The following is a 288358-nucleotide window of genomic DNA, read 5'->3' as shown; positions in this document are numbered from 1 at the left end:
ACTTCTTGTGCTCTAAATGATTAATGAAACTGCCTCCTAGTTTGTTTCTATGGTGATCTGAAACTTGACACGATGTAGGAATCTGCCATTCACGCTGAATGAATTGAGGAGGAGGTAGCCCAGGAACAAAACTCCATCAGTTGAACACAGGAGACTGAATTTTAAGTCATTAGTCTCCTTGTACTTGGATTGTTGACTCTTGAAAATAAGAGTGAGATAAAATATCCCAGTTAATATAGCCTTAATTGGGTAGTTTACTAGTCAACTGTTTCAATATTAGCAAAATGAGTTACTCTGAAAACAGTTTTGTATGTTCTCTTCTGATGGGCAATTGCAGGATAATGAAAGATCAGTAGTGACAATAGGTTTGCAGTTCTCTATAAAGAAGCTAATTGAACTCTCAAACCTCTGTGATACCTTTAAATACTGTACATGATGACCTAAGATAAAAAAAATAGTAAAAATCTATTTTCAGTTTTTATCGAGTCTATGAAATTGACCTTAAGATTCCTGTGTCTTTGCATTTTGATACTGCCATTTCAAATGAGGAGTGATTTACTTTAACAATTTTGAGTCTTTCAGAGTCAATGAGTGATTTTTACTTTAATTTCCAGAGGGAGCACAATGCCAAATGTTTAAATACTTGAGATAGTCCTTGAACCACTGATGAGTATCTGCAGTCATACTTAGGTCTACCTATATTGTTAGGATACAAATTACTTGGGAGAGCATCGGTGAATTAGCTTAGCTACTGCACTAGCCATAACACCATGAACTTGAGCTGGCTCAAGCCAGCTGCTTGTATTTTTACTTGATGTCTAGACCCAGTGTTACAGCCCATGCTGGATGCCAGGAGACTATTGCTGTACTGTAGGCAGTGCTGGGTTCAGCTAGTTTTTAAAGCTGACTCAGTTGTGCTACTGCTATAACTAGGCTGCCTTTAGAGCCAACCTCATCCTTCATCCAGTTCCCAGACAAATACACTTGAGCACTCAATGAGTCGAACCTCAGTGACCACCTAAAGAGGTGTAAAAGAAAGTACACATAGGGGTTTTCTGAAGATGGTGAAAGCAGCGGAGACCTACAAGCTCTAATTTACCTTGCTGGTGTTCTTTCTGTCTCTGTGTCTTAGCATTGCCTTTACTGCCTCCCTTCCAAACTCCTGACTACTGAACATGCCACTATTTTATTCACCAAAGGCTGCCTTTTTGTCAACACAGGGTGTGATGCTTTTGCTTTCTTCCTTTCCATGTCTGTTTAAAGGGAAATCTGTTGCACCATGTATTTGTGTCTTGTGAAGCAATTCCAGTACTGATCTTACAGCATCTCTCAACAGCCTTTCAGGCGGCCATAGCGTACCCGAATCATCTCATCACTTCATCTGGAATCAATCACTGTAGGTCCACCAATGTCAAGAAAACTATGCTCATTTGCATCAGCATGTGACCTAGTCCTATCTTTCTATCATCTTTAGATCAACAATGCTCCCATTGGGATTCGTGGTCTCAGAGGAGTCTAAATCCACTTTCTAACATATTGAACCAGTGTCTGCCATTTTTCTTTCCAGTCACAGAATACACTGTGACTACTAACTCAAATTCATAACAACTCAAATTCTTTTGATATTGATCTGGGGCATTTTTCTTATGATTGCACACTGCATTCAGAGATTTTGCAGACTTTATAATTGGCATTATACTTCTTAGTAAATCAGTTAACTTTGTAGATGTAAAATATTTCACATCCAGGATTTTGAAAGGAATCTAAGGCACTTGACTTTTTCATGTGTGATTCAATAAACATTGCCCCCTGTATTTATTCAAACCTCTTTGAAAATCCTAGTTCATAGTATTGCCAGATGAAAATATTATGGCACAAGGGTTTACATTTTTTCCAAGCTCTACTTCCTGGGATCACATGGTACTGTAAGTACTTCAATTTCCATTTTTAGAAGAAAAGGCAGAGAGAAACAAAGGTCCTTTAGGTCTAAACAAACAAACAAAAATAAATCTAATGTGCTGCATCCAAATTCCACTTTTAAGACAAACCCATATTTGGGGGATGAGTTTGAACTATTTCTGAATATCTTTAATTAGCTAAACAACACTATGTATACACATGACACAGAAGTTTTCAGAATGACTTTTATAAAAATAAGTCATTTTAATTAATTTTTGTTTCCTTTCATAAAAACCAGGGAGAAAAGGAGTTAAAATAAAAATATCTTGCTGGCTAAGCAGAACTCCTCTGAGGTGTGTGAGACCATGTTCCTGTGAGGTCTGCTCAGTAAAAGGCTCCCTTCTTGAGTTTCTCATATTCTAGGCCTGTAGATTAAGCTTATTTTGTTGGAGCTTCTTTGCTTTTATAGAAATAATTAAATGTTTATCAGATCAGTGTGAAAGGGACAATAGCAGTCTTCTATTCAAGGTGCTCTCCTGGGGTGCAGAGGACCCAAGTTCAAGTCATTACCTCAAGGCATATGGGCCATATTCCAGAAAAACATGTCTGTAGATTATCCCACTTCAGGTGCAAGTACAGTGACCAAAGTGGCCACAACTCTTTTCCTTTTGATATATAAAAACACACAACAAGTCTAGAAACTGAACAACAGGGAGACCAATTACTTCTCTTCATCTAATTTTTGGAGGTGAGCCTATATGAGAGACCTCAGCGTCCCTCTAACACCAACACTTCCATAAACCCAGGGAAACACTAACCTGCCTGGAAAGGTGAATTAAGCATGATCATAATCTGTGTGTTTGTGTGTGTCCTTTCAAAGCTAGGAAGTTAAAACCTAGCCTTTAGTGTGAAAATTAAAGACTTTTTTATTTGGTTGTGGGGTAGAGTAGCCTCACCAAGGATCCTTCCAATGCAGCCATATGGGTTTAAAGCCATCCATCAAAAGCCACATGGATAGGAAAACAGTCATTGAATTCAAGCCCTGGGATCATTTTGGGAAAAAAAAAATATCAGTGCACAGATCACCATATCTAGTGGACACTTACACTTGTTGAACAGAGCAGAGTGAAAGCCATGAGCTTTCAGATCCCATCTAAAGACTTTTCTAGGAGGCATATAGCAAAAATCTGTGCCTGCTATTAAAGAAAATTATGTTCTGTGATGCATATTATGATATAAAAAATACCTATCAGGAATTTCAGTTCAGGAAAAGAGTGCCTGAATCCAGGCATGAAGAAGGAGGTCCAAACAGAGTTATAGTGATGGTGCCAGTGACCACATGAGTTTTCAGGAGAGAGAGCCTCTCTTCAATGTCCATTATGACCATACTTCCTGCATTCACATTTTCTGCAATTGCACTGCTCGTGGCCTTGGTTAGGGCTCTGGGACACTGCTGGGACAGTAGAAATTAATATTTTATTATTGCTACAATTACTCCAGTAATATTTGTCTCAGGACAAGGACAATTTCCATTATTTTAATGCTTCTTACTACATCTTCTGGAGGCTATGCATGTGGAAAGGAAGGGCGAATCCTTATTTTTGGAAGAGAGATGTGACAAATGATGAGGTATTATACACTGGAGACAGCAGTCTGAAATCACTTACAATTGGGATGTACTTATAATACCGTAAATCTTTTTCAAAACCAGTAATCACAGATGAGTACAGAGCTCAGCAGTCTGGTTAGGAAGAGACATTACCTATCTCTTTTTTGTACAGTGCCCAGCACCCGCATTGCAGCTCCTGTGTGCTCCTGTTGGCAGCTGTGGGATAGCCTGTATTAGCACACAAGCTTACAGAACAGTATGGGGATTTAGAGTGACTAATTATTTGAATATGAATCAACAATGCAGTGCTGTGGCAAAACAAGGCAAATGCTCTGTATTGAGTCACATTAATAAGAATGTCACGCGTAAAAGAAATGAGGTAATTATTCTGCTCTACTTCACTTGATAAGCCTCAGTTGGAGCACTGCATGCTGTTGCGAACACCACATTAAAAAAAGAAATACATACTAATTGGAGAACTCAGAAGAGAACAACAAAAATAAGCAATGATTTGGAAAATAACTCTTGTGTGCATGATTGTTCATAAACACATGAAGTGTTATTTAAAAAGGAGCAATTATTCTTATTCTCTCAATTCTGTACTAATATATGGATTGAGCACAGAAGAAATTGAAGTGGGCAATGACAGGGACAACATAGGTTACTGAATAAAGCACAATATAGAAACAACAATACTTTCAGAGCAAGAAGCTGAAGAACCTCTCGGCATCACCATCTGTGGAAATGGTCCAGACAAGCCTGGACAGTAAAACTGACTGGAGGACAAGTTGTTTCATTCCCAAATACTTCTGAAGTTTCCAAATTTATCTTCATGTGAAACCAGAAAATGTCTAAATATCTGTAAAGGAAAATTGTATGAAAACTGCACACTGATTAAATGTTTAACATTTAACGAAATGTATTTACAATGAAATTATTTCTTATTGCATGCTATAATTATAAAATATTCAAAATGAAAAGTGATTTGAAATGGAAAAAATCAAAACACTTTATTCTAAAGGTGACAAAATGCAATATATCAACAGTATCTTCAAATGTGAAGAGAAGTTGTAAAGAGAAATCAAAAGAAATCAGCATGATTTTATAAAATCATTTTAAGTTTCAGTAGAATTGAAAAAAAAAATCAAAGTAATTGTAGTATTTTATTTTGCTACTATTACTGTTACTGTTACTATTGCTATTATTGTCATTATTATTAATTTTATTTTTTTAAAACAACTTTATAATTCATGTGTTCAGCTAGGAATATTTAGGAAAAATACCTCCCATATTCAGACTTGCAAAGTTACAGAACAGTAAGGGAAACAAAGGAAGGTCTCCAAGTGCTGATCCACAAATAAGGAGGTACTCATGGAGAAGATACTGTTTATTCCATTCAGTATTTAATAACTAATTTCTAGTGGGTGCAAAATACCTGAGGAGCCATGCAGATATAATGTTTGTGCTGTACTATTGATCAAATAACCATAGTTTGACATAAAAGAGTGTTCTCAGCAGTAGAATTTTCAATTTTAAAATCTCATTATGGCTTTTTTACATTTTTGTGTATAAAACTGTTTTTTACAAATATCCGCTGTATAATACTAGAATAACCAATGAGGAGGAAAATATATCTATATGATACACATATTGTGTGTTGATTTTTGGCCCTCATATTTATGCTACTTCTGCTTCTGTTCAGATTGCTGCATTAGCAAATTGCCCATCAGCTTTCCAAGTGTGGCACTCAGCCTTTGCAGCCCTGGGGATATCGGTAACACAAAGATTGCCCCTTGCAAGCTGCAATGACCTGCGCCCTACAGCTCTATCTATCACATAAAAATGTACTGCTCCACTATTGTCACTTTGCACGGCTCAATCTCAATATCTCTTTTCAGGTTTCCTGCTGACTGACAATGTCAGTTACAACATTTCACACAATTTTTCTTCTCTATGTGTGAAATTACATATCCAGGAACTGTGAAAAGAGAATCAGCAGGTTCCCGGTGCTGTTTCTCTGCGAGGAAGGTGAGCTAACCACCATCTAGGAAAGCAGGACTAGGCAACTGTTCCAGGAAAAAAAAAAAAAAAAAAGAAAAAAAAAAAAGAAAAAAGTTATCTATGAATATTTGTTCACATTTTTAAACACTTCTGCTATGATTTTGGTCAAACCATTTTGTGTCCTCAGAAAAGACAAACACTACTTATGTTAAGTAAATTTTGAAAGATATTGTTAGAGGTCATTTCCTGAACTCCTAATTTTAAGCATTTTTATCAGGAGGATGATTCTAAGAATTGCTCTCATCAATTTCAAATTTTGATTGCTAGTACTGAACTGCCTACCGATAACCTACAGTTTATCTGGGTAGTTGTATTATCAGCCTATTTTCTGGGTAGCTGTTTGTGAGCGTACTAGTTGTCTGATAATTTCACAGAACTACCAAAGAAAATATGACAGGTTTATAAACAAATCACAAAATAAAGACATCAATTTTCTTATTCCTTCGGCTCAGCAGGATTAAAGCAGGATACATACTCTAGCCTCAAGTCTGTAGCTTTGTATTCTAAATGTCACTACCTTAGGGAAAAGATAGTAATTTATTCACCAAAATACAACTCACCCATTTTCAATCAGGTAAGTGACAACTTCGCACAGTTATTTCTCCTGCCACTTATGAGAGCAATCAGTTGAGTATGCTAAGTGAAGTGAAGTTACCTGGACCCCCTTGTGGTGTTCTACACCTCCATTTTCTTTTAATTTTTGCTTTCAAACAGGAAAGTGATACAGGAAATTAAGAGTCAACTGGTCTTGGTATGAATACGTAAAAGTGGAGTACACAAGGTTATGCCCTTTGTGCCAAAGCAGCATCTCAGCTAACAGCAATGGAGCAACATAGACATGTCAGCTGTGGCATGCAGTCTATACATACCTCTTCTCTCACACAGCCCCTTTAAAAATAAACAAACAAGCAAACAAAAACAAATAAATAAATGTAAATCAACATAAGAAAGTCCATTTTACATCTAAGCAGAGAGATGAAGCAAGGAGTCACTCAAATACCTTCTATTCTGCTTACAAAGCAATGACTGTCCATTTAGACATTAATATAGATGTAGTATGCTACAACAAAGTATGCTTAAAAAATAAGTCATTCATCTCTGGTAACCCCCATCTAAAAAGACAGTATTGTGATGAATATTTTCACACTTTGAGCAGCCTCTCCAGAACTAGTCAGAAGGACACACCCTGCCATTCAAAATGGGATGTAGGCTGCTTTTTCTCTCACCTATGGGAGCATTCTTTTGGATATTTTCTTTTGGCATTTACCCCAAATGCTTACTCAGAAGGTATCTTGCATCTTGTTTTGCTCCCTTTGATGCAACTGACCAACAGGGAAACAAGGACAAGAAGCAGCTTCTTATTGATGGCAAGCAATTATTCTGGGACCTGTTGCTTGAACATCTGAAGAAAGAAAACTTTTGTCTGTAAAGAAGTACAGTGGAATTGGGAATGCATGTGTCCTGCTGAAATCCTATCCTTGCTCTACCAAGAAAATGAGACCATTGAAAAAATCTAGTACCACATGGCTAAGATTTCTCCCACCCTTTAAAATTTTTGGAATAATTATTTTGGAATAATTAATTGCTATTAATGGACATTTGATTTTGTAAAAGTACTAAAATTATAGTTCTAATTCAGATTAGCAGTCCCAAGCCTTACCCCTTGCCCCTTTTCCCATTCCTTTAGCAGCCCCTTTCAGGATATTATAACTAGTCACTAAAACAATGTTTTAATGACTAAATTGTGCTCTACTTGGCATCAAATTTCAGGCAGCTTTTAATTAAAAAAAATTATGTATGTAACTTATAGCTTCCCCAAGCAACTCTTAGCATATGTGACCAGGACTTACTCACCAGATCAACATAGGTCTTGCTGTCCTTGGCAGCAATCTGTGGGCTATATTTTTACATGGATAAACTGTTCTTGTACAGTTTCTTCAGTTCACCAACATGAACAATCTTTGCTCTATGTGATCTTCAGCAAAGGTATAGCAGTTAGGGATTTAATATATTATGTTTTTTGTAGCAATATATGTCCAAATCTTTGAAACCAGTCAAGAGGGTTTTTATTTAAATTCATTATTTTTCTACATGCTAAGAAAAATGTTCAATGAGGACTTGAGGACTTCATATATCCTTTTTTTTTTTTTTTTTTTTTTCTTCCCTGCAGCTAGCTGAGCAGTAAAGCAGAACTGCAGGAAGATGGCTCCCCTTACTAAACATACATAGGGAGAAAAAGAGTCATCTAATTTAGTGCCCTGGTGATTCTAAGTTTTCAAATGTCATAAGCAGTGCTTGAATACTTCTCAAATCAAAGAGGTATTTTAAACTCCTGGAGCCCATTTAGATTACAGACTACCTGACACATTGTGGTGGTAAATTTCTGTGATGGGTTCCTTTTTACTCCAAGATTAGGGCTTCCAAACTTTCGCCAGGGCTTGCACCTAAAAGCCAGTCTGAAATTGAAAGGTGTATCTCAGTCCTACTCTCTGGCACATCCTGGTGACTGATGTATTTTCCTTTTGCTCTTTGAACACAATGAGACTATTGTAAGTTTTCATTTTGTATTCATTCACCTTTATACACGGGTGTCCAGCATTAAAGGGCCATTCTGTTAAACTGCCAACATTTCATCTTTTAAATGCAAGCTCTTGCTTGCAGACTGCCTTGCTTCTATGCTATGTAGGATCAAACTACTTGGCAGGGTAACAAATTTGATTTGCATTAGGAAGGGATATTAGGCATATAGGATTTCACAGTTCATTTTATATCCTAATCATCAGAAGCCTCTATTTGGGGTCTGAACCAGAGGGATTTGCTGCTCTCAAAATCAGTGTATCCAATATCAAAATATTTCAGAAAGTTCATTTTATTTCATCTCTCCAAAGTCAGTTAATGAAAGGTGCAATTCTAGTGAAGAGCTCTTGGGCACAAACCTCTGTAAGCCCTCTTTAGTTTCATTAAGAGTGAATAATGTAATATTAGATGGTGACATTTAAGGGTCACTGCACTCCTATACATTGCAACAGAATGGATACCCATTAAAAATATTATAAGACTAATCCCGCAAAGGGTGAATCAGAAGCTGAGGATGCCCAGTACTCCTTAGGGGCTACAGATCTCTAACGATCCAGCTGTTCTATTCTGGTGCTGATGCTAACCTTGGTGTTGTGACAGCTCCTTGTTCCTGGATCACAGGGAGCTTCAGAGGGAGATACCATGCCTTCATGGAGGCACCTGAACCCATACCAATTTCCACTGAAGAAAAAAAGGTTACTGAAGAGAAAAAAGAAAAGTCACTCAAATTAAGTGAGGAAATGTCCTCTTTTTCCCTTGTTGGGGGAGTTCAGAAGGGAGGTGGTTTGTAAACTCTGTGAGACAGAACTGCTGGCATTTTTCCTCATGGTTACAAAAAGCTAGGGAAAAAACGAGCAAAGAGTTACTTGGATGAGATTAGTCTGTCATGGTAACAGTGTTTATTTTACTGACCTAAATCTTAATTCTTCCACCTCTTCTCTCTACAGCTGTGGACCATTATTGGCATCTCTTTCTTTGTAAATACTATTCCAAAGTCAAATAGCTTTAATGTTGCTAATTTTTGCAACTGGGTATATCTAAGCCAGAGATGCTGTACTACTGGCAGATGACAGTTTGGTCTTCAGTTGCAATGCAACAACTCTTGGCTCAGTGAAAGCTTTAACTGCTGCACCTCCTCATAGGATCTGAGGTGCTGCAGATTTTCAGATGGTGCAGAGGATGACAGTTACATTGCCTCAGGCCCACTCTTCTACCCATATTATTGTTTTTCCTCTGTGGTTGTTGAACCCATTCAGTCCTCAGAGTCCTTGAACATCCCACTTAAAGAAATGTAGAAGTCACTGGAAAGCATGCTCTATTTTCACAAAAAAAAAAAATAATGCAAGAGCTTCAATCATATGTGCTGGTGGTCTGCTCATCTATTACTCACTGAGAGCAGGACTTGGTATTTCATGGTGCTCAGGCTGACTGTGGCCACAGGCCTCTTGCTTGTTCCTAGTGTTCAGACCTCCCCACTTGGACCTGTGAAACTGAACCTCTGGGCCCAATGATTAGTTTCCTGTTAGGCCATGCAAGACCACACAACCAGCAAGGAGGGTCTGTAAGTTGGACATTGACCTGAAAGTAAAGTGAAGCCATGAACAAGTCTCTTCAATGTTCAGTTTTTCTGTCTGTGCTGATTTCCTTATGAATGCTGAAGACCGTGACTGAGAAATGAACAAAGCACGAGACCTAAGTATCACCCTCAATAAAATCCTAACTCAGAAGGAAATCATTAAGATTTAGCTAATATCCATATTTTGGCACATGCTTATGGAAAATTATTTGCATTTTAATTATAATAAGCATGATTTGTGCTTTAAAATGACATAATAATAAAATTTGATTGTTATGACTCATTCAGTTGTTAAATCACAATCCAGTTGTGATTAATTTTAACCACGCACAAGTCTTGACATGGCTATTTAATAGGACAGGATAGTATTAATATCAAATAATGAATATGTTTTAAACAGCAAGCTACAGAAGTTTTCATGTTTTATTATCATAGTTAGTTCCAAAGAACATGGTGTAGTAGAAAATGTTTGTCTGCTTTTATATATAAATTTTTGATAGTTCTCAGATAGTTTGTTATACCTTTGGCATAGTTAAAGTCTCTAAACTGCTCTAGACATTTTGGTGTGTGTGTATGGGCAGATGAAGAGAAATGAATCCACAAATCCAAAATGAAACAATCTACCAGTTTCCAAATGATACTTTTTCTGGAAGCCACAGTGCCTTGGGGCCCCTTAGCATCTACAGTAACATTTGATAAGCTCCAATTTTTAAAAGAAATATCTGCACATCTTGCTTCAAAGCACATTTTAGCACAAGAGTCAGAAGTCACAGCTAAAAATCCAGTCTCTAACCATGAGCTCACAGTTCTATAATACTGCTTATATGTGGCTGCAGTAGAATACATAAGACTACTGGTCTTCATCAATACCTTTTCCTTGACACTCTCAGTTCAATCCCCTCCTCTTACAAGAATGTAAGTTGCAGCAAAGACCTGTTCAGGCAGAATGTTACCCCTTCCAGTCATTCCTAGCCTCTGAGACTGCACCAGTGGAATAAACTGAGGACAGATACTGTGTATTTAGACAGCAAACCAAGAAGCTCCATGAGCAGCCTAGAAGACTGCCCACACCAACCCAGAAGCATGTCTATATCCTACTATACCACACTGATCTATTTTTAAATCTAGAAGAGAGTAGCAGAGAATGGTATGAAATACCATCCATCAAGATACATAGAAGAGCTTCTATATTTCATTACCACAGCCTGTGTTCAACAAATTTTCCCAAATTTCAACCAGTAATGAGTTAGTGACAACTGGCAGAGGAAGCGCATATCAGCCACTGTCCTATCAAGGATTTGGGGTATGTGTGCACATGTAAGAAATCCTTTTAATGTGTGGACAAGTACTAACACACTGGAAGTGCAGTCTATGCCTCCTTGGTTTGCTGGGTAAGAGAGGGGAAATGTCTTTTTCTGCTGCTGCAGCCATACAGAGGCAATAGTATCCTCTTTGTCAGAGAACTTGCCATTTCCTTCTTGCATCCTCATCCCTGTTCCTCAGTAAATCTTATAGTACAAGGAGCATTTCCACAGGGCTCTGCAGGGTAGCAGTAGCAGAGCTTGTATATTATAGGATGAAAGACTGGAATGGAGAGCCATTGGACCAACCAAGATGACTCTCTGCAGCCCATGGACATCAAGACTCTTACCGAGCCCTTTTGCAAACTACATACAGAAGAGTTTGCACAGAGCTGGTATCCTCATAAGTTCAAACATGTATCTAAACAGAGAAAACATTCATCTTTTTGTTGTTGTTGTTGCAGATACCCAATTAGATATGCCATGTTCTTTCAACTGCTTGATTGCAATTTGGCAGAAGTTTCTGAGCAATTTGCAAATTTAATAGTCGTGTGTATCAAAAAAGTGCCTGCAGTGAAGCAGACTCAAAGAATATGCATATTGTCTGCTTAGGTCTAAAATTAATAACTTCTGTTAGCATAAATAAGGAAAAGAAGTAGTATGTCATCACTATGCTTTTCTTTAGACTAATTTGTGTGATGTCTGCTCTACAACATGCTATAAAAACATTCTTTCCCCAATATTATACTAATAAATTTAGGATGAAAATAACATAAGAGAAAATATAACCTACTACTCTTGATTAAAATGCTTTTCAGGGAAAAGTCAATATATTTAAGGTAGTAAAGAAACACTATAGAAATTATATATATATATAAATATATACTAATATATATATATATAAATATATACATCTCTCGATATAGATTTATATAGATTTATATACAATATATTATATAGAAACACTATAGAATTTTTTACCTCAAGCACTTCACATGCTTTCTTCTGAAGTCCTGAGGATTTGAGAATAGTCTGGATTAATTCACAGATAGGATTTAGTGCAGAAACTACTCACTTAAGTTGAAACACTGCATATGTATGATGTATATATATGATGTATATGAAGCAGCCTGCAAAGGCTTAGGCGTTAGTTGGTAACAGACACCAACCAGTGGCTTGCAGGCTGAGACAAGAGATGGACTTATGTGTCAGTAGCAAGGACATCTAAACTGGTGCTGTGGTATTTACTGGTGCAGGAGCGGTCCTTGCAAGCCACACACCTCCAAGGGAGGCTGCTGCCTGTGAAGCTAGAAGGTGGCTGAGTAGGGAGGAGATTCTGCTTCAGGGAATGACAGATCCCAGGGCATCATGTGTGCCAGGGACCATTCCCCAGAGACAATGTGGTTGTGGGCAGCCTTTTCTGGGAAATAAGAGCCTTTGTGTGTGTGGATATGCTGACCACCTGCCTGTTTTACATTCTAATTTAGGCAAAGGCAAAGATGGCCAGTGAGCCCACTGCTCCCAGATGTTGCTGAGCAGGTTTGCTAAGGGCTATGCATGTCCTTTTTATCCCAAATCTTTCCAGACTCTTTAGGAGCTAGAGAGGGAAGGGAGTTACTGGGGTGGGGGGGGAAGAAACAACTGATGTGGTGAGATTGTGTATCACCAATCAACTTGGAATAAGGATGAAGCTTCAAAAGGACAAAAAAAATCCCTACTGAGGCTGTATCAAAATCCCTAGGCCACAGTCCTCTTGGCTCCCAAATTAGTCAACTGCATTATGGATCATGAGCCACAGTGAAAATATTTAATGGGAGATGATTGCAAAATGGTGCCTTGAAGCTTAAAGATTATTCCCTGACAGAGTCGATGATCACAGGGACTTTGCTGAACCATTTCTAAGTGTCTACTGCAGGAAGAAATAAGTCCCAAAGCACGGTTAGGAAGTTAGCCAAACAGCGTGAACCAAAATGTCTGAACTTTCTTATGGTTTCTAAGACACCCCAAATTAAGAGTTTTTAATTCAGCTGTTCAGCTATTGGTACTGAACTATTCCATTTTGATGAAATCAAATGAGAGGGGAGATGATAAACTACATCTTTGAGAAGGGACATTTGCTTCAGCAGCAGCTTGATGAGTGTGGGAAATTCACAAGGGAAAATTTTATATGTCACGCAGCACTCTCCATATGTCTTCAGAGAACCTTGTTGTACACCATTTCCTCAGAAAGCCCTTCAAAGCACTACAGGTATCCTTACAGGATAATTATACAGCTCGGTCTGTGGTAGAAGACTGAAGTTTTAGTTTCCATAAATGACTATTTCCTGGAACCACTGGCAGGCTAATCCATCAGAGGAGAAGTGATTTTTTATATTTATGCCTAAACAATACACAGGACCTGCTTCAAAATGAAGGACCACTTTAAGAATGATCATAAAGCACTTAAAATCAACATTCCTACAGGAGCAAACAGCCAAAATTGTAACTTCAGAAAGAGGAAGTACATAAAAATGAGAAATCTTGTTAAAGTGGAATTTAAAAGGAGCAACCAAAAGAATAAAAATTTGCAGATACCATGTTTACACACACTATTAAAGTCTCAGAGTAATTGCACATTATGTATCCAAAGAAACCTCAGAAACCAGGCCTTAAAGGACCACACAAAAAAGGCAGCATAACTGTACAATACTGTAAGGACAGCTAATTGGGGTAGAAAGAAATCCTTCAAATTGTGGAGCTTATGTGGATCAGTGAGGAAAATAGAAGAGAACATAAACTTTAGCAAGTCAAATGGTAACTCATAATAAAGCAGACCAAAAAGATTGTAAGGAACAACACACCAAAGATATAAAAAAAAAGTAATAATTTTTTTTTTGAACATGTTAGTGTTAGATGCAGAAATTCTGCCAGAGAATTTGTAGGGTTGATAGATGGTCATGGTGTAATAAGACTGCCTATGAAAGACAAATAAAAAGTAATATGCATGGGGGAAGGAATCCTAAATGCTCATACTCACTTTTGAGCTCTAGATTAGCTATTACCACTCAAAAAGGGTCCTGGTAGTCTTTGTGGGTAGTTCAATGAAAATGAAAATGTCAACTTAGTGCTTAGCAGCAGTAGTGAAATAAGTAGAATCTTTGCAATTATAGAGAAAGGAATAGAAAACAAAGTAGAAAATGCTGAATACAAATCCATAAAAAAGCCTAAATCTTCACTCCTAAATGCTATGTTTCTCCAGTGTGGGGGGAGAGCTGCCTGTGTGAGCATGAAATCTGAGGTCCTTCTTCCCATGACATGTTTTTAGGGAAGATCTGGGAAAGCAAAAATATTTCTACTACACTGAAAAAAAAAAAAAAATAATAATAATAAAAAAGAATGTACAACACACTGTTAACCTGTGGAACATTTTTCCACACGATACTGAAGAACTGAAAGTGGGATTGCATGTCAGTGGCATATATTAGATTTTTTTTTTGTTTGTTTAAAAGTGGTTGCTTGTGCAGTAAAATCTGTTAAAAAATGGTTTCACCAGGAGAAGTTAATCTTTGGTACCTTTCTTTCCTGCTTGGGTGCTTTGAACCCATGTCTGGATTAATTACTGTTTATACTAGCAAAGTGAAAAAAAAGTCAATGGAAGGAGACATTGAATCCCAGAACAACTTCTTCCCTAGTGCTTGAGAAACCTCTCTACAACATATGTGTTCAAAGCACCAGAGAGAAGATTTAAATTTTCAATCCACTTCTTCTTGGGTGAAATGATTACATGGTTCAGTATTCTAGATGCCTATTTGAAAGAATCTTTCAGGTGAGAATAATTTATATTCAGTACTGCAAATATTTAAGATGCTTAGGGATGGGAGAGGTGTCAAAATACTAAGTGCCATCAAGACTTGGATCATTATGGGCAAACCTTTCTGTGATAGAGGAGGTCTCATTTTGGAAATACAGGCATCTGCAGATTCATGGATGTTGAGGACTTAGGTGCCCATAATAGCAATAGGATCCCAAAGTTGTTTAATTGATTTATTATTTATTACTCTATTTTTTACCCGCTTCCATCAGGTGAAGTGAAGATACTCTTTATGGGACCACCATTTTTGTGCAAATGAAACTGGCAGGACCCAGCTGCTTTCAGCAGACTCATTTTGAACCTGTTCTCTTGACGACTTTCCTCTGTGCTCATGGATCTTGAATAGCATACTCCATACTTAGATCTTTATTCTTTTTATTTATTTAATTTCTGACCGAATCCAAAAGAAGCTACAAAAGAATTAAAGTATCAGTGGGAGACAGATCTTTTTGGCAAACAGCGTAAGACTCAAAGGAATGACTGTTAAAACAGAAGCATCTACATCTTTAGTTTCTCTTCCAAGTTCAAAAGAAAATTTCCAAACCCTGCTTCTCTTCTGAACACATAAAACATCAAAAAAATCTTTTTTACACAAATCTGTGCATGACTTTTTCCTAGGGAAAGAAAGATGGTAAGAATCACACGACACATTGATTTAATTGATTGCTATTGGATAGCAATCTGATGCTGGTAGTGAAAGGTGTGAGAAGAGCAAGAAAAGAAGACATCAGCTTTTGCTTTAACATTTTGCCTTTGAAGGAAGACCAAAAGTAAGTCAGGAAGTTCAGATGAAGAGGTCTTCTTTTGGCTCATGCCTTAGACTTCCTTTTGAAAGCAATAATTTATTTGCTTCCAAGAACTGACCTTTGGGATAGTTTTCTTGTTGCAATTTGCAGTTTCTTTTCCTCATTTTTTTCTTGTCCATGAGTCAGCCAACAATATTAGCACCTCTGAAATATGGAAATCTTTGTCATACGGAGGTGGTTATTGTATAAATGTACTGTAATAGGTTAGAATCTCAGCTGCTGTGAGTTGCTGTAGATCCATAAAAACGTTGCCAATTTACACCAGCAAAGAATATGTGTCTGTTGCTCTAGTTGCCAGAATTCATACTTTCTTCAGTAGAAATACATGTTCCCATTAAAATCCCTCAGTTGGTTTCTGCTGGACAAGCAGAAGCTCTGTTTCTCTGCTCCAATATCTAATTGCCATCTGGAATCAGTAGCAACCACATAAGAATGTTAAACTGTGATACTGACAAGGCTGCCTCTGCTTGGGTTTGATACACCACTGTTACCCACATCTGTATAACTTCGAAGAGTTGAGTGGAATTCTCCATGCTGAATTCAGTGCCCTGTTATTGCCTAATCTTTACAACTACAATTCTTTCTGCTACTCCTAAACACTTTCTGTGTTTTGATGGAAGAATAGGCTGCAAAGGAGGAAAAAGAATATTCTGTGTCCTCCATGCAAGACTAGCCTTTCCATCCTCCATTTACAAACCTAATGTAAAAGCTGCCTGCATCACATTTCTGACCTCCTGCGCACATCTCACCAGTCAGTCATCCTCACTCTGTTTTTTCATTTTCCTGTGAGCTACCATTTTTCTGCATTCACATTTAGATTCTTCCACTTTCAATTATGACTAATCCCACATATTTCTTTGTGATAAACACAAGAAACATTAGTAAATTTTAACATCTGAAAGTAGCACTAGGATGCGTTAGCTTTGCCTGTTGAATAGGGCAGGACAGAAAAATTTCCTCCATCTTCATTTTGTCAGTTCTATCAAAAGTTTTTTGCCAACATGGTTGTCTGAGGAAGATACCTAGACTGTAAAGATTTCAATGTGAGATTCACTCTTTATAAACCATTCAAACTCTTTCATAAACAACAATGATACATAGCATCTTTTTCAAAAAGTAAACCATTTAACTATATTCAGTGACATAGTTTGAATGATACGGCACAAAGGCCCTCTATAAATCTGCCCACTGTTGCTCGTTCCATGAACCACCATTTCCTTGCCATGTAAAGTGCACGTCTCATAAACACATGGAAGCCACAGCATCTGCAATGCCAGCATAAAAATTTAACATGTCCCATAAGCAAGTGTGGTTATTATATCAGGCAGTAAAGATAAAATCCTAAATCCTCCTGACTTTTTGAGACAGAATATCTCAGGATTGGGGCAAAAAGTAAATACAACATATAGATATTAGTGTGAAATATTTGTATTATCAGTCCTTAGGTATTATGAGGTGCTAGGTATTTTTAAAAGTTACAGATTAAGACAAGAAGTAAAGATTTTGGAAGCAGTAAAAGCAAATTTTATTTTATTTTGTTTTATTTTGTTTTATTTTATTTTGTTTTGTTTTATTTTATTTTATTTTATTTTATTTTATTTTATTTTATTTTATTTTATTTTATTTTATATTTTATTTTATTTTTTAAGTACAGATAAAGCTGTCCTCATAGAGAGCAGAGAACAGGCAATTATTTAAGGACTCATGGTGTGAGATGTCACCATCCTCAACAGATGTGAAAGAAGCTGAGAAGGAATATTCCACTCACTGAACATGGGAATAAATGAATGAACTGCAATAGTTTTCTAAGAAGGGAATAATATATATTGACATATATAATAATATATAATATTATAATTATAATATTATATAATAATATTAAATATTATTATTATTATTACATAATAATATTGACATATATATATAAAAATATATGTAAATCCTTCACATGCCATAAAACCAGTGCCACTATAGGTGCTAATGGCTCTAGGGTTTCTTTATCAGTCAATCAGGTAGTTCATATCATAAGATATTACTCATTCACATCTTGTATCTATCTTGGTCAGGTCATTATTTTACATTATTATGATTGTTCGGATACTGTGTAGCTTTTTTTTTTTTTTTTTAAATCATTCATTGGAGGATAACAGCTTTGCTGCAGAATGAGGATAAAACAACATTGATCTGCAGTGGACATGAGAATATTATTCTTTACCATTATATATGCTGCATCTTTCAAATACTAATTTCTGCTTCTGTATGCTTAATAGCTGTGCCTTCAGAAGTTAATGTGACAAGAACTAACAGCAAAATGGAAGCAGTACTGTAAAACTAGTTACCTTACTAAGTTTTCCCATCACTGTTTTCCATGCTTATTATGTAGCAGCAGCTAATTAGTGCTGTGCATGTCACATGTGAGACTTACACCACTTGGACAAACCGCTCTGGAGTACATCTGAGAGGTCTGACCCATAACCTGAAAAGTTTGCATGAAATTAATTACATGATTATTCTGTTCTTTGTTAGGCTTATGTAAATCCTAGTAAGGGCCTGATCCTGCACTACAAAAGCTAGCAGAACATGTCCATACTGTCTATTCAAGCTATTACGTTTTACAACCAGAAATTGCTGCAAGGTCACAGATGTGCTTCCCATAGCACAAGAGACAACAAAAACAGAGTAGAGCCAGTACAGTGAGTACTCCACCAGGTCTCTTCTCTTCCTGCCATGGGAGCACTAGGAACAGGAGGAATGTGAGAAGGCACAAGCAAAAATGAAACCTCCCAAAATTCAGTATGTCTTGAGTTCAGCCCTTTTACCCCAACCACCTACTGCACAGAAACTTAGGTGACAGGTTGCAATGACATCCCCAAACCAACCCTAAGTGAAGTGAATAGATTTCCTGATGTGCCAGTGACTCTCTTTAAAATAGTCTTGCTTACTTGTTTAAGAAAGGAGTCAGTGATTCCAGCCAAGCCTCCTACTCAGCAAACTGAATCAACAAATTGTAACAGTCTGTTAGATCCAATCTAAGTTGGTTACACATCTTTTTTCTTCCACTGTTATTTTGTATGTGTATTTTAAGAAGATATTTTACCTCTTTGTATACTGTTTACTTTCAGCCTATTAATATGAATACAATATAATCCTGTCTGCCCTAAGACCATGAGAAGAATAACATAGAACATACCCAGGGAAATATTAAAGAAATATGCTTTCTACATGGGTGTTTTATTTGGGTTTTATTTGCACATATTCAGTATAATTATAGTTTAAATAGGCTATTTTCCATACCCACATAGGCAGTATTTTCCACATAAAGGTTCACATTGGCTTTAGACCCACCCACAAGCTATTTACTCGCATGGTATACTTATAACGATCAAACTTGTAGCTACTTCAGCCAAACCTAAATATTTTCACTTCTGCCTCTTTTGCAAACCATTTTCTCCTGAATAAGTTGTTTCAAGTTTATACAATCACTTTTATGAAGTTTATGGTGCAACAGGTTTGCTCCTTCACTCAGATATTGACTGTAGCTTCGAATTCAAGTACAGGTTTCAAGCACTCAAAACATTAGAAAAGTTTACAGAAAAGTTTTACATTGGCTGTTTTCCAAAGTATGGACTATTTGCTGAAGCTGGATTTCACTTTCGATTTATTTATTTATTTATGTATTTATTTATGTATTTATTTATGTATTTATTTATTTTATTTTTCACCCCAAAGTTCAGCAGAATTTTAGTTATACAAATTTTCATTTAAGTAGTCAGACATCATTTTGTTTCTAATTGTCAGACAGGGTTTGAAAGTCATCTTCAAATATGAGAACAGGCGAAATATTAAGCAACAGAAGACAGAAACCCATTTCCCACTTATTTTGGACCTCTCACACTAAACACTTTTTCAAGCTATTCCTAATGGAACAATTGTAAACATACCCTTCTCTTCAGATGGAAAATATTTTAAACCGCAAAACAGCACAGAGTGAGTGAGGACATCTATGCAATGGGCAGATTCCCAAAGAAATGTCATCTGCATGTATGCCCCACAATCTCAGGGAAATGTCTTCCCAGGCTTGAGAAACTTTTTGGTTTGGAGGCAACCCCCCGATGTTATGAGCATCTTCAAAGTGGAGCATCAGTGTAAAATGAGCATTTTCTCAAAGGAACACCTCCTAAGAACAGGAAGTTTTTCTAGGTAGGGATATTCCCAAACAATATAAAAATCTTCAAAGCAGAAACACCATGTGATATGAACTCTAGAGAAAAAGGAGGCGATATACACATACATGCACACAATGTGAAAGCTTTCAGGAAAAACATGCTGTCCCGAGTAATGTGAAGGGTTTTGTTTTGAAGAAGCCACCCCCTGCTGTGGCAGTAAGTATGCATGTATGATTACTAAGATGTCTAATTAAATTATCCTTATCTGAATGCCATCTGAACTTAACAAAGCAGATAATAAGTTCCAGAAACAGATACCATGTGGGGGGCCAAATTATTTTACTTCCAAAAATTGGAGCTTGAAATTAGAGATGTGTAGGTAATAGAGAACATGATTTTGCTCTACCCCCACTGTCTGCACCTGAACTGTTCTTTCCATCAGACAAATCATGGAGCTAAAGTGAAGCTAAATGCCTGCAGGATCACTTCACTTCTATGAAGAAACTGCAAAATACCTTCAAACTCAACTTAAATAAGTGGATTTCCTCCAGATTTATACATGGACAAGTGTGAGTAGTATTGTCTTATATGCCTGCAGTGATTAAACATCAATTGCAGAGAATCGGAGTATGATCAACTCTTGATTATTTTTCAGAGACTTATCCAGGCTGCAAATTAACTGCAATACAGCCTCTATAGTTTCACTGAAGTATAGACTGAAGATTGACCTGTTGAGACCTAGAGCCTCAAGGTAACTGTGCAGAAACCATCAAGTTTTTCACAAAATACTCCTGGATCTCAAAGGTCTGAAGAGCTTTCTACATTTCGGAATACTTTCAGCACATGACTGTGTTAATTTAACCCATCACTGCCTCTGCTGGATCAAAACCTGAATTCCAGGCATGTGGGTGTCCTCAAGTTATTCAAATATTTATAGTTATCTTAATTTCCTTATTGTGTACTCTCAGTAAGTACATTAGTCTGTAAAGAGTTACTGAAAATATATCTGTGTTACCTCAGTGTACATTTGGATTCAGCAAAATAATGCAAGGCAACATATTTTTCAGTGCATTGTGATAGCTATAATCAATACTAGACACATTATGGAATGTCAGGGAAACAAGTTCATGGTACCTATAGAAATGATCTACTGACTGATTCAACATGAAATTTGCTGATTCAGGGAGTTTTAAGTTGGCTTGGTTAATATCAGAATGTAAGAATAAGGATCAGATGTCAGCCTATCAATTAGCCTGAAATTTCAGAACTGGAGCTGAGTGTCTGGAGGACCTTCCAAGGGACAAGCACAGCTCATGAAAGCATCAGGGCCATAAGGGTTGAGCCCATGCAGAAAAAAAATCCCCTGACCCAGTCAATGGACCCTGTCAAAACAGCTGTACACTTCCTGTACCACAACATGGTACAAGTAAGCTAAGCACTTCTGACTTCATGCCTACATGTATATCAGTAGCTGAACAACTCTGTGAAGACCTCACTAGTCTTAGAAAATCTGTGCAGAAGCTTCTGCACTTACCAGACTTACCAGATCAAAGCTGGGTCAAGAAAATTTCTCAAACTTCAGACACATTGTGGACAGCAACATTGATATATCATTGGAGAAAAAAACAGAGCTAATATTTTATATTATTTGTGTATAAAATACTTTTTATATATTTGCATATGTAATATAATATGACATAAGTTGCATATAATATATATAATATCATAGTATTGATAGTTTATATATTATTATATAAACAATAAAAAAGTATCAGTAATTTGCTCCTGAACCAGCAATTAACACTTTCTCCATTACTATGTTGCAATAGTAAATTTAAATGAATAATGCTATAAGACAGAAATAATACCATTCAAGTTTAAGCAGTGTGAAGGTGTTATTATGCTGAGAGCAAGGAGAAATATACCTCAGGAAACCAATTTTCTATGAAACTTAATTTTGTCTGTGACGGCTAGTATAACAACTCAAAGTACATTGCTGCCTTGTAACTCTAATAATACTGTGGAAGGTTATAAAGAATAGATTTAGCCAGAAGAAATTTCTATGGTGAAGGTGAAGTCCTAAGAAACCAAGTTTTACTTCCTTTTGCTGCAGGCACAACCACAGTGAAAAGTCTTGGTCAAGAACGGTTCATCATTTCTTACAGGTTTCCTTTGTAATATTGCCAAAGTCAGCTTCAAAGATTTCATAGAAATTATGGTCGGAAGAGACTTTCAGATCATTCAGTCGAACTTCCTGGTACACCAATAGCCAGGGAGCAGTAACTAAATTCCACATAACCACCTAAAGGATTTGGATGCAGCAAGTGCTTCAGAAGTCCAGAAGACTAGAAATATTCAATATTAGAACAATTTAAATATTAGAACAACTGCAGACAGATGCTTTTAGGCCAGAGTTATCACTAATAAAGGAGGGGAATGGTCTGCTGTGGTTCAATAAAGAATTAAGGACAAAATAAAACTACCATTACTTATTATTATGGTCTCATGGAAATTTGGCCCCATCATATGAAGTTATTTAGTTTTCTTTTCTTCACAGATTTACTTCTACTTAAGTAGAATTGTTACAATTATTTTGACTTCTCCATGGCATTCAATTTAGAGTCATGTTACATCAGGATTTAAAAGCACAGATTAAAAAAAGATTGTAGATACAGCTGAAGTGTGGCTGATAAGGAAACGTCAGACTATACTGCCAGTGAGATTTCAGTTGGGCCAATGCTATTTGGTGTCTATATTAAAAGCTTGGACACTGTCATAGGTGGTAAAACCTGCACAGAGTTTCAATACCTATGAGGCAAAAATACTGAGAAAGAAAAATTTCTGTTGCAAGGTGATGTAGATCTTTTGAATAAATGGTCATGATCTGAGAAGCTGAGTTTTAGTACCTCTAAATAGTAGGTATTAAATGGGAGAATGAGGAATATGGTCCCTTCTTAGCGGACCATATTTTATCTTGTATATCCACATATCCACATTTTATCTTGGAAAGCAACAACTCCACGGAAGATTCTGGAGTTATGGTGAAAAATTACCTCAATAGGCAGCCTGAGGGTAATCTGGCAAAAAAAGCTAATGCGATCCTTGAACATCTAAAAAGAAAACTATCAAGGAGAAATACAAAAGGCTTCTTCAATATGTAGTAGGGCTTCCAGGTAGATGTTAATCACTAATTTCACTGCAAGGTGAGAGAAAGGTTTGCAATCCCATAGTTCCTGCTGACTCTGGGTGCATATTCACATCAGTGGGATGGAGGATGCTGCAGCTCACTTCAGAGCATCTTCCCTCAAAAAGGCAACCCTGAGCCCAAGCTGTATTGTGGGATTGCCCTTGGGGTTGGTACAACACAACTACCTGTACCACTCTGGGACCCTGGATATACCCACAGATCTACCCATGTGACCCAAGCAGACCAAGAAAGGTTTCCCACCTATGATAATGTTTTTCATTCATGCTACGACATCATAAACACTGACTGCAAGAGCAGCCATAATTTACAAATGTAGAATGAATTTTTCTGGTCTTTTTTGCTGACAGCAAACTTTTAATTACATTAAATTATAATTAGTTTCCTTAACATTAATATGTGACTGACCTCATGTTTATTCTCAGCACAAGAACTAGTTATAAGTTCAGTTCATTTTTTTTTTCCACTTTTATTTATTTATTTATTTTAATGGGAATGAGAACTACTATACCTGTTAGGAACTAAAAGTAATATCATAACAAATTGGCATCTGTGGGAAAAGAAGACTTATAAATCATTAGAGACATATGCAATCCAGGCCTCTTTGCTCTCAAGGCTTCATTGGAACAACATGTTGAAAGAAACAGCCAGTATTTTAAAAGCATCAGGAAAAAAAAATAAAATATGTACATCATTTGATTTCTTTCTGTAACAGCATCTTTACTTGCACGTGACCAGATTATTAATCAAAAAACCTGACAATGTGTAGCTTTAAAAACTGGCTTTTCAAGAATTCGTCGCTTTGTCATGCACACAAAGAGATGTTCATTTTACATGTTGGAAAAATGCCCTCTGCTGCAGCAAACAACAGTTATAAAAACCCTGGAAAGCCAGAATTCCATATCTAGTGCTAATGATGTTTAGTATCTAACAGAAAGCCTAAGAAGGAACTTTAACATGTACTATTAATACCGTGCATTTTAGGTAGATATTGAGCGCCCAGCTCCAGTGTGATGAATGTACACATAAACCTCAAAATTAGTCTTAAAAGCATATAAACCACTTCAGTTGTTAAGATTTTCTGAAACCCACGTGTGTGGGTAATATCACTAAAAGCAGGTATGTTGGATAAAAATGAATGATGTCCCTTTTCCAGTATAAACCCAGGAGTTCATCTTCCAGTGTTGTTTATAAATAGAAGAGAGTCAATTTGCTTAGGATCTGCAGGACGTTTTGGTACTCCATTTAGATAATGACAACATTTTTAACACAGCTATCACTCATTAGGTCAAGAGGTTGTGATTAATCAAGAACTGTTTTGGTTTAGTCTGATAGACATCTAGTCTCTTTAGTTTACAGTTGAATGAAGATGGCTTCAACAGTTTACAGAATGAGCTGCAATGATACATTAGACCGAAATTGAGATGGAAGAGAGACGTGTGATCTATTTTAACCATTCCATTTGCATTACAATGTGTTGTGTGTGAATTAGTCTAGGCATTACTAGAGTAAATTAAAATCCACTGGGAATGTGTGAATGCATTACACAACAGGAATGCACTGGCAGGTTATGGCTAGAAGTCTGCTGAATGTTACCAGGCAATATTATTGGTGTTTGGACTAAAAGAGGAAAGGTTTTTTTTTGTTTGTTTTAATAACTGACTGTCTGGTTAACGGCTGACTAGAAGATGAGAAAACTCTAGGCAGAATGGGTTATAACAAAAATCTCATGAGAAGGTCTGTTTCCATGAAACTGGAGACCAATATCCAGACCAAAGCAGTATAGGTCTGCTCATACAAACTGCAGAATGAGCATTCACACTTTGGGTGACTAATGAAAATGAAATAAACTCTTAAGCACTTGATTGCAATATGTCTTACAGTACTAAAAAATCTGAAGATCGTTTTCTAAGATTATCTATCATTACTTTCCCATCACCAAGTGCTGATGCTTTTTACTGTACAATCATAGGGGTCCTTCCTCTAGAGAAACCTCTCAGACAGCCAAAGGAATATATCCAAGGGAGATAGTGGGCACGTGGTAGGAAATGAAAATGTATACTCAGCGACTCACTTTATCTGTGAGTACATACCTTGCACCCACTGCCCACAATAATTCCATTGCATGTTTGCAATCAATAGTCAGCACTTCTTTTGAATAACAGCTTCAGAAATCTTGTTGCCACAGCTCATATTGCATGGAGGTTTTTTTATTATACATCCTTGTATAATCAAGTACATTAACCTATATTAAGTGCAAATGTAGTGTAAAGGTCTTAAAATATTATATAGTACTATATAGTTTTCAGCTTCTATTCACAATATTATTGCATTGCTGTATTTCTTTCTGAAGTAATTTTTCTTTTGTAATGCATGCACTTTTGTGGCCCAGTGAGGTACTGCCATCTTCCTGTTTCTTTTCTCCTGATCATGTATGTAGACAGACACGTATGCATGCATGCTTATGCACTTTCTTTCAAATGATTTTGGTAGGTCTAAAGCAAAGTAGCACCAGGTGAACAAACAGAAATCCCTTCAAAAGTTTCTATAAAAACAAATCCCATTAATTTCACTCTTTCTCTCCAGATCATCTAATAATTCTGTGCTAAGTACTGCACATGTGCTTTCCGTAATACTACAAGCCAACAAAAAATATGATTACAAAATACACACCCTGGAATCTGTGGCACCTCTGATATAATTATTGATTGGATACATCTGAAAAAATACAGTAATGATATGTTGTTGTAACTAGCATTACAAATCTCCCTGGTTTTAATTAGTGAACATGCATTAGAATGTCCAGAAGCTGGATATGCACAGCTTTATGCTTATGTGATGATTTAATGACTACTTTCATGCTTGCCAAAATTAGCATTGATGAAGAAAATCCAGTTGGCTCTGGTGATCCATCACTACCCATAGCCCCCTCCAGAATGAAACACCTACTCAAAGCAGGGAATTCCTCTTTGCGACATTCCCCCTCTCACTCTCACTCATGCTGTCCCAGGGGACACACTTGTCCTGCTTTGGCATGACTCAACTTCTTGTTGAGTCGACCTTTGCCCTTTTAAATGAAAGGGTTTCATGCCCTGGAAACTGGCTCTTTCAGTGACTTCCACTGAACTAGAACGTTATTCTCCTACAGTAACACTGAAGAAATGCAGCAAAATAGGTGCTTTAGTTATTAGAAAAATAATATACTTTGAGAAAAGGAAATGCTGGACAGACCTAAAGCTCCTAAGCAGGGTACATCAAAGGGTGCATTATACATAGCTGGAGGATTAAAGTCCATTTATCTAATGATCTAATTAATGTTTTTATAATTTAGCATGCTATTAGAGAGATTTTAGAGAGAACAATGCCTTCAGATAAAGCCACAATTTCTAATCATTAGGAAGCTGCCTCTCCTGATCCTATTAATAAAAAGCATATCCTAAGTAATCTCTGAAAAGTCAGTGCTTTCAGAATACACCAGGAAAGTAGGAGATTATTTTCCTCCTTATTTTCAAAAGAAACCTCTGGAGAAAAAACAAAACAAAACAAAACAAAACAAAACAAACAGTCTATCAAGAACTGCAATATTTCCTGAACGAATGCACAGGGGAAAAAAAACAAAAAACAAAAAACAAAAAACAAATAAGTGAAATGCTTTAAACAGCTCAAGTGAAGGACAGGAAAGAGGAACTTCAGTATAAAAAGTGAATCAAAGAAAAACAGACTGCTAAGACAAAACAGCTTAGGCAATTAAATTGTTCCTGACTTATTTTATTTCTAACACTCGATAAAATCTGACAATTGATGTTGTGACAAAACCTCTGACAATCTCACCATCTCCCAGCTAAGGATGTCACTAAGACTTTGGAAAATGAGTCATTTCCATATATATATTAAAAGTATGTGACACTGGAACACTGAGGAACAAATACAGTCTTGAAAGAAACAATGGATAGATAAAATAGATAAAAGCCCTTACATTCCCAAATTTGCAGTGGAGTCAGGGTCTCTCCTCATAAAGTTTCACCTGCCAAGCAGGTATGGGATGCTATAGATCACATGAAACAGCAATCGCCTCACTGAGTCTCCACCAGACCATGACAACCTCACCTTTGCTTATGGCTAGTAGGAAGGAGGGCTACAAATTCCTCTTTGTCATATAATGGCTCACAGTACGGAAAAGGATCAGTAGTACTAGGAAAACATTTGGGGGCAGATTTTTAAAAATACACAAGTATCTTATTCCCCAGTGAGGTAATGACAGTGCACCTTCAAACTCTGACCCTAAGCTCTACTGCACAACATACCTGGCTTTTGCTACTGGTATCATCTGAACATGTACTTCTCACCTATAAAAGCGTCATGATTTTTGAGCTGATGTCAAGGCTTTCAAGGCCCAGACTGACTTATTTCAGGCAATACAGTATGAATAAAAACGAAGGCTCTTTTTCTTAAAGTAGAAGGTTTTGTCCTTTGGTGATGAGGAGGCACTGACCTTCAGGCATTGCCTGAAGCCATGTTGCTCTCTAGAGCTTTTCATGGGCCGGGAGTAAGGCTGGAGGCAAAGGGTGTTTGTGGAGACTGGAGGTGGAGGTGATGGTGTTGCGACACTCCCATGGTGGCCTTTGCGAGTTGTCTTTCAAGGACAACAAGGGTATCTATTGCAGGAGGAGTGACATGGTATCTGCATATCAAAATACAAACATATATCTCAAGGGAGTATATAAAAAACCCTGACATGGGCTTGAAAGTCTTGAGAACAGCTCTAAAGCAATGAGATTTTTATTTTAAAACTTTTCATGTTCTTTTTCCTTAAGATGCTGTTTGTACGTAGGATGATACAAGAAAGAAGAAAAATTCCTCTAGCTAATAAGCACAGGACTGAAGTAAAACAACTGCAGCATCCCTAAAACTTTCTAAATGAGGCTCTGAAAGCCCTTTGCAGGTATTAGAGAATTAACATTCATATCAACAACATTATGGTGGGTATCTTATTCCCATTTTGTGAAGGGTGAAATTAAATTAAAAAGATGCTCTCTTTAATTAATGCTATGTTTCTGGCATTAGAGAGAAGTTTCCTCACTTGTTTGATGAAAGATGATACATCACATCCAGCCCATCACATGGCTTCCACAGTCATAGTCTCCTGCCTTCCTGGCAACCAAAGAAGGAAAAACCCCAAACTCACAAGCCCTTGTGACCACTCCGTGAGGTGTGACCTTTATCCCTCTGCAGCAGCTCATTAAAGTCAAAAGGGCACAGGCAGGGCAGTCCACGCAGGGTAATTTGCAGAAGATGGCATTGAGGGTACCATGGCAATTAGCAGGAGACTCGGCAGTTAGGATAGCAGCTAAAAAAGCCATGATTGCAAACCTGCATGCATGGGGAACCAAGCCAAAAGGGTCACATAATCTGCAGGTCTAGGTCTTAGGTGCCTGAAAAAGCAAAAAGAATTACTAGTGCTCACAACATTTCTCACAACAACTCTCATTTATGCCTTTGCATCCATCTGGGAAGTAATGAGCTTGTCTTAGCATAGCCCTTGGGAAGTGCTAGGGACCTGTAATCTCCCTCCCCCATTCCTTTCTGCTTCTCTGTTGTATTTGAGCAGCTCAAGCTCAGGGCAAAATGTTATTTGGAGAGTTTCTGGACTTCATTTTCCAGAACAGGCATTGTACAGCCAAGTTAGGACTCTGCCTGCATAACAGAAAAATAAACTAGGCTAAGGTTTCTTCAGTTCAGCAGTAATGGAGTGGGATTTCATTTAATTTAGTTAAATACTGTCGCTTGACAGAAAGAAATATGATCTCTAAGGCAGAGATTAAAACTGGTGGATCTAGTGCAAATTATTTTGGGTTTTTAATTAGTCTTCTGGTGAATTATCCAAATTAAATTTGTCAGACAATCATAGAATATACCACTTGTGTAGAAACTGGTAATAGCTGGCCATTCATCTCTCTGTCTACTAGCTATTATATTCTCCAGATAAAAATCATCCACCAATGGAAAAAGGCAGCATTGAAAACTTTGAATTTAATGTACATCACCTAATTAACTTTTTCTTGAGCTTGGAGAAAGATTGAGTAAGTGGAGAAACATCTGTAATTTACAGAGCTCATGCCAAATTATGCTCTTGGTCACACCCAGGGTTGTACATAAATGTATTTAGCTGGAGGGAGGACCTGGCAAAAAAAAACATTATTTGGGAAGGGAAAGGAAGGTAAGAGGAGAGAGAAGAGAAGGGAAGGCAAGGCAAGGCAAGACAAGGACAAGCAAAGAAAAGATGTTTCTAACTCTATTTTTTTTTGGTCTGTGCTAGCATAATTGGCCATCTATGGACAGAATATTATTTCACAATCTTAATAACTTGGCTGCACATAAAAAATCTATTCATGCTTCAGCTTGGCTTTGAACTATTAAGTTTTTTCTTATTAACAGCAATAAAACGAAAATCAACCCACTATAATTCCTCTCGTCAGACCTCAGTGACCTAAAATATGTAGCCTGCTTTGGAATTCTGGTAACCTCATTGGCTTCGCATGGATATTATTTGTGCTTCCAAATAGGCAACATCTATATGGAAAATTTTTGATAGACAGTATTAGAATTTTATATTGTTCATCTCTAAACTTACATTTCAGATCTCTGTAGTGATACTGAAGAAAAACTTTTGACCTTATAAACTGTCAATTGCAGTATCATACATGGTCTTGGGTTAGCAACAATAACTCCCAGCCAAATTTCAAGGATATATATATATATATATATATATATATATATATATATAATTTGTTCTGCATAATACCCAAAATATCTTCTACTGGTAGAGATACATACATCAGAAAGTAAAAAGCAAGATTAGATTAAAGGTACTGAACAGCTTTTCTTTCTCATGTTGGTTCTTCGACAGAACAGTTTTGAAAAACAAACATTTTTAAAACTTATGGTAACACAAAAGAAAAGGCGTTTTTGAGAACTGCTTTTTTTTTTCTCCATGCAGGATACTAAGGACTGTGCCTTGGCCCTTGAGGCTGCTCCCTACTTTTGCATCAAGCTTTAGAGCCTCCTTTGCACTCAGGAGGGTTCTGTATATCTCTTTAAGAGAGCAAATGAGTAACCGGAGGGACATAGGGTAAGGAAGATGGGAAGGTGGGATGTGTCGTGCATGCTACCCTGATGCACCTGCCTTCTACTAACAGTCATTAAATTAGACCAGAGAGTATCAAAATGTGTATCAACAGGTACAAACTGATGTGCTGTTTTAGATGTAGTTTTCCCAAGAGGTACAGATTTCAATGTTTACTCAATTTAAACGCTTTTTCTACCATTTTTGGATGAAACAAATATTATTGGAGGGTGTAAGGGAGCAATCCTGAATTTTTATTTCTGCTCATAGGATTGGTCCCCATGCTCATGATGTTTCATCAGATCATCAATGTGAAATACATTTCAGTTTTGGCATGGGTACCAGGAGCAGGGATGCCTTGCTGGTGCCTAGGCTCATCCTCATGCCCCTGCTCTGAAATGCAGCTGAGCAAGGGGTGTGTGGCCTTGGTCCAAAGGGAAGGTCCTGAGGCAGAAGGTCTGACCTCCTCCGGCAGAGCTGCATATGTCTCACGTCTTGCTGGTGAGTGCTTGGATCAGGTGGGTACCTTCTGCAAGGAGAGCAGCCACCTCTCTTCCCATCAGTCAGCAAAAATATCCAAGCCATGGATTGTGCCTTTGCTTTGTAGGAGTAAGATTCTGCAGGTCCTGACAGACCTTCTCAAAGCACGGGGTCTACATGCTCCCAGTCAGAGCAGGGAGCTGGCTAAGGACACAGTGAACACATCTGTTGATTTTCTGAGTTTCAGGCAGTGAGGTGCCTTGTAGCTCACATCAGGGCAGTTCTGTGCAAAACAAGAAGGTAAACTTCAGCCTTCTGCAAATATTTCAGATCAAATGCAGAGGTACTTGGTGCCACCACCCTTAGGAGAGTGCTCAGTGCAGTGGGCGTTTTTATTGCATTTCTTCCCATAGGCATTGTACATCACCCAGCTCTCTCCTTCCTCAACTCTCCCCGGGTTTCCACTTCTTTCCAGTGAGCTGAGACACCGGTCTTGGTGTGCTCAGGTTCACATCAGGAAGGAGGATGACTTTCACGTTCCCAGATATGCCTCTATGTGTACAGCACAACTGCACTGGCCGGTCATGCTGTCGTATCATATTGCAAATTCATGTCTAATTTGACCTCGAGGTCTCTGTCAGCATTGCTGCTTTCTAGGATTCTCCCTCCCTTTGAATGTCTGTGTTTCAAATTACGTTTCCCTGGGTGTACTGGGTTACATTTTCCCATGAATGTCACTGTTATTCTCCAGCTCCATATTTTTAATCACCCTACTTCCACTTTTATTACCTCTGTCTTTGGTGTTGCAGCTCCTTCAAATGAATGTGAATAAGGGCTCTGAAAATAGGACTGTCTGTGACTTTCCTCTTTGTTATTAAAATTGTCCAGCATCCTTTCTCTCCCTCTGTGCTTTATTGAAAACATTCAACAAAAAAAAAACAACAGGAAATATCCTCTATATGACACACACTGACAGTTTGTCCATTTCCCATTAGTATATTTTTAGCAGTTTTTTAGTCACTTTTAAAAAAATCAATAGAGCCAATTTGATAGTGTTTGAAGAAAAAGTTCTCCGAAGATAATTTGTCAATACCTCAGTGGATTTTATATACTGAAAGTTGCATTAATTTATTAGACTACTAATTTGGGGATATTTAGTAAAAGAACTCTCTTATGTGATGAGTCATCTGATTTCTGCACATTCCCAGCTCATCCCTTGGGGCCTGGAGCCTGATGCAGCAATCAGTTACAGAAACAACAACCAGCTTAACCTGGACAGAACTGGGCACAGGCTTTAGGGAAGTAAAAGTCTAGCTTATGCTTAGCTTTGATGGCCATTGCCTTGACTGCAACTAATTTGTCATCGTGCTTTCTCCTACAGTTTTCTTTACAATTCTGATTTCATGTAATACTTATATTTCAGTAATAGTCCACCAACCAAGTCAATGAAACCACGTTCTGTTTACTCTAAACAGAAAATCCCCCAATATTTTTTCCCTGACTAATTAGAAGAGGACCTCAATCTTCCTTTCCCCAAACTTTTAAATGCTCCAAATGTCAGTTACTGAAACTCAAGGTCATGGTATAATGATTTCCCAGTCATTCCTAATAAAGAAATTCTGAACACAAATAAGTTTGTATTTTTAAAACAGAACCATTAAGGCAGATTTACAGGACAAACCAAAAAGGTGGGAAAACCTAAGATATGTTTAATACACCATACAAATAAGCACTAGATGGAAAATTATATCAGTGCTATGCAAGTAGTGCTAATGAGAGGGATAAGACCTGAAACACATTTTCTCTGTGCTAGGATAGTTACAGCAGCCCACATCAGCCATTCCATCACCCCCAATATTTAGCTTGGTTTGTTTTTTGCTGTTTATCAACAGCCCACAAACAAAACCCCTGCACCCTGGACAAGCTTCTTCTGAATTTTACAGAGCTTTTGATAGAAGCAAAGTCACACAGAAAACAGAATCAGATAATGCATTGATTTCATTGCTTCAAGATGCTTTCAAGTCTTATTCCAACTTTTCCCAGTGACTTCAATTTGATCTAGCTGAACTGCTCCTTGGTATAGTTTTCAGTGAAATGTTTCCATCAATATTTCAGCCTGACAGAAAGTAAACAAAAGGGGATTAGTATTGAAAAACAAACAAAAACGTTCACTTTTCAGCAGCAGCTTGTGTGCACTAAACTCCCATCATTAAAATCCTTTAAAAAGTCATCCTCTTGTTATGTGAGCTCCAAAAAGCTCTGCTGACCCCTTGTCCATGGCACTGCTCAGCCTGGTCCCATCATAAGGACCATTCCCTTTTAAATCCTGGGGCTGCCTTCAGGATACTGCTGTGCTCTTGCTGCCCTGCCCATTTTGCAACAGCCAGCAGCTAGAAATCATATCAGGCTTTCCTTGGTGTTGAACATAACAAGGGTGACCAGCAGTATAATCAGAGTACTGGCAGCCTTATTAATAATGATCATCTGCTGGCAACACCAGATATTGTAGTGTTGAAACATAACAGCATCAGAGGCCACTGTTTTTTGGTCATTTGAGTTTCTCAAGAATAATTTTTTTGTTTGTTTTCCCCTCCAAAAACAATAAAACAAAACAAAATAATAATAATAATAATATCAGTCACACAGTCCCATTCTGAGAAGTCAGATTTTATTCTCATTTGCTCTAAACCTAAGAATGTCAGTGAAGTGGCACCAGCAGGAATGTGCCCAGAATCACAGCTCTAATGCTGTATTTTAAAGTAGCTCCCAAATTTGAAACAACACAGTGGTCGCATCCTGTCCCTCCTGGTTTCAGCAGTGCTGGGACTCCACCCAGAATACTTTGCTTTCTTTGAAGGAAGAATTTGTATTCACTCATTTGAAGAAAAGTACACTAATTTGTTGAAATTGTTGCCTGTACAGAATGTGGAAATATCTAGAAGATAAATATCATTTGCTGTTATGGATATTTTTTTTCTCCATCTTTATTTCTCATCTCTGCAACAACCTAAACAATCTTTAAGCTTTAAACTTGTGCAGAACAGGGTTAAAATATAAAATATCACAAATCCAAATCCCTACACCAAGGGACTCAGGGAGAGAAACTGCTAAATGCTTCTTGTCAGTCTTGAAACTACGTGACTGCTAAACCCACTCATTTCAGAGATTTATTTTGCTAGAAAGGATTTTAATCTTCACATTTCAGTTCCTCAGAGGAGGCAAAATCTTCCAAGTGCGGAGTCTGCAGCAGTGGTGAATCAACTATTGTAATACGCTGCCTCTTAAAATACTTCAGGGTAGTCAGGCATTAGGAAGGCTCCTATTTTGTGTGAACTGATCAAATACAGATGTTGCCAAAGAGTTGACCTTATTGACCGTGACTTAACTAGAGATTGAATGGCAGACAGACGGTCAGTAGTAGGGTGAAACCATGTTTTGGCGGTAGGGTGTAAATGTATATACAGTTTACAGGATGTGAATGACACCGAGCAAACATCTGTTCTATTGATAAATACTTGTTTCACTTCCAAAAATTTTTATCCCATGGAAACCCGGTAAGAATAAATACTGCCCAATTTTGTCAGGCGTTATGTGTGCATGTTATGCTCTTGGAAAACTTGAAATAGAAAAATATTAAAAATGGTACTAACTTTTCTCTTTTCCTGCAATATCAGATTTCATATAAAACTCATCAGCTGAGCTGAGTATTAGTCTTGATCAATGGCAGGAAACTAGGGGATCAAATGTTAATAAATCAGAAACAGATACCTCCACTTGAGCAGAAATATATCACTAACCTGAAAAATAGGGCAAATTATTTGACAACTTTTACATGTATATGCCTGGAAAAAAAATCAAGACACATAAAACAAACAAACAAACAAACAAACAAACAAACAAAACCCAACAACTTTTCATAAGGTTCCTTCAAAGCTGAAAAAAAAAAAAAAAAAGACAAATATGGTAGAAAAAAAACACATAAACACACACACACACAAAAACAAAACACAAATTAATGGTGTAATGAACATAGAACATGCAATCAAAGAGTCCTAGGAACACCTTTGTTTTCTCTTGGATTGACATAATGAACAAGATTAAATGAAAAGACTTTAGCTAACACAACACCAATATATTTTTATGGCAAATTAACAGTCATACTGCTATTTGGTCTTTCAGTGATGGTAATGAAATAACATAGTAGGCCTGTTTTAATGTGCCATTGCCTTTACTCAAGCAATAAATAGCAGCATCACAATTCCAACACAACAGTCCAAAGCTCGCAGAAACATGATGTGTGAAAGCACATAAAGACACAATGGCCAGCTTTAACTTTTCTATTTTTACATTATCATACCTAGTTATTTTAGTTCAAAGCTCCTTACATTCATGTCAGATAAGCACCCTTGCAGTGTGGTCTTCTCTTTAAATTGAAACTATTTGCTCTTGTACATAGCCTGCTAAATTTAATTAGAAAATCCTAGTAGACCAGCAGGACAAAATTTCCCTTCCTTCCTATTTTCTCATTCCACAATCTATCACCTAGAGTAATTAGGACCAGTGAGGGATCATCTTCACTGGATTAACCTTAACTAAATTGTATGCATTCAACATGTGCTCTTTTGATTAACTTGAGCCTGGACTGCTGCCTGTGGTACACCCACCTTGTAATTCTACACACTTAATTAATTTCAGATGAACAGCAAGAGGGATAAGTTAAATTCTCCAATTAATAAACCAATATTAGTTAATGTATTTTAGCTTAACTTTTCATTTCTTCCTGTACAGATATAGGAAAAACAGAAAATAAGAAGGAGGTGGAAGGGAGCAAGCTTTGCCAATAAGCTTGCAATGACATTTCAGGGCCTGATCCTGTGGTAGTCTAGCAGATAATTTCCCCCCTGACAAGGAGAGGAATTTTGGCCACAGAATCAGTCCCTACATTTAAAGTATTAAATGCAATAGGCAGGAACAGGATTTTTTTTTTTTCTTTCAAAATGATAAATAAGCATTATTTAAAACCTCCTCACCTTAACTCAGTTTTCCATATGGTTTCACTCATGCGTGGGTTTTCCTTGTTATTAAAAAAAAATATATATTATAATGTCACTGGCTATGGGCCCAATCCTCCAGGCCTTAGTCCCACAAGCATATTTTTCTCTTCTCTATTGTCATGGGGAGCTGCCTAACAGCCTTGTCTTGCATACATTTGCCCAGATAAGTAACTCTGTTTTTGAATATAGCCCTAGTGAATTCAATAGTATTTATCAGAGGAGGAGAATTACTCATGTAGAAAAATATTTGCAAAATTAGGCCCGAAAAGTTGTATTGGAAATGCAAAGAAACGTGAAAAAAAAAAAAAAAACCAACACAAAACAAAACAAAACAAAACAAAAAAACAGGAGGAAAATACTGTTCTTTAGTTCTTTTTGATGGGAATTAACTCAGATGCTAACTGTAAAGCAGGGCACTTACTCTCCTCTGAGTAAATTGTAAGGAACATTGAGTTTCTTGCTTCTAAAATACAGCTCTGCTGAATTTTCTTTCTAGCATCAGTAAATTTGTGATTTCAGTAAAACTGGTAGGATTAAAGTTAAATGTGCATTTAACCATTTTGCCGAAATTGGGACTGGCTGTTCAGCATCTTGCAGGACTGACTACCTAGTGAGAGCAAAATCAAACCCACAGAAAAACAAATATTTTCACTCAGATATGTTTTTATAAAATTAACTCTGTTCTTGTAAAATCATTCACCGTATTTTCTCTACAGAAATCAATACTCTAAAAAATGCAGCCAGAAATAAATGTTACATGCATAATTATATTTATGGCATCTTTAAGTTAGCTATCAACACTTTTGTTTATGCACAGTTTATGTTAACTTCCAGTACTTGACTTTTCCACTAGGAAGAATAGCAAAAAATGGCTTCAGGCAATGAGATGGCCTAGTAAGAATTTTCTTCCTAATTAACATTCAACTGCTTCATCAAATCATCAAACAGTATTTTTTTTTTGTACGTAGATATTCATTATAAATAAGCTGCTGGTTTGATTTATAGCCTTTCTAAAATCATAGGGAAATTTGTTGGGTAAGAGCGTAAGATAAAATTTTCAAAACATCAAAATAATTTACATGACTTTGTCCCTCTGACAAAGGTACTTTGGCACCTTAATCGGTTTGGTAATCTCCAAAGTCACATGGATATCTTTGACAATTTTATCTCCTACAAGTAATTCTTTAGAAAAAATCAGACAAAACAGTTTGCATAGTAAAATCCCTTATGAGAAGGAAGGAAGTAATGATATATAGTCTTCAAGTAAAATTGTCAGTATTTTGGGTCATTTTAAAACCGCGGAACATGAATGCATGCAATTCTCGCCAAAATTCCACCGCATTTCCTTCTATTGTATTCATTTCAAGCAAAGAATATAATAGGCTTACATTTTTAAGGGTCTGTTTACAAACGATTGGAAAGATGCAAAGAATACTTATGATATAGAACAAACAACAGAGAAAACAGAAAATAAAGACTTACTTAATACCGACTTACCCTGCAGCCAGTCAGCATGCAAGATCTTATGGCCGAATACATTGTTTTTATTAGTGTCAAGTACTTGATTTAAAGTAAGACCTAGTCACCTTACCGAGAGATATTTTTCCTGGGGTATATGCACGTATCTATTTATCTATTGAGTGTGAGTATGTATATACACACACCTAGCAGTAGGCCTGGTTAGTGTCGGCTTGACTGGGAGAGGATGTTAGTAATTACTATTTCTCTAAACACTACTTTAGCATAGTTTAGCGTATCAGCTGGCTTCTGCTGCCAAAAGGACCTGTGCTGCCTACTGGAAGTGGCTGCAAAGCCAATAGCCATGATAAAGACTGTTCCTGTTCCTGTTCCCACTCCTGTTCCCATTCCTGTTGTGGTGTTTTGCTGATAATTCAATAGCAAGGGATTTTGCTCAGCTCTTTTGGGGAAAATACCTCTGGGCACCTTGGGCATAGGCAGTAGTCCTCAGGGCTGCTGTGTCCCAGTGGAGAGAAGCCAGGGCAGCAGAGTCGTGCCTGCACTGTTGGCACATATCTGGCCAGCTCTGTTGGACATGGAGGAGAGCTTTGCCTGATTCTGAAAACAGCGGCACTGGTGATTTGGCAGGAGGTGGAACTGTCTACCAACGTACACAACGGTGCTTTCAAAACGGACTTTCTCTGTTTCCCCCATTGCCTTCTTCTGAACGCGTTTTCAGGGGATCACTCTGAGGAAAACAAACACAAGCTGAGAGCTGTTAATCCAGGAATCGATGTTTCAGCCTCTTATACAATTGTTTTTCTCTTTTGCAGGCAGCATTTATACTGTTTTACAAATGGACTGAGTGAGGTTCTTGTGCATTGACAAGAAGACAAAAAGCAGCCCGCATGTGTTAGTGGTAGAATGAGTCCATATTAAGAATAGCTTCTGGTCTTACATTTTATGAGCCCAGTAAATCAAGAGCATGAAAGAAAAATGTGACATTGCTGTGTCATGCGGTGTCTGCAACAGAGAAATTTTCATGTGTAAGATTAACTGAGAAAAAAAATGAAATAGTGAAATGTATCTTCTCCTTTTTCTTTTCTCCTTCTCACCACATTTATAGTTTTCTGGTTAGGTCACTTTTTGGTCTCTTTTTAATCTCTGATGTGTTCCCTGGAATAAACTTTTTTTTTTTTTTTTTTTTTTTTTTTTTTTTTTTTTTCCTCTATGGTACCTTTCCCACGGAAAAAAAAAAGTTTTCATGGTGATATACTTCACAACATACACCCTTCACACCTTTTCTATATATGGTGCTTTTCTAAAATGGTTCTTGATCTTTTCGTTACATGCTTGAGGGCTTTTCACAGCGTATCACCAACTGGAAATTTATACACATTTAATTTTTACCTTGAAGTATTCTTACATCAAATCATTAATCTCTATTGTTCAGTTTTGACTAGAGTATTATTAAACAGTCTATTAACTAAAAAGAAATGTGGAGAATGCATAAAAGGCACAGTATTATTCTGATGACAGCTTCCTGGTGGTCCATCATATATAAAACTAGCTATTAGGAATATGTTTCAAACTGGCACCATAACACATATTTCATAGTTGTTAAATTTAATTGTATAAATAGTTACTGCCTGCATTTGGACTGTTTTAAAAAAGTGAATGTGTAATAAATCACCTCATGAAAAAACTTCATGGAACATCCTCAGCTACCATGCTAAGAGACAACTCAGTTTTTGTCAATAGTATCTACAGCAATTAGCACTGATATTGAGCAAAATTAGAACCTGATCCTTCAAGCGTTTATACACATGAGCAGTCCCACTGGGACCAATCAATATCTTCTGTAGTCATGGAAATATTCGCATGCATATAGTCAATCATAAGTATGTGTTTTTGAGGAAAGGGGGCTATTTTTCTAACAGCAAGTCATTTTTAGGGTTCAGTCCTGCTTTCCCTAAATTCTGGCAAAACAACCCATGCTTGTAAGAGTAGGCTTTTGGGCAAACGCAAAATAAGTTCTGACGGCAGTAAACATATTTTTCCTTTTAGTGCAGTGACTGCTCTTAATATTAAACCCTATACTTGACATGAATAACCACCCAGCAGGGTGATACAGAATACATGATAACTCAGGCATTAAGTGATTTTTCTGCAGTCTACATGGTGCTTTCAATATTGACACGCACTCTGCATACTTCCAGTTGTTTTCTTAAAAGCAAATGTAATGTCTTGGTTCAGTACAGAGTATTCTTGCATTGAACAAGGGCTAGTAAATGCAGTGCCTTTTACATCAGACCATTTGTAAGCTGTAGTGTAATTGGTACTATTTATTGAATGACTTCCACCAAAGGCAGAGGAAAGATAAAGCTGCTGCTTTCAATTATGCAATCATGAATGTAAGAAAGCAAAGCTGTAGAACTGGGATGGAAATCATTACATCTGATACGCCATGTCAAACAACAATAGTGTTTGTGCTAATCGCATTTTAGAACACTGCTATCACAGTTGATTTTGCTATAAAATAGGAAACAATAAACAATAAAATCTGCTGACCCATCCCAAACTGCTGTTTAATCACCTTGGTTTGAAATCAGTGTTGGCTCAGATAGTAATCTAATAGGCTAGTTCCAACAGCTTCTCTACCATTACTATTTGAGAAATCAATATTGAAGCTAAATTAGGGTCTGACCGAGAACTCTGCAGTAATGACAACCTGATATCCACCCAGCTATCAAACACTGTGGCTTGCTTAAATTAATCTGTTGCATTCACAGCTATATAGATCAAAGCTACAGCTTTTGGACTTCTAAGAGCTCAGCGCTGGGGACTCCCAGCAAGTAGCTGTTTCAGCTCTTGGTGATCTACTAGGGGCTGAGACCTTTGGCTCTGGGTTTTTCTGGGGACAGCACTCTGACAATCTGTCTCAGATGTACGAGCACTTCTGAGATGGGCATCTCCCGGAGATGTGCTCTCCTGGAGGACGAGCACTATCCTTCTGGGCATCTCCTGAGCAGTATTGAGCTCTATTTCTAGACCACCCTAGCGCTGGTTCTCCATCACTTGATATGTTCCCTTCCCAATTCTCCTGGGAGAATTCCCTCCCTGGCAGTGCCCTCCACCAGAGGATTTCCCCATCCCTGCTTGCCCACCCCAGAGGGCACCAGTCTTCCCGCCTACCCTATATGGCTCAGACTGTGCTGTTGCCAGCTCAGGCAGTAAATGTACAAATACCATTAATAGTCAGTGTGATGTGGACTCCAAATCCTTTGCAAATGTCACCCATAATCTCCAGATCAGGACAGCATAGAACGTAGTCTGACTACAAAGCCAGCAAGGAGCAAACTGCTGTTTAAATATAAGTTAAAAAAAAACATGCTGTATGGCTGCTCATGAAAATTGGCAGCTAGTGAATTAATCAAGGCAAATCCATTAAGCAAGAGGTAGGAATCAGATGATATTTTGAAAGAATTAGAACCAGAAGAGGTTTAGCTCTGAAGATCATAACTTCTGCTTTATAACTGAAGAATGGCTTGTGAGACAACCTAAGCCTATTTGTCTGTTTTCCTAATTAGACCCTCCAATCTTATAGAAGATTTTATCTCTGACAGAAAACATTGTATATAAAATTAAAAAATGCATTTTGCTTCTGCACAGATAATCTCCAAAGTGATTAAACCTTTGTGAAGTTAACAACAACATTCATACAAGATTAAGTTTCTAAGATCTTAATTATTCAAGATACCAAAATATCATGCACTTTGTTAGCTCTTTTAGCAAACATACAACTGCATTATCTCAGCATAATGACTTTATTTGGCATTCTTATTTTCCAGAAGATTTTTTTTTTCTTTTTTCATGGCCATTTCCTATAAACAGATATATTATAAGTAACATACTTACACTTAAGGAATGTCTTCATTTTTATCCTGGCATTCACATCTGTCCTTGTTTAATGCTCTGCTGGTGGTCTGACTCCATGGTATGCCCACTGCAATGTTCATCTTAAACAATATTTACATTGATTAGGGCTCCCAGTGCACTAGAGACACTTATTAGAAAATGAACACAATATCCTGGGATAACAGTGAACATATCTAAGTGTTTTCTTTCTGAACCTCTATTAATGTAGTAAGTGTATAAACAATTGACTGCCAAAATGATAATCTGACAGAAAAACACTGTGCAAATATATAATATAAAAACTTCTGTGTGTAAAGTATGCAGCTGATAAACATGCAAGGAAAGGGCACACTTACACATTTTTTTTTCAGATTATAGTAGCATTTGCTGCAATTCTGAACACTTTCTTTTATGCATATTTACTGTAAGACCCTGTTCTGCCACTGAAATCCTGTAAGTTTAATAAATAAAACATAACATTGGAGTAGGAAAGCATATTTGTACAGACAAAACTACATCAGGATTAAATATTTTGCCTTCATCACCTAATATGCTGGTGGTAAAACCAAATTTGAACCCTTACTCTTCAATGGTGAAGAGGAGTCATTAACATCACTCACCTAAAAAATAAATAAATAGTGTTGGTTACAAATTAGTCATGAACAAAATTATGTCTGTGATATTGCTTTCCTCAATGTGGGCACTGTACATTAGCTCTGAGTAATTTATATTTGACATAAATAGCCATAGAGGGGAGTCTACAGTGTGATAACCACCTTCTCTTTGTGTCTGGTTACTAAAAGTAATCAGCCAGTGGCTAACCATTTCTTAAAACTCTATACCTGCCTGAACTGTGACCCCATTGTCTTCTGTGCATTAGCAACACATGCTTCTCAATTTATTCAACTACCTTAAGTCAATTAACATGAGTCCATGTTCTAATTATGAAGATGGTTTGAAATATTTGCTGAAACTAGACATCAAAAAAAATGCTTAATTACTCCATCGTTGTTAACTTGTCATGCATAAATATGAGGGTTACAGAGTGTCCTGATTCCGGTAGTTTGTTAATGCAAGTGAAGAAAATATTCTTTCCTAGTGAAGATGCCCCAGTGATGGTCTGCTGCTTTGGGCAGGGAAAACATAAACACACTACAGAGAACATCTGTGAAGATATATGTCCACCCTTAGCTCTGACATCTCCTTAATATTCAAGATATGTTACACTTGCTTTTTCTTCTAAAGACATTAAGGTTTGGATTTAATTCTATTAAACTTTTTGAAGGATAAGAGCCTGAAGCATGTGGCTGAATCCAAACTGGGTACTGCATTTTGTTCTGGATGGGAAAATGTCTGAAGAAGTCTAATGGTCTTTTCTGATTGCAAGGGCCTCAGCTACTAAATTTGGTAATATTCCAACTAAGTGGTGTTATGTAGGGTTATAAAAGCAGGCTAAGAAAAGGCAGAGGGTAACTTGGGCAAATTGCTTGAAGAATTTCACTATGGGACACCAGGCCTTCAGTTTGGGTTGGCATTGACCGCTAGGCAATAGAGAGCACAGAAGCAGTAAGGGGAATAGCACCAATAGGAAGGATGCTAAAGCCCAAACAACTGCTTATTTTGCTCTTTTGAAGTAGAGCATTTTCATATCTACCAACAAAAATGTCTTAAAGATCCAAAGTTTTGATCATTAGTGATGTCTATATTTGCCAGAAAGGTAGGGTGCTCTCTATACATGTTAAGAAACATTTATTGTGAGATATGCATGTGTTTGTATGTTCAGGAATACTCAGAGTACAAGAAGAATAGCAAGCTGTGAGGAATCAGGAAGAAGGGAAGGCAAATAAGAGGGTATTATAAAGCTTGACATTTATCAGTGAGTTTTCTTTCATAGCATCAGCTTCTGTCTCCAGCTGCAGTCTCCAACCAGCAAGACAGCTGGAGGACAGCATGACAAGGACCATCTGTGTCTTGCTGATATTCCACATAGCAAAGGGGCTTCGTGTCCATGCTTAACTGGGCAGCCCAAAGAGCAGACACCTCCTTGGTATGAATTCACAGGCATGCATTGTGCAGGGTCTAAGAGGAAAGGCCAAAACCATGAAATCTGACCCCTCACTTGAATCCTCTATTAAGGAACACACATGTCCCCAGTGCTCCTTCCCATAGGTGCCAAAGAGCTCTGATAGCTTTAAAATGGATGAGAGGAAGGAGCTAAGCCATCAGTGCAACTTAGGAATCATTTGGGAGAAATGCTGGCTGGCCTTATCTAGAAGTGGTGATAAAGGCAGTCTTTTATCACTTTTCTCCAGCTTGGAATAGTAGCTTATGTCTTTTTATGAAAATTTACTGGTGGAGGTATTCCATAGGATCTTGCTCCCTTTAAAAAGAGAGATTTTCTTTCCATTTTTCTCCTTGGTTTAAAAAGGACTTGGGGTGCTCAGAAAAGGTGTCATGGTTAATGCTAGCTGAGATTCATGACAACAGAAAACACAGAATCTTAATTTCTCTATAAGTGCTTACAAATTTGGGCATTTTATACATGCAGTCTTTGTGTACGTATGCATATACCTGTTCAAGCCCACACAGAAACATATTAATATAATTCTCTTAGCAAAAGCATTATGCTGATTTATTAGCTGAGGAGTAACAGACATTTCTTAAAACATTATTAATACTGATGGAAGGCACTTCTTTTTCAGAAAAGAAATAATAAGAATAATAGTAATAGTAATAGTAATAATAATAATATGAAAAAAATACCTGAAGAAAAAAAAGCCTCCATTTGAAATTAAATGGCTTTCAAGTATTTTGTAAAACAGACCACTCTAAATTTCTGAATCATGTATTTATCACCTGAATATTCCCAAAAACCTGGGGATGGGAAAGAGCAGTCATTAAATGCTGTGAACCAAAAGAAAGTTTACATGTACAAAATGTCACTTTACTGCAGTGTATGAGTAAGAAAACATCTGTCTAAATAAGTGATTGATTCTGACATATGTGAAGTAGGTATAAGCAAATAAAAAGTGATCCCTCTAAATCTTGTTTTGCAACATTGGCTAAATGTGTAAAATAATGCAAGCTATATATTTAAGATGGAACCCAAAATAAAATATGGTTGTGTTCAATCCATCTGTGAAATATGAGATCTACTGCCACTTTTTTTTTTGTATCCTAGAAGTTCCCCAGGACTGCTTTATGAACTCTTACCAGTTTATTTTTTAATATTAGTAGATGGAAAAAGGCCTCCTTCTGTTTCACTGTTCTCTACCAGTGAATCATGGGTCCCTTGCTACTCTGTCAGGAAAGTTATTTTAGTAATTCTGGAAATAAACCTACTGCTGAGTCAGCATCACAGCTGAAAATGACAAGTTTCATATTAAGAAACACATTAGAAATAATAACTAATGGTGTATCTCTTAGCCTCCCCCATTAAAATTAGCTGGTGTGTCAGGAGCTGATTTAGCAAGTGCCATACATACTGGATGTGAGAAATACATCTTGTGCATTGTCGGCATGAAAAATCACGTTCATTTTATAAGAGAGAGGATAAAAGAAATAGAGATAAAATGCAGAGTTCTGATGGAAGCAGCACTAAATATTTTACTCACAGTGGCACTCTGCTACAAAATGTTGAAATGTGACCCTAAAGCAGACCAATATGAAAAAAATGTTGCTTTCAGTCTTCACTGTTAGGTGATTTTCAAATAAGCAGTTTTAATAGCATTTCTAAATCAGTGTATTCTTACAGATAAACCAGTGGGATTTGGTTACTCTGTTTATCTGGAATTCTAGCTTTTATGGAGAAAATAATTGGAGACAAAACATTTGCCAGCAATCAATCTTTTCTTTCTGATTTGTTAAACATGTCCATATGTAGTTATTGCTTGTATTCAGAAGATTGGTAGCAGTTTTAGAGTAGAAGTATGCTACTATTGCAAATTCAGGTAGTGATCTGGCAGTAGTAGGGGGAAGCCTTTGTAATTTTATTTTATTTATTTATTTATTTATTGGTAAAGGGAGCTCAGTAAATTATTGCTACTTATACCGTAATATCAGACAACATTTTATGGTATATTTTTTAGTCTGTCAGAGAAATGTAGTCAGTTTTTCAAACAGTACCCACTACCTTGCTGCAGACAAAAAAGTTGCCCTGCCCTTTCCCTCTCTATCCTGGGGCCTGACTCTCTTAGGCAGGCTGTCTATAACTCACCTCCACAATCACAACAGCATCTCCCTTTGTTTGCTTCAAAATATGAAACAATTTTTGCCAGTGATTTGTCCTCAGAAGACCCAAAGTCATTTGAAATAAATGGAATTCCTAAGATTGATTTCAGATAAATTTGAGTGTGGGTCTGCTCAGAAAGAAAAAAGCAGTCTCCGATAGACAAAATTTATTAAAATATTGCAGTTCTCTGTCAATAACCTAGGAAAATGCTCCATGCTTTCATGATGTCTCTCCTGACTGTACAGAAGCTAATCCATGAAGTTTTTCACTGTATTTTTTGTCTGTTTTCTACATTTAAACACCTCCCCAAAAACTGGACTTAAGGCTTACTGAAGCCTTCTACAAATACATAAATATTTCCCGCTAGTAATAACACAGAACTAAATAGGATAATAATTCTACATTGAAAAGTGTCATTCTGACACTATGCACATTTTAAGCTACAAATTTTTTGCAGAGAAGAAGAAACCATTAGTATTAATATGATGTTCTTGTTAAATAATTTTACACACGAATGTCAAGAACCACAGTTTTATAAACCTTAATATTAATATTCCCTAGGACTTGTTACTAGCAAGTGTTACTACAAAAGATAATGAAAAAACTTACTGTAAAACTCTGAGTTCTTTTTCTTTTCTTCCCGTCTCTCACTGTAGCATAAATACACAATGAAAAGTCAGAATCGTACAGAAGAAAAATATTCCAAGACACTGTAAAAGTGCCTTTCCCTTCCCCACAGCCCAAGGGAACACTGACTATTTCAATAATCAGTGCGAACTTTTTGGTTATGATTTCTGTTTCCTTTCCCTGTCTCTCCCTCCCTCTCAATTTTTTTCCACCATCATATGGGTATTACTGTTTTCTCAATAAAGGAAGTAGAAGAGCTGCATGACAGCGTTTATTTTAAGAAAACACAAAGCATATATTAAAATGAGAGGTAGTTTAAAAAGAAAATATTGAGCAGGAATTATAATCTTAAGAGAGTGGTAGAACGATGACAAATACTGCAGGAGAACAAATTCTAAATACTGCATTTTTGCTCAGCATGAAAAGCAGCACCTATAGAGAACAAATTCCATGCATTTTACCTTCATCCCAGCTTCACTGGGGATCAGTGTTCGGACACCAATAACCATGGATTATCATCATTATAATGGAATCCTGCAATTTACCAAAAGGAGCAGAAAAAATGGACTTTTGCTAGAACTTTCATACTTTTCAGTCAAGCTTCACTAGTCAGACATATGGACTATGTTAGCACTTCAGGTTACTGGACCAAAGTCAATCCTGAAAATTAATTTCCCAGAAATATAGAAATTGCCATTTTTCACACCTTGGATAGGGAAGGCCAAAACAAGTAAAACTAAAAGTATCTAAATACTAGTTTTGAATTCAATGATTTCCTCTAGAAAAGCAGCTGAATCAGGATGACATAAAATTTTGTACACTGAGGCATGTCACCTATCTCAAATCTGGTTATAATTATGGATGTCAAAACAGTGTCTAATAAGCTAAGGTCCAGACAGCAGCACACAGTAGTGGAACACATCCAATATTCATTAAAGATGCACAATCTAGAAGTCCAGAGTTTAAAGACAGTTTCAGACACAATTTTCCCACTTGTCTCAGGACTAAGGTAGAATAGCAAAAACAGAGGTAATAAAACGTGGTCAACCTCAATGACTTGGCATGAATTCTTGGCAATAGTAAAATAAAGAGACCACAGCTTAGCTCTGAGAATGAACTTGCAACACCCTGAATTTTGCATCCTTTTCTTTCTGTGACTGTTTTTGTTGGATCAAAGAAATCATCCATTTGCCCATATTTTTGAAGATGACACACCTTCTCCACCATATAAATATACTTAAATACACTGCAATCTCTGGGAAATAGAAAATTTCTGCTTGTTAATACTTTAGATTCACTAATTATCACAACAACTAGAAAGAGATACTGATATTCAGTAAAGATGGAAGAAGAATTACCACACTGAAGAATAAAACTATGATTCTTGGCTTTTCTGCTACTGGTTTGGGCTCATATAAGAACACCTCTGGCTAGGTTGACTACAAGGTCTGGACCTGAAAACCCTGGATTTAAAATCAAGATCCTCAGCTACTTGAGGTAAAAGGTGAAACCCATTAATAAAGAGACAGAGCAGACTCGTAAAACTCCATATGTGCTATTGCCATAAGGGGGAGAATGTGTCCCAGTGCCAGGATTGGAAATATCCAGGTTAACCGTCCAGCCTGTATTTGCCAAAATGAGAACTGAAAGTGTGGTGTATAAATACATGTATACATAATAATCCAAACAAGCCTTTACCTTTGGATTGCACATTTGCAATAACTCACACAAATGACAGTTTAATTTACAGTAATAAAGTCATATGACTTTGCTATTATATAGCCTTTCTCAGAAAGAAAAGAAAAAGGGGCATCTTGCATCTTGGACTTGGTAAACATTTCCACCAAATGTTGCTTATTCATAGGGAAACAACAACAACAAAACAATAGCAAAAAGAACACAAAATCCCTTGTTTTAACAGTCATTTTCTGGCAAAAAGATATTTTGCAAAAGTATCTCTCATTGGAAAATGACGCATTTAATGCCTAAGAAAAAAAAGGAAGAAAAAAAGGTGACTGTTAAGGAAACTGATGTCCTTCTATTAAGCTATTACAAATCTATGTTCCAAATAACACTAAGGAGATTGTGGCTTTAAAAGAACAAGTTTCATTGTTTGGCTTCAGCACAACAATGAAAGGGATGCAGAGGGCAAAATCTCTGGATCATATACCAAAATAAATACTTTAAATCTATTACACACACACAGAGAATAGTTAAAGCATAACATTGCCTAACCTAATATAAAATTTTTGCTACAGCTGAATCTGTTGGAAAGAAAAATATAATCACCATGTTTATAATAAGTATTTTAAATTTAATCAGAAATATTTAGCCTATTTTGGGCTTCTAAAGCTGCACTGGCATTCTGCCTTTTTGCTCAAAATGCTCAAAAGCAGGACAGTATGTCAATAAGTAAACAGTCCTGTGACATGATGGTACTACTCTTGAACTTAAGCACCCAAGGCCTTATCCATAAAGCACCATGCAGGGCTGAGCACAGAGGCGATGCTGATGGCGAGGTGCTGAGAGAATCACTCAGCACCTCGAGGGATCAGATTGCGATACAGTGCAACATACACAGCGGGGCAGAAGGCAGTGAGAATTAGATTTGCCACCAAAAAAAAAAAAAAAAAAGAAAGGAGAGAGAGAGCTAGATGTGACTCACTTTCCCTGAAGTTTAGAAATACGTCAAGGAAATAAAGCCATTTGGGTCCTCAGTAAGCTAGTTTAGGCAACTAAAATATTGCTACCATGGCAATATCTTGAGCTTTTTCTCTCAAAAACAGATCAGAATTTTGGCCAGTTTTCTGGAGCAAAGCATAAAATCTGTTCAAGTAGATTGTTTCCCCTGTCCTCTCTGTTGCACAACAGCTTCCTTCTTCATGCACTCAGGCATGACAGGGTCCTGGGGCTGCAGGGACAACTGGAGCCACCAGCCTCCTGCTGTGCGCCTGGACGGCTCAGCCCTCGCGCGACAAGGGTGCATGGGGATTTGCCAATTTGCTTGCTCTGACCAGATGAATATCTCAATTGGTAATTCTCACTGAACAGTTAGAGAAACATGTATGGGCAGCTGAGAACAGATTTTTTTTTTTTTTTTCCTTTGTGTCGGAGAGGCTAAAACAAACGAGAAAGAGAGAGATGGAGAGGCAGCTCAGTGTTTGCAATTACCATAATTCAGGGACTTATTGCTAGAATAACTCCCAATTTTAAAATGCATAGCTTGTTTTTTAACTGCTAGTGAGGTTTTCCTCAAACTGAAAGGAAAATTCATGGTTCCCTTCCAGTAAAAATTGCTTCTTCTGTCCCTTACCCCTGCTCTCTGGAGGTGTCTCTGGTCTGAGGTGGCAGCAGCCTGTCCTTTCTGTGCACGCACCTCCTCAGGCATCTGCTCCTCTCCCCTACCACTGACACACAAGACTGAACTACTATATAGGAAGGCAGGGTGTTTACTTTCAAACAGGAAGAAAATAGGACAGAGTCTGTCTGGGGTGCAAATTTAACTACCAGTTTCTTGTACGATTGAGCGTAACTATGTACCATCCTCTTTTTCCCTCAAAAATATGATGCAGGCAGAGGCCGGTGAACACGTTTGTGCCTGGAATAAATATAAGCAGCACTGTGCTAAAGGGCAAAGAATGCTTCGTTTCAGAGTAAGGTCAGACTCTATGGCTATCCCAAGATGTCACAAGGAACGACTAAAAATAACTGCCAGAAGTGGATTCCTCGTTTGCTGTATACCAATTAAGTGGGACCCAGCATGGCCTAGGTCATGTATAGATGGTGGTGAATGTAAACGTAGCCTGGCTCTCGCATTACCCTCTTCTGAACTAGCTGAGGAGATAGGCAGACCCTCCCAGCTGTTTCCGTGCATATGCCTCGGTTCACTCTTGCTGCTACAGATTGATGCTTCCAGCAAGCGCTGGTACAGGGATGGATGGCATCCAGAATGACTAATAACAAATAGCATATGGCAGGACTAGGCTTAGCGATCGCACATCTGTTGCACTGCCTATTATTAAAACTTCTCTCATCTATGTGGCTAGTAACCCAAACCAATATATATTGTCTTCACAGGTCCTACCTGAGGATGTCCCATATTCTCTTGGTTTTATCACAACTAATTTTGATGAGTGCAAAAGATTAGAATAAATTTCATCTTGAGGCATTTAAAAACATCAAAAAATCTCTCTCAGAGCTGTTTGAACAAGCTACAATGAACAAAAACTTGCCTTTCAACTTACTACTGTCTCAAAGGTTTAAATGACTGTCTTCTTCCACACCCCAAGAGCCAAAGTTTTGTGGTTATCACAGTAAGAAGATGGACATAAACTAAAAATTAACTTGTCTTCTGAAAAAATTAATACATGTTCATCTCATTGTACAGCCTCCCTTACAGTAGTAGAGGTGGTAGAGGGCACTGCAACTGCACCTAACAAAGGAACTATATCTGAAAGAAGCATGAAGCATTATATCTATTGAATGTTTAAGATTTTTTTTTTTGTCAGATCATTTTTTTTTTCATATAGAAGTGGAACTGCAAGTGCAGATGTGTAAAACTAGAAAATCAGCTGATGAAGCAGAATGTTCACTTCGTGAAAGATTCACTGGGTGAGGACATGAAATATAGTGGGTGGCCCCATGCAAGCAGAGATTAAACCATGTATCAAAACTAACACGTTGACCATCAAAAGGTATCCAAAGAACAGCATTGTGTCTGGATGATCTAAGTTACTCCCTTTCAGCCGAGAGATGCAAATAGTTGCCAACAAAAATGTTAGGGTTTGACAAGACTTGGCAAATTGCTTGGATATAAATTCATGTTTTGTGAGTTATAAGGCCTTCCAGGAGATGTGACAAATCCTGAAAAAGGGTGGAAAAGCATGCACAGCCCACAGAAACTTACTCCCTTTTCATGGACCTGCCAAAAGAAAGGAAATGTGAAAAAAAAAGTGCACAAGAGACTTGCCAGTGCCAGACTTACCATTTCATTTAATAAGCACACCTCATAAAAAGTTGAAAAAAAAAAAAAAGATTGTAATATAGTGTATGCATATTATAAATAGTGACTAGTTCAGAAAGCAAAAGCATTAAATTTTTGCCCCAGGGACAGAGAAGCTATTGAGACTGGGATCAAATATCCTAACCCAAGGAGCCATACCCAACAAAAAATAACATTTCTAGTACTGGTTATCTCTAGCGTGTATGATTTTTCAATTTCACTATCTTTTGAAAAACTGACAATTGTTCATATTCCAAATGTTACAGGTAATGGTAGAAACTATTGACTGCCATTGTCTTGACAATCTCCTCCCAAATGGCAATCTCCTCCCAAAGTGAATGAAAGCTGGAGCTATGTATACAAAGCAGAATTAGACTCTTTCCAAGCAAGGAGGAGCAAAAAAATTACACAGGTATGTCAGGTGATAGATATTGTCTTTCATCTGATCAGCCATGCTTCAGAACAGGGGTGGGAAAGCAGGAAGCAATCCTTTTGCAAAACATGACCCAGCAGAGAAAGCAGCTATTTGTGGAGGCTGCCTGTGACCTGCCTGAATCTTCAAAGCACAACTAAACCCTTAGAAGCCCTTCCAGACTCCCTTTGTGGGTCTTACACTAGTGTTTTTTTCCAGGACTTCACCCTCTGGTGGTGGTGTCAATGATGAAGTAGGCAGGTGATCAGGGTTACAAAAAGACACTTCTGAAGAGCTGCCCAAGCAAAAGGGAAAGATGGCATTAATGTATGGATGTGGGAGTAGTGAGACAGCCCTAAGGCCTGAATGCCCCAATAAGATGTGTCTGAACACATTCAGAAAAAACTTTGGGTGGACTGAGCTCACTTATTAGGCTATGGAAAAGGCTCACAACAGAAACAGTGCACAGCTTGCTCACTTTGGAAATTTATATCTGAGAATTTGCAATTCTTCCATGGCAAGATGTAGGGGATTGTAGGGGATGTTGTATTGGATTAAAAACATTTCTAGCAGCCTCTGCCATGCTAAGCAAAATTTCTTTGGGGCTAAACTGAGAGGAATGTGTCTTAAACAATAAACAAATGTGAAGAGATCCTTCAAAACTGATCATGTGTAATATTTATTAGCAGAGATTCAACATTTTAAAAGATCTTAAGTAAAACGGAACTAATTGCTCCAAAACTTTTCCTTCCTTTGCTTTTTTAAATATGTCTCCTTTAATTTCCTGAGATAAAATGGGATGTTTAGAATATAAGGTTGCTCATAATTAAGCATTCTAGCATACAAAGTGATGGAATTTATTTTAAAATATTGCCCTCTGTGGCTGCCTCATGGGGTACACATCTTGTCTTCCAGAAGGGAAGAGAATGTAGCAGTTGTGCAGTTATGATTGGATTAGTGGATTTTATTATGTGAATGCCTGTACTAATTTTCCATTTTGATATGCATCATTTCTCTGCTTTCTGATGACTGAGACCTTTAATAATATTTTCTGGAATGCAGTGACATCTGAATGGGCCCCCAAGCACAAATTTAAATTGGTCATTTCAAGCACACAATCTTTTACACAGTTAAATCTTCTTGCAACACAGCCAAAACATCCATGAAACCACCTTCACCCAATGCCATCCATCCTCACCCAGTTATGCAGAATCACAGAATCATAGAATATCCTGAGTTGGAAGGGACCCATAAGGATCATCAAGTCCAACTCCTGGTACCACACAGGTCTACCCAAAAATTTATAGCATGTGACTAAGTGCATAGTCCAATCACTTTTTAAATTCAGACAGGCTTGGTGAAGTGACTACTTCACTGGGGAGCCTGTTCCCAGTGTGCAACCACCCTCTCGGTGAAGAACCTCTTCCTGATGTCAAGCCTAAACTTTCCCTGCCTCAGTTTAACACCGTTCCTGCGGGTCCTATCACTGGTGTTTACAAAGAATAGGTCACCTGCCTCTCCACTCCCCATCGCGAGGAAGTTGTAGACCACAATGAGGTCTCCCCTCAGCCTGCTCTTATCCAGGCAGAACAGGCCCAGTGACCTCAGCCACTCCTCATATGTGAAGGGCCCTCTAGGCCATTCACCATCTTCGTAGCCCTAACCATCATTTTCTAACATCATTTGCTAACAACTCTTACTTATTCTTCTTAGCCCAGGTGTGTAGCTTAACATCTCCCTTCCTTTTGATGCTGCCTTTCCAAAGATGTTCTTCACATCTCAGGGTGACACATGAGAATGTCAGTGTTCAGCCTTTTCTTTCTTCACCACTGCAGAACTAGATCCAAATAAACAAAAAAACTCTCCATAAATCAAGTTTTCAAAAACCCTCACAAAAATATATCAGATTCCCTTATACACCTACTATATACACCTTCATTTATACTTTGAATTTTCTGAGCAAGACATATATTTGCTTAAAGAATGTGCTCTTGCCTGCCCAAATATGCATCAACATTCAGTTGCACAGTCACAGATAAACAGCTCACAAGGGTTTATGACTCAAGTATAAGCTCCAGAGTCTTCTGGTGTTATTTTTTTTTGGGGGGGGGTCAATAATCAGTAAAACACAAATAGTGACAGATGTCATCAGAGTTCAAAAAATGCCACCCCTTCAGCTGATATGTCAATAATATTGAGTCATGCTTCGTGCTGGTTGCCAATCTTATCAGTGATTTTCCATACCCTTCTTTTGATCTGCTCTACTCACAGAACAGAGTATAGAATATACCAAGGTAACAAAAACATGGCATATAATCAGTTCTACTGTGTAAAGACTTAGCAATTTGAGAACCAGCACTTAGACTTATTTTGGTTACTTCTGTTTCTTTCTATTCTGTCTCCAGGGTTTTAAATAATGTACGCGTGGACTGCAGAAGAATCTAACTTCTCTCTCTCCTAAATCATATCCTGTCTTAGAGCTGGCAGGAAACCTCTCAGAGAAAAAAAAAAAAAAAAAGAAAAAAAAAAAAAACTAGTTCAAATCTTAGCCCAGTACAATTCAGTACACAGCAACACAGTTCTCATGCTGTTCTCCAAAATGCAATTTTCTCATTATTTTCAAAGTGAAAATAAAATGTTTTTATTAATTTTTTCTCAGAAGCATAACTGAGATGAAAACGTGCCATTAACCTTTCAAAGTATAGCCACTTTTTATTGTTGAGATAGGCTCAAACCATAGAATGTATTGCCAATCCCCAAACTGTCTATATTCCCATTTTAGAAAATTTAGTTCCCAAGCAATAGTCCAAGTCAATATGGACAATCTGATAATTTTGTTTCAATCTGAACTCCAATATTGGATGTTCTGATGAGCCTCCCTTAACAAGAGCGCATCAAACGTAATTTTAATATTAGAATTGACCTTTTCCTGAAAACAAAAAGATATTTTTATTGTTAAGTCTGTAAAACTGCTATGTATAAAACAGCATAAGAAATTTCCCATTACTCTGTGGAATGGGCTATAGCAGTCTATAGTCTACAGGCTAGAAATTGTCAGCTGTGGTTTTTGGACAGGTGATGAAGTTAATGGGGACAGAACTGCTGCTGGGAGAGCTTCAAAGGAAAATTATCATTTGATATGGTGAACAAGGTGTGGTTTGAGTATGACTTCTAAGTGATCCACCTCAGAACTGGATTACATCACCCTCTTTGCTTTTTATTCCACATATGGCGATGAAAAGGAAAGGAAGAAAGGAAGAAAGCAGGAGGAAAAAGTTGTTGATGTCATGTAGACTTTTCAGTCTGGTTCTCAAAAATACTTCAAATTGTCATTGATCTGCTTAATTCTGAACAGAATTAAGCAAAATTTAGTGAAACCAACAAGTTATCTGCAGTTTTTTGTAACCCTTCCCAAGATATGTGAATCATTTCATGCTTTTGTTCTCAAATGTACCACATAACTTTTCTGAATAAATAGGATGTCTCATGGTTCTGGCTATGGCATGGCTAGATAAAATTAAAGGATATTATCCTCATGAGCAGCATTCAATTTCTTCAGATAATATTAGTGAAGACGGTAGTGCTCAGCCTGCAAACAGGAATAGTCCTGAGAGACAGACCTATTTCAGGGAGGGCCTTCTCTGCAAAACTCCCACCCTGGCATATTTTCCAAAGTTCTAGTTCAATTGATCCAAAGTAAAGCTACTCTGCTGCACCATCTAGTGACAATGAGAACTGTATTTCAGACAGTTGATCTAATTAAAATACCCCCATTTCCTCCAATCTTATCTCTCATTAATCACAAAGAATAAAACCCCAGTGACTTTGAAACCACAAAGGATTTTTCTGTTGTCTTCAATAGGGTGAGGATCTCCTCAGTACTCCTAAAACACTTCCAGTAACACAGGGGGAATAAAACAAAATCCTAATTCTGGTTATTCTTATGTACATTCTTTCTGGTCAGAGTATGACAGTTTTGCATAGAAATAAGGCTGAACAACAAAGCCACAGTTGAAATGTAAATCTTCTTAAAATACTGGTTACCTGATTCCTGGGTTTTGCTTTGGGAGACTCCAAGTCTCATTAGCAGCTGTTCATTTTATCCTGCCTGTTATATTACACTTGATATAAGTTTTAAACTAGGAAATTTGCATTTTTATTGAGCTCTCTTTACTTTCAAACTAAGATGCACAAAGTACTCTTGCTTGAATGGAGGTCTGCATATTCCTAACTTTGAACTGCAGCTTACTCAGAAGGTATAGTGCCCCTAATAAGAGATAACCACTTTTTTACTACTTGGTATTTGGCTTTGCATTTACATTACAGTGCAATGGAAAGTCCTTGAAAATCTGTTTTTTGCCTCTGAAAGTTATTCCTCAGACAGTTGGCTTCTCTAATTTTCTCTGGACATCACATCAGGACAGCTTTGATTATGAGAGGGCCATTGGGTAAACGGCTGTGTATGATTTATTTGGCCAATATAATAACATTTAATTAATGTATTTCAGTACTACTTTTTCTCAGTTTATTAATTATGTTAAGATTTCCATAAACAGATCATTGCTTTAATAATTTGTTCCACAAATTTATCCAAGCATGTAAAACATTATTGTAGAAATGATGGTCTTGAGGTTTGCCTAATGCTTGAAGTGACATATACTGGGTATTGGCTAGGTGGCACTAGTGCATACCTATGTGTTGCCACACAGATGTGGTTGTTTGTAACACACTGTTGGTTGAATTTCCTGGGATGTGATTGTTCAGCTGGAGCTTGATGGAGCTATTGCTCTGTACTAATTATTGCACTGGTTAAAGAGGAGGGACACTCATGCTTAATTCTCCTTTAGTGTTTCACCCTTAGTTCCTGTGTCTACAAGCTGGATGTTTGTTACAGGAGGAAAGAAATCTATGACACAGACGTTGTAAACCCACTGCTGGTGGTTTCTATGGTTTTCATACATTTCAAAATAACTGGGACACTCTGAAACTTTTGGCTCTGTGTCATTTTTCCACACCCATAGTAAACCTGACTAGAAAGAGTAGCACTGTTGGCTCTGAGATGTTCTATGCATATCTGAACGAAATAGAGTGTCCAAAATACTTTTTTTTTTTGCCCCATAGGAATTTCATCTTAGTGTTATCTAAAAGATATTAGCTCTCTTTACAACCCAAGTCTTTCCCATAGTAGAAAGGAACAGATTTCCCCAATTCAAATAGAGATAGTGAATCTATTAGGTGAAGTTTTACTGTGCCACTTTACAGAAGCCTATAATGATGTCTTAAGGGACTGATTAGAATAGTTGGCAATAACTTCATATATCTGTCATTGGTCAGGGAAAATATGAAATCTGTATAACATCTGTATGCAATGGTAAATTGTAGTACCTATGCTGGGTGTCCCTCACTTTTCCCCTCTCTGTCATTTCTATGACCTGGAAGAAGGGATTGCCTTTATATGCTTTTGTACAGCATTTGCTAAACTTTGTCCTGACAAGAGCCTTTGGGAACTAGAGGAATATACATAAGTATATAATAACAATGTCATCATTCAAATTTAACATGTGGAGAAAATAGTTATAACATAGCCTACATGAGTGATTACTGCTGAATGCAGTAATCTAACTGTATGGAAAACTATATTCAAGAGGAATCCTTACACAGGCCTGCAAAATAATTCACTTTCTAGTCCCCAAAATAGCATTTGCATAGTTCCCATACACCAGAACTAAACTGAATTTTAAGGAGGTTGAAATTACAATTCTGTGGGATATACACCAAAATGAATGGAGTGATTTTGCATTAAGAATATGTCTGAGTGGGAGATGGAGAATGAAATAGGTTCAGCTGCCAGCTTCCTCCTGCCGAAAGGAAGAACGGCTGCTTGGTCTATTGAGCTACAATATTTGGGTAGCAGCAGTTTAGAAACAAGATGCTCATTGACAGTCTAGCAATTGCGTATTCGGGTGTGAGCGGCTTCTATCCATGTATACTAACTAACCATGTCAGTGGCTTCTACCCATGACTAACCATGTCAGTTCTACCTACTGACCTCTCCCACCCCCCACCTCCTGCCCTCACATCAAGCCAGTTATGAAGCAGTGCTCTGGGGACACCAGAAGTGATGTGCCAACTACGGCATATAACATGAGATAGCAGTAAATTTATCCAAGTAAGTAACGTGACAACACAATCTGATCTCAAGATGAGAGTATTAGTAAAATGGCAGTAATTATTTGCATATTTAAATAAATGCACTGGGATGATATTCTCTGGGGTACATCCTTATATGGTGCACCCACACAACTAAATTCCTTGTCCATGCCCCCAGGCTTTGTATTTTGGACATCACAAAATCCTTTCCTTTAGCTTTGCCAAAGACTGGCTTACTTCATGAAGCTGTTATAAGACTTTCACTAACTATATTGTTTCTGTCTTTGCATTCCTCTTTGGGTTTCTCCAGCTGTATTCATTTTCAAGGCTCTATACAGTCTCCTCCCATCCCTCTTTCATTCAATATCCAGCAGTCAATTCTTACCTCTAGACCATGAAAGCCACTTTAAATCTCCTGTTCTTTAGATTTTGATTAAACATCTTTGCTTTTTCCCAATCTGACCCTAGAACTTGCAGGAGTCTGTCCATACATTTCTGCAGAGGTGTTTCTCCAAAGCTACCTCCTCTTGTGAATGAAAGACTTCATGTAGGTAACAAAATATGAGATTAACTATGAAAAAATAAATTATTTATGACAACGATAAAGAAGAATGTTAGCTTAAATTATATTGTATGTGTTTGTACTGCAACAAGAGATGAAATCTAATCAACAAAGTCAACATCTTGGGCAACACTGTTATGATGCCAGTCCATAAACTGAATTATTATGAAATAATGACATGCTCAGAAGCTGAAGGCAGATTCATTTGGAAAACTAGTGGGAAACTTTTTAAAAGAGAGTATGTTTAGTCTGACAATCTACATGGAGAAAGCATGGGTGGCTTGTACAACATTGTTTCAGTGCTTGTACATCATTGTTTCAGTGCTCTCACAGATATGACAAAAACCAACAACTTGAGGTTTAATTGACTTTGTTGTTGAATAAACATCAGTTGATTCACCAGATTGTGTGAATGGAGGAAAGTTAAAAGAAAATTTATTCTCTCTGCAACATGCAGATCTATTTCCTTCAATCATGAAATGATAAAGAGTTAGCAAAGAAGGAATCTCTAAAAAGAATAGTTATCTTCAAAGAGTTATCTTCAAACAGTTACTTTAAGAAGGTAGAAGATGCACTGTTTATACATATGCAGATTTTTGAGAGCCTAATTATGAAAATATAACATTATTACATACAGAGAAAAAGTATGTGAAGCATGAATGTTCATAATGACAGATCCCTCAGTCCATGTGTAAAAATCTCTAGTGTTAGACTTCTAGCAATCAATGGTAACACATTTTTCATGTTATGGACTTCTATTTACTGATAGAAGATGATGTCATAAATCTGGAAAGTCAGTCCAAGTTTCATTGATAATTGTAGTACTTTACAATACCCATGGGAGAGACACCAACCCAATATAAAGATTGTTTAAGATATCTGCTGTGGTACATGGATATGCCTGATACAAAACTAAACGTTGCCAAGGGCTATACTAGATGGACAAAATTTTCTTTTGGGGGGCCTGTGATCTTAAAGAGAGGCATAAACCCAGTCCAGATCACACTGCAGCACTCTCTCAGGCATGCATATCAGCAGATGTGATTGTTTTGTGTTCTCTACTGAGACTTACCTCAAGAAGTGCCAGATTTGTTCTAAGCTATGCAACAGTCATGGGACCCCTGCAGGCATTATTACATAATAACTTTAGTTTTCTTGGACAACTGTTTCTAAGTCTTGTTTTCAACCAGTTAAGGAGCTGGACTGTTAGAAATTAGCACTTCTTTGCGCAACCCCCTTCGTAACTGTAGATGATTCAAACTGCGGCCTTGATACAGTGCTTAGATGCATGAAGTCTGAAAGAACAATCACATTAGTATCAAGGCCAATAAAACAAAAGCTTTGTCATTAAAAATAAATCCTTTGCTTCCGTCTGGCCCACTGCAGATGTATTTTATTTCAAAACTCATTGTCTCTTAATGGCAGTATCATCAGCAATTCTCAATGTGTAGCACCATAAAATATTGCTGTAGACCTCTTGTGCTTTCCTCATAATTGCTAACTCATAGATAGATGGTTTTGAAACAATTGGTTGTATGAAAATTCTAAATTGTATATACAAAGAAGCTCAAAGTAGCTGTTGAGGTGCAATCTATGTTGCCAAGAATACACTCCTTCCTACAAACATCTGGGGATGTTGTTTTATTTTATTTTATAACTTAACCAACCTGTATGCTCTGTGTAATTTGGTGTTAAAGTAAACCTGACACTTGAAAGTTGCTATATTTCTACCACCAAAGTAACTCTTGAGCTAAAAGAAAAGTGACCAAGTCTTCCTTCATCATGGGCACAGGAACCAATCTTCCTGGAAATGGTTTTCTCTGTGAAGAACCCCTAATTCCATATTCCCCTGCCCACTTAGAGGTACCTCTCTGGCCTTCACTACTCCTCCTCTGCCCCAAAACAAAGACTTGGCCCTGCTGACCTCCTTGTCCTTCACACTTCACTTAGCTTTGCCTGTACAATTTGTTGCTGGGTACCTGCTACATTCCTGTATGCTGATTTCTTCTGCTAGCTCTGGTGGAGTATGAACATCCCCTTTGTCCTCAGCTAACACCTCAGAGAGGTGTTTCTCCAGGGTCCCACTCAGTCCATAATATCCTTTGTGCTTGTACCAGACACAGCACACTTATTGTGACCACTGAAGGCATCCTGCCTTCTCTTGCTGTTGAGTAAGTGTCTCATATCCCCACTGGAGTCTGCAGTCTGATTGCTAAACTGCTTCTACAACCCTCTAAATGTCTCCTCCTACAATTAATTCTACCTTAGAATATCGCTAATGTAAGTAATGCAAATAAGTATACATCACTTACCTCAATAATACCAGGAATTCAACTGCAGATTTATAAGTAGACTTTCAGCAATAAGCAACATGTTCAGAAATGTCAAGGCCTCTATTTACATATTCACAACAGGGTGAGGAATATACATGCTGATGTGCAAAGTAAAAGGTATAGATTAATACCTAAAGTCTTCCCTCTTTTACTCCTTCACAAAACAGACTGTATATTCTGTATATTCCAAAACAGGCTATAATGTTCTTCATATCAGCCATTAAACTTTGACCATTGCAACAGAGCTACTCACAAACTGTGGATGTAATCCACATATAACAGAACATCTGTGTGGCTTTTCCTGCTTTCCAGTGGTGCTTGTTCTTCATACACAATTGCTCTGCAGGAGATGAAATCATTTCATCTTTCTTATACCTGTGTATCAATTCATTCTTTAGTAGCTAGAAATTAATTTTGAATTACCTTAGAATTCATCGGGTAACGAAGATGAGACATAGTAATAAAAGGTGATCTCTTGATATACTTAAATGTCTGTTTTGTGTAGCCCTGCATTTAAGCTGAAGAGTCCAGCATGAGTGCTGGTGGACCAGAAGCAATAAGCCTGCCTGAAGGACACTCAGGAGGGCCATTTCAATGTACCTTTGCATTGGCTGCTCTTCCCACTCTGTAGATCAGAGGAGGCATTGGTAGGTGACTCTGGGAACCTCATTCCATGGTAGTTGGTGCCTCACTGTCTTCTCCACTGCAGCTAAAAACTTCAGAGCAAAAGAGATTTCTAATGGTGATTTTGCATAGTTCCTTTTACAAAGTACCCAACTGCCATAAAATACAAAAAAAAAAAAAGAGCTGTTCTTCTTGCCACTTCCCCATCATACAGTGCAGATGCCATGCTGGAGACACAGGAATGAAAGAGGCCCCAAATAATCTGAATCCATTTAAGTATTACCACTCTTTAAAAAGTAAAGATGCAGTAGGTTCTCATACCGGATGTTAACCTGGCTTTAGAGTTTGGATAATGGGTTCTGACACAAACTCTAACTCTCAAATAAAAAAAAATCTGTTTACTTATTATGTATGGAAAAGCCTCATGAGAATAATTATTACAAGCTATAACATCACCAATATTGGTTAATCCTCATCATTTCATCACACACATCTCACCACATGACATTTTTTTGGCCATGTCCCGTCTTGTAGTGATCCATTCCCTGAGGTACAATTTCTTGCTGAATGGGAGAAGTCTGCTTCAGGACAATATTTCATCCTCCATTATTCTGTGCAAAAAAAGGAACAGTTTAGTTCATTTAGTTCTCTTACTCCAAGCAGTGCACACAGCAAAAGGACTGAAATGCTGAGCAGTGACCTGTCCCAGATGAAGGATCCCAGAAAGAAACACTTCATCACTGTGATCCTGGTTACTAACTGACTTGAGGCACACAGTGCTAAAGACTGTCCAGAGGTTTATTTGTTCTGGGTTACTTCTAGTACATTTTCCTCAGAGAATAAAAATAGCTCCACTCCGATACCACCCCAATAATAATCCCTGGTAGTTTTTTTTTTTTTTTTTAAATGCAGGAATCCTATATGGCCTATCTAAGGTGTTGCAGATTCATTTTGCTTTTTTGCTAAGCTTTTTCCCTGACAAAAGAGCGCTGCTATTCTGGCTGCAAAGTGCAGCTGTTGGTAAGTCAACCCTCTAGTGGCCAGATCCAGCACAGAGCTTGCAGCAAGTTACACAAAGCAAATCTGCAGTTTTGATGTTTGTCTGGCAATAAAGAAAGAAAGAAAAAAAATCACATTCATGTTTAAATGCAGTGCTACCTAAATTAAGATAATGGGGGAAATACAGTATTGTTTAGTTTCCCAGTCATGAAAGTATTGTAAACATTAGAGCTGGATTGATGCACTTCTTGATGACTTGAAGTGGTTTTCATAAATGAAGTCCAAATATGTAATAGCTGCTCTCAATTTTCTATGAGAAGATTTATTCAAAAATAAATTTAGCTAAGGGGAAAAAAGAGACAGATTTGAAAGCTGAATTATTGCCAAGAACTGAAACATTGAAGCAGCCAGTCCCTTTTGAGACAGCTGCAACATTTCATGGTGTAAAGTCAGCGAATTTCCACAGGCCCTGCTGCCAGAGACCACAAAATGGTTTCAAACAACGGCTCACTTCATGATATTTTTGTTTTTTTAAAAAAAGTGTCCTTGTGCTGCTGAGTGGGCAGTGTGCGCTAAGTTAGCAGATTAATGAAAATGTTTCACTGGCACAAGATTTTGATTGCCCCAGTGCAAAATTGCTTGCAGATTGGAAAACAGCATGTTTCATTTCAAACTCATTCTCTTCCCATACATTAGCACTTGTCAATGTAGCCATTAAGCACAGTCAGTGCAGAAATTTAATTACAAAACCATTTATTTTATTGAAAGAAAAATAAACCCAAGCTACCTCAAATGCATTAGGTGGGTTCAAAACATGTTCGGCTGATAACACCCAAGGGTAGAGAGGCTGCTGTAAGAATAATGTTCCTTTCATGTGTGGTGGGGACTCAATATTAGAAACAGCTGCCTATAAGTCATTCTTTATTTAAGTTCTATTATGAATTAAAGAACAACTGATTTAATGAAGGAACTTTTTATATCTGAAGTTACTCAGCTGCAGTATTCATTCTGTCTTCCTTTAAGAAAGAGGTTAAATTTTAAATGTTAAGTAGGTGAACAGAACGATACTTTTTATTGAATACTTTTTTTTTTTTTTTTTCTCATGTTAGCCTTTTGTTCTCCTAATGCTTGAAGAATGTAAGGTCTGTGGTATTAAAGGAAGTAACAAAAATGTGCTAAACACATCAAAAAGTAGAAAATCTGTATCTTATTTATGCCACAGAGTTCTACACTCTGCATGTCTTATAGGCATTTGCAAAGGCCCAAGAATAAGGATCTCTAACTAAATGATAGATGTGGGTCAAGCAGCACTCTGATGTCATGGTACATATTGCCTCTGTCTCACTACTAATGAGCTGCCAATAACAGGTCTGTTTTACTGTTCTGCTTGAAGAATAAAAAAAAAAAGGAGTTATAACCTTAGTGGTTTGGACTGATTTGTCAATTTAAAGTGACTTTTTTTTCTTCTGTCTGAGATATCTACCCACAATTTCTTGCAGACATAGGCTCATGTAGTCCACCCAGATGAGAGCCCAGAAGAGGCGATGTGAGTGTTTGGCAGTGCCCCGGGCTGAGTGGCAGTCAAGGAGACTGCTGCTGCCATGGGGAGAACTGTACAGCAGAGAGAGCATCCTGGTGACACTGCATTTGCTCCAAGGACAGCAGCTCCATCAAATGCAATGCTTCCTCACACCACCCTCCAGTGCACAAGCCATTGTGTGTGTGTGTGTGTGTGCAGGGGTGGGTGGGGACAGTGGGATCCTCCCCACATCCTGGGCAGCCAGGGCCTCACACGTGGGTTTGATCACCCCCTGCCTTAAGCAAGGATGGAAACAGATGCTATTAATGAATCTAGGTATTCCATACAGCCATAATACTCCACAAAATGTTGTCCTAGATTAGCCAAGGTAGGTCATGTTCAGTAGTATTGCCTTTCATTAGCAGAATTAACAATTAAGCACACGCCTTTATTTTAGATCATTTTCCTGAGACCACCTGTTTCCACTTCTTTTGCCTTTACCAAAAACTGAGGTATCAGAGGAATTTCCTAAATTTTTCTCTTGACTTCTAAAGCCTTTATTTATCCTTTTCCATGCTGTCATCCTCTCCATCAGAAGTGTCAACCCATGGGATGCATTTCTCAGGAAGGAATCTCCTCACCTACATCCTGTGTTGCAACACCACGTCATCCCAGACAAAGCAGCACAGTTAGAACACTGCCAGGACCAGCCACCTTCTCAGGTGACATCTTCCAACTCTTTTGGGTTCACAACCTGGCAGAGGAATGACACTGGAGTTGCTGAAGTGCCAAACAGAAGTAGCATATCACCTCCTCTCTATCAGAGCCTGTTTTATGATTAGGAAAGCTCTGCAAAATCGCAGACACTACACCCATTCACATACACAACCAGGCACAAAGTGCAAGACAGATAATATCACAGCATATTCCAAGAGGCCCATTTCATGCCTAAATTAGGGTATTCTTTGTTCTTGGGTTTTACATTTGTTACTCAGACAGGTTTTCTCTCTCTACTTCACTAAGAGAATTGTCATATAAAGTAGACTCAAAAACTAAGAAATCTTAGTCTTGTGTTTCTGTCCTGATATCATAAATGCATATATCAGGGTGGAAGAAAAACAACCAAAACCCACAAAAATAAGGAAAACAAACAAACAAACAAAAAGAATCTGAATTGAAATCTAGTTGCAAAAGAGCCAGCAAGGGGAAAAAAATCTGTTAAAATAATGAGTGGAATAAAGCTTGAGGGAAGGCTAGCACCAGGCTACTGCAAGGATCTTCCCTGGAGGTTTGTGCATGTTGGAGCCATTCTGGAGCATCGCCTCTCACTTCATAAAACTGCCTGCCCGCACTGTCCTCTTCCTCCTCCTCTCCTCAGGTCCCACTCCAGGGAGAGGCTGATGGGCTCAGCTCCTCCATTTGATAGCTCCCAAGTACATCCTGCCATGACAATTGCCACGGGTTTCCTTGTACTTCAATATAAAAAGTTCCCTAGAGGTGTCTAAATATTAACTTGAAAGGCTGCTGAAAAGGAGGGAGTAGCACGGGATGCTGAAAAAGAGTTGTGAAATGCAAATAGACATAGTATCAAAACAAATGCCTCTTCTGAGGAGAGCCATTGCCTACAGAGGTTTCATCTCTGTGGACTATCTGAGGTTTTCAATCTAACAAAATACTCTCTTGGAAGTATGTCATGAGAGACAGCATGAGTATAACTGTATCATCAGCACAAAATCATTTCTTTGAAATGGGGCAATTCACAGCATTCTCCAACTTCATAGTACCGTTCCATTTTGATTTTTCTTAATTATTCCACATAATGTCTGTCTAAAAAAATATATTTTGCTAGTCTATAACTGAAAATACAGCTGAAAAGTACAAAAGTTTTCGTCTACAAACATTTATTTCTTAATATTCCAAGGAACAAAAGCATCCCAAGTTTAGATTCAAATTTTCAGTTATTAGTATCCGAACTTCTCACTAGCTTTAACACAAACCTGTTGTGCACCTCTGAGGTACTGAAATCTCATTCCCGTTTTGTGGATGAAGAAAGAAAGAAGGTAAGATGAGATCCTATGATTTTCCCAGATCTGGAAGTCTATAGTAAAGTCAGAGGCTGTGCTGAGCTCCCATGACTGTCTTTTATCTCTGTCAGCTCAAAAGGGATTTGGAACAGGAGTTATCCCAGATTTACAAGAGGACCAGCCACTGTTATCCAAAATTTGGATACTCCCTGTGGTACTATAGTTTCTGAGTTCAATCCTTATTCAAGACACACAACAGAAAGCTAAGCCCCTAATTGAGAATCATTACAACAACTCAAAGCATGCTGAAGTAGACCACATCTTTTCACATACTGACATACTCTGTTCTACAACTCCATTTGCCTCTACCTTATACCCTTCTCTAATCATTCTTTTTTAAATGGAAGGTGAGAAGCAACACAGAATGAGAGAACCCAGAGAAGAAAAGTTGCAAAGATTTTCTCAGTTCCTTCAACAACAGAGTATAATAAAATGATACTAAACACAAGGAAATATGTGATGTGCATGTGTCTACCGTAACAGGACACCTTAACATTTAATTCTTCAGTCAGAGAAAAAATAATCTATCCTCTTAATGCAAGAAGGAATAAGACAAACAAATACAGTAATTGTGATAGTAGTTAAAGGAGGATAGAAAGATGGGAAGAATGACCATGGTAGGAAAAATATCTTCTCTGCCAGCGTGTAGGGGAAAAGCTGCCATCATTAGGAAGACAGACTATGGGGATACTGATCCACTACAGACACCACCCACAGCTGCCTGTGCCTTCTCACAAAACCTAGGTGTAGTTAGGACTAGCTGCTCAGTCTGCATGAAAAAGTGAGCCTTGCCACAGGAGGCCATCTTAGCACACAGACCTCAGCCAGAAGAGGCAGATGCCTTGCCAGCAGGGCATGCGAAACATGCACTGAAGTGCAGTGAAGTAACTGACTTCAAGTAAGCTGAGCAGACTCAGCTTCAGCTTGTGTAGGGTCAAAGAGCACGCCTATGTGTGCCAGGTCCGCAATGCTTACTTCACTAGTCTGACAAAAAAAAACAAAAAACACCAACCCCTTAGTACAGAAATCTGTTGTGTCCCACAAATAGTTAATCTTGGAGAAGAGTCCCTCAATCAAAAAAAGCAAGAACTGCCCACTGTGTGGGTACAGCCTTCAGCATACCACCTTCTGCAGTGCGTGCAACACTGTGTCTGTAAAACACTTCATCCAGCTGGGAAAAAAATAAAAAATCGAGACAGAGTGAGTGTAAACATATTCCCATAACACATGAAGTAGGGACAAGTGGACAAGTACTTGACTACATGAGTTTCACAGCTCACTGGGTGTCATTCCAAAAAGCATCTGTCACTGCCGCTGGCAATGAATTTTGAAAACAACTGTATTTTGCATCTCAGAGTTTAACAGGATTGCACAGCCGCCAACAAACAATCAAAGCCTAAAGACCTAACAAATGTGTGCTTTACCTCTCCAGATCTTTCGCTTGGTTATATTATCAGTGACAGGAGTGACAATGTTGTTAGGATGGTGTTAGACAGCAAATTCACACGTGGATCTAACTTGTCAAGTCAGCACGCTCAGATTGAACATTTGCACGATTCTCTTAAGAGGAATTTCTCTCTATATTTTTTTTTTTTTCTCATGCTAAACATATTCTGCTTGAGGTTTATAAACTTTTACCCATGTCAGTAATTCCAGAAGAGCAAGTGCTGGTTTAGGAAATTTTGTGTCTCACAAACAACACCAAAAAAAAACAAAAAACAACCAACAAACAGAAAACACTTACTGCTTCCATGCTGAGATGCAGGTAGATGAGAAATGTTTATAGTGGCTAAAAATTTAGAGGGTTAATGATGGCCTCTTCATGTCACTGGGAATTTGGCTGTAGTAGCAGAAAGATTTATCCTTACCTGCATAGTAACAATAGATGTGAGAAATTATTGCACCAGAGGTTGTATTAATGCATAGTAAAATAGAGTTCCAGACTATACAAATGTAAGGTTTAAAAGAAAAGAGATGGGGAAAGAAAAAAGGCACAGAGAGGTAAATTAACCAGGCTGTGCTCCATGGCAGAGTCAGAAACAAAACTCCAGTATATATTGTTCTAAAATATATTATTCTCCCATACAGGCCCATTCAAGGTCTACAACTGAATTATGCAGAGGAGCTGTCCCTTTGTCAGAGACGAGGGGAAAAGTTAGAATGTAACTATGACCAAAACAGCTGCTCTAGAGTTGCTATAGTTTTGTATCAAAAGCAAATAAATAGATAAATAAATGGTCACTTTAATATTAATTTGAATAGCCTCTGAGTTTGTATTTACCTGTGTGCCTGCAAAAGTGTTGTGGGGAAATGGCCACAGTCAAAGCCATTGCTTTCTCTAAGAACAGACTAGCCTAAACATATATGGTTTTCCTCCCAAAGCCCCTTTCTGCCCTATCAGCCACATTACATCTTTACAAAAAAAAAAAAAAAAAAAAAAAAAAAAAAAGGGAAAACAAAAAGAGAGAACTAGGACAAATACAAACTGGATTCTTCTGCTGATACAAGAATATTATTAGTAAGAAGCATGAAGTGATGTGATATCTTATCATCATGGCCATAGCAAGGAAGGCTTCCTGACTTCTTACCAGAACAAACTGTTACTCTGAGGTGAAATTTTAGTATAGCATCACAAAGGAAACTTTTAATGCTGTGTTCATCCTAATATTCAACAAGTGCAGTGGGTGCATATTCCTGTAAAGCATTTGTGATGCTTCCTGAGAGGGAAACAACAGTAAAAGGTAGTCCTGAAGAAAGCAAAGCTACACATACAATTACAAACATCTCCATCTAAGAGATTTATTTTGGTTACTAATGTTTCTTCTCTTACCCATCATATCTTTTGTTTTGATGCTGATTTTGGGCCCAGCTGAGAATTCAAACATTCTATTAGATCATATCTTCACAAATACTGTTGTACTAACATCAGTTTCTACCCTATGAAGAGGAAAAATATAAAATCGGAATCATCTTTCCACCATATGAGTCAGAAACACATCCCTTTTAAATATAGAACAGAGAATATAGCTGGCTTTGTTCAACACTTCTTTCTAGGCTGTAAGAAATTATTGTCTATTTAAAATGTGTGGATGTTAAGAATGAAAAAAAGGATTAAATCATGTACTGGAAATCACAAGTTTTTTTTTTTTTTTTCTTCTTTCTTTTCCTAGCAGCTGTATAGCAACTTAACACTTCAGTTTTCCTAAGAAGCTGTCTACATTTATTAGTGGGCTTTGGCTAAATTGCTACAGAAAAACTATGTTAAGAAAGAACAACCTCTGCAGAAAGGAAAGTGATGTTTGAAGTAATTGCCTAATGATGCTTTTTTCTACTTCTGTCCTAGGATCTGTAGCTTGGATTATATACATGCTTTACTGGGGGGTAGTAAATTGTCATTCTCTCTACGGATTTACAAGATCAATCTTGGTAATTTGTTAGTTACAGTGTATGTAATGTGATATTATTGCTCATGTTACACAAGAGGATTACATGGCTTACTAAATAAAGCAGTGGACTTTACATTAGGGACCATACTTCCTTCCAGACTGATGCCTAGACAAGTAAAATTAGATCGGTGATCTCAGCCTTAGGACCATCTCTGGTGAATATGGACTCAGATCCCTAAATGACTAAACACAACTTAGGCCATCACTCATCTTTGTATGCTCACTCCTAACACCTGGATTCCAGATTCTTAAACATTTTTTATTCATCAGCTGTTGAAACATACCAGTGTGTGGTTTTCTGTGCAAGATTTACCAAGTCCCAGATTTGTACCTATGCTTCTGTGGGTTTATTAAGGGCCAGCAAAATTCTGTTCAGGTTGTATAAAGACAGTCAAAGACTATGTTGAACAGGCTTCATATTTTGTAGGTTGAATACAATACTTCTGTTGTTGAAAGTCCCCTGCTGTTAAAACTAAACACTTTTTTTTTTTTTTTGGTAATTTTGCTGTCACAGATTAAATCTCTTTCCTTCATGCATGAAGTCTGCCATTTTTATTAGTGGCAGACAGTTATCTGTCCATAGATGTCTTACCCCTCTTCTCCACAATTAATTTTAAAACTGTTTTCTGAGTACTGGTTTGCATTTTTTTTTTTTTTTTGCATTTCAGGTGAAGTGAGTCCTACAATTGTACATAATATTCCAGATGAAACTGGTTAAAAGAGAATGATATTTTAGCCACCTAGAATCAAATCATTAATATTCATGTTCCTTTGATTTTTTTTTCCCATTCTAAAACTTTTGAATAATTTTTACCTGTCTCTGTTTATCCACAGAAGGATAAAGCCCAGCATTGCTCTGTCAGCTGTGATCATGAGAGATCATATCTGTGGTTGGAGGACTTGGTATGTAAGTGAAGTCAGACTAGCCATAGACCCTTCAACCCTAGTAACTTTTGATAACCCTCAAGCATATATCAATTCCTTTGCATTCTCAAATCAGTGAGTCAATGAATAATGATTAGATTTTCAAAATACTTAGGTGCTCCAAAGTGTGTGGGGCATGCTTAAAATAAGTACTAACCTTAAAGACAAATCAGAGCTAAATCAGACACCCACTACCCACTTCTACAAGTCTTCTAAACTGGTGCCCAGCAGTTGGTCCACATAAGCCTGAGGGCCTGTCAGGGTCTCTGTGCTGAGGTCAACCTTACCCCTGATTCTGCATCCTCTCCTTTGTTTGTGGCGTGGTACTTGGAAACGTGAAAAGTACATCAGTACCAGTCCCACAAAAAAAAAAACAATCCAATCCAAACCAAACCAAACCAAACCAAACCAAACCAAACCAAACCAAACCAAACCAAACCAAACCAAACCAAACCAAACCAAACCAAACCAAAAACAAAACAAAACAAAACAAAACAACAACAAAAAAACACCTTCCTAATTTAGGACTCATCGTTGCCTCTCTTCCCTGAAAATTCATGAAGGCCTGACCCAGATAAGAAGCCCATCCAGTGCCAAAGGTTCTCCCTTTTAGCAGCTGTACTTGCCTCAGATTGTTTAGTGAAAACCCTGATGAGCCCTAAAACCAAGCAACTGAAATTTGGGACATAGTTTGTTATGTTCTTTTGATAAGATCTACTCTATTTTCTGCAGCCCTTTTTTAGGTTCATATGCATTTCTGAAGAATCCTGTTCCATGACAATGGAAATAATATGTAAATAAATAAATAACAATGGGCTATAGGTTCCTTAAGGCTCTGTTGACAGGGGAAACGGTACCATTCATCTGAGCAGTTGTGCTTTTCAGAGGAGGCAGCTGAACTATCAGGAACAGAGCTATTCATTTTAAGTGGCAACTGTCAGTAAATCACTAACTTCAGGTTACTCTTGATCAAGATTACTTAAACAAATGACCCATAGGTGAAAATATCTGCATCCCATCACCAAGTTCCAAAAGCCAGCCAACTGCTTCACCACAAATACTGCAGCTGCCATGCAATGCAGCAGAGAGCTCTAATGAGCAGTTTCAGAAGAATTGGTTTGGCTTGTTTTTTCACAAGTACACAGGCATGTTAATATGCGAGGGATGGGTAATTTGAGGGATGTTTTCCACATTTTTTCTTGCAGTTAAAATAGAACAAAAGCTTGCTGTCATTCAGACCAATACCTGCTCATCAGGCAGAAGAGGTGTGTGGCTGGGTTGCAGCTCAAATCGCTCTAGTTCATGGTAGCTGGTGTCACCAAAACATCTCCCCGCTGGGGCTCACGCACAAGGGGAACAGACCTGAATCTGGAGGAAAACTGAGCAGTGGTTGGATATCCGAGTCTGTGCAATGTGACCCTGAGACAAAGGAGGCAATGTGGCCCCATTGTCCCCCACATCTCTTTTGCCCCACCACCTAGAGATCCCCTCCAGCAAGGGGCAGTCTGGTCATGGGGTCAGCAGCTGTGAGCTTCTGCTCTGAGGGACTCTCAGGAGTGGGCACCAGCTTTGCCATGCTGAGCCCCACAGTCTCTGCCATCCAGGGTTCGGGGCTCAGAGGCAGTGCAGGTGAACCCTTATGAGATGCCACCAAGGCTCTCAGTGATCCCCAAATGAAACAGCTCTTGGGGCAAGATGGACACAGATAGTAACCTACTTCCTAGACCAAGAGGGTGGCTAGAAGAAGCAACTGCCCATTGTCTATTCAGATAAACATACTCCTGGGGCAGACCCCATGTGGTTGAAGTGCAGATAACAAGCAGAGGAACAGCAAGGCCAGTCTTCTAAAATTAGTGTTGTAAGAGGATTATTGTTTTACAGAGAAGAGATGTGGGAGTGACAGCAATGGAGCTCTGCTCTTTGAGCTTTTTATGAGAGAGTAACAAGCCTGTATAATTATCAGGCTGAAGCTCATAAAGAAACTTATAAATACATTGTCAAAGTAGTTGCAACCATTCCTGGAATTTTAACTCAAATTCAGTCTTTCCTTTCCATTCACAGGTACAAATGCCTCTGGCTTGGTGGAAGTGACTAGAGCAGAACTGACTTGCTAGTTTTTACCCTGAGAAACTGTTGGTAGCCTACAGGTAGAAATCAAAAGCGTGTCAGTTGAAATTTGGGTAAAATAAGACTCGTACAGCATTAAGGCAGTTTAAATGCTCAAATCTGCAAATTAGCCTAGTATTTGTACTTTTCTTGCTTTACCAAAAAATTGAAGTGAAACTTGCCAGTCTAGGTTATTTCACCATCAGTCAAAAATGAGGCTTTGGGCACGTACCTTCCAGATTTCTGAAATCATTTCAAATTTTTCTGCAGAGAATAAGGAGGAAGCTTCTTATCATCTAGAAAACACTAATAACAAATAAAGTTAAGAAATCCAGTTCTAACTGGTTGATAAAGCAAAAATAAAAACATGCATTTTTTTTTCCCTGTTAAACATTGGTGATTAATATTTTAGAAGGGAAACTTATGTCAGAGCTCAGCCCTATTATTTAAATATTATGTTATTATCTTGATTTTGAATTGTTGAGGAAAAAAATAGTTACTGTTAAGTTATCTACAACTTATGTTTTTGATAAATTTTCAGTGAAAACTGTATTATAAGGCCTGTCTTAATTTTCCCAGAACCTGCAGATTGTAATCTGTGTAGCATCAAACTCAATTCATACTATATACATGTACAGAAGTTCTCTGTTGGTTCAACACGGAACATAAAGAAGCTGATGTCTCCAAATGGCAAAAAAAGCTTCTAAAAGTGACAATAAAACATCTTCAAAGGCTTTTTAGTTTTTTCCACTACCACAGAAAGAAAAAACAGGTAGCTGAGGCTTGGCAGTTTAGGTGGGAAAATCTTTCGCTCCAACATGCTTTCTCCTGAGGGCATCAGGAATAATTTTAGTCCATGTCCCTCGGAAGGCTGACAGAAATTCCCTCGAAGCCAACAGGAGGATTTCCATTAACATCAACAAGCATTTGCTGAGGAGTCAAAAGACTATGTGAGTTAAATTGATGAATCAGAAATTGAAAACTGAGCCAGGCCCAGGTTGGACTTCAGGAAGCAATAGAACCATAGCTCCAAGATCAGCCTCTCTGCAGTTGCTCTGTAAGCTGCTGCACTTGGATTTACTTAGATGTTCAGTTTTTAGAAGTAAAAGTAGTGATTTGCCCATCCAGAAAACAACAACAACAAGAAAACAAAACAGAACAAAACCTACCAGCCATGACTGTCTCCCAAAACAGCAACTAGAGTAATGTCTCTCAAGACTTGCCATGTTCAATGACAAGATTTAGATAAAAGACAGGGGTATTCTGAGTCCTGACATGGGCATTTTTCTTGTCACACGTGGTACCTGATGCTCAATTTCTAAATAAACACTCAAAAATATTGATTTCCTACTTGTTTCCGAGAGGAAGCACAATGGATTTTGCCACAGCTACACAGTCCTTGAAATAATTAGGTCAACAATAATATTACTGTTCATTTTTTTGTGTGTGCTTCATTTGTACATTGTTGCTGGGCAGAAAAAGACAAGAATATGACATGTCAAAGTCTCCAGTAGCATGCATGCAATAAAAATAGCATTAAATATTGGGAGTTTTTAGAGAGGTGTTTTATCATCTGTCTTCCCTTTGCTTGTTTTCCCAAGAGACTGCAAAAAGAGCACAAAGAGAAAAATCAAAGTTAGTTGGCAAGCGACAGCTATTCCAGGTACTGTCCCTGGCCAGCTGTGTGGTCAGGCCAAGGCAGTGGGCTCCCCAAAGGCCCCAGCCTGCCTGTAGCACATGTCAAAACACGTGTGTCAGAGTGATGCCATGCCTGAAGTATGGTGAGGTCCCACCATACCTGGTCTTTGCACCAGGGATGGCCATCATTGGCACAGGCGGGACCATGTTGAGCCTGAAGGCTGAACATGGCCTCCAGAACACATGGTGAGGGCCACCATCTCATCCATCCACAAAGGAAGGGCAGACAAACACTGGAAGTCTGCAAGGTCCAACATCAGAGGCAGAGAGCTTTTTTTTTTTTTGATGTTATGGAGAAACCACATGTAATGATATCATAATATATAAATGCTATAATAGATGAATAACAAGAAGTAAAAAGTAGTTTGTATATATAAATGCTATAATAGATGAATAAAAAGAAGTAAAAAGTAATTTATTTTAAACTAGTTGGAAGCACTCTGCAAGTACCATGTAGCTTTAGCCTCCTTTCAAAAATAACTATATGTTTTTTCAAATTATTTTGAGAGATATAGCAGTCAAACACACTTGAATAGGTGGAGACTTACAATATAAATTCCATCCTCATTTACATTAAAAAGTAGTTGGTTTCCATAGTGGAAAAATGAAGGAAGCAAAATGTATCTCTTAAAAACACACATGATTAGCTGAGACAGATTTTTATGCCTGCAGATTATTACCATTTTACTTGTAAGATATCTATCTTTACTAGCAACATATTTTCTGGTTTTATTAAGAATGTCACATTGTCTTTTCCTACTTAACTGCAAATAATTCAAACAAAATGTTGGAAGTTTTCCATCACAGCTTGTTAGAAAAAAATGTTATCTTTCCAAAACAGTTATTGTAGGAAAAATCCTGAATATTTCAGATCCAGTTTCCATATTCAAACAAAGCCCGATGCACTGTGAAAATACACTTCCATAATACATGGGGACCCTCCCCTGACAAGTTCTTATACAACAGTTGCCCCTTTTGCAGTGGGGCTGCTTGGAAAAACTCGGTACAGAGCAAGTTCAGTGCTATCTGGCTAGAGAGCCTACCCACTGAGGCAAATCTTAGGCCTACAGAGTAGCAGAGGACTTCAATTCCAATCCAAATACATTCCCTTTCAGGCAAGAAATTTTAACTTTTTTGAGCAACATAAATAAATAAAATACCATAAAAAGCAAATACTTTTGTGAAAGAAATCTCCCATCATCAGAATTAGACATGTGTAAATATCTTTTTTTTTTTTTTTTTGGTAATGAAGTTGAATGAAAATATTAGTGAGCATAAAAACAATAATTAATTTTCAATCTAGCTAACTTTGTTTATTTATTTATAATGCTTATTATTGGAAAACCAAACCCCAGAACATCAAAATTGCCTTTTCATTGAAAACCTTTGGGTTTGATCTGCTGTATCCATAATTCCCAGATAATTCCTATAATAATGTTAGCTGAACTTAGAAAAGGCAATCACAAAACATCGATAATTTAAAAAACTACTGTTGAAAATACCTTTTAGGTGAACTCTGAAATTCCTGAGATGTGATCACTGTGGTTAAATTCAAGTCTACTGATTGAGAAAGAACTTCTTAAATCATGCCATTCATAAGAAATAAAAATCAACTCAAAATGAATCCAAGACAAATGTTTTTGTATGCAGGCTCAAATCTAGATTTTGAAATCATGCAAGGCTGTTAAATCCAATCAGTTTATATTTCCTCACAAACTCCATTTTCAAGCAACAGTCCACTTCATAAGCCTTTCAACATTAAGTGACATTTCTCTCAAATTATACATTTAGGTTCTATGAACACAGAATTTATAACTCATTCCAGATTATCTATATGGAATAATTCAGGTATAACAAAAGAACGCAAATCCCAAAGCTAAAGGTCATACCCCACCAAACACATCACTCAATACTTATAGGAAACCCCAAATACATGTACAGGACACCTGAATACCTGATTTTTTTTTTCTATCCAGTTGTCATGATGGGGCATGGGAAGGGATTGTTTGTGTTTTAGAAGTTAATCAACTTTTAGTGGCAGTAACTCTGAAGTGAAGTGTTACCTGGTGTGCCAGGAATGTCCTGTTTTCTTTTGTGTGGAGCCTGCCAAGGTTCTGTATTACCATCATATGCCTTTCGTAACCACTCACTATTATCAGCTTCTCAGTTTCATCTCCTGGATCGGCAGCAGTTTCTTAAAAGTATTTATTTTCTTTGCTAGCCCAGCAAAGGGCTGTCACAGCACATTGGATTACAGCAGCAAATGGGCCCACTGGAGCAGTGAGACAGGTCTGGCATCCCCAGCCTCTAACTCCCGCATGAAGGCATATCTGGGGTTGTACAGCTGGCACATCTAAAGACAGGTAGGAAAGATGGCCTACAGCTTTCCATGGCATGTGTAGATTTCATATCTCCTCTGGCAAATCACTGCTGCCAGGGACAGTGCCAATCCTTCAGGAATCACGAAAATGCCTTCAGAAATTGCAGAAATGCTGCCCAGGGGCAAATAGTTTGTCACTGAACTGTATCAGGCTGCATCAGACTGCATGCAGGTTAGCAATATTTTCCCCAAAGAAAGATGACATCATTGGCTTGTGAAAAAAAAAAAAAAATGAAATTTCCACTTTAAGTTACAAACAGGACAGAAGAAGACTAATTGGAGCCTTCAAACTTAGTATCAAGTTGGGGAAGTCTGTCCTGTCACATCTACAGAACAGGACAGCTGAGGGTCCACTTGCAAGTGCCAGCAGAGAGAATTGGGCTTTGTTTGAGAAGAGCAGGCTGCAAAGTTTGGCTTACATCTATTGAGACCTGTGAGGGCCACTGCAGTAGACTGGACTCATGACACAGCAGCCATGCCTCTGTCTCGTGGGTATGCATGCAATTTGCTGCTGCCAGAAGGTGCTCTTCTCCCACCACCTTTATGTTGCCTGTGCATGGGACATAGGCCAAATTATCAAGTGATCCACAAGGCATCTTGCCTATCAGCAGCAGGCAGGACAAATGATGTTTTTTCACTTGTAGCTAATTGTTCTGTTAGGCAGATTTCTCAGTGAAAACAAGGCCTTGGAGAGTGGTGCTGCATATCATACCAAAGATCTTTCTATAATTGATGAGAAAAATCTGGGGGTTGAGAGTCCTTGCCACCACCCCGCCCTGTAAGTTGTGATCTACACCCAAAACGCCTCCCCAAGACCCCTTTCCTTATCCCTCCCAACATATACAGAACCACCCCAACATGGATGGTGGCACAGAAGACCTTGGTAGGCAAAGAAAAACATTCTACATTTACTATTGCTCCTGCACACAACATTTCAAGGAAGGTCGGAAGCTCTTTGTCTCTCCATCTCAAACTGATGGCAGTCACCACCACGTGCTCTCCATATAGAATCAATTAATAATATCCAAAGTCTCTAGTGACTCTGCAGAGACAGATTTAGTTCATCTTTTCAAGTACCATCAAGATCTTCTCATCAAAGGAGTATGTCTATGATGAAAAAGCATTTTAATTTAATATAAGCTGAGAGGGAAATGGAAAACTCCCCTACCTAAAGCTAAAAAGTAAGAAGTTAAAAAGCTAAAGCTGGAAGTATTGTATCTGGAAACATAGTCCTATTACCTCCAAAATAATTTCTCATCTCTGCCTCAGAAAAAGGCCTTTCAAAAGTCCTTTACAGAGCATACATGTGTAAGAGGGAGAAAAATTGGCTTAGGTTGAGCCCTTGCCCTTTAGGATAGGTGATTCCCATACTTCTTTTTCAGACACAGTTTTGGCAGTTCCGTATAGAAAGATTAAAAACGTTACATAAAGAAGTAAGGTTTTCAGTCTCTGTTTTGGATGCTTTCTAGACTGTTTTCAGTTGTTATAAATTAGAAGTCAGATCTGTCCAATTTACAGCAGTGAATTTCTGACCCACTGAGTCTAAAACAGGAAACAGGTTTATAAGATAAATGGCCACAAATTCCATATTACTTGCTATATTTTTTAGAATTTGCATTCCTTTGGCAGCATAGCACAGTTATTATGGGTGCCCACATTTCTGACACAAATATTTTAGTGAAGTAGCTTTTTTAAAATATGGTATCATTTGTGGATGACCATGGATTAGTTGGTGTGTCCATTCCTTAAGTTAGTCTGCCTGATGGCTATATATGCTTCTATCCATTTTTTTTAATTCTTTTTTCTTTTCTTGTATTTTTTTTTTTTTCATTTTTGCGGTCACATATTTTATTTACCAAACTAGTTTGTGAGAGTTGGAGGGAAGGTACTGTCTGTGCTTTCCTAACACAGGACAGATTCCAGAGGCATTTTAGGACTATTCAGAAAGAGAGCTTGGCAGGCCTTCCCCGTCACGGTAATTCACAGAGGCTTAAGGCCACCACTCAGACAGAGAGAGAAAAACAAATATAAGTGGAGGAACAATTTTCCTAATTGTTTACTCTTTCTGTGTGAACTTATTCATGAAATTTCTGTCTCTTTATTTTTCATATGTTCTCAAAGAATAAAGCTTTTCAGCAAAAAAAATAGACACAGTGGTTGTTTCCACTTCAGTGTTGTTTTCTCAAGGTGCCCACAGTTTCATGGACAAAGCGGCTGTCTCTGCTTGCTTTGCTGACCCTGCATGGCTTGCAAAGTGGCTCAGCCTTCAGTGGTCTGCATCCGCGTGAGTTTTGGGGTGACAAAAAGGCCAACTTTCCATAAATGGGGGAGTGTAACAGCTAAGGTAAATATTCCCAGGCCCCACCAATCACTGGCTGAAGAGCCAAAACTGTGAAGGGAGGCTGGGGAGAGGGAAGGAAAGCGACGCCCTGACTGCACTCAGCTTGCAGCCAAGTGCTCAGCTAGCAGTGCTCACACCCACCGAGCCGCAGTGGTAGTGAGGCCACCACAGTAACAAGAAAATGATTAAGGAAAAACATTGCAGAGCTAGCTAGCATAGGTTTGGCAAGCACGGAGGATGTAACAGGGGGGTTATCCCCATCAGACAAAGTAGCAGGAGCACGCCTATCTCACATGGCACCACCACAGCCTTGGAACAACCAAGACACAACTTGGGCTGGTAAACTGCTGAATCAGGTTTTAAATGCCATTGTATTCTGCGGCACTTTCTGTCAGCCCTTTATTTGGAGAAATGATTGCCAATAATTTAGTTTTCTACCGAGCCTCTAAAGAGTTGCATTGATTTTTCCTGTACTGTAAGTAACTCTGTGTTAGTACACCAAAATTTCACCAAGGAAATTCTCCTGGCTTTATTTCCACCTTAAATATAAGAAGAAAATACCAGAAAAAAAAAAAAATCTAATTAGAAAGCCTGAGAAAAGGATTTTTCTTTTAAATTCAATGTCTCTGTTCTGTGTTTCCACAACAAAATAACACTGGAAAGTAAAGAGTGCTTTACCAGTTTGTTCCCAGAAGAATGATAGAGTTGCCTATGGTAGGGCAAACTTACTTGGATAGGAGACACAATTTCCTCTACAACCTCTACAGGGTTACAAAAAAAAAAAAAAAAAAAAAAAAATGTTCTGCTGGATGCAGGAGCCACCAGCCTTATTGGCTTTCTGCTCCAGGAGTCAGAATTATTCCTTCAATCATACGTTTATGTAAAAAGTAATAAAACTGCACAAAAATCACATAATGTAGCAGGCATAAAATGGTCCTGGGGAGATGGATGGAAACTTGAGTACGGTGGACCTGGTTTAGTGCCTGTGGCATTTGTAGAAGTAATCAGTCCTTAGAAAATGCACAGCTGAAAAGGGCTTGGTGTAAAGGATGATCCTTACCTCAGGAGCACCACAGAAAGGAAGAGCAGGAAGCAAGAAAAAAAAAAAAAAAAAAAAAAGGTTACAAGGCTGGCTACATTTGAGGGCAATATGTTATCCCCATCAGGCTGTTTCAACTCTGGGTTTTCATATTTGAGAGGTTGGATAAGCTTTGGACAAGCCTCTGAACGTTTAAATGCTTAGCTGAAGCTGGAATTCCAAACCTTTTGAAGCTGGCCCATCTCAAACACTAACATACAAACAGCTTCCACATAAATATTAAATGCAAAAGACATCATTTATGAAAATGTCAGTGTGCCAAGGAATACTACTGAACCTGTCCAAAGAAGGTTTTCTATATTCACCACACACTGAAAAGTAGCTTGGCTTGCTCAGGGATACTTTAAGAAGTACTTCACTACAGCTATTGTTGCTACGTTGGACCCCAACAGTTACATGAGAAGTGGTGTGCAAAACTCAGTTGTTTCACTTTGCATCAGATTGTATTGGCATCTCTTTCAAATGTCAGTTCCTGAGATGATAGCCTAAACAAATCAGGAGAATCCCCCTGAGGTCTTGCTATTAATATTTATTATTTATATTCAGAAGCTCAACTATGCTGTATTTCTGGCAGACAAGAAAATAATTTGCCTCAGATAATGTATATTGTTGCATTCCAGTTGTGCAAAGAGGGCTACAGGAGTTCAAGGTTACTTAGTAGATCCACATGTAACATTCATAAGGCTTCTCATTTTTCGTGATATCAGCATACTTGTAAATTGCATCTCAGATGTTCTTCAAGCCACTCAAAACCCATGTTCCATGGAAGCCCCAGTGAGTACAAGTTTATAGGTACACCTTCACTTAAAAGTAACAATAGCTATCATTACCATTCAACACGAAGAAGAAAACTACACCTTCTGTGTGCTTTTGTTATAACAGTTTCTTTAGAACATGCTGACATAATGGTGCACAAAATCGCCTTTTTGTGCATATGTCTTTTAGTTCAAGCACTTCATGTGGACTTCCTGCTACCAAGGATTAGTCACATTGTTGACACTCATTCATCACTTCAGTTACTCCACATTTCAAGAGATTTTTCATCAGACATCAGTCAGCCACTTGGAAATGCAGTCCAAGAAACTACAGTGATTTGGGCAGCAGAAGTAATGAGGTTGCTGAGAGAAAGTTTGGGGAAATGTATTGGCAAGATTAGAAGACCATTTCCTATAACTTACTGACCAGCAAAGTAAAGGTCATCATAAAATATTGTTAAAGCTGACTTGTAGTCTATTTACAGTTCTTTGTACATGAAGTTATGAAAGCTGAGGTTGAAAAAAACAGAGCACTCAGTGATAGTGTGTTGTTTTCCTAGAAAAGTATGGGTGAATTAACAAGATTCATGAAATTCAGCTATATACTTTCCAGAACAACTATAGATATTCCATCTGTGCCTCTGCAGTACTCAAAAATTATTTCTATGCTCTTAAATCTTTTGACAGTTTATCTGAGCAACAGTCATTCATAGCAACAATAATGCAGAAGTTATCAAGCTTTAAAAGATTCAGCCATGTATACTAACATTCAAATGCATTCAGGTTATCTTGTTTCTCTAAAAGTAAAGAACTACTGCTGATCTCACCTTGAAACAAGTTACTAGTGATTTTAGCTCAATGATTTCTAAACATGTGTTTTTCTTAATCTTTGAAAAAATAAGACTCACATGCTTGAATAATGCAAAACTCAATGCCAGTTTGGCATCCATATCTCTGATCCATATGGCTTCCCACAAGGAATTAATAAAGCCTGTATGACTTGCATATATTTCAAGGAAATGTCAATATGTTCACATGTCTGACCTGCTAGCCAGAATCTTATCCATATTTTTCTCCAACTTGACTCCTGCTTCAAGAAGACAATGGGTAACTGGCTGTTGCTCCTATCACCTCCAGTCAAAACTGACCTTTCCTTTTGGGATCTTTCATCAAGTCACTGTGAAAGACAAAAAAACAGAGGAAAGGAGAGTCACAAGTACATGGCAGTAGCAGGAATAAATCACAAATGAAGAGGGACACAAAGGAATGTCTTCGTTAGGGCAACCATTAAAAATGTTTCCTCTCAAGCACGTATGAGACTTGCTTGACATAAGCAAATGCATATGAGACTCCAGACTTCAGTAAATGGTTGAAGAAGTTTACTGACATGACTCATACAATTGCTATGTCTAAACCAAATCAGTTTTAGTCATTTAGTTTTGATGAATGTTAAGGTCAAAACAACCATAAAAATAAGAAAGGTACCTGAAAACATTAACAACATGGGAAAAACACAGAGATGAACTGAAAATAAACAGAAGAAATTTCAAAACAAAGAGCAAGTTTATTTGTTCTTTCCCATAAAGGTTTCCTTCTCTCATAAAAGGAGGTTATTATTAAAGTTCTTTTTTTTCTCCAGTAATGGCATCATGGTTCTTTAACACTGTTAGTCTGGTCAAAGCCTATGTGGGCCACAGAAACCAAAGCAATAACAGTGTTTATGAGAGCTGGAAGCAGGAACTGGGTGAGAAAGATGAGGAGAGACAATATTAGTCATCTACAAAATAAAGAGCTAGGGAAGAGGGCAAGATTGCTGAAGGGTAGATAGAACTAGTAGTGCAGAAACACAGACAATTTCTTTTTAATAAAAGGGAAAAGAAAATTGCACTTAGTCAAAGAAAAGTCCTTGGAAGTACCTGACATCAAACTCTGACTGAAGGGGAGAAGACATTAATTTGTAGCAACTTAGATATAGCAAAATTTTGTTCCATTAACCCCTTTCACTTAGTAAATACAGTTTAAAGTGCCAATGCTGATAAGGAATTTTAGGGGCCAGTCACACTCTAGATCTTGTAGGATTAAAGTTTTGTCTTGTGGGATTTACTGCTGAGTTTTTTCGCTAGATGAAGCTTTTGTAGCTGAAATCACCGAAGTACATCTATGCCTACACTTTTTATTTTCTACTACTCTTAGTTTTAAGTCATTGCTGGAGTTCCACACAGGAGGCCATAATTTGGGCATCAAATACAATATTTTCCATCCACCAGAACCTAACAAACATCGCCTTAAATAAATTTGTGCCCATGCCAAATTCAAAATTAACTTCCCAAGCCAAGCTAGAGTTGGTGAGATGGGGCCAAGGGGCCCACAATTCTGCTGTTGAGCTAATGGAGCAGCCTCAAGCTGCCAATCCAAAAAGGGAGACTTTTTTATTTAACATATACATTACACAACGTGTGCAATATTTTCCACATTCAAAGAGAAGACTTTATTTATAAGCTGCCTGTGTAGAAATGGTCTCTTATTACAAGGAAGCAGCAAGCCAGGTTGAGCCTGGAAATGAATTCTCATTTTCTCCTTCAGTGCAACATTCAGTGACATGTTGCTTATTCCCTTCAAAAATATTTTGCAGATGGTTTTGGCCATTTACTGAACTCTCAGGCCCTAGAATAATGACATATATTCCCCAAACTCTTCTAGTTCAGCCTTCACTAATTGCTGGAAGAGTCAGTGAAATAGTGAACTTAACTAATTATATTGACCTCCAGAAGGAGTCCCTCTGACGAAGATACTCAGTTTCATTTTCAGCCAAAAAAGTGTCTTTTGCCATCATCAACAGTTTCAAATGGTTTGAAATTTTGCAGACAGGTTTCGTATATCATTCTGAATCTTTTCTATTAATGCAAAATTGAGTCAGATACTTTAAGGCTTGAAAGAATTGGCCAAATCTTCACAGCTATTCTGACTGCTATATGAATTGACACACGAAGAAAAAAAAAAAAAAATGCCCATAGTTCTGCATTCATTCATGGACCCAAGATGTTTTCTTGGAAAAGTTCTGCTATTATATTCACCTGATATGTCAGCTAATTTTTTTATCACAAGCCACTCAATACAATACAACACAAAAATACTACTACTACTACTAATAAATATGTACAACAGGTCAACAGGTACAAAGTTCTTTTTACTCTGTATAACATTAATTTATTATGGAAGCTTTGGTGATATCCTGCAAGCATGCAAACAATGAAAATGAACATTCTATTTCTACATCCTTCTAAATCCCATGTCAACTACTTTTGCTACATCTTAGACCTCCAAAAGATGGCCTTGGATAATAAACTCCAGAGAAATATTCTGAAATGTGAATTCTGGTTCTACAGAGGCACTATCTGTCAGCTTTGAGTTAAATATATATAAATTACTGAGAAATGTATTTCCCAATATATCTTCTCAGTATTTGCTATTGTTTGGCTTAAATTACTTCCTGCTCAGTGAGTACTCAGAAACATTGATGGCTATGAAACCTATTTCGTATATCTGCCTTTACTCATATACTCTATAAGTAATGTATGGTGTGGTATAAGCCAGTGCATTGTCTCGTGGAGATATCAGAGATATCTCTGAACAAGATAGAAACAAATTGACTAATGCAGGCTGATAGTCCTCACTTGATCCTACCCTGCTAGTTGAAACAACTATTTGTTTAACAGAAGATATGCATTAACCTAGGCAACCAGTACATAATTATTCAAATGTCCTGTAAAACAGAAATTTGGTTAACTTGTCTCTCTGGCTGATCATGAAAGAGAGATTAATTAGAAATAACATTAATTTGTAACCAAGGACACTTTTAGAATAGGCCTACTGAGGAAAAGCAGTCTCTGTCAACACCAAGCAAAATCATATTATAGGCATTTAAAGCTAGAAAAGTTTCAGAGGAGTTTTAAAATGAAAGACTGTGGAAAGAGCACTCATTGGAATGACTTCTCCTCTTCTGAGAAAGTCATAAAACATCTTACATACTGTTAAAAAAACACAAGCTAAGTCACAAATCAATTAAATCCAAATAGGAAACAATGACATCAATGACATCTCAATAGCACAATAAAGTCCTATTTATGTAGTACACATTGAAATGGACAAGAAGACTCCAGTAAATACTTCCTTCCATACAAATGCTAAAAGTGCGCAGACTGACCTAGAATGTCTGGGTTTGAACACCGACAGGAAGATATCTCAGAAACTCAGTAAAAGGTAGTAGGACAACCTTATCAAGATGTCATCTTTGACATGTTGAATGAGATCAGAGCCACTGGAGGGGCAGTGTCCCCTCCCAGCTCCGGGTGCACCCCCAGCCTGCCAGCTGGCAGGACAGCACGAGAAGCAAAGACATCCTTGGCTCTGTGCAAACATGACTCTGCAACAACTAAAACATAGGTTTGTAATCATCCCTATTTTCATCAAAAATCAAAAAAACAGCATCACACAAAGGAAATTAAGAATTCCAGCCAAAAACGTGACAGTGAGTTAGACATGAAGAAACAAAAAGCCTGAATAAAAGTTACAAGTGGTACAGATTTGTTTACTGACTGTCTGGGAATTTTGAAGGAACTGAAATAAATTTTGTAGAGCTAAGCATCACAGTAAAGAGGAATATTAGAAACAAGGAGGGATGGTTCAAAATGTGGAGATCATATACAGTGGAGAAAAATAGAAAAATGTATAAATTAAAGCAACTGAAAAATAAAACCACAGTGAGAAAGGACAAAAGTGACTGAGAAAAATATTCTAGCGGAGTAAAAACTAACAATAAAAACCTTTCTCAAAAACTTCACAAGCAGAAAACCTGCCAGAGAGCCTCTAGGGCTGAAAGAAGACCACAGTCTAATTGGAGCACTTGCAGAAAATACAGTTAAAGTAAAAGAGCTGTTTACTTCTGATTCATTACTGAGAAACTTATAGAGGTTCCTTTCTTTTAAGGGGAATGAGCTGGAAGAACTGTCTCAAACTGAAATGTCAGGAGAGAAATGTTTAGAATAAATCACTAAAACAGCAAGAAATTGGCAGGAGGGAGTGACATTCACTGAAAAGTTCTAAAGAAACTCAGACACAAAATTCTCAGATTATTATCTCTGGTACAACTTATTGCTTGAATCTTCCCTTAGCGAGAGAAGACGGCAGACCTGACACTGCTTTTTGAAGAGACAGGAGAGAAGCTTGGGAAAGCACAGATCAGAAAGTCTGACTTGTTTATCAGGCAACTCAGTAGGAACTAATCTGGAATGATATCAAACAGTTGCATATATATAGTTTAATTGTGAGGTCATCCTGGGTGCCTTTGGAAGACGGAAGCAATGCAATACAGACCCATTTGGATTATTTGAAAGAATAAATGATCTGGAACCTGTGTTATTTGTGTTATCTAAACTCATTTGGAAAAGAAAGTAATAATGTTATAATTTTAGGTGATGATAGCAAAATATTTAGATAGCTAACATTCAATATGAATAAACGCAAATGAATCAATGCAGAAGGAAAACATCTACATTATGGCTGCTGATTACTCACCACAACACAGGAAATGATTCTGGAGTTTTTTGTGGATACCATCCATCAGATGGTGGTTTGCAACAAAGGCAAAACAAGTAAATGGAATTTTAGGAATGACTAAGAAAGGAACAGAGAACAAAGCAGTGACACAACATTAAGTTGCGGCAGAACCACTTGGTCCACCTATATCTTGTGTGTTGTGTACATCTTTAATTCCTACATCTCAAAAAAAATGCAGCAGAGCAGAAAAATAAGAGAAAAGCAAGAAGGATGATCAGCAATATAGAATGTCATCTGAAAGAGCAGAGAGGCAATGGATGTGATTCTTCAGCTTTCAAAATAAATGACTGATGGAAGATGGAGTCTTCAGATTATGACTGGAATAGAGAGGTTAATATGCGCCAATTATTTGTTATTTCTCTTGACACAAGACCTTGGGGATGCCAAAGAAAACTCTTAGGCAGCAGCTGTAAAACAAATAAAAGGAAGCATTTTTTCTTCCCTGCAGGATTTATAGCAAATTAATTGCCATGCAATGTTGTGGAAGAAAAAAGTACTCATCTATAAATATATTCAAAAAACAATTCGACCACTTAGTAAAGGAAAAATAAAAGTTCTCCAAGGGTGACTATGGATACAAACTTTAACAAACTTGGGATACAGACTTTAGCTCAGAAGGTGTGATGGAGTACATGAAAGGACTGGCTAAGTGGACAGATTTCTAATAGGTATGCTAAGGTTAGAAGAGTGGAAAATGAAGAGGCATATCTGGGTGTGGAAGCACCAGAAAGGAGAGAAGAATATGGTGCATAAGAATGGCAGGCATTGATCACACCCAGATAGCAGACACTCAGTTCCCAGAACATCTACAAGCAGTTTCCCAGGACACCCAGAGTGAGAAAATGAGGAACAAGGGGAAGTTTCCACATAGAATAAACAAAAACTCACGCCACTGATAGATGGTGGCAGGCAGATAAAGCACTGGAGCCTTAAGACACCAGGTAAGGAGGAAAGTGGATAAATACACAGAAAGGTGGGATAGGATGGAGGGACAGGAAATCACAATCATGGTCAGCTCCTGGAGGGTACAATAGGCATACCCTATGCCAGCAGCACTTTGTGGCTAACCTCAGTATAACAGATGTGATAAGAACTCAGTACTTCTCCAGGCTGAACAGTGCCAGGTCTCTCTCAGCTTCTCGTCAGATGTCAGGTACCCCACTCATGTTTGTGGCACTCATCGCCTCTCTTCTAACAAGGTTTCACATTGAGCTTTGCTGCATTGTTTTTATAATGGTGCTACATTATATATCATAGCTGATTTTTCTCTGTATTTGCCTTATTCTTACTCTTTCCTGTACTGTCTGATTCCAGACAGAACATTAGGCTTTTGCCAATGGATCTGTTCTTAGTTGCCTTCACCTTCTGGTATATTTTAATTCCTTCTCTTCTGCAGATGGTCCCTCTCCTAGTCAAATGGCCGTCTCAAGTAAAATGGACCCAGCAGATCAAAACCTCCTAAACCCCTAAGGGAAGATATAGTTGAGTACAACACAAATAGAGTTACAAAGAAAAGGTTTGCTGAGCTTTTTCTGAAATGATTCTGAAACATCAGTGCTGCCTCCCAAGACACAATGCTACATTCCAACAGTGGAAGCCAGGGGAGCTCGACTAGCAAAGCAGAAGGGTCTAGTTGCATTATATTTATTGCAGCCCACACAAGAGCAGCAAATAAAAGACCCAGCAAAGTAATGGGGAACTATGGCTGAACTTAAGTTCCAGTGATGTGGCTGGGTTGCCTACTTTTATACATATTTCCCTTTGCACATCCCTCATTTTGATAGCAAAGTTTTGTTTCTCACAACGGTTTACACTTTTATATGAAGCCATTAAACTAAGAATACAGAATGAATTATTTGCAACATCAAGGAATGAACTTTTTTACGCTTGGACAGTAGGGGGTTTTAAATTCACACTGCACTTCAAACATGAGTTATTTACGTGGGGAAAATCTTTTCAAACTTCAGACAAAAAGTGAGATTCGTTATATATTGTGCAAAAGCTACCAACTCATATACATGACATCAAGTCATATATTACAGACATGAAGCCTTTCACATTTTACCAAATGTCATAAGGTTTGCAGTTCCCACATTGTGTTTTAATATTTCTGCCAAAATTGCCAGGAAAGAACGTGTCTTTAACTTCTCTGACCCTATTGTGTCAAAAACATCTCTCATGCACCCCATACTGTATCTCTTAGACCTACTCAGTGCTCGTTTCTGAAATTTCAGAAATGCTCAATAGGAAAACCTCAGAACATACAATACAGCTTCCTTACTCACATCTGGAGCCATATATCAAAAATTATGCCTATGAACAAATGTTCTTTAACTTTTTTTCTTACAACACTAATGAAAGGACTACTAATATTTCCTCCAAAATGAGCTGGATCTTGTAAAAGGCTAAAAAGAAGTAATTGAGCTGATATAAAATTAAATTATTTTTGCTGTTTAAATTTTCAGCAGGCATTAAACATCTACCAAAAAGAAAAGGCAGAGCTTGTTAATTCTAATACAAATAAGAGAAAACTAGCTTCTAAAATTGTAATTTCTTATAGATTAATGTATCATTCATGGCATATAATTATTTTCTATTTTGGTCTCAATTTACAGCTTCTCTTATACCACTTTCTTATTAATTAGGAGTGATTAAAAATATATGCTTTTCTCAAAGTACATATGTAAAAGTTCACTAATGCTTAGTCTGTATCTCACCTCAACAAAATCAGTTAACCAAGTACCACCCTCACAAGTTATTCATAATGCTATTTTCTTACACCAGTTTTGTGGCTGCTCGAGTAAGATCTATTGCTATCTGTCTATCAACCAGAAAAGACAATGGATTTTGTTTGGGTAGAGTCTTCCACTATGACAGATCCCCCAAAGGTGACTTCTCAGTAAAAGTATATATCATCACAAGAACTCCTTTAAGAGAGTATATGCTTGCCTTTAACTTGAGGATAGCTGTGAAAAAAGGCATAGGAATGGGGTATATTAGCTAAAGTTTATACCGTCTTTTGAGGGTGAGAGCATCAATTGCTACTGTAACCATCAAGTTAAACAATGGATTTGTATACACTAGAGATTTTAAAAATAGTGTTAACCATGATACTAGTTTGTTTGTGTCCAAATTACCACATATGCAATTTTCAAAAATGCTATTTGTATTCTCAATGAGTCACTAGTGTCTTTGCTCCCATCAGAAATGATTTGTGGGGTGGTGGTGATTTTTGTTTTGTTTTCCTCAAGAATGAACTTCAAATACTTGCTTCACTCACTTACAGTAAGCCACTGTTCTCATGTTCAGGTTCAGACATCAGTATTCCTCAGTTATCAAGTTTCTTGCAAACTGTTTTGCTAAAGAATTCAGGTTGTCTCATCTTGAATTTTATTAACGTGGGCTACAGCCAGCTCAAGTAATATGTAAACAATGAATTCTCATTCCCTTCTCACAAGCCTTTAAAGCATCCATGTGACTTGTGTTGAAGACTACTCAACCAGCATCAAAGCTTTGGTCATCTAATGAGAGCAGTAAACGCCATCATTGTGCAAATCAGAAAAAGAAATAATGGTAAATACAGAAAAACAAACAAACAAACCTACACATAAAACTAAGAATTATCCAGACTGGACAGGACAGAGGGAGGAAGTAAATAAAAATATGCTTTTTTCATGCAAGTCTAAGACAGTGTCTCAATAAACTGCCTAGGAATTAGGTGTGCTGAAACATGCTGAAAAAAAAAATGAGAATATCTGGCACTCTTGGTGGAGATAGCATCAGTTCCATAGCAGAGCTTAGACATCTTGGCATAACACTGAGATTACCTAAACCCGGTATTCAAAAAGCATCATTGGTACTGAGCACAGGCCCTTCCAGAATTAATAGAGCTACAGGCAGCACCAAAAGACAGAGGAATCCTCCCATGTTTAAACCAAAACAGAGGTTGCTGAAGAAACATTGCTTACAAAAGTAAACATGTAAGAAACAGTTCTGTTTTATAGCTTGCAACAACCTTTCATCAACAAAAGATGCACAGAAGAACAAAGGATCTGACATGGAAATTGGCAGTTCTGTTTTCATCTTCCTAGGCATATGTTGAAATGCAAGCACATTAACACTTAAGAAACTTTAACCTGTGATGGATAGCAAATGGCAAGGACACTGCTCAATGCCCCTAATGACTTGGTAAGTTGTGCAAAGACCTCTCAGTCAATCAGATGAAGCCCATATAATCATCACTGGCTGGTGAGCATTTGGACATCTCTAAAGGAGTTTGAAGACCTGCTGTTGGAAGGAAAGCAAAATGATAGCACAAAGCAAGCATTAGGGAAGCATTTTCCTCAGCAGCTGGTGAGACAGGGAGCTTCAAGTCTCTTGGCACAAAATTCTCCTGTCTGGAACATCAGCCCACCACATCAGACTTATTGTTTTGCCTCTGTGCTAAAACACACAATGTTTAGAGAGAGTTCTGGTTAGAGTCAGAGGTGGTATGACTTGGAGTCACAACCCATCAACAATACCCAGTATATTCTACCCCATTTATGCACAGAGTGAATCTTTACATTAAAAAAATCATATTATACAGTGCAACTAGGCATAGCTCAGAAGAAAGCCCTCGGTTCATTTTGTGAACAGTTGGTGGATATCGAGCAATGAGGCTGTTTAATGATAAGTAGTGAACCAAATTCACTTAATTTTCCAAATGCAATGCATTTAGACAACCTGTGTTTAAATTCCTGTTTACATAGTAGCAGCAGCACTGAAGCTCATTAACAGAAAATACTCAAACAAGGCACAAGGACAAATTTCCTACAAAGTTTATGGGGTCACAGGTACACAGCAATACCAAGAGTGAAATTTGTTCCAGAGACTGCTTCTATGATAAATATTTGTGCATCCTGGTTTTAAAGTCTTGACTGAATCCTAGACACTCCCAGGCACATCTTCATTCTACTTGTTAGATAAAACATCTGAAGACAACATTTTGACAACCAACAGAAGCCATCAGCTAAATGAGCTTAAATTCTTTAAGTAATATTTTGGCACAAATAATTTGCTAACCTCTTTGATAATGAATGAAATTCCCATGTTAGATTATTTAACTCATATACAGAACAACTTACCCTCTGTACCAATGTCCTTTACAATATCAAAGCTGAACCAAACATTCCTTGGTATTTAAGCTATCTGTGATTTCTCTTCCATTATTTCCATAAGTTTGGTCCAGGACCTCTGGTAAGCATGCCAGTACAGTGAATATACCAATACTCAAGCTTCTATAAATAAGATGATAAAATAATTATTATTAATATTTCTAAAACAGAGACAAGCAGGCAGTTCTGGATATCTGTAATACATACTATTATGTAACCTTTCAAATTTGACACAGAAATGAAGACTAGTTTGCTTTTTGTTAGAAGGTTCTCCGCTCAGATACTGAGTTCTGGTATTAAAACAGGTTAATTAAAGAGAAAAGAGCAAATTCTACTCAGGATAAAAAGCAATGATGTAACTATATAATGATGATAACCTTTATCTCATGGAGAACTCATGGAAAACTTCATCTGATGCATCCTGACACAAGGGATCTTCATTTAATCAGCCCCTGTGTATTCTCCATACAAATGAAGATGATGATGTAAAGCGTCTGTTGATCTTCATCTGGCAAAGAAAAGCAAAACCTGCTGTGTTAGTGAGAAGCTGTTTTAACAGTTCTATAATCAGGAATTTTCCTTTGTTATTGGGAGTCCTGTTGTACAGTCACGTGTATGTGACAATGTCAAACAACATGCTGGAGCACCCTGATCACGTAATGTTCCCGAACATAGTTTCTGGATACCTGTGCCTGGATGTGCTCTGGTGAAGAGACAGAACAATCCTACCTGTCAAGACAGGAAATACAATTTGTTTATCACACTAAATAAAAGCCACCATGGTATAGGAGATAGACTGAACCACTCCATTGAAGAGAAATCCACACACTGTGTTGTGTCATCCACCTGGACTCTGTATAATGCTGTGCAGAAGCAGAGTCCCCATCATCAGAAGGGTCATAAGATTTACTCTCTATCTTTATTTTTCTTTCTATTTCTTAAAATCACTAAAGCAATTTAATTACATTATTTGTAGTCATGCCTTTTTTCACTGAGATCCAGAAAGAACCATGCACCCCCTCTGGTGCAGAGCATAGGTATATCCATGGAAATTGGCTATTATTGCAATACAACCTAGTTTCTTAAAGTGCCTTCACTGAGACACACCTTGGAAAATGTTTTTTCTGAAATCTGAGTCCAAATTGCTTAACCTCTTTACCTCAACCACCTAGATGTAGAGATAAGATAAGATAAAATGCCTCTCTTTGTGAAGCATCTTTGAGATATTCCAGTACAAGTCTCTACATAAATGCACAGCATTAGACTAGAAGTATAATTTTTGATGGGTCTTCTGTCTTCCATTTTATTATGAAGTCAGTAAGCACAGTACTTCTCCTTTTCCACTGTGTGGTTTGCTTTGTCCTCCGAAACCCGATATCTGCCTCCCTATTAATATCATCACACTGTCTGAATATATTTTAAGAGCTTATGATACTTGGCAATGAGTGGATTTGATTTTGTTATTGTTGGGTCAGAATGCAGTGCATTTAATTTAAACGTTAGCACAAGATGGGTTTTATCTGATCAAGAAACCATGCAATAGTAGGAAGGGGTTTATTTCCTTCAAAAAACAGACACCCCTGGATATATTTTCAATGCCAAAGATTTTCATCTATTTGAATGACAGCCACATACTCCCATTGCACTAACTGGAAACCAATAATGAGAACAGGGAAGCTGGACAATGTTGCAAAAGCAGAATTTTTGGCAGCTGTATGTAATGAATTTTAACTTGTGAATGAAAGATTGTGACATGCCTTCAACTCAACCCAAAAGTCCTTTCTCATGCAAAAATATTGTTAAAACATATATGCAGAACAGCATCAAGAAAACAATAAAAAAATTACCTATGCATTTTTACTGTAGTGCTCAAGTAGAAATTTAAGACTTTCCTTGTCGATGATACCAATTAATGGAGCAAGTCTGTTGGAAGCCAGCTGCTGGACTCAGTAGCTTTTCAACCCAGCAAAACATTTCCAGCCTGGTTCACTATCACCCAAACATCAGCTCAGTTCCTGCCATGCATTGTGCACCGCCAAGCCCTGGCCAGAGCAGATGGTGCTAAGTGGGGCTGCTGACCACTTTGCTCATGCATAAGTGTTGCTTACATGCTTCTGAAACTGGGACCCAACCTCTTTTTTTCATCTGATTAAATTTGACGTTTTTGTTTGGTAAATGAAAGAACATGAGCAAGAATTTCACCAGGAGTTGGAATCTCATAACAGTTTTATTGGTAGTGACAGGAGCATCTGGGGTTTGCAGAGTGTACAGCATAGTCACATATTTCTGTTAAAAGTCACCATCCTGGAATTAAGACTTTTATGTTCAATGATAACCTTTACAATTGCACCATGCCTAACAAGGTTATCTGGGCAGGGGTTGTTTATTTGAAACAAAAATTTTAAATACGCATTTATTTCTTTCAATTCTCTCTTCCCTCTCATTTGGGTAGTGGCATATGTTGACTCTCCTTAGCTTTAACAGCAATGTTATATACACTGAGATTCTATCTGGACAAGAAATGAACAGAAATATTATACACAGCTAAATAAGAAAATACAGATTATTGCATGAGCCCCTGAAGGCCTACTTTGACTGTGCAACAGTTTGTTTTACTTTTCATAAAATTTATTTTGGCTATAGCCAGATTGATGGTGATTATATTTGAAATCCCTCCCACAAATCTGTCACATAAACACATCATTAATTTAAGATTTTTTAACTTTTTTGGATAATGTAAGTGTTTTCTTATTCATTAGTAGGTACCAGTCATCGCTGTAACATCAGCAAACAATCAAACTTCATTTTGCTAGCATCTTCTATTTGCTAGGGTTTGCTACTGCTTTAAATATATTCACAGCAGTTAGAAACCTATACAGTTTTGGAAATAACACACCAACCCCACTTCAAGTAATATCAGATGTCTCACTCGCCTAGGAAGATCAATCTATGCGACCTGAGAGATGGCAAAATTTCCAGGTTTTTCTATTGCTGAACAAAAAATATATATATCAACAACAAGAAAAAAATGAATAAGATTTTTTGAAGTTTTATACAAAGTAAATCCTGAACTTCATCAGCATTTCTGTTGATAATACCACTAGATTTGATATCTTCCAGTATTTAAAAAAAAAAAAAAAAAAAAAAAAGGAAAAGGAAAAGCAATCTTGAACTGCTGCAGAAAACGGGGCAGGAAGTGCCCACTGCAGGGTCTGTGGTCCACACAGCTTTTATTTCATGGAGACACACAGACAGCCTATTCCCTGGTGACAGCTCTCTGCACTTTCCAATCCTGCACAGGATTTCCTTCTGTCTGAAAGTGTAAGAGTTGCTCCAGTAAACACTCTGCATATGTGTTCCAGCTGCTGCACTCATTCTGCCAATGCAGCCTGGTGACAAGAAAAGTATTATTTCCTATTAAAACCTTCTAATCACTAGACCATGCCATTTTCATCTGGCTGCTTCAGGCATCAATAGCTTGCATTGCTTTCAATTACTCTATCATTATTAAGAAATTAGCTTTTGTATCCCAGCACGTTAATCTTCATCTCTAGATCCTACAATAAAAAATTGTGGATGGGCTGTGCTAAGAGCACGGTTTCCAGGAATGCTTACATTGATTATGCAGTCTCTAGAAATTATGTTTTTGAAAATATCAGTATGTATACAAATTCATGTAAATGCATGCACACATGCACTGTGCATGTATATTCATGTTATATGAAAGAAATACACGTACACTCAAAAGCAGTGACCATCTGTACCATTTGCTGCAGTCCCTATTTATTTTGGCAGGGTCTTGCCTTTACAGGAAGAGGTTTTTTTCATCGTGAAGCCTTGCAGAGCTTTGCCATTCCTTTCCAGAACAACTGCATGGAACGCAATGAAGAAAAACTATCTCAACCTGCAATAAAGAAAATAAGACTTAAGAACAAGCTTAAGGCATATCCTATTACTACAATAACAATGACTTTTTTCAAAACTGGACTATCCTGTCCCTAGGGAAACTTTAGCAGATTTCTTTTTAACCCTTTATTTGGAGGAAATTTTGTAGAATTTTTAAGTCTAATCTTTCAAATATTGTTCAAAGAACACATATTCTGTTCAGCAGTAAGATTTTTTTTTTCCTTTGAAGGGAACCAGCAACAATATCCGTGCTACACTACACTTCCATAATTTTTCCTGAAAGGCAAAACAATGTCCATCTCTCATCAATTTTCATTTTCAGGCTTGTAATTTTTATCCCTCTTCTTTAACAAAACCCACAAGCCCCCTGTGCACCCACAACAGGAAAATTTTTCATTGTTCAGCCCATGTGTACTTAAGCAGACTGACAGAAGAACCTTGATTGTCCAAATGGAAATTGGAGCATGGTAATTACACAGCTAAAGCAAGCTTCAAATTAAGGGCAAATCTCTTTTGTATACAGCACAAAATACACAAATGTCACCTGAATTCAAACAAGCACCAATTCAGCAAAATATTCTTTTCTATAGAGCAATTATATTTTGAGTCATAGCAAATATTTTCATCTATTTACATTTTTATCATTATTTTAGTGTATAAACGTACATAAAGGAAGCAAAAGAAAAGCTAATATTTTCAAGCACGTAAATACAAAGAACAAGGTACCAACATTTATGTTGGCACTCGATCTCTCCGCTTAGTGACATATTAACACAAACCTAAGCATTTAAAAATGTTCACAACGATGTTTTATGAAAAAAAATATATTTTTTCATATCCCATTTCATATGAAATTACCCATGTTTTTTGCCCTGCCTTTAATACCAATCAAAATATTTTACCAGGTCAATTAAGTAGCTCAGCAATCTGACATCTATCTCTGTATTGCCGTCAAAATCGATAGTACAATTTCCAGCTCTGCTAGCTGATACAAATGTGGAGACCACACCATCAAACTTCATATTTAATATGAAGGTACTCTCTTTTAGAAGAACTGATTCCCTTGAGAGCAGAGCACCAGGTAAAGGCACCTCAGTGAGCTAAGTTTGCAGATCTCCAAATAATGACTTTTCCCGCAGGACTGTCCTGCTGTGGAGTTGCATGCAACAGCATCACCATATCATCATTTGCCATTTAAATTTTTACCTACCTATAACCATAGATAAGCTGATCTACTTAAAAGTCTGTATGACCTATGCTCAAAGAATATAAGGCAAATATTAATGGAAATAATAAGCAATGATTAATTTTTTTTCCCCAAGATTTTTCTTCTTATTAAAAAATCATTCCTTCAGGGATTCTTCAATGATGGAAACTTGACACAAATAGAGTTTTTGAATGTCTGTCAGTGATGCTATAACCATGTTGACATTCACGCCTAGTGCATTCACCAGTTTGTCTGCTCCTCTTAATATTGTTCCTAAATTCCTTTTTGATAAGTCTCTCCAGACAGTGCATATCAAAGGGATTATTGCACTTAATGGGTGATTAAAGCCACTCGCCCTTCAGCCTCTAGCCTGTGATGCCACCTTAGGCATATAATTATAACCCTGAAATGACTAGCTGTCATGTTTTATTGCTTAATTATATTGTCACAAAGGAGTCCTCCTCAGAAACCATTTTAGAAACTCCAAAAAATAAAGTCTTTGGCAGTAGTTTACTTTTCTTCAAAGGTTTTTAAAAATTATTATTATTTCATTAAAAAAAAAAAAAACACACCACACAAACAAAAACAAACAAACAAACAAAAAAACTTAAAGCAAATACATAGAGTCTTAAGCAAGCAAATCCTTAGAACCACAAGTACAAAAAGCCCTTACAACCACAGGCTGATTTGAGATACCTCCTAAAGATGGGAATCCTGTCCCAGTGGTTATGACAGCCTCTAATACCTGTTGTTTAGCACTGCTTTTCAAAGACATTCATTTCAGTTCAAGTAAAGCACACAAACATAAAAGGAAGAGATTTTCCACACAACCACATTTATTGCTTCTCGACTGTGGGACACTAGGCGCCTCTCAGGGAAAGCCTGGAAGTTTCTCTATGGCCACAGTTATAAGGAATTTCATGCCGTACCATTTCACCTCACTTGGTTCGTGTGCTCCATGACTTTGTAACACCACATCAGCAGCCTTAGCCGTTCCATGAAAAAACATACAATGCATACTTTTGCCTTCATGTGAAAACACTGAGAGAGACTTCACAATTATTAAATGATCTCTTTCATCCCCAAATTTGCCCATATATGCATAACAGTGATAAACATTTTTTATCCTTTTTCCATGAGAAACAACAGGCAATGTTGAAGGTTTTTCTAGTGGCACTATTCACATATATTACTGTGGGGACAGACACCACAGGTGATGGGTTATGTTTATCTATCTTAGCACAAGTCTTTAATTGTGCTTTTAGCCCTACTTCACCAGCCAAAGGGTACAATGAAGGGAAGGACATATGAAGCAGTCCCCTCCCCTGCCCAGAATTATTTCCTCCTCTCCGTGCTTTTTTCCACATTTAGATACAGACACACACAGTCATAGCTCACTTTAAATAAATATTACCAATTCTACTTCCAGTTTGAAAAAAAATGCCACGGGCAGCAGAATAAAGGAAGAAATCTCTCTGTAATGTATTAGTCATGAAATTATAAGAGTTTGACAGCTGCTCATGATAAAACATTGAAGAGTTTAACAGACCTGTGATTTGATAGCTTCTTATTATGACAAGCTAGTCCTGTCTGTTCGTGTTTCAGTGATTAACTCCCATCACTCTCTGTCTAGCTTTGTGCAGTAATAGCAGTTTTAGCCAGGGAAACTTTCTTTGCCCTTCTGCCTGTTTGTCTGAGTGGCTATGACGTGTCTGAGTTTGTCATGGCAGAATCAGTGGGAGAGGTAAAACTGAGAACACAGCTTAGACTGGATAAGCCCCAAGAATATTGCAGAACACCCGCCTGCAGTTTTACTCCTCTAGTCAATTTTTACTTGCACATTAGTCACAATGAAATTAATGTAGGCCCTTGACTGAGTGTTCCCGTGTATTGTGTGCTGGAGAACCCAAGCATTCCACACTCCCATGGGGCAATGTAAGTTGCTTTTATATGATGGAACATACATGTGATGTCAAATCAACTACATTTTTAGAAACTAGTAAACTGCTAATAGAAAGTACAGAGCAGATACATAAGCAAGCAATATTATGCTTAAAAAGACCCATCAGAGTTTCAAATATACTCTTACAGTCCAGCATTTTGAAGCATATAGCTGAATTGTAGAATGATGGAAATTTTCATCTGTTAAAAAATGATCCTGTTCTTTGTAATTTCCATATGTGGAGTCAATCCAGTCCATTACAATTCAATTCACTGAATCCAACAGCAAGGAAAACAGCCATTAGCTAGCAATCTATAAAGCTTTCCTTTCTTCACGTGGTTCAGAGCCTTTAATCTTTTAGCAAGCACAAGTGGCTGCTGAAGTGCATTTGTTCAGGGCTCAGTTTAAAATGGGAATTAATGGAATTGTAATACCACAGTAAATGAAGATCTTTACCATTCTCCATAAACATTACATCTTGTCTGTATTAGGCTAGATTCTTTAAAAACACAGCTACAGACATTTATGAGAGATGGGTGTCCAGTTAGGTGTCCTTATTAGAAAAAGAATCAAAAGCCAATTTTGCTAGAATTTGCTGTACAGCAACTGTTGTAATTAGAAAACCTCAGTTTCAAAGCTTCTGTAACAGCACAGAATAGCAACAGTTAATGGAGTTATTTAAAATAAAATTAAAAAAAAAAAAAAAAAGAAAAGAAAAGAAAAGAAAAAAAAAAAAAGAAAATGCATTACCACAAGAGGGAATATAGTTCTTTTAGAAAAATGACTTTTAAATAACGTCCTAAATGGGTAACAGGCCATTAGTCATTTTCAATAATGACAACAGGTAATTTATTGTCATGCACATGCCACACAGTTAACAAAGGGGTCAGCTCTAGGTGTGCTAGCAGCAGGAATTCTCAAAATAGATGTGCAAGGAACAGTCACGGTAATCTAAGAATTAGCAAAGATTTTCTATATTTTGTTTTGAGATGTTCTTAACTGCAAAACTTATGTGTTACACACACCTAGAAAAACTTATGTTACACACACTAACAAATAGTTCCCTGACAGGAATTCAGAACCACACATAGGATGATTTAAATACAAACAAACAAACAATAATGATAGTAAACAAACATCAACAACAAAGCACTTAAGTTCTTCAAAACTACTAATCATTTTGAGCATTCAACTGGAGAACCATGAACATAGCCAGATTATCAGAATTTGGGTTCAGTATCCTGTCAATACAAGACTTTTTAAGCTATCTCATCTAATTCCCACAAAGGCAGGGCCTTATAAAATTACTGCTTCAGAAATCATACCTATTAGTTCATGTGCAGATATGTTGTGAGTCCATAACAGGTACTGAAGTGGTTGGATTCATGCAGTGATCAACTCTCACTGGGTTTCTGCATATGAGTATTTGTGTAATCAAAGTGTCTGCAGGTTTCCGGCCTCTGTGAGAGAAGGATCTCATAACAACATTATTACAAAGAAAACCCATAATGTATTCATGTTTGTTCTTACCTACTACTTACAAGTATTAAGTTTTTGTTTCCACAAATACTGAATCACCTTTTAAGTGAAACTAATATAGAAAGTACCTGGAAACCCATGCATCAGAACATTATTATTACCAGTAGTACTATCGGTGGAAGGAATCTGGACGATATCTCATGGAAGCCAGTTGCCAGGGATCCCCCAAGCTTTCGCTCACCCTGAGAACACCACCTGGGATGCATAAGAAGCTGAGACTTGCTGCCTTCATAATTTCACTGGCTTGGTGACATGTTATGAATAGGAGAAATATTAGGAATGATTTTAAGCATTCCTTCTCTGACGCTCCAAATCCCTTGTTTACTTTATTGCCTGAGAGCTGTCAGAATGCCCTATGAGTTGACGAGTCTCGAAGTTGAGTGAAGCTGTCAAACAATGATTTGCAGTAGGCAGCCATCTCCAAAGGGTTTCAGTACACAGGAATTCCAAGAGAAATGACGATAACCTTTCAAACTCTCCCAGCTTTCTTCTGTTTGACATGCACAGAGTTTGAAGCAATGCCATTTAACACAAAGACATCAAACTAAAGTAATAACTCAGCTGCATGGGAAGAGGTAGAAAAATACTTTCCATTTTTTAAACAAGATTCCAGGTGGTGCTGATCTTTAACTTCAGAATGCTTTATCAAATATTATCAGCACTAAAGGCTGGAAAAATACAGCCATAAACAAGCTTCTATTGCAAAAACAGCATGTCTATAGACATCAGTCCAAATTATTAAATTCAAATCCAAGCATGAACTAATCCAAAAGTTTGAATTTGTTTGGGTCTGGAATTCTGATGAAGTTTAAGCTCTCTTTCTTCCAGTGTATGAACCTAGAGAACAGCTATACTGTTTAGATACTTGTTATTTACACAGAAATAAACTTTTACAACTTGATTCGGAAATTTTCCACAATTTGTCATCCAGGAAGACTCCTTCAGGTTCTTTGGAGATTGTATGGATTATTTCAGTATTGAACTCTGTTCTTTAAACAGCAAGTTTAAGAGGAGCTTGAAGTTCAACGAGTATTTCAGAAAAGTGCACACACTTTTCAATAATAAATCCATCATTAAACTTCTTGGCCTCATGGCCTGCATCTCTTAACACCTTGCACCATTTGTATGTGCTCTGAAAGGCTACAAAAGGATGCTGTTGGCTGATGGGGTTGTGCTAGCAACTCCAAGTTTAAGGAAGAATAAGAAGTTTATTTATTTATTTATTTATTTTCCCATGAAATAGAAAATATATTTCTACTGAATAGAAATATATATAGTAGTGAAGTACTTGATATTAGTTTAGGGTTTAAGAAAGCAAAATTGCCTTGTTTATATATGCTTATGTTTATACAAAATTGTGCATGTGTATAAAGGCATATAAATATAGCATGAGTAGATAGGACTTCCTAATGTTTTACAAAGGTGGAAGTGTCTTCTAGATTTTTGTAATTCTTGTACTTTTACTTGTTAACTTAATTTTTAATAAAATGCATTCATGATTTATGATTGTTGTAGAAAATTCACAGAAACAACTTTGTAGGTAATGCCTCTTTTATTAAATTAATTAAATCATCAGACAAACTTTTTCCCCACATCCTCCCTCAGGTCATAAGGAAGAGAGCAAAATTCCCTGTTTCATTATTCTCTAAAATTGGTCAATAGAAGGAAATTAAGTTTTCAAAGTGATCACACGGAGGCTATGGAGTCGGGATTTACAGGGTCCCCTCATTCTCTAGCACTGATATCTTCTGTGGCCTTTGGCAAGACGCTGAGCCAATTTCCAGTTCAACTTACCCACAGGGGAAAATGGGATTTATGTAACATTAGACACGTCAGCTATATAATTCTTGTACTTTTATTTGCTACAGTACTTATAGAAGTCCCATTAACTTTAAAAGAAAAGGTTTCTGGCATCACTTGATGTTACACAAACAGCAATAGCAAACCCCAGCCCTTTGCAGGAGAAAATCTGGTTAAACACGGTCCAAGAAGCACACACTGTGCAAAAGCTAAGCACCATCCTTAGCCGGAGGAAAAGATGCAACAAAAAGTGACAAATGCTTAATATCAGTCATGTCAGCCAGCAAGCAACTGCAAACCACTCCAGGATTGTACTGACACAAGAATGCAAAGCACAGACTACACTCCTGGCACCATGAAAAGCAAAATTATCGAAAGGCAGCCAAACAAAGCGAAGCACCTGCAGCATGAATTTCTGGGCTTTGGCATGAGAATTAGATCATGTTGCATATAGGACAATAATTAGGAAAGGAGTTTCTAGGCTTATAATTAAAGAGTTAAGGGCTTACCAAGCCCTGAGTTGCAGATGTATTACGTGCCATAAAAGGTGTCAAGAAAAGTTCAGGATAGTTGTGAAGAAATCCTGCCAAAACTCATGCCCGAACACATTTAATAACAAAATATGTGTACATGACAAGCATGTCTGACAGTTAAGTTTTCTAGACACTACACGGTGTTTTGAAGAACCATTACATGCTGATAGATCAGCTTTTTGAATTTAATAGAGCAGACTAAAAGGAAAGAAGTCATAAACATTGTAGAACCAAATATAATGCATTAATGTAGTTTCTTCCTCATAAAACCTTGGCAGCAAAACTTTTTATTTTTATTTTTTCAAAATAACTGCCATACAGAATTTTTGATCCCGTTTTAAGAAGTTCTGTTAGCTTGGTGAGAAGTAGCAATAGGCATTTCAGTTCTGGATACTTCACTGCCCTCTACTCCAGCTTTGTACTTTCTATCTGTTGAAACAAGTCATGTACTTTCAACTGTGTCTGTTAAAAACATCATGTAGTTTTTGTGCTTTATCCCAAACTGCTCACAGCAATGATAAGCAGAGGGGACCTGCTCCTGCCAAGGCTTGTGCCTAAAGGGCTCTGTACACCTGCAGGAACCCCAAGACTTGAGCATCTTGGTGTGAACACTGAGAACATTCAGTGATGCTGCAGCTGGAGGGGGATTGAGGGCAAGCAAAGGGAATCACACAGGCACCACACTGTAGGAAGCCACATTCTGTTTTGCACCTTTCCTGGGCATCAGTTCCTCCTTCTCCTTTTCATGGGATTTAATTTTGTAAATCCCAGTTCTGTGAGGCTTTAGGAACATGTTGTACTGCTCTTCCTGTTGGCATGCCCACTGCTCGAAATCCATTCAGCACGGACATCTTTGCAGATAAAATAAAAACAATCCTGTGGCATTTAGTCTTAGTGGTGGTGGTCCTTCTATATACAAGCGGAGGGCCTCTTACAACATGGCACATACCTTATACAGAGTACAACCTCGTATTCCCCACTGGAATGACTGGTTTGTAGGCAGTAAAACCGTACATGTGATTTAGGAACGGTGAATGCAGCCTTGGAAAAAGGTTAACATAAGAACACTCTAAGGCCGATAACAGGATGGAGTTGCAAGCATATTTTCTCAAAAAAAATAATTTAAAAGTGACACGATATTAGAATAAGTCAGTCCAGAAAGAATATCAGAACATTCACCTGTAAGTAATCTCAGGAGACTGGTCAGTGCTTGGGAGAAAAAAAAAAAAAGAAAAAAGAAAAGCTGTCTCACAAATTGCCCCATGTTTAACTTGAAGTCCATTTGTTAATTTTGTAAACAGCACCGCTCCATTTTGCACTGACATGCTATTGACAGTGTGACTCTAATCCTGCCAGGAAGGAAGTATCAGGTTTCGGGCAGCTTCAGGACGCTCCTCAAGTCTATCTTCACCTGAAGGGCTTTGTCAAAAGATGCTGACAGGAGGAAACATCGTGCAACACAGGCTCCACGAGAATGAAAACTGCCTAACATTTTCAGGCAATTGCTGGGAAACATTGTGCATGCAGTCAGTGCCTATGGTCAGCTCAGGTAGTGTTGCAGAAGAGAGCAGATTTCTGCTTGTTGGCCAGCATGGCACTGCCAGCTCCAACACAACCAGCAGCCACGTGGCTTCGGGTAGGCTGGCTGGGAGACCTCCACGTGGGACCAGGGCTGGCATTCCTGGGTTTGCACTATCGACTGCTACCCATCCACATTGGTTTGCCAGTATGATTTCACCCACTGCCTCTCCCATTTGACATAATTAACTTCTGGCTAAGCCAAAGTGTCCTTAATAACGCAGACGCCCTGGCTCAGAGGCAGTGCGGGAGGCTCTGACATCACACATTCCTCGTTTTAAGCAAAAAGGTTTCAAATAGAAGGCCTGGTGCCATGGCTTTTAAACAGCTTTCCCACTGGAGGATTATATTCAGATTGCTCAGGATCTGAGAAAAGAAATTCCATGTATATGATACTGGAAACCATAGGCCTATATCACATTAATAATGCAGACAGGAAGGCACCCTAGGCAACTGGTACTGAATATATACTAAATAAAGAAGAAACTGGCTTCTAGCCTAAGCACTGGGAATCCTGGTCAGATCTTTTTGGATTACAAATAGAAACAATTGCACACTATTTGATTAAATACAGGCTCTTGCTAGCTTTGGGCTAGTAGGTCCATATGTTAACTTTGAAGGCTAAAATAAGTGTTTTGTTTTAAAAGAAAGCACACAGCAATTTGACAAGCGATTTGAAATTCTTCAGCCCAGCAGTGTTCAGCAGGTTCTGGTGAATGCAGCAAACTGTAAGCTAGCTCCAGGAGGTCTCCTGTCATGAAGACAGTCATCCTTAACTGAGGTGCTCCAGGCAGTGTGCAGCTCACTGTGGGTGGAAAGGGACACTCAGAGCTGGGACACAGCCACAGCCATGCTGCAGTCAAGTCATGGCATTGTCATATCAGTTACTCAAGGCAAACCTCCCATCACAGCATTTCTCACCTCTCCAGGCAGCGATCGGGACATATTCTTTGAGGACTACCACTCAAAGCTTTCCCGTGGGATCAGTTTAAGATGGGTAGTTGGTCACTATCAAACAGTGCATGAAAACACATCTATGTCATGAAAATCTTTAAGGCCATTCAGTGGCTCATAGTCAATTTCTGGATGTAACTCAAAGGACCACATTTTAATTTCAATCCCCATTTTTAAGACACAAAGCTTTTTCCTTCCTTTTTCTTTTCTTTTCTTTTTCTTTTTTTTTTTTTTTTTTCACTTTAAGCCTTCCTTCTTTCTGTATTTGTACCTCAGGTATATGTGGCATGAAAGACTAATCTTAAACATTTACAGCCTGAGGTTGGTTTGTGGTATTTATTTCAACTTATTATATATTATAGTATGTTTTTGATTATATTTGACAATCAATTTGCTGGAATTTATAGCTCTCTGACTAATATGCTTTCATGATGTACTTGCCCTTAATTTGTGGATTTTATGGAGAGTTTATTGAGGTTGGATTTCCCGCTTCTCTTTCCACTTGCTTTTTCTTTTTAAAATTTGCTATGTGTGAATTCATGACACAGAGAGAAATAGAGAATATGAAAACTTAATGGCCATAAAACATGCTAGATCAATTGTCTCACAGAATAAAATCCACAGAGCAGCCACGTGGCACTCTTCTCTGGTCTGGTGCTGTTCAGAGACAATTTAATGGCAATCCCCTCTACTTTTGAGCTTGGACCTCCATGCAGACAGCATCTCTTGAGCACATGCAGGACCCAAGACAGCATCAGCAGGAGAGAAGAGGCCAAGAGTGAAGAGCCAAGAGTGAAGGACACCTCCTTGGTGTCCTTCACACCCCAGCAGGTACTTCCACATCAACCAGCTAACTGATTTTCTAAACACTGGACTGTTGCTAATTTTGTGGCACATATATGTATGTCCATAGGACACCAAGGAGAATGCAGATGGATTTACCCCTTCCTGGCAGACCACCCTCAGCAGTGGCATCTGTCCTCCTTTCTGCATGCTTTCGCCTGATTAGGGGGCTTAGGTAGCTGCCAGGTAATGCCTGTTTGATGTTTCACATCAGAGAAAAAAATGTTCAAAGTTCTCAGCAAACAGCATTTGACACAGTGCTGAAAGGTAAGAAGGCAGGAAGAGAGCTGGGTTCAGGTTGGTGTCCTGAGTTAAGTCAATGAACATGCAAAGCCCAGTAATAGGCCACTACTAGAGGCAAATTACTGCAAGGAGGAGGTAAGAAACCCACTGTGAGTGGGGCATAGAAGAAAAGACAGGGACCTCAACCAGCACACCCACAGGCAGTGATTACACTAGTGAATGACTCTGAAAATCATGTAACAACCATGTCATCAGAGTCTGCCTGGAGTATCCTCCTGTGCAGAGACACCTGGCTGCACACCCTAACCAGGCTGTCTGGTATGAGAGTAGGCTGGGCACATCAAAGAAACACCAACACAGGTCTTGTTGTGAGCTCTAGTGAGAGCATGACAGGAGATGACACCTGATAGGTGAGAGGACAGAACCTACTGGAGTCTGAAGCTGAGATGTGATGCAGTGCCAGAAGGTCAAGCAGATGGGGAGAAGCCAAAACAGACCCAGACAAGAAGTATCTCCTACTCACCAGTGCAAAGGGTGTTGTACTCTGCTAGATACAGGTGACAAGCCTTGACTTCTGTCTTTACTCTGATCTTCCCATCCAGATTGTCAGTTCATGTGGCCTCAGACAACTTGGGAGCTGTACTCAAAGCATGGCCAACAGAAAAAAGGGAAAATGTAGGCACTGAGGAGACCAAGTTTCAGCGGGACTGAAACTTCATTGTTATTTTAATGCTTTAATGCTTATAAAAACTTTACAACAAATATCTTCTGACATAGATAGCACCCAAAATACAAAACAACATAAAATTTAGCAAAGAAATAGATTTCTAAGGGTCATTTGGGCATGCGACATGAAAAGGAAGGGGGAAAGTACACAGTCGTTGCCTGATCTTATGGACCTTGCTTTTTCTTTTTTGATATCCTCTCTGAAAAGATTATAGAAAATTACTAGACTCCACAAAGACTGTAAAATGCTTTACTTCACTCAGAAGAGGGATTAAGTGTATTTTACCTTACGACACTACAGATCTCATGACACCACAAACTGGATGAATATTTTGGGACATCTGCACTTCTGAGCTCCTGCCTCAAGCTATTCCTCATTATTTACTGCTAACTAATGAGCAGTCAGGTGGCTGATTCTTTTAACAGAGGGCACCGTTTAGACTGCTGTATACCCTCGAGCGCCATTTACCATCTCACACTTTGGTCTGGGCTTTTCATTTAGGCAAATATCTCCCTTCCCTGAAACACTGCTGGATATAACAGATAGAGAGGCAGCCATGTACCAAAATAGACATATTTCTAAACATTTCCAGCTGCCTTCAGGGCCCATATAGTATATGAGGTGAGATACTGTGAGGTTTCACCACACAGTAAAGAGCAGCCAAAGGGCATTTTCGAAACTTTTTTTTCCTACTGTCTTCCATTTGATGAAAGACTTGTGGTTAAACCTTTATCTTCTATAAACATTAAGAAGTAGGTTACCTTTATTTTCACATCTCACTTTTGTTTCATTAAAAGACAGGTTTTACTGCAGTAATTCAGGTGATTGATACTTTGGATCACCTTCAGAAAATAGATGTTAATGATCTGTATCTATGTCTGTATCCCAGCACAGATGTGCTTGCAGATGTATTTGCATGCAAGATGCCCACAAAGCAGCATTTCTTTCCAACAGCATTTTTTTCTTTGCTTTTACATAAGGCAGCTCTTATGCACATGATATGCAAACCTGTACGAGCAGCATTTTCATGGGACTGCTCTCACTCTGCCTTCCTCCCGCCACACCCCAGCAGGTACCTCCACATCAACCAGCTAGCTGATTTTCTAAACACTGGACTGTTGCTGATTTTATGGCACATATATGTATGGAGCTTATGATCAAGAGGTTCTTCAAATGAAAAAAAAAAAAAAAAAAAAAAAAGGAAAGAAAAAAGCTTTTCCTCTGCCCCATTGGAGTGCCTTGGCCAACATCTGTTATTCCCAAATTCTCTTCCAAAATTCCTTCCACAGCTTCACTGCTGAGGAAAAGAGGCAAATACACAGAGCCCACAGGTAGGCAGGCATTTCCTGGCATATTAAAAGATCATTGCAACTAACTGTGCTTAGCACCAGCCCAGCACCACACAGCAGCTTGAGCAGTGGCTGGTGACCTGCTCCAGCAGTGCCTCCCCAACAAGGGTGAACCACAGGCCTAATAGGGGCCTCTGGAAAACTCCCCATGCAAAGGGATGCTGTTAGGTGTTTACTGTCAGCAGCACGATCCCCCTTCTCCCTGTGAAGAAACAGCAACCGTTGCTCTTAAAACACTTTGAATATACAGACTGGACAGGAAGGGGCTACCAACATTTAAGTAATGCCTAAAACATTTCCAGAAATCAACACTGAATAAAGATGCACAGCTGCATGAGCATTACTTCTTCAATGGAGTGATGCACAGCAATGTGATAGGTAAATTGTTAATAAAACTGAAACTCACACAGGAAAGCTGGAATTAGTCAAAAAGCACAGAAAGCAACAACAAATTTCAAACCTCCCTTGTCTTCAAGTTTCATTTTTCCTTAGCAACAATACCCAGAAGTCTAGAGATGCCAGAAAACTATGAACTTATTTTAAATGAGCTGTGGAAATCTCCCACTGTTCTGTGTGTCTCTGTCTGAAGCTATGACCTTCCTGTCCTAATGTCATATGTCTGATCATATAAAGAAATAATTCATAGCTCACTTCTTACATTTTATATGTTAATTGAGAGATTAAAACTACATTACATTGCATCTCACTTTTTATTTTAATCTAGTAAAAACACACTATGCTGTGTGTGTTTGTTTATTTAATCAGAGTTTTTGCACATTCATAAAGCAGTGAGATGCTGACCTGGAGAAAACAGTTATTGGTACAGACAAGAGAGAATGCATAATTTATTAGTTAAAGAAAGAGACATACTATAAGCACAAAGCATACAAAAATATATGTAGAGCCTGAAATATGCTTTAAATAAGAACAAGCCTGCTAGGAGAGTATCAAAGAAAAAGGCATAAAAACCCAAACACCAAAGTCTTCTTGAAATAGGAGATATGTGAACCAAACGGGTGCTTCTGTTTGCTAAACTCAAATAATTCTCCTCCTCAAAAAAAAAAAAGAAAAGGTTTACATAAAAGTAATTTCCTAAAACAGGTAGCTAAGTCTGTTACAGGAACTGATTTTTAACTTAAAAGGAGATTCTGTTTTGAATATATGTTCTTACAACTGTGAAAAACAGAACAGCTCTTTCTTCTCAGCAAACCCCACCTCCCTTTCAAATGTTCCCTTCAGTAACACTGATGCCAGAGTAATAATTCAAAAGATGGTTGATTCATCATTAGAGAACACAGGGGGAAAAAAAATGACAAAATTAAACCACAAGACACGGCAGACAGGTGCTTCTGTGAAAGCAGCCCAGAATTTCAAACATCAGTCCTGAAAGCTGCAGTGTGTCTTGCACGGGAAACTCAGTTTGTGATTAATTGATGGCACTTCAGTCTCATGAGCTTTAGTTTGAAGGTCTTTAAAAAGGCTCTTGAGGGAAATACAGATTTCTCTACTGAAAGAAAAGGAAGCTGCAGATTCTCTTCTTTGCTGCTGTTTAGCTTAGTCAGTCAACATTCTGCATTTATTGAGTGTTTCAGTTCATCAACAGAATAAGCCAGGAGGGGCTTTTCCATTCATTTGGACAACATGTGGACTGCAGGATCTACAGGACCGCCGGCTCAGAGGGGACTGGCCTTGTCTTGGACCTTGAAATCTTGCTGTAGTTTGTAAAATGACTTGGCAGAAATAATACACTTCACAAGAACATTGTCAAGACCTTATGAAAAAGAAATCTTGCTATTTCAGGAAGGAAAACACCCATGAAGAATAACATGAATTTTGTTAAAGCATATGCAGTGAAATGAAAGCCTGGCAATTTTGGTTTCATTATTCTGGCAGTTTCTTTTTATCTGAGATGAGAGACTTTGCAACTAATAAAAAAAATAAATAAAAAAAATAAAAAATAAAAAATAAATAAAAGAAGGAAAAAGCTACTTAGTGATCCATATCATTCAGGAACAACAAAAACAAAAGTCCTACTAGTCAAATTTATGAGCCTTGAGAGATCTTGGCTGAAGCTGGTGGAGAAATATCTCCATTAACACACCCCCACATGTCTAATCCCTGACTCCCTCCCTCTCAAACTTTAGGAATGAGCTTAAAAGTCTCCACATTTTACCATGAGTACAGGTTTCCTCTTTCTTTTCTTTTTTCAAGGCTTGGACACTGCACAGTTGTAGCACACTTCTCTCACAGGCACCAAGACATGGGAGAGCTTGCGAGCAGGCCAGAGCTAAAGGAAGCGAGGAGAGAAGGGCTGCAAACGGTGGCTGGATTCCCTGCTCAACCCACCCCACTAGATGCAGCATCTAGAGTGCACTACAGCCAGAGTCCTCTCTGCCTGTAATTCACCCAGGAAGTGCCTTTTAGACTGGACATGTTTAGCTATGTGTAGGTTTATAACATTTTCTAAGCTGTTTCTTTCCTGCTTGCATTCAGACCTGAAGCTTCCAACTATTCTTTCTTCAGAAAAATTAGCAAAGAACTTGTCTCTCTGTAAAGAAGAAGATCTCTTTCATGGAAAACTCGGGTAAGTGAACTTCTGCACTGAACTGGGCTGATAAACACAGTTATTCACATTTGCTTTCTCTTTATGTCAGATATGTTCCTAAACATCATCTACCAAGTCCAGAATAGGCTTCTCACTCAAGTACATGATCAGAAGTGGAAACAACACATTTCCTGCTTATGACTAAATTTGGTCTTATACTGCAGCTTGTGCTGCTGTACCATTCTAAGCACAAAAGCCTCAGACTGAGAGGTTGTCAGATAAACTACCACACCACACTGGCTCTTTGCACACAGACATGAAAATACAAAACCCTAAAATAGTTGGCTTGTCTGGACATTACTCTCAACCGTTAGCTTTGCATCAGTGATTCCCAGTGAGTTCATTCCCAGAGCGGACCCAGTGCTGTTAAATGTCCAATTTCTGGTGTCAAGTAATTAATCAAAGCTAAAAAGCAGTTAGTTCCCCCTCAAAAAAGAGCTTCTGCTTAGGGTCATGCTAGATCTTCCTTAATGGATAATCTTTCTCTTTCAGCTCCCTCATTGTCATCAATCTCTTTTAAAAACATCCCTTCAAAGAAACTTTTTACTAAAATAATTCATCCTTCATCTCTCATGGTTGCTGATCTTTGTTGGCTCCATAGTATTACTAGGAATTAATTCTTTATTTTCCCTGTTAAAGGAACAGGGAGATTCTATGTTTTGGGGCATAGAGAAGGGAGGAGGCAGTTGCCCATGAAATAGAAAAGCTGTTGGCAGTGGCAAGGACAAGTGAAGGTTACACATTGCTGGTGGGGGAAGTGTTAATGTTAGTTCTGTCAGAAGATATTAAACTAGTATCTTGGTTTGGACCACTGCTATCTTCCTGAAAGGCTGAATCAGCTCAGTTATTAGGCATGACAAAACTCAGCACAGCACTGAAAGCTTTGCAGTGAGGAAAAGCCCCGCCACACACTGCAGTCTTCCTGGAATAAAATATTAACTTGCTGAGGGAAAATGCAGATGTTGCTGCTAAGGAGATGACCCAAGTCAGAAAGGCGATTTTATCCCCACCTTGGGACCAGGGCTGAGGAAGAAAGTTTCCAAAGCTATGCCACCCCTCCCCTTTAGCAATGACCCCAAGCTACATGCTACACTATTACACACTTCACATCATCTCCACTGCAAGCTGCAGCATTAAAACACAAACACTAGAAACCTGTGGGAAGTATCAGTCACTACTGTTATTTCCATATCACCTAAGGCAGATAGCAAGCTCTAAGATATTTGTCCTGTGGCTCTGAACTTTGCCATGAATAGGGGCGGATGGTAGTGCTCGCACTTGTTTTGGTCAGTGGGAGAGCACGGGAAAGCAAAGAAATAACCTGTGCCTGCACCAAGACAAACTCAGCTCAGTATCACCAGCTTGTGCCAGAGCCTAAACAGCCTACTGAAAAGGCAAAGCCAAGCTTGTAGGCTATGGCTGTGAGGAAATGTAGGTGACATTGCTCAATAGGCAAGACCTCAATCATGGCACAACATGAATGTCCAGTCACTTCTGGCCTGGTCTGCAGCCCATTGAAGTCAAGGGATGCTAAGTTCACAAGTTAAATGCAAACTGTTTTATGATTTTCTAATCAAGATAGCTTAAAGTCAGGAATAGCTTACAAAAATCACCAGCAGCAATTTCCCAATTAATTACTGATTATTGTACATAAAATTTTATGCAGCAATGCATGGTTGTCCCACAAAGCCATGTTTATATGTTTAGATAGACTTTAACATTTGGGTTAGGAAAATTTGGTCTCATTTTGAGTAACGTATTCAAAGACATACACCCGTTTGTTCCCTGGAAAAAGTCACATACACAAATGGAGTCATTGCTTACATTTTTGCAACTGCCTGATTTCCACCCTTCTGTACCTGCAAAGACAAGCTCACAAGTTTTCACGCTGGTGAGTGAAACCACTTGACATAATCCTTTCTGGCAAAACTCCATCTACATGCAAATAAAGAGCTCAGACTCATTATAAAGGGGGAAAAAATGCTGATTTTCAAGTGATTAGGAGCATACACTGCATTAAAAAGCACAAGGCTGGATTGCATTTGTAAGACATTGCATCTGCAGGGTAATGAGGGACACCAGCACTCATCAAGACTACAAATGTATTTCAAGGCCTAAGGTATCTTTGAAAACATCAAGGTCTCTTCTTGCAAACCCTGCTTCCTGGGCAGTAGTAGCGGCCAACAGGGCTCTGACACTTTCAAATACACCACCTCAAGGGAAACAACACTTCCAAGTCTGGCTATCTGCTCTGTTCTGCCATGGCAGACACTTCAGAAAGGGACTGTTTAATCAGCATTTGTCAAGTCCTGATCTCCTGCAACAGGGACTCACAGTGTTACTACAATAAAAGTAATAAATTTGTACATCTGGACAAATGAGTTCCCCTCTTTCCTTCAGCATTGTCATCTCGACTTGCACGTTCCCTTCAGAGATACAAACAACTGGCAGCTCTGCTCAAGGAGATCACTGATCTAATTTATTTTTCCTTCTCCCTTTAGGGAATGCTATCACAATGCTCTAAGATCATTGCCTTGTACATCTCACTCCCCTCCCCTGATGAAATGGCTCTGAAATGTCACCACCTGATCTGGAGAGGAAGCTGCACCCTCACAAGCCCTTCCATTAACTATTCCTGTTGACAGCTTGTAGCTTCTTAGGAGAGCTGTCTCTCCTTACCCAAGGGGGTGCTTCTGCGGGACCTTCACGGCTGGCTTTTAACAGTCTTGTAATCACAGTTCACAACATGCTGGTTGACAAACTCCTGTTTTATTAATATTTTATCCTCAACACTAGCTTTTCCAAGATACTACTCAGCTTTAACTCAGAGACGCTATTTCCATGCCACCTCTCAACATGCCCAGTGCTTAACAGCAAGAGACATGTTTGGAAACCTAAATTACTCCACCTCTGAGGCCTCAGATTATGCTATTTTTTCTCCTCCAAATTTGAGGCATTTGAAATGCTTTCAAGATGGATAGGAACGTTACAGGTTTGTGCTTGTTCTCAAAGCATATTTGTTCTGCAAAAGCTCCTTGTAAATGGCTGATTTGGGGCTGTATTTAAACTGGAAAGCATCTCGGAACGGTTGGATGGGAAATGTGTTACAAGTGAATGCAAACAGTCATCTGGAGGAGCTGCTCTCTGGGGGCCGCCAGCCTGTCCTAGCAGGAGAATATCAACAGAGCTTGGAAAGCCATAATACATAATAAAAGACAGGAAGCCATTTTCCTTTGTTGTTGCTACAAACTCTGGTAATGTTCTGTGCTACACAATACCTCCCTGCCTTGTATTCTTGCATTCTTCAACACTGGCCCCTGTCTTTGGGATGACTTTTCTACTCCAGCTCAGAGAAATAACATTTTAAAAAATAAATGTTATGTTTCTCTTCTTTCCAAAGGTGGGAGTTGCAGTATGACTTTTGGCTATGCACATGCTCCCATGGCAGCACCTTTTAGCATCACCCAAGTTCCCATTACAGAGTTGTTGGACATCAACAACTTCAATGAACAAGAGAGCTGGTGCTTCTACAGCTCTCCACATTATGAAGCATGGCTTTTCTATTTCTCACACTAGGACTAGAAAACTGGCAGCTTGTACACCAGTGGTAAAAGCATCTTTTCCAATATAACCTATTTTCTCCATCTTCACATAGCTTTCATTTTAAAGATCAATTCACAAAATCAGCTTTTATCAGTCTATGAGGTGTTCACCAGAGCTTATACCTGCCCAGGTTTTGACATGCCCTGTTTTGCATTTTCCTGTCCTTATCTCCAGTTCTGCAACGCCAAGTAGACACTAGACTATTTACACATTAACACAGTAGCTTTGTGTGCTTCAAGACAACAATAATTATTGATTCAGAAAAACATGTTCATTTACCATTGTTTAATTCTTCTCTTACCCTTAAAAATATAGAGACAGGTGCAGCATAAGGGAAGTAAAAGCTCTGGACCCTTAATTAAAATAATTTAAAGTTCCTTAAAAAGTATACTTAAAAATAGAACTTGATGTGCATGCTGTATAAGAGTAATGCTAATTGTTCATTAATCTCTCACTGCTCATTAAAATGCATGATGATATTTAAAATTATATATAATTGAAACAACAAGTTAATATGTGAAACTAATTAGAGACATTTAAATGCATTAGCTGATGCATTGTTACTATTTCATGACAGCTTCCAGAACCTTTTTACACATGTATGTATTTATGTGTGCATATATATGTATGCATGTATTTATGTATGTATGCATATATGAAAGATAAACACAACACAATGGAGACCATGTATAAAAAAAACCACAAAACTTGGCAACTAGAGAAGGCAGGTGTTTCCCATAGCTCTCTGTTAAAGAGCATACTGCAGTTAACGATGCTGTGAAAGACTGCCTATAGACCAGAAACATATGCATCAACAGAAGACTACAGCCGTAAAAGACCTGCAGGTATATGGGTAAGAAAACAAGGCCAAACATCAGCACACCCAATACATTCAATCCTATGTCTAAAAGCATCTTTAAACAAAGATGATGCTGTCTAGAATGAATGATATACATACTGGTAACGTGGGAGCTACAAACATTGCTACTTCCACTCTGGAATAAAATCAAAGGCTAAGGGCCAGATTCCTAAAATATAATGTTCAGTCTCCCGCTTTCCCTCTTAGGTTACATCCAAGAGAAAGTATAGCATAGGATCAGATTCTGGTCTTTCAGCAGTATGAAAGACCCCATTGAAGTCAATGTGTAAAACTCAGCAATTCCCTTCCACGCAATTTTCTACATAACATTTCTGCCATTTCCCACTGGAATGAACTGTGGTCCTGAAAGTCCTCTGCCTTCCAGGCCTTGGAGCAAACATGGGGCAGCAGAGGGAGGGGGGTGAGTGGGAGGTCTTGATATACCCAGTGCTCCCTGGGGCAAAGCCCCATCCTCATGCCCGTTCTGTGATATTAGCTGTGGCACATCCTGCAGCAGGGTCTGCCACCCGAGAAATAAATATAATGAAATAGAAAAAAGAAAATGTGAAAATGCCAATCTTGGTTAAGTACCCTGATCAACTGTTGTTTGTAGTATGTCTGGCTTGCAGCAGACAACTAGGCAATAACTCTAGCGGGGAAACACTAACTCTAGGAAGTGATCCAGCCTTACAGCCTGGACTGCTTCATCTCCACATCTCTTCCCTCTAAAACCAGCCATTGTCCCTACCTAGGCTTAACCTGGCCTTTTTATACTCAAAGTTCCTATATTGCACACAAAAATGATGCACGATATGTCTGGCTTTCCAAATCCGGAAGCCAGAAATGACTTATTTCTAGCTATAACCATTGCTCTTCCTAAAAAACAAAACAACAACAACAACAACAAAAAAACATATTTAATATTTTCCTTGAGTTATAAAAAATAAAATAAAATAAAATAAAATAAAAAATCTGGCAAATCTGGCTCCCTCTATCAAAGACAACATTAAGACCTAAGTACCTCCCTCAGGAAATGATTTTCAACCGAAGAAAATAGCAAAAGCAAGGTATTTTCAGGAGGGTGGATTTTATCTAGGCTCTTGTAACATAACCCAAGGCTAGAAATTTCAGCCATATCATAACCCACATAGTTTCCGTGTGTTTACCTGTGTAGGCTCTAATCACCTGTGGAACATCTGTTGGTACTCTAGCACTACTGGCAAGACACCAAAATAACTGTATTCTATATAACAAACAGTTGCAGTTTTCATCTCTCTCCTGGTCTGCCTGTTTTAGTTTACAAAGCCAGAATAAACTCTTCCTGTCTGCCAGGGTGGGACTGAGATCAGAAAAGGTCCCTTTAAGGGTGTGATAGAAACCAGAGTTGCATGATTAGGGTGTTTCTTCAAAAATATGTCTTTGGGAAATTGTCAGTTCCTGTATGAAAGCGTAGTATTGCCGATAAAAAATAAGCCACAATCGGAACAGCAAAGTTAATTACTGGGCCTTTTTGGATGAGAACTCAAAAGCACTTAAAGAGACCACTGGCTACACCCTTCAGATGTCTACAGTCCATCAAAAACCATGATTCCCCTTTAGAAGCACAATTAATAGCATAGATATCTTGCCAGGTTTGGGGGTACCTCTTGTTATTGTGTGGCAGTGGAATTTAACAGGAAAAAAACAGACACCATGGTGATAGGTTTTCCAAAAATGCAGGGAGCAATCATCCCTCTCCTAAAGGGTTTGCAATCAAAGCAGACAAGGCAGAAGAGGAGAGCAGCGGGGAGAAGTCAAGATCTGGAGGTAAAGTGGCTTGCTGGAGAGCACAGAGCAGGCCAGAGCTGGAAAGGAGATAATGTTCTCTTTTCCAGGTTGGCAGGTTTTCCAGAGGCCATGGCCAAAATGACATCACTGCTGCTGGGGCTCTCAGAATCTCCCTTTTCTTTCACTTTTTTCCATCCCCCTGTCTTCTTCCAGTTCTCCACGGTGGACATTTTACAAGAAGTGAAGGGTCACAGCCCTGGCCAGGTCAGGTAGGTAGGTGCTCCCACCCCTTAGGCAGCAATAAATGCCTCCCACCACCCACCAAATGTGGAGCCTTGTGTCCTTCATACAGGTGGGAATCAACGAGAGACCTCCTCTGGCCTCATCCCAAGCATGAGACCTTGGCTACCATGACAGAGGTGCCTGTGTGTACAATAAACTTCCAGTTGCCTTATCCGTTGTGGCTAACCATCTTACAGTTCCTAGAAAAGACAAAACAAAGCTATAGGATTACACGTACGTTGGGGGAATACAGGGCCGTAACACATTACTGATTAAGATCAGTAAAGTTAACTGAAGAACACAGACAAAGAAGGTTGTCATATGCACATACCTTAAATTATAACTTACTATCTCATCTTTATTTCCTTCTCAGATCTTCCAAGGTAAAAACCAAAAGCCAAAGAGCTCCCCCAGGGGAGAGGTAAGAAATACTGTACACGTGGCTGAGGAAAATGACATGCTTTCCTGTTTCTGAAAATTATTTCATGCACAGGAATTACTTCATTTGTTCCTCAAAAGTTACACAGATGCTGCTGACCATTTCCCTTTCATATTGATTAGCTTTTTCCAGGAAGCATATTCCAAAAACACTCCTTTCCTTCCTGAAGAAGCCTTGTTCACACTAGAGAATATTTCTGCCAGAGTTAAGCCAGAAAAGTTATTTTTAAGATGAAAATCTAGTGTAGAAATTGATTCTCCCAGACTTCAGAGGAAAGTAATTGGAAATATATATATATATAAATTATTTTTAAATGATATTTTTATTTTATGAAAGAGACATTTTTAATGGTTTTCAATAAATATAATTTTATCTGTTTATCTCACTCAGAAAAATATTACTAACAAATATCCTAAAAATATTTTGATATAGCAAGAGTACATACGAGCAGAAATGAGTTTTATCAGTGACAAGAGATCTGTCATATGCTATAGGTGTGTTGGTTCCTGCTCCAGACTAATATTAGCGCGATATGCATTTGGTAGGTCTGGACTGAGAAGCAGAAACCAATGTGTGTAGGATTTGTTGATCTTGCTGGGACTATTTCTGTCTCTTCTCTGTTTCATAATACTATTACCAGAATTGCTAAACTAATATTGAAAGAACATCACATAAATAGACATATCATAAACTAAGCTGAAGACTTGACATGGTAAACCATATCAGCAACTGTGTTCAATAAGCAAAACATGGTAAATAATTTGAAAATTGAGATCTGTATACCTTGCGATGATGTCAGGTCAAAAAATATCTTCTGGGACCTCTCCAGACTCGGGTACCTGTTTTACACAGATAGATTAAAAGAATAATACAATTATTGGGAACAGATCTTTTCTCCTAAAACTTATTCATTACCAAGGAGTTAGTCTCCATGATTCCTGTGGGTCCCTACCAATTCAGGCTATTCTATGGTACTGACTATCATTAATAAAGGTATATTACATATTAATTATACATACATAAAGAAAAATTAATACAAGCAAATATTTATAAGATATACAGCTGCAATTCACAATATATTTGACTGCTTGTTAATGCTAAGCTTCCCTTGACTGTACTAATGGAGGAAATGGCGTCCGATTTCAATTAAAATCTAATTGGTGAGGTGGATCCTACAGGGGAAAAAAGGGTTCTTGGGAACACAGGAGAGACATTCAGAGAGCAGCCACAACTCCTTCAAGTGATCTCCAAATCTGAATAGCTATTTTCCAAAACCTGAAGAAGCCAAAAATTTAGTCCTGAATTTTAGGAAAATCACCACTGAATCCACCAAACCACTGAAAGACCACAGACTATAGGCAAGGCTAGGGGTCCTGCTTTTTCACTTTAATCAACACATTTCAGTTCTCTCTTTGCCCCATCATCCTCAAATCAGGAAGACCCACTGTCACAGATGAACCAGAGAGACTGAGGGCATCAGCTACTTCCCAGCTCAAGTCACAAAATCTGACTCACTTGCCCAGATGTGACCGAAGTCCTCTGCAATCCCTGCAGCAGTTTGCAGCAGTCAGGCAGCAGAGGCAGAGGCAGAGACGTCTTCCTTAACAGCACACCTGGTGGAGCTTGAAGTGGAAGGGATCTGTCAGGCTCTCATAAGTCCATGAAGAAACCTTAAAGCATCTGGTGAGTCAGTGCAAGGCAGCTAGGCTTGCTGTTCCTTACACAACCTTTTTGCAGCACAGAGAATTTATAGCCCTCAGTTTCCTGTACTGACACCTTCCCTGTTAATCTCATCCACCAGTGATATGATACAGCCATAAAAATAACGCTCAGTTGACACTCGCTTGGTTTTGTGTTTCTCACCCAAGTGATGTACACAAGGCAAAAATCATATTTCTTGCTTAGCTTTTGGGCCACAAGTGTGCACAAACATTCACCATGCACTCAGGCAACTGCACATAGGAGCCATCTGTCACAATCAGTTTCTAAAATTTAAAAACATTATTAACTCTGAGACAGGAAGGAGCCTCAGGAACAAGGGGGGAAAATTGCTTAGATAATGACTTTACTCTAAATAACCTGACAATCTCTCCTTTTTTGGCATTTTTTAATCATTTGGAAAGACAGAACATGACTAGGCAACTCGCGTGACCAGTGTCATTGGTTTAGAGTTTCTTCAAGCAGCTGAATTTATACTGCTGTAGGGTAGAATAACTTTATTTTTTATGCTTTGCTTATAACTATGGAAAATCCTTTATAAGCATACTTCCTCCTAACACACAGTATCTATCCGATCTATCCTGAAGCATGAACACTGACCCATATTCTTCCTTTCAGAAATGGCAGCAGTCCAAGGAGTTTTCCACTCTTGAGTTTTTGGGGCTTGATTTTATGTTTAGGAGCTACTTTCTTCTAACTTGCTGGGCTCTACCAAACTGATGCGGAGTCCTTGGAGAGCAGACAGTCTTGAACAAGAGCAGCTCAATGAATTCCTTAGGAACACGGAGGGGCAAAGGCAGTAAGTTTGTCACCAGTGCAAGACACTTGTCATGTGGCAATTTTATAACGCTATGCCAAGCTTTGCAATGGTAAGGGTAGATCCACTGTAGAGTTTAGATGAAGTTAAAGGGCCCATTGAAAGAAAAGGAGAGCACAGGAAATGAGAGTAAAGACAGAAAAAAAAAAAAGTAAAAAAGTTTGTTTATCCAGCATGCAAGCAAGGCACAGCAGGACTGCGCAAACATGCCAGATGACATGGTCAGCAGGGAAGGAAATACCCATCGTATAGTCCTAGGTGAACCAAGATTATCCATTAATCTAAGGCTGCACAAAACTGAAAATATAATCAAAACCCTTAGTCAAAAGGAGGGGGACAGGAAGAGGAAAAATCCTGAGCTCTCACAATTTCACTCTGTTCGGTGAATCTTTATTTTTTCACTTAAATCATTGAAATAAATAAGGAAGTTCACTGCTGATGTCTGTTTGGCTGCTCTTAGTAAAATACATTGAGTGAATTTCTTAATGAAAACTCTGGATTGAAAACAGTAATGCAGATCTTAAGCAGCTGGCAATATGATTAGCAGATGTAGATCTTTCTGCAAGTATTTTACTTCCTTTAACTTAAAAAAAAAAAATCCCAACATTTTCTTCCACCCTCTATTCATTGATTGTTCTAAAATTCATATGAAAATTAACAAGAGGCAAGAGGTAATAGAACTATCTTCCTTTAAGTTTCACTGAGAGATGCATAGGTTTCATTTGCAGATACGCAAAGGAAGTGTTAAAGCATTATTATGGCTAAAGAATAACTCAGTGTGCTGCTTTGTTGTTTCAACAGCCAGTTACTGCACTGCACTGTTTCTGTGTCCAGAGTGAGCCTGGGAGCACTGCAGCCCAGAAAGGACTAAGGGTGTCCTTCACATTTCCAGCAAAAACTTTGCACTCTTTTGATTGAGCTTTTGTATTTATAACAACTTGAAACAAAAATGATCTAGTGAAAGGGAGGAAATTATTTTTCATAGACTGATTTGAGCTTCAGGCTTCATCCCAGCATCTTGTTACAGGAATCCCTCTAGCTGCCTTAATAAATTTGAAGAAGCTTTCATTAAAGGACAGCCCCATTTGAAGGACGACATTTATTTCATGATTGATGTGCAATTATGCTCAATGTTTAAGAGACGCTTTTTTCTCCAGCAACTCTGAAAGTGTGAAGTAGCATATGAATGTTTCATAGAACTCATTTAATTGAGATATATTAAAGTAAGATATATTTATCAAAAAAAAAGTGTCTTTCTATTTGGTTTTATTCTGTAAAATTAAAATTTTTATTAAAATAAGAACAACCAAAGTTGTTCCAACATTTACCTTTCAATTTCAATCACTTTATTAAATATATTATTAACAATAAATTTTTCTGTGGTTTAATGTTTGCAAACTTCAGGATTTTTATTCGCCTCAAAATATTTAACTTCACAACAGTCTCTCAGTTAAGACAACTTAGAGATTGACATGAATGCTGGGGAAAAAAGATGGTGAATTAGATATATAGGATTTCACATAAAAATAGGTTGTGTACCTTTCTAGGAGGACTAATTATTATTAGAGAGAATAAAATAATATAAATAGCAGGATTCACATATGTTAGCAAAAATATTTGCAAAAAATTCTTACAAAACAACACATTCCTACCCATAGTCAGATACATCAATTTGTCTTATTATTCTCACATTCTCTTACAAGTGGTATGCTACTTAGCTAAATTAATTTGTCTGTGCAGGAGGCTCAATATGAGCTCTTCGTAGCTGGCAGCTGAGCCAAATGCTGGTCTCAGCGGCACAGTTATACTGCTCATATAAGCCTGTGAGAATTTTATCAGGGAAACTGGTTAAATGTTCTGTTTTTACCAGGCAAGCTGAGAGCAGAATCTGGCCGTGTGTAGACTCAGTCCATAACAATTAAAGTTTCTAGGTGTCTCACTGAGTTCTGGTACCCAAAACCTCCTTCCCTCAGTAGAGCTTAAACTCTTTTCAGAATTAGATTTACAGATTTCTATCAGGCTCCCATGTAGACTGCACCCTTCCCTCCCTCAACACAGCTACCAGCTAAACCAGTGCACCAAGAGTTTAGTGCTTTTGAGATATAATGGACATCAGAATTGCAAATATATATATATATATAAAATATATAAAAAGTAAATATATATATTTATATATATTTATAATATATATTATATATATATATAATATATATTTATATATATATAAATATATATATATATATTTATATTTCCTTCCATTGTTTTATTTTGCTTATGTATTCAGGCTGTTGGTCACTTTTTCCAAAGAACATAACATCTAGCATGGAAATCAAAGTAAAAAAATGCTAAACAAATGACTGTTTGTTAAAACTGACTTCTTCAAAGAAGAGAATTTTTACAAGTAATACAAAAAGCAATGAAAAGGTTCTCACCAGATTTTATTGAAATATCTCTAGGGGAAATCCATTAGAAATACATTTGCAATCACTACGGTATCAAATTTCTACTGTAAATGTGGCAATTAAGAAGGTCAAGTTACCTGACATTGTGTAAGAGTGCGATGAGCAGTTAAAAAGGAATTTATGTTGAGAGAAGTTTGTATACAATTTACGTCTTTTATTCTCTATTAAAACATGTCACACTTTCTGTTATTTGTTACATGACATGATATTCACAATAACGGGCTACTGAAATAATAATCCATCACTGGTTTGCTTATCTCCTTGCAGATGCTTTGGAATTGTGTTTGAATCTGATGCGCTGATTAGCTGAGAGCTGAATCCATGCCAATAAGAGAATTGCTGTGAATTGTTGGGTGAGTGTAAATCACACCCACACCAGTGGAGTAGCAGGGAAAAATATGTAACTTGAGATTATGAAGTGTCCTGCTGTGACATAAATGGAGTGGAAAGGCACTTAGTCCAGAGAGAACCATAAATGGAGGGTTTAAAGCCAAAAATGCCCAAGTAACATGTATGGGTAGAAGAGTGATTTAGGAAATGACAAAAATGAAGGCAGTTATCTAACCTCTGGTACACTGTGGTTTCATAGCAAAGGGTATCCAGGAGCAATCCTCCTTTCACCCGCACAGTCCCATGCTTCATAGCCACAGTTGTGCCCATATATCCATCTGGGGAACTGCACAGTGAACTAGACCTACAAACTCACCTGTATTTAAACTGCCTCCCCTACACATCATAAATAATTTTCAACCAGGATCAGTTCATCACAGCCCCACACTTTTCACCACTGGTGTAACCTTCTGGTAACATACAGCTGCTTTGGCAGAGAAGTGCAATCAATATGTGTACAACCACGAACTCATGCAATGTGTAACGCTCTAGAAGCAGTGCCTGCATGTACCTATGTGGGTGAGGAGAGCCAGCATCTCACGCTGAGTAAGGCTGTGTGGTGGTGAATCCCCAGCAGTGCAGAATGTGATCAGGATACAAATAGATTTGTTCAGTCCTCTTCATTAGCAGAATTTGGAAGAGGAGCAGCAGCTGGGTGAAAAATAAAAAAAATAAAAAATTAAATTAAAAAAAAAAAGAAAAGAAGAAAGATGACACCTGGGAAATGAGAATAGAACATGGAAATTATGGGGCAAGTGTTCATGGCCTGCATCCCCCCCAAAAAAAACACATTGAAATATTTCAGGGAGCAAATAGTGACCACTTCCAGAGGATGGACTCCAACTACAAAATTATGTCCCCAAAGAAGGCACAGAGTGAAGAAGGCATCAAACTATACCCACACAAGGCCATCACAGTGAAAAGAGTTTTGATTTTGTGCATGGAGACTGACCCTTATTGTCACTGAGTCAGGACCAGAGAGAAGCATCGATGAGGCTCCTCTGGAGGTTTTATGTGTTTATCTATTTCCTATCATTGCGTTTCCAAAGCACTTCATAGTCACCGAAGACTTTCTCAAGAAAGTCTTGAGACTCTGGAGGCGACGTGTTCTTTCCATCCTGCAGGAAGGAAGGGGCAGAGGGTCAATGTTACTTGCCTGTGTAACAGAGGACACCTGGGTGAGTGAGGAAGTGAGATCAGGTTTCCTAAGTTCCCCCATCATATCCTGCTTCATCCTTTTCTCCTTCTCCATTATCCCTTTTGAATGGGCAATGAAGTAAAAGGCATGCAGGATACCATGCTGGTTCAGCAGGTGGTGTAGGCATCCTTCCTTCCCAAATAAAAGGCTTCATCACAGACATCCCAGTTCATCAGTACCCAATAACAAAAGGAAGAAAGGAAAAATTTTAGCCTGAAATACTAAGTGAGTTTCAACATGATCCAACACTTCTGTGCTTAAAAATAAAACAGTCATGGGGGTAAACCTAGAGAGCCACAACTGAGTCCAGTTTTGGTTTCATTTACATAAATACCCTGAAGTCACGATTTGCCCTGGAGAGAGAACAACTTCAGCCAAAACAAAAACAAAGAAAACAAACAGACCAACCAACCAAACAAAACGAACAAACCTTGAGTCAACTGCAAATCTAAGGTAATTATTAGAAAACAAAAATGTATAGATAATAAATAATATTAAGAAAGAATAGATATTAATTCATGCTAACTTAAAGATATGAAATGAAGAAATATGTTAGAGAAAATAAAGACTTCAGGAATCATATGAAGGAAATACTTTTATACCTGCTGTTCTGAACAAACTGCACATCTTAAAGTGTTGGCCAATGAGAACTCTGGACCAGAGGTTGTAGCACAGTTATAGAAGGTTTCAGGAGGTTAGAATGGCTGATATCATGCTGATATTCAAAAATTGGACACCAAACCTAGGTGAAATAATGGTAAAGATAACAAACTTAAAGTCAATAAAGACTGTACATGAAGCATGGTTTTATTTTTTTGTTAGCATTATAAATGTGATTGTTAAAAGTTCTAGGCAAATAACACCTATAAGGTTTTGCAAAGCACTTAAACCAGTACCACAAATACCCTAATTAGCACTGTGCATGGTGGATGGCTGTGCACAGAATAATGGACAGATTTCAGACAGAAGGTGTTGATGAGGAACTGCCATTCACTGGTTCAACAGGAGCCACTACTAACACTGATAATCAAATTTGCATCAATAAACCACTAGTAAACATAAGATCTCTATCGGGCAACAGAAAGTAGACACTGTAAAGAAATGATGAGAACATGACAGTTTAACAAAATTATTTGGATCGTTTGTCCAAAACAGTGACATACAGTAGAAAGCAATGGCTGAAAACTAAGAAAAGAAGGAAAATAATTAACTCAAGGATTAAAAGATTTTTTAGTCCCAGACTGAAAATGACATTTCTTAGCTTTATTTTTCAAATCTTCAAAACAAATTTCAAAATATCAAAATATCAAATTTCAAATATCAAAATATCCTTTTTCTGCTTTTCAATTTCACTTCCACTTTTGCACATCTTTTTTTTCCAATATGGCAAGTGCAACAACGTGTCTTTTTTTTTTTTTAAAGGTTTTTCCAACAGAAATACTACTGTAGAAACAGCCTCCAAAAATTAAAAATTCTTTATGTAGAAGTGAATTTCATTTACATTCTTCATAACCATCTCCATTCTTACTGTCCATGCACTTCTGGCTTGGTTGCAGTAAAATTTTCCCCTGGCTTCAGAACTTCAAGGGATGCTGCTCTGCTCTTCTGTTTGATCCATGCTGTTGCATTGTATGCGTGATCTGGAGGCTGTCTTATAACATCCTGTAGATCCAGCTTATGGTCTTGATGGGAAATACAATTTTATTGCTGACTCTTCACATTTCTGTGAGGAATTCACTTCTGGTTGTCATTCTTTTTCATTCCCTTGTCCACTCACACAAATGCCCTTCCCCACAGAAAGCTCACATAAAGCTTATGAAAATCACAAAAAAAAATAATAAAAAAATCTGAAAATAATGATTCCCATAATCCTGTAAGGAAAGTGTTTTCATTTTGCTGAAAACAACAAAATTCATAACTCTGTTGCTTCCTCAGAAACAGATTCTGCTGGCAGCCAGCAAGTCTGCCATCTCCATTGGCTTTAAACCACATCCATATCAATCTGTATCGATACATGTAACCTCTTGGTTTCCCATACTTATGTCCATATGTTTAGATGCTAAGGTTTCCTTCAAACTTGTTATGCCCTTTCCTTATAGGATACAGACAAACAGTGCATGAGATGAGAGTAACATCTTAATTAGCAGTGTCACTGACACATTTTCTGCAAGAAAACCTTCCACTGAACCAGAAATTTCCCATATGCTTCTTTATCTTGATTTGCACCTGTTGTCATTTCTGTGCCAACAAAAATACCTGATTGGAGTATGAAGCCAAAACACAGGTTTTGTGGTGCTACTGGGTGCTCAGACTGCATGCCAGAGTGCTTCCCAGCCACCAGGCCCCTGGGGACAGGTTTCAGCAGCCACTCGGAAACCCAAGGCAAACTCTTGCAGGATGAAAAGATGAAACCTGCCCAACACCGTGAAAGCACCAGTGAACACCCTGAGTAATAACACATTAGTGATCAGCCAAACGTTTCCAGACAGAGCAAGTCTAGCTGGGCACTGCTGTCAACCAGTGAATGCTCTAGTCAAACAACAAATTGACCCCAAACCAACGCACAACAGCCTGTGTCACCCAGCAGACATAACACACCCCTTATCTTCCTGCTCAGCTGCCCAGTCCTGTTATGCTCACCCTTGCTTTCCTTCCTCCGGGTGCCAGGAAGAGCATTTACCCGTTCCTTGCTTTTCTATGTGTCACCCTAAACTGACACCACTGCTGACACCATGATATATAGGAAACGTGGACACTGGGCATTTCTTTTCAACAAAGAAGTGTCAACAAAGGAGTTGAGGGGTCTCAGATCATAGTGATTTTTTTTTTCCATATCTGACTTTCCATACTGCCTGAAAGCATCTGTTGACACACACTTTTGCTTCTGAAACTTTGTGTAGTCTTATTTTCAGTTTTATGTCAGTGAAGACAAACCCCCGCTTCATAGGCTCTACTCCACACTTCCGCAGTGCTAGATATACAATAGAATCTGAACCTGCAATCCTTTATGGCAGATGCTTTATTATTTTGGCACCTCCTTATACCAGCCTAAAGACTGAGTGTAATGTGGAGTGGTGGTTACATGCTTCTCTACATACACTTAAGTGATGACTGAACTGGGGTTCAGTCAGATTGTGCTATACCTACTACATCCAATGAAAATGTAACAAGTGTACACAGTCTTCTTTTCAGAAGTATCTTCTAGTAAAGCCATCACATAAATGGGAGAATTATATACTAGAACACATAAGTAGTCACTCTTAGCCAAGGCAAACAAACTCATCTACTTTGCTTCAGTTTTTCCTTTACCATCAACACAGTCCACTTCACTTCACTTGGCTTATATTTCTGGCACAAGAGACAGACCTGAACTTCTTCCATGTCACTGCTATTTAAGGCCAGTAAAAAGCATTTCTGGCCTTTCTCTGAGGTTTTCCAATCCCTAAATGACCTTCATGTGTCTTTTCCTATATATTTTTGTTAACACCTTAGGAATCACCATTCTGCTGCCTTTAAGCAAAATTCCATAAGGATCTAAGAGCTCTCCCTTCAGTTTCTAACAGGGTCTAGTAATATGATATCTTGGTCACAGTTTGATAACAAAATTTGATTGTACTGAAATTTGAAAGTTCTGCCTTCTGCAGGTGCAACACAAGTCCTTATCTTACCTGAACTTGAACAAAAATTGGCAAATATTTGCTTACATATGTGATATTTATCTGGCACAAATCTTCTGGAACACCAAAACTCTCCCTTATTTGTTATTCAGTGTGCAAATTATACATGTGTAACCGAAAAAAAACACACAAACACCTCCATGAAGAAAAGTGATAGAAAATCGTGTGAACACACATCTACCTGAGCACTTTGACCTTTGTTTTTCTAGTGATTCATAAATGCCTAGTCTCCAGTTTTGACCACAATATTTAAAAGGTGTGGCCTCTGTATCAGCATGGCCCTGGAGGCATTCACAGCTAACTTACATGCAGTTTGCCATAGATATTGCCCATTTTATCTTAAATACCCAGCCCATTATATTATCAGGAAGATTGCAGTGTTCTCTCACATAAAAAGAAAAGAAATCGTCACATATATCAACTATCCTAATGTCTCAGTGCTCTGCACAGCCCAGAGTGCAGGTGAAGAAACCATATTCCCTACCACACATTGACAGTACCTGCTCAATGAAACAAAAGCCTGGGCACACTTTCAACATCTAAAACATTCTGTTGCTTCTCTTTTTATAAATTTTAAAGACTGCTATGCAAGATTACCTTTCTCTTAACAGAAGTCCTGTATGTTTCTGCTGGTATTACATGATGGCAGTGTTGACTCGCGTACTAGTATCCAACAGAAATTTTAAAACCATCTTATTTGCTTTCAGGTGAAAGCCTTCTCTTGCTGCAACATTGCCCATTGCTCCTATGAAGAGCTCCTTTTGTGCTGTATGCATTTTGTCATTAGCCGTATGCCATGCTGTGCTATTCCTGGATCCATTGCTTTCTGCTGCCTTTGGAATCCATGGCTCTTTGCCTCAGGTATCCTTTTATAATCCTGTAGATTTTCTGTTACACCCAAGTTATCTCACTTCTTACCAAGGATACACACTACATCTATGGGAAGAAAACCAGGCATTAAGGTTGGATCGCCCCTTCATGCAAGTGCATCCATCACTCAGTTTAAATGTAGCCTTAACTTCCCAAATGTAGCTCTTAACCTTAGATCAGTTACATGGATTTTTCACTTTTGTTTTCATAATCTCCATTTAAAATACATCATTCACATGCTGGGAGGAGGGGTACTGCACAATGCAGTACTTCTCAAATATGCACAGCGCATAGTAACAGGCAGCCTTCACTGCCCAAGTTAAGCTAAACCTAGGAAACACATGAGAAGAAGGAATGTCAGAAACAAGACTATCTTCTAATTGTTTTTTTTTGTTAGCAGGGCACCTGCTTTCTAAAGCTCCAGTGAAGTGCTGGTTAAGCTATCTTGATCTGTCCTCCACATTTCTGGAGAGTTTCAAGTTCTGATGGGCTTTAAGAGCTCCATTCTTTCACCCAGGTATTTTGTTGGTACATTTTACATCTGGAATAAGTGCAGGTAACCGTGCAGCACCCTGCAGTGCAACTGAGCCCTCTGGCCTGTATCTGAGGTCTTACAGATTGACAGCCTGCAGCTCCTGCACAGTGTTGTAGGCAGAACAACGGCACCAGCTCTGCAGGTCTTCATCAAATGGGCCAGCTCCAGCTGTCCCCTCTGCCTTCTGTACAAACCAGGTCAGGCTGACAGCACTGACTGTATCTCCAGGTCCATGATAATTGGAAATTATATGTAGCCTCAGAACTGGGTTGCCAATTAAAATTAGGCGAGTACCTTGTGCTTTTAAAAATCCCACCTGAAAAGATTAGTAGTGCTACCTCCCTCCAGTCCTTGCCCACACTGCCATGCCTACTCTGTTGATCCAGGATTCCTGGGGTTAATCCTGTGATCTGGGAGGCCAATGGGATAGCAGTTTACTTAAAACTCGATTTTATATTTAAAGGTTTATTTTAAATGCACCTTGTAAATGAATTCTAATTTGACCTCTAATTTGAACTAATGATCAGTACTAGTATGTACATGAACCAGATACGGGACAGTTCATAAATCTGAGGTTTTTTTTTTTTTTTTTTTTTTTTTTTTTTTTTTTTTTTTTAATTATTTGCTCACTGGGACATATACATAAACTACAAAACACCATAGAGTATTAACTAACATATTTTTCCCTTATGGATCTAAAGCCAAAGTGTTCCTCCCTCTCCTATCCATTTTATTTTTTTTTTATGTTCTCCAAATGCATTCAAACTTTATCCAATAAGTGTCAGTAAGTGACAGTCATATTGAATAAATGCAGAATTAGTAAACCCTCTAATTCCAAAGTGTTTAGCTTTGGAGCACAAGAAGTTAAACACTTTCTTGCAACACATTGTAAACATGTCAATGTGTTTAACATTTTAAATGTGTTCTGTTCCCTTGTGCATGTGTTTAGAAAAGAAACAGGTTATGATATTTAACTAGTGAATGGATATATGTGCTCATTCCTACCAACACTTTTTAAACACTTGTGGACGCTTAAAATTATGATGTGTTTAAGATTTAAACACGTTTGGTTTTCTACACTCTTAATCCAATGAATGTTTGATGCAGTTATTTAGAACAGCAAGGATTTATCAAGCTAGCAAAGCATATAATTTGTAAACAGCAGATCTTGATTTTTTTTTCTAGTTATTTCTTCATTCTACTCAGAATTGGAATCTATTCAGGTGAGGTTTTAACACAGAATAAAATAGTTTTTCCCACCAGAATGAAATTGTTGTGGAAAGCTGAAGCTGCTCTCAGTTGTGAGATGAAGAAATAGCTACAACTTTTAAAACAAGCTTTGTTTCTCAGACAAGATTTTGCATTGCCTGGGAAACACAGGAAGTTTGAAATTGGGATGAAAAAAGCAAAAGGAGAATATCTGCAAACATTTTTAAAGAGAGCTTTTTATTATGCGTTCTATAGTTGGATAAAAGTATAAATATCTGGGAATAAACTAGCTACACTACCCACACACTCATGTGTGGGGTTACTTGGTGAGGAAATGGCAAAGCCTTGTGCTTTAGACTGCTGCTCTACCTGAACTCTGCTCACTCATCTAGCTGTGCTTGGGCTATTTCTAACCCTCAAACCACCAAGCAGCTGCTAACAGCTGTCCTTTAAATAAATAAATAAATAAATAAAAAAGTCAGCAATAAAATTTTATCTATCATTCCTCAAAATTAGCTTAACCTGAGGCCAAGCACAGGCAATGCTCAGCGCTTAAACCCGTGACATGCTATTTCAGGACTTGTGAATGATAAAAATGGTTTCTTTTTTTAGTGTGATAATTTCAATTTCCCTGTAAAATCCAATTGCAGTAGTTGTCAACCATTTCCAAACACGATCCTGTTACAACAAAAGAATAGTTTTACATCCCCACTCTTGCTCCTGCTCCCATCTTCCACCCTTAATCCTGTCTACAGCAAAAAGAAGGTCACTCAAGACTCCCTGAAAGATCCTTATAAGTCAGAAAAACAGCATTTAGAGTCCTTCCAAGATTAGGAATAGACACATCACTTTCTAGCATGTGGAATGGCAAAACGAAATAAGCTCTTAAGGGTATTTAATGTGTCTAAATTAAACATTTTTCTTGTTCTAGAGCCAATAAACATGGATAATTGAGGAAGCCACGGGCTATTTTTAATTTTATTTGTGAGTCAGCCATCCCAACTTCATGTATACGTCTTTGTATTCCAGCAGTACCGGTAAGCTCGGAAACCATGGTGTCACTGTCCGGGGGGCTCTACAAGGCCTAGGAAAGAGCTTGCATCCAGCAAGGGGTCAGAGTAGAGACAGAGTGCCAAATTTTCCATTTCCCACCGCAGCCCAGGGGAAGCAGAGCTCCCCTCCCTCCTGACTTTTTGTGACAGGTCACATCTACCACCCTGCAGAGCCATGCGGGTGGCTAAAAATTGCTGATCCAAACCCAAGTACTCACACAACCCTTGTAGCAGCCTGTGAGATGGATGTGTCTGACACGACAGCAACCCAGAGCTCTCACATATCCGCATCATGAATTATCTGGAGTGCTTCTCACTATTTGTTTTTATTGATGAGGAAATTAGGATGATGGGATTCAATCACCCAGTAGGTACAGGTTTACTGTGGAACAGCACTCAGAAGCACATTCTGAACATTTTCAGCCTTTGCTTAAGTAACAGCAATGTAAAAGCTCAGCACTGGAGCCCTTTAAACCTTGCATGCCAGCTGCATTTTTATTGGCCGTCTGTAACTTCAAAGGCTTTTCCTCCCCAAATGCCCAGACAGGTAGCCTGCCCTGAAATCCTGTTGCCATGCTGACTTACTGATTTTGAACTGATTTTATCTGCAGACATGCCGGTTTCCACGCATGCCTGAAAATGAACATTAAACATATTGAGGCTGAAATGAATTTCAGCATCTTATAGTCCAGCTAGAGCACTGACACTTAATCAGGCAGGGGAAGGTTCATCTGAAAACATATAGTAAAGATGTTCTTTGTATTCATGTAAACCTTCATTGCTTATCCAAGAATTTAAGACAAGAACTTCAGAAAAGCAGACATGTTGCTGCTGTGCCAAGATTTTATTTGTAAGAACAGAGAACAATGAGGAAATTCAGTTGGATGCTTAATGTATTTTTCAGTTTCAACAACCTGGTCTTTACTATACAATTTTATAAGAGTATCTAAAGTCCTCATCCCAGATCAGAACCCCATTTGACTGCCTGCTTTGATATAATAAGAGACAGGCCTTACTACAGAGAGAGTGCAGTCTGAGGCGCAGAACCAGCATAATGTTCCAGATATCATCTGCCCATATGGGTACAGTAAAGAATTTTTTGGTGCTAATACCATATAGCGACATTTGCCTTCCTGTGTGAAAATGGAGGGGTTATTTCAGACACATGGGGCCATTTTACATCTGGTTCCACAACCAGCCCGAGCGCCACTTACTGGGGCATCTCTAAACCCTGTTCTGCTACATGGTAGGAAAAAGCTATATGACTGCAACAAAATGTTGTGGATATTTAGACACAATTAAACCTACAAAAATCTGATCTTGAAGTGCTAGTGACCCATAAGGAACTTCACTGAGATCAATTTTATAACAAAATGTTGGTTGTGTGGCAAAGATACTATAAAGACAAAAATCATTTATATTTCTGAAGGAGAACTTAACAATGCAATGAGTTCTTGTACGGTAATCAGCAAAGACTTATTTCACAACTACTACCAGCAGAATATTGCATTTTGATCTTTGATAAAATGCTGGAATTCAATGAAATTGTCTGAAATAGCTGTCATTCTGCTGAGTATCTGACACCAGAACCAAGACAGGGCAAAATTAAACATTCTTATGCCCCAGTATCTTTGCTTTTGATATAGACAGAAAGATTCTTCAAATGAATTTCAAGACCTACCTGCTGTGCTTGACTTTCAGGAATATAGCAGGTATCGCAGAGATTCTTCCTCACTTGTTCAGAGACACGCATTCAAGTTCACCGACAGATCTCACCTTCAGCAATTCTCTTAGACCCTAATATACTAATATCCTGACCATACAAAGCATCTTGCCATGGAATGTCTGTTCAAAAAGAAGGAAGATTATGATTCCCTGGCCTGGACAGGGAGGACATTTTCAGCAAGGCACGTGCCAAAGTAATAACATTAAAGCTAATTTTCAAGTGGGAGGTAGAAGAGGAAAAGAGGGGCTCTAGCACATTTGGGGCAAATCTCTTTTTACTGTCTGCTTGTCATCACATGAGTTTTATGCTAGAAACAGAAACAAACACCCTGTCAAAATACTTCAGGCATCTGTTACTTAAACAGATCTCTCTGACAGGTGAAATAACAGACAGAATCAAAGATGGGGGAAACAGTGATGCATATTTATTAATGACATAAAACATTTTAAAAATCTTAAGCAGGAAAGCATCTTAAAAATCAATAAGGACGTACTTTCAAGATGATTTCACATTGGAAACAAATCCACAGAGTTGTAAGAAAAGCCATGTTGAGAATCAATAAGTCAGTGAAGGCAGGGTTTGGGGCAGTCAACAGTACCTGTCTGGCTTTAGAGCAGGAAAGCCTTTGAAGTTGCAGACGGCCAATAAAAATGCAGCTGGCATGCAAGGCTTATACATCTCCAGTATAGCTTTTATATTAGTGACGTTTAAGCCAAAGTTGACCAACCTGAGAATATTTGATTAGCTTTAATGCCCAAACAATTAGTAATCTCTTTGGACACCCTTTCAATGAATACAATCTAGACATCATATTTACTGAGTAATTGACATTTTCAGGGAAAGCACCATTGGCCATTCTTACACCTCCCTGTTTAGCAGTGCTTTATGAAATGTCCAGTTTTGGTTTTGCTATGTATACATTTGTGAATCAACAATGACTTGTGATAAACTGGCAAAATATACTTTACAACTCTCTGATTAAAATAACATGGGAAAATTTCTTGCTCTTTTTTTTTTTTTTTTTTCCCACTAAAAACACATTTATAGAATGTATGATAAGTTTAAAATGTACATCCGTTATGGATTAGATTTTTTGATTTTTTTGGACATATACACTCCCCTAACAATGGCCAACTGCAATCCATATCCTTATTTTGATAATAAGGATATATTCATTATATATGAATATATACAATGAATCAGACATATCTTTCATGCTGAAAGGAAAGAAGGAGATACTTCTTCATCACCCCATTGGTAGAGTGGCGTCCCTGTGAAAGTGGAACTGGCCCAGTAAAACAACGTCTGCTATTTTGACTTTCATCTTAACATGTACAGATTTCAGGGTTTCCAACTGATCTGACAGAACACTTCCTGTTCAGGAAATAAACGTGTCAAATGATTTCTTGATTTAAAGTGATGGATCACAGTAGCTCTCTGTACTGCAGGGGTGCTATTCTCATAAAACATATGCAACCTTTATTACTGGAACGAAGGGGAATTACTCCAATATCACTTAGAGCAATTTCCTCAGCAGTCACCACATATCTCCAATGTTACAAATCCCAAAAGACACAGGAGGAGGGGTGGGAACTAGAGGTAGTTTGAATCCTCTGCTTATTCTGGTGGGGGGGAAGGAAAACCACCATGTTATGTTTGGGATTTGTATAGTCCTATTTAAAAGGAGAATTGAAGCTCTTTTTGAAAATAAATGAAACTCACAAACAGAAAGTTAATTTTCTTTCATGAGCTATGTTACATTTATTTCTTGAATCACTGTGATGCTTAAAAAGTTCAAAACAAAGTTGCTGCAATGGTAAATGAGGGTAATGAAAGGTCCTTCATTCAATATGATCTGAATCGCCCAATGAAATGGGAGGAAAATCACTTAAAAAAATAATATTCATCACAACCTTATAACTCAGAAAAAAAAAATAAATAATTGGGTCTTATACATCAAATTGAGAACAGGAGGATGGTGACTTACAAAAGGACTAACGAGTGAACAAGGAGAGCTGAGTTACCAGGTATGTAACTAAGCAAGGTAATAAGTCTTGGCCAACTAAGGAGAAAAGCATTTAGTAGGACTAGTGAGGACTTCCTTCAGATTTTTTTATAGTAAAAACTGTACTGAGATATTTTTATCGTTACAATGTCCTTATCACATAAGAAGATGGTGAAGAAATGCTGTCCCTGACATGCATGCTCATCTGCAATTCACAATTCTTTTCCTGTACTTATGAGACATGTAGCAATAGAAAAGATCTCTTTCTATCCTATTTTCTTGCAACACCAGTACTAAATGAAAGTGCTAAAGACTCTTCCTTCCAGATTCTCTTCTAGGCCAGAAAAATTGGGTTGCTCCATTTTCTCCATGATTGACAAAACAATATTCTCCAAGTCTGACCCCTACAGCTTGCCCAAAATTGCTGAAATAAGTCAGAAGTTAAAAGATGAAGTCACCTGTCGTATGGCTGACATTAGCATGCACAGAACTGTATGAAACCAACCCCAGCCTCAGGTCATCTTTTGATTCAGTGTTTACCCAGATAAACACCACAAAATCACAGCTGAAAATCATGTCTATTCTTGTTTCTTGTGCAGTGAGTACAACTGTTCGCAGCCTATTTTTCTATAACAGAATTGTTAAAATATTATAGTCACTCTGTACCAGTTATATAGAAAGATCAAGGTATGTAATTTAGAGGGATGTTCATTATTGGTTAAGTAAAAACTAGCAACCAAAATATGAATTTGGTTTGGGACACCTCCTATAACTGCATCCTCTATTTTTCAGACAGATCTTTGTTGAAAATCTGAGCAATTTACCACAGAAAAAGGAGCACAGGTGACTCTTGTATCCCCCCTTTCACTTGAAGGAGATGACAGTATTAAAAAAAAAAAAAAAAAAAAAAAGCCTTTCAGAAGGAAAACATAAATTTATTTTAAATGTCCCCAGCAAACCAGCTTTGAAAGGTATCAATTACCTTTGGGGTAAGGGAAGGGACTTTTATTGCTATTTTGGAAGAATATTAACTCTAAAATAATGGATGTGCATGGAAGTCTACCAGACTATTATGTCATGTAGCATTTTATATCATCTAGAAATGTATTTAGTAGAGGACAAGACTAGACAAAGGAGACATCAAGTTAATTTTAAAAGAGAAAAAAACATCAAGAAAAATATTGTATTTTTGAAGCTGGAGTGGAAATGAATTGCTTTTTAATGTCCTACTCATGTTACCTCAGTGCATCAGCTCACTGAAATCAGAGGCCCATGGGACTAGACACTGAAAAGCACTTCTCCTTCCTGAGGAGCTTCTAATTAAGTGCAGGAGACAGAGTTGGCAGGACACCTGAAAAGATTTGCCCATCTTTAGTCCATAGGCCAGTGGCAAAGGCAGGTGTAGAAGCCAGCTGATTGACTTCCAGTCCTTGCCTTTCTTTCAGTTTTCTCTGCTCTTCAGCCGGATATGCTGTTAATGTCCATAGTAACTAGTTTTTAAAAAGCAATCAGACTTCATACCAGGGAGAAAGCTGTGAGAAATACTTATTCGAGGAAGGTAGGGGAAAAGGACACAGACTGCCAAGTCTGTCTGTTTTAGTAAGTGGACACATTACCCTGCTGTGAATAGGAGGCTAATGTACAAATGACAGGACACCTACCAACTACAGCTCCTCTTTCTATGAAATATGAGAATTAATTTCCTCTCTCATAAAAGCATTAACAGCTATAACCTTATATTTGTACCTTAAGCAGAGTTGCACTTTTAATTTTAGCAAATCAAAATGATCCTCTCATTGATATTCACAATGCCATAAGAGTATGAATTATTGATATTGCTTGACTTAATATTTTATGCTGCTGTGAAAACAGATAGCAGAGCCAAATAACAGCCTGCAACTAAATTATGAAGGTCATCTAAAAGAATGCCAAGCAACCAAAGTCTGCTTCCCCAGACCAAAAGAAGGTCTGCAAATTTTCTGTTGAGTTATACTTTCCTCTATTATTTATTAGTCATACACAGCTGAGTAAGGTTTGAAATAAAACACTAGAATATGAAATGCATTCCAGGAAAAAGGCTTGCTGTCATCAGCATATGCTATTGGCTACAACATTTTGTAATGAGCTGTAATTTTCTATGACAAGCCTTTACTTATGCCACAGATTTGAAACCAGCTTTTTGCAAAATACAGCAAAGTAACCTCCAAGTGGCACTGCTAATTGCAAGCTTACTAGGTAAAAACACAAAGTGTAGCTGAAGATGGTGACCAAATGGTCATTAACTGCTGAAATGACTGATTTCTCAGAGATCTATACAATTAAGGATCATATTCAATAGCTTACAACACCATCTACGATATTTGAGAAAAAATAGCATCTGTAGCACAGCTGGAGCAGCTGTGTTGGAAAATCAATCATTGCCTGGCAACTGAACAACTGATTTTCCATCAATCAGTACACAAGGCATTCTGTTAGGTTTATAAAACACATAAATTTGTTGTAGTATCTGCAAATGCAATAAGTGGGTTAGAAATGTAAAACCAATAGATAAAAGACAGGTTTAAAGCTGCTATCAGGCTTAAAATGAAGAGCTGTATTTATGTGTACTGTAAATACAATATTATAGTAATGAACAGATGAACTGCTCAGTGTGATTAACTGAAAATAGATAGAGCCAAGAGTAATCCAGAAATGAGGACTTTTTCCACCGTAGCAAACATCTTGCACTACACAACTCTGTAATTTTTCTTTTTGATAAAATGGCCATTCATGGAAACAGTTATTCCTGATTGTGCCAAGAACTCATAAATCCCTGTAAATTCCTGCAGCTTAGGCTGTTTTCTAGAATTTTATTGGCCCAACTGAGCCCATCAGCAATACTGCAAATCTTATCATTCTGTTGAGATTATACCACTTCTATAATAATTTCTCCAAGCTCATTTTTAAAGGACTATAAAGATTGTAATTCTTCTTCTAACTCCAACATAAAAGAAGAGGTGAGGGTGGGGGAGTTACACCAGAAATCATACAAGTTAGTACTACAGCTATGATATTTTAATACTCATAAAACATAAGCCTATTGCTCAATGTCAAGCCTCACCAAGGGGCAGAGATGCATTAGTGTGCAAAGTAATAGCCGTAACTATTCACCTTACTCAACAGACCCAATAGCCAACAGACGTGATAGCCAACAGCCCAAGCTGGCAATCCTTGCCAAGCCGATATCTTTCCCTTTGGACACTGCTGCCTCTATTCAGACATGGCCATCTAGAAGGCAATAGCTTCTTCGTATAGCCTTCTCATACAGTGTTGGGAAACTCCTTCACTCCTGAATCCATTTTCCAGGCATACCTCTTACAACTCTGCTGTCTTTCTTCTCAGTGTCCTTCAGCCATCCCACAGTTGCACCAAGTTGGTCCAAAAACTGTGGAATATGGCATGGTCTTACACAAATGCAACTAACTGAAAGATCCACCTAACACACCTGCAATATGATCAACTGCCTCAAGCATGACTAATTGAAGGAAACTTACAATGGTTTTAGAAAAACATAGTAAGAGCAACTAATATTTAAAATTGTACAAAGAATGAGACTTATTAATGCAGTCAGGCAATTGTAGCCAAAATACAAAGCAGGAAAATTCATCACAGATGAAAGTTAGCAGATGCAAAACTTCAATCAATTTTATTGTCACAGAACTGCCTTTAATTGGTATAATTGATAAAGCCCTTTCCAAAACAATCTTCTTCTGTGTATCTGGGAGATACACAAAGAATAGCACAGAGGCAGTTTCTTGTACAAAATGAGCCATTTTCTAATTCAGGCATTATGTGATCCACCTATGCTTCATTGGGTTAGAAACTGGCTGGATAGCCGGGCCCAAAGAGTTGTGGTGAATGGAGTCAAATCCAGTTGGAGGCCGGTCACTAGTGGCGTTCCCCAGGGCTCAGTACTGGGGCCAGTCCTCTTTAATATCTTTATTGATGATCTGGATGAGGGTATTGAGTGCACCCTCAGTAAGTTTGCAGATGACACCAAGTTAGGTGCGTGTGTCGATCTGCTCAAGGGTAGGAAGGCTCTGCAGGAGGATCTGGATAGGTTGCACCGATGGGCTGAGGTCAACTGCATGAAGTTCAACAAGGCCAAGTGCCGGGTCCTGCACCTGGGGTGCAATAACCCCAAGCAGAGCTACAGACTGGGAGAGAAATGGTTGGAAAGCTGCCAGGCAGAGAAGGACCTGGGAGTATTGGTGGATGGTCGGCTGAATATGAGCCAGCAGTGTGCTCAGGTGGCCAAGAAGGCCAGCGGCATCCTGGCTTGTATAAGAAGCAGTGTGGCCAGCAGGGCTAGGGAAGTGATCGTCCCCCTGCACTCGGCTCTGGTGAGGCTGCACCTCGAGTACTGTGTTCAGTTTTGGGCCCCTCACTACAAGAAGGACATCGAGGTGCTTGAGCGGGTCCAAAGAAGGGCGACGAAGCTGGTGAGGGGCCTGGAGAACAAGTCCTACGAGGAGTGGCTGAAGGAGCTGGGCTTGTTCAGCCTGGAGAAGAGGAGGCTCAGGGGCAACCTTATTGCTCTTTACAGATACCTTAAAGGAGGCTGTAGCGAGGTGGGGGTTGGTCTATTCTCCCATGTGCCTGGTGACAGGACAAGGGGGAATGGGCTAAAGTTACGCCAGGGGAGTTTTAGGTTGGATGTTAGGAAGAACTTCTTTACCGAAAGGGTTGTTAGACATTGGAACGGGCTGCCCAGGAAAGTGGTGGAGTCACCATCCCTGGAGGTCTTTAAAAGTCATTTAGATGTAGAGCTTAGGGATATGGTTTAGTGAAGGACTGTTAGTGTTAGGTCAGAGGTTGGACTCAATGATCTTGAGGTCTCTTCCAACCTAGAAATTCTGTGATTCTGTAATCCTTTCACTGGCTATGAGTGCTTCAGACAGCTGATTTTGGTATAGTTATCTCTAAAGATGATAGGTTTACTGGTCACCATGCTGTATACTAGGGACTAAGACATTTTAGGGGCAAGAGACTACAATGATATACCAGAAAAAAATGTAAGGCTGGTAAAAGCAGCTTAATCTTTATATGACACCCAGCTGTGAAATCTGACGTCATGGTGCAATCATGTAAAATCCAATGAAAACACAAAAACTGAAAGTTTCTGATTTAGGCAGACTGATCCAGGTAGCATATCAGCAATAAAGAGAAATGTCTCTCTAGCTTTCCTTTGACATTCACAGATACCATTTTCTAAAACTGCTAAAATATACATGGCGCTGAGACTGCAGCATTGAATGGCCCTTTGTGGAGCAGCACTTAGAAAAATATCAGATGCTTGAAAGAAAAATAACTTCATTGACAACTACTAAGAAATTCCAATAATTTCATATTTCTCTATCCCTTGAGAACGCTCCCCCTCCCCCCCCAATGTTGACACTATTTTTTTAAAATATGATCTCATGATCTGTTTCCAATTGCTGTTTTTCTACATATTTGGCTTCCCCTACAGTCTATTAATTTGAAAAATTTGTAAATTGGACTCAAGGTCTTTGAAGCTGAGCAAAAATTAGAATGCCAAACAGAATTCAAACTTTCCATTAACTAAAGACTTCCAGTTAGCACTAGGTAAAAGAAAATTAAGTTGCAATATATTCATAAATACTTGTAAACTCTAGAAATCTTTGATATTAGGTCCTACTGTAACAGACAAGAAATGCAGAGGCACATTTTAATTACCTGTCAGGAACTAAATAAAAGATTTGTTTTATTGAATACTCCCTGTGTGTAATATAACTATGGAAACAAGTCTGAAATCCAATTGACTTTCTATTTACAGGCTCCTAAAGAGCTATTAAAACATAAAAGTGAACTACTTAAATCCTGTTTGAAGTTTTATTCTTCTTTAATGTATTTTTCACCTGTTTGATGATTGTTTATACTTTGTAGCATGATGAACTGTGACATTTTTTGCCATTTCATGATGAAGATTTTGCTATATTTCAGTCAAAACATAACAATATTTGCCACACACACACACACACACACACACACAAAAGCTGCTGTAAGAAACCTGGCCATGACAAGAATGTGTTTTGAGCCAACAGTGACTCAAGCTCTTCACATTAATTTTTAGAGTTTTATTTCAGCCTCTTTTCAGATGAAGAGGACAAGATACTTGCTGGGCTGAAGAGGTGGTGATCATCTAAACGTAGTCAGGTTAGAAACAGAGTAAGAAAAGAGCCACTCTTACTACTGTTATAGATATGGTGTAGTAGAGACATAAATCTGGTTATAGTTATAGCCCAGAAAGACAAGTGACTTGCCAAATTATTCTTCAGGAAGCATAATGCAAGGCAGGAATTAACTGTCTACTGATATGCTAGTAAGCAGATAATCATTAGCAGTTATTTGCGTTCATATTAACAGTGAAATTCCACAGATAATCATCTAAAACAGCATTGTTGTCCTTGAATAAATATTTCTTTCATAAAATTTCATGCTGTGATATCTGTGGGTACTAGAAAGAATTTGGACTGTGTCTGTGTCCACAAAGTAGATATTTTGGGTCTCACCTTGGGGTAAACTTCCAAGTCTATCCAGAGCACAGCACAGGCCTAGCGAAACAGATAAAGTTATTGGTTTTCTAGCAGATCATAATGTGTTTTGTTTTGTTTTGTTTTCAATTGTAAACTACTTACTTATTAATTTTGACCACTTCTTCCATTGGTCTTGTTCCAAAATAGCTGAACTAGCAACATGAACTCACACACCAGTAAGATCAAGAGTGTTATACTTATTATTCAATAAGTATTACCATTTGTTACTATTGATAAGTCCCAGTACTTACAATAAGATTGTGGATGAATGCCTGATGGCAGAAGCACATCTTGGAGGCAAACGAAATTATTTTTAGGAACATAGAGTCCTCACAGATTTTCCTTTGGTTCTTTCCACATTTTAGAATTACTCTGGTGTTTCATGAGGATATTAAACTGAGGATATAATTACAAACAAGGAATGCTTCTATCACTTCCTTGTTGGATGAGATACTCTGCTCTATCCTGACAGGTGATAACTCATTTACCTACACCATTCCTTCCTCAATTATTGGCTCTAGCAATGCAACATACCTATAAAGGAAGTACATAGACCTTTGGAAACTCCAGCTGTTGTCAAGTACTAAAAATACATGGCCCCCAACAACCAGTTCAGTTGTGACTGCTCTGAGCAGGGAGACTAGACTAGGCAATCCCCAGTGGTGCCTTCCAACCTCAATGAATCTGTGACAGCACCTCCTAACTAACATGAATTACCATATCTACATCAGCTCTGTCCTGGTTCCCTGCGCTGGCTTTCCACAGAACATCAATCAGGTTGAGAATCCCCTCACTCATCCCATCAAAGGGCTTCTTGAATTCTTCTCAGATTTGTATCACTTCTCTCATAAAACAGAGCACTCCATAAAGCAGAGTTTACCTCTTCAGCAGATAGAAATCTGTTTTACGGATGGGCCCAGCCTATGAAATAAATTCTCACATGAAGGATAAATCTATTTCCCCAGACATAAATCTACAGTTTTCCCATATAAAAGAAAAAAAAAAAAAAAAAAGCCATATGTGTGACCAAATCCAATCCAACAAATGAATGTATCAAAACACAATATTTATCTACTCTTGACTCCTTCTGACAGAAGATGAGTTTAGACACATCATGGATTTCAGTCATCAGACTGAACAGCCAGAGAATACCCAAACATTGCATTAAAGCTGTATGCTCTAAGAAATTCTGTAGACTAGACTGGAACTTGCAACCTGCCTAGCACTTACAGAGAACCATCAGTAAATAACGATTGTTTGATTGTTGTACAATTTCTTCTCTCTAGTAGCCTGAGGAGTAGTGAACATTAAGGTTGATTGCACAGAGGGAGGCCTTGAGCTTTTTCTTTAATTACAGTAAAATATATCCAAAACAGAAGAACATAAAACAGCTTGTTTGGAAAAATCCAACCAGCAAATCATTTTCTGTATGCTTGCATGGTTCCACATCCATCTTTTCATTTCATAGCACAGGAAGGAGCAGGTGGGTCCAAGACATGTTTCTGATTGTGTAACCTTAGCTTTAAAACTACTAGCCCCAGGTGGTACACCCTGAAGTGAGATATTACAGGGACAGCCCTGTTATTTGTTCTTGTTTCAGTGGACCTGTCAGTAAGTCCCAAACCCACAACAGATACACATTGTTGGAATATCCCTCTCTCTCATTGCTGGAAACTACAGATACAATAAAATTGAACTTCTAGAAGACATTTATGTTTTGCATTCAATTTGCCTTGAAAATTGCCATCTTCTGAGCTTTGCTTTGAGTGCTGAGCAAAGCAAAGATGTTGGCAGTGCTAGTCATTAGACTTTGTTGGACAGTGGGGTGCATTCTCTGGGTCTTTCAATATTTTAAACTCATTTCCCTTTTGATGTGCTATAGCCCAAGTACAACATTATTCTGAACACCCTGCACATTTGTATCTATACCTGAAGGCATGGATTGAGCGCAGAGACAGTCTTTTCCAGTAAGTAGAGGGAATTTTAACATTCTCTTGGATGTTAGCTCAATATAATTTTGTTTCTAAACTGTGTTATGTGCATACTTACTGACAGGGGTGATTAGCTGGAAACCATCCACCACAGTTTTGGAAGCTCTGTGTCGGTAGTCTAGAATTGTTCAGGATTGTGTATCAGGTTAACCCCAAGGAAATTACCTTCAGCAATTATCTAATTAGGCAGAGTTTTCTCTCTCTCCTTTTCCACTTATATCCCATCTCTACCACCATCCTAGCTGTCATCTCATTTGTAACAATCACCCAAGAGGCATATATGAGGAGAAGCTCTCTGGCCAAGTTTCCCACTGCTTACACACAAATGACAGATTTGAAACACATTACAAAATTCCTTCATTCTTGCATTCCTAAGACAGCCCAAAATACTCAGCCCTATTATGTGAAATCCACCCTCTGCTATGAAGATGGGAAAGCCATACAGCTCACAAGAATTGTTGAACAAATTGTTTGGAAATTTTACACACATATGCTAATACACTCACTCTGCTTGGGTAGAGATGCTCCCTGTAGCATCACTGATTATCGGATCATCTTGAAGACACCACATTTTTAATTTAGCTCCATTTTTGATAAGCTGCGCTAATAAAATCTGCACCCCATGGAAACCCCCTGCTCATTAGCTATTACCCTGCCTCAGGCAGCACAAGTCTGTTTACATTACAAATAAAAGATAAAATATGCTCATTGCCAGCTTCCCCCTTCCCAAGGGACACTTGTCATGAATCTATCCTGCAAAACTATCTCTTCACTACTCTCCCCTGACTTCCCCTTGCCCCAGGATACTTTGCTTTCATTTATCTTTTTCGGACTTAACAAACCGCTACAACTACCTTAGATCAATTTCTCAAATCACAGTTTAATTATTTAGAAGGAAGTGAGCTTTTGCTCTCCATTAAAACAACAATCCCTACCCCCAAGGAGCAACATTAAATCATTGTTTAATCCTTATTACTGCCTTAGGCCTCCCTTGATACTGCAGTGCTGTTGAAACTTCATTTCAATATTTACCACTTAGATCACTTAAGGGCTGTCAGCTTTAATAAAATTTTATCAATCGGATACTTATATTATTCACAGTTTCATAAAAATAACAAGACCTGCCTTGGTATTTCACTCATATGTGGGCTAATTCATTTGATTGCTGAGGGATTCCATTATTAGCATTTATATATAATGTGAGTGATTTTTAAAGTGATGTATATTGCATGAATTTAGCAAACTGCGTCATACTAAGTTACATGAATTTTAATATATGCAGCACTAAATTTATGACTCCAATGCATACAAATAAACCAACAAAACAGATTTCACTGTGCAGATTCCTAAAAAATGATCTTTAAAGAGATTTGTCCATCTCAAACTCCCTCTGCAACCTACAGTCGAGAGACAACTCTCTATGGTAGGCACACAATAAAGATATCCCAGGTTCTTGGTTTGCAGATGGCTATGCTGTCAAGGAACATGTCGAGACTTCCCACATTCAATCAAAGCACACCAATACCATTTGATGGGGAATGTACCAAGTTAATTAATAGGACAGTAGTAATACAGTATTACTTCATCTTACCTCTCAGAATCTGAGGAGTGGAATACCAGCACTGAAACACTGAAGGAATTTCCAGAAAGTTTCAATATTTAACCATATTCATTTAATGAGGGATGACCAATTTCTGTATACTCCTCCAAGTCTTTCTTGGAAAAAACAGGTTTCTGGAATCCTCCAGCTACAACTGCAGTCCAGGCACTTCTAAATTTCTCCATCAGGTGTGTAGACATGCATCATGATCTGTTTAAAAGCTAGAAGTTACAGTTACTGTGATCTCAGGTCTGCAGTATGTTCCTCTGACCATGTGTATCACCATACATGTATATCTTTAAGACCGTTGCCTCTTTGGACTGATGCTTCTGGCAGATTCAGTGCCATGCTTATGAGATATCAACTTTGCACAGACTTGTCAGACACAGCTTCTTCATCATATTATAGAACTATAGCCTTTCTGTGAGATGAATGGGCAAGGTTTTCCCCAAGTGGCTGTGAATTTAAAGGCAAGGATATTGCAGTATAAGAATAATTGATGTACTGTACATCAGAAATTTGAACAAAATGGGTGATGAATACATTGAACAGTTCAGTGAAAAAGAAGAAAAATCTATGTATATATCTATGTATATGTACATATATGTATATATGTATGTATCTTTGTTTTTGTTTTTCCATAATAAGGAAATAAACTTAAAAATAACTGCATTTTAAACGATACTTTCCCAACTTGCTGTTAATTTGAATTCACTTGTGAACATAGACCAAAATGCCAAAGTAACCTGGCTGCCTGCAAATCTTCTACCACCTCTTAGTTTCTGTGAGCAAGACTTTCTGTGAGCAAGACTTAGCTTGCATTTGAAAAGTGATGGGAAAAAAGTCTATGAAAAAATGAAAACAAAGAACTGCTTGTACTTCACTTCTTCAAGTTTACTATCATTTTCAAAACAGACTTTGCCAGTTATAGTCAGTCAACTACTACACACATACTCCCTACACTTAAATGTGCAGACATTCAATATCTTGTCAAACATGACAATTTCAATTTTTACAAGGATAAGGAAATTATGACTGGAGAAACATCACTGGTTTAGCTGAGACTGTAGGGATGACTTTGCACACATGGCCATACAAAATGAGAGCCACAGCTGCACCCCATTTCTGCTGATGTTGGTAGAGATCCTGCCATCAGTTTCAACTGGAGCCAGGTTGTGTTTACGAATTGTTTAGATGTTTATTAACATTTATTTTTATTGCGGTAATAGTTTGAAACTGGGACCTTCAACATCTCAAACAAATTCAACACAAAGTCATAGAGCTTCCAGTCAGCAAATAAGCCATACCAAGGCAACTGAGGGACACAACCAAGAAACAGCGCAGCTTGCCTGAACTGTGTAATATGCAGTGGTTGTAGTAACACAACTGCCTAGGGCTTTATTATAATTAAAAGACACCAAGAAAGGCTTAACTTTAAGTGGAGCCTGATAATTAACATTAAAGTTGAAAGAGTAGTAAACTAGGGAGCAAGACAATTAAACATGCCTGAGAATGTAAATATATGGATATGAAGTGCAGAGTGAACGTTGCCAATTTTCAAGTCAATTTTCCCAGTGAAAGCTCTAGTGGGGCAGACAAAAAACAGAGCTTATAAAGGGACCTGGTTGCAACCTTAGCCACAGAGTCTTGACCACAGCTCCATAATAAAATTACTAGTATATTAACCATGTGAATGTGGGGTGATACAGAAAAGAAGATGGGGGCCCCATTGCAGGCTGGCAAGCCAACTGTGATTTTAACTAAAAGCAGATGCTTTTCAAGAGAGAATAGGTGCAACTTGCTCTTTTATGCAAGTCACGCTCAATTCACAACCATTTTCTTAGATGTACACCTTCAGCACAGGAGTTCATGTGGCCTAAATTGAATGTAATAATCCAGATGGGAGTATAGTGATTCTGCATCCTTTCAACTAGAGGGTCATGTTACGCAGTTCTCCTATTTAAAAGCATATAAAAATGTGAGCTATTCAGTGTGCAGCTGAGAGTGCAAGAGCTTTAATCTTTACATTATCCATATGAATGCACTTTCTATTTTTGTTTATTGTGCCATACAAACCTAATTGCTATGGCTTTAGAACCAGTGACTACTAAAGAGTAACAAATAACTTCAGGCTTTGGTAGCACCGTTAACTTTTTGGTCACCAGCTCTAACTTAACCTAGGGTCAACTGGAGCTGAAAGCTTTCACCAGCTGGTGGCGTACGTAAAGCCAGTGGTCTGAATCCACCTGCACACATAAAAAGAAAATAAAAGAATGCCCACAAATAGCAGCATGGTCAGTTGGCTGAACCACAGGAAATTGTATTGTACAGGAAATTGTATTGTACCCTTAGATAAGAAGAATCCCCCTAGACAGAGGTGGATTTAAGAGCTGCCTTCATTCCCTAAAATATCAAGTTACATATTCATATTTCAGACTCTGGAACCTCCAAGCTCAGACCCTTTACTGAAGGGCAAAGGTCTGTTAGCATCACTGGGCAGATGTTGGCCCTACTTCATCAAGCTCTACTTTCTTAACCAGCACTGCAATTTTACTGCACTTTCTAAATATTTCATGTGAAATCTATTTGGTCAATTGATAAAATTCACAAGACATCGTCTCATATATGTCTAGGTACAATTTCTTCAAATACTTTGATAAAGCAAGGGTGGGAGCAAATCTAGATAACTTTTCTTATTTTGCTAACCTCCCACTTGTCATGTTCTGTCCTCCTGAGCTAGATTGAAATATGCCAAATCAGATGAATTGATACCTTATGGAGCTTCCTACTCACAGAATGCATCTTGTGTTACATAAGGAGGTGTAAATCCTTTGGAAATCAGCAGCTTAATTAGTTCATAATGAAGACGAAAGGCTCTTTGGCTTGTGTTGTTGCCGATACATTTTTTTCTTGTTTTATTTTATTCGAAGAACTATGGGGTGTTAATAACTTGTGCAATAAATCAAATTAAAGTAATATAAAACAAGGCCTACCAGTTATTCTGTCCTGGATTTTGCTTATACTAGGAAGGGCAGCTTGCCATTGTTGCTGGCTCATTGTTAAATGCCCTAGTAATAAATGAAGCACAGGAACTTCTACCCTTGTGTCTCCTGACCTTCATCTTGTGTAAATGTATCCACCAAAACAAGTGTGTTCTGTTAACCCTTTTCCATTACAAGAGATTCCATAGCTCTAGAAAGAAAGTTGGAGAAATTACAGTAACCAGAAAATAGTTTACTTAGACCTCATACATCCACCATGTCTGTGAATCAGTCCAAAATTATGAGTGATTACAAAAGCCCAAAATGTGCGGTGTTCATTCAAATTTTGTTTTGTTTGAAGTGGAAGACTTAAATCTGTACTTCCACTAGCTCCACATACATATGTTTACTAGAAAGATCAGAATTAACCAACACTCTTTTTACTTACAGAATGATCTATCCCTTTTACTGGAAAATTATACCATTACAATGCCTTTAAGAAAATCCAATAAAAACTTTCACATCACATTCTTCTTTCTCTCCTCTTTTTTTTTTTTTTTTTTTTTTTTTTTTTTTTTTTTCCCCAGAGCATTCCTTCAATGTGGTATACAGAGGGAAATCTGAGGTACTGAGAGAAATTCAGTGAATTCACCAAAGATAATCAGGAAGTGTTTGAGCTTCAGTATCTCATGTCTATATTTTTCAACTTGGAAATATTTTCTACACTTTTTATAGCTGTTAGCACTGCACCATCTAATCTTCAACCCATGTTTACATTTAATTTACAAGTGGGTAATAAAGCAATAAACAAAAAGTAATATCGTATGGTTCCTACCACATGCGGGAAACTACAGAATTGCACAGTCCTCATACTACCCTAGCCAATAGTGATCTGCAAAGAAGAAACATAATTCCATTAAAAATATGTCTTTCTTTGGTTGCCTCTTTTTGATAATGGAAAAGAAAATCTTACTTTCAGGTTTAGATTTGCAGAAAAAAATCTGTGGATCCTGCAAGAACTCAAAATTTAAAAATCTGAGCAACACTGCCCATGAACAAGGACTCTAGGCTCATGTTTAAACAGTCACACTGTGAAGAAGGGTCTGTATTTCAATTCCGTGTGAAATAAATTTACAGTTTGGATCAGTCTTCATTTAGAAGGCAGGTTATGATCAAATGTAATGTGATTTTGTATTATAAAGTGATCAAAATAAAACAAGGAAAAGATGAATCAAAGCGCACAAAACCAAATCTATTTATGTTATTTGGAGACACTGTGGACTTGTCAGTTACTTTAGAAGAATTCTATGATAATATAATTAAACTCCAAAATCAAATCTTTTTTTTTCTCTCATTACATATAGCCCGCTTTATAACAAGGCATATTAGGAAACTCGTCTTGCTTGCATGATGAAAAAAATCCTGTTTACTTTTATTATAAAGCATCATATTAAGAACCCCAGCCTGCAAGTGCTACACCACCTTTTAAAGAAACTAATTGCAAGCCACTTTCAATATTTCTTCTGTTTTTAATTTAATACCCTCAGAGAGACATAATTGGGCTGGAAGAAAGAGTATTCACTGAAGTCATGAATTTGCTGTATAAATACAAACAAGGAGGAAAGCTAATACAGTAAGGGACTATGGGATTAATTTTGAAATTGTCTGATTAGTGGATTGTTGCCCACCAATAATTGCCTTATATTTTCCCAAGGCCCTGTCTTTATTGGAGTCTGGCAAGTGCATCTGCCTACAGACTGCGTCAATCAGCTCTTGCAGCTGGGAGGGTCTTCAGAGAGATCACAATTGTAAGCCTGCTGGGGCAAGTTGTTAGACAAAGCAATATATACCGGGCAAGATGAACAGTCAATCTCCGTTCCATTGATAACATTTCACTTACTAAAATTTTCCTATGTAGTTTGCTATAAGCTCTTTCAAGAATATATATATTTTTTTTGGTGAAATACCATTTGGCTGAGCTTGAAGGAAAAAATAACAACACAGGTTTTTCTTCAGGATACAGTAAGAACACTACTTGCTAAATAACAGTACACTTGTATATATATCTGTGTATACCTGGACCTTTTTTTTTTTTTTTTTTTTTTTTTTTAACTTTTCCTGGTGAGGTGAGTTTTACTCCCTTAGAATGCTCTTAGAAGTATGCAACATCAGAATTTTACAAGTGTTAAAGCCACTGGGAGTATAAAAGACAAATTCAGAAATCACCCACAGATTGAAAAAGATGTTGCTAAGGTGCAGATCCATTTAATTAACTCTTTAAATAAGTAATTCCCATAAATAGTTCTAACATAGGGAAAAAAAAAAACACACACACACACAAAAAAAGAAAAAACAACCCACCAGACACACAAAATCTCATCCACGTGAAATGTGAACAAGTATTATTTTGCAAGTTGATCTGCTGATTTGCAAAGCGAAGATATGATAACCCAAACAATTGTATTTTCAAAAACAGTAAAATATATCTATTTAAAAACTCTGTATAGTTGTTTATGGTATACCCATTCCTAGACATATTTATGTCTATCTTGCTAATAGTAAGCCAGAAGTATACAAAATAGATACGTCTGTAAGGATAGTTTACAAACAGAAATGAAATAATGGATCAGAGATGTCATATATATATATATATTTGTTCTGTGATGAGTGCATTGCACATTCATTTTCAGCTATATTTGCCCTTTTTATTATTATCAAGATACATAAGAGCTCTGGGAATGCTGTAATTGCCTATATGCAATGCAATGGAAAGTTAACATCTGCTTTCAAAGCCGCCATCCTTCTTTTATTATGACCAGTAAAGCTTCAGTTTCAAATGCTGAGATACAACATCTATGTTGTAATTAACAATGCTTTTACAGTCCACATCATTATCTTCTGTGGATTTGACGGGGAGGCTGATTCCACTGAAACACAGCTTCACCTGTACTGAAATACACCAACCTTAACGCAAACCCCATCTGAACAGTCATACTCCTGTTCAGATGCAATTAAAACTTCAGTTCACTGACAGTGGCTCTACATTTCATTGGGGTCCTCCCAACCTTTTTCTTAACTGTAGATAGTTTCTGCCAAGTAACATTGCCAAACAGGTTTTAAAAAGGGACTCTAGGCTTATTGAGGAGATCCTGCAGAGGGATTCCAGTGATGGAAAGAGATTGACCCCAGTGGAACCTCCCTACCTTCTGCTCCTAGGCAGCTTTTACTTCTTTTGTTTAAAGAACAAACTAGAAAAGGGCATTAAAACATCTCAGAAGAAACATATTCCTTTAGGCTGCAGTCAAGCACTCAGAGGCTAGGGAATACCATTTATGCTTACTGTTGCATTTACCCTATGCTGTTGCCTTGACTCAGACTATGCAATCATGTAACATTTTTCCTGTGGAACCCATGCCTTGTTTAGTTCAGAGGACGGGCATGCCAAAGGACACTTAAGCACTTTCCAACTTTCAGGCACTTGATTTGTCAATTTTATCACAATTCCTTTATTATGTTTTTATTTTTTTTCAACAAGCTCTCCTTTGAGATAGATAGACTGCAGAGTCATGCCTTTCCACATGACTGTGATCTGATAACCACCAAATCAGTCAACACCATAACTGTCACTGATATAAGGAAAGTATTCTAGTATTTCTCACAATCAACCCAGGTACAAGTTACAGGTAAAGGACATAGAACATATGCTGAAATTTTAGTCTACATTTGAAAATAAAACTCTATAGTGTTCTGTTTTATGTTTGAGTAAATAACTCAATACAGAGCACAAAAAAACAAACAAACTACCATAGACAAACAATGATAAACCAATTCTATTCTGTTCAACAAAGATGAGCTGATTTGAAGCCACTCCTCTCACAAGTGGAAAAGGAGCAGAACAGTAGAACTGTTTCAGAAGGGTTTGACTGCGGCCAGTCTTGGTTTTGGAGATGAGCCGAAGCTCCATTCAATAGGAGGGATTTTTATTGTTGTTTGCTGGTCTCTAACAAGGGCCAGATTGTCACTGGTCCAGCAAAGTCTGTAAGCAATGGAAAGAGCACATGAAGTGACATTGGTCTCCCAAGAAACACACTACTGCAACTTGATCCAAGCGAGAAGCTTAATATCTGAAATGTGGGAAACAGATTGTGACAGAGCTTCTCAAGGATTTCCTACCACCATGAAGACAGCTGCCAGTTATACCATTTTGAGTGTTTTTGTCTTATAAGCTTTACCCTTTCCTTCCATGAACAATGTCACCACACACAATAAGCTAAGAGACTGTCGAGAGCAAACTTAGGAAGATGTTTCTTTTAGCTGTTAGATTATCACTCCCTCATGTGTCTGAGAAAAGAGTAGGCCTTATAAAACATACTAAAGGTTGATATGTCTGGGCTACTTTGGACCAATTCTAAACTACGAGGCCCATACAAGACAAGACACCAAGAACATGCTCAAATATAAAACCAAGCAACTTCCTCAGTCATGAAGTGCACTAGGAGATCAGATCTTACAGACAGGCAGATTCTCTATAAGCTAACACCGATGTGCTTACAAAAAAAGTTAGACACCAGTGCAGATCTCAAATCACAAATATCATATGCTCTTAGGAAAAAAAATTATAAATCTACCTAGTATAGAGATAGCTGGACTTTCTGCTATATTCTTCTTCTGATTGGCTCTCCATCTATCCCCATGCACTGCTGATAGCAGTATGTTAATTGTAAGGGATCAAAGAAAGCGGTGATATACTCTACTTTCAAGGAGCCTTTCCACCAGGTACAAATGAGTAAAAATTCTGGTGGCTGCTGCCCACTATCCTGGAGCAGCCCACACCCTCTCTGTTGATGGATGACGCACGTGCTACAACAACAGCTGCATGCTTGCATCAGTAGTAATAAGTAAGAATTGATTTGTTTGTAATAAGCTAATGAGAAACAGCAACAGTGGGAAATAAGAAGTGAACCAATCAACAGCACATACTTTGTGGTTCTCCCACTTGAAGCCAAATGATTCCGTACTACTCTTCAATAGCAACATGCACTGATATGTGACATGCAATCTCCTTTAGCAATGGTAAGTTCTTTTGCACCTTTCTTACCTTCATATGAGGTACAAGGAGTAAGAGAGATCTGTGCCCAGATTCCAGTACTGTTATAGTACCATCATATTACTACCATTTGCATTTCAACACCATAACTTCACTCACATAAAATTATGGGAATGATCTCCAGGATGTTCTTCCCCAAATCCCTCCATTTCCTTCCATTTCCCCTTTCCTGTCCCTCCCTCTCCTCATCACACAAAAAAAAGCAGTCACACTGCCAAGATACATGCCTCTGGTATGTGGCAGTTTCCTCTCTCTGCCAAGCTATTCCACACGTTTAATTCTGAGGTGAAAATACTTTCCTAAGATTTCTCTTGTATGCAGTCTTTTAAATGACACCCCAGCATATTAGCCCTACTTATGACATTATTTCATATACTTCATCGAGTCAAATAAAAATAAAAAATATCCATACTTAACTGAAAATAAAAGCATAGCCTTTAATAGAAACATGACTTATTATGAGATACAAGAACAAGAAACTCCAGCTTAGCTGACTGAATACTGAAAACACTTTTCATAACATTCAGGCATAGTAGGGCAAATGGATTTGTAACATAATGAGAGGAAAAAAAAAGAAGCATAGATTTACTTTTCTGAGGTAGTGGTCTCCTGGTTACTCCTCTGGTTAGTTACTGAAGACAGACTCTCCACAAGTCTAAACCTGAACTCAAGCAGATTTAACAAAACTAAAGAAATTGTGGCTGCCCAGCTTACTAAGTGATCCATTCTGTTACCCCTCACGAAGGAGAACAACAGACAGAAAAATATAAATAAATGTCCAGTGACATTACTTGGACTTCTGTGTTGGGCATGCCTTAATCTTCGTTGATTCTAGAAGAACACATGTAAGGTAGAAGCTCTAACCAGTGAACCAAGGTATAAACATACCAATTTCCAAGAACTTGTTGACCCCTAAGCAGGCAGATAGAGCAAATGAGGTAAGCAGACTTGGGTGCTTTACTCTGAACTTCTGGACAGACTTAACATTCTCGCTGCAATGACAGTTGCCCTGCTCTGGGCATGGCCTCCAGTCCTCTCTCCCTTCTAAAGAGTGGAGAATCACAGAATTGTCTAGGTTGGAAGAGACCTCAAGATCATCGAGTCCAACCTCTGAAACTCTGAGAATTCTTGATGCAGCTAGACCGTGCCAAGGGCAGACCCAATAGCCATAGGAACAGCAAGAAACCCTGCAGATCGATTACCAGCAGCAAGCCCATGCAGAAGCAATACTCCTGTGGTACTGGTCCCTTCCAGACTGAAAAGAAATAAATAAATTAATAATTGGCTGTTGATCTCCAAGTTGCAGAAGCTGTAGTAAAGCCTGTAGACTTTTCATGATTTACTATTCAACTCTAGCTCTCTGGAAACTGCCATGAACTGCATGAAAAAGAAAAAACAAACAAAAAAAAACACTATGAAAACAGATTGACCTATTATGATTGATTGATGTCTAGCTGGAAACATACAAACCAGTGAAAGTTCCAACATGGATTAGATCAAAGCAAATTAGCTCCTAGAGACACCTCTGAATAAGCAGCACTCTTTGGCAGCCTCCTGTTACAGGTTACTGCTGCAACGTCAATCCAAAAGGACCACTTGGAGACTCAGCTGGAAATAGAAGTTCTCCTAAAACTAGTCTGTTAGGTTCTGTGGTGGGAAATTAAGATATATCAGATAGTCATGAAGCTTTACGGACCATGGATTCACAAGGATTTCTCAAAATGAAATGCTGCCATTTATAGCTTCTACATGCCTGTAGGGATGGTGAAGAACAGTTTGGATCAGTAAATGAGGCATTCTCAAACCTCTTGGGAGTCCCTGAAGGAGAAGGATAGAATGACTGACTCGCCTAGCTTTTACAGATGCCCACAGGCACACCAATATCCTCACAGCTATTTAGGAAACCTTGAGAAGAAGGGAGTGACATGGAATAATAGTGACTGGCATAACTGGTTGTCTCCGCTTTCTTAATGGGACTATTACTCTTGAGGTTGGATGTCCTTAAGCAAAGCAGTTAGACATACAAATTACCCTCAGGAAGGCTAGGAAAGCAGTTACTATTCAGACTAAACCTAGAACTCCACACTCACTTCAGAGTGGATGAGACTCCTTATGTAAAAACCTCTGAAATTAAGCAAATATAATTTGCTTGTTTTGTAGCTTCCAGGCATAAAGCTTCTAAGTGTATTTGTTGTTAAATAAACACAGACACCAATTTCAACACAAACTACTACAAAACTGCTGGATTATTTGTCCTCCTGAATTATGCATTACCTTCACTCAGCATGCAATTTTTCTAATGCAAGTACCCCCCAATGCCCCAAATTCTAGCATGTCTATATGCCATATGGGCAAGCTTCTCCACCCGTCTGCTCCTCGTGGAAATTCTATTTGTTTCCTATTGATTTTATTATGTTTAACAGCATACTAAATCATTCCTGAGGTTGACAAGTTTCTGGAAAATTGATATATGCTGTCTAAAACTGCCTGGGGCAGGAATAAAAACCAAAACAAATGACTTCTTTTAAACTCTTGATTTGCATTACTACAGCCCAGCATACAAGTGGCATCTTGTTTGGTAGAATTTTTCTCCTTTGTGCAACATCTAAAGTACAGGAAGTCTTTAGAAGCTCTTCTTATGATTCTGTGTATGGGAGGAAAGCGATTGCAAAATTCCACACTATTGTGTGAGGGGGGACTAAAAAGTAGATTGTCAGCTAAAATCAATGGGCTGGATTCTCTTGTGGAGAGGTGGAACAGTGAGTAGATGCCTTGGCATCTCACACTCAAGTCAAAAGTAAAATTGTGTTTAATTCTTCACCTGAGAAACTGTCCCCTGAAGCCTTTTAGTAAGATCAAGATGAAGCAGGGTTTTTGTTTGTTTGTTTTAAATTCTCGGGATATCACGGTTAGGCACTAGAGAAATTTGTTCCAAAGATTGGACTGCATAGAGAATGGCACTTATCTCAAATAGAAAAAAGTACTCAGCTAGTAATTTTTATTTAGGTCAGAAACCAAAAGGGGGGGTGAATGGGAAAAAAAAATAGCCTTGCTGCATTGCTGTTAAAAATTTGAAAGCTGTAAGAGTCCAAGAAAAATTGTGATTGAGAAGACAGAATTGTAGTATTTTCAGACATTATGATTGGACAAAAACTGGGAAGAGCCATATGAATGCATGCTCATCCTTGTTAGACTTTCATTAAGATTTTATAAAAGCTGTGTTCTGGCAAAGAAAAAAACAACAAGACAGACATTTTTGTGGGAAGCAGTTAAATTTGCAAAGCTGCAGACATTTAAGATGTCAATAGGCAAACTTCCCATCTTGGTATAATTTAAAAATTCAGAGAGACAATGTTTTCCAGTAGTCCCTGTGATACCACAGATTAAGCTTGAGGCCTGCTAAGGAGTGGCCAAACTAAGGAGCACATGGGTAAATAAGTTGTCTTCTTGATCAACACTCTGAGTAAGCAAGAACCTTCCCATGAGTTAATAGTGAGAAAAAATATTCTCAAGGACAAAAGTTTCATTTACAGAATTTTATGACCACCCACACAAAAATACAGAATATGCTTTCCACCTTCAGAAGTTCTTGTGATATTAAAGATTTAAAAAAAAAAAAAAAAAGTACAACAAAACACAAACACAGAACTACATGAACAAAAATATTTAAAGAAGAAACTAATTTTCATCTTTGTCATTGAAATGGGCTTTAGAAGATGATCAAAGCAGAATATTCTGTTCTGTAATTCAAAGGAGAGAGCAGAAAGGACAATAAGGAGAAATAAAATTCCAGAAAGATTCAGTTAATTTGAAGAAAACTTAATGGAACATGTGGAGGCCAAGCAAATTTAGTTCATTTACTAAGTGCTTAGACACTGTAGAGATCATAAATAAAGCTCAGTAGAGCTTTTGACTTATTTGTTTTGCATCTATGTTTTCAAAAATGGTATAGCGATACCAGTTTCTAATTTCATACTAAGAAAATATACTTTGAGAAGTATTACAGGAAAATTTCAAAAGGCCTAAGAAACATGATTCTAAGCTGTGCTGACCTTCACGTCATAGACAGTGGAGTTTATTTCCCCACTCCCAAATGACAAAAATGGAGTAAAAGTAGTAAGATCTCCCTCCTTTTTTCAATCCACTAAATGATTCTGTATGATGCAAAATACACTGTCTACAGCCAGCTCTTAGTTTTGAAAATTAAAGCAGAGCTGGGAGATCAAATGATGTCACATTTTCCTAACATAGTACCTGTGCCAACAGCTATTTGGGTGCTAGGAACGTCAGCAAAGATGTTTGACACTTGCTGTAGGTGTCGTCTGTGTTCATGTGGTAAACCAAAGTTTCTCCCCACTTACAGGCAAGTTTGATGACTTCAAAGGAAGAGTCCAAGACACCAAAAATTCCCTGGGAAGGACACACGTACTATTGCTGGATGCTCTGCTGCTGCTGTATCATCACTTGTCCTATGCAAACTTGGCCAAACTGGTAAACCATTTGACATAGCACCAAAACAAAATGTCTCCAGGTAGAAGAAACAAACCTCACGAGCTAGGCAAGAAAAAAAAAAAGCAAGAAAAAAAACCACACTCATTAAAACAAAAAAATCTAGAAAAGTTTTGCAAGTTCCTACAGATAGCAAAAAGTTTATCATGGAGAATCATACCTCCATGAACAGCGTGTGTGAACACGAGTACTGAAAAATCATTCTTCACTCTGAAAAATTAATTATCAGAGTTTGAAAAAATAATGTCAAATTAAAGGAGTCCAAGACACACTAATGGAACTACCTTAATAAATCAGGAACAGTATCAGGACATGGACTGTAGAAGTCCAGTATTAAAGCTCAGAAAAGTGCATGTAGTTTAGAAGTCCAATAAATAATTTACTTTTGGATAGCTGTCATTTCAGTGGTGTAAGTCTAACAGCATCAATTTGGAGTTAATTTAGACTTCCACAGGAAACACACACAAAATCAAATATCTGCACATATACACATATATAGGTCAATGTAATAAAACTTCTGGTTAATATGCCTGCCTTCTAATTGCTCATATTTTCACAGATCTTTTCTGGTATTTTAAATTTTTGTTAACTTTCTAAATCCAATTCCATCCCATCTACCTCTTGTAGAACAAGTAACTTGCCAGAAGTGTCAGTCTTCCTTGATCACCAAGAGACTCTGCTGTCTCATCACAGTATCATGGAAACCAAAGATGAGCAGGATGATCTTGGAAAGAAAATGGCAACATTTTAATTTACTAACTCTGCTATACTCTAGATCTTCATGGTTCTTTGAAGTGACCTGTATAACGAACGGCTCTGAGCCATTTCTTGTCCCTTAACTCATGCTGATAAAATCTTACATACTTCACTACAATGCTTCCTCTGCTTTCTCCTCATCCCATTTTGCACATTCACATAAACATCCATCCAACCACGTAAACGTTGACAATTTTTTCCTCATAGCATACATTCTGGAAAGATTTTGAAATGACATTTGGATACCTTCCCACCACTGTCCTCAGGACTCACATAAACTATTCTTAAAAAAATTCTGTTCAGCTATTTGCACCATGTGCATAAGGTTCTGGGTCAAGTCAAACTCCATTTTTAACTCTAGTTATTAGTAAAGTGTGTACAGACAGGTTAAGTCCATAGAGCCATATGTTGTCCATATACATGTGTATGAATCCAAAGTTGCTTTGCAGCGTTGTAATATAAAGATGCAAAATAAATGCTTAAAGATACCAGTTTCTCTGACTGAAAGTTGGAGAAAAGGGTATGCAACACCTACAAATAAGGTATACTGCTTTGGAGAGTTTGCATCTTCAGAAAGACAAGCACAATTTGATGCTGCGAAGTGGGAAATGGACAAGAATTTCCTTTACTTTCCTTTAAAAGCGTACCTCAACCCCTAAGAGATTTTTTTCCTGTAGCCTTAATAAGTACAAGAGATATAGTCAACACAACAAACTATCAGTTTACAGATCAGAGGGAAACTTTGCAAGCTTAAAATGGGTTCAGAGATACAAATGACAGATGCCTATGAGAATTTGAACTGCCTAGAAATATCTACCCGATTTCACTGATGCACACATCCAGCTTGCAGGAACTAATAGAATTGTAATATGGAATAAAAAAAATTATTTGTCTGATAAATACATGGAAGTTATAAATCTTTGGATTTTATTGATTGTTCTTAAAAGATTTTTATATTGTGGAGATTATTGCTGTTTTTCTGGGAACATTTTAAGACCGTCATCTTGGATCCTACTGGACCAGAAAGTGATCACTGTTGGAATCTGGAAGCAAATTCTACACAATTTCCGATTACGGCTGTTTCTTCAAGAATTACAATAAACAAACAAACAATTTTTGTATTTGCAGGGGGTGACTTTTATTCAGTGTGAAAGAGGGATCAGCGAATACAATTTCCTTCTTCACTTACAGTACTGACAGACCCAGTTAGCTTCTTACACCACCCTGCTAATCAAAACATCAACTAAAGTGTGAGAAACTAACTTTTTTTTTTTTAATGTAAAGAAAAAGAAGTAATTTAAATCTGTCTTCCTGTGAAGCAGATTGCTTTGGTAATGTTCACAGCTCATTTAGAAGTCCATTTCCACGTGAGAGAACTGCTTGCAGTTCTCAGTGGGTTTTCTACTACTTAAATCCAGTTCTTAAGACTGCCTTAAAACCAGCATGGAACAGGGGACAGAGTAGCTTGAACAAATGGCTTGACTGACTGGCTTAATGCATCATGAATTCTCATATCTAACCACTGTACTAATGAAGGTTTCTGACAACCAGGTAAGGTTTACGTTACTTAAGAGATTTTATTATACCTTTTTCAGAGAAGTCTAATCCTGTCAGCATTTCCTTCATGTCTCAACCTCTTTTTTCATTGATTATGCTGGAAAAGCCCCAGAAGGTTCAGCTAATGGAAAAACAAAACCTAAGAGAAGACATTCTGATAAGACCATCCTCACAAACTTCATCCTTAAACTGTAGTGTTAATGACGTAACGCATCAGAAAGGAAGAGTACTAGGTCTGTTAAAAACATTTTTAGAACCAGCACACTGAGAAAAGATGGCCAGAAATATTTTTATTTTGTACAAGTATAGAACAACAAAAATGTCTTTTGACATCTTTGAGCAAAGTTTCTTAAACCCTAAGGTACATTCAAGTGTGCTAATCAATATGGTAACCGAACAATTGGAGGAAAACAAACCTCCTAGTAACATTGCTCAAATTAAGCAAAATTATTTCTGAACCATCAACAGCATTAGGAGATGGTCTTTTCTTCAGTCTACTTTTGAATTGATGTCATTGCCAACTAACTTAGAAAGATCACTCTTCTACAACTAGGTACCCTCTTCCACATTCTCTTCCAGAAATAAACTAAACCATTTTTTTCTTTTTTTGAAGGGGAGCAGCAGAGGTATCTTTCGAGACAGCAAATCTTGCACAGACAGAACAGATAACAGATCTGTCCAACAGCCCACTGGAATTTCATTTTTCTGCAGACAAAATAACAAGGTTCCTTGGAGGTAATCCAATAAACTGTTCTAGCAATTATTAACAGAAAGGATTCAAGAAATGTGGAAAAACTGTTAGATAAAAAAAAAAAAAACACACTTTCAACATTCATTTCATTAAACACCTGAATCTCTAGAACCTTGCTAGCATTATTTAACATTTAAAATGAAGACTCAATCCTAAAAAAAACCCCTCTCATAAAACACGAATAAGATCCAATGTTATCCTTAATCGAGGAATATCAACATTAAGCACTTTTACTTCCACTCTTTCTCCAGGACCTAACCCAAGGCTTCTTCTCTTTTTCACTTTCGAAAGTTTAGCTTCTGTTATGTTTCGCACTGGAATCAAACCTGCTTTTCCCACACCAATATCAACAAAAACTCCAAACGGTGTTGCATTTTCAACTTTTCCAGTCAGCACAGTACCAACACTTAAGTCTTCAAAGCAGACTATGCTTCTCTTGAAGTCAGGTTTATCAAAATCTGTTATAAGAAACAAAAAAATAAATAAATTAGACACTGGAGGAAAAATTGCATCATTTTCTAATGGTTGTTTCCAGTTAATCATTTCTATTTAAGAAGTCATTTCAAAGTAGCTCTAAGGCAACAAATGCTCTTTCACTAGATTTTAAAATAAAGACCTATCTGTGATAAACAACTGATTTCCACTATTTTATCAGTCACTTTAAAAGGCTTTAATAAATGGAGGGATAAGCATAGTGAACTGAGTGGTATGAAACTATTACGGAGGGATCAGAAGCATGTAGCATATTAGCTAGTGACTGAAAGATTCCTTAAATGTTCTTGGAGCTAGTGAGAAAAGACTTGAGACAACTCTTATTTGAGTTATGTCAATTATATATAACATGCTATTTGAGATCACAAATTTGTATACCGGAAGGTGAATACTCTGTCTCAACACATACTAAGCAGAGAAGTCAACAACGTAGTAATGTTCTTCGGCTTGCTGTTCACCTGCACCATGACATCACAAAGTCAACTGCAGTGGCAATTTAAAAGCCACACATGCATCATTTTAAGCAAGTAATAAACTGAAGTCTACATTCTACACAGGGCACACATTTTATTAAACTCTCCTTAGTTGCTTACCACTTTTACCATTTTGTGCTCCTACAAAAAACCCTTCTGAACCATCTCAACAACTTCCTTTTCAACCTTTTCCTACTGCTGTTTTAACTTTTCCATGATATAGTAGGACTAACGTTTTTCACAGAGAGCATGACCAAATCTTGATTCCAAATATTTTCCTATATTTTATTTCTTATAGGCAAATATAAGCTGAACAAATGTATAGCTAAAATGTACTTCAGCAGGCTGTGGATAAGATGCCAATGGAATAGAGAAACTTGCCATGGTAGCAATAGGTTTTGAATGAACTCAAAGTTTCCACTGAAAGAATGTACCTAATTGCTTAAGTCCAAAACAGTTCATTCTTTTTAACATTATACTGAGCATTAGCGTTTCCACAAAAAAGGCAACTACACAGCCATTCAGGGCAATGAGCACAGCAAGAATCAGAGGAATGATGGTCACCTTTTTATTGTTTGCAAACAGACAGTGTCCGCCCTCTCTGACTCATCGCAGCTACTGGTTTAGTTCAAATTAATGTTAAAAAGAATTTTGCGCAAGAAGTGACTTATAACACCTTGAGGAGGAAAAGATTTTTAGAATATGATAAAATGCTCCACCCTTTCCCTTCCTCCCCCAAATTCTTGCCGTTTTCCTTTGTACTGAAATCATTTAGGAAAAAATAAGCAATACTTAGAGTTCTCCTGGGTATCCTTTTAATTCCCTTATCACATATCTCTAGCGTTGGAAAAAAAAACGTGGAATTGAATTTTAAACCAAGATTAATTATTTGAATCAGGGTAGAGTATAAACCATTCAGTCTGCCTGATCCCTGTTAGGCATGATTAGCAGGGTTGCAAAGACAGTGATTTACAGCTATCCAAGCCTACTAGGCTGCCTACTGTCACTGAGGTCTGCCTCCAACCAGTGAATATTGCCTTAGCCTTCAGATTCCATAGTCAGAACAAAGTTTTCATCCAATAACAAAAATTAGGCTAGTCCTTTAATCACTTCTAAGTGTAATTGTGCTTTTATAAGCAGAGCTCCAGTCACAGATCCTGTCTATGGTAATACTGAATGTACTGGAGAAACAGAAGATTAATATTTCCTCTATTTCCATAATAGATTCTGGTTTGCTTTTATACTTTCATATGCTAATATTCTATCCTACAATAATTTAGATTTAGATGTGAGACAACCAGAATGAATGAAGACATAAAATACATATTTTCAAGATCACTACTGGAAAACATTTATAAAATTTGCAGGGAAACTACTAACAAATCCAAAAAAGGTGGACAAAAATCTTATCTTTTTTAAGCATAAGTTTATTATTTGTTATTACAAGCCTACACCTTTGCTGTCTACCCTTATCTCATGCCATTGTAAGAGACTCCAGCTGTAAGTTTCATTAAACAACAGCATCTACAGATGTTTTACTTCATTGCCTACCTCATCTCGCCCACCCCCACCCTCCAACTGTTCAGCACTACTGCAAAGTTTTAACTAAAGGTGGGTCATGAGCTATGTGCTCCAATTACACTTGTCTCCAGGAACTACTGCAATAAAAGAGCAGAACTACACACTACTACACTATGGCTCCACAGACCTTTATTACTACTGTTTCAGCTTGGTCTCACAGCATTCCTCTCATGATGGAAAGCGAACGTAGATTTAATCAGCAGAAAGTCAACATATTGAAACTATTTCATTTGTTAACAGCCATACAACTCCCTTTCCTATGGCTGAAAAGGCCGTGATTTAAGACAGGATTCACACTCCTTACTTACTGAGCTGGAAAGAAACATCTGACTATGATATAACCTTTTCCCTGTCTGAGAAAAAGAAATGGAGCTACGCATTCATGAAAATCTACCACTGACTTTAGAAAAGAAAACACGCTGGTTTAACACTGGTAAATACAGCAACTGAAATGAGATTTCAGCTTTTAAAACAAGGGTTTACCTGTACGGATGTCAAAGCCTTCAGGCTGAGTCAGACCATCGATGATTAGCTGTAGCGTGTGCACTGTTGTATTTAGCCTTTTGGCTGTCTCTTCCAGTCCCTCCTTTTGAATTACTGCATTTACTTTTTGCTGCATATCTGATTTTCCTATGTCATTTGGGTTGCCTCCAATGAAAGATAAAAACCTGAGAAATTCAAAGATAACAGATTTGTGATATTCTTCAGTGAAAACAGAAATTTTGCTATAGTTAGGGTGTTTAATTATTTTTGTATTGATGCATGAAAAAAAAAACTGATAAAAAAACACAAGAACAGTGAACAAATCATTTCCCAAGTACATATCCTGTCAACTCATCACTGATCAGACACATAGAAATGTAGAGTATGTCTGTATACTTGCACCTCCTGGAATAGGCTACAAAACTAGAAGCAAAATTTAAAAATGTAAATTATTTCTGACTGATGATTTATCTCCCAGTAAAACTAAATCTGATTATGACTGTAAAATGCCTCTTTGCATAAAAGTTCCCTAGAAATAAATGAGAGTTCTATAATGCTGTCATTTTTATTGGTGGTAATTCAAATTAAGATGAATTGCAATGTAGTAAAACAATAAACATTTTAAATATTAAATCAATAAAAAGAATCTCTAAATAAAACTAGTGATAAAAACTTTATACAAAATACTTTTGTATATGAAATTTATGATTAAGAACAATTAGTTTTTCAGAAACTGATCAACTTAGAAATAATCAAGTCACAGTAATCACTTATTAACACAAACATCTTCATTACTTATTTGCATCTATTGTTCCTGTTCTTGTATACATATAAACACATTGCAGATCAAGAGACATTTACCGTGAAATCTAAAAAGGCTAAAAAGATGTATTTTAACATTAAAAAGTCTTGATCTGAGTTCTCTTAAAAAAAAAAAAAGGGCAAAAAATCACAAGACGGTCTTTTTAGTTCAACAACATGGTGCACATGCTGAGAAGCACAAGAACCAATGACAAAATACAAATGAAGACCCTCCTCCTTATTTTCAGTAGCGATACCTTAAGACAATGCTTATTTACCACTGAATAAATGTCCTTATTTTGGTGAAGGACTTAAAATGCATGAAGTTCATATAGCTGAGTCACATTGTACTCTACAAAACAATTTGTCCTTTTCTCAGTAGACATATCAGTTATCTGCCATGGTGTCCTGCTCAGCAACTCACTGTTCCATGAAGACACTTTCATCCTTCTTTGTCATGCCCTGCGTTGTGTTGGAGGGAGGCACGTATTTCTGGCATGTTCTCCACAAGAGACATATAGAATCGTTTTCCCTGTCCTCTGGGGTCTGAGTGAATGTTCCCCTCCAAAATTGCTAAAAGAGATCTTCCTGTTCTTATCCTACACATGATAACGGGGGTAAACTACAATGCACAAAGGAAGCGTTGATCAGCAGGGTCGTACCCTGCACTTGGCAGTGGTGGAAGACATTCCAGCTCCATAAGAAAGAAGACTTCCTGGTACTTAGCCTCCTTTACCTTTTCAGAAGTACTTGCTGTGCTTTATCCAAAATCTGAGGCTAATATTTCTTTTAGCAGGAAACCATGCAATTTTATTTATTTAACTGAGAAACCCAAGTGACAGCATTTCAGGTGGTAACTCAGAAAATGTTGTATGCAATTAAGCATGTTAAATTTATTTTTTAAGAAAACATAAACTGAAGAAACATTATTAATGCAATATCAGAGTAAATCTCAAACCTTATCTTTAAGCATAGGGGCAAATCTTCACTCCAAAACACCCATTGGTTTCACCAAAAGGAGGACAGCAGTCTAAAATTGACTGTAAAGATTTCTACCCCTTACTGAATTCAAGCACAACGATGGCAATTTAAGTGTAGCTGCAACACATACGTTTGCTTTTAACATTGATAGATACCATTTTCACATTAATTTTCTCATTTTCTCAATGGATACGGATCTTCTGTGTGGTTGTATATGAAGGAAAATATGAAACAAATAAACAAGGGTTCCGTGGATGAGACTTTTCTTGGTGCTCACTGAATTTTAATTGACCAGATTTCTACTTTGACATCACTATTATTATTATTAAGTAATTTGAGGTGCTTTGGAAACAAAGTAAATATCAAAACAGATGCAAAATTGTTTAATTCTAAATACTAATTTTTATTCTCTGTACACTAACAAGTACTACTATGCACATTTTTTTTTTTTCCAATAAGAACCTATATACAAAAATATCAGACCTATGAACTGCAAAAGAACATGAAAATGATTACGCTGGAAATGTGTGTAGGTCCAGGCGAGGCGTTCCTCAGCTACTCTGAGCTGCTGGTTGCTAACATCGATAGATGGACAATGCCACCCCAGTGCACTAGTGACAGGCGGCAGCTGTCCGAGCTGTGAGTGACGTGCCAGATGTACCATGGCAAGCCCTACCAGCCTTATGACTCAACCTTCTAAATAATGTATGCTTTACCCAGAGCTCCTATAAACAGGTTTGCTGACATTCACGTACTTGGCTTTATTTCACTTCAAATGGACGTGCAGCGTGAGTACCCCTAAGTAACATTTTTTCACCATTAGAACTTCACAGGAGCATATTCACACTGTAAATCGGTAACAGGGTGGGTTTCGCTGTTGGTAAGTGCAACCACATGGAACAGTCAGCGATGTGTAAAAAACCTTACGTACAAAACTTTCAAACGGGTGGATAATGCAATCAGAATGCACTGCATTACGTGCAGGTTGCTGGAAAGAAAACCAGCATGAAACGGGAGACACAGCCCAGGTGTCTGATCCCTCAATTACTATTCATGAAAGTTATTTGGTCTCCCCCTTGCCACCACCATCTGATTTATCTGATATTAAAAAGAATTTTTCATTTAGGCAAGGATGGTGGCTTTGGGCTCCTCATTATTTAAAAACTTACTAAACATGGTTACTGCTCAGATTTAAATTTTGGCTTTAGCCAAAAGATGCTTAAATATGTGCCCAGTTCTAAGTACCTAAGAAGTCCCACTGCCCCCAACTGAATTATTCTAGAAGTCAGGCATTTGTTTAAGAATATTTCACAATCATGTAGATTCTTAAATCGTGTACAAATATGTAGGCAGAACAGAACAAGGCCCGAAGTGCATTCATATACATGCACACAAAAAAGTCCTCTAACACAAGTAACATAATTCTATTTCAGAAATTCTCACTCTTCTGGTACAAAAGAGCTACGTAGCAAAATATTTCCAAATAAAAGCAATTTATTATGGATTATAGATATAGTTTTTAAAAATACTGTTGAATCTAGTTATATATTTAATGCATCATTTTCACTCAAACATAGCTTGAGAGCACAGACTAAAAATCAATGTAAAGCACAAATATATGGCTGAACACTAGACCATTAGATTGATCATTTCTATCTTTAAATGTCATTCCTATGAACAAAGTTAAATGTTTTCTTATTAATAAAAAAGCAACCCAACAACTTCAGGAGTTATTTAAGGTCAGAAAAAAAAAAAAAAAGATATAGTAAGAAACAATGAAGACTGCGATATGGTTATAGGGTAAAATAGAGGTTTCCCTTAATTTTCCTTACTTTGACCTTAGTAATGTTAAACTATCTTGCTACAATCTCTGAAAAAAATCTCGCTCCATCTGTAAATGACAGTTCCAGCTGCATAACCATAGGAACATGAATGATCTGTGTAAAAATGTAAGCCCTTCAAGGATTTTCCTGGCTACATATGTGAACTAAATAACACGCTGCAGTAGTTCAAGTGCTATGTTTATCTACCAGAAAGATAAAACCTAAAGAAAAGCTAACAAAAATTGAAATGTGAAAGACAAGATGTTTTTTCAGAAGTGAGGTCATTCTTGTAAGATATACTATCCTTTTTCCCTCAAATGTTGAGTGTCTGAGTGAATGTTGAACTTTCTGTTCAAGGAACATCAAGTCAGATAAAAGCTGCAAGTCTCTTAGGAAAGTTATTTAGAACAGAGTGAGACTTAGCTGGTTTAGAGATTTAGAGTTTGAGTTTTGAGATTTAGATGATACTCTGAAACCTTTGCAACTACCTTAGTTTAAAACACATTTTTTTTTGCAGTCTTGTACGACCTGCAGAGAATGGTCATGGCTAAATCACTGATGTTTTTTATTTAATACATAATTTCATCCATCTTACCCAGATAAAGAAAGAAAAGTAGCATAAATGTAACAAATAAGCACATCATGTTCACTTAACATACACATCTGCACAAAATTATAGCACAGCCCTCGCAATGCTTAAAAGATAATGCAAATTTCAGTGGAATGCAAATAAAGTCAGAAAACAGTAAAAAAAAAAAAAAAAAGTTACCAAAGGAACCCTTCAGAAAAAAAACTAAGAAGTTACTTTAAACCCCCCCAAAAGCTTCTTACAATATGCAGGAGTCCTAAAGCTTTGTAAGGGTTTTAGTCACAGTCGTTCTGTTTTATGTAATCATTTCCAGCAACACGACTTAAGAGCTGGGAGTACTGGATTCATTACATTAAAGCAACATGATATGCCATTACATCTTGTCACAGTGCACACATGAATTAATGGTAATGCAACATAATCACTCTGAAAACAAAACAACTTTGCATTACCATGTGCTTTGTTAAGTAAAATGTACATTCATGACAGTAGTGAACTTAAATTATGCAGGCATTTATGTTCAAGTAATGTTTTGAAATGCAAAAGCATTATTTGTATAATGCAGATGTTGAGTGTTCTTGTTTTCACTAGGCATACAGATCTTCAATATTTCAACTACTGCGTTGGATTATAAACCAAACAATATCTTACTTTGTGATTAGCTGCTGCACACAAAGTTAAAGTTTCAAATCTATTTAAAACTACTTATATGGTTTAATCAGATAAGGATATTTAACCAATGTTTTTCCTCCAATGCGTAATTTATTAACATTATAAGTTATCTGAGTGCATGCAGAAACCTAGAAAGCATTCAGTTTACAACATTTTGAAAGGATATATGAAGAAATGAAGTTTCTAACTGCGAAGAAATTCAGACACCATTACACTCCGACACGGCCACTTTGCTACCATGCTGTTAGGCATGCTGTTGTTAGCTGTATTCATAACTACCAATATATCACGTAAGTGAAGTGTAACCTGAGATACAAAACAGTGAAACACCATCAGTTATCCACAAAGAATCAGTACTTGTTAAATGAGACTATTCCATTAGAAAGCTTTATTTTTTTCTTCTTAATTATCTTTAAAATCCAAACAGTAGACAGTTACTTTAATTACAAAAAAAATTAACAAAGGAAAAAATACTGTTTGATTTATGTATTTACAGCATAACTTGAGGACAATTCTAGTCTAGTATTTATGCATCCAGTATTTATAGCATAACTGGAGGACAACTCTTTGTCATTTCCTAGTTCTTCTAATCATTCTTATTACCTGTTTATTTTACATCATATAATGTCAATTAGCAATAAAAGTCTTTTCTGCTATTATTTATAACTAAAAAAAAAAAAAGTCTTCTGAAAATCCACCTACTAAGTTAATAGTCAGACCTGCAAATGAGCCGGAGTTCTAAAGCGATAAATATGAACTATAATTTATTGGGCTTAATGGCCTTAAATCTACAAGTGTTCTGAATTAGGGTTAGCTGTTTCCTATTGGAAATAGTTATAAGGATTCAATAATTTACTGAGCTTAACGTTTTTCAGGTTTTCTTAAAAGGAACTAAAGACTTTACTAAAAAAAAAAAAAACACATTATTTTGTACATTAGATAGCTTTAATATACACACCATGTGCACCAAGTACAGTCTAATTGAAATGGACAAAAGATGCTTGATGATTTTGAAGTGAAATTAAGGAAAGGCATCCTATCAAAGCAAAAACTCCCATCCTCTGTAAAAATATTCACATTTAGTGCATTATTAAATGGAAAATGAAAGTTTGTTTCCATTCCTCATGCACCGTATCAAGTAACTAACCTATTCCATCCTCAATATCTGTTCTCCTTAGGAATAGCCTCAGTTGCTCACTGATGAAATGGGACCTGGGCTGAAGCAAGCCAGTGAGCTGAAAATGCTGCCAAAGGCCAACTGTGCCATTGCATAAAGGGGGAAAAAAAGGAAGAGCTTTCTTTTTGTTGGATTCTCCTTAGCAATAGTTTTCCTTTTGCATTTCCCTAACTGTCAGTGCTTGCCTTCAGAGCTAGCAAGGGCAGCTACTTGGTCAAGTTTTCAACAAAGCAGGTGCTGAATCCACCTGCATACTAGAGCAGCAGAAGCACTAGAAATGTTTGAAAATTGATCAATCCAATGTGAATACAATGAATGATACAATACAGTACAATGAAATACAAAGCATTATCACTACGATGCTCATTTCAGCAAAGCATTTAACTCCAAATGTTTTATTTTGGTGATGAATAAGCACATGAACAATGCTTTGCTGAATATTCTTGGGATTTTGAAGACCTTTTGGTTAAGAAGTATCAATACACAACTAAGGGTGAGACAACGTCCTGTCAAAAACTGCTCTTACAGCAGAACCACCTGCAGCAAGCAGTAACCTCTCCTACCTGGCAAGGTTCTAAAATGGTGATTAGCCAGGGAAGACTCCCTCCTGCGTTACGCTAAATCACAACTTTAGATCCATTACAAATACATGTAGTGGCAAAATATTTCTAAGTCAGACTTGACTGAAATACAACCTGTGCGCCAGATGCTTCGATACGTGAGCTGCAAATACACATTCAGATTGCCAATCTTTAGCAAAGAGCATTTTATGAGATTTAAATAAAATCAGTAAATGTTAAGATTCAGTCATATGAAACCAACTGCACCCAGCAGACTGACACAACAAAGGAATAACATTGCTTTTTTTTCCCCCAGCATTTTGGTTTATAAGCATAACCTGGTTGTAACTTCTTGGGACTTCCTAAATGTTTCCTTGGTTTTCTTAACAGTTCTTTTACAATATGTACCAAGAAACTGGATATGCTCTACATGTTGTATTAATTGTATGTAGAAGATTCTGCCACTATAAAATGGTTTTCACATATAGACTTCTCAGAAACTTAAAACACAGCTTTGCTTTGCAGGAAAATATGCTGCCTAAAAAGTACTTTAAGAGACTTTTTTTTTTCTTTAACATTTAGGAAATTATGATTCATAATAGTTAAAGGTGTTTGTAAGTTTGATCACTGCACATGACAAAGCCAAACTTTGACAGTGTGGAAACCATAACAAAAAATGTTTTGGTCATCTGCAGTGTGTTAACTCAACAGTAGGATGTTTTCCAATTATTTTACAGAAATTGTACAGATTTTAAGTTAAGATGTCTAAGTGCCATAAATCAATCATACCAGCACCATTTGTGCCACTGTAGTAAAGATTACATCAGTGTTTCCATTCTAAAAAAAACTATTTTTCAGGGGTTTCTAATTCAGCCATAAAAATTGACTCCAGCCTAAAGCTTGGCAACCAAAGTTACCACTTGGGAGCAATTCTTTTAACCATTTTTTTTTTTTAATGGCTTGGCCTTTCAAGATACAAAATACTTCAGAAAAAAGAAAATTAGTGGTTTGAAATTTTGGTGAACTTCTATCCCTCAAAAACATTGTTTTTAAAACTGATAATTTTGTGTGTCATAAATCCGTAATGTGGACTACTGCCTTTGGGTAATTTGGATAGAAGCAGTGGATAAAAATTACTGGCTCATGTTGTTTAAAAATAAATGTAATTTCCCATGAAAACTTTTAATCCAATAAAATTTTTATGAAAGCCTTTTCTCATGGCAAGATGTGGTAGACATGGCATGAGGAAGCTTTTATGCAACATCTATTCCATCCATTTTGATTTCTGTGGTAAGAGATATGCAATGGTGTATTTTGATGCCTTGAATCAAATCTGTTCATCTTATTCATTGCAACATTTCTGCCTTCTATCAGCACAGATCTACCTGTGAGCGTGACACAGTGACTGACAAAGTTGTGTAAACTGAGAAAGAAGAAAGTGATACTGTGAAAGCAGCAAAGACACAGAGCTAACTTAAAATGTATTTTGTTTAAAAATATATGTATTAAGTTCTGATTCTAACCCACTTCTAACAGTTCCAATGGTTTTCATGCACATTAAATTTAAGTTATAAAAAAAATTAAATTTAAATTATAAAAACTATCAAAGGTTTTAAACCATAGCAGAGCTAGTTTAGTGCTAACATCTTAAAAAGTCCTTCAGAAGCTGGTTGATTTTAGTAAGGCTTATAAGCTTTTTTTATTAAAAAAAGTCATTTAAAAATATATAATCATTACTAAATTAAACCATTAGTTGCTTGATGGGATTATATCTAATTTATATTTAGACCTTATGTCACAAATGCTGATTTTTCATATTATACATCTTGGCTTTTGTCCGTTTATTGAACATCTGTTTTTCTTTTTTTTTTTCTTTTTTTTTCTTTTTCTTCTTTTTACTTCTTCTTCAAACAGCTCTTAGGAAGGAAAAAACATTAGGACTATTTCCCCTGCCACCTTCTCTGCACCATTTTGTAGTATCAAACTACTCCAAGTTATCACCTTCATATTTAATGAACTTTCAAGGAAAACATCTTTCAATTGCAAGAAAAATACTGTTGAACATAGAGTACCTTAATAAAAAGCACCTTGAGACTTTTTTTTCCTAAATGTAAGATAGATAAATAGAAGATAGATAAATGTAAGTAAGATAACAGAGAAAGTCCAAAGGAAACAGAAAAGACCGATTCTGTTACAGGGACAGATGCTATGCTTATTATTTAAAGCATTCCAGAAATATAAAAATCTGATAATGTTTATTTATTTTAATAACAACTGACGTTCTTTTGCATAAAGAAACTTTATGCCACAATACCTACAACATGCACTTTGATTTAAATATTTCACCTGAATAAATCAGTCTGGGAAGGGAAAGTGCTTGGTGGGAAACAGACAATGAATGGCACAGCTGGAAATCTACTTTCAAGTAATTGCATTAGGCAAAGAAATGACATGAAACATAGCATTGGTCTGTAGCCACGTCATACTCCTCTGATGTCTTTGAAACTCCCAAAGCCCAAAGAGTTTGACTGTGAGCACATTTTAAGAAACTCCAAGGTATCTCTAAACAGCGCTGGCAGTGCAATAGGTGGAAGCCTCCTTTCTTGAGTCATGTAGAAGTCTCTCTCCAACAACTGTCTTTTTGTTGAGTTGTAAAACTTGTGCACATTAAAGGTTTTTTTTTTTGCTTTAAAAAAATAAATGGTGCTAATGCTGGGTTCCCAGCAAAATTCAAAGTCATATAATTATATTCTACCTACTAAAATTGTCTTCAGATTTTCAGTTGTATGTGAATAACTAACTACCCTGTGCAGCAATACTACTACTCGCTACTTGACATATAAAGTAACCTGTGCTCACAATTCTTTATTTTCTGATCAACCTTTGTGATGACATTATATGTAGATAAAATACTATAGTATTCTGCCACTGACTGGCTAAACTTCTCTGCTCCCTGAAGCAGTCTTTCCATGTCAATTAACCTTTAAGTGAAGCTGGTAACATTATTAACACTTGTACTGATTACATTATTGTACTAGAGCTGGAAAGCCAAACGGGCTACAAACCAAATCCTGATTACTTGATATTTAAATTGAATGAAGTTCAATATGGAAAATTAACATTAATGCTTCTTTATTTATTTATAGTAACTCTGAAAAATCTACAGTAGGGCTGACCAAGCTTTCTGATCCTTTGTGTCACTTAAACATAGAATCACTGATATCAGGATCTTGGCTGATTTTTTTAATTTTATTTTTTTTTCAGCTATGCATGATGCCTAAGAAAAAAGTGGAAAGGCTGAAGAAAAGGAGAAACTAAAGTCTCTCCTTTATACACTGCACAAAGAGTAGGGACACTAGTGGGCAATTTCACACTGACCTTAGTACATGGCCCAAGGAAGGAGGAAACGTGGCATAGAGAAGATGGAAACAAAAATATAGCCTGTGCCCAGCAGAAGGAAACAATGTGCACCTATACACTGTAAGTTCTATATGCAATTATCTCCACTGAAGAGCTAACAGAACAGGAAAGATGTCCTAAAAATGCAAGGTCTCTAAGTTTTTTTTTTACATAAATACAAGCTTCATGAATTCAGAAATTCAGCATCTTTCTTTGAGGCTGAAGGATTGTTTTGTTATAAACATGAAGCACAACTATGTTTCTCCAGGAATAATATTCTGAGATGACGAGAACCCTAAAGCATCTAACTTCTGACAAAATTATCTCCAGCATGCTGTAAAAAAGGAACCTGTTCACCGCCAATCACTTACAAAAATAAATATGTCCTGGTTTATGGTAGGAAATAATGTTTTCTCAAGAGGACAGGCCAAGCCTAATTTCAACCAGGGCTGATGATAGAAAAGATCACATCTTGCACTAGCATTCACCAGCTGCAGAACCTCTCTAAAGAGAGGCAAACATGGGTTCCCAATTACTTTTTTGTGACTTACACAAAAAGCATTCTCTTCTTTTAGCCAAAGGTCATATACTAAAACTACCATAGTTCATATAATTGAGAACTTAACATAGACATCTTAATTAGATCTTGCAACATCAGAATTTAATTTTAAAGCCTCATAATAATGAGATATGCTCAAATATGTCCATGTACTTGTGTGCACAAACACACATGCATAACAAATCTTGGTGGCCAAAATCCACTGAGCAGGAAGTTTGTTTGGCACATGCCAAACACAAGCAACAAAATAAAAGCTGTTTTAAATGATGCAGAGTATTAAACTACCACGGACTGAAAAATTGCACAGTGTATCAATGTGATTATTTGTAAGAACAAATTAAATTATTTTTTAATTAAGGTCTTGGTCAAAATAGCATATAAAGCACAATCAATAATCACAAGGTCAATTAGACATTTTCTGTTAATTTGCACAGAAATTACCATGAGCTAATACACTATTACAGTGTTTTAAATCAATCTACATAATTTCTCTGAAATTATACTGCTTATTAACAAACTTCATGCATGTGCTGCTTTGCTGTTGGCCAACTGTTGGCCTCAAAAACTGAAGTGCTTTCAGTTTCACCAAATTCAACACAGCATTCAAAGACACCAGACAGCATTTTCCAGTATCCATGTAAAATTTAACATTGAAGTGGTCACACCCAGTTGTAGAAGCATTTGCCGAAGGGAACTATACAAAGTCAATAGTTTTGCTGGGGAAATATAAATACATGCACAAAAAGGGGAAGTATTCCTACCCCAAAAAAGTTACATTACAGAAGAATGCCTCAGAAATCCTTTACTTAACATATGGGTGCAAGGCTGAAGGCAAAAATCAAGTTTTCAGTCACTGCTGGAACAGATGATTTGTCTCCACATTTTGTGAACCAAAAGTCCAAACAGTGTAACGTGGCATAAAAAGTGTTGCCAAACAGAAGCTAATTGAGAAAATTGTCCCAAAATAGGGGGCACTTGTGATACAAAGTCAGAATTGGGGGACAAAAGTTTGGCAAAGTTTAGAAAAATACCAACTCTCATACTGATAAACGTGAAAACTAAAAAGCAAAGGAAAACACTAAAATCTAAAAACTTGCATGCACATAAGAGGCAAAATTCATCAATCTGAAATCTTTCACCAGTGAAGCATGCCACTTTCTTGAGAAAGAGGAGAAAACATCAATTTAATGTAAAAGTTCCTGCCTCAAAAGGCTGAGGAGGCTGTTATCATAAAAATCAGTACTTTAATTTTTTTAAATTGACAATTCAAAAACTTTCCCACCGCTTACCTCATTGCAATGTTGTAAGACTCTGGATGGATACAAGTTTGGTCCAAAGGATTGGGCTGCTGTGAGGAACTCGGTGCTGGTTTGCTCTTCTTTTTACCTTGTTTTTCACTGGTGGCTTGTGCACCTGCTTTAGTCAAAAGTGCTTGACTTCCAATTTGAGTTTTCTTACTACTGTCAGAAATCAAAAGATGGACACATCATTCTAAATGAACAACATCCCAGCACAGTGCCCACACATGAAAAACAAATTCAAACTTTTATACGATGTTCAATCTCAATTAAAAGTAAAAAAAAAACAACAACAAAAAATAACAACAAAAACAACAAAAAACAACTAAATGGTAATAGTGGGTGAATCTTAACACTATAATTATAGCACGAAAATCTATCATACTGATGTATGCATAAATTCATTTAAAATAGAAGTAAATATTAGATTCTGTGCTTCAACAAAATTCTTTTGGGATGCCAAGATTACAAAGGAAGTAACAAATGAAGCAAACTACATGATTTATAGTGTTAAAGCAAAGCACTTCCTGAAAATGAAAGTGAAAGTGCTGACAGTGTAAAATGCCTCACTAGATAATCTACTGTTACGTTTGCAATCTGGATGCTATCTTCCGTCTGTCAAATGGGGACAATTCTGTTTACCTACTTGATGTGAGGATACTTTCATAATTAACTTTCAGCACTTAGACTTAATCATTTAAAAGAGAGGAATACAATTTGGAAAAAAAAAAAAAACACAAGATTATTTATTCATATTGTCTTTAGGTAAGCAAATTGCAGAATGAAGTAAGTTTTAATGTTTAAGCAGCACGTGTCCTCAGACCATATTACTTCACTTTGTAAACTTAAATTTCTGAGAAAGTCCGCTCAAACATGGGCCAGGTCTAAATATGAAAAATTTCAAAACAAAAGAATTCAAACTGAGATTTGCTTGGAACAGTAAAAATCTAAAGGTCAAACTTACCAGTATTTCAGTATTTAAAAAATATTACCAGAAAGGTATATGCTATGTTCTGCACCTGGACTGGAGTAATGCTCATCACAAGTACAGACTAGGAGACAAGTGTCTGGAGAGCAGATCTGCAGAAGGGGACCTGAGGGTGCTGGTCAACAGGAGGCTCAACAGGAGCCAACATTGTGCCCTGGCAGCCAAGATGGCAAATATTGTTATTTTGGGGTGCTTTAACCACAGTATAGCCAGCTGGTCAAAAGAGGTGATTCTCCTGTTATATTTAGTATTGGTGCGGCCTCACTCTGAATACTGTGTGCAGTTCTGGGCACCAAAATGTAGGAAGGACGTTAAGATACTTGAAAGCGTCAACAAAGCTGGTAAAAAGGCTGGAAGACATGTCCTATGAGGGGAGGCAGAGGACACTTGGGCTATCCAGTCTGGTGTAAAGATTACCAAGAGGAGACCTCATTGCTCTCTAGAACTTCCTGAGCCAGAGAAGCAGGGAGGGAGGTGCCGGTTGCTCTGATGACAAGACGTGTGGGAACAGCACAAAGCTGGGCCAGGGCAGGTTCAGACTGGACATGAGGAAAAATTTCTTAACCATAAAGGGGGTCAAAAACTAGAACAGGCTCAAACACACTAGAACAGGTCAAAAACTAGAACTCACTAGAAAAACTAGTGAGGTGATTGAGACCCCACACCCGTCAGTGTTCAAGAGGCATTTGGTTAATGCCCTTAATAACATGCTTTAACTTTTGGTCAGCCTTGGAGTGCTCAGGCAGTTGGACCTGATGATCTCTGAAGGTCTCTCCCAGCTGAACTATTCTATTCTGGTTTTGTGAAAGTATCTATATACAGACTTCCTTAAAATAGAATACAATATTGACTTCTAGTTAGTTAGGTACAACTAGCATTTGGGTTGGGCTTTTCTTCTTTAACTGTCTGGATAACAAAGGTTCCAAAATCCATGGACAGATTGCCCACAGTGGCAGAAGGACTGTACATGAACAACAATGATGCAACAAAAGATAGGAAAGAAGACCAGCGTGCGGGTGCACAACTGTTATGCTTCTTTTAAAATTTCCCTCAAGTTAAAAAAAAAAAATTAAAAATGCTCACGATACTAAAGGTGTCAAATGACTCTTCTTCAAAAAGGTTCCTTTCACTCATCTGTTTTTGTTTGTTTGGTTTTGTTTCTGAAATCACAAATGCTTTCTACTTTCACAGAACAAAGCAGAACGCATTGGAGGACTCCAAACTAGCTCTTACGTTTTAGGCTCTACCTCTACATGGAATGTAGGCAGAACTGCAGCATAACTTTCTCTAGCAACATCAATATTTTAAATAATCATTGATTATTCATTAACTTGAAAATACAAATAACAAAAACTAATTCATACAACACTCCATCAACACGATTAGAGAGGACAAAAATAAAACCTTCCCAAAGTCCATTTCACAAAGTTTTAGTCTTGCCTCCCAGGTCTACAAGAACTGTTGTGGAGGCAATGCTTTTAGAGCTTTATTTTGGCATCAAACTCCAAAGTTAGAGCAGATTTTTTAGGTTAAACAGTGTTCTCAAATTTTATGGAATCTGACTAACATCAGAAGTGTGCTCCAGAAAGGGGAAAAAAATTAGTGTTGTTAAACATTTCACCACTGAATTTCTGGAAAAAAAAAAAAAAAAAAAAAAAGGTATGAAGTTCTTAAACACTTCACCAGTGAACTTCTGGAAAAAAAACATGGCACCAGCTTTCCCCTCCCCTGTTTGTACTGCAGCATTCACTAGAACAGATCTGTACGATGTAAGACCTATCAATCATCTACAGCCTTGAAAGCTATTTCTTTGGCCTTCTGGTGATTGCAGCGTGCACTGTTTGGCCTGCAGCACGTGCCTCCCTGCCAGATGGGCAACCGATCTGTATCCCTTCCACCCGGGCGGTATGCCAGTCCTAATGTGCCTACCTCCTGCCTGGAAGTTACACATGTGCTGTTTGGCCAGCAGCAACTGGGAATACAGTATTGCTTCTGAGCATTGCGTTGGCTAAAAAATAGCATGTGCTTCCCAGGAAAATATTTTTTTAAGAGGAGTCAGCAGCAAAAGGGTGGGGATGGCGCTACCACTGTGCCCTTTCCTAATTTTTTATATTGGAAAGAGAAATGTGAATGATAGAAGAGACATTGCCTTGCAAAGGGCACTTTCAATTATGGAGAGGAAGTATTTCAGGTGGAGAGAAGAAGCAGAATGCATGGTTGCATGAGGAAAAGGCTTGGTAGAGAAACAGGAAATGAAATGGCAGGGAAAAGGATGACTGAGCATTGACAACTGGAGGTGGGAAGAGGCTTCTTACATATTTGAGAAGGCAGGCAGTCACATTATGCTTGCTAGGTACAAGAGTGTAACACAGAGATTACACCAGACAGCCTATATAACTCTTGCTCTGCAGGTAATGGAACTGTAACTCTCAGAGAATCTTCTCTAGTTTACTACCAATGCCTTCTGCAGAGTATCAATCTTCACCACACTAAAACAGATTTAACAATCACTAAATTATACGAAGCATAAGTCTGTCATGTTTTAATATCTCACAGATAATGACACTGCCACATGTCAAATTGCTTCTATTGATTCAGTTGCAGAATTTGTGACTAAACTTGCATAGATATAGAAACCATTACTTAGGCTAATAAACCATGATGATGCAGTGGAAGAGCTGTGTTCAACCACTGACTTAATACAGTTCATTTGGTAAAATATTTTCTTTCAGGGGGCAAAGGCTTAGGATTTTTCTCAAACCTGAATACAAAAGAGAAAGCAAAGACTTCTCATACTGTTCTAGGTAACTTAGTCAAAAAAGCTAACATCATTATTACCTGCAGAAAGTCTTTATATATTCTTGATTGAATCTGATGAAGCCAGCACACTGTTGGAAAGTTTTGGGGCCCAGACCCTTAACTTCCTTGAGCTGTTCTCGGTTTATAAATGGTCCATTCTTCTCTCGCCATTCAATTATATTTCTAGCTCTGTTCGCATTCAGGCCTGCAATATGTCTGACAGCAAAGTTTACAAAATACATTTATTACCATTGAACAGTCATTAATACAAGTCCTATCCATTACAAGTACATGCATTACTGTAGAAAAGCTGGTTTACAAAACCTAGAAAAATTAAACACAGCTAGGAATTTTGCAAATAAACTCCCAGAGCAAAGTCATAGTCTGAAAAAAGATCCTTTCTCTGAATTCTGTGGAAGGAATCCTCTCAAGTCAACAAAACTTGGTACAGCAATACACTTCTGCACATACCTAACTAGTAAGCCAGGGACATGTAATTTATGATCTGTGGGCTATTTCTGTAATACCAATTCAATTTGTCATGTCTTATGGCCTGCCCCCAGCTGCCCTCTTCAGGAAACAATGTGGGAGGAGGGTTCAGGACAGATAAATTGTTCCTGTGAGAACAGCCCCCTCTCAGCTATTGTCTTTCAGTGATACTGCAACACCTTGCCCCAACATGAAGGGCTGATGTCTGCTATCCAGAAGGAGGGTGGCTGGGAGCAGCTTGCCTTCCTCACATGATTTAACAGATTCACACAGCTTGTTCCTTTTCTCTCAGCTGCTCTTGAGATAAAAGAGCAGCTGGGAACAGGCTGCATGAGTTGTTCCGAGGGCAACTTAAATCTGGCAAATAACTTACCTGTGAAGTGCAATTGCAGTAAGCCAAGTTCCTTCAGGAAGCAGTGGGTTTGCTGCATGTTTTCTGTACGTACATACACCCAAAGTTGTACTCACATGGAGTACAATAATCACAGAAAGAGGGAAAAGTGCTGTGGCGGGCAGTTACTCCTGGCACTAGAAAATGAAATGTTGCCCATATGGCTCTAAATATCAGGTGCTTTTGCTTTAAGTCAATGGCAGCAAAGACCTGCTTGTGGAATGGCACTGATTCTAAAAAAAAAAAAAAAAAAAAAACAAACCTGGCAGGAATAGCTGAAATTAGAAAGCTGAATGAGAGTAAAAAAATCTTTCCATTCTCATCCTCAAGCAGAAGTTTTAAAATAACCCAAAGTTGGTGACAACTTAGAATTAAAATGGAGATACACCTTTAACCATAGAGAAAAATATTAATAATTAGGTGTAGAATTTTCTCCAAAATTTTCTTAAAAATGTTAAAAATATCTGGTCTATTTACACTGACAAAGGAGTGTGATAGTTCACTGAATTTTCCACTGATGATCTTAAGCCTTTGAAGATACTCAGTGATACTGCAGGTGCTGTAGTGTTGTCATCCTTTTCAAGTGTCATATATTGCAACAAGTGTATTTAATGCATCAGAAAGCATGACCAGAAAGCCCTGCACCTTGCATATGCTAGCAAGAGTGACAATTTCATTAACTGTACATCCAAGGGAAATTTAGAGCACATCTACACAGAACAGCAGAGTTAACCTTTTAAGAATCAGGTTAGATCCAGAACTTGAAGTAGCACATGTTCATCAGAAGCAAGGCTAATTAGTCCAAAGCAGTTAGCCAACATGGTTACCACCTACAGCCATGACTGGAAAGTGTCGCTCCACACTGTCAGGCAGTCCTGTAGAGACAAGGCAGCACCCGAGCCCAATGCATGCCCTCAGCTGAACTGCACAATATGGATGTACTCTTCTGACAGTGCTTGTACGTTACACTTGTTAAAGCAGGTTTTTAGTTATAGAATGAAAGCTTCTCGGCCTCATTCACCAACAGGTATTGCTTTCTTTCTCACTAACATATAACTTACCTAAATCTGAAAGTGACGACTGAATGCAAAACCCAGACTAAGACTTAGACACACACACAAAACAAACACGGAAGAAAGTGGAAAAACAACAAAAAACAACAAAAATAGGAAAGCCCCTTAAAATACAGGAAGACAACATTTTCAGGAAAGAAAATAAGGGCTTAAAAATTAAAAAAAAAAAAAATAGAGCTGGCAAGAATACTTTTCTCAACTTTTATACCTAACGCAATTGTCACTGCCAGTATTATGGACACGTTTTTTCTTCCTCTCCTACTTGAGAGAATGACAGCAAAACTTTGCTCTTCTGAGAGGCTGTTCAGCAAAACGATTCTGAATGGTACACACCTGAGACTGAGATTGATTTCTAACCAAAAGAAAGAAATAAACACCAGAACATTTTTCCAAGTAAATATGGAACAATTACTTTTAAAATTTTCAGATATAACAAAAGAGATGTACTTTTCAAAACTTTCCCTTAACTCCTTTCCTCAACAGACTTCTACAGCCTGCTCCACTTAGTAATATAAGAACAGCTTCTAAGAGACAGAAAATACATTTGAAAATCACTTTCTTAGTGCAAAAATACAAATTGATTATATCAAAGCTTTTCTAAATTGCATTATTGGTTCAACATTTTAAACTCTGTTTTCCTTTAAAGAATAATTATATGTGGGAGAATCACACACTAATCACACCTTAAAAACTGACTCGTAAAGATCCAATGAAATACTGTTTTAATGTGCCATTTTCATGTAATTGGGAGTTTCACACAAGAGCCATTTGCTCCAGCTGAGTTTGAGTCAGATGGCAGACTAAACAGAGACTCTGTGATCCAGAGCCATGTAATTACTGGAATAGGAAAATGTTTGACTCACCTTAATAGTATTTCTGAGCAGATGTTAATATCAACTCCTACAAAGCTGACACACTCTTCAACCACACTGTCCAGAGTTGCTTTGAGCAAAGTCTGCGATACATCATGCTGAACAACAAAAATGGAGATATCAGGTTACTGAAATATTGAAGAATACATAAGTAAGAACTTTAAACAATAGCCACATTAATCAAATACTTGCTGGAACTTATCAATATTTTACGTGAGGGTATCTGTTAAAACCAAGTTGTAGAATGTATTTTTAAAAGGTCTTCGATATCTTTTTGCCACACCTTTACCATACTACAAAGCCCTAGAATAAGTCACTCTTCACATCAGATTGTTTTCTTTCTTGTTTAATAACTATTTCCCTGAATCATGTAAAAACCAAAACTACACTAAACGCGTAATGCTTGTTTAAAAGGAGTAATGCTTCTGTTCATCCACTGTCTTTACTTTAATCTGATAGTTATTTAAGTATAAACTCAGTCTGAGTTATTAAAAATAATATTTTCAAAATAAGGTATTTAAAGATCACAAATGTTGTACTTTTGCACCTGCACAGTTTGCAGATTGTTCTGTTTTTAAGTATCATTCTACAGTACAGTTATTATTTACTAAAAGAACAAACCAAATATTGTATGAGGATGGACAATACATAAGGTATATATCAACCCTGCAGCAATGAAATGTTTCAGATTTTGAACAGTTTTCTAGGAAGATTGGCAGGTCCTTGACCGAAGCACCACTAATGGAAATTCTTCCATTTTTTCCATTATTGTTCATAGCATTTCTACTTTTTTCCCCTAAAAGAAAATCAGTCACACTTGTCAAAGATGAAAGTTCTGAAGCTCTAAGATTTCTTTCTCTTCACAGCACAGGCATACTTCAATCTATAACTTCTAGTTCCCCACACAAGCCTATCAGTGCTTAGAAGTCTGACCTGGAGGGAGAAGCCTCTCTAAATGCAGGAGCTAATTCAATCACTATGTTGGCTTAGCTTCAGGGCTCTTATACGTCACTCATGTAAATCTGGGTTGATCTGTTGTGGTTTTGTGATGCACTCATTTAGGACACCAAGTTGGATTTGAGCCAAGGCACCAAACACTTCCATCCACTACTTTGTTTAATCTTCTAAAGACATTTAGATCTTTTAAAGTTTTCACAATTAAATTTAACATGTCAACCTCCATCTACTAATACTGGTAGCTAATTAAAGAGTGAGTGGTTAATACTCGAAACAATCCTAAAACTCAGGCCAATGTATTTCTTAGCCCCTTCATTTCAGGTAACGCTAATTGTGATAAATTTTCATCATGACATATGTAAGAAAAAGTTACATAAATAAACAGCAAGTGAAAATTTCACCACTGTTACTCCTCCCTATATAAAACTCCGTGCAAAAAGCCCTGTCTATGCATAAGTACTTCCATTTACACTGTCTCAGACGCACAAATGCAAAGCTTAACAGTACGCTTTGCAGACCAAATGCCAGCTTATACTTAGTAAGGTATTACTAGTACACCACAGCTGCTTTTCAGAATAAAGAGAGAGCAACAAGAAAACATCCTAAAAAAACAAACAAACAAACAAAAAAAAAAAACACCTCTTGTTTATGTCTCTATATTTGTGTTTTACTGAAGACACAGCTCCTCTCAGTAAGCATGTTCTATATATACCCTCCTTCTGTCATCAGCTGGGTATGTACTAGAACTAGAGGATTCCAGGTCACACAAACACAAAGATGTATTTATATAACACAGAGTAATACATGAGTACCAGAATAAAATACTATAATAGTTCAAAAGCACCCAATTTTTTTATTTTTTTTTTTGGCAAGTATAGCTGCCGAATACTGGCTTGGATTTTCCATAAAGAACTGCAAAGTAAAAAATTTTGTAAAATAAATATATTAACTTTTTTTTTTCTCCTTTCTCTTTATGATGGAGGAAGGCAAAACGTGCTAAAAAATGCAGAGTACTAAAAACTCCTGCTTTTGGGAAATCCCACTGACTCCAAGGCACTTTGGAATCAGATTCACAAATTCACAGTTCCCGGACACCTCTAAAAATATCTTGCACTAAAATCACAGAATCACGGAATGGTTTGGGCTGGAAAGGACCTTAAAGATCACCTGGTTCCAACCCCCTGCCATGGGCAGGGACACATCCCACCCGAGGGAGGGGCCCAAAGCCCCATCCAGCCTGGCCTTGAACACCTCCAGGGATGGGGCATCCACAGCTTCTCTGGGCAACCTGTTCCAGTGCCTCATCACTCTCTGAGTGAAGAATTTCCTCCTAAACATATAATCTCAATCTTTGCTCTTTTAGTTTAAAACCATTCCCCCCATCCTATCATTATGTGCCTGAAGAAAAAGTTGTTCTCCATCTTTTTATAAGCCCCTTTACATATTGAAAAGATGCACTGAGATCACCCCAGAGCTTCTGATCATCTTCATGGCCTCCTCTGGAGCTGCTCTAAAAGGTCCACACCCTTCTTGTGCTGGGAGCCCCAGACCTCGATGCAGTGCTCCAAAATGGTGTCTCGTGAGGGCAGAGTAGAGGGCAGATTAGTATATCTAATCTAAACCTACCCTGTCTTCGTTAAAAGCCACCACAACACTCTCTGATAGCGTCCCAGCTTTCCTGTAGGCACTCTGTGACAGAGATTAGGGTTGACTGCCAGTTCCCTAGCTTTCAGTCTCACTCTTAAGATGATCATCAGAAGGAAAAATAGAGTCACGTGATTCATATCTGAGACATCCACCATCATCTCTACAAAAAATTACAGATTAAGGTATAGCAAAGAAGGTAAGCAAATACATAGGTCTAGTAGTTCTTTGTATGAGACTTGATGCATCAAAGAGCTTCATTTCCAGTTCTGGTAAGAGCAAACTCAAAGCAATTCAGCCAATTATACCCCCAAATAAAACTGGGAAAGGATATACAACCAAAAGCAAAGTATCCTGAAATAGCACTGCTAAGGGACGGAAGATCAGTGCTTACAGCTCAGCTTCAGAAGTGTAAATGATGTTTATCTGGAAATTTAAGTTTATGGATGCAATAGTTCGTGAAAAATTCAAGTGACAGAATATACACAATTTGGAAAAAATATATATATTCAACTGTTACTTCTTTTGCCAAGAACATCTGCTTCTAATGAGGAATACTCAAGTTTCTCAGAGATGATTTGCATCTTTTAACTTTATTGGTGCTCAACAGTCACCATTAAAAATAATAATAAAAAGAAAAACAACCAATGAAAAACAAACAACAAAAATAAAGGAAGACATGCCCAAGTTCTTTATTACTTCAATACACAACAGACATACCACTTGGAATGGACATCTCAGCACCTATGTGAAGGTATGAATAAAGAAAAAGCTAATGGGTAAATGTGACAGATCGAGATAAACGTAAGACACCACGGCTGTCTTATTAAACAATCCCCAAGCTACCAATACCTCATAGAGGTAAAATATATTCAAGCTAGAGAATGATGCCAAGTTGCAAATGCTAGAAAACTTCACAGACAACAAATCTGCCTCCTGAGACAGCTTCCATGCAGCACAGATTTCTTTTGCTATGAGTGAGAAATTTCCAAATCCCTCTTTGTACTGATACAAAGCACAGCAAAGTGTTACAAATTTTTCTAGAAGCAGTTAAAAACAATACTTTACTATCTCAATATCATGGTCAAGATTTCCTACTACTAACAGGCTGCTCTTCAGAAAGCTTTAAGGTGCAGTGCATATCCAGTCTTCCAAAAATTTTACTTACTTTCTCAAGTATCCGAAGTTTGATATTATAAACCTCTATGTACTATTTATATGCACTGGGGTGATATCAGATTATTCAGACACTACTAGAAACACATACTCATGCTACTCACTTGCTTCAAATAAAGGCAGCAACCCCCTTCAACTGCAGCATTAAGTTCATCAGAATTAAATATGTACAAAATAAAGACCAAGCCAAATATGCAAGGCTATGTCCAAAGTGCATTTATTTTGCATTATGCAGGATTTTTTTTTTTTATAGTGCACAGCCTCCAACAACCCCTCCACATATGAAAGTGGTAGATCACTGCATCAGCTGACCCCCAATATTGTCTTTTCTTTTTAGATAGAAGACCTTTTATTTATTAACTGTGAACACCTGCATAAATCAGTAAGGTTTTATTAAAAAGAATACTCAAAAATCACTACCATTGAACTATTGAGTACTAGAATAATAGATCTGCAGCAGAAAGTACTACTGTAATTGTGCAAGGAGTTCAATTTGGATGATGACCTGCAAGCAATAAGAAGCATCATTACCTCTAATTTACGGAAAACTAAGACACTTGCCATAAACTGCAGAATGTCAAGTACAAAACTGGGACCTTTCTTTTACTATTAAACTTTTAGACTTGTTTGCCTTTTTTCTTTGTTTTGGAGTAGGACTACAGAAAGTAATCCTTCCTTCAAAGTAACAGCCACTAAAACCGTATTTTAGTATTTGTATTTTCAGAATCTACCAAGTGAAGATTTACCCAATTATTACACCTCTTAACATTTTAGCTGTCTATGTCTGTTTACATGGTATGAACAGACAGCAAGGATCGTTGTCTTGCTCAGTTCCAAGAGCTATGAGCACCTGCTGGAAATAATTAGCACTGCTCAAAATCCATTCCTTGAGATGGTGCTACAACTGTAACTGAAAGCCTGTGATTTTTCAAAAACCTGTTGTTCTCAAAAGGAAGACAGTAATTCAGCCTCTCAGCTGAGAGACCTCTAGTAGTATAGTCACTGTAAAAATATGTGTCATTAGCACCACACATCTATGAAGTCAAAGAACCACTGTTTGCATGTGGCCTGGGGGCTGTACTTAGACTGCACAAGTATAGATGGTGGGGACCAGTACCCTGACCAAACTCTCAAAATGCCAGAGTACTAGAGCTACACTTGAACAACCCGAACCTGCAACTTTTACAAGGAAGTTACAGCTCCATGCTCGTTATCTTTGGAAATCTAAAAGCAAGCAATCAAACAAAAAACAAACCAACAACAAACAGACAAACACTAAAACAATGCACATAACTAAATCACTTGGTAGTCTTCTCCTAGACTGTTATAAAATTGTAATTTCAGAAAATGTGTCTTACTCTGAAAGAAACCTGTGCCCACATCATTATTATTTTACACTGTGCAGGAGTCACAGCAGCCACCTTCCACTTCCAGCACAGCTGAAGAGGAATGAGCAGCTCCCCAGAGGCTACAGACTCAGCACAGCCACGACCTAATGCCACTGCCCATGAAGCAGCAGGGAGGGAAAGAGCTCTCAAGACTGTGCAGCAAGCTTCAGCTTCTGGACTCAGGCCGGGTGTAACTGCAGTGTAACACGATCGACATTTTGATCAAATTATACCTCACTTGTCCTTGGAATCCAAAAGTCAGCCTTCAGTGAAGTAAAGGAGTAAATGCAATTTATTTTTCTCTAAGTTCTGAAGCACGTCTAACACCTCATAAAACATTATTTTGTTGGTACCTACCATTAACTTCCTTATCCATGAATTTTAATATTGGCATGTGAGACTAGCCAACACTGCCCTTGAAAAAGTTCTTTCTTTCTTTAAAATGAGGTATAACCTTGCAGCCTGAATGACATTTACTGAATGAGAAATTAGGTGGGACAACACATCCTAAGCGAAGTTCAGAACTGTATCACCTTACAGAGAGCTAATCCACGGAAACTTGTTTTAAGTTTTTAAAAACTTCTCTGCTAGTGCTGTGGCCTGCATGCAATCAGGTGCATTTCAAATGCTTGCGAACCCACAAAAGAAAAATGCATTCTTGTCAAGCCCTTAAGTACAGCAGGACTAATGCAATAAAAATAGAGTAATGATGAGTACTTTTCATGGGCAGAATTAGAAAAAAATAAAAGTGCACCTTACATGTCAAGTGGAAATACTGGGAAGTTCAGGTTGGGGTTTTAATCTCTAGCATCCTCTGGAAAATCCCTTTCAGTTAGACTCTAAGAAAACAAGCTTATTCCTCTGATGTTTGATAAAAGAACCTAACTTCAAGAATTTCTTTTGAAGATTGTTTGTGGTTACTCCAAATGTTACATTGTTACAGGATATATTGTTATCCTATGTACTTAACTCAGACTCATTTCTTGTTTTCAAAAATCTGAATTCTGTTTATTTTAACAGCATATTACTATTACTGAAATACCGCAAGAGAGGAATGGATTTATATTTTCAAAGAAAATGATAAAACAAAAACAAAGTCTGTCAAGACCTGACACTGAAAAAGAAAACAAAAATGCACACTTTATCACATCAATGTTTAAGTCACTTGCAAGTTGCTGGAATTCATCTTATGTTCACTTGTGCTTGTGTCCTAACAGATGCAGTGAAGTTGATTTCCCGGACAGAAATCTTATGTTTCAATTTCAGTCCAAAGCTGTGATCTGGGGATGTTAAAGCTCTACAGATATAGGGAATTCCCTGCAATAATACGGAAAAATAAAGCAAAGAACTCATGAATGGAGTTTCATAGATCATATGCCCGAAAGACAACAAATCCAGCCAGGGATTTTCCTGTAAAGTGCCAAAGGGGGGGGAAAAAAAAAAAAAAAAAAAAAAAAAGATTACATGTGGCTAGAGGGAGAAGGAATAGTACCTTTCTGGAGAGACAAGACAGAAGTCATGAAGACCAGGTGGGCCTGGTCATGTGTGGCCATTCTGTTTAGTCTGAAGCCGGCAACCATCCCTTTGCAGTACTGAGTGAGGAACAGCAACGAGTGGATATAAAGTTCCAACCAGCCTCACTGAGAGCAGAGTAAACCCCCAGGAGATGTGAGGAGCTCGGTAAAGGTCTATATAAACAAATAGTCTGCCAGTTTCACTGGAAACATACTGTAGCTCCTCGTCTCTATTAAGGAATGTGATACTTACAACATTACAAACTACAGCAAAAATACAAATTCATTTAAGAGTATTTTCTAGAAAGGAAAGGTTTGTACAGTCAATGCACATCCTCACTGTATTGCAACCTTGATTTCTAATAAGCAACTTCTCACACTTGCTGGCTTTGTCAAAGTTAATGTACGTACACATACACTTAGCAACTGATATACCAGGTGACTAATATAGTATTCGTATCAGCACTGTCTTGAGAATATAGCTTTAAAACTAACGTAACCATTCCCTCTTCAGAAAAAATAACACAACACAATTGTATATACCAAACAATGGCATTCAATAATTTTCCAGTCCCATACCAACAGAATTAATCACAATACGATTAAGTTAAGAGAAAAGAAATATTTTTATCTAGCATGAGAACACTCATGGAGCCCTTAGTGGAAGAACTTTTTGGTAGTCTGTCTTTCCTTGCTCCATCCACCCCACTTTTTTTTTTTTTTTTTTTTCAAAGCAAATCAGTTAAAATTTAATATCCTTAAAGAGCAGTTTCAAATCCTGCTGTGGAGTTTTCTCCCTCTGTTCTTTCTAGCTCCTCCTTTGCTTTCATCGGGTACTCCTTCCCTCTTCATTCCCAGCCTCTTCCACTGCATAGCTCAAGGCAAAAATAAGCTAGGAATCAAACAAATGCAAGACACCGTTCAGCAGAGAGCACAGCCAAACTCAAATAAAGCAAGCTTATTTTCTCTCCTTGCTAAAAAGCAGGCACTTCATTTTGATTGACATATGGCAGCACAAAAAAGTCAACCAGGGTAGTGTTTATTGAATGACCCATGGAAGACTGAAAGCTGACAGAAAACGTGAAAAAACAGAATTTTGTTCAGTACCAGTGTTTATGGATTCAAGGCATAGTACATAAGCATCCATTGTGTCACTCACATCTTTGATAACTGAAACCAATTTCAGCACCACTTACTACATGTGACAGCAAAGTTATATTTAAAGCAAAAGCATAAATGATTGGTAAAAAAAATCTCTATGATGTAGTAGTAAACTTGCGCCTTTCAAACACTGCTCTGCACTAAGATTAACAAACATTGCATTAAAACGTGTGTTGAGTACTTTCCCTATTATGCATATAACACAAGCAAAATGTTTGCACATTGGAAATTGAAAAGTTGACAGGACTGAAAAATAAACTGCATTAACTTTTCGGCACTAAAAATTGTCCCAATGAAAACTTTTTTTTTTCACGAGTGACAACATCAACATTTCTCTTGTTCTCAAATAGAAGCAATATTTCAGAACCACCACCACTGTTGACAGCACAAGATCACTACTAATGAAGTAATTAGCACAATATAAAATTGAGATCAAATTAAACTAGTAGAATGTCATAAATGAGAATAGTGCATGTCCTATACTGTATATTGAAATAACACTTGACTGCTTTTGCAATGTTAGTTGCTTTTTTGTTGTTGTTGTTGTTTTCTTTTTTAAACTGAAGTTCTCAGCAGGCAGGAGGGCAAAGAACAATCAACGTGCACTCATTTTCCTAGTATCCCTGACAGACACACAATGATTTGTGGCTTCACAACATACACAACATAACCCTTAGTTTTATTCAAGTCTGGAAATACCCTCAAAAAGCTTACTGCAAACACTAGAAAAATGAGGTATTAAGTTAACTGTAAATATATAAAATAATATATTGTACTGTAACAAATTAATTAAACTTCCTTGCAGTAATATTTTCTTATGTATTCTCTAGTGGAGGATCTGGAGATACAAATCATCATTGCATTACTATTGTTGACTTAAATGCTTTAAATTTAAATTTTTAAATTTAAATGCTTTAAACTTTGTAACTACTGCATATATGAATATTCTCATCGCAGATGCATGCAATTTGATGACAGAGATGTTGTGCCATAAAATTGATCACTTTACTTTCCAAAATCTTTGAAAATTTTTATTATGGTTCTAAAGCTTGGACAAATAAAGTTTTACACAAGCTTAGAAAGTCGTAAAGAAATAAAATAAAATAAGGTATTAAAATTGAACCTTTATGGTTTAGAAACTATAGCTTAAAATAGCTTTAAAACTATTTTAAACTATTATTTGAAAAACATATCTATGAACTTTAATTTTAAAAGCCATTAGTCCAAAAAGCAACTGTGCTGAATTTCAGGACTGCCTTGGGTTTGTTTTTGCTGAAGTGTAAACGGAAGAGAGAATAGAGTTCTTTATTTGTACAAACATTTACAACTGCAAGTTGAGAGACTGGTGTATCTTCAAGATAGAATGGAATTAAAAACACTTCTAATTTAGTAGTATTTAAGTGCGCCTCCCACCCAACCTTAACTGTGGACCAAGTTAAGATCTACCTTCCAGTGCAAAAGAAGGATACATGTGTATTCTCAATAACTAAAGTCTTTTCATGAAACATTAAGAGTAATCTTAAATTCTCCAAAATTTTCAATGACAGCAAATCAGTAGCTGGTACTATGGAGATATTAAGTAGTGACTTTTGCTTTTGGTGTAATTATTCAGACTGCTTTAACCCGTAGCTGAAAGAATTTTTATTTTTTTTTTTTATTTTTATTTTTTTTTACCATTCTGGTTTTGCTAAGATGTTGTGGAAATGTAACAGCAATAATCTCCCCCACCAGACACATATACAAAAATATTGCAGAACCTTTCAACTCTACACTACTTAGATAACAGTACCTTAGCACAGTCCCAGTTTTATAGATATCAAACCAAAATCACAAGAACTTAGTGATTGCTCTTAAACTATGTAAGAAGTCAATGAAGAAGAAAGGACTACAATTTCTCATTTCCTATCTGTAACCTGAGCATCATTACCCAGTATCATACATCTTGCACCTCCAATATTTTATTGTGTTCATGCACTGATTGTTATGTTCTGATTGCATGGTCCAGGGACAGCTTACAAATCTTTCTGCATCTTTGTTTTGAGTTGTCACATGCATGAATGTGAAACAATTTAGAAAAAAAAGCTTTAAATAGCTTCAATTTTAGAAACCAATAATAATTTCTTATTAAGCAATTGTCTAAGTTATCACAGTGGGAGATAGAAAAGTGCTGTAACTGAATCCTTTACATCCTGCTCCAGGGAAGTGCTTATATGCCCAACCTAGCGATCAAAATTAAGCTGCTCCTTTTTATAAACTGTTTCCAGGTAGGTATCAAGATTTAATTGCAACCAGGCTATATAATCACACCGAACATTTAAAGTCTGAATGAGAAGTTGGAAAGAAAACCATATAACAGAAGTGCAGTTAAATCCTAACTGTGAAAATGAATCTCTAAAAGCTGATCCCAAGGTCTTCCTGATGCCTCCTAACTGCTAGGATCGACACCACCTTACACGCGTAATTAAATAGGACGAATAGCTCTAAAATTGTTTTAGTTAATTATATTCATAAAATAATATCTTCATAAAATACATGTGGAAAAATTAAGAATGACCTGTACCTGTTTTTATTTAAGAGGAAGAACAGATTTATTACTGCATGAATGCTTCTATAAGAGAACTGGAAGCCAATATCCAAGTGTCTCAAGTTATATACAGACTGATTACTCTTTCATATGCTCAGCAGTTTATTTAAAATAAACTTTTTTTCATTAAGTGGAAAAAAAGTAAGAAATTGGTGTGAAATTAAACAACAATAGCTGATGATCCACAGGATATTTAGGTACCTGGTGTTATTTATTTCAAAGTGCTAGAAACAGGCTTAAAAGGTCATTTGCAAAATTGTCTTGCAGTTTCCATCTTTTCCAAGGCAGAAAGGTACTTAGTCATTATGGGATCACCATCCCTAATAAGTTTCCAGCCCCAACTCTCAAGGATATTTTTTCACCTTTCTACAGTATTTCACAAGAAAAAATGTGGGATTACCAGAATTTCCATTTCTTCGGAGGCATATTTATTAGAAAACAGTATGATTGTGTGATATGTTAACTGTGAAAAGTTGTGATAAGTGACTTGTTAATAAACTGAACAATGAACTAAATAAATGAACTAATAAACCTTTTAAAAAAATTGTTATTGCAGTATACCAACATCTAGTCTTAAGTAATCCTAAATTCATGTACCTATATATCTTCCGTTCCTCCAGGAGAGACATGAAAAAGGCTAGCTTCCTTTAAACCCTGAGCTGAGAGTTATGCTTTATCTGAAACTCAAGGAAATAACTGTAGTTTGCTATCAAACCAGACAAACCATGAACGGCCTGCACACTTTCTTCAAACAAAAGCTAATGGAAACATTTTATTTAGCACTTTACTAAATGATGCACTTTCAAGATAGCAAATGCACTTTTGTGACTAGAGAAAAAAAGGCAAAACACCCACCCACAACAAACAAACAAACAAACGCATTCTGAACAGCATCTCTCAAATTCAGGACACAGATGCTCAAAGTAAAAGAAGCCTTAGCCCTTTGCTGACTTCTTCCTAAAACTCTTAAAAATCAAACCCTACAACATATTAAGATATGCCATTTACTTTGGACACTGGCTTGTCAGAAAAGATTAGTATGCCACTGTACTCCTTTCATAAATAAAGCTGGGAAATTATATGGTACCTAGTAACAACAGCATAGGATCAGATATCAGGATGTGACAAAAAAGGACAGTATCATGATGTGTGCGCAGAGGGAAGGAACACTGAAAATAAAGAGCACAGACACCCTATTTTGCACAGACTTCAGGTGAAGTTCTGTGGCCATTACCCATCTTACTCACACTTAAAAATATTTTCAGTAGAATAGCAATGTTCTGTAACAGTGCTACTTCGAGTAAAGTACTTCTGATAATCTAAGTTGTAGATGATGGCCTATAACTAAGTAATGAAAATCTATGGCTGAAACAGATTTAACATAGATTCCCCTAACATTAATTCATCAAAGCACATAGATAGCTAGTCGGATGCAATATGGCTTTACTACACCACTGAAGAGAGAAGCAATTGCAGAGACCAAAGACAACCCTGCCAGCTTACACTTTCTGAGAAGACAAGATCAATACATATCCTCTGAATAGCTAAGAGAACAGCTTTTCTTGGAAAAGTGAGTTTAGTGTTATTATACATAGTCTTTACAGCACTATTGACTGCATCTATCTAAAGCGCAATGGCCAGCAAAACATACCACATTACAGATGGAGAGAGGCACAACAGGACTAAAGAGGACACAATGTGGGACATAACCTACAAGGACGAATTCAAAACCACTTCTTACTTGTCAATTACCCATACATAGCTTTAAATCAGCATACTCATAAACAAGATACGGTTCTCAGACCATGCAGAGGAAAATCACCAAGGGCTGTGTATGATGGCTGAGACCTATTAGCAACAGTCATAAGGCTTCCATGTCATCTGCCAGCAAGCTCTACTCTGCTAGGCTGCCTCCAGACCAAAACTAGGCTTGCCTTCAATCTGAACTCTCCTCCAGTTATTGTACTCTTCTATTCAGAGTAATAACAAATATTTGAAATAGGAAATTTTTATGAAGATTACCAGTAAGACATGAAAAAGGCAGACGTATACTAAGAGGTCACTTAGAGTTGAATTTGACTACCCTTTGCAGCATAACATCGTCTTTTTTCTCTTTGTCAATGGAAAGAGAATTTTTTTTCTTATCTATAGAAAGCACTTGTTAATAGTGATACCTGAAATTCCAACTGGTATTATCTAGCAACCTTAGGTATTTTAAAACTCAGCTGGAAACTGAAGAAACAAGTATTTGAGTAAGTGTACCATTAAGAATTACTATTTTTAATTTATGATTCCTTTTCAATCATGTCTTAATATTCTCTAGAGCTCCTTTTGCTGGATACTGCAAAAGAGAGAAGATAATAACCTATATATATATAAAACCTATATATATATATTAACCTATATATATCCACTTAATAAGGATAACTAATGCTTGAAGGGCTGCCAACCACCACCTATGTGGCGAAGCTTCTGGCAACATGCATGCAGATCGCTGTTGAACATGAAGCTTGCTACTTTAAGGAAAGACAAAAATTGTAACAAGTCAGAAAGATTCTGGACACCCAAGTGCTGGACTAAGTGAAGAACGAACTATATCTTCTTAGAAGCAAATTTTAAAATCATACATGCAGCTTTGGCAGTACAGGTACAAGCTTACTAGGTAGCAGAATTTAGTACACCGAAGTAAATGTTAAAATGGTTGTCTGATGATGCTGATTGAGTACTTGAGCTTCTTTAGAATGGGCATCTTCAACGGAAAGCCATCAAGCCAGTTAGATGCTGGAGGACACTGCAGTGACCCATGAGACTCACACATGTCCAAAGCCATCACTCCATGGAGAAAATCCAATGAGCACTGAAGAGGAAAGATCATAGCAGCTAGATTGGATCTTAAAAAGTGTACTCTAAAACATCTAAAGATCTCCCACATCTCCAGTTTAAGCTGGCTGGAATGGGAATGGTGGAGACGGAACACATGGTAGGACTACTCACTCAGCCCTCCAGTTACAAAAACTTAATTGTTTCTTTCAAAAGGGGTAAAAACATGTAAGTGTGTGTATGTTCATCAAAGAACAGACAAGGAGGCAAAAGCTGTAGTAGAAAGGACTGATGGAACTGAGCAATGGTTTCAGAAATTAAGACACTTGGGCACAGTACAGAGGGTGAGGGAAGATGGAAAGACATGCACAAAAAAACAACACTCTTTACAAATTTGTATAAAGGAAACTCAAGGAAGAAAAGGGAAGGGCAGTATTTGTACTGTGCAAGGCAGGCCATGGCCTGCCAGCCTGTCCTAACATGCTCTCAGTCTTGTCCATATACAAATAGCTTGCTCAGGGCTGCCTTAATTAAGATTAAAAGTAGCATTTCATCATCATTTAGGACTAAATGGGAGCTGTAACTGATAAAAACCTCTTCCATCGAAGCGACAGAAATTTAGGAGGACATAATGAAAATAACATGTCCTTAACGTGTCCTCCCCAGTTAATTTGTTAACAGCTGCATTCATCAACTTGATTACAATAAAATGAAGGATGACTATACAACAAGAATCAGGAAAAATACCCAAACAGATTGGGGGTTTGTGTGTTAATACTTATAACAAATGTCCAGATTATCACTCCACCTATTTTGAGGTTTTGTGATGTCCTAAATGCCAATCTTAAGGCAGCAAACAGGTACAAAAATCTTGACTCACAGTAGCATTTCTGTACAAGTTGAAGACACCAAATTGAAATAAAACCAAATGGTGAATTAAGAACAAAAATATTAAAAAGGCTGTTTAAATCTTCTGCCCTGATAAATGGGGCAGAAAAAGTCCAGGCTCAACGAATATTCATTTTGCTCTGTAATAATAATAAACAGTACATATAGCCATTGTGAATAAGCCTAACACTTGTTCTTGTAAAACAAGTGAGTTTGAAGACCCTAAATGTATGTTTACCTGGTTAAAATGAATGTTTTTCTTTAAAGTTTTATCTTACACTCCAAGATTTCTGTGACTGCAAACCACTCTAAAGTTTCAGTCCTTAATTTATCAATAATCATTCTGTCTTAACTGACCTCTCTAAAAAAATAATAAACCATGTAATAAAAGTGAAGAAGCAATTTTAAATGTTTAGTCCTACTGCTTGGATCGTTATGAGAAAAGCATAACCTGCTTTACTCTGCAAGGGAACTGAATCAGAACCACATTGGTCAGTCTCTCCTGCTCTCCATATTCTCCTACACATTTTTAAGTCAAGAATGCCCATTTACAATTAAAAAATAAAATAAAGTAATGCTTTCCTATAAAAAATGACATGGAGAATGGTACTTGAAATTGGTAACCATCTTCAACTGTTTCCACCAGGACAGTAGGCATTTACCTGTTCTTGTACTTGCAAGTACAGTTCAAGGTCCCCACAGTGCCCTTTGCGTTCCATGCAGTTTGGGTCAAACTTCACAACAGCTCAACTTTCCTTTGAAATGCTGCCATGCTTGGTCTGTTTAAGAATGAAACCTGCTTGCCCTTAGGGCTTGATAGAGTTAAAGGGCAAAATCCTGGCTCCATTTAGAGTCAGTGGGCAGTTTGCCATTTAATTCAATTGGTCTAGTATTTCACAGTGACCTTAAGGGTATACTGAAAAACTTGTACCCATGTATCTTTCCTTTGCTTGGAGGAACAGCAGCAGTGTGTATTAGTTTTTAACAGTTAAGTCTGGGTGGCAAATAGGACGCTTTTGCTTTTACTTTAAAAGCTCACATCAAGCTCAGAAGCATTAATTCAGAATTATGGGATAAAGCTATAAACATTGGCTCATCAACATTAAATCTATCATCTTCTGTCTAAAAATGTATTTAAAATTAAACAGGCATCTGAGAAAACATTCACTTTTTCACATTTTAAAGGAAAAGATCACACAAATCACATTTTATTTCACAGCAAGAACACACATTGTTTTCAATGGTAACAAAAATGTGGCTGTACCAATGCTATGTTGCAACTGACTTTGGAGACATATGCAGAGACAGCATAGGCAGGACATATTTTAGATGACACCCATCTCAGCATCCTAAACTAACTACAACATTTAACAATTCACAGCACTATTTACACCTTCATTTTTACTTTTAGAATTGTAAAGCTTTTAAACAGCAGACTAGTATACCTCTAACAACCTAAGAAAGAGGCACAAACCTTCAAATGAATCACAAGGAATTAAATCTTCAAGATCTAAACAAAATACATACCTGTTTTTATGTTTTTGTTTGTTTGTTTTGTTTATTTGTTATTCCAAGTCCCTCTGACTCCAACTGAACATGTTCATAGCACCAAAATAACTGGTTGCTGCTTCATGATTCAAATCAACAGCTAATAAAGACCTCTTTGTCAAGGATGATGAGATGACATACAAAACTCCAAAAGAAAAAACACAAATTCCTTGAAAAACAACTACTTCTGGTAACAGGGGTTTGATGAAGACATGGATTTCTGTATCACTGTGGGCAGGTACATATCTACAGAGATTTCATAAAAATAATTAGCCAGCTAAGAGAAGACGTAATTCAGAAATCCTATGGTTTTGTTTTTGTTTTTAAAGTCAATGACATTATTACTCAATTCCATACAAAAAGATTCAAATGCTTCCTCATGTAAATCATACAAAATTACAGGACTGTACAGGTTAAGCTGTGGGGAAAAGTAAAAAAAATAAATATTTGCAGTGTCAAATTTATTTGCATTTGTTTCTAAGTAAGCTCGAGTATATGATGTCCACTCTGAGGTTTTGGGGACAAATAATGAGCAAATACTCCTCCTCCTTTCAGCTAATGTATATGGGTATTTTTATACCCATATTTAGAAGTTTGGCAATAAATGTAGAGGGTAACTGATTTTGCATAATGTCTCTTTTCCACTTTCAACATTCTGGCAGAATATTAAAGACCAACTTGGGAAAGACGAGGGCAGAATAATTCTGTTATAAACTGTTTTCTCAGTTTTCAACTGGAAATTAAATTAGTAATCATTGTTCAGAAGATTTGTTAATACCATAAAGCTTGCCCTCACCCCCGATACTTCAAAAATAAAAAGTATCAAAACCTGCAGATAGTCACTTTTATCTTAACTCAGACAGGCTGTGGTACTTGTACAGTCATAAAACATTTTCCATATATTTTCATCATGTCAAATGGAAATATATTCCAACATTTGAATTATGGAAACACAACCTGGCACAACCTGATAGTTCAGGAAGTGGGAGAAAGAAAAAAAACGTCAATTAATGCAATTACTCACAGAAAAGATACCAGGATGAGTACCTATCAGGTCAGGTTCAAAAACACATGAGAAGCCAGTGTCAAAAAAAAAAAAGAAAGAAAAAGAAAAAGAAAAAAGCTTGCACTCTCTATGCTGAGTAGCACTATTAAATTCAGATGCAAGGTTCTGTTTAGGTTGGACAGGCCCCAACAGTAGAACAAAGTCAGTCTGTCTTAGTACCATAACCAAATTCTACAAGTTAACAGCTTTTCATGAAAAGCTGCCATTTCAAAATGTCAATCAAACCTGAATATAAGTGGGAACTCCTGCAGAAATAACCAGCTGCAGGTTTGAAAAACATTTTTCACTGAAAGTGGAAACACAAAAGATGTTTGAATGAGATCTCTTTTCATTCCTGTAACAGTAGACGGTCATTTTCACAACATCAAGGACAAAAACACAAGACAAAATTGCAAATAACGTCTTGAAAGAACCATTTGCAGGGGTGATGAATGATTCAAGTTACAAATGACAGAATTATTGGCAAATGGAAACTCATTAATATGAAAAAGCTTCTCTTATAAGACTATAGCTTGACTCCACTTTTTTCTTACTACCTCTGAATTATTAGGTTGTGCATATTTATTTCAATCCATGTTTAATATTCATTTTCTCACCTTGAGGCAGAAGCTTGCACTAGCATCATCCAACTTGCAACAAAAGTATCATCGCTCTGCCATTTTGAGTTTATTAAACAAAATAAACATTCTCAGTTAATGAAAACTCAAATTCTAACAGAAGGAAGTTAAAGTTTAAAATCCATTTATTGAAAAAACAAGTTTTCTCATTCAGCTGTCTACATTCAAATCTAAGTCTTGTGTATGCAAAAAAAAAAAAGGCAAAAATACTATTTATGTAAGCATACACTATAATGGAAAAGAAGCTTAGCAATAACATTTTGGACATGTTCTCATTTCTAAAGAATATGGCTGGAATTAAGCTATTTTTTATGTTCTCTAAAAGATACATACTGTCTCTGAAAATTCATTGGCAACCCAAACACCAGCTCCACCATTTTAATTTTTTTAAGCAACAGACTGATATAAGCAGCAATGCATTCTGCAAGTCTCTACGTTCAGTGCCATTAAATGTATTTATGTAATGGGGAGCTCCGCTGAATAGCTTCACCAGTACTTAAAAGACCCACACCTAAGAAAGCCAGGAACACCTGTACTGTAAAACGATCGTTCACTACACAGTTCTCAGTATAACCAAATAACTAAATGAATGACAGTGTAAATAAAAAATGCATGGCAGATAAACACCTCAACATCTTGCACTGTTTAGAGCATTGGTGTAGACATCCTACTTTACACGCTTTAGCCTGTGGCGGTCACACTGGGAAGGAGGCAATGATCATTGTGCAAATGGGATAACATTAACTCTTTTGAGTGACACCACCTTTTCCTCAAGTTACATTTTTTCACCAAAAGCAAAAAGTTACACAAAGTTGCACAAAGTTACATAAAATTCACAAATTGTACCAAGATTAATAAGCACAGTTGTATAAAATAATTGCACATATCTATAGAATTAAAGGTTTGATGAGTAATAAAAAGATTGAGACTAACAGATATGATTCTTCAGCAGCATTCACCTACAACTAAGATGCTACACAGCATTAAATTCAAATAACTCATCAGTATAGCCTCAGTGTACTGAGACGTTGGTCACCCGATGTCACTCTGTAGTACTGTGTTCTACAGCATACTAATATAAATGTACGATATCCAAAACCTTAATCTTCATATGATATCAAGGTGCAATTGTTTAGCTGCAGGCTGCAGCAGAGCACCAAAGTTACCTGAGAGCTTTTTCTTACACCAGAAGTTTATCAGTAAGACTTCCACAAAAAAGATGACAAGAAATACAAGTAGAATTTTCATTGCTAGTTCTCGTTGTTAACAATTTGTACCACCAGCATTTGCTTCTAAGTAAGCTGGAGTACATGATGTCTACTCTGAGGTTCTGGGGACAAATAATTAGCTGTATGAATAAACAGCTGAAGTAAGATTAACTTGACCATAAAATGTTGCTACCAACCTATTTAAAAATCGAGACAGAGAAAAGGGAAAGAAGGAAAGAAACAAACTGTGCCAAACCTACTGCCTTCACAAGAAGAGTACTTTTTGAATATACTCAAAAGCATAAGGATTTCCTATTTACTTCAGGAAACAGCTTACGAGTCAAAACGTGCTGGAGGGTTTTTGTTTTGTTTTGCTAGGAGCTGCCAATTGTTAGTCAAGATTACTATTCATTTTACAGGAGTGTTAAGAATGCAAATGGTTAACAGTAGTATAAACTATATACTTGGTTTAAGTTTGAATGTCTAAAACTATTACACACTGCATTCATCTGCATTCCCTGTTTATGGGAATGAAATATGTAGTCATTTGAAGTCCACAATATGTATACTGTGTTTGTAATAACTGCAGATTTTACAAGCACATTATTCTTTCCATTAGGATTAAAACCTCACCGAATAGCAATTTGTGAAAGAATTCTAGCAGGGCCCTGAGCCCAGAACTCTGACCTCTGATGAGATGCTTGGCAGCAACAAACTCTAGGTCTAAGCAAAACATCTGGTTTCAGTTAGACTTCCTGAAAAAATAGCCCCTGTACTGGGGAAACTGGTATTCACTCAGCTTTGTCTATACGCTTTGACTGACTTCAACACTGCTACAGGAAAAAAAGCTTCACCAGAATGCACGTCAATCACTATAGACTTCTTGGTGGCCTCCAAAGAGCCAAGCACTTACGTTAAGAGACACTTTATGCATTTGTTCATGCTTCTTGGGCATTTTCCTATTGTACTTCATAGCTCAACGTTTGCTTCACAATTAGTGCCAACTGTGAATTATCTAATCCAAAAGTATAGTCAAGCTCAAAATATAGATTTTGCCTGAAATAGTTTCTGCAGGGTTTTTTTTCTTTAAACAATAATTATTTTAACTTCATTTTTCTTGCAAATTTAGACAATCACTGTCATCATAAAATGAATGGGAATATTCCCAAAAGAAACACAAACTTAAACTGCCAAGAAATTTGTAAGAACAGCAACAGTTTTTGGTTGGCTCCCAAAACATTTTCTACACGACAATTTTTACATTCATTTTATGGACAACGGTAACATAGAAGTGTAAGTGTAGAACGAAAGCTGATAGAATGCCGAAACACCAAGACTGTTCCTGTGTGTAAGCACCACAAGCTCCAGCAAGCACGGGTAAGGGAAGGATTGAGCTGGTGCTTTCTCCTCATTTTCCTGAGATGGAAAGAGCACTGTATCACAGAATAGGTGAAAATGAAGATTTGAACAACTTCTGTGGGCTCTGTAAAAGCTGCACTTTGTTAAAACCGATGGCCCAGGTAACGAACACAAATGTGAACAGCCCAGTGAAGCGGGCAGAGTGCAATTTCCATACCACACATGACTCAATGAGAAGTACAGGGCCAAATGCTGTTTGCCACATTTTCTTTGGAAATTTTGTGTTTTTAAATATCATAGTGAAGCCTCTTGAAACTAATTAAACCATAATAAAAAACAGCAAGCAATATCTACTAAGACCTTTTGAGTAGAAAACTCAAAATAATTGAGTTTGAAAGTAAAAAAATACAGAATTTAATTGAGATCTCTGCCAACATTCACTGATATTATATCATATATGTATGAATAAGAGCTGTGCAATACTGTTGTATCCACAAACAATTTTGATATGTACAGATGAATTTACCTTTGATTGCAAGAATAGTAGGACCTAAATCTATCAGTGAAATTCTTTTCTCTACATTCTCTACTGCCTGCCTTGATAAAAAAAAAAAAAAAAAAAGGTTTTGGTGAAAAAAAGCATCTGAAAAAATATTTTCTTCCATCTACTATGGTATTTTACACAGGTCTGCCACACTAGTGTATATTGTCAATGGGCTCATAGTTTATTTTCTTCCTTTGATTGCAAATGCAATAATATTTTTATGCCTGATATAGCAGTAACTTTACCCTGGAATTAAATGTCAATTTCTACTTTCCACCCCCAAAATTTGAAATTAAACGCCACAGATACTGACCCCCTGCATTGAGGCGAAATGCAGCCACCAACTCACAAAGGGACATTTATAAAATAAGCCTTGCTTGTTTGAACTGCAACACTGCCGTCACTGGAGTTTCACCCGGGAGACTTAAATAAATAAAAATAAACCGAAGTAATAAACACCATGTTTTATGGAGTTGCGCACACACACACACACACAAGAAGTCCTCCTGGCAAACTTTAAAGATTAAACTTAAAAGCTGCCTCTCTCATTCCGGAAGACTCCTGGCCTAGACTGCTCTGAAGGCCTAGCAGCCCAAGTGCCCCTGTTCCACCTCAGCACCACGATGCAGAAACCAGATTGATGCTCCAAATTAAGTCAGCTTAGTGATTCCTGAGTGCAACAGAAATAACGAATCCCCAACTAGAATCTCAAGCAACATAAGATATGTTAAAAATATAAAACACAACTGCCTCTAGCCTATGGCTCTGCAATATGTCATGTCCTACAAACAGTTACGTCCTCTGAGGAGCTCGAGTTTTCTACTACTGATGGCATTCCAGTGGCCATGTTATTCACATGTCTTGAGTGAAACAATTCATTTATTTACTTATTTTTAAGGGAGTAACTTACATCTGTCCGTGGACTTTAGGGTTTTGGAAGACTCGATATAATTTCAGAGTCATCATCATCAGCTGGTTGACAGCAATAAAGACAACATTCACTTCAAATAACCCTGAATTATATACAGTTGAGTAAATTTGAATTTGTTTTGATTTAAGGTCTTCCAAAGTTGAGGCCAACATGCTGAACAAAAATATTAAACTATCTATAACCCTGTGTCAACATATGATGCTACTGGGAATGGTAAGTGAATTAATTTTCCAAGGAAAATTAATTACTTATGACTTACAGTTGTAAAAGCAAACAACGTAACTCTGGATTAGGGCACATTTAATTTCTGTTTGGAGTAGCGATTAAATTAATTTCATATAATTCATGGTATGTAATGGAAAGCAGAACAAAGATGAAATCTTAGACAATGACTGACACAGAAAAAAGTGTATATTTATGTTCCTGATCCAAAAATAAAGGTCACAGATATTAATCACTGTCTAGCAAAACATGATTTTACTTTCTAAAACGATTATTTTTTTCAAAACTGTTAAAAAAAAGTGTTATTAGCCAGATAAAATCTAAAAAGCAACAAACTAAAAAAAAATACCAGAGCAATCTTGCAATTTATAATGTCTCTTAGTGAAACAAAAGTACAATTTTTTGGTGATATCAAAGGATTGACAAATAACTGTCACATGATTCTTTTGAGGAACAGCAACACTGAATGCATTTTACACTAAGTTTAATCCATTTTAACTTAGGAAAAATTTGAAAAATTTGATTACAGATCCAAAATTTAAATAAATACATGAACACTGAACAACAACTTAAACCTTAATTGTACAGTTTTTATCAGATATTCACATTTTCTAGTAAACAGTTAACGTGAAAAATAAAACCAAAGCTGAATGAACCTGTGAAAGAGTTCTTGCAGATTTCCATAATTTGACATTTGTTCAAATCAAGAAAAAAAAAAATGTTTTTAAAGGCATCTCAGCGCAAAACTTACCAGTTCTTATTTTACAGATTTACCACTAAGACAGTTATTAACAAATATTAACAAACAGGTTACAGGTTTAAACTCCCATCAGCACTTTGATTGCCAGTTATGGACTCCTTCTGAAAGTGAATATGAATTTATTCCTGATTTCAGTGTTTTGGATATCAAGTCAGCAGCTGCTGTGCTACGAACTAAACTGGAAGTATGATAATATTAGCATTTTTCCTTACGAGTCAAATGACTATAGTGTTAATTCATGAAACCAAAACAACAGATGCAACATATGACCACTGCACAGCAAACAGTAACTATGAAATTCCACTAACAAATAATATTTACATGCAAGATGTTTAAGTCTACCCCCCCATACTCATTCAAAGCAAGTGATTCACATCTCAACTGCCACTTTTACCTGCTTTGCGGTAAAAAGAAGATGCTTTCACTACAGTCATAGTTCAAACAATGTTATCATTATAATGTTTACATTAAAATCTGACTATAATTTATAATGGCATCTTAAAAGATTTAAATTTCTTCAAATAAAATATGGGCTTGAAGCACAAGTTCTATGAATACAAATATCACAACAGGGGTATAGAATAATTCCAAGAGTAATCTGTGTTGCTCTGGCTGTAACTTTACTGTGGTATTTTTAAGAACGTTTCAAAAATTGTAAAGAAGTTACAAAAATTTAAAACAAAGATTTAAACTCAAACTATTCACTGTTCAAATTGTGTATTTTTACCTACGGTTATTAAACACTTCAAATGTAAACAGGAAACCCACTAGCGTTTCACGCATTTAGGAAAGTGTTCGGTCAAGGTACTTTTGGAAATACAGGCTTTATCACCCAGCTTTTAGTCAATTAAGTATTTCCAAATGGATGCAAAGAGCTACACTGAGGTGATTTGCCAGATCGCAGCCTTGCAACTCACATTTTGCTCCTCTTGCCACTTGGCTTCCGCATCAGAATAGTGTCTCGGAGGAGTTTAAATCTGCCCTGTTGGCTCATAACGCATCTAGCCTGTGTTTGAACTAGCTCTGCCCAAATGCACTTACAGAAAAGCAATTCAATCTGAAATATTACACAGGTTTGCACAGAGGGTACACTATACCTGAGGAATTTTGCCCAGGAGCTCCTACCTACTTCTTCTGTGGCAGTAAACAACCTGTATGCCTTTTTTTTTTCTTGCCCCCTTTTTTTTTTTTTTTGGGGGGGGGGACGGGACTATAGCATATATAATTCTAATCCAATTCGAGCACAAATCACATGAGATAGTTTCCACCAAGCCTGTTTTCATATGGTGACAAAAAAAACTTCCTAAGTACGTTCTGCTAACAGAATTGGTAATTAAGCAATCAGAAACTAACTGACAAGTGAGGGTAAATCTGTCAAACAGCTGTTTCCTATCAACATGCTTTGATTATTCCACCTCCATATATCAACATTTCTTCCAAAAACTTTCCTACTTCTGTTAAAATCTCAGAAGCTCTATACAAATACACATATGCAGATACAGACTCTCCAATAATAAATAGCAGCAACACAAGAGGGACATTATTAGCATTAACATCTAAAATTTACCTGCTGTTCAGGTTGCTTACAAAAGGAACATCTCTGACAGTTTTCAAATGCTCTCTAGCATGCATTTTTGTGACAGCAGTGAAAAATAGATGCAGTCCATTGGCAGCTCCATGAGTGACATGTGCAGATGCAGTGATACTGCTGTGCTCTTGCACTCTTTGTAAATACACAAGCACAATTTTCCTTCATTTCCTTAAAGGGACAGTATCTCACCTCACTCAACTGGCATGTTTCCTTGGAGATGACAGCAATTACAAAATCATTAATAACATACATGCCGTTTTCTTTCTATATTCCTTTTTATTTTTCCTTCACTGTAACTGGCCACAACAGCCTAGCTAAACATTATTGTGCTACTGCTGTGCTATTTGCCTGACAGAGAACAACTAGCCCCAACCAAAGAGACTCTGCCAAGTTCCAGGATATAAACCATATTCCGCAGGCAGCAAAACTGTTGCCGAAGATAGGTTTAAATTATGCAAATCCAACAGAGGTGTAACTTACTTAGAAAAGAATCTACTTCATTTCATGGGGTGAGGAAGCATCCGAAAACCATTACCGTTACTGCCTGTCTCTTCCTGACAAAGCTGTCTGCAAAGATTTTCTTCCCAAAGACCTGTGACAGCTTGGTTCACAGGACTTTACTCTTCAAAATGAAAAGTGCATTATTCACCTAAAAACAGTGTTGGGCACGAACAGGTATGATTTTTCTTTGGTTTCCTCTCAAAGCTAAGACTTTAACACTACTACACTATAATTAAGAGAATCTGCAGCCAGCAAATTGATGGTCTGCAAAACCTAACTGGATAAGTAATCCTAACAAAAGGTTTCCATAATTTCCTGTGTGTTAGAATTCCGGAATTAAGCACAGTCATATTCACCAGCCTACCTATCCAATTACTTTGCACACCTTTTCCCTACTGCCAAGACACATTTTTGCCTGCTTTTAATGAGACTTTATGGGGAAAACCACCACACCCTGTCCCTCAAAAAAATTTTGTACACCTTAAAACTTGGAGGTGTACTCCTCTCCTTTTTCCTCAAGTTTCAGAGCAAGCAACTCTATTTTCTATGCAGGAGAAAAAAAAAAAACACATAACAATAGTCTTCTTTGCAGGAGACTAGAGGTTCAGGAAAGAGATTAAAGTTTCCTTTATTGAGAAATAGAGCTAAGAGCATTCTTGTGAAATACTATCCCATTTGCCTGTCTTTCGAGTCCCAGTGAATTTGTTCAGAGATGAGACCTAATAGAGAGGAAGTAACTGGACAAATTCTGGGTGATTGTATTTTATTTTTTTAAAACAATACTGGCAACATATCCTTTAGTCTATGTTGTTTAGGAGATTCTTTAGTACCAGTAGCCAGTTTCTCTCGTCGTACCTACCCTACTGTAGCAGATAGACTCCAATCCACCAACATAACATTTCATGTTAATGATTTTCAACTTGAAGTACATTTGTAATAAAACAGTTGTCATATGCTGTCAAAAAGGTGTGATATTAATCACGTCACAGTAATCAGACCACCCTTAATAAGTGACATATACAAAACTGAACATTGGTATCCTTAGACACCTACTGTTTATGCAAAGTTTTCTATGCACCATTCCAGTTAAAGTACAAAAAAAAAAAAACCACACACACACACAAAAAACAATATAAGCAAGCTCAGAACTGCCAGTATATCACAGGAGATCCAGTTCTGTGCCTAAATGCATGTATAAATTCAGCACAGTAATATAGAAAGAATGCTAAAGCATTTTGTAGACAGGCTGTTCAACCTGGTGTTGAAACCTGAAATCTGCAGTTCAGACCAGCAAACAACATTCCTACTGAACGGAGTTTTCCACAGGAGCTACATGAATCACACAATATAAAGCACTGTTCACCTAATAAATAAGGCATCCCGTTTTCTTAATCACAAAAACCTAAATTGCAAACCAACACAAATTTGTTTTAATAAGCTTAATAAAGCAAGCTCAAGTTTAAAGTTGCTTTGACAATCACACCTCAGAGATTAAAAAAACTACTCTCTTGCACATCGTATGTCATCGTGCTCTCACATCATACATGAGTGATTCTCCTATGCTATCCAAGTAATACACCTAACAACTCAAATACACTATGGGCCAATTAATCAAAAAATAAAGAAGAATAATAAAGTTCTTAAATAGTCAGCAAAAAACGTACATATCTGATTGAAGGAGCAGCCAGCTCCAGTGCTTCGCTCCATGTTATTCAATAACAGCATAATATGCAAAGGATTTATAATCAAAACCAGACACAAACAGGATACGTCTCTTTTGTATTATCATTAAAAACTCTGTATGTATTTTACAGAAAAACAATGATGAAGCTTTTCTTAAACTGCATATCAATTCTTTGTGATGGCCGATGTTCAGACTACGACAATTGTTTGTGCTCACCAGCTACTTCACAGGTTTTTTGTAATTAGCAATTTCCTATTAAAAATTTAATTTTCAAGTTTCCTCTGTTAGAGAAACAAGACAACAATATTTAATTTATCCAGAATATTGAATTAGATAATAAAGAAATATATCCAATGATTAAGTTTGTTAAGCCTCAGAATGACTTAACAAATAAAGCTACCCAGTCACCTTTGCTGGGGTTTTCTAAAAATGGGCTGACAAATACCTGCAACGCAAGGGACAAGTCATCTTTTCTTGCGGGAATGACAGCAAATGGAAATAATGCATAGAGTTGTTCAGCCTACAGTTGTGTCAGGCTGACCAAACTCACCTTACTCTTGGACTTAAGAGATACCCTAGAAGTTCCTTCAATTCCCATATTTTAAAGCCTTGCTATAGTTTGCCTCCCAAATATCTCCAATATGATTAAGCATGAAACTATTAAATGTACAGTCAGTTTGCCTCAAGTTTCATGATCATGAATTCATCATTCATCAATTTTCATGATGGGGGCTTAGAAAAGTAGTAAAATTTGAAATGATTAATTAATAATTTTCAAATACTAATTTGAAATTAATATTTGAAACATAATTAAGATACAATCAGATTTAATAAGGAGGATGCATATCTGATTGTGTTTTCTCTAAATTTGTGTTGTCATTTAACACAAAGCAACCTTTTTTTTTCTTGGGGGGGGGGGGGGGGGGGGGGGGAGGGAATAAACACAACTAAAATGCCTATCAAATTTTAGCTGAAATAATAAAATGTCCTATAGTTAATCAAATGCAAAGCTGATACAACTCAGAAATGAGAGGAACTTGGTGAGGAAGAAGGACAAGAAGGAATTGAATAGGCATTTCCAAATTTTCAACTCATATTATTAGGTATTCCAATTAGCCTTTATGAAACCCTTTTGGTCAGGATCCTCCAGCAACATAAATAAGAATTAGCTTAAGAAACTTAAATAAGAATTAGCTCAACATTTTTTTTTTCTCCTGAAGGAGCCATTGCTTAAGAGTACCAGTCACAAATTTTATTTCTTTTGACAAAAACGTTTCAGCTACATCTGGAATCAAGCACTTCAGAGGTTATAAAGCTGCATACATTATGACTTACATCCTTTCAGGATGTTAATTTTCCAAATGTGTTAAATAGCAAATATGTTAATGCATTCAAAAATGTATTACAGAGAGATTTTTGCACTCCAAAACCTAGAAAAACCAAATAGCATGTTGCGTTTTCAAGATCAAACATAGCACATTTTTTAGTATTTGACATGACTTGTTAAAAATCCTGACCCTTCAACACATACCATACGTTGCGTTCCTAGACTACAGGTAAGGCGGAGCTCCCATCACCATGATGTGTATTTTCCCTGCTGAGGTTACTATTTTTCTAGCATCCAGGAATTCTGCACATCAAACCAAAAGCCAAGAACAAGCCAAACTTAACCTTGTCCCTTCGCATTCTTCTTCCCTTCTCTGCCTTATAATGCAGATTCAAGCTTTGACTTTTTAAAGTTTTATTAATTTAATTCCCCTATAACCTAAAGTTATTTGTCTTTGATATAGAATAGTGAACAGAATGTTTATGCCAGTGTTGGTTTATTCTCATATGAAAAGCTGGTTTTCTGTTTGAGAGGAAACATTCCCCCCCTCCCCTGCCCGATTCTTTTTCTTTTTAATCCATTTTCTTTGCTCTGGAATTCAATTCCCTAACCACAACCTTTGTGAAGCAGCTTTGTTCTCAGCTCTTATCTACATCATCCAAGCACATTACAATTACAGTGGTGATTCATCAGCCAAAAATTCAGTTTGCAGTGTAATAATGTATTGAGCCACTAACTACTTTCCTGATATGAATTAAGCTTTGAACTGCCACTGGGAGGTGACAAGGCAAACATATTCTGCATCAGGCAGAGCTTGAGCATCATCCTCATGTTCAACTACAGAAGAAATCATACTAATATGAACTGAAGGTGATAAATTAATTTTGGCTAGGTTCTTGTCTGGGAGGAAAGAACGATTTTCCTAATGAGATAAAGATAAAAGAAAACAAGGACCTTTAGGCAACTGGAATTTTAGTCTGTGAGAGACCCTAATAAATCAGGTGGTGCTTCTCTTTGTTAAAGGAAGTACCTGTTAGGAGATTGGGGGCCTGTTTATTTTTCTCTGACAAAACAGATTTTCTTGGTACTGCACAAACTCAGAATCATAACTTGAAAGGAGAATGAAATCAGGTGGTGAAGTACAAACTTCATTCTTTTTTTTTTTTTTGTCATCTAAAGTAAGTTAACACAAATCGCAACTGACCAGGCTCAATTTCCTGAGTTGGTACTTACCCTGTTAGCCTGTACCAAGTACAGCCACTGAGGCTGTAATGAACAGCTGCAATATGGTCATTGCAATATCTACCTGATATCATGCTCCCCAAACCAACTACCAACTCTATGCCTTTTAGCTTTCGACATATGCTTCTCTGTAACATGTACATGGGCCACAGCAGATAGTGTACATCTAAATCAATACCTTCTGGCCAAGTAAGGCAAATTACACATAGTAATCAACAGTATACTTCAAATAGTAAAGGTATTCCATTTTGATATTGATTAAAATTTAGTTTAAAAATACCTAACTTCTACTCGAAGGGCTGTGACTAGGACATAGCATTTCAAGATTCTTTTTAAACTTTTATTCCTTAAAACAAAGACCAACAAAATTCTATATCACTTTTCATTGTTGTTACTGCTGCTAATTTTATAAATAAAAGCAGTGCGTCTCCATCACTAAGAAAATCAAGTGTGTTTTAGACTGAATCTTTTTTTGACAAATTACTACCCTGATTTTAGCAGTCATCATTAAGCCCGCTTTTACTGAAATAGAGATATGTAAGTTAAACAACTCTACAATATTTCAGTCTTTCAAGATAATTTTCTTCAAAAACTGTGGTATAGTTCATACTGAAAGATTAATTACATAAGTTAGTTTTACTGCTAAGTTCTGCAATTAGGAACACTAATACATATAACGTACTCTGCGGCAACACAAGTACAACTTGCAAAACCAGTGCTGCCTGCTACCTTTACCAACTAAAATGTTGGCCACAGTTCTTTCTAAAACATAAAAATGCAATAATCCAGGATACACACTTTTTTGAAATTTGTCACACCACCTTTAGCAGTGGAAGTAGATTATTGTAGTCTGCTAATTGCATTCTACCCCATTAACTCTCACACGGTTACCTGAAAGTACAGATCCAAACACTTCTGTGCTTTTTATTTCTGTTCCAGCCTTACAAATTTACTTACATTCCATAGTCTCAAAAATAAAGACAAAAGCACATGATATTTTTTCCTTCCCCCCCCCCCCAACCCCATCTCTATTTGGTGGGTATTAAGCACTTGCATAAACACTTCCCTGTACGGATGTCAAAATGCTACAAAATAAACATGTGTTATATACCACTTCTCAATACCATTCCCTTCCTAAACACATTTTGAAGGTAGATGTTATTTCCCAGAATCCACCTACAAAAACATACAGAAAAGCTACCAAACATTTTCCAGTCGAACTTTAGTAAATGCAAAACTTCAAAACAAATGCTTTATTACAAACTTCTAAGAAGGAATGCACCTAATAGCACAAATTAATGGCTTCTAAATGGAGGATCAATATCTCATTGTATTTTACACAAAGAGCTAAAACCTCATTGCTGTAACAATGCAAAAAAAATAAAAAAAATAAAAGAAGGCTTTACAGATCAGGTTACCTGTCTGATCTGATGTTTTTAATAGACTATAAATCTGGCTACAGCCATTTCTGAGTCTCAATCACAATCGTTAAAACTAGAGATTAGAAAGGAGGCATTCTATGACTTTTTCAAAGGCATTTACTACCATTCTACCAATTCTACCAATATCTGTTAAAGGAGGTTAGTTGGCACTTAATTACAAAAAAAGCATTTTGATGTTGCTCTATATCATGATGGATTACTGAGATTAAATGATACATATTACCTTACCTGATACATTCCAACTCCTATGTGTTTGGGCTCAATTTTCACTAGCTCAGCTAATGGGTCTTGTACACGTCTAGCTATGGAAACTGAAAAATAGAATTAGAAGAAAAATATTGTTTTATCTGAAAAAAAAATCACAATTATATAAGTGGCTTTGCTATTCTTTTCAGCCTTCTACAAATTTAACTTTTTTTTAACTTTGAAATTATCACTTTATATTATAATCTTTTTTCTCTGTTAGACAAGAGATGAAATGTACATTAATCAAACTTTTTAATTGAAAAATTAATGCAAAGACTTAAGAAGATTTCGTACTGTAATCACATTAGAATCATTTACTCAGGCCACAGAGCTAGTAAACACAACCGTGTACAGAAAAATTTCTCCCTCATCTCTATATTAAAATGCATACTTAGCACTTAAAATTATAATCTTCAACCTTAAATCACAGATATGTATCATTTGTGCATTTGTACTAAGAATGACAGAAATGGGGATGGGACAGAAGATGGCTGTGGCTCTTTGAAAGCTATTACCTTCAAAACCACACCCACAGGTGGCATTAGGCACACCAAGATGCTTTTTCTAAAGTTTATTTTACCTTTAAGTTCATTTTTAAAGGATATCAAGAGACAGAACAGATAGAAGTCAGGAATAAGAGTGTATATACATTTGGTGGTTTCGTCAACGATACATAATCTTTAAATTGGAAAACTGGAAGTATCTCACCGTTTTTTTTATATATATATAAAACAAGACATAAATTACATGAGGATATGATTGTATCATACACAATTAAAAACATATATAAAATGTTTTATTGAAAAATATAAGTTTTACAGAGCTTTACTCTTTTAATATATATACACATACACAAGCTTCACTCAGAATCACCTGTTTACATTCAACAGGACCTTTTGAGATCATCTCATCTAACTCCCTTGCTCAAGAAAGGTGAGTTAGAGCAGGTTGCCCAGGACTGTGTTCAGCTGGGTTCTGAATATCTCCATGGATGGGGACTCTACAACCTCACCAGGTAACCTGTGCCAGTGTTTTACCACTGTCACAGTAAAAAAGTGTTGTTTTTTTTTTTTTGTGTGTGTGTGTGTGTGTTCAGATGGAATTTCTTGAGTTTCTATTTGCATCCTCCTGTCCTGCCAGTGGTCACTACTAAGAAGAGTCTGTCTCCTTCTTCATTCCACCCCATCAGGTATTTCCACACATCAGTGACATCCTTCTAAGCCTTCTTTTTTTTTTTTTTTTTTTTTTTTTTTCCCCCAGTCCCAGTTCTCTCAGCCATTCCTTGTCTGAAAAGAGCTCCAATGCCTTAATAACCTTTGAGGTCCTAATCTGAACAACAGTTACTATTACTGCATATTGTTAATGACTTCACAGTGTTTTGGAAAAGGATTCAACTTAACACTGATACTTGAAGCCAAAACAGTAAACCTAATGCCTATTTATTAGTTATGCAAGATTATCAAACAAGAACTGCAAAATTTGTCAACTGAAGACATCATTAGAGATTTCACTTCGAAGGATTTACTTTGAAGGATTTGCAATAGTGAACGTATAGTTAGCATGAAGTTCACTGCTCTGCCACGCAAGACTCTTCATACTTTTATTTTCCATATGCTGACGATGGCAGTTTGCTAGCTCGGCTCAGAGAGCACTACTCTGGTGACATCTGACACGCCTGCTTCTCTAGCAGAGAAGTTCTGCATTCAAAGGCTATCACATATGGCTTCTCATCAAAAATCACAAAAGGCTAACTAGTGCAAGTACAATTTTTATAGCTCACAAAGCTTACTACAGAAATGCTTTTCTTACAATAGTCATATTAATTTCCTTGAAACACTAGTAGTAACTATCACCAGTCACCTAACAAACACAAGTGGAACAGAACACTAATGAAAGTAGTATCAATACAACACAGGAAACATTTAAAACTGTACAGGTATTTCTTCTGAATGCTTTTATGTCTCTCTCTGTGTACAGTATTTATCTGCTGTAAGTTATCTTAAACTCAATAACCACAGAGCATTTTACAGAATTTTCTTTTTAACCTAATAGAAAAGTTTCAAAAGATACATTTTAGACAACTGAGAGAACTATGTCACTGTCCACATCACCTTTCATTACATCTTTTAAAATCAGGCAACTACACAGATAGGCTGCTATGGGAAATTTCCAAGCATAACCTTCTCTAAGGAACCTTGAATGAGAAGTAAAACTTGGACTCTTCGTTTCCTAACAGCTAGATTGACAATGCTGTCATATCCCTACGAGGCTTCCAGCAGAGGTGAAGGCCCTGACCCGGCAAAGCCCTTCAGCACAGATGCATGGCGGTAATCCCACCGGAGCCAGCAATGCTCTTTGCATGCATAAAGTTACATAGATAGTTAAGTGCTTTCCTGGATGATACAGGAAATAGTTACAATATTGAAGCGTAAAGATCAATTAGCAGTCAGTTATATGGTTTAAAGGATGCAGTTCCTACAGACATGCCAGCAGGACAGCTGACCTGCTGAATTTCCACTGAAGCCTCTATTTTACTCCAGAACACTTCAAATTCAAAATAAAAGACAGCACAATAGGGAAAACATTAAAGAAAGTACAGATTCTCTCCAGGCACAAATTCACTCCAACAATGACTCAAGATGAACATTCACTGTCTCTTGCACAGACAAACCCACCTTTTCTTTGTTATATTAATAGCACGCTTCAATAGACGTATCTTTTTAAGGGGCACTGAGGCTCCACTCCAGCAATTTGATCCATGTGGCTGGACTCCTGCAATGCAAGCAGAGCCTGGCTGAAATCATGAGGACTCTGCAGAAATGCAAGGTCTGCTCCCTGTGGACCAGACTGCAAAATCAGACAGTAAAACCTGATGGTCTTACATTGTCCTCATAAAAATTAAATCACTGGACTTCAAGCATTTTTCAGATTAAAGTATTACAGTAATACAGATATTTATTAAAGGTAATTGCTTGTATGTTTTAAAGCCCACTTCAGGAATGGCTATTAATCATTAATTTTTAGAACACTAAAGATGAAATAAATTGGCAGTGCACTCTCACTTCCACTGTTAACATGGTATGCTTCTCTTTTTCTAACAAACAACCAAATAAATAAAGCTCCATGATGGCATGCAGGGAAAAAACAGAAAATTGGGTTTCTCAAAAAATCATCTGCAGAACCAAATTAAATTTTTGAGATGCCATTCACAAAATATACTAGTCTAAGTAACATGGGAAAAGACGTTATTCAATATTAAACAGAGCATTAGCATCAGGATGAGACGTCCTTCTAGTAGAAAACAAGAATTGCACACCAGATAGCTGCAAAGCTTCTTCAAGTTGTCAATTAAGAACAAAACATTATTGTAATATTTGGAATGACAGCAACATATTGTGCTGCCATGCAGTAAATCCATGTAAAATTTAAAAGCTTGAGGGGACAGGATGGCCTAGGTGGTCCTCTGGCTTTAATGTAGATTACCTTCACCTCCAAATACAAAGAGAAATAAAGAAGGTGAAAGAAAGCATATTAGCCGAAATCCTGTCTTGTCATTAGGACCTTTTCTGTCATTTTGTGAGAAAGGTAATTTAACTGTTTGGTGGTCTCAGTTGACTGTACTGTGGTTATTTGACAAGACAAACCCTTCAGATATTTAAATATTTTTGCCTGCCAGTGATAACAGTGCAGCGCCTGAAAAGCTTGCATAAGAGTTGCCTGCACAACTCACATCAGTCTCAGACTCTAATCTTCATAGAAAATACATTGTTATATTAAAATGTTTTGTTTCCTAATGGCTAATGAACAGATGTGCCCTCATGAACTTGCAAACATCCTTAATTATCTGACTACTCCTGTCTTAAACGATCAAATCTCTCAATTCCAAACTGAAAAATTTAGAATTAAGACTATTTTCCTCACACATCCACGTTGTGCATTTAAATTTGGTGTTTTTTCTTTTTTTTTTTTTTTTTTTACTAATACTTTCTACAATAAGGAATATAATTTTTCACAGGGATTAAAAAAGAGAGAGTTTCCACTCTGGAAGACTGGTAAATTTTCAGTCAAATTTTTTTTCAGACTGCAGACTGTCCGTTCTTGACAGCGAGGGGGGAAAAACAACATAACAGCTTCCAACTGTTTCTCTAGAGGGTGTGTGTGTATATACATGTATATATAATATATATACACACACACGGGCAGTATCAGCTGCCATCCCTAAATACAGAATTAGTGCTAACTTCTTAATTAGGCTACCTGCCTCCCCTCAGTAGTGGAATAGATGTAAACCAATTGTTACAGCCAAAGTCAGATGTACACAATATTTAAGGTGCAGGAACAGCTAGAAATCTTGTCACAGATTGTCACTAGGCCATAAAAATATATTATAAATAGTTTCAAGTACTGTGCCTGCTTCGGGGGCAGCTTGCCAATTTTTATGGTTAAGACAACCATATATTACAATCTTCTCTTTTTGTAGTGCTATATTCCAGAGCCATACCATAAAGTGAAAACTTAATGGCTATAGATAAGGAAACTATGAAAATGCGCCAGAAATGACTATGAAGTGGGTGTGAGAAGAAAAATAAATAAATAGATGAATGAATAGATAGATATTTAGTTACAGTGGTATTCTAATGTTGCTTGCCACTACAAGAGGCAACTAATTTTTGGCCAGAAGTCCCAAGTTTTACGATGATGGCATCTCTTTAAACACACACATAAATGGGTCTTAATATAAGGATAAAAACATCCCCATCACAAACCATGTCAATGTAGCTATCTTACAAATGGGAAAATTGTTCTGTATTTTAAAACAATATGAAGATGTGAAGGCAGTGGGTAGTTTTACAATTATTATCCTTTTAAAGAAATAAATATTTGGCAACCACAAGCTACAAGGTTATTGTAGTTCAACCTCAATTTTGTCATAAATAAGAACATTCTGTATTTTTATTATAAAACCTCAGTATTTTGTTCTTGAGAGAAAATATAGCTGAGACATGCTAGGAGAACATCCAAGTTCTTCTTCCACCTCCATTTTTAAATTAACCTTTGCACCTTATAAGTCTGAGTTGAAACAGTAAATGGCAATTGAACAAGAATAATGTATTAACGTAATCAAAGACTAACTTATAAATGCATATGTAATTACTCTGAATATATCATATGAGGGTAGATATGGGAACATTACAACTTATTTAAATCCTTTTATAAAGCTTATTATTGTGCTCAAGATCAATTACTCTCCATAAGTATCTGCAATAATGTTTACTCAGTGATCGATTGTTCAGGTTTCCTGAGTCCTGGAAGCTTTCTATCCTGTTGACCTGAATTTCACCCTCCTTGCAAAGGATACAGTGAAACGTACAGTAGTCTTTTCATTAAGCATTCTTTCTCAGTAGGTCAGGAATTGTGACACAGTTTTGAATCCTCATATATCTTCTTGGTGGGTTTAAAGTATGCAATTTATTTTAAGCAACTGCTCAACAGCTGCATTTCATCCAAAATTCTTCTGTGGCAAGTGAGCAGGTTTTTGTTTTAAAAAGGTTACATTTTAGTTTACTTTTAACTCCATAAAACTGATAATCTGTTATTTGCTTAAGATTAATGAAATAATGAATGACAATGTTCTATTTACTTACTACAAAAATCTTTAAACGAGACTGCTTGAATACTAAAAGTAACTAAGAAATACATCTGAAGATGAAATCCTCAACAAGTGAATATTACAGTACAAATTCCTAAAGTCAATATTTTTCTTAGAAACACTATCAAAAGCCACTTTCCTCTGTTGTAAGTATTAATAGTTATGGTATCACAAGACAATAGTGTTTTTGTTTTTTTGTTTTGTTTTGTTTTTTAGTTCAACCTTATATGGGAGGTATATAACTACTTAATTGGAGTCTATGTAATTTTTCCACCCTACAAATGGGTTAGTCATACAGGATGGTATAAATTCAGAAAACTCCTTCCCCATCTGCGCAGCTTAAAAGGTAGAAATCGTCGGTACGCTTTTCTCCTTCAGATCACTGTTCCCAATTTTAATTGCATCACCATGGCATTGATTACTATGACTACTAAAAGTGAAAATTACTTAAAGTTCTGTACTTGCAAGAGTTATTCACTTATGTCAGCAACCTTTCATAAGTGACCAGAATGTTCTTTCCTATGCCTGTAAGTAAGAGCATCAACTTTGGTGAATTGCACTGCTATATTAAAAGCAAAACAAAAACCTCCTCCAATTAAAGAGCAGCCTTGTACTCGTCATTCCTCCGGCTCAAGGCTTCAAAGAAGCAAAGCCTTTTAACAAAAATACATAGACACACACATGCATAGTTACATCCCTAGCAAGGGAAATAAACCATTTTCTAATCTAACTCTTTTATGCTAATAGCAACTGCCTTTACCAGAGCCAGGCCTAATGCGCTGCTTTGGGAGATTGCTTTTAGGCAGAACTCGTGGTGCATTTTCAGACTGTTCAGAAATGCAGCAAATTATGCTCTGTAAATAAAAGACAAAGTCCATCTGCTGAACTCAGACCCATCTGGGATATGAGAAATAGGTTCATGAGAAGAAGGCAAAGTGAATATCACATCTTTCCACAAATTATGCAAAGATTACACATCACGTGCAAACATTAACACATCTACAGAGAATGATGCTCAGTTAAAAGCTACACACACACACCCCTCTTAGCTTAGCAGAAATACTGATCCAAAACAACCAAATAGAGGAGTTTTCACCAACCTCAAAATAACCTCCTGTTTTAATTCTGTAACAAGACAGAAGCCTTGTGGAATCTCAGTGGATCTTGGTCTTGCAGATAAGAGATCAAATTCCTCCTGTCCACAACTATATTCTACTGCTTCAGAGGCAATACAGCACAGATTAACAGGATGCTGATGACTATATACCAGCTCTCATGCATGCCATCAAGTTTGCATGAATTGGAAAAATGCTAGATTCTTGTCTAGAATAACAAGAAAGTAAAAATCAGCAATCATCTCTAACAACTGTGTAACAAACCATTCACCACTGGCACCACTGTCCCACTGTTCTCCATTAATTCAAATCCATTTCTCTGTTTCTCAAAAACCTGATGCAGATACTCGTGTTCATGCACAACTATAAGAGGCCCCATCATTTGCAAACTATCTGCAGTTATGGAATGTTTTTTAAAAATTATTCAGATTTACTATAACTTCTGTTTAAACAGTACAACCCAGTCTACTTTAAGCTTTAGACCAGCTTCTGCTCATTCTGCACATTGGTAGGAACTGGGTCCTACAGGGAGAGAAGCAACAAGCCCTCCTGACCTTTTCACCACCCATTTTGTTTCTAACCATTGCATCTCTTCCCTTCCAACAGTAAAATTAAACTCATTCTTAAATGCTACAGAATAAAGCTGATGAAATACAGAAATTGAAATAATAAATTGAAATGCAATTTCAATTTATTCACCTGTAACTGCACACAACCCAACTACACAGGTAAGATTTTGTAGCAGATGCGAAATGTTTTCAATGTACAAAAAATTTGAGTTTACTTTTCTTTCTTTTATGTCTTTCTGAAAACTTGTGGAGCTTGCACCAATCCTCTGTGATTAGCTATAGAAGGAAGCTTCCACTTAGAAAGCAGCGCGAATGGTTTAACCGTAGGACTTCTGTCCAATAAAGTTTTTGAAAAATGACCTTCTTTCCTGAGTAGCCAAGGGGGAATAGTGCTCTTTTAAGAATATGAAGAAATTAGCTCAAGTAGACATCAAGGCACTATGTCCCACACATCTAATCATCAAATTGTTTTACTTTCCTTAAGATAAAGTCAAAAGAAATTATATTTTTTCTGATCTTTACCTTCTATCTGCTGGCCAGTATGACAGCTCTGAACTGTATGTCTCTATCTTTAACAGCACCCAAGGGAATAAAGCCCTGTAGCATGACAGTCTCTAAGTCCTAACAAGCCCCAAAAGCCTATAAGGCTTTCTTTTGCAAGGAAAAGTGCAAGTGGTTTGCTGAACTTTGAGTGTACAATAATCCAATGCGTTCTGCCCTGTGGAGAGAAGACAAGCAGATGGGATTTGACAATGCTAAAGCAAGCTGTGCTGTGTGACCTTTTGCTCTCCCAGACTCTTTATTCTCAGAAATCATCCTTTAGAAACAAAACAGTTTCTATACTGGATCATACCTGTGCGTGCTGCATGACACAGATTCTTGCCCTGTTAGCACTCCAAGTCTTTTCAAAAAGTAATCTTAAGGAGCATTTTACCTACATTCATTATTTTGCTAACTGGGTGACACAGCTATGTGGTTGGGGAAAAATGGGCATTTCTTGGATTTGCTGCATTAGATGAAGTATGTTATTCTTGTTTCACCATCTGAGAACAGAAGGGCAGTTTAAAAACCAAATTCATTTGATCACATTCAAGTACAGAAGTAAATCGGAGGCTTAGCATGAGATCTGTTCTAATAAGTGATAATACTTAAGTGATATCTGAAAAGACATAGCTCTCTTTACCAGCACATCCCACGTTTAAAGAATTCTAACATTCAAGTTTACCTGCATGATTTTTATGAACCTGTGCAATGAAGTGTGTTAATTTATTTTGCTTTTTAAATAGTGAAAAAAGAGACTGCCAGAGCAGTCATGTAAAAATGAAAGGTAATTCATCGATTTAACAAAGTGAATTAATTCCTCATTTAATATTGCTGACAATATATCCAGACCAGAGCCAAAATTCCAGCATAACTACTGCCTTATAGCAATTCTCCACTCTCAGGCCACCATTTGCCAGAACTCAGCAGTAGTTTCCTGTTTCTTAAAAGTTTTTAAGCAATGCTCATTTCATCACAGTATCTGCTTCAAAAAGTGGAGGTGGGCATTCCACCAGGTTGGCTGCTTTTCATATTACACAGACAGCAGAAGAAAATAAAAATCCTGATTGAAGCACATGCCAAACAAATGGTGCATCTGTTATCTGCCTTATGCTAAAAATAACAACAAAACACTATCTAACCACACCTTAAGAAATTTTCAAGCCTCTAGGAAGTAAATAAATTCTGTATTTCTGCATGTCAACCCTTCAGCACTGAGAAAGGTCTTAAATGTTTATGCTTCCTACAGACTTCACCTGTCTCTCCACAATCTTTGCATTGGTTTAGCCAACCTTGTTCACTCAACAAGCTTCTGCAGCAGCATTTGAGAAGCGTTACAGGGGAAAAAAATAAAAATAAAAAAAAATCAAAAAGCAAGGGGATGTCTACCAACAGCCTGCTGCACAGACTCATTTTATTTCTTGTTCTAGAAGCCTCATTTTCATTAGCAATATAGGATCTGCACACCAAAATAAACCCTTGAGCAAAAAAATATATAGGAGAGGATAGAGGTAAAACAATCAAGGTATCAACTTCTGGTAGATGCACATTCTACAGTTCACAGGCCCAATAACAACTGAAAACGGGCTGACACCAGTTCTCATGGAGTCCATCTGTTTGAGTCAAGAGCGCTTGCCACCACTGAGTTTATTCTTTTCTTTCACTCATGAAAAGAATACTGCATCAAGACAGTCTTCTCAAACACTGATGATGAAAGAAAGGTAATGGCAAGGAGAATTACTGCTATACTTGAAGGCAAAGTAACTATTCATTCAGCATGGTGTTACAGCTACATCAAAGGAAAACTTGCATCCAGATCCACCAAAAAAAGGCACAGGCAAATCTCAACCAGATATGCCTGGAATAACCCAGAGATTATGTATAAATCTAATTACATGTAAGTCACAATAAATAACTCCTGCTTGAAGTTGCCATAAAAGTTAACCAGAGCTCAAATATGCAAAGTATCACACAGATGGCAGCTCAGAATAAAACAATGACAACAAAAACATATCAAGACAGCCAGGTAAGTATGAATTTGACTGCTTTTAAAAGGACACAGTGGAACAGAAAGAATTGCAGTCACCCACCCAGCCCCTCAGTTCCCTCACTGCCCTTCCACTAATCCTTAAGAGAGGTAGTCACAAAGCCTCAAGAAGACACACATTAATAAGTTTCACAAAGATGATCATCATTTACAACTTGCTAACCACTCTTGTTAAGGTGCAAATTCTCCCTGACAAAAAATCCCACTCTGAATCAGCCTACTCTGAGGCTTCAGGGAAGGAGAATACAAGGAAGCCTTTCATTCCCTTCTCTCTCAAGCTGCAACTCTCTACTGCAAGGTTCATCCAAAAACCCCAGTGACTTGTTCTTTAGGCAGGACTCTCCTAATCTGCTGCAGCTGAACTACCTCAGCCTATCAAGTAGGAAATCCTTTTATTGCTCTGGCCTATAAGCCTCTTATCTCCCAATTCTGTGAGGCTGAGAAATAGCTGTTCTGCTCATTAATCCTACAATGACTGTCGAAAGGGGATATATACCATCTCACTCTACTCAAACACAAATAACTAGATTTCATCAAGTTCTTCACTATCTACTTAGTCAAATCTCACTCTACAAGATTTTATAGGAATTGAAATAGCAGTAGAGAAGCTTCTGCACTTTCATGAAATATACATACTTGGTGCTACAAATTTTTTTGTGAACTTGGATTAATATAAAGTATTGACAATAGAGCTGATACTAAGGCCAGAAAGAGGAAACGTACCCATCTCTGGAGGTCAATTCTAAAACCATACAAACCCTACCCCACTGCCTGCAACACAGATACAAGCAAATAACTTATGAAATGAGCATTTTGTTTATCAACTAAGCACAATAGTTGTTAGAAGTGCTGTATGGATGAGTATGAAGAGTTTCTGCTACAGTTTATGTATATCTAATTAGTTTATCTGTCTTAATTATTATGGAGGTCATGGATGACATGGGTTTAAAGACAGCTCAAAGAGAATAAAAATAACCAGTTGAGTTCTTGGCTTAATTAAAATACCAATTAGCACTCCCACAAAATGCTTGTTTTCCCTCCTATACACTTAGGCAAAAAAGAAATTACTACAATAATATGTACATTTATTTATTTAAGATTGGGATTGATGTCTTCTATGCTAAACAGCATTGTAAATATGACAGATTTCACTAGAAGTAAAAGTTATTAAATTATACATATTGCACGATATTTTATGTTCATGTACCTGGATGGACAGACACAAGCTTACCTGTGTAATTAAAAAACAAACAAAAAAAAAAACCTTCCATAGTTTGTGTTGAGAGAAATGTTAAAGTGGCAAACTGTGTTAAGATCACAGATATCTCACATCAGTTGTACCTTTTATTTTAACTATAAATGTCACACTTCATCATGCAGCTGTCAGCTTCTTTTAATGTGCTAAATGCTATCATGTAAGCACAGAACTTGACATGATGTAACACAACAATTAAAATAAAAAACAAGTCAGCTTTGACACCATGTCATTTTTCCATTTGCTGCAAATTAAAAGAAAGGGAAATCAAAAGTACAAAAGTAAAAGCTATTTAAGAAAAAAGTTTGCAAAGAAAAAAAAACAGCAGTTACTATTTCCCTCTCATGTTATGTCACTTTGTTATGTTCAGCCTAAAAAAAAAGTGTCCACAGCTTTAGTGCAGCTAATTACAAATTGACACCAAAAGACATCAAGAAAAATGTCTGAAGTCTAAAACTTCTCAAAAGATTCTGTTGTAATAAATACACTTCTCATTGTCAGTTCCATGAAAGCTGACATCCACAGAACTAAGCAATTATTTTTCACTTTCTATCCTACCCTTTTTTCAGTTTCTAACCACTGAGGTACTGCTGCAGCATGTTAAAAGAGCTGATGCTTTTCAAACCAGATGCAACAGCTTTTAAGTGATGCCTGACGCAACTCCTGGTAATAATAGAGAAATGATGAACTCCAGATAATTAATACCGAAATTGGTTATGTATTACAAATTTGATTTACCATATTTTCATGCACAGTGCTAAATAAAAGTGCCTGAATGTTTCAGCAACTAACTTCTTAAAAAAGGGAAATGCACATCTGGAAAAGTAAATTGTTGTTAATAAGATTTTTCCTGTTTTAATATTTCTCTGTTCTTTTACCTCAAACTCTAAAACCACATTTAATATATCCGCAGCAAAAAAAAAAGCACGCTTGGGCCCAAGGGAAAGTTAGTGGCATCTGTCACAAACACAGAAATGTCACAGGCCTAATGCTTGCTCAGGTCATACCATGACACAAGCAAAATCTCTTTGGCCCAGGGAAGAAATGATGACAGCAGAGCCAGTTCGCAGACAGGAAGGAATGAGTCAAGCAGAAAGAGGTTAGAGGCCTGTCCTGGGAAGGGCTAATGCAGACATTTGAAAAAATTTCCTGTAAAACCATTCTCTTAAAACATTGTATTAACACAAATCCCTTTTTCCCCTTTATGGAAATAAGAGGAAAGAGGAACATGGAAAATCCTGGGAAGTTTTACCCCCAAATACCACATAACTTCAGAACTTATTTCTGCTGACCTATTTTGATGTACTCCTAAGAATTTTCAGGCCAGTAGCCTGCTAAAGTAAGATTAAGAACATTGTCATTTTGAGATTTATGTAAGAACACTACTGCACTTTTAAGCCTGCTTTATTTATTTATTTATTTTTGAGTATGACAGCAAATCGCAGAAAAAAAAAAAAGAAATGAAAAAGCTGGTGTTGATAAAAACAAAGACCAAAAGACACACAAGTAAAAATATAGAAGTGAAGTAATACAGAACAACCTCAGATCTGCTTTTAAAAAGACATCTCCCAATAAACCAACTCCATGAGTAGTTTGGACACCAGTGAAGTTGCTAAGAATTTGATCTTTGTAGAGCACCCTTTAACTAAAAACTGAAAATTATTAACACTGACTACACTTGTATATTTCTAAAAATTTACGTTGTAATATACTCAAATAACATTTATGCTGAACTGTATATACACATGTATATATATATACACACACATACCGTACAACTAAATAGTATTTCTAGAGGACCTCTACGTGAAGACTTCAAAAAGTGATCACGATGAAGGCAAAAAAAAAACTGACATCATCATACTTCAGAATGAACACAACTTTGAATTCTCTCTTCTATTCTTACAGTTTACCTAGCCCTTCAAATGTTTAAGTGCTATCACAGATACTTGTATACATACAAGTGAAAAAGAAGAGAGGAAAAGTCTTGTTTCTGTGGGCACAGACATATCCAACTGTGAAAGTTCATAAAATTTATTGGTTATATTTAATCCCCCTAAATTCTACCATACCATCCTGGTACAAAAATAAGTCCACGTGGTCCATTACATTACAGGCCTTGGTAAAAGATGATGTCATTGATTTGCACACCTAGGACTTCAGATGTGCAGAATTCAAGTTCAGAAACAAAGGAGACAAACTCTTCATTTTCTTCTAATACATATATTTGATTATGTATACTTAATATTGTAAACAGTCTGAGAAAGGAGTTCCAGGTTGAAATGGTGATAAAATGCAACAGACATCATACCTGCACTTCTAAGGTTAGGGTCTAGGTCTGGCATTTCCTTTGATGCTTCTGGGCTCACACTGTAGATAGATGCTCCTGCTTCACTGACAATGCTGCAAAATAAAATGGCAAGCAATCAAAAAACACACAACTGAAAATAACACACTTGGAAGATTTATCAGTGTCTTAATTAAATATCTGGATTTGTTTTTTAAAGCTTCATGTTTTTTTAAAGAATTAAATTAACCGGATACTTATAAAAGAAAGCTAGTACAAAGGGGAAGATCTCCATTTAAGACAAAACTCCCATCCCTGACCTGCAACATTCACTTTTTCAACTCTACCTCTTTTATAAATATACACTGTATGTGATATCAACCTCTGTAGTATTCTTATCACAGAGAAAATACACACGAGAAACAAGTGTTACTAGAAGCCAATAGACAAACAAGCTTCCAAAAAATAAACAAGAGAAAAAAATACGTATTTCATTAAAATCAGCCAGATTCTGAAGTTTAATGTCAATTAAACTACTGAATGAATGCAAGTCATGCGTGCTCACATCTTTGTCCAAAGCTATCTGCCTACAATACTCAGGAAAAAAAACCTACCTCTATACAGACTGAGCCGCAGAACTGCAGCTCGCTCTTCAGCAAGCATTTAATACTGTCTTCTCCCCGCTCTCACCGCCATCCCCAAAGAAAAACACAGACTCGATGTCCTCAGTAATTTAAAAGACAGTTTGTGTATCTACACCACCTCAAACCCATTCAGTAATGATAAACTCACCCATTCAAATCACAGCATATAATTAAAAAATCCTCAAGTGCTCTACTTCCACTCAAGAGAAAACTGCAATCAAATATTTGCAGTCTAAGTTTATTTGCAGCTGTGAAATTTTGACACCAGTGAATCAACAGCATATTTCTTCATATAACTTCAACAGAACTTGAATTTCACAGCAATAATTAAGACATGGTACACGTCTGTGCTGGAGAGGAACACTATCAGTTTCAGAGCTATTTTACTTTTTTTTTATATATATATATATATATATATATATATATATATATATATTATTCCACTTATAATAACCTTATCTTCACTGTAACAGGGGAAACCATAGCCCTCAATAAACAGACCTTTCAATAAAATCTTATCTGTGCTTTATATTGTTTTTAAATGAGACTATAAATTTTGCTTTTAAGAACAGTTAGGTCAATTTTAGGAATAAAGAAACTGATACTTAGAAGCCCATCCCTTTAGGAAAGCTGGAGAATAGCTCGGAGATGAAGCACATTCCTATTCAATGCCACAGGAGTGTTAATATTAAAAAAGGTAAAATGCAAAGATATTAAAGGTACAAATTTCTTACTGTTATTCTAAAACTATTATTATTTGCCATTTTAACAAAAATTGGATTTTTTGCTGTATACATGTCAGATTTTATAGTTATTTGAATTTCAAAAAAAAAAAATAATAATTCAGGGTTACAAACAGCCTGAATCTTTCAATAAACACAGAGAATAAACCCTTGTTCTCTTCAGCATTCCCGTAACTTCAGAACCATTCAAACAACTGGTTTAACAGAACAGAAAATCACTCAGACCAGTTGGTCAGCAGGCAGAATGAGGCAAATGGAAGCGAGACTGTTTACATGATCTTTTAAAAAGATTCAGTGTTACGGGCACTCCTTCGACAGAAACACGGTCCCCCAGCAGACAGTAACTGACAGTCACTAGCAAAGCTGATCGCAAGACAGGGTCATATCACGAAAACGCAACTGCTGAAAAATGAAGATGTTGACAGAAGCCTCAAACTGATTTTCCTGATGAACTGGTAGCTCGAAGAACAATGCAACAGAATGTATTTCTTAACCTGTTCACACATTATAAAGGCAGCATCTGGCAAGTTCTCCCTTTCTTCATAAAAGAGAAATTGCTTCCAAAAAACCCACACACATTAGCACATACTACTAACAGCTTTAACTAACTTCTCTTCAATCTCTTTATTCCAACAGGTCCATAAGCTAACTTCTCATGCAACTTATAAATTTAGTTTAGTTTCTGTTGACATCGCATTTTTATTTAAAAAAATCACATTCAACGTTTTGCACCTTTTTTTTTTTTTTTTTAAAGTACCATACTATAAGTTGCATTACTACACGCAACATTTCTTGATCCCTCTCACTGCCTTGAAAAGTAAATAATAATAATAAGAAGAAGAAGAAAAAAACACCAAAGTACATAAAGGAGACTTGGATGCAAACTTTAAGACACTTGACGTTTTATTGATTCTCATTAATGCTGACGATTTTCATAACTGAGGAATGCAGCTATACTAGGATTCTACAGTAGGAAAAGGAAAGAATTGTGCCAAATTTTAAAGTAGGTAGCACAAGAACTCCTTGCTAGAATAAGTAAATAAAATTCAGGATGGGAAAGAAACAGTTGAAAAGAGCACATTTCCTTTTCTCAAGTGCAAGAAAATTTATTCACCGGCTGCGGGGGTGGGGGGAAAGGCAAGGGGAAAGCCAAGTAAAAATGTATCTCAAGCAGGAAAACAAAATATAAAAAGCACTTTCAGAAGAGCATACGCTGGCTACTTGACAGCTACTCGGAGATGGTTTTGTATACGCACGCAGTTATTCCACAAACTATTTGGTGTAGCAGACTTGAAAAAGAAAGGGGAAGAGTTTCTGCTCGCTGAGCCCCATACCGCTGCCCCTAGGACGGTGAAACCCAGACGTTAAATACATTTAAGTCATTACCCAGAGCAAATGTGTAGGGCCCTAACTCCAAAGAAACCATTCTCTGGTTTGTTCAACCATACTCAACTAAGATTTTACAGACCTATTAGTGGCTGTCGTGTGGTTTTATTCAGTTTGTTTTTAGCTACAGCGAGGTGGTTACTAATGCAACGCTGGCACATGCAATGCTCTAACATTTAGCTCAGTCACAACGCTACGATTACAAGCAAAATAGGTTTGGGTTTTTTTTCTTCACAGCTTTTCTAGATTTTCTTTTTTGACTGGGCAAGAAAGCACCACTTCGATTCAGAGACAATTGTAATTGTTGTTGTTGTTGTTTTCTTTTAATTCTAATACTCTCTTTTAAAAAACAGGACGCCAGGTAGGACAATTTACACTAATTTAATGTCATAAAGTGCTCTGCTCTCAAAGAATAAGCATTTTTAATGTCAGAGCACAGTGAACCAAAACCAAACCTCCTCAAACCAGTGGGCTATACAAATTTACTCTAAACTTCTGTGGTCCACACAGTTCTTAATTTACTTTTTTTTTTTTTAATAAAAAAGTACACAATTTGACAAGAGTTAAATAAGGTCCTTAGAATCCTCATAAACGTTGGTAAACTGTATCTAAAACAGGTAGTAAATAATTACCTAAAAACTTACAAATATATAACTAGATTTTTTTTCCATTTTAATTTTTCAAGCCAAATAATGTATTAAAAAGCCTTCCTACTCTTCCCTGAGTAAAAGGAAGAAAATATATATTTCTAAACATTTCTTTGGGAAAGATTCTTGTAGGGACCAAAATAATAGCAGTTTAAAAATTTTGGTGACGTTGTTATTTTGCTATTGTAAGTCAGTATGCAGTAGAAAAATAAGCAAGCAATTGTGATAGTCTACACTTACAATACATGAGCAGACAAGTTTCATAAAGTGCCCTCTGAATTAGCAAAAAAAAAAAAAAAAAAAAAGAAAAAAAAGCAGGTAAAGATTCTTTTCTATAATCTAATCTTTTCAAAGTGCCTGAAAGGAAGCTGCTACACAATATTTCAATTTACTGTTATTGACTGTACAAATAGGCTTGCTGTATAGAAAGTAAATTTTCTCTTATTGACTGCGATAGTCTTTTATTTTTAAGACCTTTGAAGCATCATTAAACCAACATTAAATGTATTCCACTAGCACCACCTGGTGGTGTCTCAGCTTTATGCTGGAAACCATGCTAGCTGTATTCTAGAGGCTTGAAGTAGCTTTTTAACTGTAACAAGGTATTTTCGTACTTATCTTAAACAAGCACTGTATATTTGATACGGAGAGCTGTTCAAAACATTGAGATTTCCAATCCCTTAATTTTTACAGAAAAAAAAAATCTTCCTTGTGAAAAAAAAAAAATCCAATACCTACTTCTTTTTTTTTTTTTTTTTAATTCAAAGCTACCATGTACCTACAAAACCAGAACAAAGATAACATTTAAAAAGTCCGAGTTATTCAAGTTGTTCAGATGTTGTTCAGATTTCACGTACATGCATAAAACGGCACTTTTTTTTCTTAAGAATCTTTTGAACTCTCAGATATTAAGTTTTTGCTGAAAACCTTTTCAAAACTATATGTAAAAATCTAACGTATGTATAAGGAATTAAATGTCAGGCCAGAGGTTTCTACAGTTAAAGATGAATACAGCTGCCTGACATCTTCATAAGCTTTACCAATATTTCAGACTATTTTATTACATTGAAGTCACTTCCCCACAATCAAATGCAATACCAAATTAATGACCAGCAGACTGAAAAGCAACTTCGTACAAATTGACATGATTTACAGTCTCCAAAACACTGATTTACAATTAAAAGCTTTTAAAATGACATTTTAAGTAATGAGAACAGCACAAAGAAGTGACCAATGTCACTGTTTGGAAGAAAGTCATGGTCATTCTAAAAGCAAAGGCTAAGCTCATCTCCAAATGGGGCCAGATTTTCCCATTTGGTTATAAAAATATAATTTGCAACAAAATACAGCTTTCCTCAGTCATAATTTAATGGTTAATTAATCTAATCCGAGGTGTTTTGTGTGTGTGTGTGTGTGTGTGTGTTTTGGTTTGGTTTGGTTTTGATTTTAAATCAGCTTAACTAATAAATTTAATCTTCATAACCCTGTGGCAACAGAAGTTGGAGACTCCAGTTGAGGGCAGAAATACAGAAGGCTCAAAAGATTATTTAGTGCTTCTTATTCAAATAATCGGTTTAAGAATTACACAGGACAGGAAGAAATAAAATAACCCAAACACTTGCTAGAAAAGTGTAGTACATTTAGAAGCTGGCTTAGAATGCTACAAGTTTTAATTAGGTTCATAGATTAAAAGCAAACTGAGGAGACCCAGGGAAGACTTAAGTAAAGGTTCAAAAGACAATCGGGCAGTTTCATCAATGAAAAATCCATTGGGTCTTGCTAAAAACACAAGTCACAAGTAGCTCCAGAAGAGTTTTGAAGTAAAAATGGTTGAGATCTATGAAAGTGCTGGAGATACAACATATCTACGTCTGTCCTTACACTTCCTCCTGTGTACCCATTCCTGGCTACTGATCAAAACCACCCAGGGGAGGTCAAAGAAACGCTTCCAATGAAACACCAATTCCCTTACTTGCCCTTCAACTTGTGGATCACTTGTTCTTCTCAGGCTGAAGAGGACACTTGGCCGTGGGACAGCCCCTCCAGCAGTCCCTTCACCACCACCAGCAGTGAGCTGCAGGTTTCTTGCCATCCCACACATTGCTGCCTGTTTTGGACACAACGGCACAGTTCCCTGACTGGGAGCTGCAGTCCAAAGCCAGCTGAGCAAGATGCTGTCACTTACTCAGCACCTCACCACAGGAACAACAGGACAACAGACTTGACAGACCCTGGAACTGACACAGCACAGTTGTTTTTTTTTTTCTTCCCACCTCCTCTTATGAGGAACATATGTCATGAAAATGAAAGATAAAAAGGTTCTGGTATACACTCAATAATGTATTCTAAGAGTAAGAAGCCCCAAAAGATTTTAAAAAGCTTGTCATTCTGACAGATGAAATTAAACTCAAAATCTGGTCTTTCCCCCATGCCCAGTGATGTTAAGGACGGATGTAAAGGAAGATGTTAGGATCATGAAAAAACATTATACTAGAACGCAATCATTATTTAACAGAATCAAGTCAAGAAACAGACAATTCATCTGTGCTTTTAAATTACCTGAAGATTTATCTTTGAATTTTAACAACATATAAAACTCAGGAGATATTCCAGTATTAAATATAATTCATAATGACAAAATATACTGTTGGATAAGAAAGGGATTTTTCTCTAATTTCCATTACTTAATGCAAAACTTTCAGTCACTACGCAGCACACAAATTTGGTTTATATAGAAGATCATCCTTCAAAATCAGGCACTCAAGACAAGAGGTGCTATGGTCTTCTTTTGGAAAACAGAACAGAAAAGCTCAGAGTGACTGCCAATCAATCAGACCTGGGGAGGGAGTAGAAGACAAGTTTTAAAGAACAGGTCCCATTCAGGAGCTCCCAAGCACACAAGAAGCTATGCACACAAGGTGCCTTCAGACAGCCCATCAAATTATAAGCAGTGATACAGATGGCGCGTTGTTCCTCAGCCACATTCTGCAAATCCCCATAGAAAATATTTGGTGAAACTGCTTACAAGTGTTTTGAATTAACAACCAAGTCTGTAAATGTTTCTACCTTTGGTGAAAGATTCAGTCAGTATTTTGCAAAATTTACCAGAAATTACAGTATGCAAAGAAGAAAGTAACCTCATCCTGACCAACTCACAATGTACTTTTTAGAGTAAAAGTGATTAAGTTGTTTCAAATCAGAACTGCCACGCAGCAAATTCAAACACAGAACAACATCTTGCAGTCAGAAACACTATTTTTGAAAGAGTGTGCTGACCTACTGCTGGGGCAACAAGCAGCTGATAAAGCAGCTTCTTGAAATGCCAGAATTTCAAGGCAACCATTAATGCAATTAGGTAAACTTAACCTATTTCTTTCCTGTTCAGTCACAAACAGTATTTAGCACCAAAGCAGCTTGATGGCTTTTTTGGTAGGCAGCACAAATCTTCAGAGCCTACTGAACAGAACAGAATGAGGATGTTTTGTACCAGTAGTGTTCAGCAAGGTCATTTAATCAGGTTGTACCATTGCTTCCAAACATTAGAAGTTAGATGTCTCCTAAAATAACACTAAGTCTAAGAAGGTTTATGACTTTCCATTTTTCCAGTATGCTTACACTGAACTAAACTTCACTACATAATTGAAATGCATGCTAAAACATGAGGATAATACGTAAAAATAAATAATAATAAAATTATTTAACAAGTCTGGTATTCTAACATCAGATAAAATGCAAGAATTCCCCAATGTGTCTGTTTTATGTGAAATGAAAAGGAATACAAGAATCAAAGCCAGTTTAAGTATGCAGTTTGGCTGCAGACCTGCAGCTAGATCTCTGAGAACAAGTGAAATGTATGACAAATATTTGAAAATTAGGAAATATATTCAGAAATGCAGTTACTGAAATCACTGCCTACAAGTATTACCCACTTCCTTGCACACTGGGAAATGTTAGGACTATTGAACCCCATTTTAGACCTCCACTGCTTGGGAGTAGAAAAGAGGACAGTGAGCCAATTTCATATTCTAAGAACATTTTACATCTACTCAGACACAAAAGGACATTTCAAACATAAGAACTACACTGAGCCACATAACTTGATTGCCTCCTTGTGAGGCACTAAATAGGTTTCAAAATATGGGGGAAGCAATTGTGGCATGGGAGTTAAAGGTTTCTCCTTTAAAAAAGTTAATACTTTGAAAAACGGAGTCCAGTTAGTTCTATTACCTTCCTGATTATCCTAGATGAAACATTTCACTGATTAGAATCAGAAGAGTTCAAAAATTTCTCATTTCAGCTCCTCAGCTACCGTCATTCCTTTCCCCAAAACCCAGTGGTTTTGGGGAAATTTCCTGACAGTACAAGAGTACAATTCCTATGCTTTACCACTGGAATGAAATAGGTTTCAGAACTACTGCAAGATGTAACAATGAGTTACCATGCTTTCATTTTTTCCATACTAGCTGTAACTCTGTGAGCCCCTAAATCAAACAAAAACTACTTACCGTACTAAACTAATAAAACTAACTGTATAGCTATGGCCTGCAACCCTTTATTCATTTGTCTATGAACCATGCCCTCAGCACATCCCTGTGAAGGAAAGAATGATCATATATCTGTCTTCATCTTGTCTGAAAACGATGACATTTTTCAGTAAGAAAAGGGTCCAAATGGCAGGTGTCAAAGAGCTTTAGCTTCACACGTGGTGCTAGGAGGCAGAAAAAACAACAGCAGCGTGTGGCCATGTCAGAGCTGTACAGAAGCTGCCGCACAAGTGCATATCTGAAAAGAGCAAACCTCATAGCCTGTTAAATCAATCTAGTGCCAGATGCTGTTATCTGAACAAAACCGGTGCTGCGGATTCATCCCCAGAAGAAATACACGTCCCATGCCTGTAGTGAAAAGTGAAAGACCTAGTGTGGCACATCTCGAGACTGAAGGTGACAGTTACCTGCGACTGCCCCCACCGTTTCTATTGACAGTTTCAGAAAACAGGTCCTGTCATTGCTCATAAAGCAGCTGGAGTGGAAGCTCCTTTCTGCTCTTGCAAAGGACTTCAAAATCTGAACTGCATGTCCAAAATCTACTTCCAAGTTAACCATGCAACTAAAAAGCAGTTGGTTCATTTACTTTAAACACTGAAGTACAGTAGGAACTCAAGAGTGAGAACCAACTGCTGCTTATCTCCCCGTTGGAGCAGTGCTACGGAAGGGAATCATGGCAATATGCATAATATTACAGGTTACCATATTACCTTAATAGAAGAAAACAAGTTTAAAAATAAAAAAAAGCGCATTTCATGCAATTACAAAACAGTAGAACTGAAGTACATCAAAAAGAATTAATAGTAATTAAATACATCCACAACAGTTAAAAAGTTACCTATCTATAGCCAATTAATACTACAACAAAGTAAGGACAGTAAATAAGGCTTCAGGATTGACACGGGAAATCTAAGTGAAGGAGTCTACATATAAAAACAAAATAGGCTTGCAAACTGGTTGTTCCTTATGAGTACACTTCATAATTTCAAGACCACTCCCTGCCAATGCTCAGTTTTACACAACTAAATTATCTCAGTGACCTCAAGTCACATATACAATGCAAAAAAACACAGCCAAATACTGGCAAGATTTTACCTAACCTTTTTTCACCCTGAGGGGCAAACAAGTCAAAGAGCACAACTGATTTTTGCAGGCATGCCTTCAAAAAGGAGAAAAATACTAGGTGATGTGAAATGCTCGTGTTTGATACGTTTATAGAGACTCTTGAAACAAAACTGCCCAGATGTGTATGTCACAAATATTGCAGGCTGCAAAAAAGATTACCTCCAAAGCCTCGCAAAACTGTCCCAAACCGAAGAGCAGAACAAGCACCCTTAGCCCTTGCAGCTCTCAGCTCTCATGAGCTCGGCGAAGCCAATGGGCCAGGCAGCGCTGTGAGCCGCAGCAAAGCGGAGGCAGCTGCTGGTTGCAGAGCAAGAGGCCACGGTGGTCCTGCCAGCAGCCCTGGCTCGACTCAGCCAAGCGGAAACCCCTGCAGTGGCAGCACGTGGGGAAAGCTGGGGTCTCCTCCAGCCAAGCAGGATCAGGCAGAGTCGAGATGCAGCCTATTCAGGTTGGAGCATTGTAAAAGTCACAAGGTTTTGGAGAATGAAAAAAAGCTGAATTTATTATTTTTTAAAATAGGCTCCTGCTAGTACAATAGTACTTAACATTACTGTTTATATTTTGTGTTGTCACCAATGTGTAGTAACTGGGGAAATGGATGTCTGCCTCAAAGTCTGCCTAGTTTTTCAGCTATACACATTTCCCTATTGCCAGCACCATCCTATTCACGGGGCCATTCTGCTGTGGGGCACCAGACATTTAAGACACAGATGATCTATTCAAGAGAGCCCACCAATTTCTGTAGTGAACACAGACCTCTCAACCATCTCATTTGTCAAACTTCATAAAGCATTCAGATTTATTACAAAAATCACATGAAGAAGCATGACATGCTAACAGTCCACTTGAAGTTATCTAGAAAAGCTATTAGAGAAAAGCTACTAAGAACATGCTACTCCATTGCTATAATTGCTGGCAGGAATTGTTTTATTTGGAAAATGGGCAACACAAAAGCAGCAAGTGCTGTGGCTACAAAGCAGTTCATTAGGCCAGACCAAAGGCTAAAGTTTAAGGTCACATTAACTCTCATGGAGACTTTGTCCCCACAGTGGAGAATAAGTGGACAAGACCACAACATATGGAGCAAAATGCCTCTTGGAGAATGGCACCTCCAGCAATTGTCATTTCCTTCAGTGCTCATTCAAAGCACTTTGGAGGAAGGCCAGCTGGAGTTTTGGTGCAGATTTCACTGCCTTGATTCACACAAAACCCTGACCTGCACAGGCCAAAGAGGCGCAGATCGACAAGGGGAAGCTATAGAGTGAGAGCAATGCAATGCAGCCTGCCCAGAGAGAGGAAACACCATTCCCCACTGCTCCTCCTCCCTGCTCCCTCCCCTAGATACAAGGCTGTATCTGACAATACTATCTAAAATATTTCCAAACTACAGACACTTTCTGGCACTGAACTCTGAAGTATCCAGGTTTTCCACATAGCAAAAATCAAAATTAATTAAGAATTCGGGAATCAGAATGATTGCTGGCAGGAAAACATCTTTGAGGTATTGTATCATAAGCAAACGTGTGACTGCATTTTTCTAGCAGTGATGTTTCTCTCACTTTTCTTTGATTTAGAATTCATCTTAAAAAAAAAAAAAAAAAAAAAGAGCTGGCTGCTCTAGCTCACAGCAGATATGCCTCGTGTTTATTCTCTAACTCAACACACTTGAGACAAATGTTACATAGAGTAAATGGTGCTTTAAGCAGAGCTTGTTAAAGTTATATGCTGCTCTCTCAAGTAATTTCTGCAAATTCAATCGTCACGATATTCTTACAGTTTTTGAAATCCTCTTTTTATCTTTAACAAAGGAAAAAAAACTTAGCTTTCACAGTTTCTTCTAGCTTATGAATATTTCGAAGCTGATAAAAAAGAAATGTTCCGTTCTATCTAAATACATTGTTTTTATTCATTGGAAGAAAGACTGTAAATAGAGGTGGTAGCTTAGTGCTCTGAGCAAAACCTATTATTATTCACCTATAAAGGAACTATAGCATTATAGTATTATAAAAGATTACAGCATACAGAAAAAAAAAAATCAAGAAAGATACCAACATTAAAAAAATATATTTTAAAACCATGATGTTCATGGATTAAAAGTAACAATTTCTTAAATTTATTTTTTCAGCCATAGATTTAAACGTAAGAACATCTGAGTATCTGTAGAGCAACAAGTATTGTTTACTGTCTTGTTATTAGGTTACACATTTTTCTCCTTTGGGGCCTCCAGAGTTCTTTCACACCTTCTCTAGTCTCCTCCTCATCATCATTTTAAGTATTATTATTTTACTGATATCATATGCAACCACTGGGCATCTACAGCACAAGATGTTAATCTGAACTGAATGCATCATCAAATGAGTGAGCTAAACATCAAATGGTTAAAGGATAGACAATAGTGCATCTAAAACACTGGATACCTTCTCATTTTGCGTTACAGAGGCATGTATCAACCTCAGTGGGGAAAAAAATAATAAAAAATAAATAAAATAAAATAAAAAACACCAAATCCTCACAAACCTGAAACAGATACATGAAATTCACATTTTTACAGAAAACAAATTCCTTTAGTAAGGCTCAACCCGAAGGAAAAGCTGACAAAACCAGGTAAATGATACTTAAAGTAAAAGTTCAGTCAGGTTGTGCTATCCTTGTTTTCCCTATTCTTTTAAAAGGGAATAATTTGTTCCCTCAGGTTGTGACAGATCCACACTGGAGACCTTCCATGAGTAATATCACTAGAACTGGCACAAACATATGTTGAAACATATGCTGAAAGACCACTTCATTTAAAACATGTTTTTCATCCAGTTACAAACACTTTAAAAAAAAATTCTTCCTCTGGACTGAAATTTCTTATGCCTCATTTCCAACCAATTACTTTTAAACTGGAAAAAAAAATCAACTAAAAAAATAGTGAGTCATTCTTTTCTTTAGTTATCCAAATATGAGGCACAGGATAAGATGGCATTCTAGCTTTTGAAAAGAGATCCCTTACATCTGAATCATAAAAACAGCTAAGTTATTTTTTATGTCCTACTTTTTACATTACAATTTGAAAAGTGTTTCTCTGCTTAAAGATATCTTCCACAGTAACTGGACAGTCAATCACCTGTAATCCTAGCAATAAAAATTTCTTTAAAATAACGTAGAGTTTCATTAACACATTTATACACTTTGTGTGTATAAATGTACAGCTGTACTTATTTTTTTGTAATAAAAAGCCTTGCTTATGACTACAGCTACAAATATTTCACAGGAAAAAAAATCATGAAGCATCTTTTTAATCATGTTAACCCTCTTTGAGACCCATTTTTTTTTAATGGGGAAAGCATCTTAAAAAGCCTTGAGGGCCTGTGGGTCACAATTACACAGTTCTAAGCAAATGCACTGATGAAAATAAAATGGTTAATTCATCCTTTTCTCATATAACTGTATTGCTTTCTCTTACAAATGAAAACTTCATACCAGGAAGCTCGTAATCAGCTTTTTCTTGGAAGGCAAAATAATAATAACAAAAACCTAGCAAGAGCCCAAATCCAAAACTCTAAAAAAAATATAACCACAAAACAGAACCATGCAAAAAACACATTACTGATGTCTTCCTTCCCCCATTCAAATCTTTGTTCTCTCCCCCATCGCACGCATCATTTCAAAGTGAGAACAAATTCTTTCAAAGCTTTTCTGTCAATTTACATCTGGACTGCAAAAAAGAAAGGTAAACTGAAACTTCACGGAGGAGTCTTTGTGAAAGCATTATAAAGGAAGAGAACACAACCAGAACCCACGCCTGTAAATACCCACAGAGTCTGCTCCAACTTCTGGGGCTGTCATTAGGTTCTTATGTCTGGATCCAGCAAGATGAACAAGCAATGAAGAAACAAGGTCTTGGGGTGATTCTTTCTGCTTTTGGTAAAACTACAGAATGCCAAGTAATCACGGTGGTTGAAAAGCACCTCAGGAGACTGGTGAGTATAACACCCGTGCTCAAGACAGGGTCATCTGCAGCAGCTTGCTCAGGGCTGCCTCCAGTCAGGTTTTGAGCACCTCCATGAGCATGGACTCCAAACCTATTACATACATGTATTAAACAAGAGCATTTGGACCCTCTGTGGATGAGAATCGAGGTTTTGGTAAAATGAGATTCAGAGCTTCTTCATGGCAGTAAAAACAGTCAGCATCGTGTATGCCTTTCACAAAGAGCACGCATCTGCCCCAGCACAGTCTGACAAACAAGCAGAAATTTAAAAAGTCAACTAGTTAGTAAACATGTTTGTTGTGTACAAACATTGCTACAATAAAAAAAAAAAAAAAGCCTTCTCAAATGTTGTAAGCAAAAACAAAGCCTGAAATTGTTCAGAAGTGAATGGAAATATTCACAGTGCTGATTCTTGCGGTAACAGAGTAAGCCCACTTCATTTCAAGTGTCTGATGTTAAGCTGTTAAGACTTTTCTTGCAGATAACTAACAGCTGTTGCATAAAAAAAAATAAAGATTTGAAGATCAGGGGTGTAGAAGAAGAGGCAATCCAATATTAGAACAGTAGTTGTCCACATGAAGACAAGTGCTTATCTGAGAGACTGCATGGCAGTGCAGCAGTGCAGAGCCCGGAGGCGCTCTGGCTGCAGGGGGTTACAGAGAACATACGGCAGCGAGGAGCACGCAGCACCCTGCGATGCAGCACAGCATCTCCTGCCCTTGGGCACTGGCTCAGCTCTGCTGGTTAGCGTGGCAGGTGGCAGAGCCAAGCCTCATCCTGCCCCTGCTTGACAGACCAGAGTGATCGCTGCCATCAGCAGCCCTCAGCCTGAAGGGTGTGAAGCTGCATTCGCCCACCAGCACTGTCACACGCCGCAACATGGCCAGCATCCGCACTGCACCCTCCCAGGGCTCTCCCCGGGCAGGATGCTACGAGGCTGGGTGCATTTCTGAGACCCATTACTTATTATTAATACCTCACACCAGAGCATCCTTGATTTGAGTTTAATCAGACCCTGAGAACCAGAACAAACATTTCACAAGCACCAAGTCTGAATTTCCCCTGAAGATCCGAAGGGCTCACAACATCACCATCACCACAAGCACCATGTGATTTATGCAATTTAATTATGCCAACTGTAACTTAGTAAAGAAGAAATCCCAAACTGATGTTTTGTCATGAAATCCAACAGAAGCTAACTTACATATACTTCATAAATAACAAGTAGATTCAAACTTAAACCATACCCTCATGTGCTATTGAAATTTCGAAGTGAGACATATAAGTTTCAGCTAATACTGAGTACAAAAATCAGTATTTAAGACTACATAAGACAATTTACATAAGTAAAGCCTCTTACTCAAATTGCACTGTATGAATTATAAATTTTAGTTTATCACAATCTAGTATTAAGCAAAATTAGATTTTTCCCCTAATGCTGGTGTTTCAATTCAACCACAAAGTAATCAATTTTGCACCTACTGCATTGCAGAGCAAAGAAAATATATTTACATTATAATCAGCATTCAATTTGCATCTTTAATTTATAAAAAGCTAGAAGAAATTCCCTACAGACCACAAAACACAGAAGAATATGCTCTGAATCAGATGTTGCCAGTTTCTTCTCCTTACTTAATGTTAAGTTTCTTCCCTTTACTTAGCAATGGAACAACCCTTTATGTAAAATCCTGATTCCAGCAGAAAACATTACTCCTGTCAGACGCTAACCCATAGTAACAGCTTTATGGAAAAGAAGCCTGTGAGGGGAAAAATAATTTCCTCCAACTTGCTCTGCTAATAAGGCTCAGCAGGGTTGCTGCTCCCATGAACGGTCTTCCCCTGAAGCCATCAGCCACCTCAGGTAAGATGAAGAAAAGGCTCGGAGGGCAGCGGGAGGGTGAGGAGACCAGCTGGGGACGAAGGCCCACTCCTGAGCTGAGTTCGCAAACAGCAGCAGGCACAGGGACAGCCTTGTACGTCTCTTTAAAAGGAACGAAGCATCTCCTTAAAAGCCTTTGCTGCTGTTGTTACTTGGAGAAACAGGATATACTAAAAGGATCCTATATCAAGATTTCAAAATTATTTCATTTTACAACATTCAAATTGACAATGTCTCTTTCTATCCACTTTCATAGCAGATTAGATCTATGTTTTCTTCAGACAGAGAATCACTGAGAAGTAATGCACGAATATCCACTTCGATTTACTTAAAAATGACAAACTAACCTCTAAAAACCAACTTTACTAAAACATGACAAATAACTTTGAGCTGTGATTTTACACTATGAGGGAAAACCCAACCAGGAACAAGTAATAAACACATCATTGATTTTAATGAAAGCCTGCTTCTGAAGAATATTTACAGTACAACATCGCGATACTGACAAGAGAATCATCTGGGGAAGCCCTATGTCTGAATTGTTTCCCTGAAACATTTCTGTCAAGTTCAAATGTCAAAATGTGTTTTATTCACCTGTTACTGGCAGTACACTACAATGTAAGAATGGAACAGGCAGTAGGCATGTTGCCTTAGCTGCCAAATACGCTTAATGAAATATAAAAATTACTTAGGTTCAAGAGAAAATTTTTATGTGAAAACCAATTTAATATTAGCAATAGCTATAACTGTATATAGGTGGACATGTTTTCGCCCCCCCAAAACAACTGCCAACATTTTTTTTTACTTGGAAATCTCCACAGACATCTGAGCTGTCTGAATAGCATTTGATGTTACACAAAATAATCTGATTCAATTAGAAACCAGAATATTACTTGCAGTTGCAAAAAGGATTAAAATGAAAGCATTATTTCTGTCCCAAACTTGACTTCAGGACTGTTTGAAGGAAATAAAAATAACTAACATACAGAATTTCTAAAAGGACTCAGTTAAATTTACATCCCTACTTGATGTCACCAAAGCAGCCCACGCTTCTTCAAATTGAAAAGAAACGGGAAAAATAACGCACTCTCTTCCTCTGTGTCCTTTTCCTTCCCAGTGCCAGTTGTCCCTGTTGTTCCTGCTAGAAGGGCCTGGAACTGAAGAAGGTGCTTCATGTAACTTGTGCCTTTTGATGTCTCCTTTCAGACATACTCTTTCTTGTCTCCGTATCGCACACTATGACAAATGGATCATTTCTTACTCCCTCCACTTACTCATCATTGACAAAACTGCTGGAATCCAGTTATAGAAAGGAATTATTCTCAATAGGCACCTTCAGTTACACATGTCTGACACTGCAGTCATCTAAATCTAATCCCTTTTCAAGCTGAAATAACCTACTCAAAGGCCCTTTGAGACACGCAGCACGTCTATATTCTCTGCCTCTCATGCCTTGAAAACATCACAAGTATGCTGAAGCATCTCCCGTTGCTGTGGCTTCTTTCAATGTCATTCATGAAGCTTTTAAGACTGCCATACGCTTTCTCGGTAAGAAAAGTTAAGAGTCCAGACTAGCAGAGCCCCCAGTTTCAGCATCGAACAGAATTACACCATCTTCAGGTGCGACGTGTAGCACTCACTTATGCACTGCCAACAGCCTCTAAGAGCCGATGGTCTGAAATCAGGCAGAGAAAGGAGAATTTATCTAACCGTGGCGTAAAGGAGCCCTTGCTTTATTTATTGACAGATACATTGCATTTGCTTTTCAGTCCTGGAAGATTCTCAGGCTATCACACCTAGAAGTCATTAATTTTCAAATTTTCCTAAAATCTAAGCCATTTTCCTTTTTATCGAGGTCTGTAACAGTTGATCTCGTGACACTGAGGGAATTTGTTAGCAGCTGTACAAATGTCAGTTTCCTGAGGTCTACTACTCAAAACAAACCTGGACATACTTTCAGAGGGAGAGGCAGAAACTTCAGTCCAAACTTTGGATCTGCCTGAAAACTTTCATTTTTGCCAGATAAATAGTATTGAAACTTCAGAGAATAAAGAAACTCTTTCCCCATTAATGACAGTATTTGTGCATACACTCAGTCCATTTTCTTAAAGTTTTCCAATTCTTCTTTAAATATACACGAAACCCACACATATACATGCTAACAGAGACTTGGAATGAAGAATTTCATCCCAAAGAAAACTCTGCCAGTTAGAAGACATTGAAATCAAGGTATGCAACAAAGCATTAGACTACCTAATGTAATCTAACCACTTAACCCAAGCTTCTGCTACCAGCATCAACGATAATAGCACAGTTTAAGCTCAAAAAAATAAATAAATCTGTATATTACATCTCACAACAATAAAGGGAGCCCTGTAAGAGCTGAAACGCAGAATACCAAATGTGGTTTCACAAATGAATAGGTATGAAGTTTGGCAGGATCTCAACTTCAGTAAAAACATATTACTGGCAATCTCACACAAATGGAAAAATGCTTACTTCTGCCTTATGCTCCTACAGAATGTCTACTTGAAGGGAAAACACTATCCAAACATACAACCAGGTCAGACTGTGCCATAACATTCAGTCTTATTACCTCACAAATCAAGGGATACATCTTGTATTTATATCACTTTAATCTGGATGCTATCAGTATTGATAACTCTTTGAATGCTTCTACTTAAATTAACTCATGACAGGATTCCACAAGTAATTCTTGCTGGAGACTTTTTATACAATAAAGAGCCAAAATTAATTTTCCCAGTCTTTAATAGTGGAAAATGTACTGCTTGTCACATCTATTTCATGACAGTCACTTGAAACACACAAGCCCGTGCGACATCTCTACGAATGAATGGGATAATAGAATAATATCTCAAGTATTTCAGCTGTCACGTGTTTTAGAAAGACGGTATCAATACAAATCATTCTAATAGTTTTAATTTACATTCACCTCTTGATATCAAAGATTTTGTTAGCATAGTAATACCATACTACTATGGAGCCATGCTATTTCATCTCAGGCAACAGACAAAGGCTAGCAGGGTAAAATGTACAGATGTGGATAATGAGAACCACCTTGCAAGTTCCTGTAATCAAAGTTGCACAAATACCAGCGAGAGAGAAGATTTTCTATGCATAATTTCACTTATTTGAAATACAAAGTCTCCGAGTATTTCTACTTCTTGATACTTTTAGGTCCAAACCCATTTGTTTTCAACCTGTGGCTCACAGGTTTCATCCAGAAGGATCCACAAAGGAAAATGACGGAAACCAGACCACTACCAGGCGGCTTACATTCTCTGAAGTGAATTCTGCATTGCCACCACTAAGTTTCCAACGACCAGAAAGCCAAAACTATATCAAAAGATTCATCTTAATCATTATCTAAACTCTCTTAGCTTTCATTTGAGCAGGTAACAACCAAATCTGATCACGTTTCATTTCTGTTAAGAAAGAAATAGAGGACTGACCACTTTTTTTTTTTTTTTTTAAAGGTAATTAATTTTTTTTTAAAGGTAATTAAAGAAATAAGGCCAGCTGAAACCTACAGAGACACTGAACCATACATGCTACTTTTTGAAGCACTTAAAACAGTGCTATAGCAGCTGAACTGAATGCCTACAATTTTCTGTTTTGTTTGAGATCAGTATCAATACCACATTTGGACCATTCAAGGTTCACATCACTAAATGTCTACAAGACTAAAGGCACAACACGACCCCTTGTCTTCCCAGTAATTGACTAAAATCTAACCTTCCAAGCCTTATGACAAATAGACACCATTTTACAACTCTGGAGTTACATGAAGCAAATGTACTTCAGCTCACTACAGCTAAAAATAAAATAAAATCTATTATTAGGTAACAAAAAATCATAGATGCAGCTGTTAAGATCGTCTCCAATGCTCCTCATGAGAAGCAATAATTTATTATGTCACTTTTTTCCAGCTCAGATCAACTCCTCAGTTTTAGGCTTGGATTGTACACTCCTCAGTTTTAGGCTTGGATTGTACACTATCCCTTCAGTCTCACAAACAATTAAGGAAGGAAAAAGAAGAGAAGAGGGAACCATTTTCTTGACAACCCACTACACTGAAGAAAAAAAGAATGCACAATTTAAGTGAGTTCAGAGCTATTGCAGTTTTATGTCAACAGCAGGGCATGGCTAAAGGGACATGTGGCCTTTTCTGAGGTCATCTTTCACACTAGCAAGTTTCTTTATAGTATATTTTGGTGCCTCTGTCTTGAAAATGCCCTGACCCTTAGTCCCTGACTTCACTCTCATTCATTCTGTACAGCTTCCTCCAATAAGTTCCCAGTTCCTCACACTTGCATTCCTCAAGCCATCCCTAGATCTTAGCCACCAGCCAGATGCCTCCCAACAAAAGGCTCCTACCTTTTCCTGTAGGTACAAGATGGCAGAGATGCACTGAGAACAGAAGACAGCAACTTGAAAATTTCACCCTCTACGAACACTCCAAACATCAAACAACCAAAAGCCATCACAAGTTAGGGTGTTCAGGTGACCCTTCAGAGAAAGAAGGCTGTCAGACTGAATTCAAAAATTGATGCTGAGAGAAATGAGCATGTTACAATGGCACCTTATGTTATGCTCACTCTGCTAGATAAGCCCTTCATGGCAATCTCTTTGAAATTAAACTGGTGAGAACCTTGTGGTGTTGAACAAATGCCAGAGAAGAACTCTGAAAGTTATAACCACGTTAAATGGTCACAGCGTATATCGTTTCAGTCTGAAACAAGAAGCTTATTCTAAAACCGTTAGGTACCCTACCACCTCAATAACGTACGTTTGAATGAACTAGTTTTGTTTTACTGTAGCAATCTAGCAAATTTAAGATCTAGTCATCCACTTTTTCCTTTCATCTAACATTTCTGGGCTCTGGAAGTAGCTTTAAACACAAGAGTTCGGGCCTTAGTGATTTCTATGGCAGAAATAACAATACTTGCTCATTGAATGTCCTTTGCCTGGCTTCTCTGAATAAACTTTCAAACTTCTTGCATCTGTAAATATTTTTTGATGCTTCTCCCTCTTTACCTGATTTCTGTTGTACTGCAATATGAGGTGCTTTCCAGCTATCTTCAAAAGTATATATGATTCATTTACCTGAAAATAGCAAAGATCTACATGGAAATAGCATGTGCACAAATTACTGCTCAGTAGGGAACATAACACTGAAATCAGAAAAGTTATTTTGCAATCCTAAATATAACAAGTGACCTCTCTGTTTAAAAAAGTAGAGTGGGAGATTTTGGTAAAGTTCTTACATTTACGTGATTTGCTGAAGTGGATTTGAAAGGTTGGATATTAGGAAGAACTTCTTTACTGAGAAGGTTGTGAGGTATTGGAACGGGCTGCCCAGGGAAGTGGTGGAGTCACCATCCCTGGAGGTCTTCAAAAGACGTTTAGATGTAGAGCTTAGGGATATGGTTTAGTGGAGGACTTGTTAGTGTTAGGTCAGAGGTTGGACTCGATGATCTTGAGGTCTCTTTCAACCTACATAATTCTGTGATTCTGTGCAATCAGTGCATTTCCAATTGAGGAGTACACAAAGGTGCCCTTCAACTTATTATTACATGCTTTACAGATTTTTGTCTCAAAATCTTCCCTAATTATGTAGAAGACTTTTTTTTTTTTTTTTTTTTTTTTTAATCTTTGAAAGGTCTGAAGACATTCACACGTTGAAAATACATAACTTTTTAAACCATTGCTTGACACTACTGATCATATTATCTTGGAAAAAGAAAACCACGAAGGAAAGTTGTACTACTAACATAACCCCCCATACTTCCCCCAATTGTTTTCCCATAGACTGTCCTGGATCCGAACCAAATTACACGTCCTAGTGTTCTGGAAAAATATACTTTTTCATCAAGATTTAGATTTCTTTTCACTAGTTACATTTACTTCCTGGCCACCACCACCACCTCCCCACCTTTGCACTGTTCAAGTCTAGACTCCCCATATATCTTACTTCTTCTGTACCTAAAGGCATTCATAGTCCCCTTGTTCACACTGGCATAGTCCCAGCTAGATCTTGTTTTTACCTTAAAAACTGTAAAGTTATTTGGCTGAAATAGAATTTAAAGATGGCATTCCAAAATTATCTGTCAAATGTATCACTTATAAAGTTTGTTTAAAGAATTTCAGATTCATGCTGTACAAGCCTGAAATTACCATCTCCTATTACACCTGTTCTACCATTTTGTTATTACTTACCCATTCTTTTTCCTTCCCTCAGGAAAAAAAAAAAAAGAAAAAGAAAAAAAAAGAGTACAGATCGTAATGCTGCACCTACAGTAAACTTTCAAAACAAGCAACTTTGGAAGGCAGGGGAATCTTTGCTTTCTTGGACTGCTTTAAATTCCAAGATGACTTCTGCATCTCCCTTTTCTCTATAATATGGATTCAGCTCAAGCATGACACCAGTCTGTGGATACATCAAGTTCAAACACTGGATAGTATTTTGAATGCTGTGACTTACTACATTTCACATTCCCTGAACAAAAGACCAATTACTACCTAACATTATGTTAGGTAGCATCAAGAGTAGCAGGAGGAGGAAGCCTCTACGCAAAGTGAAGATGCTATTTAAATATAAACAAACACTTTTTTTTAATTTGAAATGTGCACATTCATGATGTCTGACTGTTGTCATAAGTAACCACAAAACAATTTATTTAAAATAAGGGACAGAATACAGCTTGGTTGGAAAGCACTACATCATTAAAAATGATTTAAATTATCATGTTTTATTCGCACACATCTTAAACTTGTTTCTCCCTAAAATTATTTATTGTTTAGGACTTCTTGTGACTTCACTGTGGCCTGCAAGGAGTGAAAATAGAACAAAGAGATCTTCAGTGCACATTTCAAATGTGTGTATTGTTTCCGTGGAATATGTATTCCTTTCACAAAAACTTTCTAAGCTATTTTCTACCTTCTGCATCAGACATCTAGTGACCTAAAGTGCGTAGATATGAGTACATAAATATCATCAAAAACAACTTAAAGAAAGCATAATCAAAAAGAAATGGGAATAAAGTTTCCTATATCCCTGCCCCTTTGTATTCTCAACAGACTTGAAACAACTGCATTAATGCAGCAAGCAATAGCTTGTAAAAGGATGCAAACCAGCTGAAACATTTGACAGACAGTGTTAAATACCAGAGGATTCATATCAACCACTTTATTTGAAAAGGTGCTTTGATGTTGGCTATCTTTCATGTACCTCTTTCATGGCACATTAATAAGGAAAACTGAGATGGGGTAAATTAAGTCCCAAGGTCATATCTAGAGTTACAGCACTGTGGGTACCTGATGAAATACGGATTAATGCTGCATGAGCACTGAATAAATAAAACCACTTCTGTTAACCACTCAAACAAGTTTTACAAGTAGTTCTGAACTTTATTCGGCAACTAGACTTCAGACATCTTAATCCCCCCACACTGCTTTGAAACCTAATTATCATAATGTGAACCCGAATGTTAGGTCCCTTTCAAACTGCGAGTGCTATGAAGCAGAAAAGTAATGGGAATTAAGCTAGTGTAACATTAGAAATGTAGAGGCATGGAACTTGAAAGTGGCATTTGTTAAAGCTGAGAGAGCATAATGTAGATATTCAACAACATAAAACACACATTTAAATTGAAAAGGATATTTAAAGCATGTGCAGACACCTATAAAATACAAGCGGACCTAAAATCCTGTAGAACAAACATTTCCAAATCAATTTCTTGCCACCAAAGTCCAACTTCAAAAGGTATTAAACAGTCCTATTCTACCTTAGCAGAACATTTCTAAGTATTCTAAAGCAGACAATTTAAACGTTAAAGAAAACCAAATGAGAACTTTACAACACATTACAGACTTTCCCCTATTCGTCACAGTGCAGAAGTGTTTGAACTTAAGCAGCAGTAAATTATTAATTACACTTCTTATAAAACCTTGAGAGTCAGGAAAGATTTTTCTGTAATCTGCAGAAAAGCATTTAACTTAACATATTATGTTAAAACTAAGCATAAGAGAAAACAAATACCAAGCCACCTAGAAAACAACACCCCCCCACCCCCAATACACTTGCCTGGCTGCATTCTTTACCAATTGCTGAAAACAACCAGCAATTCATGACACCTATCCAACTTTTTTTTCTTTTTTAAAAAAATGAACTGAAATAGTTTAATGTAACAAACATATAAAATTTATATATATAACAAATATATATAAGTTGGGTGAAAAGGCGTGCCTGTACTGTTACAGTGGAACCACTGAAAGAGAAAGAAAAATTGTGATTTCATTTTTCCAAATATGATGATTGAGCTGCTCATCTTGTCCTGCTGTAGTAGAGCTCATCTGGCATTCAGACAGCTTTCATTTCCAAGATGCCTAGAACCAGCAGCAATCAAAGAACAACAGTTGCAGTTGCATCTAAATATGGAATAAGATTCCTGATTTTTTTCAAGATTTTAATTTAATCCAAAATGGCCAATGAAATCCTAAAAGTTCATCATCTGCCATGTTAACGCTGAACACACTGTTGTTTCATTTACATTTCTGGTCCTGTTAAAACAAATACACTTGTCTAAAGCAGAACATCTGTTTTGGTTATAATACAATGTATCTTTGGCAAGAACTCACAATAGAACTAACATAAATAATCAAGAATATTTATTGAACCTTGTAACAAAAACTGATTTGTAACAAAAACCTGAAGACTAGATATGACTGTCTCTGGGCTCTAGTCCAGTCCTAATCTAAGTCAATAAACATAGCTCTAAAAGGGAAACTACACTTTAAAAAAAAAGTCCTGCAGTTATTTAAGTTGGATGTAGGTATCTGAAAGCGTGTTGGTTATAAAAATAGTGAAAAATATTTGCTTTAAATCAAAAACTGTCAAACTGAATCTAGACAGGTTTTAAAGCCACAAGAAAAAGTGTGTCACATGCTTCATTTCCTACCACTGTCTTTTCTGATTTGTCTTCTCTCTGGCAAGCTTCAGTAAAATTATATTTACTTCGTAATTGCCATTGCTGAGGATTTGTTATTTTAATAGTTTGCTTATTGTATATTTATTAGCATCAGTAAAACACAAAGAAGTCATAAAATTAAATAGTTATGTTTGAAAGAAACTGACTCCCATAAACAAAATTATTCTGGAAATCTCTTTTGATACAAATATAACCAAAATATTTTAAAGTGAGAATCAGTTCATTTGATTATTGTCACTATTTCACCTTCTCATCTGTATATTCTCATTGATGCCTGTGGTTAAGTGCTTGCTAGAGTCAGACTCTGAAGTCTGGGAATATCTTCATGTACAACTCTAAAATGACTGCCCAGGACTTTAGCTCTGGAGAGAATTTCAGCACATTTCTGTAGATAAATAAATGCATAGTGGCATTACAGTGGACATGCATAGACATACATGTAACCACCAAGTATTCAGGTGGTTATCATTAGCCTTGATTAGAAAGCACACCTGTCAAGATTATTTGTGCATGCATCAACTGCACACGCTTCCGTCTAAAGTTAACACACTTCGTTATTGTCTCCTTTCATTGAAAATGCATGATTCAAGTTCCGTATGATGAACTGGACAGAAAAATAATATGAAGAGACTATTTTAATAAACAATTCTGATTCTATTCTCCACTTCCAACCAATAAATAAAATGTATATCATATTACAAGCTTTACTTCCCAAAGAAGCCAAAGTCCGTAGCGCCTCTCTATCTTTCTAAATGCCTTTTCTGAATGACAGCTTAAGAAGTTAATTGGGGTTCTGATTTTAAAACAACCCAAACATCTGCCCAGAAATTTCACATTTTGAATCCTTTGAGAAAAGGACTGTAAATTAAATATCATTGGCAATTATCTGAAACTTGCACAGAATAATTAACTGAGTTCAATTTTTTAGGCAAGGATTTAAGGATTTCCAACTTTGTGCAGTTTAGTGCATTACCAAGAGGCAGAATGCTTTGAAAATGGTATTGTGTTAGATACAACTCATCAGTTTAAGTACTGAGGTGTGGATTTTTTTTTTTGTCTTTGTTGTTATTTTCCTTTTCAATCACAAAACTGATTTTTTATATAATTATTTACAATTGCAATCTGCTGGAGCAGGTCTTTAAGAAAGACCTGTTGCAACGTTACTTAATTTGCTTCTCATAGACTTTAGATGCAAAATAATTCACAGACATTACTTGATCCCAAAAGCATACAATGGGTTTCCACAGAAGTAGTTAAATATTTCTGTTTAGCCTATGTACAATGCCCTCGTTTTCCTCTATCATGAGAAAATGTTTATGAAAATACAACATCATCAAGGAAAGACTTTATACATGGAAACAGAATCTTTTGTGTGATCCGAGAATGCATCGTCTGTGGGACTTTTTTATTTTATTTTTAATAAGACGATCACCAGAACATATTCTTCCAAGCTGTTACTCATAGCTCCCCTCAAATGGTAGAGCAGTTCTCATAATGCATGCCTACTGGCACCCATTGCTCAAGTGATGATTCTGTACTAATTGTTCCCCATTCATTGCTTGTGTTTTTGAATTCAAACTGACAAATTCCAGGCATCTCATTCAATTATCAAGTGTGTATATCTGGAGTCATCCTTCCTTTCTATTACTAAGAAATACCAAGGAGATTAAGGAGAAGTTTTCTGGAGCTAAACAGCCATCTACCTTGCAGGATTCAGCATTTTCTGGAGCTAGAAAACAAACAGAGCAACCACCTTGCAGGATTCAGCAGCATGGTTGGGAAAGTACAGCACTGGTTAAGGCAATTAGATGGACATAAAACCATTATAGTAGAAAAGGCAACATAAGAACCCTAAATCTTCAAGAAAAAACTCAGTCAAAACTGTCAAAATGTGAGAAAAAAATGCTAGAACCACAAGTCCAGTTTATCTGTACCACACACACACACAGTGTGGGGGCCACAAAGGTCAACAGCATCAAGCATCACCTGTAACATACAGCACAACAGCAACAACAGGAAAAAAAAAAAACTTACATTCTTCCAAATTTTCTTTTACTACACAGTACCTCAGTGTTCTACATATGAAATCTGAAGTAGGTACCAGCTTTTCATCAGACGAGCACATTATAAGGAAATACCATTAACTCTAATACAATAGAAATAAATGCGGTGAGCAATAACTGTTTTGATAATGGTAGTTTTCATTTCCAGGAATCAATCTTGAAAGTCAAGACTGTATTCATAGATTTTTCCTACAAATATCACAAGACTTTGTGGAAAAAAAATGAAAAGTAAAAGAACTATAGAGGTAGTAACTGACTTGGTAAACTATGTAACTTCTTCCTTAGAGCATTTATACTAATTCCTGTTTCACCAGAGCTTTTAATCATTTCTAAGCTCTACTCTTCCTCCCTCCCCCATCAATTATTTTGCAAATTCTATAATCTTGCTCTACAAACAGGGAGAAAATATTGAAGCAAAAGAAGAAAACAGTATGAAAACCATCCACCACAGTATTGCATAAATATTTTTTCTGTATAAACTAAACTGTTATTTCCATTTTGGAGCATATGGCCAATAAATAAAATCACTATTACTTTCAGACAAATAGTTTATGTTACCATAATGAATTTTTAAACTATATGAAATGAACAACAGTGAAATAAAACATTTGCCAAGAAACACACAGAATGAAGTATTTTTCATTCTCTACAGTCTACAAAAATCTGCTGTTTTGTACTTGGATTCAAGAAATAGGATGCATAATTTCACAGAAGCTTGAAAAGGCTCCTTCCTTTGCAAATCATTAAAAAAAATAAATCAGAAAATCCTTACTATGTCTCTTAAAAAGCAGATTGAGATACCAGGCCTTGCTGCAAATGTAAGTTCATTTGAGAAACAAAGAAACAGTGCATTTTAATTTAAAGTATAATGTAGTAGGAAGAATATATTTGTTGAACATATCTGTAAAATAACTTCCTAACCTATGTAAAAAAAGGTTCCATTAACTGTATATAGTAGTTTTAAAAGAAAAAGGTCAGAACTTTATCAATAATTTAGGTAACTTATTTCAGCATGTTAAGATAGTTAAAAGTAAATATTGCTCTTCAACTTCAGGACAAAAGATAATCCAATGCCAATCACCAAAAATGCTTAAAAAATACATTAGGTGTGAATACGAAAAAATAGAAGTTCCACATGGAAGAAAAGAAAGCAATATAGCACAGTTATCATCAAAACCAAAAGCAGAACAGTTTAGTTTGAATTCAACAAAGTAATGGATAAAACTTGAAGTTGTAAGAGGACAAGTCACTAGGTATCAACAAAACATTTGCTAAGTATTAATACGATATTTATTTCCAGACAACTTAACACACAGGGAATTAGCAAGCATTCCATACCATTCCATTCCACACAAGCTCTATCATTTGCATTTAAACTCCATCTATCAAGAAATACACAATGCCAAACACAGATGTTGGAGCTACTATTCTCTCATATTTTGTTGTCATAATATCAACAGAGCGAATCTCAGGAAGAGAAAATAAACTGCCTCACTGAGTCTCTTACAGACTTAGGAGAGCTACTTTCATGCTCCGAAGAGCTACACCCTTTTTCTTTGGCTAGAAGGATGGGTCAAGCTTGACTCAAAGACGAACAAAGCAACAAAAAGAACCATTTAAAAACATTAAGTTTAAAAAATGCCTGTTAAATTAAAATATGCTGAACAGATAAACACCATGGCAAGCAAAGACATCTTACCAGTAAACAACATCCAGTGGTGCAAAGTATTTCTTCATAATTAAATCAGCAAAGTAAGCTTCTGTTTCTCTGCAGGCTGTGCCATTGCCAATCACAACAGTGCTACAGCTTTGCGTGGGGTAGAAAAAAGAACAATTGTTTTTAACTATTCTTTTAGTCTTTTTTCATACATAATGTTCAGTGTACATCAATGACCAATACATCTTATTTTACACAACACAATGGCCGTATTTAATAAGAACCTATTCCTTGTAATATCACACTGTGCTTATCAGGTTTTCAATGGGACTTGAAGAGATGAGTCAAAGTTATCACTCATTTGTAAGAATGGCAATAGCTGGGGAAAAAAAAAAACAACGGTATTTCATATTCGTAAAAGAAGGGTTATGTATTTACATTCCTCAAACCCATTCACCTGGTATTTCTTTCATCTGTTATGCATCAAGAAAAAAAGAATGCACAAGCAATAAGAATCTTAATTCCTTAATGGAAACATCATAGTTTGCAACAGCTTGCAGGACTACTGGCTGTGCTGGGAGCAGTCAGAGGCAACCAGCTATCATCACAAATGTTTAAACCCAATCTAATGCTTAAAGACAAACTCAGCTGTATGCTGTGGCCGTTCCGCAACTGATTCAGTGAGCTGACGTCTGTCCATCAGGGTTCCCAAAACAGTTCAATACAATAAAATCATGCTGTCCCTATTTGCAAGTTCATCTGGAGATCTATCTGGGCAGGGTTTCTTTTGCTTAATGAAGATCTTCTTAAAAATAAACAGGGCTTTTGGAACAGGGAAAGATCAGTGAGCGGTTTGGAGTGGGAAGGGAGGGAAGATAGTGTAGCTATCTTTGTACCTTAGCTGAATGGTAATTTCTATTCCTAAAAATAAACGGATTGACAGACCTTTATGGGAATACATTCATAGCGTGCAATCTTAATCATGGTCATTGTTTCATTTCATATGCTTGTAATGTATAGATTGTGTAAAAGCATGAGCACAAAGGAAAATAAGTTCTGAAGTACAGAAAAAAAAAAACCACAAGAATAATTCCAGTTAAATCAGTAAAATTTTGATTCTCCCCAAAGGCCAGTATTGATACTGCGGAGATTTTCATTACATTTAGGGAGAAAGAATAAGAAATGGAAGTTTCCTTAACATACTTGAACTGTTGTAAAAGTCTCTTTATCTTCTCAGCTTCCCGAAATCCTTGACCAGAATGCAAGTAGACAATATCAGTATGGAGTATCTGACCTGGAACAAAAGGCAAAGCCATTTAAAAACAAAATAAAAAAGACAAAAGCAAAACAAACAAAAAACCACATATTCCAAAGCTATTTCCTGCTGAACTACTCAAGTTAATTTGATGATTCACAAATAAAGCTTTTTAATAAGCCACCTTTCCCCTTTGTTTTTGTATCTGGTTAGAAGAAAAGCATGGTGGGCAGAGGCCAAAAATGCTTTGGCTGCCAAAGCAAAATGAGCTGATACATTTTCCATTTCCCCAAGACCATATCCAAATAACAAATAATGAGCACGTAGTCATAATAGGCATGTAAAATATTATATCATCAAAAGAGAAAAGTAGCAATTTACTGCAAAAGATTCAATGCTATAATCTAGTAATTTTTATTTTTTAAGGCACATCCACCAAAGAGAGATGACAATTAGGAATCCAGTCTATAGACCTGCATTCCAAGAGTACCAGAACTCCACTGTCAGCTCTTACCACGATCCCACCTATCAAATTCGGAAATAACCATGTGTTAACTGATACTTAGAGCTCGTGGTACAATGCAAGCTAATAACTATTTACTTCAGCTTCATTGCCATTTTCACTCATGTCAGAAACACATTTCTTATACCCTCCCTGGGCTTGTATATTTCCAGTCAAAAGCAAAGACAAAATAAGAAAAATAATTTCCTCTTTGCACTTAAAGAGGTGTGTATCCCCAGATCAAGCTATGATGCACTGGAAAGGCTGTCTTCTACATCTGTCTAAAAATTAACTAAAAGGTTCTGCAAATACATTTCTGACTTATCACATTAACACACATACTACTTTAACACAACAAAAGGTCTGATAAACTGTCCAGATGTCCAAGATACTACCCATGAAAAAAAAAACACTAATTTATAGAAAGCACTTTGAATTCAAACTCTTTGTTAAACAATAAAAATGCCAGGTGTTCTCTTTGGTGACTACGGAGAGGCACAGTTATTTGAACTTGTATTCAAGAAGGCAGAGGGAATTTTAAATTCTATTTTATTAAAGAGTAATAATACCAAAGGAGACACTGAAATCCATGTGCAAGAAATTTAACTTTATGCCTGAAGAAAGGAATTTGCAAGACAGGATGTGTGAAAACCACTAAAAGCTTAACCAAAAAAAAAAAAAAAAAAGCTATTTGATAAAATGTATGGTTTTGAAAGTACTCCTTCTGCAATTGAATATATATATATATATATATATATATTTTTTTTTTTTTTTTTAACAGTCCTTTCAAAAAAGATTAGTATTTTAAACTGAAACTTACTGGTTGGTGAAATAATAGCCAACTTGCAGCCATGCTTGTAGCCAGGATCTACTCCCATCAAAGTACGACCCCTCACAGGGCTGGTCAGAAGCAACTGCCGAAGATTTCTCCCAAACATCATCACAGACTCTTTCTCTGCATCAGATGTCAACTTAGATCTTGGAGAGATGAAATTAAACATCATTTTTCCTTGAATTAGTTCTCAAATGCACTTTCAAATTGTTCCAAATTTATAAGTTTTTTTTTCCATTTATGTTTTCATCATCTCTAACTAAGTATTAGACTTTCACTCATGTTTTGGAAACTTTAAAAAAAGGATCAATTCGAACCACAGAGAACTGTATAAGAAAGTAAACCAACACAAGCACTGTAATGGAAACACCAACAAAAACGTACACATACCAATTAATATTCAAACATCAACTCATAATTTTGAGTGGAGAACAGCTTCCCTTTAAAACTGATACCTACTTACAAAGAAAAACAGATTTGAGGAAGACACAGACTGAAGTTACAGTAATTTCTCACTTTTAAAAAAAATCACTACCCAGCAAAAAAAAGGATGATCATTTAGGCTGAGAGCTACTGGAGAGAATGTGCAAGGGCCTACCCAATTAATTGTTAATACACCATGACTTTTGAGGCATTTAGCTCCATCTATGAATTAAGTTATTTAACAGGTATCACAAAACCATGTAGATTTGATGCATTTCTGTAAGGGATTTCTCTGCTTCCTAAGAACCAAACAAACCAGAAAGATCCCAGGATCATGATATTCCTTACATTTCTTGTGCATGTTCTTCAACTGAAAGAAGTAGTTAGTGGACTATTTGATGTCAATGACAATAAGCAAGAATTCTTACTGTACAGGGCTATGTGAGACAATTCACAGCACTGTTGAGTGAAGGTGAACAAGATGCATGATGTCTTATTTGTCAAAAGTGTCCAGTGAATGATTGGTAAGGACAAGTATTTTTGTCTCAGTACAGCATCTTACATAAAAGAGCAAAACTGAAAAAGCAATGCGGACACAAATATTCATTATCTATACGTGTTTTTTTTCTTGCAGACACACATTGACATTTTCAGCTCCATTACATTGTCCATAACCGCAAGAATTCGGCAAGCAAAAGCAGTCCAGCAAAGCCTCTGAAGAATTTGAGTTGCCATGGCCCTCCTTCTCCTTTTCCTTATACCCATCACTGAAAAATATAATATCGCAGAAGAAAAAAAAAAAACAAAAAAAAAACGAATTCCAGTTAACCTAACTCTGTAAGAACATGGTGGTGAGGGTACTACTCAAATTGCTGAAATCAACCATTGCACAACATCCGAATCTCAAGCAGACTACAAACCAAACAACTCTCATGCTCTCATGGAGGCTATTTGACACAAATGGATATGAAGCTGTTCTGGATAATCTTTAAATGTGGAAAAAATTAGGAATTTTCACTTGAGCAATCCCAAAATCCAGCAAACATCCAGCTCAGCCCTATCCCATCCCACAGCAGTACAGAAGGATCTAAAAAAGTCTTCATTTCTCATTTGTGGTCTAGAGGTCCTCTTGCCAATCTGTGGTAAATGCTTGTCTCTCCAGCTCTCAGCCATTCACACAATTCTTGTGTGCAGCTTGTGGGTTCAGAAAAAGATGTTACTGCCAGCAGTAGCTTCTGCAACCCTAGCTGCATTTCACACATAGCTGGTTCACAACTTCCCTCCCTGCCAGCCCATTGTGTCCATTTTGAAAGTTGGAGCAACCAAGGAAAGGAAAAAATATTTTAAAGAAATAAACAAGTAAAATGACTGCAAAACACAAGAACAGGCTTTGGGACAAGTGGGCAATTGGTGTATAAGGAACTTAACACCTCTCCACCACCACCACCACTCTTTGTGTTTTTTTTCCTCCATAGGTATGCTAAATTTCAGTTTCATAGTATTGTGCTGAAGCTCTGTGAACAGTTCTTTCTAACATTGTTTTCTTAAAGAAAATACCTTACCAACATGCAGCAAAAGACTTTTTTTTTTCCAGTATCAAGTGTACGGAATTAACACAGATGTTATTTAAAGAAAGATGGTGAAGGGTATACAATACTCCTGACTCTTATCCTACCCTCCCACTGCTTTCAGCTCAGAGTTATTTCCTGAGCTTGACAATGTTTGTCTTATTATTAGTCCACAACAAATCTCCTGTCCAGCTACTCAGCCAGTATCCCACTGAACCCATGCACAGATCTTGATCTTGCATCCACATAAACCTTTAGCAGCAAGTTCTACAGGTCCATGGCAAACTGCAAGAATAGCTGCCACCTTTTGGATGGAGGCTGATTCTTTTTCACTTTTATGGTCCCCGTAGATTTTATACCAGAAGAGAGCAAAAATTTATTCCTGGAAATTCTGTGCCACTCTTTACACTCCATCTCTGTTAAATCTTCTCTTTTCCAAGATGAGAATTTGCAGCCCAGTCAACCCTCTACACAGAAACAATTTCATACCTTGTTCCCCTTCACTGGGCCTTTTCCAGTTTGATTAATTATTAACTACCTATATTTTTATTATTTTTCTGAGTTGAGGGGGTCTGAATTCCAAATGTAAGCAAGCTATATCAATGATTCTGTTTAGACTTTATTCCTCAACTAAATAATCTTTTCTAAGCACTTAACATTTACATGGAGCTATCTTCCACAGTGCCAAAGCCACTTTCCTGACTGCCAGGGTAGCACCAGAGTTCATCATTTTCTATATAAAAAGAGAATTACTTTCCCTCACAAGCATCACTTCACAGTCATCTTGACTGAGTTTCAGTTGCCATTTCATTTCCTGCCATTCAGTCTTGCAGCATCCTTCTGTAATACAATACAGTTCATCCCATTCTTAAAACATTAAATAAAAGCAACCCAAACCACAGAACCACCTTCTTCCAGTGGGAATCCAAGGTAATTGGTGGAGGTGCCTACTGAATTCTAGTCCATGCAATTACCAGAAATACTGGATGTAATTTGTAAGAGGTCAGAGACAAAAAAGCAAATACCTAAACCTCACAACTGTATGGATCCTTCTATGTACATGCACAACAGAGGTTCAGCCAGCACCTGTGCATAGAAATCTGGTTTGTAAACAAGGGAAAGTTAAACGCTCTTGAATTGGAGGCTTTTACAGATAAAGGCTGAATTCTAGCTTTCCATCTATCCCAGAGATATTGTCTCCCTATTGTCCACGAGGCTAAATCCACCCACGCTGCAAATTCACATCAGTCCACCTGTGAAGAGAATCTTGTGCAGGAACTAAAGTTGCCCCTAAACACATGCTATTAGTTATGTGCGCCTTATGGAAATCATGTTTAAAATTGGCATGGATATACAGAAACTTTTATAGTAACAGGAAATGTTACTGAAAGTGCCAGGTGCGTAGGGGGAACATAATGTATGTCCTTTCTATTACATAATATCCTGTATTTTTTAATTTCAAATATAGACGTCTCTTTTCTCTCTAACTGTCTCTCACTCAACACTTGTGTCAATGACATGATCTACTGTCCCAAGTATTGGCCTTTAATTTTAAGTTTGGAATAGTCATTTGATCCTTGAACAAATATTAAGCTACCTCAAAAAATGGCTTTATTTTTTTTCTTTTTCAGAGCACAATTGGCTTCATCCAAATGGCTAGATGCCTAGTTTCATGTTTTTGCAATTTGTGACAGTTCTCATTAATATGGCAGAGATAAGGCAGAGGAGGAGAGCAGCCCTTCTCTACAAACACAAAATGAATGATTATTTGGTTTAAAAAAAAACAAACAAAATAAAATAAAAATGGATAACTAAATTTAAAAAAAACGAAAAAAACAACAGGAAAACACCAAAAAAACAACACACAAACAACTTCAGTTGCCTAATGAAAAAGTATTGACCTAGTCAGAATTTTGAGCCCCTCCCTTGAACTTTAAAAAGGGAATCAAAGCAAGTAAGCTAATCACAGCTTACTAGCTTCTTTATTCAAAGTTAGACGAGTCGATTTTTAAACTGAGATTTAGAACTCCCCACTTCCATATACAGTCTTAGAGGCAATCCTTTCCCTGGAAAAATATCTGCAAACTAGCTTCAGGTGTGAAACAAGATATACAGAGAAATGTTTATGTCCCTAAAGACAGAAGAGAGAAAACCACTCACTTCAAGAAAGCATGGAAAATTAGGAAAGGATTATCCATTAAAAAATGGCCATGCCACATCACTTGCAACAAATCCTGATGGAATCCTTCCATGCAGAACTGCAACAAGATAAAAAGTATTTCAAAGTGCCAAAAGCAACACTGGACATTATTATACCAGATACAAGAAATGATGGTATCTGACAGAGTGAAAGAAAGGAAATTAAACAATAAATAAGGTAGCCGCCTTGCTGGCAAGTTTTATCCTTCTGATCACTAGAAGCACCAGAAATTTCAATACATTCTTGGAAACTTTCTGTTCCAACATTTAATGATAATAAAATGAAAAGAAAAAAAACCAGCATGGGGTAGATTGGAGGTATTAATGCTAAAAGGAGGTACTGAATACTTCAGCAGCCCTTTGCAAGAGTCCTAAAAATCAGCTCCTGGTATGGGGGAAAATAATAAAAGAAGGCTAAGGGGTTAAGTGGTCATGGACCAGGAATAGTACTGGCAGGTGCTTTACATTCTTCTCCATAGGAGCAGTTTCAGCTTTTCCTAACCAGACAGTGCCAATCATGTCAAATTATCACAATGAGTAAAACATAAGCAGACATCCACTCAGGAACAGGCAGCAAGCTTAGTATTCTTTTCAAGTATGACTTATGAGCTACATCTATGAAGTAGTAGGGAAGAAAGTCGTGTGTGTTTGTCTTGTAATTAAGGAAACAAAATCCTGCAGCAACCTACTGCTGCAGCAGCTCTCATACTGTTATACACATCACCTCTTGTTATTAAAATCTGAATAAAAAGTTAAATGTGCTGGGGCACAGTCCTGTGGTAGGAACCATGGAGCAAAAACACAAGAAAAGAATTCTCATGTCACAGTTTGACTATTCACAACAAAAAACAAACCCCACTAAAAGGTAAGTCTGTTATCTTTGTTTTAAGTTTGATTCTAGAGAAGGGTAGGAATGAAAAAGACTTTCACACCCATTTGACAGAAGCCAACATTTGGACTCACTGTCGTGAGACGTTCATCACTTTGGCCAAACAATGCCTACCCTGCAGTAGCTAAGGTCACATACTAAGGTCACAAAAATAAGTCAGGACTCATTTTCAAGAACAGTGAAATCCACATTAGCAAAAGATAAGCTCACCATAGGGTGACTAATCAAAAGATGTGATGCAATTTCACTTGCAAAATAATGACCAAACACAACATACTGTAATGAAGAAACCCAAAAGCCACTACAAATATTTGCTGTTCAAAACTAGCTGACAGTTCTTCTCTACCAGGAAGAACACTGAACATCCATCTAACAATGCCTGTGAGAAACAAGGAAAAACAACTCCAGTTTGAGCTGAAACATCAGAGAGCAGCCAGGCAGGTAAGGAAGAACTACATTTCACAATGTGATTGCAGATTTCAGATACCTAATATTCTAAATAACCAACACAAGCCATTTTGGCACAAATCATTTCAACACTTCTGATCTGAGAAACAAGGTCTCTCGTACACTCCAGTTCAACTACCTCAAAACAAGTTTTAAAATTTAGGTCTCATACCAGGAAGCCTTGCCCAAATCAAACACACAATACTTGGGCAGTCACTCTTGTATTCCAAAGAGATGAATCACAGCATCAGTACCATTAGCCAACATGACAATAATCTTGCCAGGTGCTCTTGCGGAAAAAAAGGCCTGTTCTTACCTAGAAAGGAATAGAGTTAATTTCATCCTAGATGCTAATACTAATTCAGAAGGCTGGAAAAAAGAATGGCAGAATGGATGGGTAAGAGGTAGCAGGACTGTGCTTTTGGCTGCCTATGCTCTCAGAGGAAGACAAACCTTGCTGCTTTTCCTTTTATCATGAAGTATGGCAGGCATGACTTTTTTTCCCTTTTCATAAGAAAAATAATCTGATATTTGGTCTACTATCATATCTAGCATTAATCATAATATCACAGAATCATTCAGCTTGGAAAAAAACTCTAAGATCTTCCAGTCCAACCCTTAACCTGGTACTGACAAGTCTGCCAATAAACCATGTTACTAAGTTCCAAATCTACATGTTTCTTGAAGACCTCCAAGCGTGGTGACTCAACCACTTCTCTGGGCAACCTACTTCAATGCCACAGAACTCTTTAAGTATAGGAGAAATTACTCCTAATATCCAACCTAAACCGCCCCTGGCGCAACTTGAGGCCATTTCCCCTTGTCTTATCACTTGGTGCTTGGGATAAGAGCCCAGTCCCCACCTCATTACAGCCTCCTTTAAAGTAACTGTAAAGTACAATATGGTCTCCCCCGAGTCTCCTTTTCTCCAAGCTGAACCACCCCAGCCCCCTTGGCAGCCCCTCAGACTTGTACTCTTGACCCTTCACCACCTTTGTTGCCCTTTGTTGGACGCACTCCAGCACCTCAATGCCCTTCTTGTAGTGAGGGGACCAAAACTGAACACAGTATTCAAGGTGAAGCCTCAAAAAAGCCACGAATGAAAACTTCAAATACAAATTGAACCTAACATCATTAGAAGACAACACTTTCAGAATGCAGACTGACATATTCAATCATTTCAATTACATGGTAAACCGCTACACTTAACCATGGAAATACCCTATCTAGTACTACTTTTACTCTTACTACTTTTTACTTAAGTTTTAAGTTTAGAACAGTACCATAGATCTCACAAAGTGGCATTCTATCTGATGATATTATTACTACAGTATCATCAGAAATAAAATGACTGACTTCTCTAGTGCCATTATAATATCCACAAAAATGGTATCAGACTAACACACTGACTACTGCATTTACCAAAAAGTGCAGACAACAAACACTAGGGACACTTCCAGCCATAACAATTGCTTTGTATGTTTCTTTCAAACAGGTAAAAAGAAATGAAGTCAGAATAAAGTCCCTGACTGTACTATTGCTGGGTCATGAAGAGACACTGGGGAAACTCAACAACATAAAACTTTAACGCTAATAAGAGGGTAATGATGCAACTCTATTTTTGTAATGTTTCTCTATACCATACTTCATAAATGTATAAGCAAAGTCAAAAACAAGTAAAGCATGCAAAATGTCTTAACAGAAAAATCATTTCTCTATCCTAGCATAAACCGGAAAAAGTCACAAATTACATCTACTGAACACAGGACTACTTTGTGTTTTCTTCTGAAAACACAGAGGAGTGAAAGACTTCCCGTATTTTCAAATGTATAAAAGATATTATAAAACTAGGAGAAGGGAATATTTAAGTAATAGGTACTATGAAAATATGCCTTCATTCTGGGCTTACCTGAATTCTCTACAGAGGAGAGGATATATAAGGCGTTTATATGCATCCTCTACTGAGTTTCGTAGTATCCTCATTAATTCTGGTTTTAAAAATTGTTTTGGTCTCCATCTGCATAAGAACAGAAAAACAAAATCAAAAAATGCTTTAAACACGTATAAAAAAACTCAAATAAAAAGGAGATTGTACTCCCAAGGAGAAGGGAGGAGGGAGACACTCAGGTATATTATGCTCAAATAGAAGTAAGACTGAATATTTTCTTTTACAGTCCAACTATTTTGGTTTTCATTGCTTTTAAAAATACTGATAACATCCATGCTTTCCCTCATTCAGTGTATTTTTCACATGCCTGGGTCTCTAACTACAAAGTGATTAGATAGATAGATATGTTAAAATGTCTGGATAATTTTTTAAGGCAAAAAACAGGACTGAATTTCACTTCTGACTTTGCTTTGTTTACTTGCACTCACTCAGAAATGCTAAGAATCCTCAACTGACTGCTCCTACCCAGACAGCTTTTCAGTTGTTTAAGCAGACTCTACAATTTCCCAAGACAGCTTTTCTTTTTCTAAGTATCTGTGTACATAATAGCTGAGAAATATGTGATCAAGTCAACACTATATCAATGCACAGACATGGGAGCAGAATTAAGCTTACCACTTAGTTTTACAACTTCCAGAGTTTTCAGTGCTTAGCCACATGACCTCATCAACCCTTTGCAAACAGCTTTTACAAATAGTTCTACTATACTTATTTGTAACTAGAGACTTTTTCCATATGCATATAAAACCACCAAAAGTTTAAATCCACTTATTGCCATCCATTTCTATAAAAATGAAATTTGTACAGGTGGCAAGTATGACTTTACATTACCCCCAAGAAGTATCCTCAGCGCAAACAGGAATGAATTTGGAAATTTGGCAGCTGTTTCACCCTGCTGTTTCATCCACTAATGCTAGATAGTAAATCTTTTATCTGTAAATTGGTTATCACAGCAGACGTTTTTATTATCTACCTATACACAAGTAAAAATGATTCAAGCAACATTCTTTTAGAAATCCTAAAATTGCTGCAAAAGAAAAAACAGCCAAATACTAAGTTCAATTCATAGTAAATACTGTTTCCTTCATTCCAGTACTTTGTGAGGAAAGAGGAAAAACCACTTTTATGCAAAAAGTATAAACATATGTATATAATTATAAAGATCAAAGTCCAGTTAACCTTTCCTCTAACAACAGATTCTTCTCAATTATTTAATCAAGAACTGACTTCTAAAGCCCTTTAAATGAAGCCCTATTTAGAGAACCTCCATATACATAATACCTTCTTATTCCACTCATCAGCTCTATTACATGCACGTGCTCCCAACTAGGATCACCATAAGCATAAATGGCTTAGACCACTAATACACCTCAAAGGGTAAACCCCATCAACACTCACATAGCCCACATTAAGAACCACTCATATCAACTAATAACCGTTCCAGGAAGAGCTTTTAGAAGAGCACATCTAGGCTTTTAGACCTGAAGCACAAAGAGCAGAGTTTTGTTTTTCCTCCAAGACACTACATGAAACTTGTACCAAATTGGCAACCACACATAAACCATGCCTTTAAAGCCTTGTACCATGGCCTTTACACAGTATTTGAGAATTTTGTCTAGAAACTGACGAAGAAGATTATCAGACACTGAACTTCATTTTCAAGGACACAATCCCACTTTGAAACAAATTCACTCCCCTTCCAAAGGAAGAACTCCACCACACCTTTACGCACAAAGCCAGCTAAGCAGCCCTTCTTCTGGCTGTTTCTCATTGTTCCTTTCCCCATGTCCCACATCACAATTAAATCTTCAGGACCTTAACAGTTCTCATGTTAATGAAGCTATGTACGCTGTCAAACTACAGAAATCCCATGTTCTGGTAAAGAAGTACATTCCATAGGGTCAAATACTCCTGAGATTTCAGTGCAATCCTAAATTTCAAGAAAATATAGATGCTCCTACAGGCATAAAATATTCTGCATTTGCAAAGAAAAAACAGTATTTTCAAAGCATCTACACAGAGCTCAATATATTAATGAAGAGTTCTAGTCTTTCAAAGTCTTTTCACTTTCCATCCTGTTGGTATTTAATGCTGAAAAATTAACTTCAGAAGAACAAGTGAAGGGCAGTATATTTACTACTAATTCAATACACAGTAGATGATACTGTCCTGTGGCTAGAACACTGGGCAAACTTTGTAGCAAGGTTGTAGTTCTGCACCTGATTGTGTGTGTGACCTTCAGCAAATCAGTTAATGCCTCTGCAAAGGTTTGAACTCCTTGCCCTAAACAAGTGTTCTTAACCTTCTGCTCTATCCAGTAAATCAATGCAATGAAAATAATGCAATTACCACCGTTGGACCATTACTTCCAAGCTTGCAGAGCAGAATACGCATTGAGTAAGAAATATTTGCCAATTCGATAACAGTCGTCAATCAAATGAGGAAGATTAGAATCTGTGATAGACGTTAATGCATCAATATCTACTAAAATCATTCCTTCTGAAATTCTCTAGTGCTGGAGAAGTTGCCCTTAAATAGTAAAAAGCTATGAGCGTATGTAGCCTCAAAAATGCCAAGTATTAATATGTAGTTCCATTTCCAAGGTCAATATTCTTTTTATCTCAGGATGACTCACAAAAGTGTAATCAACCAAGAATATCTCAATTTACATCCCACTTTCATTTGTGTAGCAGTGACAAGCTGTTCCATTATCTGTGGCTCACAGTGCTTCCAAATTCTGTCACAGATGCAGTAAAAGCAAGACTGGTAGTTATTTTCTGCCTACAGAATATATGGGAGAGCGTGGGGGTGGGGAGGGTGTAAGAAAGATGGAAATTCCATTATATTTATTAAAATTAAACTTCAGTGTGTTTATTAATCCTGATACTTTACTGAAAAAAAAAGTGACTTCCTGTTAGTCCTAGATTATATTATCTGGTGAAACAACATTTTAATTCTTTCACAGGCTCCCATGCTAGAAACAGAGCTGTGAATTTTCTACAGTGAAAATGTGCATTTTTACCACATTCTTTCTTGGACTCGGTATAGAAGAAAAATATTTGCTTTTATATATTGAAAAAGCCTTTTTTTTCCCCCCCCCGTCTTCTTTGCCCCATTTGGTAATTGAATTTTAAGGTGCAGAGGTAAAGGTTTTTAAGATATACTCACAACAGTGCTAAATATCTCAGCCTGTTAAGAAAGATAAACCTGTCTTTTACATTCTGATCCTGTGATTCTATGTGGAAGGCAGATGCACAGGGTTTAGACCACAATATTCTCCAACGGAGAGAATCAAGGTACAGTGCAGTTTCCAAGACAAAGAGTAACAGAGATACCGCACAAAATATATTTAACCAAAACTTCTTAAAAAAGCCATCAAAATTATGCAATATGAAACGGGTCTCATTACAAGTGAAAAAAAAAAAAAGAAACTTGTCAGAGCAAATTGATAAGAAATAGGAGAATCATCCAAAAATTTCTGACTTAAGCAGAGATCATAACACACATCAGGTCACATAATATTTTAAAATTATGGATTGAACACAACCACTTTTAGGTTGTCTATTAAATCCAGTACATTTTTATAGCCATGTCAATTAACAAAATTCCTGACATATGCAGATTTCAAAGTTGCATCCTTTATTGGTTTAAAATCTGAGGCAGCCGTCTTTAATCACTGCAATCGGGCATATAAAGTTATTTTTCATAAGTTGGAAGTATATTCCATTGCATTCTGCAAATTTCTTTTGCTGAAGACTACAGATGTGATGCATATTTCAAATTGAAAATACATTCGCCTTTCATTATGTCTTCACATTATTTTTTTTAAAGAATTCAATTGCTTGAAGAACGGAGCCAGAATTTCCCAGAAATGGCCAAAGGCATGTTCTTTTTTGTGTAATGCCACTGCAGTGGGAAATGTAGAGTAAGAAGTATCCATTTAATAGCTTCGTCTAATATGCATTTGTTTAAATTGTTCTCTTAATGTAACAAGACATGTGAGGTATATTTCAGTATGTAGGTGTCTACAGGAAAAAAACAAAAACAAACAAACAAACAAAAAAAACACTTCCATAAGAACATGTATCCATGCAGACCTTTCATTGACACACCACCAACAGAATTCATTCTTCACCCCGTCAGGAATGTTGACCTTCACTGTCAGGATCTTCAGATTTTCCCCTCGGTTAATGGCCAGAATCTGAGTGCAAACATAAATGGCAGAGACAGATGACACACAAAATATCCAAAAGATAAACTTATCAACATTTGTGTACGCGCTTGCTTGACATTCTGTAGCAAATCATGATGGTGGTACAGTAAATCAGTTCACAAAGTAATAGGTTGTACAGATAACATCCACAATTTAAACACAGATTAAATCACACCATGGCATAACAAAGCATACATTTTTCACTGAGTCTGCAATCCCAAGATTCAGTTTTATCTTAAATACACTTACAACACAAGTCAGCATGAATTTAGTTGGTTGGGTAATTTTATAAGGCAAATGAAAACTCAAGAAATGAATTGAAAAGTGAGCACAATCAGAGCTAGAGATCACAAAGGGAAAAAGTTAGTCCTTGATTTTGTTTCCCAAGAGCAACCAAATTTAAAATTAATTGTAAATCAGAGCTTGTGACACAAAGGCAGTCAGCTCAGTATGATGAATTTTCAGTTATTCACACCTAGTTCATAAACAGCTGAAAATATTGTAGTTGCACTCTTTAATGAACACTGCAGCCTATAATGTATGCACTTTTCTGGCAGTCTTGCATACACAACCGCATATTCATGATCTAAACATAAATCTCGCTGTAGAAGTGCTATCTGCATGCAGTCTTATTTTAAATGGAAGTCTGATTCCCCCTTTAAAGACAGGATGACAACGCAAGTGGTGGATACTGGAGGGTACTAGTGGACATTTCCTAGTCTGATCTCACTCTGAAGATGAGGAATGGTCACCCGAAAGGGACCTTATAGTTTTAGTGAAGAAACTCACCAACCAAGGTATTTTAGATACAAAGTAACACTTAAAAGAAGCTACAGATAAAACACATTTTTAGAGTTCCTTTTCCCTTCCAAAATACTTTAAAGTGCAAAAATAAAAATTAAAAAATCCGCTAGAAGTTGACATTCTTGTATTACTACACATGTTGCTGTACGTAGCAGGCCCTAAGCACTGTCACAACAGAGCATTCCGTGTCAATCATGAACTTTAATTCAATCACTAGCTAACTCAGACATGTCACATATGTTAAATACAATGGTTTAAAATGACTCCAGGACATACTACCAATTTATATTCCTCAGCCCTACTGCTCCTGTGACATACCAGGCCTGACATATCATTGAACAACAAAGCTAATAATAAAGATTGCATGTGAAATATTATAGCATCTGGTACCTTGACTGCCAAAGCAAATGTTTTCATGTAGAGATTAGAAAGACACATTTTAACAAATCAAATGCTTTCATGTTTATTCTGATTTTATTTTTAAAAAGAGAGAAAAGCTAAATGTCAAGCTAAAACGAAATCAAAATGATGCTCAGGACAAAGAATGCATCTGATAGAATTATAATGTCATCATTCACCATGCTGTTAGCGGGGTCAAGATTTGCATCACATTTTCCACAGGCGCTCCGTCTGTGGAACGTGTCAGTCACCTCAACTTAAACCAGCTGCACTGCGCTAGCTAATATTTTTTCTACTTTTTTATTCTGAAAAAAATCTGCCTCTCCTGTTTGAAGTGAGATCCGTTCAGAGAACTGCTATCATCTAGGAAATGCTCAATGAGGAACGCAATTAGTCAATTTATCTTCTTAAAATAATGAAGATTAATCTATTTAATTAACATTCAGATACAGCTATTCTAGACAAAGTAATCTTTCAGTTCTGGAGAAAAGACTGCTTTTATGCTAGACATGAACAGATCCAGCGGAAGGGTTAAGAGCAAAAAAATAAAATACAGATGGTTAAAAAGAAAGCAAGAACAATTATTTAATCTAGTCACAAAATGCATAACAAACCTAATTCTGCTTATCACAAAAATGCAACACCCTTTCTATTTCACAGCTCTCCTCTGTGCCCCAGATTTGCTCAGATTCACTAAGTTTTGTATATTTTACCAAGGACTTTAATTTCCAATTCTTTTTTAAGTGTGAGATTGAAACAGAGCACTTGCCTCAAACATTATACCTCATGAATAAATCCTTATCCTCCCACCAATTCAGTCTTCTACAAATAGAGGAAGGCAACCCAAAGCATATACAACTGCTGAACTACTTACAATTAGTCAAAAAAAATAAAATAAATCAAACACACTCCTGAAAGACTTCTGTTTTAGTTGTGGCAGCACTGGTATAGCTACCTAACCGTATCCTCAAAGAGCCCAGTTCTGTTCTCTCTGCTGCCAGGGAAAGGAACTGTGGATGAAACTCCTCATGATAGCAAGACATTCCAGCTGCAGGGACCTACAGCCATCCGACTGTGTCAAAATCTGGAGTCAGACTTCCTACACAAGTTCTTTCTTATTTCACATTCAGTATTTTAACTTTTTCAAGCAAAAAACCTGGCTCCATCTCTCCCAGTGTCTCATCTCCATCGTTCCACGGCATATCTCACCACACAGAATGATGCCTTTCAGCAACACAGAAAACGCTGAACTACCACATACACAGCTTCAGCTACACACAGCTGTACAACTACAGGACCATACTACAGCTTACTGAACACCACTCGACCTTACTTAAATACATTCTGCAAGTCACCCCCAAGGCTGCAAACGCTTTGGCCATAAAGACAGTTCATCCTCTTACAGGTAACACAAGAATCTACTTTCAGCTCATTCCCTTTAAACTCTGATTAAAAAAAAAAAAACAAGTTTTCTTGATAAAATAATCAGGAAATTGAACAATTTTTTTTTTTTTTTTTTTTTTTTTTTTTTTTTTTTTTAGAAAACAGGGAACTTAAATAGCAAACTGCATACATCAGAGATGATCATAAAATGTTTCTTTCTTGACTCGAAAAAACGAGCCCTGATGTACCCAGGGCCTTGAAACCTCAGTGAAGATCAAATGACTCCGACTTGAATATTTCCGTATTATGAATCTTAAATATGTTAGAATAGGCAATATGAGTGGTATTCAGGAAATGAAATACAAGTGAGAGTGCAGAGTCAACCTGTGATTACAAGAGCTTCACTGGAAAGCAGGGACAAAAAAAAAAAAAAAAAAGAAGAGAATTTAAGGTTCCTGATGAAAGGAGAAATAAATCAGAACTGCTTGAGTTAAACTTAACATCAAAAAGACATGAAAAGGACACATCCTAGATGATAAACAGTGCACATGGACAGAGTGCTAAGTAGGTTTGGGAAATCCGGTTTAGAGCCCTGGCTCTATCTGAGCAACAGTTTTCTTTACGTAAAACAGGGAAAATAACAATGCCTTGAACATGAGGTAAATCATACCATCATCCCAGAAAACACTCATATGCCCAATACACATTGCATAACTCAGCTCTCAGTGCAGGAAAAGCTCGAGTCTTTGACTGCTGAGGTGTCCATTCAATAGAAGAGCAGCCAAACGAAGCAATTTAGTCTTTCACCTAACAGCATCCATACTGGAAGGAATGGTCGGAAGAGCATTTAAAGGTAACCCATATATGTTGCAAAATCGTGTGAATAATAAATCCATTTCAAGAAAATCATCGATAAATTCAAAATATTGCATTGTTTTAAAATTGTAGCGTACAATAAATTATTCTGCTGCAGAATAAGGCAGCCAAAGAACATTTCTGGATGGAAGCAGTTGACAATTTTGTTTTAATGCTACTTAACTGTGACCAAACCAAGAAACAATTCAGTTTGCAACTAGTAATGAACCCAGGTAAAGGCCCTGACAAATGTACTGACTGCATCAAACTTTGATCTGTAGTAATGGGGGCAGCCTAACTATCAAGACACCAGCTTCTCAGACACCAGTAAATTGGCTTTGTCCCCCAATTCTTTTCCCAGTCATGTGGAACTGGACTTGGGGCTTAGGATAACCTAAGATGTCTCATAAGGGAACACCGTTGACTTTCAGAACAAACCCATTTTCAGGGGTTCTGCAGAGCTTCTTTATCTAGATTGTTTAACTTTTACGTGACACTGCTGCTGACAAGAGCTGCAATTGTAGATCATCTCCAGTTTTAATTTTCTGGATCCTTCCCCCTGATACTTCTCACCACTTTCACCTGACAAGCTTGATGCCAAATAGCTCTGAGCATTCTAGCCATAAGCACAGTCTGAGGGGTCTGTGCTGCAGCAAGCATCCAAAGGAAACAAAGAATAAGTTTATCCAAGTTTGCTTCAAATACTTACACTCTAACCAAGCAACTTCCACAACTATGCAATAACCCATTCTCACTCCACACAGACAATAAATTGTCACTTATCCTTTATCCCTCTCCTGATAAAACTTGTGCAATTGTCACTGGTGGAAGGAACTGAGGGCATGGCACTGACACTGAAAATAAGTCATACCAGCAATGAAATCTCTGATCCCTATGCCATTATAAATATTGCTTTAATGAGAATTAGTTAGACAATAGACATAGTGAAGATACAGTCCTCTATTCTGTTTGTTAGTGCAGAGATTAACATCTTTGACCTGTATTTGAAGAATGTGAAGTCTATTACATTTGGTAATTAAACTTCAAAAGTAAAGCTATCTGTGCTAATTACAATAGTAAGAAAAAGAAAAACAAAATTTGAAGGTATACCTGATGATGCTGAATATTTTTTATATTACAAGAAAACTCATGGTATAGCTGGAATTTATCAATATCTTTTTCATTTCCATTTTTGGATGACACTTTCGCCAAGGCTGACTGGATACAAATGTACCTTTGCTGACATCTAAATAAAAGAAACAAATGTTACTAGGTATTTTAGCATAAAACTTGCAAAAAGCTATTAATGCATATTAAATAAAAAACAATGCTTATCCAATTATAAATTATGTCAACTCTGTAATCAGTCACAGACCTACTACATACCTTAATGCAGAAACTGACCTAATATATACTAACTGAAACATACCAAGGGAAGAAATTCAAAGAGTTCTCAGGAAATGCTGAACACAGACCTTCTCATGAAAGTGAAGGATAAGCAAAAGCCACCACCTGGACTTCAGTTTGGTCAGTTATTAGTTCAACTTTACAGAACAAATTTTGAGAAGTTGCAGAGAATATTACAGAAGTAATTTATGTTATACAAACACAAAATCTCTTTTGAACCTACCCATCCTCAGAACTCATTTCTTGCTTTGAGCACCTAACACCTGTAAAATTTTTCATTATTTTTACAAGCAACAGGGATCCTAAATACAGCTTCCTGAACGCTCCTTGAGATTATTACACATTTAGATCAAAATTACAATTTAGATCAAAGAGAGGTATTTGTGAAGAACTGTGCATCCAATTAAAAAGCTTCTGGTGATCAAAAAAAAAGGGGGGGGGGGTAGTCTGGTAATGACTGAACTTCCTTTACAAAACATCCCCTCCATTGAAATTATCACACGGCTGTGCCCTAGCATTTTGATAAAGTTGGCCATTACAATAAACAGCAAACATAGGCCAACTAAACAGAACCAAACTGATTCAAACCAAACCATATGCTCCTAAGAAGGTATCTGTTACTTGATAATTGTGTTCTCTGTCCCAGATGGTATACAGCAAGGAGGAAAAAAGCAAAAAGCAACAAGCAACTTTTACTCTGTTACATGAACCTCCCTGGACATGACAAATACCAGGAAGTCATTACATAAGGCAAGAAAATTTACGTTCAGCTAATACAGTAGAAGGAACTCCTGCTTTAAGAGTAGTCCATCAGCCTGATAGACTAGTAATGCCAATATTAACTGTCAATAAACGTAATTACATTGACTGATGTCAAGCACTAAATATTGGAGCAGCTGCTACAGCAGACATGCCTTTGAAAATCTGCAGCTTGAAAGAAGTGCATGGAGAGAAAAATTTTCCCTTCAAGTGATCTCTCTGTAACTGCAAGGGAGATCAGCTCTGTACGGAATAGAGCCATGGATAATTTGTCAGTCTTGAGTAGTCACAGTATCTTGCTATACTCAGAGGATATTTCTCCTCCACTGATAACCAGATGGGCAGAAACGCTAAAGAATGTCTCTGGCACAAGTGAAGGAAGAGACGTAACAGTAATACTGTTTTCAGATCATTAAAAATTGTGAATCTGTGTGATAAGAGACTGATTTTTACCATGTAACCTGGAAAAATTTAGAAAGTAAAATTGAAACTTACAATTTCCTGATAAAGTCCAGGGTATCTTTATCCTTAGCAAAGATATCAGCTAGAATATGCTGTACTCCAGCCTCTACTTCCTGGATATTTGCAAGTCCTTAGGGGGAAAAAAAATTAGTAACTATAAAAAAAAATAATATGGAAAATTACACAACTGCAGAAGCAATAACAAAACATACACGAACTGAGAAAATTTGATGCAACTTATCTATCGGATTTGCAGGTTTCACTGAAGAATTCTAGTTCACTGGATTTTTTTTAAGCTGTTCTTTCTTTCCAAAACATCTATAACTGTTATATCTTTAAATCTGAACTAATCAATGCAGTATCATAAATTAAAATAGCATTAAAATGGGTGAAAAGTAATAATTCCATGAATTTGGTGCTAAAAGATCTTGATATTTATGACAGATGAATTATTTACAACAGTAAAATTGGACATTCAAGTGTAATTTGTGAGGTTGTAATAAAATGAATCAATTGCAGCAGAAATTTACACATTTTGCTGACTGAGACGGAAACAGCCTAAAAACTCTGCTGGCAATCCTGTCTTTTCTCTGTGTAATACTTTTGTATTTCCCTGGCTATGTTGCAGGAGTTTGCATGGCAACAGTTCTGAGATAAGGGTAGACTCATCCTATCCCACAAAACACTGTTCAAACATTCAAACAGTGAAGTTGTAAAACATCTCCATAGACAAAGCATTACAGCTATCTAACAACAGAATCTTTCAGCTTTTAAAAAAGTGTTTAAATCGTATATTTTAAAAATCAATCTATATAATCCCGTTTCTAGCAATGGTCAGTAATAAATGCTTCAGAGCAAGAATCCTACAGTTGGCAGATGTGGGATTAACAGTCTAGCACAAAACACATCGTTTCTAACTCTACTGTCTGGTAGGCTGCATGTATGTTGAAAGAGCTTTTATAACACCATTTAGAAAAAATGCATAGCTCTAATAACTAATATTTTTACTGAATTCACAACCACTAGGGAGCTGAAATCACCTTTCTTTCACTGTTGGATTACTGCATATGAAAAATTCAGTATTTGTCTTCTCAAAACCATTCAATTTAAAAAAAAAAAAAAAAAAAAAAAAACATATCTTAAGAAGATTTGATGAAAACTTTTCTGCACAACAAAGCACTCACCAGTTCAACAAAAACTCCCTCTGATCTCAAACTGTATATAGGTTGTCAAACTGGCTTCCAAGTTGATAAAAGTGATCCAGTTTGTATATGGTTTCTGATGTGCCTTTCAAATTAAAATGATTATATAAACCCAACTATGTTATTTTTAGAACAAAAATGAAAATAAAGTATACTGATTTTAAAATCAGTAGTGTTTATACTGCAACAAATAGCACTGCCTTTTAAATGCACCCTAAATAATTTATGTTAACTTCCACCATAATTTTCTTTTGGCTCCTGAGACCAACAGAATAGTCAGATATGTGGTTGCAATAGACTGCTTTGTGACATTTTAAAAAGAAAAAACTAAATTATTTGGTAACTGATTCTCAATGCAAAGTTAGGATAATTTTATAAACAATATATAACAAAATAGAAGAACAACTAAAGTGGCAAGAATAAGAATCACCCCCACGTGGGAGTTGAGCACTTATCAAAGTCAAAAAGCAAGTGTTGGGGCAGGGAAAAAGAAAAGCATTTCTCTATTTTAACAGCATACAGAAGGTTGCAACAATCTTCATATTTTATTGTCAGAGGTTGCCCCCTACAGATTCACCCATAACTGCATTCACAAAGAAACACAGTTCTGCAGCCTATATATGAAACTATCGGATTGTTAAAGTTCCTGCTAAAATTTCAGCAATTACATCTTATCCAACCCCTACTGTCATCCAACAGCAAAAATTCTCCTGCTCATTCCAAGTCAGCAGAGCCAGATGTTATTAAAATATGCTGCGATGGGTGAAATTTACTTAAGTAAACAATATGAATATAAACCTCTTCAATCTATATACAGTCTGTGTCAAATCTTCAGTTGACAGTTCAAATATGAGCAGAATCATAGAGAGGTCCAAGGTATGTAGTACACTTCCTCCCTCTTTCCAGTAAATACAGACTTGGACTATAACAGCTCTGGACTTCTGTCTCTTGTATACCAGAATCATTGCTATTTACAACACACACACACAAAATAAAATAAATTAAAAAAAAGCACAAACAGGAAAGGTTGGAGAACTATGGCACTAAATTTGAATTCTATTGCACCTTGCTAAGAGAAGTGTGGAATTTAAAATAATTTAAAAAATCTTCCAGCAACCTAAGGACAATTAAAACACTAGAAATAAGACATTAGTGCTAATAGAAGCAAAGCACTTACCTTTGACATTGGGTCTGATGTAAGAAAAGAGATTGAGTTCCATAGGATTCTGCAGGAGAGAAAGAGCTGCAGGTTCTAATCCCAGCTGCTTGGCCCTCTGGGCTTTGGTACCTTTACTCCCAGTTTTATAAGGTGCAGACTTAAAACAAACAAAAAACAGTTATTAAAAGGCAAGGAAATATTTCAGTCATGCTATGTACATTATGCACGATTACACTTAAATTAAGGATGATCTAAAAAAATGAGTAGTATACTGACCACATGGTCCAATTCTTCAAAAGTTCTGCAGTTTAATAATGCTGTGAATAGGCATCCTGATAGTTTCCCCTCTTTCTTCAACTTCTGTATCATTGTATGTGTCTTCTTTGCAACAGAACTAAAAACATAAGAGAGATATTAACAGTTACATTTCATGGTGGATTAAAAAGGATTTTTGTTTTGACCTTGTCTAGTGCACTGCTGAAGACCTCTGAAACCTCTCATGCTAATCCCTTAACAAAATCCTGACAATTCAAAAAAGGGTTCCTAACCATCACTCCTTCTCTAATTCAAAGGATTATCAAAATATGTTGTGGTAGCCTTAAGAAAAAGAATCAAACGATAGAGAACATCATTACTGCTATATACATTTTTGGGAAGATTACTGACCCAAAAGCCAAATAAAAAGGTCAAAAGTTAAATCCATGTCAATGAGCACTTACAGCTGTAATTCATACCAAAGTAGTTCTGCAGCACGAAGGACAGCATACCAGATTTTAAACCTTAATTAAGATACCTGTGACATTACCCTGCTTCAGACAGTGAAGGTGTTTTGTTATGATTTAAATAACTCATTCAGACCATCTCAGGCCACATTCCCTCTTTGGAAAGAATCTTTTCCTAGGACACAACCTGAGAGTAAAAGAGGCTGCATGAAAAAACATGTTGACAGAATAGCTGAAGTCTGTACCCTTGTCTCAAGAGAGTACATCCACCCAAAATCAACAAGGAATGAGAGCTGTCTCATCCACCCCTGCAGCAGGCTTTGCTGTAATGGTCCAGGATGGTTTAGCCCACCCTCCTGGTATACTACAACCTCAAGTAGTGTTCTTTACCAGAAAGCTTCGCTATCCCAAGCAAGAAGTCAAGGGATTCTTAGCAGTTCTTTTTCTAAGACTGCAATTTATATCTAATTGGTCTACATATTTCCAGGATCTATAAGCTACTAAAATTGCAGACCAAAATATTTTTTTCTTGACAATTAATAATGTTGGATTTCTTTTTGTGTAGACTAAAAAACAGATAGGCATCAAACATAGCTACCTCAGTTTTCAACTTCCTTTATGAGTTCATTCATAATGTGTACAATGTGTACGTGTGCAGTGTGTACAAAATGTCAGAAACAAGGGATGCAGAAGCAGCAACAGGTTGTTACTCACCTCTTTCTCAGCTACCTCCCAGTAACTTACTTACCGTAGCTCTTCCAATGTTTGCTGCACTTCTCGCAAGGCATCAGCCTCCAGATTATTGATGAGCTCTTTTCGATATCGAGCAATAAAAGGAATTGTGTTTTCTTCTTGAAAGAGGCGAATTAAGTTTGCACATACCCATGGCTCAACATTTGTTCTTTCTGACAAAACCTGTAACAAGAAAAAAAGAAACAACACACCACACAACAAAATGCTTAGGAAAGGTAGTGGATTGTTTTAAACAGCCTCTTACTCAAGTTCAAAACCAACTCCAGAATAATATGCTAACGAGTTTTGTCCCTGACAAGACAAGATGTAAGTCTTCCCACACATCCAACCACCACAACCAGTACTTCAAGAAGACATGTAACAAAACCAATGTTTCCAAGACCTTGTGACTACAAATAAAAAAAAAAAAGAAAAAGAAAAATAGGGTCTCTTGGGAATAGAATTAAATAGGATAAACAACAACAACAATAAAAGACAAGCTACCCACGGCAACACAGAAAACTTCCAGCTTTTTTTTGTTTCTTTTAAACAAACACCAGTATACCTCTTGGTTAAGCAAAACAAAATAAACAAAAACACAAACACAAAGCTGATACAAATTCAACTCTGCCAATAGAAACTAGTATATTACCATAGGTTTCAAGATGAATTAAGTCTCACACACCTAAACGTGATTTTGTACAAACAGGGCTTTCTATAGATAGAATTACAGTGCATCAAAAAGAAGATGAGAACAAATTAGATAGGTACCTTATCTTACCAATAGTTTAACTATCATAGGTTGTTTGAACTCTACTACAATTATTCCCATAGACAGCTGATTTAAAAGCCTTTCAAAATTACGAGGCCTAAAAACATAAAAACTCCAGCACAATCATATTCACTAAATTTAAAGCAGCAATACAGTAAAGAACAAATTCTCTACCTGCATTTCCAAGAATATTTTAGAAGAATCAGGCATATAAAATTTCATACCCTTTTATGTAGGCAGTACTAACCATGATACATATTGAACTCATATTAAAATGTTCTCTAACAATAGCCAGCATGCCAGAATGACAGCTATCCTAAAACTGTCTTTATTTGAATGGCTTCAAAGTTAACATCCTACAAAAAGGAAAAATGATACTTCCCTTGATGTCACTGTTGTTTCAAGAAAGCAAACTTCTCCTTCATGGTACTGCAAACTGGTACACGCTCTTAAATGAACCTCTACAATGAAATGACTCATGCTAACTAAATCTTAAATTCTGAAACTTTCCCCAAATCTTTCAGCATCCATTCCTGTACAAGTTTCAGTTGGCTATACCAAAAAACTTGTGCTGATACATAAGAAATATGCAGCAAACTGTTACAGGCAAGCTTTGTAGTAAGGACTTCATAAGTCACAGATGTTAGAATAAAGTTAAGGTTTGAACTTTTAACAGTTATCAACCAACATTTATATTTATACATATATTATGACAATTTAATCAGAGGTTAAAGGAGTACTTAGCAGCACAATGGCTCTGACATTCCAACTGATGCCAAGAGGATTCAAATTGCATGTTAGATTCTATGTGCAAATTATGTAGGAAATGATTTCATTGACACCTAAGAAAAGGAAAAGATCTCATACCTGTACAATATCCCAGTTCATTTCAAATTCTTCTTTTACTTTGTTGCCTCCTAGATTTTTTACTGGCTTTCCCTCAGGAGATGTAGTCGATTTAATCTTTTTAAAAGGTGGTTCATCAAATGCAAAATCCTCCTCAGATTTCTCATGTTTCACTTGATTTCCCGCTATAGGAGCGCTTGTTGAAGGTTTTTCATCACTCTCTGAACTCTTTACATTTGTCCCTTGGAATGAGTTTGTTTCCATTTTTTTAGGCACTACTGACATTTGATTTAAAGTTTTCAATTCAGTGCCTACATTTTCTTCTTTAGGTTTTAGAAGTTGCACCCTATTATCTTCTGCAGGAGCAATAGGCAAGGATACATCCTACCAAAAAGGACATAGAAACCGTATTAGGCATTGACTTATAAACTCTCTCAACCACATTTCAATTAAAACCATGGAAAACTTCAAACCAGACATTTTTTTTCCCCAGAGAAGTCCCTGTCTAGCAGGGAAATGCCAAGCCAGACATCAAGTAACCTGAAATATTTCTTGTGTGTAGGAAATAAGAAGATAAACGTACCAACCAGACCCACAATTTAAAAGAAAGATCAAATTAAATTATCCCAGAAAGATTTAAGTTGGGCTCTCATTCAGAAGTTATCAACCTACAGTCCTTACCTCCACTAATCTGAACAAAACTGGGAGCAGCATTGCAGGGAAGCACACTTCCAATGAGGTATTAGGTGCAAAATGGGAACTAGAACTGAGATTTGGTCTGCTATTGCTTAACTTTGGACAAGCCATGTGTTCTTTCCTGAATTTCCCCAGATATCACCTTCAGAGTCCATGAATGTATTTCTCAATATACCACGTATCTCAAAACATTCAGAAAAATAAATACAAACTAGAAGTACTGGATCCTGTCATGACCTAACCTCTCATGCTAATCTTTGACAAAAGACAACTAACTTCTGATAGCAATATATCACAGATTCACCACAATAAATTTCTGCCCTTACTGGGTTGAACAACCGTGCAAGGAAACATAAGGAAACAGGACTTATTTGTGTTGTGGTACTGAGCTGGTAAAAATGTAGAAGACATCAAAGGAGTAACACACAAACCAGAGGCATTATGGTGTTTAGTTTTCATTATGGAAAAAACAGTGCTTTTTATGTATTTTTGTTGTTGAAAGATATCTTCATGGAAAACCCTATCAATAATCACTGGCTAAAGTTTTAAAGGGAGAGTCCTTAGATTTAGGACAGTTAAATACACAAGGAAAGCCATATTTATCAAATCTACTTAATCTTTACACTTTGTGTAACATTTGGGTAACATTTGAATCAGATGAGCTGATCACTCAGTCATGCAACCGAATGCACTAGCATTGGAAAAATTCTACTTATGTTACTTGCCCTCCATGGTAATTGTCTCTTACTTACAGATACTCACCAATTCTTCTTTTATTGCTACCTTCTTGGCCTTTTTCCTGGCCACTGCTGACCGTGGAGCAGCAGGTTTTTTAGGTTTTGCCACATTTTTCTTTGTCAACTGAGGTCTCTTGGCAACTTTGCTTTTTGGCTCCCACTCCTCCTCTTCCTCTTCAGATTCAGAGCTCCTGAAAAACAAACAAGTAAACAATACTGCTTGTGAGAAGAATAAAAAGCAAGCCAATGAGTGTTTTCTGCCACAAAAAGAAACAAACAGGAAAAATAAATAGAAAGATAGTTACACTCGAAAAAACACAGGTCTTTCCTGTTGCAGAGCTAACAGCTGGAACCATTTAACAAGCTTTCCTGAAGCTCATCACTGGCATGCACACACATTGTTTCAACAACTGGCAATTCAGTTTCACTCTAACTTCATTGTGAGCATGAAGCAGCAAAGGTAGTTTATGTTTTACAATTTAGAAATTTTGTGCACTAAGAATTCTTAATAAACCTCTCAGAAATTGTGTTGTGCTTCCATTCAAGTTTTGCACAAATCTTTAAAGAAAACTGTTGTAACATATATACCAAAACTATATACCATATAAATGAAAAAAAAAAAAAAGCCACCATGGAAACAGTAATCTTACGAATTAAGAAATGGAGATAGCTCATCATCTTCTGATATAAGGGCTTTGGATTGAGATTTCACCCTCCTTGGTAGAGATGTCATCTGAAACAGAGTAGAGAAGAAAGAAACAGAACATTTGGTTAAAGTTACAGTTTCTTATTCAGCCCTTTAACTTGCTGCCAAGTGTGTCCTCATAATGTCTTCACCAATCACAAAAATTTCCTCCAGAGAAAGTTTAGATTTCTTAGTATCCAAGAATTTAGGCCACAGCAGCAGACATTCAACAATCTTTTCAATTTAGCCCACAGACAAACCAGCACTAAAGACTCCAATTATTTTTGTACTCAATTGGAGGTAACTATTCCAGCTGCATGTAAAGCTATCCTAGCAGAAGGAATACTGGTTCCCAGACATATTACTGTGTGTCAGCTGCATACTGTGCCAGTCTTTTCTCCATCAGTCTTCTAAGAAATACAGAAAATAAAATTAAAATCCAACAATGTGAGCTAGCATATGTTTTTGATGTGAACAGTATTGCAAGAAGATTTTCCATTTCGATCTAGAATTTCATCTTTAAAGACAAGTTGTTGCTTGTATGCATATTAAAATCAATGATTCTGAAAGAGCTGTTTGTTTTCCTTGTAAAGCAAATCCAGAATTTACTTAAGTGACAGTTGTCAGTACCATAGCAGAAGAATGACTATTGGAGGCCCACACCAAATAGCACTAGTTATAAGCTTACTTTAAAAATACAAGCCTGGAGCAAATGCCACGGTCAGTAACAGGTCAGCTCTCCTGTACTGCTTCATTGACTGCAATCCTATCTGGTGAATGATCAGAACATGCCTATCACAGAAAAACAGTTCTCCACAAAATATACAAACAAAAAAAGTTACCTTATTAGCTTCTCGGGTTACTATTCTGCACCTGGAGTTTTGAGACACCTACAACTTCACCTGGACACTTTGTTTCTCAGTTTTCCTTTGCTCTTTACAGCTTCATGGTCACCATTGTAGTCCTGAGTTAGTTATAGATTTATTCTTGTTGCCTCAGAGGCATGAAAATAACGTTTCCATTTTATATTGTACTTCACTCTGTGAATGGGAGAATCAAAAAATGTTACTCATTTTTGCAACACCAAGATTTCCACAATTAGGTAACACCTGAGTCAGATGGATCTCCGATCTCTTTTGCAGGCACTGGGACACCTTTCAAATGGTCAAATTTCACAGTTCTTTCCATTTTTAAACTAGGTATTCAGCTTCAATATCATTACTGGTCATGCTTCTTTAGCTAATCCAACCAGTATCCAACCGTCTTCACCCAGTGCACTAACTGAAGCACAATTACCATGCAGCAAATATAGAAAGGGCATAGGAAAGCATGAAATAGAATAGAAAGTGACATGTTCTATGGAAAAGTTTGATGTCATTTGTCTTTTTTTTCCTTTTGATTTCTTGGATTTTCCGCTTAAAAATAATTAGACCATCTTTTTGGTGTTTGCTGCAGAACTTAACAAAGATGGAGAAGTATCAAATACACATGGCAGATCCAGGCGATCAGCTCAGCACAGAACCTGTCCTGTGCCCCACTCATCAATAATATGATTGTCAGCTCTTAAATGCACGTAGCAAGATGGGACTGGTCTCATCTAGATTAATAATAAAAGTTGAAGCATAGATTATCCACTAGATTTTCCTGAGAATAGCAGTAACCTGTTCCTGAAGGTGTTGGTACATGCACTCAAAGTTAATTTGGACTAAGGTAAGATATCAATACAAAGCTGACTTATTTCCAAATAACTCTGTGAATAGACAAGCCATGGTCAGAAGCCAAAATGAGCCAAAATGAATCCTACAACTCTGAATAAAGGCCAAGAGCATCTACAAGATGATTATCAAACACGGGGTATCACAGCGTAAAAATAAAAAAAGTCTGGGTATTTCACTGGGAGGTGAGGTCCAGTCACAACCATGCCCCCCTTCTAATAAACATACACACTGAATTAACTGTACTCAAAGCAGGAATCTTGCAGTTGCTACCTATATTCTTTTTGTATACAAAGAATCCTTTTTTGATTCAAGTCCACAAACACACTTCTGATTTGATTCCAATTGCCAGACAGCTGTCTGCTAAATTTTCCTCCTGAGCTGCCTGCACTAGGGTGTGCTAACACCTACAGTTAATGACTAAGAAAAACAGTCCTTCTGTGATTCACTGCAGGGGGAGGCAGGGAAGAGGATGAAAAAGCAACGAGTCTAAATGCCACTGGTGATGATGAACAAATATTACAGAATTTTTATTTTTTAAACTTAAAAGACAATCTCTGAAGTGAGGCTGGAAGATGGAAAAAAAAAAAAAAAGAGGCAAGCACAGATACGCTTCACAAGGGGGGTCTAAAGTGCTCATAGCGCTGACTACACGGCAAAGCACTCACAGGCTATTGCCTGCGCTGTGCTCTGCTTCTACTTGGATACAATTCCCTATGTTTCGTGAAGGAGACTTGTCAAGAGAAGCAAAAAGAGGCTCCAGCCTCCAATGCTGAGTGAGCTAGGAAAGGCGTTATTCATCCCACAGCGTACTGGGATCAAACCAGAGTGAAGCTGGCCACTCGTATTACATTTTTCAGACGGACTGCCCTCAGCGGCAAAACTTCCTTTAGCACTTCCTTCTCTGTAGCCTCCAGGTAACCATGCTCCCAGCCACGTGTAGGCAAGGCCTGGTTTCTACCCCAAGAAAAGAAACTACAGCTTACACAGAACTGTGCCCCCTTCCCAAATCCAGAAAACTCCACAGCTGTAGAAGAGCCAGCTACATGGCTGACTGCTTCTTGAACAATGAAGAGTACTGAATTTGTACCAGAGAGAAGTCAGAACAAACCTTTTCTATCCCCACCTGTGTCTCTGTTCACTGTAGCTGTGCCTTATGGCAGGTGGTTGCAGTGCCTGGATTACCCCTACACTGAGCACCTGAAGAACCTAAACATGCAGCATGCAGTGATGTGCACAGCTATCTAACCACCCTGTGTAGGATTTCACTGGCTTGCCATTCCGTGTATTCAACTCCTACAGCTCTGTTCTAGAAGCTCTCCTAGCAGCCAAAGCCAGCAAACATCCAAGTGATGTTTGCTAGTACATTGTTTTTTCTTATTGTATGTATTTGCCAGAAATTTCGTGGTAATTAAAAAGAATGCTCCTTGAGAAAACAAGATCTTAACAATCATCCTGCCAACAGTATTTTCACTTCTACAAGAGGCAACAAGAGTTAGGAGCTAGAAACTTCTGCCTTGCACAAGCAGCTCTTGTTTCCTTTCAGATCTGTCCACAAATAATAATCTAAACCTGTGCAATAGGCTGAAACCTTAACACAGAACCTTTTCCCCTCTTCAAGGGAATCAAAATTCTTCTGCTCATCTGCCTCACAAGTGACAGAAGGCAGCATGAAACTTCCCTGCTAGAAACACCCAAATTCTCTATGCTTTACATACTCAATAATCACTAAGGGCTTTCTTCTCCACAAAAGAAAAACAAAAACATTTCAGGGCATTCTTCAAAACTACTCCCCACGTAAAAAAGAAAGAAGACTTTGCAGAATTATTATGCTGTCCAAAGGGGAAGACATGAATCTATTTAAATAATTGCTATTGTAGGTAAATACATTTCCCAGGTGTACTCTCCAAGCAGTTTTGTTACCAATTCACTTGCTCCCAACACTTCTATTCTCTCCATCCAATGCAAACTCCACAATGCATCTGAACTATTCCAATGGCTGTACACTTCTCCCTGGCTGACAACTACTCGTTAAAATATGGTGAGTGGAGTTGGATGTTGGACCACACCATGACCAAAGAGAAGAAATGGCAGAGCTCTTCTTACACTTCACTGTACAGAATCTTAATACCAGTTTGCACAAAACATACAGCAAGGAAGCAATCATTCTGCTGTTCTCTCTTCACACATGAGTTCCAGGCAGTGTGTGGAGTGTAAGAAGATGAAGACTTTACGGGCCTTATTACGTTAAAGAGCAATCCAAGCTTCATTTAGAGACTTTAGAAGGATGATATTCTCTTCATCCTCTTTATTCATGCAAAGATACAACCTATCAAAAGTAAATTTCATAAGCAAGTACTTTGGTATGAGCAACTACTTGCAGAAGAAGTTTTTAAAGTCCTGAAAACTTAAATGTAACCAGAAGAAAAATAAACAAACAAACAAAAACTCTTTTAACCCCACCATCTTCCAAGAACTCCAACAAAACCCATGACTACCACAGAGCTACGTAACTCAATGACTAGAGCAAAAAATTTCAAAACTAGAAATTGCTCCACTGATCCTAACAGACTGTGTTATCTTCTACAGCGCACACTAGGGAAAAAATAACAACAGTTTAAAGTTATAGAAAATATTATGTCTCTACAGTATGATCAAGCAAACATCGTAAGTTTAAATCTCACAACCTTACTACATTAAGTCACATAAATCCCTCATAAAGAAAAAAGAGAAATATAGATCTGAGGATCAACAAAGGCAGCTGCACCTTACAACTCAGTTTTTTCTACCTGAAGGCACAATATTAAAAAAGCACAAAACCTAACCACCAAGACACGCACATACTTGGAATTTTATTTCATTTCAGTAACTGCAAAAAATCCTCTAGCACAAAAGGACACAGAAACTTCTAAAGCTCTTTTCCCTATTAACTCCAAGTAACGCATTCCTTCCAGAAAGGAAATCTGTCTGTGTAGGAAGCTCCTCAATCACTGCTCTGCAGCCTCTGCTTTTATAAGAAAATAGCAAGGATAATAAAATTTTGCGTTTTAGCTTTTCCTAATATCACACAGTCCTAGCCAACCAATAGTTTATTATAACATCAAGCATCTGGGGCAGGACATAAAAAGCACTACGGATCCCACATGACAAGTGGATTTCAGACCATTATTAGCAACAGCAGAATGGCCCACTCTAATAACTATATGTAGGCTTTTAACAGTTTGATTTGGCTTGTCATTTTAAGACACTTCCACTGCTTGCCAGAACTAAGACAAAATCAAAGTGTGAGCATCCTGTCAAGCAGCATAGAGGAGAAAATGCTACACAGACCAATGGCAGGGACTTGCACTGAAATTACTGCTCCACAAGATTTTTGTCATCTCCAACAACTAAGTTGTACTTGAAAAATATAAAACCAACTTACTTGCAGCTAAAATCTTGGCGAACTCCCAGACACTTTTGCTGGGAAAAGCTAATGCACTAGATTTGCAACTTTCTTTTCCTACAAAAAGACAGTCGGGACTACCTGAGAAAGGAGTCAGATAGAAACCAGGGGTCTCCAGCGCTAACTGGGAAGTTACAGCCAGAAACAAAGGCGCAGGCACGTAGGGTGGGTGTGCACGTACAGCAGAATCCCCGCTAACCACCAAGGAAAAGGCTGATAGTGCAGAATCACAGAAACATTTAGGTCGGAGAAGACCTTGAGGATCACGTAGCCCAACCTCTGCAGCAGCAGCAGCACCAGGGCAGCACGCCAAGGCCACACGCTGGGCGCACTCCTTGCTGCCCATCCGTGGTCCTGCACCCGATGGTTGGGCTGGGTGGAAGGAGCCACCTGCACCATGGGGCGCTGCCAGAGGGGCTGTGCACTGCAAGGGATGGGGCAGCGCTCTCCGTGTGCCTCTTTCACGTGCTTATCTCGAACCACCTCTGAGGTAACACCAACCAGGTGGTGTTACCAAGGACAAGGGGCTCCTGAGCCAGCACAGCTGCGGGATGATGCGTGGCCAGTCTCCTGCCCAGCAAACCAGCCGCAGCGCTCCCGCTGGCTCTGACCTAACGGGTTTCTTTCTGAGGGACAGTGAAGTCCTCTCCCGCAGCACGCTTGGCCATGAAGGTGACACTCGTTTGTGGATCCTGGGCGGCACGTGTGGAGCTGAGCCTGCACGGCTTGCTGCGGCGATGCGCTGCAGCCACACCGCGGCTGCCGGGCCCGGAGCGGCACCGAGCCGCGGGCACCCGCTGCGCGCCCCCCGGCGCCCCGCTGTCCCCGCAGACCCCGGCAGCACCGCCCGCTTCACCCGCGGGGCTCGGCTCCTCCACAAAACGCCCCCGCCGTTTCCACCCGGCAGAGCGGAACAAAAGGCAGCCCCCCGCCCCGAAGGGCGCCGGGGCCCGCTCCCCTCCGCCGCCGAGCAGCCCTGCCCTGCCCCGCCCCGCTCACCCGCGCACGGCGAGGGCCGGGAGGCGCCCCCCGGGCTTCGCCCCCCCTGCCGCCGAGTTTGAACGGGCCGCCAGGTCAACCCCGGCCGCGCCGAGCCCAGCCGCCCCGCCGCGGGGAGGAGCAGGAAGCGCCGGGCGCGCCGCGCTGCAGGAAGCGGCCACCGAGCGGGGCGGAGCGGCCCCGGCCCCCGCCCCCGCCTTCAGCCCCGCTCCGCCCCGCTCAGCCCCGGGCTCCTCCGGCCGCACGGGTGGCGGTGGCCGCCCTGCCCCTGCCTGCCCCAAGGGGTCCCCCGCGGCCGGCGAGGCCCCCGCCGCCGCCGCCAGGTGGCGCTGGGCGCTGCGGGGCCCCGGCGCTGAGGGAGCGGCGGGGCTGGCGGCTGTGGCGGCGCGGGGACGGGGTGGGGAGAGAGGGGGC

The 288358-nt window shown here is 37.4% G+C and overlaps 1 protein-coding gene and 2 long non-coding RNA genes across 5 annotated transcripts; all 3 read right to left on the bottom strand.

Annotated features, from left to right (window-relative positions):
- Positions 1-32633: 32633 nt before the first annotated feature.
- On the bottom strand, positions 32634-46360 carry LOC106017003 (uncharacterized). Its single transcript, XR_011808197.1, has 5 exons — positions 45924-46360; positions 41084-41184; positions 37642-37913; positions 34304-34384; positions 32634-32769 (listed from the first exon to the last, which is right to left on the bottom strand). It is a non-coding gene; the product is annotated as an uncharacterized lncRNA (long non-coding RNA).
- A 59855-nt stretch (positions 46361-106215) lies between these two features.
- Positions 106216-119289, bottom strand: LOC140002002 (uncharacterized). Of its 2 annotated transcripts, none has more exons than XR_011807844.1 (3): positions 118839-119289; positions 118107-118162; positions 106216-106329 (listed from the first exon to the last, which is right to left on the bottom strand). It is a non-coding gene; the product is annotated as an uncharacterized lncRNA (long non-coding RNA). The 2 variants fall into 2 exon arrangements; XR_011807845.1 differs by lacking the exon at positions 106216-106329 and adding an exon at positions 112317-117084.
- Positions 119290-160350: 41061 nt separating this feature from the next.
- Positions 160351-288085, bottom strand: SRBD1 (S1 RNA binding domain 1). Of its 2 annotated transcripts, XM_027454080.3 has the most exons (22): positions 287945-288085; positions 282628-282825; positions 281751-281833; positions 281126-281291; positions 279689-280051; positions 278066-278232; positions 276872-276989; positions 276614-276752; positions 274268-274364; positions 272717-272852; positions 268050-268153; positions 263914-264021; positions 256467-256624; positions 255093-255183; positions 253932-254039; positions 226239-226330; positions 212734-212816; positions 182323-182429; positions 179546-179722; positions 175711-175881; positions 163861-164045; positions 160351-161289 (listed from the first exon to the last, which is right to left on the bottom strand). In XM_027454080.3, exons 3-22 carry the CDS (start codon positions 281831-281833, stop codon positions 161000-161002), a joined length of 2943 nt encoding a protein of 980 aa, XP_027309881.3. In that variant the 5' UTR covers positions 282628-282825; positions 287945-288085; the 3' UTR covers positions 160351-160999. The 2 variants fall into 2 exon arrangements, with proteins under 2 accessions (XP_027309881.3, XP_027309882.3); XM_027454081.3 differs by lacking the exon at positions 287945-288085 and having other exon boundaries at positions 175711-175878; positions 282628-282769.
- Positions 288086-288358: the final 273 nt, after the last annotated feature.

Source organism: Anas platyrhynchos, chromosome 3 (assembly GCF_047663525.1).
Source record: "Anas platyrhynchos isolate ZD024472 breed Pekin duck chromosome 3, IASCAAS_PekinDuck_T2T, whole genome shotgun sequence".
In the NCBI taxonomy this organism is placed as follows: Eukaryota; Metazoa; Chordata; class Aves; order Anseriformes; family Anatidae; genus Anas; species Anas platyrhynchos.
The sequence above is the reverse complement of the archived record's forward strand: the minus strand, read 5'-3'. Positions and strand labels throughout refer to the sequence as shown.

Excerpts from the sequence above, each read along its gene's own strand:
- SRBD1 (XM_027454080.3), bottom strand. The coding sequence starts at position 281,833 with ATGACATCTCTACCAAGGAGGGTGAAATCTCAATCCAAAGCCCTTATA. Across the intron at positions 264,022-268,049 it reads TGGTGGTGTGTCAATGAAAG|ATGGAGACCAAAACAATTTT; the intron begins GTCTGCATGGAT and ends GTTCTTATGCAG. Across the intron at positions 164,046-175,710 it reads TCTTACAACATTGCAATGAG|GTTTTTATCTTTCATTGGAG; the intron begins GTAAGCGGTGGG and ends TGAATTTCTCAG.